Consider the following 243793-nt stretch of genomic DNA (forward strand, 5'->3'; position numbering starts at 1 on the left):
AGAGCAAAGACCATATTTTTAATTAATTGATTTAGAGTTTCTCTCAGTTTTCATTGCTAGATCATAATTTATTTCATTTGCTTGTTTTGTTTAAACTTTATCACATGGGAAAAAAGATACTAAGAGTCAGAATAGCCAATATAATAAGACATTTAAATACATTATAATCATGATCAGTGTTTGCCTGTTTTCTAAGTGATCTTAAAACGAGAGCATGTTTTCTAAATTTTCCTTTAGGCCTGGAATGAGAATTTTGTAGCAAAGAAAGACCTCAGTCAGAGTAGGCATTTGGACCTGATTCTGGAGCAGGTTTTGTGAATTCAGAAAAGTCTTTTGATTAACCTGTGTCAATTTTAACTTTAGTTAAAAGGAAATCTTTACTTATTTTCCAGTTGTCAGATACTTTATGTCAGACACATTAAATGCACCCCAAGTGTCTGCTGTGACCCCCAAGGTCTCAAGCTTACTAAAGTCACCTTTACGCTTTCTTAAACAGCTAAATACAATGGCTCAATTCTTCATTGCAGATACAGATGGAAGTTCCATGTGGCCCTAATTACGTCCAAGGGTTCCCCTGTGGAGATGGGAATGGGAGAGCTATACTTTCTTTTATCTCTTTTGATTCTATTTCTTATTTCTGCAGCATTTTCAACTGTTTTTCCTGACTGCTACTCTCTTCCTGACCCACCTTATGCCATGATGTAGTTCACAAATCATCCTTAGTTTTCCCAAAGTACTATTTTTCTTAGAAGTTATACTTTGTAGCAGACTTTTATTAAAAGTTTGGGGTAGTAAAGGAAGATTACAGAATACTAAGAGGCACAGTTAGTACTGGAAAGATTTTTTCTAAAACTCATTAGTGAAACTCTAAGAAATGTTACTGTTCATGTTTTATCTTAGGACTTGGATTAATACCTTCTTCTTTTACTCTAATAAACCCTTTACATTGCCATCACCCCCTCCTCTCTCCTTTGCTGCTTGAAATAGAATTCTTTCATTGTGTAACTGAGAATAATAATAATCAACTTTCTATGGCTCAACTCAGAATTTATCTATTCTCTAGAAGTCTTACTTTTCTCAATCAGACCTGTTCAATCAGGATGCTTTGAAAGATGAAGGAGAATCATTTTTATAATAGACTCTGTCATTTATTTATTTATTTTTGGCAGGGGGTATTTCCTTTTGTTTTTTTAAGGTATAACTGACATACAACATTATATTAGTTTCAGCTGTACAACATATGATTCAATATTTGTATATATTGTGAAATGATGACCACAATGTCTAATTAACATCTGACACTATACACAGTTACAGAAATTTTTTTTTTTCTTGTGATAAGTACCTTTAAGATCTAGTCTCGGGGCTTCCCTGGTGGTTCTGTGGTTAAGAATCTGCCTTACAATGCAAGAGACACAAGTTTGATCCTTTGTCCAGGAAGATCCCACGTGCTGTGAAGCAACTAAGCCCATGTGCCACAAATACTGAGACTGTGCTCTAGAGCCTGGGAACTGCAACGACTGAGCCTACATGCTGCGACTACTCAAGCCTGCATGCCCTGGAGCCTGTGCTCCTGAACAGAAGAAGCCAGCACAATGAGAAACCGGCGTACCGCAACAGAGTAGCAAAGCTTGCCACAACTAGAGAAAGCCCATGCACAGCAACAAAGACCCAGCACAGCCATAAATAAATAAATGTCAAAAAGAGATGTACTTTCTTAGCAACTTTCAAATATGCAATACAGCATTATTAACTCTAGTACCTTGCTGTATATTGTGTCCGTATGACTTTTTTATTCTATAACTAGAAGTTTGGACCTTTTGAGTCTCTTCGCCCATTTCACCCACCTTCCACCCTCTGCCTCTGGCAACCACCAATCTGTTCTCTGTACCTATAAGCCTGTATTTTTTCTTAAAGATTCCATATATAAGTGAAATCATTTGGCATTTGTCTTTCTTTGTCTGACTTATTTCACTTAGCACAATGCCCATGAGGTCCATCCGAGTTGTCACAAACAGTAAGATTTTATTCTGTCAGTGTGAAAATTCTGAAACATAACACTTATTTTTTCCCAGTGACATTTATTCCTTTCTACCATATGCAATTTCATGATTTCCTTTTTTTTTTTCATTTCTCATATTATCCTGGTCTTTGATACCTTCAAACAAAAAATAGCAGCTTTTTGAGTTCAACTTCGTCTTTCTCATGACAAGCATTTATTGGCTGTCATGTTTGTAGGCAGTATGATTCTGAGTCTCAAGAACCAATGATGTAAGACAATGGACATGGATTCTTAACTGGATGTATTATAACTCAGTCATCTCTTTTTACTCCAAGACTTTCAGGTCTTTTGTTGCCTGCTTGAAATTCCTGTCCTTAAATACCTACTACTGATCACCTGCTCAGTGAAATTCCCTCCTCCAGAGCTGAACTCCAGGGTCTCTGACAATCACTGTCCCCTTCCTTCTTGGATAGACTCTCTTGGGTCTTGGCCATATATGAATCTTTGGCTCATGATAACAATTTTTTCCTTAACCCTGGTAAGTGCTTCCAACTTAATCTCCTTGCTTCTAGCGGATCCACCATCAAACAGCACTTCCAGAATCATTTTGTGGAAACTTAAGTCTTATCCTTTTACTTCTCAAGGGTCTGATTCTGCAATTTCCAGTTGATCATGAAATCTGATTTATAGGCAATTTCCTATAAATCAGATTTCATCTCTTTCCCCCACTAAGACACCAAATCCAAACTCATTTCATTGGTCACTCCAGATCTTCTAGTGGATTTCCAGCCTTACCCTCTATGACTTCTTTTCCCTGTGCATCAGCTTTCCTTCTTCTCCTCTGATATTTCCAGTTGGGACGTCTTTAAGATCCTGCTGAGCCTCTGACAACCTCTTTCAGCTTTGTCTTTCTGTTCATTTTACCATGGTTTTACCTGGACAGTAGAGAGGCTTTGTACCCTTAAAGGATGAAATTACTATCTCAACTCAAGTCACGACTCCCATAAAATACTGCTACGCCCAAACTAGCCAGGTTTACATAAGACATGTATGCTGTACTATTGAGTTAAATGTGGATACAGATGGTTGCTTAATAAAATGCATAGGAAAGTTGCTTATGATGAGATGGAGAGCTGAAAAAAAATTGAAAAGTCAACATCAGGACCTCCATTCATCAATAAACAAATTTCACCAATGGGATGTAGTGCTTATTATTACTGCTTTACAGAGTTGTGAATAAAGCACTTCCTTCTATGAAGTCAGTGAAGTAATGAGGAATCTTTGTACCTGGATTTATAAATATTTAGGAGATCTTTGGGTCAAGGAAAAAGGCACTGAGTGAAGCTTTTGTTTTTTTTGGTGGGGGAGGGGGTGGGGGGAATGTATTTCAGTTTCACAAAGCATGACATGTGGAAAAAAGGGATTTGACCTAGAGTCACCCTTACCCCCAGCTTGCCCCAATTCAGAGGCTATTCTGAAAGAAAATAATCATCCAAATGGGGCCTCTCTCCCTGAGGACACTAATTTCATAACTTAAAGTGGCCAGATTTGGGGAATCGGCAAATGATTTAGTTTTTATATACCCATTTCATGTCTTTCTCCTTAATAATCCTCCAATGAATTCTTAGTTAGGATTTTATAAAGATGAGACGAGAAAGGGGATAGAATAAATGTTTGAAAACAAAGGAATAAATTGAGCTATATTCTGTTAACCAAAGTTCATTAATATCCTTACAGATTTACAGGACATTGACAATTTATACAGAAATAAATCATGGTGGTGGTACCAACGTTGGTTACTGCGAATGACTGAAGTGATCCCTCCATCTCAAATTTCCTCTGGACTCTCTTCTTTCACTGTCCTGATTCTGCATTTCCCATTTGGCTACAGAATTTCTCAAATAATACATCTCACACTACTTTGTACAAGACTAGTCCCTTTCAGCTTTCATAATGAACACAGTAATCACAGAATGTTTATAGTCTTTACTGTCCAGATAGTCTGCTTCCTAAAAATTCCTATTTTTGTTTGTTTGTTTTACTGCTCTATTTCTGCATTCATTTTTAAGTATGATTGTCCAAATCTATGCAATGCATAACGTTGAAGACCAGGTATTTGCAATCTAAGGGCTTGCACATGCCTCTGTATTTTAGAAAGACACATATTACCTCCTAGGGAATATGCTCCATCATTCAAATGCCCTTTTCTTAATGTACATTTACTTTCTCTCCCTACAAAGAAGTGCATGCCTCTGGGACTAAGTTAACAAGTTCAGGTCTTTATTGCTTTACCTGTTTATTTCATTTATCTTTTACATTTATCTTATTTTACTATGGTGCAAAACACCACCCCATGCTCTGGAGGACAAATAAGTTTTATTACAGAAGGTAAATAGAATATTTCATTACATAAGGCACAATATTCCAGACCTACAGAGGTGGTTGCAAAAAGGTCCTATTTCCCCATCTAAATTAAGAGACAGTGGAAAAACTAAGATCAAATACAGGCTCTTTAATAAATGTTAATTATGAAACATTCTTATATAAATGCTACATTCTTTTTTGTATACACATCCCATTTTACAATTGAGAATAGTGGTAGGTAGAATCATACAGAAGAATATGTGAAATATGTATTGTTTAAAGAATAATAATAAAATGAACACCTATATATAAAAAGAGGCAGTGGACATACAGGAGAGAGGGCTCTTAAAGAAGGCTTTGGGAGGAAGTGATCAGTCCTAAAATAGAAGGTTTACACTAGCACATGAGACAAAGACAAATGACAACATTACTAGTGTAGACTGCATCAGACTGCAGTGCCTTATGCAGAGCTGCACATTGGCGGACATGTAATTGTAATACTCAGTTCATTAAACTGACCAGGAGTCCATGAATGTCAATTCTGACTGTGATAAGCCTGGAAAGGCAGATTCAGTAAAAAGAGAATGCTTTTTTGGCTGATAAACATTTTGAAGACTCCAGGGGACCTTAGAAATCCTGTAGTCCAGAGTTTGAACTTAGATAGGAGGAAACTGATTTTTTGGCACTGTGTATAAAGAAATGAGCCACAGTCTTTCCTTGATGATCTGTCACAGAGCTACTCTTTATGACAATTTACTACCCTTCCAGAGTTTACCTTCAGCCTGACCTATTCTGGGGAGAAATAAACCTCATACTCACTAATCACTCACTCATTAATTAACTCATTAAATGATTACTTACTGATGCCACATTTTGTGATAAGTACTGGTAATAAAATAGTGGATAATAGAGATCATGGACCTCCCTTCACGAAGTCTGAAAGAGGAGACCAAGAGTTTAAAGGAATCATTGCAAAAATATGTGATAAGTGACATAATAAGGAAGTGCAGGGTGAGATGTGAGCTGATAGTAGGAGCAACTAACATAGTCTAGAGGGTTAGAACAGAGAAGGCAATGGCACCCCACTCCAGTACTCTTGCCTGGAAAATCCCACGGACGGAGGAGCCTGGTAGGCTGTAGTCCATGGGGTCGCACAGAGTCGGACACGACTGAAACGACTTAGCAGCAGCAGCAGAGAGTTAGAAAAGATAGACAATTAGGATCCTGAGGGACTTCCCTGGTGGTCCAGTGACTAAGATTCTGCGCTCTCAAGGAGGGGACTCGGGTTCCATCCTTGGTCAGAGAACTAGATCCTGCATGCTGCAATGAAGATCAAAGATACCGTGTGCTGCAACTAAGATCCAGCACAACCAAATAAATAAATATTAAAAAAAAATAGGATCCTCACAAGAAATAGAATAAAATTCAAGTGGTACAGAAACACTGGAAAGAAAGGATAGCTTATAGATATGTTAATAGAGTTGAGAGAAAAAGCTTATAGATGTATTAATAGAGTTGAGATATTCAACAAATACCCCAGAGACTATTAAGAGCAGGAGACAATTGCTACCCCTATGCCTGAAGGGGAAAACAGAGAAAATAATGTTATCCATCCTAATAGAAGCTGGAGTCAGAAAGGGATCCCCCAGTAGAAGCTGGAGTCAATGGAAGGATACAGACTCAAATGTCACCCAGAGCAGGGAGGGAGCTGAAAAGAAACATTCCACCCTCTTTCCTCTATATTTCTCTGGCCAAACCATGTGAGGCTCAAGAGCTCATGTATTTCAGTCTCCATGGACCAGCTTACTAGAACTCAGAAAAAAACAGAACAACAGACAAAGGGGGGAGATGGGGCATGGGTAGGAATTATGAGGCGGCAAAAGGAATAATCAGCAGAGAAGCCTTCTAGGAAGAAGTGACTTCTTACCAAAGAACTGTAGGGTGATGAAAAACTGGCAGGAATAAAGGGGAGAGTGTTCTAAGATTCAGTGAGTTCTTAGAGGCTGGTACCCAGCTTGAGCACATCAGAACTGAAGACATGAGTTTCCATTCATACCAGCCAGACTCTCATAATCCTATAAATTATCAATAGCTTGCTCTTCTTTTCCTATATTCTTAAGATGTAAAGGTAGGTTATAATTTGAGATCTTTCTTTTCAATGTAGGTGTTAGCTGACGAAAATATCTGGGACTTCTTTTTAAGTATGAAATGTATCAATGACCTTATGCAAATGTTGACTGAAGCTAAAAGCATATCTCCCTTTAAGCAAGACAAAGGGAAGAATATTTTCTTTACTTTTCATCAAAGGAACAAAAATTAGTTCAGTGCTCCTCTTGAAATAATTTATGAATAGTCACTTCACCTACTTTTTCAATAAATATTTACTAAGAAAGAAAGGAAGGAACTGACTTTTGATGGACATATACTAGGTGCTACATAATGAGCTATTTATACTATTTCATTTTATCCTTTCAATGGTACACTGTATGACATTATATTGTATGGTGCAATCTGGGGACCATGGAAACAAGTAGCCAGACACTAAATAATACAGTCAGGTTTCATAGGATTTTGTGGCTCAAAAGTCACAGCTTTTAGTTGTTTATATCTTTAAATCACTGTTGATGCTCACATTGGAGTTACAATGAAAGAAGCAACATCTTGTTTTCTAGGGGTGCATATTAAGAATGGCAGGTACTATAGAAATCCCTTTGATATAAGATGAAACGAGGATGCTATCACTTCTCTATTAAGTAATAGAATAGTTTCAGGGAGAACATGATATTTAAGCATGATCTGAATGAATAGTGTTATAAGAAATCCTACAGAAAGCATCAAATAAATCATAAAGCCTGTGGGCAATACTATGTTAATTTTTCCCTTCTCCTGGAAACACGTTCTTTTTGTTAAGCTAAGTAAGGCAAATCACATAGCTTCTTCCTCAACGATATGCTGAGTATCTTCTCAGAGGGAAAATGAATGGCAACGAATCTGCTGGTTTAGAAACTCCTTTGTTTAGGAATTCTGTTAGGTTGTTCTTTTGATTTGTGCATCTCCATACATAGATTTGGAAAAGATCTGTCCCGTTGGTTCATATATTGGCCCACAATTTTTGTTCCAGGCAAAGAAATACAGTGGTTACCCCTCAAAACATGTCTTTGTAGAACAGTGCCTGCTATAACACAGTATTACTCACTCTACACCGTGCCACTGGTAAGTGACTGAGTAGGGAAACGTTAGGGATCCGGGACTGTCTGGACAACAGAAGACACCCTCCTTTAGGTAAAAGATGGCACATGCTGTGGGAAATATCTGGGTGTTTTTAGGCACTGTGCCTAAGAATGGAAAAAAGGACATTAATAAATCCTTGTCTTCAGTCCATCCATTAATTTCCTGAAATGTGTATGCGTTTAAGATTTTTAAGAAATCATAGGGTGTTCTGGACCAGAATAGGGAAAAAACAGAAACTAAAATAAATGAAGCTGATTTTAGTTATTGAGGAGATGACTTTGTTGGATATTTGAAGCAGAGGGAAATTGGAGAAGAGGCAGCCCAGAGATATGTTCAATATAATGATCCAGTTTGGGGCACACTGTAACTTAAGAGACATAGTGCTCTCATTACAGTGATCGTTGGAGGCAAGAAGCTAAAGCTAGAAAGAAATCCAGCAGTGTACTGCTGAGTGTCTGGATTTTATTAAAGTGACAGATGAGCCTCAATCCCAGACAAGTCTTCTTGGTGCAATGTGTAATGACAGAACAGTCCCTCGAGGGATGTAGGTGGCATGCAGGATCTTGCAAGCCAGGACCACATGGGCAAGATTGGAAGTACAACAACTCAGAGAGGAGGCTACTCCTAGCAGGACAGCAACTGGATAACTGCATATTCTAAAAGGACAAAAGTTAGCACCCCAAAATGCCTCTTCAGCCTGCAGATTATTTTGAGCTGAAAGCAAGATTCAGGAGACTCAGGAAGAACCTTTGACTTTCCCCCAGGCATCTAAAATATTTATCAAGTCTGTTTCTGGAATGGAGCTATCATCAGAGATATTTGAGAAGATCATAGGCTAGTTGTGGTGGGGGAGATAGCAGGGCCTAGAGATCACAGTCCACTCTGTGCTCCATTGGCACAGCAAACATTTGTTTACCAAACATTTGTCTTTTAATACCTGTGTGAATTGCCTTCCTCCCCTCTGAAGTTCCAAATCACCACCCACAACATCCTCTTTTGTCTTGGGCTAAAGATACTATTTCAGGTGCTGTGCTTAGTCACTCAGCCATGTCCAGCTCTTTGTGACCCCATGGACTGTAGCCCAGCAGGCTCCTCTGTCCATAGGGATTCTCCAGGCAAGAATACTGCAGTGGGTGGCCATGCCCTCCTCCAGGTGATAGCTTTGGTCATTTTGGCAAGTTACTCAGTTTTCCTGGATCTCTCTAATGAACATATGTTATGAAATTTGTGTTTCATTTTCTTCTGTTAATCATGTCAATTTAAATCTTAGAACAGCCAGAAGAACCTAGAAGGACACAGGAAGATGTCTTGCCCCACAAGATTCATAAAAGTAAAAGGTATGTAAGGCAGTAGCAGTATTCAGAGAGTCTGTGTAAGAAGAAGGCAAAGCATTGCATGAGCAGTGACAGAGATGAGAATTTTCAGTATTATATGAATACTGGGTGATAAGGGAAGAAAAGAGTCAAATCATGACCCATGAGGAGGTTCAGCAGAGCATGACAAAGTAAGAGACAGGAGAAAGTTCATAAAACAATAGTAACGAACATGTAATTTCAAACAAAGTGCAGTTAAACATAGGAAACATAGTCCACTGAAAAAAAAAAAGCACAAAGTAAAAAGTGAGGGTTATGTTTCACTTAAGGGACATACTGAGGACTTAAGTCCAGGAGGCAGCCTCTCAGACAACTCTGAGATACTGTTCCAAACAGGTAAGTGAGGAGCCAGGATATATAGGCATCTTGACAACAAACACCAGGTAGTCAGAACATCAAAAGATTACCGTTAAAAACTAGACATCTCCATTTAATGAATCTAGGACTTCCCTGTGTATGGAAAGATGCAAGAGTCTGGACTCATTGAAGTCATTGCTTTGATGTGCACCTTAACTATCCAGGGCCAGTATCCTTTCCCCATTCCCGATCCTGCATCCCCTCAGTGTGGAGGCAGCTATAGTGGCTGACGGTTTGATGGTTCCAACATTCTTTGTTTAGTGATAAGGCAGGTGACTTTCTTCATCCACAGAACCACCATATTATTTTAGAGTGAAGTTGCTCAGTCATGTCCAACTCTTTGTGACCCCATGGACTGTAGCCTGCCAGGCTCCTCCATCCATGGGATTCTCCAGGCAAGAATACTGGAGTGGGTTGCCATTTCCTTCTCCAGGAGATCTTCCCAACTCAGGGATTGAACCCAGGTCTCCCGCATTGTAGGCAGATGTTTTACCATCTGAGCCACCAGGGAAGTCATCAAATGTGTTATATTATGGTTAACTGAGCCTTTCAAAGCACAGGAAACCCCACAGTATATTTCACACAAAAGTATCCATGCTATTATGCATTATCAGAATGCCTCTGTAACAAATTGCAAATCTAAGGGAATTGGGAGTGGGTGTGAATGACACTTAAAAGCATGACACTGGTGATCAAAATATGCTCAGACTTTCCTATGAAGTTTCTCTAGGGAAGTGGTTTCAGGTTAGCTAGAAGCACAGTGTTTGTTTTCAAACTTTTTTTTTTCTTCTATTTCAGCTTTAGCATTAGGAGGATCTCCCTTCCATTCTATAGAAATATGATGCCTGTTTTAGTTCTTCACCCTTGATCAGAGGTTTTAGGTACCAGCTTAGAACGGTGGGTTATTATCAGAGTTTGGTCACCCCACCATATGCTATTTGGACTATCAAAGAGTTCCTTACATATTTTTCTTTAAGGAAATTTAGGAAAAAATAACTATATGCTTGGCCTAGGGTTCCAAATGAAAAGAATAAAGAGAGTTTAAATGATAAGAACATACATACTGACTTTGTGCCGGGGAGAAACAAACACAGTACTCTAAGGCCAGGGGCAGTTTGAGTCAAGACAAAGATGCTTAAGGCAGGAATGAGAGATCTCACTTTCCTGAAGGTTACAATAGTCATGAAAAAAAGTGAATCCACAGATAACAGATGAGGGGCAGGGAAAATAAAAACAGTATGAAATTTTGAAATACTGTAAAGAATGATATTAAAGATCTTTTTCCAGACTAGCTGAGGGTAGTTATGTGCTTCTGTGAATAGAGGAGTTCTTTCAATGTAGAATTGACTGTTGTAAGATATTTGATGACATGGACTATATATGGTCAGTATTAGCTTTTTCCATGTGCCCAGTTTAATGTTTTATATATGGTACATTTTCAATAAGTATTTATTGAAATGGCATCCTTATGGAAATAAAATAAAAAATTATCTTGCTACTATAAGAAATAAATTATGCTGAAAAATTATGAGGCAGAATAATGAACTCTAATATCTTATACCATTCTGAATGCAAACTAAGCCATTTATAATATATTCATTCCATTAAAATTAAATTAATAAAAATTTAAGCTACCATTTATTGAGCATCAAGATAATGCCAGGCACTGAACTAAGTTCTCTACATATATTACCTTATTTATTTTTCCAATGATTCTATAAAGTAGGTACTATTTTTATACCTACTTCAAAGATGATGAACTAAAGATTAAAAATATTTATTAACTTGACAAAAACCCAGAATTTAAACTCAGTATATTATCAGGATCATCATATATTAACAAAAATTCTATATAATGTAATAGGGATGGATTTCTCTAGTATTCACACTGCTGGTCCCATAAATAGATTATTAAAGTTCAGCAATTTATTCAAGGTCACACAGCAAGTAAGAGATTGAAATAAATTTTGATTATAACATAAAATGCAGGAACATTAACATAAAATTACCTGGTAAAATGATTAATTACTGTGGAAATTACCCTCCCGTCTCAAGCAACTAGAAAACTAGACAAAACACATCAAACAACTGTTTTCAGATGAACAGGAATAGAATATGCCACCTCAAAGTATATCTTTGGTCTAAGAATTATTTTACCTTGATGATTTTATTAAATGAAAAATCAGCAGACATAGGAGCTCTGAAAACCCAGTAGAAGTTATCCTTTTAAAGAGATATTTACATTTATTTTATTTTTATTGAAGTATAGTTGATGTATCATATTATATAGGTTATAGGTGTACAATATAGTGATTCAAAAATTTTAAAGGTTATACTCCATTTATAGTTATTACAAAATATTGGCTATATTCTCCCTGTTGTGTAATATATCCCTGTACTTGTTTTATACCCAATAGTTTGCACCTCTTAATCCTCTACCCCTGTAATACTGCCTTGTGAAATAAAAATTCATATTTTATAGCAAGACAAGAAAAATTTAAACATAAAAAATTCTTCTCTGCCTCTGGTCTTCTCTCTCACCTGACTGTGCACTGTGCTATGCATGATGGATTGACCAAATTGCCCCCATCAGCAGGAACACCTACCTCACCTAGCATCAACACAATTCCTTAAAAGATAACGTTCCCTCATGATCTTGTAAGCGGTCACACGACCCACTGAAATGACACTTAGACTTGGATTATGTGAACTGTCAATATATGTCATTTGATGTACAGACCTGTCTCAAAAACCTTTCTCCAACAGTGTTTTGTTCTCTAAGGGGCAGAACAGTTCTCACATCTTTCTAAGATGCTCTTCCTGGGTCAAAATCCTCAAATTTGGCTCAAATAACATTTTCTACTTCTCTCTTAGATTGAGTGATTAATTTCTCATAGACAGCCCCTCAATGCCAAGAGATATTTATATTTATAAGGGAAGCTTCCTTTTGTGAAATTACCTCCCTCTCTGTACCAAGGGGAGAAAGATGACTCTAGATCACCAGAGACTCATATCAATGCAGAAGACTCGAATCTGTACAACAATCTTACCCTTGTTTACTGTGCTTTGCCTGAAAACGTCCCATAACTGGTTCCTCACCCCCCAGACATCCTCCTTTGTCTTTAGCTGGAGATGGTATTTAATGTGATGCCTTGGGCCATTCTGGGGAGTACTCAGTTTTACTGTATATCTCCTATGTGTAGTGAGGTATACATATTATGAAAGTTCTGCTTATTTTTCTGTTAATTTGTCTTTTTTTGCAGGGAGGTCACAGCCATGAACTTAAAAAGGTGGAGGGGAAATTATTTCTCCTTCCCCACAAAGACACTGGTCATTTGACAGTGTAAGGTTGTAATCCCCAAGGATTACAAGTCAACTAAGCTCTATGACTGCTCCAGCTAAATATAGGCAGTTTCCAAGTAGACTGAAGTATGAGAAAGATGGGGAAAAAACTGACCCAAGTGATGTGACTGGAGAAAAACGTTGAGAAGAAAAAATCCTGAGTATACAGAGCTTGAGTAGGCTAGAATCTCAGTGGCAGAGTCCTGAAGAGAAGGAAGCAGAAAAGGGAAAGAGTTCTGCTCTGTTGTTTTTAACTCATCCTTTGAACTTAGCAGAGTATTTCCCGTGAATCTTTGATGTATACCGATTGTCACCCTGCTTGTTTAACTTATATGCAGAGTACATCATGAGAAATGCTGGGCTGGATAAAGCACAAGATGGAATCAAGACTGCCGGGAGAAATATCAGTAATCTCAAAAAACAGATGACACCACCCTTATGGCAGAAACGAAGAACTAAAGAGCCTCTTGATGAAAGTGACAGAGGAAAGTGAAAAAGTTGGCTTAAAACTCAACATTCAGAAAACCAAGATCATGGCATCCAGTCCCATCACTTTATGGCAAACAGATGGGGAAACAGTGGACACAGTGACAGAATTTATTTTGGGGGGCTCCAAAATCACTGCAGATGGTGACTGCAGCCATGAAATTAAAAGACGTTAGCTCCTTGAAAGAAAAGTTATAACCAACCTAGACAGCATATTAAAAAGCAGAGACATTACTTTGTCAACAAAGGTCCATTTAGTCAAAGCTATGGTTTTTCCAGTAGTCATGTATGGATGTGAGAGTTGGACTATAAAGAAAGCTGAGCATTGAAGAATTAATGCTTTTGAACTGTGATGTTAGAGAAGACTCTTGAGAGTCCCTTGGACTGCAAGGAGATCCAACCAGTCCATCCGAAAAGAAATCAGTCCTGAATATTCATTGGAAGGACTGATGCTGAAGCTGAAACTCCAGTATTTTGGCCACCTGAAGTGAAGAACTGACTCATTTGAAAAGATCCTGATGCTGAGAAAGATTGAAGGCAGGAAAAGGGGAAAACAGAGGATGAGATGGTTGAATGGCATCACCAACTCAACGGACATGTGTTTGAGTAAACTCCGGGAGTTGGTGATGGACAGGGAGGCCTGGCGTGCTGCAGTCCATGGGGTCATAAACAGTCAGCTACGACTGAGTGACTGAACTGAACTGATTTGTGCATACATGGAAAAAAATCTCCACAAGAATAAGGGAAGAACCACTGGAAAGCAATAAGCCAAACAATTTCCAGAGCTCACAGAAGGTAATGGACATTTTGTATTCCCATCAGTCAATACAGAAACTTCATGATACAAGGAACATACAGTGGAATCCTCAGAAAATCACCATCCGAGTGCAGCCCCACCCCTTTCATGTCATCAACATCAACAAGATGTTGTCCTGTGCTGGAGCTGCTAAGACTCCAGACAGGTATGTGTGATGCCTATGGAAAGCCCCAGGGCACAGTGGCCAGAGTCCACATTTGCCAAGTGGTATCTATCTGCAGCAAGCTGTAGAACAATGAACATATGACTGAGTCCCTATGCAGGGCCAAGTTCAAGTTGCCAGGTCACCAGAAGATCCACATCTCCAAGAAGTGAGGATTTACTAAATTTAATGTGGATAAATTCAACAACATGGTGGCAGAAAAGTGGCTCATCCCGGATGGCTGTGTGATAAACTACATCCCTAATCGTAGCCCCCTGGACAAATGGTAGGCCCTGCGCTCATGACAGCCTCAGCGCTGTCCCCTCCTTATGCATGCAGGGCATGCTCATTGCTCAGTCATGTCTGACTCTGTGATATCATGACTGCAGCCCACCAGGCTCCTCTGTCCATAGAATTTTCCAAGCAAGAATACTGGAGTATGTTGCCATTTCCTTCTCCAGAGGATCTTCCTGATGCAGGAATCGAATTTGTGTCTCCTGCATTGGCACGTAGGTGCTTTACCACTGAGCCACCAGGGAAGCCCAGCTATTAAATACTACCATTCTAAATAACCCATGTGTCAAATAATAAATCACAAAAGAAATGAGACTACTTTGAAGTAAATCAGAGTGAATACACCAGTATCAAAACCTGTGCAATATAGAAAAACCCACGTTTAGAGGGAAATTATAGTATTAAAGTTCCATACTGGAAAAAAACAAGTCTTGAGTCAAAGACCTAAGTTTCCACCTTAAGAAAAAGTAGAGAAATATAAAACCAAAATAAGGAAAAGGAAAGAATGATAAAGATAACTGTTGAAATAAATGACATAGAAGAGTGGTACAGAATAATCAATTAAACAAAAGATGACATTTGAAAATATCTGTAAATCAATAAATCTCCAAAGTGATCAAAAAATGAAATAGTACATGTATATATAGACATATATAATTAACAGTGTTTTCAATGCAGAGGGGCTATGAATACAAATCCTATAACCATTAAAATAAAGGAATAAAGGAGAATTAGGAGAATAAAGGAGATATTATAAACAATTTTACATGAATAAACTTATAAACTTGGATGAAATGGACAAATTCTTTGAGAGATATTTATCAAAGGTCACTGAAGAAGAAATAGGTAACCTGAATAGGACTTTACATATTAAAGCATTGAATTCATAAATTTCTTACAGCAAACTCCAGGCCCAGATGATTTCACTCATAAATTCAACCAAATATTTAAGGAAAATGTAATACAAAATTCTATAAAATAGAAAATGAGCAAATACTTATTAACTCATTTTAAGAATTCAGCATTTCTATTAAGCCAAAACCAGGAAAAAAAGGTGTTAAAAAAGAAACAGATTAAAATTAACTTGTCTCAAGAACACTGATGCAAAAATCCAGAGAATCCAGGAAGATACAAAAGTAATAAATCATGAACAATTTGGGAGTATATTAGGAATTCAATGTTGGTTTCACATTTGAAAATCAAAGTATTTCAGGATATAAACAAAATTAACAGGATATAAATAAAATTTTGTATGATCCTCTAAATAGATATAGGAAAAAAAATGGACAGAATTCTAACACCAATTCAGGATAAAAAAATTCTCAGCAAAGTAAGAATAGAAGGGATTGATAATGGACATCTATTGAAAATACAGTCAGAGAAAAACATATGAAAAAGCTTTTCCTGATATTGACTTGTTTTTCAGAACTCAATAATTAAAACATACAAAACAGCAACACCATTAAGTAAATGAAAAGATGGTCAGTCTCATTAATAATCAAGGAAGTATACATTTATACCATAGCAGATGCTGTTATATATCTATCACAGTGACTAAAATTAAAATACAACTGTTAACAGAGAGAAAAACAGATCAGTTTTGTGGTTACCAGAGGCAGGGGGTGGGGAGTGAGAGGGGATTGGATGCAGGTGGTCAAAAGGTACAAACCCACAGTTATAAGATAAATAGGTGCTAAGGATGTAATATACAACATGATAACTATGGCTACCACAGCTCTATAGTATACAGGATAGTATACAGTAAATCCGAAGAGCTCTCATCACAAGGAAAAATATTTTTTCTATTTCTTTAATTCTGTACCTTTCTGAGATAAGGGATATTCCATAAACTTATGGTGGTAATCATTTCATGATGTATGTAAGCCAAATCATTATGCTGCAGACCTTAAACTTATACAGTGCTGTATGTCAATTTTATCTCAATAAAACTGGAAGAAAAAAATAAGATACAAATATTGGTGAGAATATGGAACACCTGAAACTTTCATGTGCTTTCCCTCAAAAAAAGATATTAAACAAAATGAATTGGTTGGATAATGTAATTTTTTCGAATATAAAATCTGGAACCAAACTGTGTAGGTGTGAATTTTGGTTTTGCAACTCATCGTTGTGTGACCTTGGGCAAATTACAGACATTCTTTCTGCTTCCCTCTTCTCATTTCTCCCATGAGGATGATGATAACTGCCTGCCATATAGGGTTTTGTCATCTGCAGAAGTTAATACATGTAAAACACACAGAAGAGCAACCAGCACATAGTTAAGTACTCTATGAATGCACCCTTCTCAGCTGTTGCTCATGATTCTACCACCAAAATAGAATTTAAGTTCTATTTCCTTTTTTCCAACTTTAAAAATGCAGAGAATACATGGACTTTTATGATCTTTCCAGTCTATAAAGACATGGAGCTATTTTTTACATGCTCTTCAAAGACATTCTTTGCAAAATTAAGGTTTCTAAATAAAAAACAATGGCACCTTCAAAATATTTGTTTGTCAAATAGAGAAATTATTTATTTGTCAAAACTCTTAGGATGATATGCACACTTTCACCTCCCACAAATCATGTTTTGCCACAGAGAGGCTTAAAAATGTGAATGTCATCAAAATCTGTTTTGACAGCTTTACCAGTAGCATAGCATACTTTTTGCTACAACTCTGCTTTCATTTCTGGGAAAACATGTAAAAGTGTTCTTCAAAACTGATAAAAAGCCTCCTGATTTGTTTAATGAAGTGCAATTGAATAGGTCCATAAGTTTCTCTTGATGTAGCCTACTGAAAACATCAAACCAGGAAGCTTGTAGCTGATCAGCACTTTGCCCTAGACACCTAGTCTCTCCTTCTCCCTAATGATGCTGTCCTTGATAATGTAGTGATGCTCAATTAGCTGAAGGCCATATGTCTCGGGTAGTAGATTCTTGACAGACATTTGACAGGATTACTAGGTTTTCCTATTCAGCACGTCCACCTTAAAGTGATTTATAAAGGAACAAATTAGAATCTAATAGTGAAATGGCTGAGCACTCAAAAGTGATAACAATCAGCTATAGTATAGAATCTGGGCTTCCCAGGTGGCACTAGTGGTAAAGAACCTGCCTGCCAGTGCAGGAGACGCAAGAGATGCGGGTTCAATCCCCGGGTCAGGAAGATCCCCTGGAGAAGGAAATGGCAACCCACTCCAGTATTCTTGCCTGGGAAATCCAATGGACAGAGGAGCCTGGCAGGCTACAGTCCATGGGGTCACAAAGAGTCAGACATGACTGAATTGACTCAGCACGCACACGCAGTATAAGATCTAGGTGGAAGGTCCGTTCTCTCTGAAAACTATCAAAGGGCCTTTAGCTTCCTACAGGAAGAAAGGGACTTGCTTCAAGAGCTCAGCTAACTTATAAATCATACCTTTTCCTGCTGCAATAAAATAAAATCCCTGCTTTCTAATCTCTTACAAAGATACATCAAGATTCATTTCAATTAATGCAATTTCCAGACATGTTCTTGTGTTCTATGAAAATCCTTGGATGATTGATTGCATGCTTAATAAATAATAAAACTTACAGCTGTCATGTTCTTGCTAAAACTCGATTTTCTCTCTGGTAATTGGGTGAGGGAAGAGGGGTATGATTACACTTTCTTATCAGTTATTTCCTTGAAAGATATCTCAGGCAAAGACAGCCAAGCTCCTGAGCCTAATTCATTTACAGGCCTGCAGCCAACATGAGCACTTCGTGCCCTGCTGGATGTCGCTGCTCACTTTCCTCACTGAAGATGAGAATCCCAAATACTACTCAGCCATTAAAAAAGAAGGAAATCTGACCATTTGCAATAACATGAATAGACCTTGAGGGCATTATGTTAAAAATATTTAAGTCAGAGAAAGACAAATACCCTATGATCTCACTCATACGGGGGACCTAAGACCAACAAATATAACTCAAGCTCAAAGATACAGAAAACAGATGATGAAGTACGGGTGGGATAATTGAGTAACAGGGGTCAAAAGGCACAAACTCCCAGTTATAAAATAAATAAATCTTGAGGATATAATATAAGCATGGTGACTATAGTTAATAACACTGTATTGCATATTTGAAGGTTACTAAGAGAGTAGATCTTAAAAGTCCTGATCACAAGAAAAAAAAGTTGTGACTATGTTTGACTCAGTGTGGTGATTATTTTGCAATATATACAGATATCAAATCATTATGTTGTATATTTGAAGCTAGTATTCTATTATGTCAATTATACCTTAACAAAACACTTGGAAAATAAAACAAAGTAAAAAATTAAAAGATGGAAACCCTGCATGGAGGCTCACCCTCAGGGCTCCAAGGGGCTCTCTGAGTTTGAAATCAAGGCTGTCTGACTACTGGGCTTGCATGTTTTATCTTCTTTGAGGTGTTCACATCTTTCCTGTGCTGAGGAAGCATCCTTCACCTTGGGGGCAGTGTTCCTTTAGTAATGGAGCCATGCAGAAGAGTAGAGACTTTCTCTCCCATCTAGACTTCCATTATTCATTATATAAAAGGAAGAATGTAAAGGTATTTCTACCACGTTTCCCTTCATGCGACAGTGACCTTGTGGTTCAAACTTAGTTCTCCTGTGTTTGTGAAATCAAGAGAATTAATCTTAATTGTTAATTCACTCAGAAATTAATTACTGAATGCACACTATATATGTTTGATCTTTCTAGAAACTAAAACTTTCAGTAAGATTTCAGTCTGGGGGGGGGCATATAATTAAAGGCACTAGATGGCAATTAAGAATTAATTCAAGAAGGAAAACACAGCTAGGTTACAAATTTTATATAATATATTTAATGAATAGAGGAATGGAACATCTTTGGCTTTTATTTTGTAACTGCTCATCTTTCTCTAAGCTGCACCTTCTCCTTAGATGATGGCAGTATATACACATAGACATACACACACATATACATACTATACATATATATACACCCACACATATTTACAGTGTATATACATAGATATATATGTATGTCTGTGTTTAATATATAATTTGATTTAAACTTATGTTTGATTTCAATAATTTATACAGTCATTTCAGGTATTACTCCATGCCTCATTTGGATTAAACTATTTCAGTCTTTTAGTTCCTCCTGCCGCTTGCTCCTCTCATTAAAATAGATTCCCAGATAAGTATCTTCACTGAGGCAGAGAGAGTGTGTTCTTTGGGGAAAATGGCCTCTCCCTCTTCTGATATCTAGGGCAGTACCCTGTAAGGCAATAGTGTATGTGCATGCATGTTAAGTCACTTCAGTTGTGTCAAACTCTGCAACCCCATGGACTGTAGCCCATCAGACTCCTCTGTCCATGGGATTTTCCAGGCAAGAATACTGGAGTGGGTTGCCATGCTCTCCTCCAGGGGGGTCTTCCTGATCCAGGGATTGAACCCACTTCCCCTGCATCTCCCGCATTGGCAGGCGGGTTCTTTACCACTAGCACCACCTGGGAAGGCAAGGCAATAGTGGCTATGAGGTAAAGATGAGAGAAAACACTGAAATAAGCTCAAGTTTCAATTTTCACTAACAATATCACCTAGGAGGATGAAATGAGAAGTGCATTCTCTGAACTAGAATAAGGTAGATGTTCCCAAATATGCTATGAACCTAATTCCAGGCTTCCAGGCTGCAGTGTCCAGAAGAACATGACTCTTCTTTCCCCCATAAGAGAACCAAACCATGAACGAATCATAGTCCTCTTCCTTCTTTCATCTACTCCCTCTTCTGGTTAATTCAAGGACTTTACCTCCCAACATGAAACTCAGAACAGCAAGAAACTAGAGATGATTATTTACATCCAAATAACTCTGGTTGCCTAAGAAGCAAATGTGAACAGGGCAGATAAAAGAAAAGCTCTGAATGCAGTGCATGGTACAGAGGATAATATTTCATATATTTTCACGTATTTCAAAAAAGAAATGTATCTGAATTAGTTGCTATTTTGTGAGAACCTGAAAATTAAAGTAGGAGAAGATCTAACTTCTCTCAAGCATAATCTTACTAAGCATCTGATTCCTCTTACCAAATATACCACTTCTGGATATTCTATATCGATACAACCCAATCTGACTGTGAGATTTAGGCCTCAGAAAACTCACATGATTAAACATCCAGGCTCAGGCTGTCCTGACACTTAACACTAAATGTTGAAGGAGGAAAACTTAGAGTTCTAAAGTTTAAATAAGTATATATTATAATGGAAAGGTTGTAGCAAAAAAAAAAGTTAAGCCTGCAGAGAGTTGGCCAAGCTGTTAAAAGCATGGAACATAATAAGTTAAATCAATTTTTCATACATTGAGTATTTCAAAATTGAAACCAGAAATAAGATGATTTAAAATGCCTAAGAGTTTACTTATTTGAATTTTCATTTACTTGAAAAATAGAATAAATTTCTCACTATAAGTCACCTGACTTTATATTATGAGATAATGGAGGAATCTGTTTATCTTAACCCAATATCCGAAAACATGCGGAAATTTTATACTACATTTATTGTAAGCAAAAAGAGTTCTAGCTACAAGTCATGTTTGCTTAGGTATACATGTGACTTGAGTCAAATCTGTACCAGCTCCAGGCTTGGTTATGGGGGTGGGGAGGTGCCAGCTGTTCTTGCAAATCTTCAGCAGGAGTCCTTCCCTTCCTAATCCATGAGAATGATGCTGCCTGTAGCGCAAATACATTCCCACATAAAAGAAGAAATCAAGTTCCTGGGGACTTCAAAAAAGAAATCAGGAGCTAAAAAATGAGAATGTGGCAGCCTGAAGTCAAAAATTTGGTTGAAAAGAAAGAGCATTTCTGGACAAGGATTACAATTCTAAAGAGAGAGAATCAATGATTCCCAGCATGCCATAGATCTACCTGCCCATTATCTTGACATCTTTCTTTATAACTAGTCATTTTTAAAAACTGGGTCAAACCACATATACAGTAAAATATCATAATACGGAGCTCAACATGTTTTTGAGATTCATTCTTATTGATACTGAGAACTGCAAAAACAAAGAAACAAACAAACAAAAAACTCTCTTGACACGTAACAACTCAATTTAAATTCCTGCACTAAAAAACCTGACAAAACTCTAGCATGGCATCTAAGAGCTTAAGGCCGTGTCCCTAGGATGATTCCAGCTCCCCTTAAAATGCCTGCCTGAGGAAGCTCTAGACTGTTAAGAGAAACTGTTTCAGCAAAAACCTGGCAGTAGGCAGACAATCTTGTAAACTCCTCTCTTAGAGCAACTGTTATAGCCAAATGCTCTGGAAAGCAAACTCATTCAGAAGGACAGCATGGATAGTGGAGTGCAGATTATTACACAGGCAGGTCCAAGGCAGAGTTTCCTCTTTAGCCAGGGACCCCTAACGACTTTTGTGAAAACCTTATATACCTTAAGTGTACCTGCTCAAGCCCACATCCCCAAATTCCTTAAACCTAGCCTGGAAAATGCTAAAGGGAGATACAATCGGGTTACAGCCATGATTCATAATCAGAAGGGTCAGCTGGTTATACATTGTAGCCTACACCAAGGGGGCCATAAAGATTACAAAGGTGATTGACTACATAGGGGATTATTACATTCTTTCTGGAGATGGGAAATCCTGGTATGGAATCTGGTGTTTACTGGTCTGGGAGGCCTGTTAGCCATGGAGATAACATACCTATGGCCTATCAGGCACATAGTCCAAAGTTCACTGAAAATGCAAGCAGGCTTATAGCCCAAAGTTCACTGGGAATGTAAGATGGAGTTTCCTTCTTTTTCAAGATGCAGTCAGCTTAGCCTGTTCCTTCCCTCCTTCATTCACCTCTCCTGATGCTCTCAACTTCCAGTGTGAGCATCACTCATCAGGATGTACTGAATTTTAGGCTTCCTGGTATATATTTGGGTAAATGAATTCAGCCTATGTGATACAAAGTTAACAACACATTGGAGAATACAAGGTCCACATAACAGAATCAACAGAACAACTATAACCATGGTTGATAGTTTTCCACCAATCACCCTTTACCCATGATAGAACAGAAGTTTAAAAAGGAAGATCATCAGACATAGCTTTTACTTGATCTTTCATGTCATCTAGAGTGGCTGATATATTGCCAGATAAATCAGGAATATATACACAACATTCAGCTTTGATTATAGCACAGGTCCCTCCTTTAGCGGCTGTAAGTATGTCTAAAGCCATTCTATTTTGAATTACCACTTTTCTCATTTGTATTTGTTCAGTAGTTAGTGCTTGAATAGCTCTTAGGCTGTCATTTAGGGCTCTTTGGGTGAAATTAGAGCTTCAACTCTAATCATTATGTCCTTAGTGCCCAATGAGGGAACAAATAGAGCAGCCAAATAAACATACCAATGGAAAATTGATCGTGACCATCTGGCCTGTAGGGAGGGTAAATTTAAAGGCTCTTGTATTGTTGACCTGATGTTTCCATGGGCAAAGGCCAGAACTAAAGTACACCTCCCTCTCCATCCTGGGGGCAGCCAAGGCCATAAGTTAGTCCCACATAACCAATGGGTGCCATTAGGAGCAATGTACCTGATTCTGGGGTTGAGTCCCCAGTCTGCCCCGGGCCATTGGGTGGATTGACTGGGATCATAAGTAACTTTATAGGTCTTACAGCACTGTTCTGTCCGTCAAAAGCCTATTGGATTTAAATTCTTTTTATTTATTATTTGGTTATTATATCCAATACTGTGTACATCTTGTTCCCAGCAAATTATAACAACTTGGCCCTTTTCTGGAGTAATCCACATGTATTCATCCTATATCTGGTAAAATTGTCAAAGTATCAGTTATTGGTCAAAATATTAGTCAAAATATTGTTTGGACTTACTGGCTGTCACGTAATACTGAGAAGCATTTTCTGAGCTAAGAGCATAATTAAAATGCATCCCATGGCTGTTTGTCAGATCGTCGGCCTTTTAATCGCACCAATGGGTAGTGGCAGCTGTGATTACAGTTTCTATACAAGATTTTTGTTGTTTTGCCTGATGCAAAAAAATCACATAAGCTAGGCATATCACCCCTCTGTAGAGGTGATACCCACCACGGGAGTCTATCCATGACAGACATGGGCATGGCTCCACACACCCAGCAGTTAGATTTTTCATGGAAGCCAGTACAGGAATGTGCCCATGAAATGAAAACATTGTCTTGTGCTGAAACTATAGCTAGTCTCAAGAGAATACTGGCAAGTCCTTGAAGCAGCAGTTGATTGTAGAGCTTCATCTCTTCTTTAAGATGATTTTGGTTTCATGGGGATCAATGGTGTCCTTTTGCATAGTCCACTCGGCATCCTCTGGGTCTGTGCGGTATGCTCTTTTCACCCTTGTGTGGTGGATCCAGGGAGTGACACCTGCAACTTTAACTGCTGTATGTGTGGTTAGAATAACAGTATATGGACCCTTCCAATGTGGGGCCAAGGATTCGTGTTTCCAGTCCTTGACCCACACCTGATCACCAGGCATGAACTCATGAATCTGTTTCCCAAGCGGGGACGGCACCCTTTATTGTACAAACTTAAGTTACCTGATTTATCACCTTACCCAGTTGTTCCATCTGCTATGAAATCCTATCCCCCCTTACCTGTGGCCAACTTGCCAACACCATCTTACTATGGGAGGGGGTCTCCCACAGACAGTTTCATAAGGAGAATAACCATGGGAATGAGGGGTTACCCTTAATTTGAGTAAGGCTGCCAGAAGCAAGTCCATCCTTGATTAGTCAGTCTCTATGATCCATTTTGAAAGTGTCTCTTTAAGAGTTTGGTTGGTTCTTTCCACCATTCCAGAACTCTGGGGCCTATATGCCATATCCACTTGATATTTGAGCTTTACATATCTGTTGAATTAAGTCAACTAAAAAGGCAAGGCCGTTGTCTGATCCTATACTGGTTGGGAACCCGAATCTGGGGATTATTTCTCGAAGTAGACAGTGAGCCATTTCATTTGCTTTTTTAGTTCAGGTAGCAAAGGCCTCCACCCATCCTCTGAAAGAACATACCAGTAAATAACGATAGTGTCATTAGGGTTTCATCTCAGCAAAGTCCACTTATAAATGTTCAAAGGGTAGAGTGCCTTTTAACTGTATTCCTGGAGGTTTTTGTTTATGTCCAGTGAGCAAGCAGAACTGTTCTGGAATTCCATTCTACATAAGGAGGAAAGTCATGGAATTAAGAAATATTTTCAAATTAATTTTTCCATTTTTTCATGTCCCAAGTGAGTTGCCTGGTGAACCTGAGACACCAGTGTGGGGTATAATGCCTCAGGAACCAGTAACCTGCCATCTGGCAGTTCCCACCAACCTTTTTCATTTTGGGTGGCCCTTTCTGCTTCAGCCAGCTGGTCTTAGGCCGGGGTATATTGTGGGAGAGTCAAAGTTAACTCAGGCATTTTTGACAGTACAAAGGTTCTGACAGATCCCCCACCCGCAGCCCCGAATTTCTCAGCCACGTGTTTTGCGGCTTTATCTGCTAGTCAGTTTCCCGATGCTTGTGGGGTGTCTTCCTTTTGGTGACCCCGAGAGTGCATCACTGCTAACTTTTCAGGTTGCCATACAGCATCTAATAGAGTCAAGATTTCCTCCTTGTTTTTAACGTCCTTTCCGTTGGCTGTCAGAAGACCTCTCTCTTTATATAAAGCCCCATGTACATGCAAAGTAGCAAAAGCACACGTAGAGTCTGTGTAAACCTTTGTCTTCTTACCTTTTGACAGCTGGAGGGCCCATTGAGCAGACCAGTGTGATGGCAGAGAGCTAGGCTCAACGATGGTTTCTTCCGTGACTACTGCATATCCCGACAGTCATTGTCCTTGTTTCACCAGGCTGGTGCCATAGGCGTACAGGACCAAATCTGGGTCCGGAATTAGCTGGTCTCTCAAGTCAGGTCTGCTGGCATAAACTTCTTCTAGGATTTCTTTGCAATCATTTGAGGGCCCACTTTTTCCCACAGGAAGGAGAGTGGCTGGATTCAGGGCCTCACAAGGCTCGATAGTAACATGGGGGTTCTCACATAACAGTCCCTGGTATTAAGTAATCTGGGATGTTGACAACCATTTATGGGGGTCCCCTCACAGGAGAGTGTTGACCTCATGGGGAACTTTTATGATCAAGTCTTGGCCCAAAGTCAGCCTGGTCGCCTCCAGGACCAGTAAGGCAACCACAGCAACTGCCCATAAGCATCCTGGCCACCCAGTGGCAACACTGTCCAGCTGTTTTGAGAAGCCACGGGTCTGTCCCACATCCACATAGTCTGGGACAGCAGGCCCATAGCCACCTTGTCCTCTTCAGTCACATAAAGAGTAAACAGCTTAGCAAGGTCTGGCAGACCCAAAGCAGATGTTGACGTAATTGCCAACTTTAGTTCCTCAAAAGCCTGTTGCTGTCTCTCATTCCAATTTAGTGAATCTCCTTCTAGTCCAGTTAGGAGTTCATATAACGGCTGGGCCATCTGGGAACAGCCCAGAATTCAAATCCTACAAAACCCAGTGGCTCCCAAGAACTCTCAGACCTGTTGTCTGCTTCTTGGTTGTGGGATTCTCAAAATGACCTCTTTTCTGGACTGGTCTAACAGCCTCGTGCCTCCTCTCAGAACAAACCCCAAATATCTTACCTCCTCTTTGCAGAATCTGTGCCTTCTTTTTCAAGACTCATTAGTCAGACTCGATCAACAGCTCTAGTAAAGCCTTGGTCCCTTCCCAGCAGTCTTCTCCGTTCTTGGCAGCCAAAAGCAAACAGCATCCGAACCTCTCTGGCTGGAATGAGTCCAGGTCGGAAGCCAAGGCTTCCCCAAAGATGGTTGGGGAATTCTTAAATCCTTGTGGGAGGCAAGTCCAGGTGAACTGTTGTTTGGTGCCCCCTGCTGGGTCTTCCCATTCAAAAGTAAAAATGGGTTGAGACACCAGATTGAGGTGTATACAGAAGGCATCCTTGAGATCTAAATAAGTACAGATCTTAGCACTGGTTGGGAGGAGGCTAAGTAAAGTATAGGGGTTAGGAACAGTGGGATGTAGAGTCACGGTGGCCTGATTCACCAGTCTGACTCTGATTGGCCAGTCTGAGGTCCTGCACAGGTCCTGTCCTGTCCCCCTTCTTTCTTGACTGGTAGGATCAGTGTGTTCCAGGCTGACTGGAATTCAGTCAGGATGCCCACCTCTTTCAGTCTATTTATATCTAACAAAATGCCCACTTGAGCCTTTAGTGACAATGGGTACCGACATTTTCTGACTGGGGTGGCACCAGGTTTGAGTTCTTTTGCCACTGGGGCTTGTTTTGCAAGCCTGGGCAGGGTGGGGGGGTTGTCTTCCACCTAGACCTCAGGGAATTGTTGAGTTCTCTCTCTCTCTCAACCGTTGAGCCCGTCCGGCTTCCCTTCCGGGAGATAGTGCAACCTCCATGCATCTTGTGGGGTTACCGAGAGAGACAGTAAATAGGTGGTTGAGCCCACTCAAAGAGTGGGTCTTTTGTGGGGAGAAAAGATCACTTGTGCCCCTAATTTAGACAGCAAATCTCTTCCCAACAAAGGTACTGGGCATTCAGGGATGTATAGAAATTCCTGAGTCACTTGGTGTCCCCCCATCTGACATTTTCAGGGTAGGCAGAATGGCCTGATTAGAACGGTCTTCCCCAGTCACTCCTGCTATAGCAGTGGCCTTTTTTGAGAGGGGTGCCACCGGTTCGGACACCACTGACATTTCTACTCCAGTGTCCACCATAAGGTCAATAATTTAGTCCCCCACTTTTAATTTTACCATGGGCTCTCGGGAATCTGTATCTTTGAGCCCTAGCACCCCAATTCAGTCTCTAGTCCAGCCAGCCCTATAACAGCCAATGCTAAACCCTTTTCCCTGCTATTTTGGGGGCACTCATTTTTCCAGTGGCTGAAGCCTCAGCATTGGGCACGTTGATTTGGTTGTAGGGCGACTCCGGGCCTTCTTGTAGAGGACCTGCCGTGAGGCTGGTTCTGGTTCAGAGGGGGCTGGGGAGGTCTAAGGAGGGACCTTCCCAGGGCTGCGGCCAGTACTGCAACCCTCTGGCCTGCCCTCTTATTATCTTCTCTCCGCCTTTTCTAAACTTCCCTTTTTGTCTCCACGTCTCTATTCCTGAATACCCTATCAGCGATCTCAATTATTTGTGAGCTAGTCATGGCCAATACCCCGTCCAGCTTTTGAAGCTTGTGTCTGATATCGGGGTAGGCTTGAGACACAAAGACTGCATTTATCACCATCTGAGATCCAGCGGCCTCTGGATCTATTGGCGTTTAAGGTCTATAGGCCTCGCACCATCTTTTGTAGAACTCAGAGGGTGATTCAGTCTCCCTTTGAATCATATTCATAGGTTTTTGTCATATTCATAGGTTTTTGGACCCCTCTCTTGTGGCCTTGTAGAATAGCTGCCCGAAATCTCTCCAAGTGGCCCCTTCCTTCCTGTGTTATAGTCACAATTGGGCCTCTCACCAGGGGCGGCTAGTTCTGCCCACCGCTGTGGGTTTACGGTACCCTCAGGTGCCATTTCTCCTAGCCACTTTCTAGCCTCAGTTAGGATCCTGTGTCTTTCTTCAGTGCTGAAAAGGGAGACTAGTAGTGGGTTTATGTCAGCCTGTGTAGGGCAATAGGTTTGAAAAATAGTCTCCATTCGTCTAATCATACCTTGTGGCTCCCCTGGGTATGGTGGAGTGTGTTTTTGCCAGTTTAATATATCTGTAGAAGAAAATGGTTGGCAATGATAGGCTACAGGAGGCTGGTGGTAGTGTCCATCTGCGTCCTGAACCGAGGGCTGTTGTACCTCTCTGACAGGCATCTGCAGTGAGGTTTTTTTCCCCCGTTCCTTAGCAGAACACAGCCTGTGTCTAATTCCTGTATTTCCTGCCCCCTATTTGTCTGTACTCACCGGGAGGGGCGGTTACAGCTTGGGAGGTCCGGCTGAGAAAGAATCCTGGGGGTGTTGACCAGAGGCTCCTACCGCTGGGACTGGAGCCTGCCAGAATGGCAGCTCTTCAATCTCCGAGGAAAGTTGGCAGAGCAGCACTGGCTGCTGCAGGAACTTCACCTGGCTCTAGACTGGGCATTAAGGCGCCCTCTGGTCCTGGTGGAGCACTGGGGGACAGGCGCATCATCAACCAGTATGGGGGAGGGGGCAGGTCACCCCATCCAAATCCTGCAGAATTTCTTTTTTATCATTAGTCAATTTTTGTGCCATTAATATTGTTCCTTTCCCTTTCTTGATATAGAATCTCATCCAAGGAGGGGGTTCTTGAGCTAACTCTAGCCATGAGTCAATATATAGAAATTGATCTGGATGTCCAGACTTTCGGATGACTATGGCATAAACTATTTTTACTGCATGTAAGTCCACGGTGCCCTCTGGTGGCCATCCTAATCCCATAGAGGGCCATTTGACCTCACAGAGTATGCAGAGGTGGTTACGCATCATCTTCACCCCATCAGTTCAGTTCAGTCACTCAGTCGTGTCCGACTCTTTGCAACCCCATGAATCACAGCACGCCAGGCCTCCCTGTCCATCACCAACTCCTGGAGTCCACCCAAACCCACGTCCATCGAGTCGGTGATGCCATCCAACCATCTCATCCTCTGTCATCCCCTTCTCCTCTTGCCCTCAATCTTTCCCAGCATCAGGGTCTTTTCAAATGAGTCAGCTCTTCGCATCAGGTGGCCAAAGTATTGGAGTTTCAGCTTCAACATCAGTCCTTCCAATGAACACCCAGGACTGATCTCCTTTAGGATGGACTGGTTGGATCTCCTTGCAGTCCAAGGGACTCTCAAGAGTCTTGTCCAACACCACAGTTCAAAAGCATCAATTCTTCGGCGCTCAGCCTTCTTTATAGTCCAACACTCACATCCATATATGACCACTGGAAAAACCATAGCCTTGACTAGATGGACCTTTGTTGGCAAAGTAATGTGGGTCTGCTTCATCCCATAGTCTCCTCCAAATCCTTTCTTAAAATTTTTAATCATGCACTCCAATACACTTGCCTTAGATTCACTTCCCCCTATCTTGCTTACCTTCTCGGATCTTCTTTCTTTCCTTTTTGTTCTGTCTACGAAGTTCTCAGTACCCTATGTACTTCTGATATTTACACTCAATGAAACACTTAAATTGCCATTCCGTCTCCTTCCTAATTGGGGTGAGAAGAGCCTTACCTGCCAGATCCCAGAGGGAAAAGGGGGGTCAGCATGTCTTCACCTACCAATGGGCACAGCTGAACCAGAATACCACATGGTCCAGGACTATTTCTCCCTTAACTTTTAAAGTCCATTCTGCCTTGGTGGGCTTGATTGGGTGTTGATGAAAACACAGATGGATTAAATATCCCAAGTCCCATGCCATGTCCGGAAAAGCCAATTCGTACTCACTTATGCATCCCCCTCCTTCTATCCTGGCAATTCTGAGGGGATCAAGAATTTCACAGCAGGTAGGACATCTCCTTGGGAGGGCAAAATACAAGCGCACAAAGACCAAGTTTCTTCCCCTAGAAGCCCCCTCACAATTGCCCAGTAATAGTTTACCCCCAGACAACATGGACACCACCTTCTTTGTGACATTCACAGCCCTGCTTCCCCAAAACTTTCTCGCATTTGCCCAGTAGCAATCTATCTCAGAACAATGTGGATACCACCTCTTTACGACAGTCACAGTCCGCATGCTTCCTGTTTCCTCCCAGGGGGTTGATCAGGCCCCTCTTCCATCCTGCTGGGTGGGAACCTCCTTACCTGAGTGCTCAGTTGCCCTGCTGCCATCCACTATCCACCAACATGAAAGGTCTGGGCATTGAGGAATGGAATCTTTCCAGAGGGGCGAGCCACCTTCCTCCCCTCTAGAAGATCTGAGCCACAAGTCCTCAGAGGAGCCCTAAGTGGGACTTGTCTCCTCAAATTGAGGAGCTTCCCGGACAATGCACCAAATGTTATAATCAAATGCTCCAGGAAGCAAACTCACTCAGAAGGACAGTGTGGATAGTGGAGTGCAGTTTATTACACCCGCAGGTCTGAGGCAGAGTTTCCTCTTTAGCCAGGGACCCCTACCGACTTTTGTGAAAACCTTATATACCTTAAGTGTACCTGCTCAAGCCCACATCCCCAAATTCGTTAAACCTAGCCTGGAAAATGTTAACGGGAGATCCAATCAGGTTTATAGCCATGATTCATAATGAGAAGGGTCAGCTGGTTATACATTGTAGCCTACACCAATGGGGGCCATAAAGATTACAAAGGTGGTTGACTACATAGGGGATTATTGCATTCTTTCTGGTGATGGGAAATTTTGGTATGGAATCTGGTGTCTACTGGTCTGGGAGGCCTGTTAGGTCATAGGTATGTTATCTCCATGGCTATCAGGCACATAGTCCAAAGTTCACTGAAAATGCAAGCAGGCTTATAGCCCAAAGTTCACTGGGAATGTAAGATGGAGTTTCCTTCTTTTTCAAGATGGAGTCAGCTCGGCCTGTTCCTTTCCTCCTTCACAATTACTTTAGAAAGTGTGCAATTATAAATCCTTTACTTGTCCCTTTGAGATATAAATCTTCCAGTACCCAGAATGATCTCCTCAATGCCCTAAGAGCCATTTCTTTGAAATGTATACATTCAACGAGATGAATTTTAATTTTGGTCTCTGTTGCCAAGGAGGGTAAGGTCCTAATTTTAGTGCGTACCTTACTCCAACTTGTACCACTGTCTCTTCATAAAGGTATGAGAAGCTTGTCTCTCTTCTGGAAGGCAGCTCTGCTCACCACTCTATCACCAATGCGAGAAGTTCGTTTTTCCTCTGGATGAGCACCAATCAGTAAAGCCAGATGGCCTAGTCCTATGGACCAAATCCCCCCTTAATGCTCTCAGTGTCTTTTCTTTAGCACACCCAAGCCTTTATAGTCAGTCTCCTGTCTTCTGTTTTGGTGGAGTTGAGTTCAGACACTGTTTTCTTGCCTATTACAATAGTTATTACTGCACAAAATCTATCTTTACTGCCTAAACTAGTGTCTGACTTTGTTTATCTTTCACATTATATACTTATGTTGTTAAATGAATTTCATGAGAAGAATATGCCACTCATTAATTTACTCACAAGCTGGAATCAAAATTTCCAGGAGAAATATCAATAACCTCAGATATGCAGATGACAGCACACTTATGGCAGAAAGCAAAGAACTCAAGAGCCTCTTAATGAAAGTGAAAGAGGACAGTGAAAAGCTGGGTTAAAACTCAACATTCAGAAAACTAAGATCATGGCATCTGGTCCCATCATTTCATTGCAAATAGATGGGGAAACAGTGGAAACAGTGGTAGACTACATTTTTGGGGGCTCCAAAATCACTGCAGATGGTGGCTGCAGCCATGAAATTAAAAGACGCTTACTCCTTGGAAGGAAAGTTATGACCAACCTAGGCTGCAATCCATGGGGTCGCAAAGAGTCGGACACGACTGAGCGACTTCCCTTTCACTTTTCACTTTCATGCATTGGAGAAGGAAATAGCAACCCACTCCAGTGTTCTTGCCTGGAGAATCCCAGGGACAGAGGAGCCTGGTGGGCTGCCATCGATGGGGTTGCAGAGTCGGACACGACTGAAGTGACTTAGCAGCAGCAGCAGCAGACAGCACATTAAAAAGCAGAGACATTACTTTGCCAACAAATGTCCATCTAGTCAAAGCTCTGGTTTTTCCAGTAGTCATGTATGGATGTGAGAGTTGGACCATAAAGAAAGCTGAGCACTAAAGAATTGATGCTTTTGAACTATAGTGTTGGAGAAGATCCCTTGGACAGCAAGGAGATCCAACCAGTCCATCCTGAATAAAATCAGTCCTGAATATTCACTGGAAGGACTGATGCTGAAGCTGAAACTCCAACACTTTGGCCACCTGATGCGAAGAACTGAATCATTTGAAAAGACCCTGATGCTGGGAAAGACTGAAGGCAGGAGGAGAAAGGGATGACAGAGGATGAAATGGTTGGATGGTATTACTGACTCAATGAACAAGACTTTGAGTAAACTCCAGGAGTTGGTGATGGACAGGGAAGCCTGGCATGTTGCAGTCTATGAGATTGCAAAGAGTTGTATACAACTGAGCGACTGAACTGAACTGAACTGAACTTATCATTGGCTTTTAACTCAGTCTCTAAGAAGCCATTGTAAACTGAGCAAAGACAATTCATTTGTACCTGATTATTACATTGTTTGGGTAAACATTGGTGAACTCCAATAGTGAGAGACAGAACAGTTTCTCTAGGTCTCCTCTCCTAAGACCTCACCACTAAATTGCTATGGTAAAAATCATAAATAATATTCTGTTATACAAACAACATTTATGAGAAAGTAAGCATGACTTGGTCCTTTTAGGTATTCAGTAAACACTTTGCTTCAAGTTTCTACATAAGATAGAAATGACTCCTCTAAAAGTGGCTGCACTCAAAAATCAGACATAATCACAGACCTGGGGGTCAGTCTAAAAGGCATAGGATCCTGGCTTCTCTAGACCTCTTATCCCAATTCATGCAAAGCCAGAAATATAGATATTATTTCTAGCCAATCTACACATATTTAAACCACTCAAGCCAGCAATTATGATCATTCCTTATATTATACTAATTAATAAGCCATCTGGTGCTGATCAGAGATGAAGAGATGAAGACAGTTGAAGGGCCCGGCAGAGCCTGAAATTTCTGAATATTGACTCTGAAATGCCAAGTAACAAGGCCCAGTAGTGAATTCTCTTGAATTGAGGCCTCAGATGCTCACTAGTGATCTCCAAGGTGTAGACCGAAAACTAACACACACAAATACACGCAGACAAAATACATATTACACAAGACATATTTTAAAATAAATTATAGACCACACAAGAAATTTTCTTATAGCATCCGAGTCCAAACTGCTAAAAGAGAACTAATCTCTACATTAAGGAATTAGCCCAGGGAGGCTGCTCTTCTTGAAAGATAGAGGGTACCTGTAGTTGTTTATGTGGCTAATCAGGTCCTAGCTTCTCAGCTCTGGTCATCTCTTGAAAGAATCAAAAGGTGAGAGACAGACAGCAAATCATTATCTGTTAGTACAGCATATTGCTGATCTAGAGCCCCTGGCATTTAATTCTGAAAACAGTGGGAATATTTTTGATATTCATTAGCTCTGTCACAACACTCGGTGGCTTTTACAGAAATTGTTATTTTACTGGCTCTGAAATTGGATGGTAAAGCTCATACAACTGGGAATTGGGCAAACTAGGGTGGGTCCTGAAACTCAGCTCTATTCCATGTGTCTCATTTGGGTTCCAGGTTGGGGAAAGCTTTCTCATTCTCTAAGTGTGAGAGGGCAAGCAGAAACACACGAGGCCTTCTCGGGTCTAGATTTGGAAATGGCTCTCATTCGTATCTGTCTACACATGGTAGGACAAAGCAAGTCAGCAGGTCAAGCTGAAAGTCAAGGGCCAGGGAGGGGCACTCTGTCCATGATGAGGCCACTGTAAGGTGGTAGATAAGGAGGGCTGCAACATTTTGAGTCTGTCCTTCAGCTGCCATAGTCTCTCCACAAACCCAAACATACTCCTGCCTTTCACTGAATTAATGATTCCCCCTTTACATTTACAACTACTAAAACATCATTGACAAAAAGTACAGAGATTTTTAAATTTTTGGTACTGTTTTCCATTTTATGTACAAACAAGCCTGTGGCACCTCTCAGGACCTGATTCAGATTCTGTTCTACAAAAACGTTAATTATTCATTCATTTGACAATCAAATATAGAGCACCTAATATATACAGAACATCAAGTGAAGCAGTGTGAGAAATGCACATGGTTCAGATGTACATTCTTTCTCAATGATCTTGAGGGTTTGGGGTTGATGCTGGAAGCTTCACGTGGGAGAAGTATCAAGTATGGAAATACAGTGGAGGTTTTAAAACCATCAGTTTGGGACTCAAGCAATCCAAGATTTGTGTTTCAGCCCCACCATTTCAGGCAAGCTATTTACCGTCTTCCTGTCTTAGTTTTGTTGTTGCTCTTTAGTCACTTAGTCATGTCTGACTCTGCGACCCCATGAACTGAAGCCCACCAAGCTTTTCTGTTCACGGGACTTCCCAGGCAAAAAAACTGGAGTGGGTTACCATTTCCTTTTAGTTTTAGCCACTGACAAATAAATAAGAATATTTACTTCACAGATAAAGTTTTGAAAATATATAATCTATGCCTGCCACTGATAAGTGCCTATTAATAGCCATAAAAGGCAACAAGGTTACTTGGACCAGACTGGGCATCACTTTCCTGCCAGGGAGCTCTAAATGCATTTCTTCCTCCATTCTGCTGTCTCAGCACTCCTGTGCTAATTTCTGTTCATGTTCAACAGCACGGACAAGCTTTGTAATAACAATCTGTAAAACCCAAACCATAGGAAGACAGATCTTTTTCAGAGTTGTGCCCTGTAATGCAACTAATTATTAAAAATTCTCAATTACTTTTCTGAAGAAATGATGATGTAGATCCTAGCTGGAATAGAACTAGAAAACCTGGATAGAACATTTATTTCACCATCCTGATCCTGTGCTAGTGATTCACAGCACAGTTCAATTGGTTGGAAAACCACAGAAGCAATGTGGTCCAGAATGACAAGCAATTGAGGTTCTAGAATCTCACTGACTGAGAAAACATATTTTCAATATGCATTAACCAGGAGACAGGGCCACTCCAAAATAAAACAAATAAGCAAGCAGCTCATGTGACTTTAGGCTGAGTTTTCACAAGCATTACTCCCTCTTTATGTTGGAGCTTGGTCCCCAGTGAACCCCTTTAGGGGCAATGGTCAGTCCCTGCCTTCCCCACCCTGTGAAGGAAGTAGGAGGCTGGAACAGTTACTAACAAGGACGTTGGCATCATCAGGATTATGGAAGAGATGGGATGGGAAAAAAAGATGGGGGGGGAAGTCTCAGAGATTGAGCAGGGTGAGCAGGAGAGTGGATGATGGGAGCTGCATACAATGTTACTGATGACTGCTATGAGGCTCAAAAAAAGCAGTTTTTTTTTTTTTAATGTGTATAAATTTTTCCTCCAAAACTGGCACCCAAATTATTTTTAAAAATCTGTGCTTGAGAAATAGTTTAATAATATCAGTTGTGTAAATATGCACATAGTACATAATATTCTAAAACGTTAGTCTCTGTCATTTTGAAGGGCTTATCCCCTAGTCTAGCAGATACCATAGAGACATTTCCATTTAGCAGACACTGTATGTACCCTTTAATAAATCAATACATATTTTTAAAAAATTGGCACCTCCCTAACCAGTATGGTACCATTAATCCACAAACTCTCTCCCTTTCTACCATGAGACCCTAATCCAAGTCACTATAATCTGTTGCCTGAATTGATATAAAAGCCTCCTAACTGGTTTCCCTAGTTCCATTCTTGCCAATTTGCACAGCAAGCTGGTGTGCTCTTTTTAATGCATGAATCAGATAATACTTAAGGCCATCCAATGGCTTCTTTTCACACTCAGAATAGAATCCAAACATCTGACTAGTTTTACATGATCTGGCCTCTTACTATCTCCCTTCTTTATTCCCTATCACTTGAGCTGCACCACAGATTTGTTTCTACCTGAGATTATTTGCACTTCCATTCCCTTTTAAAGGGACAGCTTGTCCCATGATTTCTCCATGGCTCATCCCCTCATTCCTTTCAAATTTCTACTCAAAGACCATTACGTGAAGACCACTGTTTCAATAAGTTTTCTTGCCTACTCAATGTAGATTATCCTGTCCCATCCCAAGGAGACATTGTTTTTACATGATCCTTTTTTTAAGCATGCCATCATTCTCTGGAATGAACTTGCCCATTCCTTTGCTTACTTGTTTCTTTTCCACTATTTTCCACTAGAATATTAACTCCATGATATAAAGGCCTTTGTCTCTATCACTATTTTATTCTTAGCACATGGCTATCATAGCAACTTGTTGAATAAATGAATTATGTAGACTTGAATGGGGAATGATTCCCACTTAAGTCTAAAACTAATTTATGTTTGGTTAAAAAAAAATCACTTTCCATTATTCTGCTGATCTAATGATTATTTTTCTTACTTCTCATATCTCAAAATGTGTTAGCTAAATCTCAAATCGGGAAAAGGAAGAAAAATGATACATGAGTCTACATTCATAAGAAACAATGAGAAGACCTAGAAAACAGTAAGAAGTGGAGAGTACAGAGAAGGGGAAAGAGAGAGAGAACCTGCTGATAACTTTTATGTTTCCATTTGCCATCAATAGGTACCATGAAGTGAAGTGAAGTGAAAGTAGCTCAGTTGTGTCCGACTCTTTGTGACCCCATGGACTATAAAACTATAGTCCATGGAATTCTCCAGGCCAGAATACTGGAGTGAGTAGCCTTCCCCTTCTCCAGGGGATCTTCCCCACCCAGGAATCGAACCAGGGTCTCCTGCATTGCAGGCAGATTCTTTACCAACTGGGCTATGATGGAAGCCCCAGGTGCCATGAAAAGGTTTGCCAAATAACAGTGTCATGAGTTAAGATCTTTGAGCTAGAAAGTAATGCAGCCTGCTTGTGAAACTAAGGGTATTTGACTAGAGCAAAAGTATTCTAATTTTGTCTACATCTTTGAAAAATAAATTTGTTAAAGCAAGGTGTGGTATAATAAAGAATTTATCTGGTTCATCCTCTACCACTCCCCCTTGCCATTCCTGGTATAGAACTTCAAAAATCCTTGAAATTTCTATAGTTATAGGATTGTCTTTGTTATCTTAATGAGGTGACTCATGGTGGGCCCCTAGGTAGCTTCAGGATGGGGGCTGGTCACCAGAAAGACCAACCATCAGGTGGTTAGACTGTTGGAACTTTGGGCTAATTCAACCTCTGGGGAATGTATTGGGTTGCAGATTGAGTTCAGTCTTGTAGCTAATGATTTAATCAATCTGGCTGAGATAATGAAACCCCAATAAAAACTTTGGAGGTGAAAGCTAAGAGGAATTTCTTGGCTGGTGAACACACTGATATGCAGGGTATGGGGTGGAGGGTCATGAGCCCTTACTCCATAGGTAGAGGGTATGGGAATTCTGCATTCTAGACTCTTCCAAACCACGTCCTACCTATACCCTTTTTAATAAAAATATGACCATTAAAACAGAGCTTTCAGAGAGCTCTGAGTTGTTCTAGTCAATTATTGAACCTGAGCAAGTTAGGGGAATCCTCAAATTTACAGCTCATTGTTCAGAAATGGAGTGGCTCCTGAGAATTGCTTGCTGGTGCTTGAACTAAGGATAATCTTGTGGAGGACTGAACCCTTAAGTCTGTGGAATCTAATGGTGACTCCAGGTAGCTAGTATTAGAACTGCATTGCAGTACCCCTGCTTAGGGTAGAAATAGAGCACAAAAGCTTCAGTTTTCTCTTAGACGTATAAGATGAAAAAGTATATTATCAGACATAATTTACTTATTAAATAATTCCCATTTAGCTTTAGAGACACCAAAAGTCTAGCAAGTGATGTCTTCGAAGATTCAGAATCAGGGCTACCTTCTTAAATAGTAAAAAGTACCCTGCCAGCTAGACTCTAATCCTGTCCTAAATAGGGACCAAAGGAAATAGCATAAGGGTTTTCACTGCTTTGCAGATACATGGCACTTCTTTAATTTTATTTTTTTTTAATGTACAGAAAACATCATGCAAGTGATTTCTATCTCATAAAACTTTTGGTTGCTGCCATTAAATTGTCTGGCAAATACCCATGAAACAGTTGAGGACTGGAAAACATCCATGCAGAGGGCTCACTCCATCCAAGTTTTGTGCAAGTTGGGCTTTATAAGATATAATCAACTCTTGGTTATTGCTTTGTACCCCAATATTAGTTCCCCAAAGCCACAGAATCTCCCTAAGAGCTACATGTGTAGACTTTTTACTTACCGGCTGGCCTGGACACATTCAGCAGATCCAACAGACAGGCATTTCTTACTTCCCCTTAGTCAGGTCCCAATCAGAGTTAAAGGAGGATTTAGTTCCTTAAGAAATTATTTATACTGTGAGAGCCACTCACTATTTTTGCTTTACTGTTTAAACTTAGTAGACTGGGAGCTTGCCTAGTGGCTCAGTGGTAAATGAACTTACCTGCCAAAGCAGGAGACACAGGTTCGGTCCCTGGTCTAGGAAGTTCCCATATGCCACGGAGCAACTAAGCAAGGGCACCACAACTGATGAGCCTGTGCTCTGGAGCCTGGGAACAGCAACTACTGAAGCTCACATGCCCTAGAGCCTGCGCTCTGCAACAAGAGAAGCCACGGCATTGAACAGCATGTGTATTGCAACTAGAGAAAAGCCCATGAAAAAACGAAGATCCAGCACATCCAAAAATAAATAAAATTATTTAAAAAAATTAGCAGATTGGATCAATAGATTGGTTGAACCAACAGGCTGGAATTATCAATTTAAAAAGACAATAGCATTTCAGGAAAACAACTGACTGTTATAGAATTAATTAATCTTGAACAAAATTGGGCAGTGTCAAAATTTAGAATTCAGTCCTTCCTGTATTTCCTTTTCATTGCTTTCTCAACTCTGAGGTTTCAAGACTTGAGGCTCCCAACACCCCCCCCCCAGAATAATTTATGCTCTGAACCCATAATTTTTCCCTTCGCCCTCTTCACTTATCCATACCCTGGTCGAATTTGTGACTATTTCTCACTAACTGAGAGAAAAGAAGAACTTTCCTGATGTACTAAAGGGCTTCCCTGGTGGCTCAGCTGGTAAAGAGTCCACCTGCAATACAGGAGACCCCAGTTCAATTCCTGGGTCGGGAAGATCGGCTGGAGAAGGGACAGGCTACACATTCCAGTATTCTTGGGCTTACCGGTTCAGCTGGTAAAGAATCCGCCTGCAAGGAGGAAGACCTGGGTTCGATCCCTGAGTTGCGAAGATCCCCTGGAGAAGGGAAAGGCTACCCACTCCAGTATTCTGGGCTGGAGAATTCCATGGACTGTATAGTCCATGGGGTCACAAAGAGTCGGATAGGACTGAGCAACATGTACTAAATGACAAGAAAGTCCTTATTACATATCAGAATAAGCTTTTAAACTAAAAGCCACATTTTGGGATAAGAAGAGAGAGGGGAGGGACTTTGTGAGATTATATCCTTTAAGTCAGAATGTCTCAAATAGCATGCATCAAAATTGCCTGCTTTACAGCATATTCCTGGGTCATACTCCCAGACTCTCTGATATAGTAGGTCTGGGTTAGGTTCAGAGAATCCACATTTCCAACAAGCCTTGAGGTGAGGCAGATGCCGCTAATCCAGTGAGCACACGTTGAGAACCACTGCTTTAAATTAACCTGGGGGGTGAGTGGGGCTCAAGAGGGAAGAGATATATGTATACATATAGCTAATTCAGGGCTTCCCTAGTGGATCAGACATAAAGCATCTGCCTGCAATGCAGAAGACTTGGGTTCCATCCCTGGTTGGGAAGATCTCATGGAGGAGGGAATGGCAACCCTCTCCAGCATTCTTGCCTGGAGGATTCCATGGACACAGGAGCCTAGCAGGTTACAATCCATGGGGTTGCAAAGAGTAGGACACGACTGAGCGACTGACACACACATAGCTGATTCACCTTGCTGTACAGCAGAAACTAACACAACACTGTAACACAAATATACTCCAATATTAAAATAATAGAGCAAATAAAATAAATATTTTAAAAGCAAATCTCAAAGAAAAATTAATTAACCTGCTGACTGCATAATCTAAGCATTCAAATGCAAATATGAGCAATAATCTGGAATTTTCTATCCAAACTTTCTAGTCAAAATTTGGGATTTTGTTGTAACAGTCTTGAGCTGCTATTGGGAGAAGAGTACTACATTGGGTTAAGATCTGTATTTGATGTCTGCTCAGCTACTCACTGGGAGTAGTGTCATGAAAATGCTCTTTTAAATCTCCAAGGCTCTCTTCTGTATTTGAATAATCAGAAAATAAATCCAGGCATTCAACTTCATTGTGGGGCTCAAAAAACAAAACACAAGCTTCCAGGTAAACTATCAAGTGTCCTACACATAGTATATGGTTGGCCCTCCTTATCTATGGATGTAGAAACTGTGGGAGAGAGGGCCAGCTGGGCTATACCAGTTTATGTACAGGACTTGAGCATGTGTGCATTTCAGGATCTGCAGGGGTCCTGAAACCAGTTTTAGCAGATACCTCAGATATGCAGATGACCCCACCCTTATGGCAGAAAGTGAAGAGGAACTAAAAAGCCTCTTGATGAAAGTGAAAGAGGAGAGTGAAAAAGTTGGCTTAAAGCTCAACATTGAGAAACTAAGATCATGGCATCTGGTCCCATCACTTCATGGCAGATAGATGGGGAAACAGTGGAAACAGTGACAGAATTTATTTTGGGGGGCTCCAAAATCACTGCAGATGGTGATTGCAGCCATGAAATTAAAAGACGCTTACTCCTTGGAAGGAAAGTTATGACCAACCTAGATAGCGTATTGAAAAGCAGAGACATTACCTTGCCAACAAAGGTCCGTCTAATCAAGGCTATGGTTTTTCCAGGAGTCATGTATGGATGTGAGAGTTGGACTGTGAAGAAAGCTGAGCACCAAAGAATTGATGCTTTTGAACTGTGGTGTTGGAGAAGACTCTTGAGAGTCCCTTGGACTGCAAGGAGATCCAACCAGTCCATCCTAAAGGAGATCAGTCCTGGGTGTTCATTGGAAGGACTGATGCTGAAGCTGAAACTCCAGTACTTTGGCCACCTCATGTGAAGAGCTGACTCATTGGAAAAGACCCTGATGCTGGGAGGGATTGGGGGCAGGAGGAGAAGGGGACGACAGAGGATGAGATGGCTGGATAGCATCACTGACTCGATGGACATGAGTTTGAGTGAACTCCGGGAGTTGGTGATGGACAGGGAGGCCTGGTGTGCTGTGATTCATGGGGTTGCAAAGAGTCGGACATGATTGAGCGACTGAACTGAACTGAACTGAAGGGATGATTACAATGGTCCTAAAGTAAGTGGTTGCCCCAAGTAGCTATCAAGAATGAAATGACAGGGACTTCCCAGGTGGTCCTGTGGCTAAGACTCTGCACTCCCAATGCAGGGGGCTGGGGTTCGATCCCTGGTCAAGGACTATCCCACATGCTGCAACTAAGAGTTCATATGCTCCAACTAAAGATCTGAGTGCCACAACCAAGACCCTGCACAGGCAACATAAAAAAAAAAAAAGGAATGAAATAACAAAGGTTCAAGCCCTATTTTCCGAAAATTAGAGCTACTTGTGCTCCCTGTGTCATTCACAAACTCTTTTCTTTCTTAAGTGTACAAGAAACACTACTAAGCTTTGACAGGAGGCTTTTGATGCCCAGAGGAGCCTCATGCACAGTACAGATCTTTGTAAAACAGAGAGAAACTCTCTGACATCCTACATATTCCAAGGGGAGCCCTAGTCCCTGTCACGGAAAATCTGGAAGAACACCTGTACAATCTTTATTAGTGTCAACGTGTTCAGAAAGAATCAGAACAGAGGTGCATGAACATAAGTCATTGAACATATGCAATTCCATTTTTTCACCTCATCCCTCCTAAAAGACTGTTTCGATGGATATTTAAATTCTCATTTTGTTAACTGAGGTCTATACTAATTGCCCAAGACTCATTTCCCAGTAGCACTGTGTTGCTACATTCCATTATCGCAAAGTTTAACTGAATTATTAAAAGAACACTCTAAGTTTGTTTCTGAAAAATAAATAAATAATTGGGGAAGAGGGAGAGAATTCCCTGTGATGATAGCACACACTGCTATACATTCCATTTGTTAGACTCCAAATCCCATGCTTACAGTCTCTATACCACCAACCCCTGAAAATAGGCAGCTTTCAAGGAATACAGCTCCAGATCCTGGACCATCTGAAAGGAGCCATTGTACGTCCCTGTAACAATTCTCTAATGCTAGAGCTAAGGGCTTCTCAAGTGGCTCAGTGGTAAAGAATCCACCTGCCAATGCAGGAGGCTCAGGTCTAAACCCTGGGTCAGGAAGATCCCCTGGAGGAGGAAATGGCAAACCACTCCAGTATTCTTGCCTGGAAAATTGCATGAGCAGAGGATCCTGGTGGGCTATAGTACATGGGGTTGCAAGGAGTCAGACATGACTGAGTACTCATGCTGCCTTAGCTAGCGTTAAGGCAGAAACAAGTGGTGTCTCTACAAAGGACAATTTTAACCCCTTGGAAGCAGTTCTTGCTGGAAGCAGCCCTTGTAGAAAGTAGAATTGCACATGAAGAGATGGCATTTTTTTTTCTCATCTGGTGAGGTCCCTAACACTCATTTCCCTAACATAGAAGTGAGTGAACACTCAGGTGCTGAATAAAGGGACACAAGATTCCATACAGAGCTGAAAAGAACTGAGGTGGGGTAGTGAACTCAAATCATGTGATGCCATGGCCCCACTCACCTGTTGACACAACAAATGAGATTGTAGGTCCTAAAGAGACAAACTGTGAGACAAACTGTGAGGCTGGAGAAGACTCCTGAGAGTCCCTTGGACTGCAAGGAGATCCATCCAGTCAATCCTAAAGGAAATCAACCCTGAATATTTACAGGAAGGACTGATGCTGAAGCTCCAATGCTTTGGCCACCTGATTCGAAGAGCTGACTCATTGGAAAAGACCCTGATACTGGGAAAGATTGAAGGCAGGAGAAGGGGATAACAGAGGATGAGATGGTTGGATGGAATCACTGACTCAATTGACATGAGTTTGAGCAAGCTCTGAGAGATGGTGAGGGACCAGGAAGCCTAGCATGCTGCAGTCCATGGCGTCACAAAGAGTTGGACACGACTGAGCGACTGAACTACAACAAAAAAGAAAGAAAGAGACAAGAGTAGAGCCATTTTGGAAAAGGACCAGGGAAGGGCCTTGGCAAAACAGGTTGTGTAAGCTAAAGAACAAAGGCCCTGGGCGTCTGAGTCCCAGAAACAAAAACCCAGCTGACAGGAGAAAAAAAAAAAAAAAAAATCTCTGTTACACTAAGGAGTATACCCTGCTGCCAGAAGACAAGAAGCTCAACTATAAATTTTAACCGTATCAGTTTCTGGGTTATCTTGCAGAAAATTATCATTCATTTCTTTCCCCTCACAGAAGTACTCCCTATAGAGTCACCTATTGCTGATCAAAGAAGCTTGACAATTTCTAGAAATTATCAGTGATCATGAGACAAGCCCTCCCTTTTGTCATAAAAGCAACTTGTCCCTTCTACTCGGGGAGCTGGCTCTTTTCCTTCTCCCTTGTGCACAAGCTGTCTCTTCTAATAAAAAGCTTTGCTTGCCTAAGGGTCATGTAGAAGCGATATTCATTTCCATGGTCTTACTGTCCAAGAAGAATCTGGAAAGGGCCTGGTATCTCCAACAGGCATAGGGAAAGCTCAGAAAATATGGGAGGAAGGGGAGGAGAAAGCTACAATTTCACTTACATATTTCCTCATCAGAACTTCATCTTGACTTCTGGGATTCCCATGCTATAGCTCCAAGAATATCTCTCATCAGAGGGGGGCAACCCAAAGCCGCCAAGGACAATGGATGAAGGCACTTGAGAATGTGACCATATTTGGAAATAGGGTCTTTGCTGACATTCAAGTGAAGGTGGGTCATCAAAGTGGGCCCTAATCCAATATGATTGTGTCCTTAAAAAAAAAAAAGAAAGAAACACATAATTGAACAGAGATAAACACAGAAAAAGGAAGAACATCATGTAAACATTAAGGTAGAGGTTAGGGTCATGGATCTACCAGTTAAGGAATGCCAAAGACTGTCAGCAAACCAACAGAAGCAAGAAGACAGGCATAAGATGGCTTTGTCCTCACAGCCCCCAGAAGGAACCTTGCTAACACCTTGATCTTGGGCTTAAAGCTTCCAGAATTGTGAGAAAATAAACATTTGTTGTTTAAGCCACACAGTTTTATACTTTGTTACAGCAGGTATAAGAAAGGAATACAATGATCACAACTAGGATTGCCCATGCTCCCTTGGTCAGCCCATACACTAACACGGGAACGATACAGACAAGATTAGCATGGCCCTGTGCAAGGATGACACACAAATTCAGGGAGTGTTCTATATTTTGGAGAATGAGCTGGAAGATTAGGTTTGATATACATACACTCTCTCTCTTAAGTCACTTCAGTCATGTCCGACTCTGTGCGACCCCATAGACGACAGCCCACCAGGCTCCCCCATCCCTGGGATTCTCTAGGCAAGAACACTGGAGTGGGTTGCCATTTCCTTCTCCAATGCATAAAAATGAAAAGTGAAAGTGAAGTCGCTCAGTCATGTTCGACCCTCAGCGACCCCATGGACCACAGCCCACCAGGCTCCTCTGTCCATGGGATTTTCCAGGCAAGAGTACTGGAGTGGGGTGCCATTGCCTTCTCAGATACATACACTATCATGTGTAAAATAGATAGTAGGAACCTGTGGAATAGCACAGGGAGCTCAGTTCAGTGCTCTGTGATGACCTAGAGGGGAGGGGAGGGGAGGGAGGCTCAAGAGGGAGGGATATATGTATACTTAGAGCTGATTCACACTGTCGGTACTGCAGAAACTAACACAGCACTGTAAAGCATTATCCTACAATTAAAAATAAAAGAGACTAGGATTGGCCTAGATATCAGCAGAATTGTCAAGTAACTCTATTCATCCTGGCCTTTCTTTATCAGCCCGATTTCCCGTTTGAGGTACCAATGACTCAGAGCTAACCCCTCTGCTGTCAGTTTGACAGCACCCTTCTGCTGTTTCAAAATTCATTTGCGAACTCTTTCTGGTTATAACATATGTTAGAAGATATTCAGGGAATGCAATCTTTATACTGTGAGTTCATTAAGTTAACAAATGGGTTGCATGCATCTACTAATTAAAAGTCATTCTTCCAGGTGCTGGGCATGTGCCACTGAACAGGGGAAAAAAAAAAAAAAAAATCCCTGTCCTCACAAGAATTTATATTCCAGCAGATTTATAATCTGGACTAGAATTCAATCCCCAAATCCTTATTTTACACCAAAAAGTGAAATGTGTTTATTCTCAAAAAGAAAAAATTCTAATTAAATCCATCTTTCTCAAAGTACCTTACAGGAAACCTCCATCAGAATCTGTTAACATGCTTGTCCAAATAAAGATTATTGGGCTTCACAGTAGGCCCACTCAGTTAAACTCTAGAGGGTGGGGGTGTAGTAATTTTAACATTCTTAGCATGAATGTCCCCTAATCTTAGTCCTTTTTCTAGACTAAGGAGAAGGAGGTAGAGGTCTGAGATCTCAAAGGGAATGAAGCTAATTCACAGGGAGATGGAATGAGTTCATGTTTCATAAACAAATGTTTACTGGGTATCCAAAGACAATGGGACACAGAGAGGACACCAATCAAATAGGCTTTACTAGGTTTCTCGCTGTCTATCACTTTATTATGGTTTTCTATAACTGTGGGCTTCCCAGGTGGCTCAGTGGCAAATGTAGAGTTGATCTCTGAGTTAGGAAGATCCCCTGGAGGAGGAAATGGCAACCCACTCCAGTATTCTTGCCAGGGAAATCCCATGGACAGAAGAGCCTGATGGGCTACAGTCCAGGGGGTCACAAAGAGCTGGATACAACTGAGCAGGCACACGCACATAAGTCTAGGTGATAGCTCCTTCCTGGGACAGGTCACCTATTTTAAATGTTTTTTTCAGGCTGTAAGAAGGAAGTAAATGGTTCTTGAGTCTTTGGGGCCTTCTTTATTTTCAGCTGAAAATAATCCACATGCCAGAGTGACACATCTGGGGGTGGCCCACCCTGAACCCCACCACTGGTCCTGTTAGCACAGAAAATACAGTCAATGTCAGTCATTAGCAATGATTTCAGCTAATCAAAGTAAACCAATCTTTACTCTAGCTGAAATTCATTCAGCTATTAAAGTTATCATCAAATAAAAAAACAGAAGAAACAAGCAAAAAATTAAAACAAAAAACTCCACCCCCAAATCTCTATCACAAAAGAGATTTCTAAATAGGCTCTTTGCATGTCATTGCATTTGGAATTTGAATTTAATTTGCATTTATCTCATGATTAAGCCTTTTGGAAAACAGACTGACATTTCAATAAATTTTGAGTAGCCTTGAAGCAGAATTTCTTACAGAGACTCCAAGAAGTTCATTAATCCATACCCTAAAGGACTCTGTGCCCCTGGGTAGAGACTCCCCTACCTTTCTCATGTAAAAAGTCGTCAATAGGGTGCAATCTATCAAGATGTAAGGTTGCCATGAAACATTGGTAAAACCCAGTCCCATTCCCCACATTCACTTTAATAGTTTGGTTTCTGCAGGTAGGTGGGGCAATTAACCCACAAAGGAATTGCTCAGACCACACAGGAAATCTGCTTCAGTTCAATCACTTATTCCTGAATGTTATCATTTGACAAAAATCTGACATAATAGTTCTACCCAACTTTCTCCATTTCTGTTTCATCCAAAACACTGGCAATATGAAGCACAAAGGTGAAGGCTTATTTGTAAAGATGAATAATTTAAAATGAGTTGGGACATAGGTTTCAAAGAATTCACAGAATTCAGAGTTCATAACTGGAAATTGAATGAATGCTTAGCTTTAGTCTGTCTTGGTAACTGTGATATATATTCCACCTTCACATGTAAAACAGATTATAAGTAAGATTAATAGATTAAGAAGAACATTCATCTTTGCTAAATAGGTCAGTATCATTCTGAACACTCTACACACAAATATGAAGTCAAAGCATTTATCTCTACAGGTAAAAAGTATTCTGGTCACCAATACCCGTTTTGGGACAGGGAGAGCAGGGTTGTGTGGAGGGTTTCCTCACACCAATAAGCAATTCTCTGTGACACCAGCTGGGTGTCCCACAATTCAACTCACTTCTGACACTGCTGCTGCTGCTGCTGCTGCTAAGTCGCTTCAGTCATGTCCGACTCTGTGCGACCCCATAGACGGCAGCTCACCAAGCTCCGCTGTCCCTGAGATTCTCCAGGCAAGAACACTGGAGTGGGTTGCCATTTCCTTCTCCACTTCTGACACTACCTACCTTAAAATAGCATCCGATTCCTGGGTTATGGGGTCAGTACTACAAAACTGCTACCCTCCCATCCCTAATGCAGAAGCCAGTTCCAAACCCAGGTTATCGCCTGTGCTTCTGACTGGCTATAGATCCGATATTCCAATGACTCCCTCCTTCCTTGGGTCCAATTAATTTGCTAGAATGGCTCACAGAACTTAGAGAAATAGCTTACTTACTAGATCACTGGTTTATCATATGAGGATGTAACTCAGGAACAGCCAGATGGACAAGATGCAGAGAGAAAAGTGTATGGAATGGGACACGAAGCTTCCAGGGTCTTTTCAGGTGCGACTCACTCTCCCCACATCTCCAAGTGTTTACCAAGCTGGAAGCTCTCCTAATGCTGTCCTTTTCGGTTTGGACAGAGGGCTTCAGTACAGAGGCAGCAGTGATTAAGTCACGGGCCCCAGGTGATTGATTCAGCCCAGTCAGGAAGTCAAGGGGTGGGACTGAAAGTTCCAACCTTCTATTCTCAGTTGGTTCCTCTGGCAACCAGCCCCCATTCTAAAGGTGCTTTCACACCATTACCATTAACTTAGTAGCCTGTGGAAACAAGCTCATTTTGAATAACAAGGCACCCATTTCACCTTTATGATTCTGAAGTGGTTTCATACACTGAGGACAGAAGACCAACTATTATCACAAAAGACACTCCCATTACTCTTATTGTTCAGGCAATCCCAAGGGGTTTAGGAGCTCTGAGTCAGGAACTACCATGGAGACCAAATATGCATTTCTGCCAGATCACAGCATTAAAAAAAAAAAAAGTTTTTCAAAAGGTCCTGCTTGCTATTTAAAATAAAATCTTACAGAAATTAGGCAAATCAGAAATCACCAAGCTTGTGCCTGAAATGTCAGAGCTAATTTAAATGAAAGACTGGCAACATCTGGTGCGACAGTTAACCCTGTCTGCCCTTTATGCTACAAGGAAAATTGTAAGCATGCCCTGGATGAGGACAGTGGCAAAGGAGAGATTTCAGCTAAACCTTTGTCCACGGACAGGTAAAAATACAATAAAATATTTTCTTGCTTGTTTATGCTTTATAATGATAAATGCCGAGTTTTCAGAGGGGACTTCCCTGGTAGTCCAGTGATTGAGACTTCTCGCTTCCCCTGCAGGGGGCACCAATTCGATACCTGGGAGGGACTGGCATGCCATGCCACCATCAGGGACTTAGTGGCCTTATTTTCATGTAAATTCTCTACAATTAGGGTTTCCCTGCTAGTTCATCGGTAAAGAATTTGCCTGTCAATGCAGGATACCCAGGTTCAATTCATGGATGGTGAAGATCTCCTGGAAAAGGAAATGGCAACCTTGCAACTGCCACACCAGTATTCTTGCCTGGGAAATCCCATGGACCCAGGAGTCCATGGCGTCGCAAAGAGTCTGAGCTACTATCACTTGCATTTTCTTTCATTTTTCTCTATAATTTAGTAGAAAAGTGACTAGGTATGGGAAAACAGGAGTTTTAATCCTTGAACCAGAAACCAGGTAATAAGTAGGATTGCTGTTGTGTTAGTGTTTCAGTCGCGTCTGACGCTTTTGCAACCCCAGGGACTATAGCCCGCCAGGCTCCTCTGTCCACGAGATTTTCCAGACAAGTACTGAAGTGGGTTAACATTTCCTTCTCCAGGGGATCTTACCAACCCAGGGATCCAACCTTCTTCTCCTGCATTGTTAGGCAGATTCCTTACTGCTGAGTCACCAGGGAAGCCCAAACATGTGGGATCAGTTCAGTTCAGTTGCTCAGTCATGTCTGACTCTTTGCGACCCCATGGACTGCAAGTAAACTACAGTCTTAAGGATGGTATACTTATTTCCAACTCTGAATTTCCTCCAACTCCAAATCTGGCTGTTGTTGATGGTGGTGGGGCCGGTTCCCTAGCTATGTGGGGAGGCTCTGTGCTCATTAAGTTGCTTCCTCTACTACCTCCTTGCACAGATGATGAACCTGTTAAAGGCACTAACTGGGTAAACCCTAAATTCAATTCAGTAAAAAATGACAGAGTTTGACTCGGTGGTTATCTGGCCTTGTGGTCTCTGACCCTGTCACCCCAGACCCTTTAGACAGAGAAGTGGGTTAATTTCCCTCCCTTCCTCTGGAAAGTGGCCAATGTGTGACTACATGTGGTACACCCCAGCTTTACCTTGGAAGCCAGAAAAATATCCTGGGAGGAAATTCATAAAGCCACTGGACAGTAAAATAATTACATCATAACTTCTTTCCTCTTTTCTTCCTTTCTTGTTTCCATCAGTCTGTGCTGAATGAGGAATTTGTAAAAATGAAGGGCCTGGGCATTCAGAATGTTATAGCATGTGAGGCAGCATGTAGGATTCAAGGCTTATTGTTTTTATATGGGTGCTCCTAAAGGTAGGTGCCAGCTGTCACCTCCCGTCCTCTGGTCCAGCAAAGTTGAAAAGGTGCCTGATTAGAGGGAAAGTTCATTTGGAGCAATCTGGGCACATTCCTGAGTGACTGATGGCAGGATTCCTGTTGGGAAGCAATTTTCCATGGACCACTCACATTTCTGCATGTCTTTTGAGTAGAGGCACTGAGAGATTTTGCTCTAGACTCTTTTTTCAAGGATGTTTGTATAAGCAAACAGCCTTAGATGAGAGAGATAGTGTCTCATTCCTTGGTCAGAAGACAGATTTGTCAACTCCCCAGGACCATAGAGATAACAGGTAGGTCTGTCAGCAAGCTCCTGTAAAGGACTTAGGTCCCTTACACTCAGGGTTCCTCAGCTGTGACACAAACCCTCTGTGTGCACAGTCTCTATGGGAATGCTCCACACCAAACCTGTGAGACCTGCGGGACAAGGGGAACAGATGCAAATATAAAGTTCATGCTGCCTGCTGTGTTCTGAGTAATAAAGACCTTTGTCTCTGACCTTGGAGTACTGCGTCTCCTGCCAGCATCCATTAAAATGTGACAGACTAACTCCTTAGCTTGCAAGCAGGGTAGAATCGCAAACTAGTGATAGCTATTGACAAATATCTCCCCTGTGGTTGCTCTTAAAACTATGGTGCAATCTGTCCTCGAAAAATTATTTGAAGGGTATGCAGCCCCAGTGAACGTGCCAGAGCAAACATTTCCCAATCTTCCATCTTGAAATAGATCCAGTGATTGAGGGATCTGGCTGTTTAGACAGTCTTTAGTTTGCCTATATGTGTTTTCTTCCTGCCAGCATCTTTCTCACATTCTCTGATGTAATCATCGAATTTCATATAGACTTTTTTATGAAAGTAAGGTACACTGTCTATACATTCTCTCTGATTTGTTAGTCCTTAAAACTAACCATAAGGTTTTGGGGGTGATTATATCAATATCTTGTAATCGAATGCAATGTAATCCCATTAGCACTGTCTGCTTTCATAGCTCCATGTGTCCTGAATTTAATTTGCCCATGGTTGTACACATGCACAGGAATAATTGTAATGTATTGCTTTCAGTAGGTGATTTAAATGATATTGACATGTCCTTGTCTTCCTAGTTCCTTGGTTCCTGATGTGTGAATGTGTGAAAAAGGACTTGAGACACTGAAATGGTTTAGGTAGGAAACAAATACACCAGAAACATGAAATTGTGAAACATGAAGTGGATTCTCCCTCTAATTTCAATGTAGGTTGTTTCTCAAACTGAGCAGAATCCTGAGGGGTCATTCCAAGTGGAAAGGACTATCCATGTCCCCTGCCTCTTATCTGTAGAAAAGTTGAAGTCTTTCAGCTCCCCTGAGGCACAAAAGAATACATTCAAGCAGTCAGTTATTAGGACAATAGAGTCACAGAATTTTAGGTTCCTTCCTAAAGGACATAGGCAACAGTGTCTGATGCACATTGCTGAGTTGTTTTACAGCCATGTATAACTGCCACCAGAGGGAAAAAAGCTAACTGCATGATGACCAGACTGTAGCCATGACATAAGCTGCTCCATCTTGAGCTGCACTAAATCTGTGGCTAGCATGATTCCAACAACTGGCCTCAAAGGAATGGGATTAACATTAGTGCTCACAACAATCTGTATCTTCGTAGGCATAAAAATAATTGTGGCTTATTCTGTGGGCAACTTATGTTGTCAGCAAGGAGATGCTATGGATCCATGTCGACATCTTCCACTCAAAGTTCTTGATGACCTTTCTCAGCCTAAAACAGCTACAGAAGATCAGTCTTTGGCCCTGAGTCCATAGAAATGGAATGATGTCTGACAGTGGGGATCTGTAAGCAGCTCCTAAAAGCTAACAGTAATAGACTCCATCAAGCTATATTTTAACTTAACCTCTACACCAGGTACCCCCATGCTTCACTGGTCCAGTCCAAGCATACCTCTCAAATCTTTTGATCACACAATGCTTTGTCTAACCTGTTGTCTCTTTCTTAGACCGAAGAAGTAGGAATGAAGAATACATACTTAATGGATGAGTAGATCTTTTCCCCAGCTTCCCCCTCAGTAACCCCATGAGCAGACTCTGTGAACAAGATAGCACATGAAGAAAGACAACAAGAAGTCAAGTGTGTGCACAATGGAAGATGGCAAAGAATATAAACTCCTACTTCAATGACTAACTGAAACTAGCTTCCGTTTAAAAATTTTTATGGCCAAGTAGAATCTTAAGAGTTGGTTCCGGGACATGAGTCTGCCATCTCCCCAGGTTGCCCACCTCCTGGATAAAGTAACTTTTCCTTTTCCAACCAACATTTGTCTCTCAAGTACTGGCTTTCAAGTGGCAGCTGAATCTGAGTTTGGTAACATTTCAATGACCATGGTCAAGTTAATTAATCTTTCAGGGCATATCTGCTTATTTGAAGGAGATGGATTAAACTTTTTTAAGAATAACTCTAAAGTCTTATGAAATTATACCTTTTTTGTTGCTAAGTACTATCATTAATATATTGACAATTCTTCAGAAAGAGGGTTTTAGATTAAATTCTGATATTAATAATCTTTCCATTGGCAATCAATCTATAATGAACATAACATAAAACAAAAGATTTTGACAAGTGGCCATAAAATCAATCATGATAAAAGATATCCCTAGCTTCTTCATGGCTATTAGATTCTGATTTTTAAGTAGTTCCTTGAAGTTCCCTATTACCTCTAACAGGTGATGTAAGTTACTTCTTTGATGATGAGATACTTCCTTAAAGAGTTGTTGTTCAGTCACACAGTTGAGTCCAACACTTTGTGACCCTATGGACTGCAGCATGCCAGGCCTCCCTATCCCTTACCATCTCCTGAAGTTTGCTCAAGTTCATGTCCCTTAAAGAGTAGCACACTATTAACTTCTCTATCATTGATTAAAACAGACAATAACTTTACAAAGTTACAATAGAAGTTAAATAATTTTATAGATAGGTCTCATTCAGCCTTTTAATGATTAATGAAAAATTATTCCAGACAGAGTAAAGGCAGATCTGTGTAGGTTTTGCTTCAGAGTCTGTCTCTGGTACCAATTCTCTGTGATGCTCCAAACTGCCCAATTATTTGGCCTGTGCCACAAGCCCAGCACCAACAGTGCCTCTTACTTTGAATCCATCTGTCCCTTTTCCTACAATTCAAAATGTACTACCTTTCCCAATAGTTCTTTGTGTCCTAGATCACTTACAACCAAAATTATTGTCTGTGAAGCTGTGCTGATGGCCCCAAGTCACTGTTTTCTGTTCATGGTCAGCATTCATTTCCACCACCTTTGGTCAGAGGTTTTCTATTTTCTGATAAGGGGCTAATTTGTACTCCATTGTATATAATCATGCTATCTTGCTTTATTGTGTTCTCCTTCCCTTCCTCTCTTCTTATTAAAAAAGAACTTCCAATCTATAAACTATAATCAATACACAGTTACAAAAAGAAGAGCTTCTAAGGGCTGAACCCAAAATGAGTTAGTATGTCAGTGTAATTTCTGATAGAATTCAACCTACTACAATTTGTATACATTTGAATTAATGTTTTACTTTTATTACCATTTTACAATATTTTAATATTGCATTAAATATAGAATTCAATCATGTTTTTATAGAATTCTCAACACAAAATGCAGAATCCAGGCAGCAAAGCACTGATATTACTCTTTTCCTACCTTTCTAATGTGTTTCAGAATCAAAATGGTTCCTTCCTAAAACAATGCCTTAGAGCCAAGCGAGGGGCATACTGATGTGGTCAACCGAAAATGTAATTTTGCCAAAGAGAATTGCAACCTGATCTGGGTAACATATAAATCAGTTTGTTGTTTCATTTTTTTGCACGGCAGCTGTGTTTTGCTTAATGGTAGGGACTGACAGAACCCAGATAATTTTGTAGATGAAATCAAAGGGCAAATGAATTAAAGATCACTCCACTGCAATGTTAAAGAAAAACAAAAAGTTTTGGAAAACAATGATATGTAAATAGGAAAATGCATAGTAGCTTTATATGAAATACTTAAAGGTGAAAACTAGCCTCTATATAATAACTTCAGAGCAAATACTGAAAATGACCAATTGCTTTTTCCTTCTTTCATAAACAATTTTCCAGTGGAAAAATTTTAGCTCAACAGTGAGTTAGGAAATCTGAAGTCTAGTCTCATTTAATTACTGATTTATATATTACCCTGTAATGGCTATTAATTTCAGCACTTCAATTTCTGCATTTAAAAAACAAAACAAAGTAGGATAAGACAACATTTATAATGAACCTAGAAAAGGCTGAGTTTCAGAAATATTCTCTCACTTAATTCTCTCAATAATCTCAACAGGAATATGTTGTATCTCTATTTTTCAGATAAGAAAACTGAGGTTGCAATATGTTAATTTGTCCATATTAATAGTCATTAAGAGCTCCATCTAGAGACCAAACTGAAGCCTTTCTGACTGTATGATAGACGCCTACTGTATATGTATATAAAGCTCCTTAGAAAACTTGACAGCCACATGAGCTTTGAATTAATACATATGAGGTTATCATTGCTTGAAATATATTACAAACTGGGGAGGACTCTATCTCAAAAACTATGTTGTTTAACAATCATTAGAAGATAAGGAAAACATATTATTTCACAATTACTAAAAAGAGAGACTCTAATTACATAGGAAACAATCATCTGGTAGAGAATAAAAGGAAAAAAACAGTCTTTTCAGATATTTGATATAAATTAATAAACACTAAACATTTTTTATCATGATAAAAAACAGAGAAGGTAAAATCACCAACATCAGGGGAAAAAAAAGACAGCAATATATACCTTAAAAGCATTAAAAACATAAGAGAGATGCTGATAAGAATGTAAATTGGTGTAGCCACTGTGGAAAACAGTATTGAGGTTTTTCAAGAAAACTAAAAACAGAACCATCACAGGACTTCCCTGGTGGTCCAGTGGATCATGGAGAAAGCAAGGGAGTTCAAGAAAAACATCTAATTCTGCTTCATTGACTCTAGTAAAGCCTTTGACTGTGTGGATCACAACAAACTGGAAAATTCTTAAAGAGATGGGAACACCAGACCACCTTACCTATATGTGGGTCAAGAAGCAACAGAACTGGACATGGAACAACGGACTAGTTCAAAATTGGGAAAGGAGTATGACAAGGTGTATACTGTCATCCTGCTTATTTAACTTATATGCAGAGTACATCATGTAAAGTGCTGGCTGGATGAATCCTGGCAAGCTGGAATCAAGATTGCCGGGAGAAATATCAATAACCTCAGATATGCAGATGGTATCACTCAAATGGTAGAAAGTGAAGAGGAACTAGTGAGTCTCTCAGTGAGGGTGAAAGAGGAGAGTAAAAAAGCTCTCCTGAAACTCAACATTCAGAAAACTAATACCATGACATCCACTTTCATCATTTCATGGCATATAGAAGGGGAAAAGTGGAAGTAGTGACAGATTTTCTTTTCTTGGGCTCCAAATCACTGCAGATGGTACTGCAGGCATGAAATTAAAAGACACTTGTTCCTTGGAAGGAAAGCTATGAGAAACCTATAGGAGTATGTGCTCAGTTGTGTCTGACACTTTGCAACTCCAGGAACTGTATAGCCAGCCAGGTTCCTCTGTCCATGGAATTTTCCAGGCAAGAACACTAGAGTGGGTTGTCATTTCCTACTCCAGGAGATCTTCCTGATACATGGATAAAACTCACGTCTCCTGCACTGGCAGGCGGATTCCTTACCACTGCACCACCTGGGAAGCCCATGACAAACTTAGTGTATTAAAAAGCAGAGATGTCACTTTGCTGACAAAAGTCCATATAGTCAAAGCTATGGTTTTTCCAATAGTCATGAACAGATGTGAGAGTCAGACCATAAAGAAGGCTGAATGCTCAAGAATGATGCTTTTGAATGGTGGTGCTGGAGAACACTGTTGAGAGTCCCTTGGACTGCAAGGAGAGCAAACCAGTCAATCCAATTTCCTAAAGGAAATCAACCCTGAATACTCATTGGAACGACTGATGCTGAAGCTGAAGCTCCAATTTGGCCACCTTATGTGAAGAGCCAACTCATTGGAAAAGATCCTGATGCTGAGAAAGATTGCAGGCAAAAGGAGAAGAGGGGAACAGAGGATGAGATGGTTAGATATAATCACTGACTCAATGGACATGAATTTGAGCAAACTTCAGGAGACAGTGGAGGACAGATGAGCCTGGTGTGTTACAGTCTATTGGGTCTCAAAACACTGGACATGACTTAGAGATTGAACAACAAATGGTCCCTCAATAAAACTGAAACTCACTGATTTTACATATTGTGTGTGTTTTCAGTCAACAATTTACTGCCCCAAACAAAACACTTTAGCTTGTCCTCTCTTGCTTTTAGAAATATCCCATTAGCTGATGAAAAATCAAGTGTTTTCCCTACCATAATATCAACTTTATTTTCCTTCTGTTAGGTAGTTAGAATAGAAAAAAGGAGTCCAGAATGGCAGTGGCTAAAAGACAAGGAAGGGAAAAACCCGCAAAAATAGAACAAAGGAAGGTCCGAGGACCTGACTGAGTACCTTAGGTAGAACAAACAGCACTCCTGGCTAGCCCAATTTACATAGGGCAGGCCCAGGGGGAGGAGAAAAAACATAAAAAGAGGAGCCAAAGGGCTGGGGGCCACTCTCTCACTCTCGTGCTCTCACTCTCTTCTCTTCTCTCTCTCTTCAAGGCCCTCATGCTCCGAGGATGTATTTTCCTTTATTTTCTAAATAAAACTGAGCTGTACCACTGGTCTATCCGAGAGCTGGTCTGTCACTTCAAATTTTTGTTGTGATGAGACAGAACCGAGGAAATTACACACTCCCCCGACACTTCAACCATCTAAAGCAAATATCAGTATGCCCTTTTCTAATTAAGTAGAAAAGGAAATCATGTAAGTTCTTGTGACCTTTTCTGCTTAGTAAGTATTAGTTTTATCATATTTTGCAAAGAGGTAATTTCTTTCTTCCTGAAACTCCAATTTCTTTTCTATCCTCCTTTTATCCACTGAATATTATTAAATTTGTAGAATTCAAATAGATGAAATAGCCACATAAGGTACAGTTCTATGTCTATCCTTTTCTTTTCCTTCTGGAGGATGCTGTTTCACTTTCTTCAAATACATACAACATAGTGTTTTGGACTTCTCCTGGACCTCAACCACACACTTCCATAAACACTGTTACTTTTTTTTTTTTAAATAAGAGCAACACTCTTTTTTTGTTCAGACTAAAATCTTTGAAATCAGATTTACTTATTACCTAAGCAATTATTTTCATCTGCATTCTCACTGTGAATTATAATAATGGAAATTGATAACAAAGGGGGGCAGCATTTGTCACCCCAAAATATGTCTCTTTGTCATAAGAATTATTTTATGTTGATTGTTTTTAAGAAACAGCAGGCATAGGGAAAGCTCTGAAACTGAATAGAAGTTATCCTTTTTAAAGGACATTTACATTTATAAGGGAAATCTCCATTTGTAAGGGTGTCTCCTTCTCTGTACCAGGAAGAGAAGAGGGAGTACAAATCTCTATAAACACTTATCAATGGAGAAGGCTACAGATTCAGTCTGCAGAAACACCTTACCCTTGTTTACTGTGGCACATAGATGGGGAAATAGTGGACACAGTGGCTGACTTTCTTTTTTGGGGCTCCAAAATCACTGCAGATGGTGACTGCAGCCATGAAATTAAAAGATGCTTACTCCTTGAAAGAAAAGTTATGAGCAACCTAGACAGCATATTAAAAAGCAGAGACATGAAATCAACACACAGAAATCACTTGCATTCCTATACACTAATAATGAGAAAACAGAAAGAGAAATTAAGGAAACAATTCCATTCACCATTGCAACGGAAAGAATAAAATACTTAGGAATATATCTACCTAAAGAAACTAAAGACCTATATATAGAAAACTATAAAACACTGGTGAAAGAAATCAAAGAGGACACTAACAGATGGAGAAATATACCATGTTCATGGATTGGAAGAATCAATGTAGTGAAAATGAGTATACTACCCAAAGCAATCTATAGATTCAATGCAATCCCTATCAAGCTACCAACAGCATTCTTCACAGAGCTAGAACAAATAATTTCACAATTTGTATGGAAATACAAAAAACCTCGAATAGCCAAAGCAATCTTGAGAAAGAAGAATGGAACTGGAGGAATCAACCTGCCTGACTTCAGGCTCTACTACAAAGCCACAGTTATCAAGACAGTATGGTACTGGCACAAAGACAGAAATATAGATCAATGGAACAAAATAGAAAGCCCAGAGATAAATCCACGCACATATGGGCACCTTATCTTTGACAAAGGAGGCAAGAATATACAATGGATTAAAGACAATCTCTTTAACAAGTGGTGCTGGGAAATCTGGTCAACCACTTGTAAAAGAATGAAACTAGAACACTTTCTAACACCATACACAAAAATAAACTCAAAATGGATTAAAGATCTCAACATAAGACCAGAAACTATAAAACTCCTAGAGGAGAACATAGGCAAAACACTCTCTGACATACATCACAGCAGGATCCTCTATGACCCACTCCCAGAATATTGGAAATAAAAGCAAAAATAAACAAATGGGACCTAATTAACCTTAAAAGCTTCTGCACATCAAAGGAAACTATTAGCAAGGTGAAAAGGCAGCCTGCAGAATGGGAGAAGATAATAGCAAATGAAGCAACTGACAAACAACTAATCTCGAGAATATACAAGCAACTCCTACAGCTCAACTCCAGAAAAATAAATGACCCAATCAAAAAATGGGCCAAAGAACTAAATAGACATTTCTCCCAAGAAGACATACAGATGGCTAACGAACCCATGAAAAGATGCTCAAGATCACTCATTATCAGAGAAATGCAAATCAAAACCACTATGAGGTACCATTTCACACCAGTCAGAATGGCTGCGATCCAAAAGTCTACAAGTAATAAATGCTGGAGAGGGTGTGGAGAAAAGGGAACCCTCTTACATTGTTGGTGGGAATGCAAACTAGTACAGCCACTATGGAGAACAGTGTGGAGATTCCTTAAACAACTGGAAATAGACCTGCCTTATGATCCAGCAATCCCACTGCTGGGCATACACACTGAGGAAACCAGAAGGGAAAGAGACACGTGTACCCCAGTGTTCATCGCAGCACTGTTTATAATAGCCAGGACATGGAAGCAACCTAGATGTCCATCAGCAGATGAATGGATAAGAAAGCAGGGGTACATATACACAATGGAGTATTACTCAGCCATTAAAAAGAATACATTTGAATCAGTTCTAATGAGGTGGATGAAACTGGAGCCTATTATACAGAGTGAAGTAAGCCAGAAAGAAAAACACCAATACAGCATATATATGGAATTTAGAAAGATGGTAACAATAACCCTGTGTACGAGACAGCAAAAGAGACACTGATGTATAGAACAGTCTTATGGACTCTGAGAGAGAGGGAGAGGGTGGGAAGATTTGGGAGAATGGCATTGAAAAATGTAAAATATCATGTATGAAACGAGTTGCCAGTCCAGGTTCGATGCACGATACTGGATGCTTGGGGCTGGTGCACTGGGACGACCCAGAGGGATGGTATGGGGAGGGAGGAGGGAGGAGGGTTCAGGATGGGGAACACATGTATACCTGTGGCGGATTCATTTTGATATTTGGCAAAACTAATACAATTATGTAAAGTTTAAAAATAAAATTAAAAAAAAAAAAAAAAAAAAAAGCAGAGACATGGCTTTGTGAACAAAGGTCCATCTAGTCAAGGCTATGGTTTTTCCAGTGGTCATGTATGGATGTGAGAGTTGGACTATAAAGAAAGCTGAGTGCAGAAGAATTGATGTTTTTGAACTGTGGTGTTGGAGAAGACTCTTGAGAGTCCCTTGGACTGCAAGGAGATCCAACCAGTCCAGCCTAAAGGAGATCAGTCCTGGGTGTTCATTGGAAGGACTGATGCTGAAGCTGAAACTCCAATACTTTGGCCACCTGATGCGAAGAGCTGACTCACTGGAAAAGACCCTGATGCTGGGAAAGATTGAGGGCAGGAGGAGAAGGGGACAACAGGGGATGAGATGGTTGGATGGCATCACCGACTCAATGGACATGGGTTTGGGTAGACTCTTGCAGTTGGTGATGGATAGGGAGACCTGGCGTGCTGTGGTTCATGGGGTCACAAAGAGTCAGACACGACTGAGCAACTGAACTGAACTGTGCTTTTGTTACTAATGTCCCATAACTTCCCACCTCCCCCTCTCCCCAGCTTTTTTTTTCTTTAGCTAGAGATGTTATTGAAGGTGGTTTTATTTAAACAGCTTAGCCCGTATGGGAGAACTATTCCATTTTCCTGTGTATCTCCCATGTATATAGGAGGTATAAGTGAAAGTGAAAGTGTTAGTTGCTCAGTTGTGTTAGTTGGTCAGTCATGTTTGACTCTTGTAATCCCATGGACTGTAGCCCACCCACCAGGCTCCTCTGTCCATGGAATTCTCCAGGCAAGAATACTAGAGTGGGTTGCCATGCCCTTCTCCAGAGGATCTTCCCAACCCAGGAATCAAACCCAGGTCTCCTGCATTGCAGGCAGATTCTTTACCATCTGAACCACCAGGGAAGCCCATACAAGATGTATATATGTTAATTAAGTTTGTTTGTCCTTCTCCTGTTAATCTTTTATTATTTGGGAGGCAGATCTCAGCCAAGAAGTATGAAGAGTAAAGGGAAAATTATTTTTCTTTCCTCACAAAAATTACACAGTAAAATTCTGAAGCAGGATGCATATAAATCTAGTAAAACAAACCAAAGAAGAAACAAACCAGAGATTATGATGTTTCTATATTGCATTCTATAGTAATCCAGGAGTCAAAGCATTCAAACAGATCCCTATAAGATATTTAATAAATGCTGTGAAATAAAAATCACATTTTATGGCAAGACAAGAAAAACTTAAACATAAAAATTTTTCTCTGCCCTTTGGACTTGTCAACTACAAATTGGCACTTGCCATCTACCTTTACAAGGATTAAGTCATGAGCTGCTGTACCTGCTAACCTTTAACACCCCCGAAAGGAGTTCAGGGCAGAGACCAGGAATGTGGCACTCTGTGCTCTGGGAAAAACTGGCAGAACAGTCTTCAGAGAGTTAAGATATTTTCAAGAGAAGATTTGATGAACCCAATTCTTGTATCTTCTCTTATCTAGGAAAGCACTAAAATCCTTTATGGTGATAGTTACTCTTGATGACTTGCAGAAACCTTCTGGAAACCTTGATTGCATGTATTCCCCCTTCACTAATACCACATATATACTGACCTTCCCCTTACCTCTTTGGAGCAGTTTCTCAGCACTATCTAAAATGCTGTCTCCCAGGGTACAGTCATCATTTTACCCCCAATAAAACTTAACTCACGATTCTCATGTTGTAAATTTCCTTTTCAGTCAAGAACCTCCTTTCTCCCCTCTACTGTGCATTGTGTTATGCATTATGTGTTGACCAAACTTCTCTCATTGGCAGAAATACTTGCTCAATTATAAAAAGCACTATTCTCCTAGTATCAGCAAGACAACTCCTTACAAGATGACATTCATTCCTCTGTGATCTTGTAGGGGCCACAGTGTGGCTTAGATCTGGATTATGTAATCTGTCATTTAATGTACAACCCTGTCTCCAAAAACAAAAGTATATAACTGTGCCTGGAGTTCTGACAAGTGGAACAGTTCTCAGAGCTTTCTGAGATGCTGTTCCTGCATTATAATCCTCAATTTGGCTAGAAAAAAGTGTCCATTTCTTTCTTAGATAGATCAATTAATTTTTCACCAACATAACTCACCTTCACATTATTGTTAATTTTGTCCACATCATGTCAACAATCCTTTATTAATTTTCCTGGGGGTGCTAACCAAAGGACATCATCTAGCATGTAGCCTGCCTCTCAATTCTGCCTTGTCACGGCCCTTTCTCTCCACCTTACTAGCAAAATAACCTTGCAGCCACTTTTGTCCTCTTAACATCAGCCAAAGGTTTTAGATTTTTGCCAGATAGGAATCGTTAAAAAAAGAAATGACAGGACCCAGAGTCACCTCGTGCTAAAATCAAGACTTAATACCTAAGCTAATTGCAATCACAAACTTCCCCAGGAATGTGATCCTAAGTGGACAGTCGGGAATTTCCCAATCAGCACCAATGAGGTAACCCACTTAATAAGACCCCTTTGTCCCCAGTAGAAGATGAGCTAATAAGAAATAATTTTGTTGTTGTTGTTTATGACTTGCCTTTAAATACCTCTCCCTTTCAGCAGCCCTTTGGAGTTTCCTGCCACTGGCTAGAGGAGATGCTGCCCAATTCATGAATTGTTCAATAAATTCAGTTCAGTTCAGTCATTCAGTCATGTCCAACTCTTTGCAACCCCATGGACTGCAACATGCCAGGCTTCCCTGTCCATCACCAACTCCCAGAGCTTACTCAAACTCAAGTCCATCAAGTCGGTGATGTCATCCAACCATCTCATCCTCTGTTCATAAATCTTTTAAATTTATTCAGTTCAATATGTGAGTTTTTTCCGAAACATTTTTGGTGGCAGCATCAGGATCCTAAGTGAACTTCTGATGGCATTCAGGAACAACGAGAAACAGGCATGGTACCTGAGAACCCCTTCTGAGTTCCCTGTTTTTCTTGCTGTTTCTGAGGGCTGTAGGTAAGTTTCTCTTGATTCTAAGCTCTGCTGTCTTTGCATTGAGCCCCCAATCTAAATTAGCTTCCATTCCAGGGCTTGATGAGTCAGCTTGAGCTGACCCAGGGTTCCGCCTGGAAGCCAAGTCCCTTGACCTTCATTCAGTCCGCAGTTAATTAACCGCTTTCCCCACTGGAATCTTTTTCTCCACTTCCAGTCTGTAGTTCCTATTTACTGGTGTCTTCTGGTTTTGTCCACGTTAGGAATTGCTGGTAGCATGTACAGCCTTCTACTGTCCAGAACGTGGTAATATTTCCTTAATTACTGCTGGTGTGTTAAGGTGCACATACTTGTTTGTCTTGCTTTGTGTAGATAAAGGCTACCTAAAAGAGATTCCTTGCTGGCTCAAATGGTAAATGTATCTGCCTGCAATGTGAGAGACATAGGTTTGATCCCTGGGTTGGGAAGATCCCCTAGAGGAGGGCATGGCAACCCACTCCAGTATTCTTGCCTGGAGAATCCCTAGGGACAGAGGAGCCTGGTGGGCTACAGTCCATGGAGTTACAAAGAGTCAGGCACAACTGAGTGACTAAGCAAAAGAGATGGGATCTTTCATTTCTAAAGAGTCAAGTGCACTACCTAGGGCATGCTTGCTTATTTTATATCTAAGAAGTAGTCTCAGAAGCTGTAAATATCTACAAAAATAACAAAATATGACTGACAACAACCTAGAATTACAATGACCATGATGGAGAATGTTCCAATTAGACAAGTTCATTTCACAAGTATATTTGGAAATAAGGGTTCTAAAAGTAAACAAACATGATGAGATATCTATTTTTTTTTTAATTTTATTTTATTTTTAAACTTTACATAACTGTATTAGTTTTGCCAAATAACTGGCCTGCAGGAATCTCCAGAAGGCTTCAAAATTCCAAAAATCTTCACTGCAAGTTTCATTGCCAAAGGCTATTCAAAAAAATTAAAGGTAAAGACTTTGTTGTTGTTTTAGTCGCTAAGTCATGTCCGACTCTTTGAGACCCCATGGACTGTAGCCCACCAGGCTCCTCTGTCTATGGGATCTTCCAGGCAAGAATACTGGAGTGGGTTGCATTTTCCTCCTCCAAGGGATCTTTCCTACCCAGGTATCAAACCTGAGTGAGCTGCATTGGCAGGGGATTCTTTACCACTGAGCCACCAGGGAAGCCTGAAGATAAAGGTATCTAAAACAAAAGACTGTGTGAGATGGACCCAGTCCCTACTAGTCCCCCTCTTCTCTTTTATTTGAGTACTTGTTCTAGTCATCCTCTGTTTTAATCATCTTTCCATTCTGAAGAGACTACAAAACTATAAACAAGAATCTTCCTGGAACTGAACAGAACCCTGCATCCCCCCTCATCCCACCCAACTACAAAACCAAGCAGTTAATAATTAGGAAAACAGAATCATGGACCCAGTGTCTGATGCACACTACTGAGCTGTTTTACAGATACTATAACCTTCACCAGAGGAAAAAAAACAAATTGCATGATGACCAGACTGTAGCTATGACATAAGATGCTTCATCTTGAGCTATACTGAATCTATGGCTAGGACGATTCTAAGAACTGGCCTCAAGAGAACGGGATTAACAAAATCACACATAATAATCTGTATCTTTATGGGCATCAAAATAATTGCCTGTGTTTGCAAGTAGATAACTAAAATTGTCAGCAAAGAGATGCTACAGACTCATGTTAACATATTCCACTGTAAGAATACAGTGCCCCATGTCAGCATGAGGAAGTTATAGAGGCTAGACCTTCATCCCTAATCCCATAGAAATGGAATGATGTCTGACAAGTGGGGATTTGGAAGCAGCTCTTGACACGAAACCATTCTCAGCAGGAAGCCCCTTTTTGTCATTTAGCAAAGCAATATTTTAACTTTCAAACTGGCACCCCATGCTCTCCTCATCTCCACTTCTAGCACACCTTTCAAATGTTTTAATCACACAATACCTTGCCTAACTTGTCGGTTCTTTCCATAGATCAAAGAAGTAGAAATGAAGAATAGTAATTAACAGATGACCGGATCTTTTCCCTAGACTTCCTCTTCAGTAATTTTGCAAACAAACTGTGTGAAAAAGGTAACATTTAAAGAAAGATCATGAGGTGTTGACAAGCCTGCACACAGTGGGGGATGGAGATGTCTCTGACCCTTGCCCTCAATGATTAACTGAGATTACTCTTACAATTTCCTTTTATTTATTTATTTATTTATTTTTTATATAGTCAGATACCTTTTCTATCTTTTTTTTTCAATTTTATTTTATTTTTAAACCTGAAACACTGTATTAGTTTTGCCAAACACCAAAACGAATCTGCCACAGGTATACAAAAGTTTCATGGCCAAGCAGAATTTTCAGAGGTGGTTTTGGGGGGATGCTGAGTTTACCATCTTCCCAGATTGCTGGCATTCTGATGAGAGGCACTGTTCCTTTCTACTATTTGTGAGTATAGATTCTGTAAGTTGCAGGCAGTGGGACCCCCATTTGATAACATGGCAAGTTAATGGCCTTACCAACACCCCTGTATCTACCTCTCAAGGAGGGTCCGTGTATAGGCCCTTCCTCAAGTTTAGCAATGGTTAAATTATAATCAACAAAAACCCTGTATCTGCAGAGGGAATCCTGGGAAACGGGCAGAAACCAGAGAAAAGTAAGAATTTTTACCAGAGTCAGCTCTCCCTCATCTCTGTCTGTGTGCCTGTTTAGAGAAGAAAATAAAATTTCACATCTCCTCCTTTTCAAATCCAGAGCTGTTGCTTACTGATCCTTTCTTTCACAAGGATGCCTAGTGTCTTCTTGCTTTACATCCTTAGTACCTGGCTTGGCTTTCTGCTTGCCAGGGAGATGCATGCAGGCTTCGGTTCCTCCTTTGGGTTATCTTCAGCAGTGACTGTAGATCTTGAGAAGGTAACAGCTTTTGCACCTGCCTTGGGGATGCCACTTAAGTCCAAGAAGTTTTTGAATATTCCCAGAAATATTCATTGCTTATCTAGGCTGAAACCTAACAGTATTCAAAAGGATTTAATAACTTTATAACCAGAAATTTAGCCAAACTGGAAGCTGATATTCATGATCTGATAGCAAAAGACAATTTTTAGGCCAACTCCTCTAAGCTAAATGCAACCAGAGGGAAGCATTTCAACACAGGCGGATGGATGCATTAGTACTTTAACCTCCAGGCTACAACCCAATTTTTTGATGAATTGAGAGCAACTGCCTGGCACCCCACTCCAATACTCTTGCCTGGAAAATCCCATGGACGGAGGAGTATAGTAGGCTGTAGTCCATAGGGTCGCTAAGAGTCGTGTCACTTTCCCTTTTCCCTTTCATGCATTGGAGAAGGAAATGGCAAACCACTCCAGTGTTCTTGCCTGGAGAATCCCAGGGATGGAGGAGCCTGGTGGGCTGCCATCTGTGGGGTCGCACAGAGTCGGACACGACTGAAGCGACTTAGAAGCAGCAGCAGCAGCCCTTCTCTTACAAATTTTTGCAAAATTGAAAATATAGCTCTAGAGGACTGCAGGAAAAAGAAAAGGAGGGAGGGGATTTTTAAAAATACTAACTGCTACAGAAGCACCCTTGTCCCAAAATCTAGTTCTAGTTTAGGCAAAATTTGTAAATGAAAACTGTAAGATCTCTGTTTATGTTTGTCTATATGCTTATGTATATCTGTATATGTGTGAGTGTGTGTGTGCTGTAGATGTATTTCCCTACCCCTGAATGGTACTGGTAAAATTAATTTGTAAAAGAGCTCTATTTAACTGATTTGAAGAAACAAGCATTTTTATAGACTTATTTTTCAAACTAACCCAAATACTTTTCAAGTTTACATGATCTGGGATAATCTTCAGCTACTTTAAATTTGTTGGTTTCATTAAAATAAGTCTGTCTTTAGAATTACCAACACTGAATATCATGCAAGTATATAACTTTTTATTTGACCTGGGATTACTAGTCAAACGAGTTCATATTACCACTTACAGGCTTTGTTGGTCTGAAAAAATACTCTAGGATGATGACTGAATTTGTCTAATGTCTCATGAAGTTGTTTTTTTTTTTTTTTTTTTTTAATTTTATTTTATTTTTAAACTTTACATAACTGTATTAGATTTGCCAAATATCAAAATGAATCCGCCACAGGTTAGTGGTCTAAACATAATTGTTGAAAATAATTAAATGGATGTGAGTTAAAGTTTCTATGTGAACTTTTAAAACAGCTTTCAAGTATCTTTTTGGAAACTTGAATATTAAAATTTTGCTAAGTTAAATTAAATGATGGATAGTCATTGAATGGGCTTCCTAGATGACGGAGTGGTAAAGAATCCACCTACTAAGGCAGAAGATGCAAGAGATGTGGGTTTGATCTCTGGATCAGGTAGACCCCTGTAGAAGGAGATGGCAATCCACTCCAGTATTCTTGCCTGGGAAATCCCATAGTCAGAGGAGCCTGGGGAGCTAGTCCATGAGGTTGCAAAGAGTCGGACATGACTTTTCAGTTAAACAAAAACAAAGTCATTGAATAGGTACATCATTTCCAAATGAGATAAAATACTGAAACATTAATCACTGAACATAGGTTTACCTACTTTTTGCTTCCTTTTACAGATGAATTAAAGATATTTGGGTATATTAACAAGTATATTTATGCCTCACTAAGGCATGTTTCTAGAAATTATAAAAAAATACTTATAAATCTGCCAATCCGTAGAATGCTAATGTAAAAGACAGTTCATAATTGGTTTCCTCTTAGTTTTTGTAAATAATCCAGATCTTCTCCAATATTTTGAATCATCAGGTTTCTTACTTTCATCAATAAAATGGACATGAAATGGCATCTTATTTTAGTACTGATCTGTGACTCGTGACTGACCACTTTTACACAAATTTCCTCCTATGTGCTTCTTCCTCTGTGAAGTACCTGTTCATGTCTTTAGAAATTCCATTGGGTTATTTATCCTTTTCTTCATATAAGAAAAATTTACACTGAAAAAGTCAAAGACACTTCAAAGAAAGAGGAAAGCTCTTAAGGTCAAAGAAAAATCTCAATTTCAGAGAATAAATAGCTTCTTCACCTTCAGTAGTTGATGGCCAAGTGATGCTATACTGGTCTGTGATTTACAGATTAATTCCAAACTAATTTAGAATGAGTTTTTTCCCCAAAGAATTTATTCTTTTTGGACATTCCTGGAAGAAATATTGAGTATTGCAACCACTTTGGAAGACAGGTGACAATATCTTGCAAAGATGAATATTCATATATTCTAGGGACTAGCAATTTCTCTGCTAATCATATATCCCAAGGAAAGTTCTGCACACATACACCACCACCATCATAAGGTATAAACAGGAATGCCCACTGAAGCTCTCATAGTTGTAAAAATCTGAAAATACCTATCAGTAGGAAAATTGATAAATAGTAACACAGAAATCATTGGATAGCAGCTGCATGCAATAAGGATGAATGTCAGCAGTATAATTTTGAATAAAAAAACTAATGCCATAAATGTCATGTTGCAAGATAATAGTTTGGTATAATAACTGATTTATCTGTCATTTCTGACAATTCCTTTTATTTGAACTGCACCATCCTTCCTCATTAAAACAAGACTAGGAGGCTGAGACATTCCATGTTCCTTGCCCCAGAGGAATGGCAACAGAGCCAAATGCTGAGGCAAGATTAAAATTGTTTCACTACTATCAATTAGGTTTTGAATATCAAAACAAATCTCTACAAGTTTCAAAAACTACATTTACTCTTAAACAATAGTTTGGAAAAAGAAGAAGAAACTTATCTAAACTATTATCAACCACAACAGAAATTTAACACCTAATGGTGACTAGCTAAAACCTTCCTTTTTAAAGCAAGGAACAGAAAACCACATCCTTGATCACTACTATATTTCAATATCCTATTTTCAGTTCTGGGGAATGTAGAGAGAAAAAAGAAGCATAAGCATGGAAAGGAAGAAAGAAAATTGACTTTTCTGCATAAGATCCGACAGGCAATACGCTGAGATGAAGCCTCTATCAGCCTGAAATCCTGAGTGACTTTACTGAGACAGCATCCCTGCCAATTCATACCGAGCATTACGTGTGAATGAGAAATAAACTTTTGCTACTTTGAGTCCGAGATTCAGGGGTTGTTTGTTTCTAATTTCTCCAAATTGATCAGGTGTTTTCAGTTCAACCTTTGCTGCTTTACAGCTAAGCTGGACAGAGGTACATTGGTTGTCTATAATCTTATATGACTGAAATAGTTTGCAGCATATATCTGAACATGAATAGAAAGCATGAGAAGACAAATTTTCCTAGACACTAAACAAAGTTAACTTAGTCTGCATAAGACAGAGAGTCAGAGAAGAGTACAGTAGTGTTAGACAATGTGGATCTCTTAGTTGGGAGGCAGGGGTTGAGATTTTCCTTCTTCCTTCGCAGGAAAGAGATGGTATGGTTAGAAAAGAGAGACTGGTTTAAAAGATTCAGAAAGTAGACAGCACTCAGAGGAGAAATGGCAACAGAAAGGATCTGGACTGATGCCTACCACACCCAGAATCTTCCTCATGGGATAGCATCTGTGAGTTTCCCAATAAGGGCCTGTAGAAGGACTGAGAGGTGGCAATGGTCTGTAACGGACCTTGTGACAGAGACAAAGAGGACACAGAGTTGGTGGATGAACTTATAGAGCCTAGAGACCATGGCAGGACTGCCAGGGACCAAAGATGAGTCAAGTCCCACCCCTACCTCCATCCCTGGAGGAAATCTACATGTAGATCTTCTGGCAATCCACATGTGGGAGTTTTTTTTTTTAATGCCACTACTTTATATAAACCCTTGAACGTATTTGTCACCCCAAAAGAAAGGAAGGCTATGCAAAAACCTTTAGTTGTTCGAGTTAAATTTGACTGGACTAAGAATATTCTATCATGGTCATTACTGAATTAAATTTTTTGCCTTTAGGGTGAATGGGTACTCAAAATGAGGGCTGGGCATTTGGGAGTTGAATTTCTCAACATGGTCAATTTGAGATGCCTAATAAACCTCAAAGTAGATGAAGCTGGATATCAGTACAGAGGTTTAGGGTAGATACACACGTTTGGGAGTTTTCAGATATAGATAGGAATTTAAAGTTAGGGACCTGGGAGTTAGATCATATAGAGGGTAAACAGAGAAAGTAGAAATCTGAGAGGTGAACTCTGAGTCATCCCAACATTTAGAAATTAAGATGAGGTTGTTTTTCCAATGAGTGAGACAAAAACAGCAGCAAATGAAGTAGTGGAATAAAACACAACAGTGTGGTGTCCTGGCTACCAAATAAAGTTTCAAGGAGGCGGTGATGAGCAATGTCAAATATTACAAGAGGAAAGATGGCGACTGAATAACGGTCATTGGATTTGGCAATGTGGACATGATAGATGACCTTGCAAGTGTAGTTTTGTGAGTGCTGGAAATGAGAGAACTGTCTCATTTGGTCTTGCTAGGATAAGATAACTGGTCTCTTTATGTGTTTTTTCTTTGGAAGTTTTGTTGATGACTTGGCAGAGAATATGTTCCTTGATGAGGAGGTTACTCATTCAAATATGTCTGCAAACACTGCATACTGCATTTCACTTGAGAGAGTACAGAAAAAAAATGAGAAAATTAAAAGACCTAAGAAATAAAGAGACCTGTTTATCTCTGTTTCACCTAGAAATTTCTAAAGTTACATCCCATAAAATTCATACATATGCGTGCATGTGTATAAGGCCCACAGTCTCTTACCTGAAAACCTTTTGGTCAGATATAACTTAAAAATCAAAATATTTCAGATTTCAGAAAAACAAATGGACATTTGCATATTTTAGGTAATTTAGGTAATGCATATTTTAGGTAATTCTGCCAGCAAGGAATCAAACACATCGACTGTTTTGCTTTGTGGCAAATTATGCTCTGAGATAGAGATTATCTTTACTGACATTTTATTTAACACAGATTCACTATGGGAATCATAATAATTTCACAAGCCAATGGCATGTATGATAAAGTCTGTTAATGAGTCAATAAAGAAATAAAACTCCACAAAGGGAACCCTCCTACACTGTTGGTGGGAATGTAAATTGGTGCAGGTACTAAGGAAAACAGTATAGAGATTATTCAAAAAGTTAAAAATAGAGTTGTTATATGATCCAGCAATCCCACTCCAGGGTATATACCCAAACAAAACTACAATTTGAAAAGATACATACACCCTTATGTTCATAGCATCACAATTCACAAACAACCTAGATGTCCATCGATGATGGATGGATAAAGATGTGGCACATATATATAATGGAATATTATTCAGCCATAAACATAATGAAATAATGCCATTTGAGGTACATGTATGGACCCAGAGATGATCATATTAAATCAATCAGAAAAAGACAAATACTATATGATATCAATTATATGTGTAAACTAAAATATGGCATAAATCAACATATCTACAAAACAAAAATAGACTCACAGATACAGAGAATAGACTTGTGGTTGCTAAGGGGGAGAGGAGCAGGGAAGGAAGGACTGGGAGTTTGGGGTTAGCAGATGTGAACTACTATTCGCATGGATAAATAAGGTCTTGTTGTTTAGCACAGTGGACTATGTTCAATATCCTGTGACAAAATCATAATGGAAAAGAATATGAAAAATAAATAGTACTCTAGTCCAATGACAGATTAGTCACACATTGTCCCAGGAGAGAAGAGATGAAAGGAATAAAGTTCCAATTTAGTTGGAGGTGTACATCTATATGAGTTGGTACTTGAGAGAGACAGCTCTACCAACCAAGAGCTGACTTCCAGCAGCTAGTTGAAAACCAAAAAAACCCTATTATTAGAGCATGTTGCTGGGAAATGGTGGCCCTGGTGTTGGCTGTTGGCAGGCAAGATGATTCTTTCCAGGGGCCACTGCATGGCTTTCACCACTGTCAGTAAAAGAGTCATCTTTACCATCACAGAAGCTAATGTCCCAACACTTTCAGAGAACTAGATTAGCAAAGGGTAGCTTTGCCCAGACGGAAACTCTCTGATTGTCCTCACAAACACTGATACTTAGAGTCTAAACACCCACTCACTACTGTTGCTTCTTCTTGTTTCTACTAATAAGTAAAGGAGATAAAAGCAAAAAAAAGAAAAAAACAAATGGGACCTAATTAAACTCCAAAGCTTTTGCACAGCAAAGGAAACCATCAGCAAAATGAAAAGACAATCTACCTAATGGGAGAAAATACTTGCAAATGATATGATCAATAAGGGGTTAACATCCGACATATATAAACAGCTCATCCAGTTCAACATGAAAAAAACAAACAACCTGATTAAAAACAGAAAGAAGAACTGAATAGACATTCTCCACAGAGGAAATACAGATGGCCAACAGGCACATGAAAAGATGCACAACATCATTAATCATCAGGCAAATGCAAATCAAAACCACAACGAAATATTGCCTCACACTTGTCAGAATCGCTATCATCAGAAAGCAAATAACAAATGTTGGAGAGAAAAGAAACTCTTATACTGTTGGTGGGAATATAAATTGGTGCATTCACTGTGGAAAACAGTATGGAGGTTTCTCAAAAAGCTAAAAATAGAACTACCATATGACTCAACAATTCCACTCCTGGGTATATACGTAAAACAAACAAACACTATTTTGAAAAGATCCCTGCACCCCAATGTTCACAGCAGCATTATTTACAATTGTCACAATACAGAAGCAACCTAAGAATCCGTGAACAGATGAAGGGAGAAGGAATGGAAAAGGAATGAAAATTTGCCATTTGCAGAAACACAGATGAACTTGAATGGCATTACACTAAGTGAAATAAGTCAGAGAAAGACAAATACTGTATGATATCACTTATATGTGGAATCTAAAAAACTGGTGACTATAACAAAAAAGAAGCAAACTCCTACACAGAGAACAAACTAGTGGTTACCAGTGGGGAGAGGGAGGGGGAGAGACAATATAGAGGTAGGGAATGAAAAGGTACAAATTATTAGATATAAATAGGCTATAAGGATATATTGTACAGTGCAGGGAATATAGCCAATATACCCAATATTATAAATGGACTATAACCTTTAAATTTTGTGAATCACTATGTTGCATACCTCTAACTTACATAATATTGTATAGCAACTATACTTCAACTGAAAAAAAAGAAAATCTGACATCAACAGTTTCCTCAAAAGTAGAAGGTACAGAAATACCATATTAAAAAGTAAAATGATGCCAAATCACTTTGAGAAATGTTTTCACCAACCACATGCTGTATAGGTTAATTACGTGTTTCAAAGCTATGAATTGAATTATATCTGGAGGTGGGTATTGACTGATGAGTGAAAGCCTCTGAAAGGGCATTTGTATGGTTCCATTGTCACTGTTCTATATTGTTCTCTCCTCTCTCTGAGGCTGCAGCACATTTTGTCATTCTTTGAAGATGTGGCAGCTTCATGAAAACAATCTACTGAACTGTCTGAATCGCATCTTGTCTTTGCTAGAGAATATAAGAAAAGGAACAGACAGCTAAGAACCATTTGCAAGAGACATGCACTATATAAATTAGGTTGATAAAGTGATTAGCAGCTTGAAGGAAGAATAGCACACTTGTCAGCCTCCTTGGTTCTGCAGAATGCCAGTGGTATCCAGAATTGGTGCTGAGCAGGAAGATGAGGGGAGTGGGTGGAGGAAGAGAGAGATGGTTACTCTCCCTGAAGCCCTTAGGATACAGAAAAGGACTTTGGCTTGGCAAGAAATCCTCCCAATTAATTCTTTTTTAAATCTTTAGTCTCTTTTAGTCTTTAAACTCTTCATAGGTACATTCATACATTTTTCTTTGAGAAAAATGTTAGTTTGCTTCAACTTTTCTTGCTTAATATTACAAGATGAACATTTTCATCCATGTGATTAAAGAACACAATTTTTAACACCTCTAAAATGTTTTTCATAATTATGTATACAAGTTATTTAATCAATCCTAATTATTAAAAAGTGTAGGTTGTTCCCAAATATTGTACTCTTAAAAAATACTGCCATCTTGAACTCCTTGCATGTACATATTAGTGAACATTTATTTCCTGAGAATGAATATCTTTGAGGCTTAAGGGTTCAAGATTACAAAACATTTTAGGGCTTTTGATTTAAATAGTAAAGTTACCATTCATAAAATTGTTCTAATTTGTTTCAGGCTGCCACTGTATGATTGGGTGCTTTCATCTCACCCTCGGCAACAGTATTTTTATTTGACTAAATAAAGGTGTAAAGAATATCTTGTTGAGTAGTAATTTATATTTTTTGGCTATTTGAATTATTTTACATTTACCAGAAACTCCATTTCTTTTCTTTTTTTTTTTTAAATTGAGGTATAACTGACATATAACATTATATATTGGTTTCAGGTATAACAACATAATGATTATGTTATCTTAGCAACTTTCAAATATGCAATACATTATTATGAACTATAGTTACCATACTGTATGTTACATCTTGAGGACTTATTTATAACTGCAAATTTGTACCTTTTTTACTTCCTTCACCTATTTTACCCACCCCCACCCCTCTTTGGCAGCCACCCTAACTGATCCTTAACATTATTCTAGGAGATCACCTTCAAGGTTGTATTTTAGTAGGTGTTTACTAAAAAATTTCTATCATTCATTTTGGGTTTGCTTGAGAGTCAAGAATTTTAAACACAGAGGCTAGATCAAAAACCTTCAGACAACAGCTGTTGACAGCTTGTTTCCCCAGCTAGTTGAACTGTGTTGTGGGAAAACCTTGGTTTCTTGGAGCAGGAGATTTGGTTCAAGAACTCAGTCCCCAGTGTACTAGACCTGGTTAACTGGGACAAAATACCAGCCCTTGCTGAGACAGGCTTCTTGTCTATAAAGTGAGAGTGTTTCCCATACCTATCTCACAAAACTATGGAGAAATCCACAAAATAATATGAAAGAAAAGCATATGTACAAGGTAAAGCACCAGATACTCATTAAAATTTATTTTAAAATTTGCTGTAAAGCAGGACAAAGATTTGACCAGGACACAGACCTAAGGTTTCCAGAAAAAATGTGGAATTGTATTTAGACAGTAATAGAGTTTATTTGGTGCTTCTGTGGTGACTCAGTGTTAAAGTATCCCCTGCAATACAGTAACAGCGGAAGATGCGTGTTCAATCCCTGGGTTGGAGGAGGAAACAGTAATCCATTCCAGTATTCTAATCTGGGAAATCCCATGCACAGAGGAGTCTAGCGGGCTACATCCATGGGGTCACAAAGAGCTGGACACAACTGAGCAGCTAAGCAGGAGCACACGTGCTTCTTTTGTAACTTTTATATCACCATTTCCCAGCCTCAAAGACAAATTAGTAACCTTCTCCATGTACTATATTCGTTCTCTTTGCTCACATTCTTTAACTCATACTCTTCTAGATATTTCCTCCACCCTTGTGGAAACAGTACCTGACTTCTGTAACTCATTGTCTAGATATCTGAATGACTTTCTTTGGTTCTTGATTTTGTAATACAGTCAGTACAATGTAATTGATAGGATCTCAAAAAAAAAGCCCCACAGTCTATTAATTATGATATGTTTTAACCTTAATACTTCTTATCTAGGGATGCATGTCCTCCCTGAGAATGCAACAGATACAAGATTCTAAATACTAGCCAGTGCTCATTCTGGCCAGGCCCAGCTCACCAGGGCTGGTGACACTGTTTCTACCTACATCATAGAACTTAGTTACATCTGTCATATATTTTGGAGAAGGCGATGGCACCCCACTCCAGTACTCTTGCCTGGAAAATCCCATGGATGGAGGAGCCTGGTGGGCTGCAGTTCATGAGGTCGCTACGAGTCAGACACGACTGAGCAACTTCACTTTCACTTTTCACTTTCATGCATTGGAGAAGGAAATGGCAACCCACTCCAGTGTTCTTGCCTGGAGAATCCCAGGGATGGGAGAGCCTGATGGGCTGCCGTCTATGGGGTCGCACAGAGTCGGACACGACTAAAGTGACTTAGCAGCAGCAGCAGCAGTCATATATTTATGTGCTCATATTTAGGTAGTCTTGGCCAAGCTCTGAAGTTGTGGAAGCTCAACAGTGTGTCTTATTCTTTCTTTTTCTCCATTACACTAATTCAGCCTTCTTAAGGAAGGATGCGCCTGGAAATTTCCTAGAGAAATGGCCCCAAGACTAGATAGACCTATAAGGTAGAGGAGTTGGAGTCATCTTAGCAGGAGAAGTGAGAGAGCCCAGAGCACACAGGGAAGGTGACAGAGAGAGCCACCAGGATGTTAGAGGGGACACAGGCCCTTCTCTGCATCTGACCATGAGGAAGAGCAGGAAGACGGCGTGTCTCATGACTGGCGATGTTATCCTTGATCCATTACTTCAGGTGGTGTCTGTCAGTCCCTTTACTGTGAAGGTACCTTTTCCCTTTTTATTAATATGTATCTTGCATGGAGATACTTTGAGACTAGGCAAACAACCCATTTCTGGTTGTACTTTTGTCTACTAATTTTAGCATCCTATGATAGATAATTCCCTGGTGTTTGTCTACTTGAGATTTTTAATTTCCATCATTTGATTTATTAACTGAAAATCTACATGAAAGAGCTACCCCTCTCCCCTGTTTACCAGACATGGTTTGTTTTTTAAAAGGGTGAAAAATTGAACTGCATCGAAATATTAGTATTTTAGAAACTGGTCTTTCTATATCAAGTGTTTTGTAATAACTCACTCTCTTTGATTTCAACACAGTGACAGTATGTGTGTGTGTGTTGGGGGGAGGTGTGGCGTGTACATCTGCCTTACAAAGGCCCATTTGTTCTCTTGGTCATGACTGACAGAAGAAATTCATGCCACAGGTTTGACATATCCAAGGGGAGTACAACACAGCGATGCAAACCTCCTGTTTGGTGACATTACACAACACAGTGAGAGAAACAAGCCCAGTGTATCTTATCCCAACACAGTAAGCAACTAAAACTAAAAAAAAAAAAAAAAAAAAAAAAAAGAAACAGCTTTTTGGAAAAAAAAGTAATAAATATTACAATAAATAAAATAAATCTATAAAATAGTAAATAAAAAGCAAAATAACATGGAATAAAGTAAACTATGGGTTTTTAAAAAATTATTCTCTAATATCACTTTAATTTCATCTCCAAAGTAATGATTGACATTTAATCTAGGCTTTTCTTCCAAAAGTACCCATATTCCCAAAGTATGAATTCATTTCACAGAATCATACTCTAATTGTCTAGGCCAGGGAGTCTTAAATGACCTCCAAATTTCAAATGAATTACCTTTGCTTCATTAAAAAGAATAGCATTATGGGACTTGATATTTACCCTTGGTTTGTTTAAAAAAAAAACCAAAACTACACATTTTCTTTTGGTACAAATTCCCTTAATATAAAGAAATTGTAATCTGAGCCAGAGAATTTTATCACCTATCCAAAAGGGCAGCAAAATTATATGAAAATCTTTTCTGTGGGAGAGGGAGAGGGTGGGAAGATTTGGGAGAATGGCATTGAAACATGTAAAATATCATGTATGAAACGAGTTGCCAGTCCAGGTTCGATGCACAATACTGGATGCTTGGGGCTGGTGCACTGGGACGACCCAGAGGGATGGTATGGGGAGGGAGGAGGGAGGAGGGTTCAGGATGGGGAACACATGTATACCTGTGGCGGATTCATTTTGATGTTTGGCAAAACTAATACAATTTTGTAAAGTTTAAAAATAAAATAAAATTAAAAAAAAAAAAAAGAAAATCTTTTCCTTGCCAAGATAACTGAGTACATTAAAAAATTCGGCTACTGTGTTATTTTTCCAAAGGCATTAGTCCTTCTCAAAGTATTTCTCCAGATGTTAAAACAACTAAGTGACTTGATCCATTCAGATAATTCTACTATCAAATGTGAAAACAAACCCAGCAAGTCTGATTAATGGCATCAATTTTTTCAAAGTGCTTTGAACTTGCTCTAATAGGTAAATACTTGGCTGCAGATACTGTAGACTGGCTACTCAAAAGCTTTTTATAATTCCTCTCCCTTGCCTTCCTCTACTAAAGAGACTGGTAAGCTCACTAAGTCACTGGTTCAGACACCCTTGTAGTCAAGGTAGCCAGATGAGACATAGTTCTAGTGGTTAGCAAGATGTATGTAAAGTCCTTCAGAAAAGGGAGGAAAGGAGCACTTTTCTGGTGGTCCAGTGGATGAGAGTCCAACTGCCAATGCAGGAGACCTGGGTTCGATCCCTTGGTCGGGAAGATAACCTCGAGAAGGAAATGGCAATCCACTCCAGTATTCCTGCCTGGAAAATCCCATGGATGGAGGAGCCTGACAGGCTACAGTCCATGGGGTCACAGAGTTGAACACGACTGAGTGACTTCATTTTCCTTCCTGTCCTTTTATATGTTTAAACCACTGTTTCCAGACTTTTTTTTTTAAAAGAGAATTATATTCTTAGAGATACATATGTATAATGAATTTCCCAGAAAGAGGATAAAAAATAAATAGATTCAACAGGAAATCTGGCTGTTCATAATAATGCTTTTAGACTTTGGGTTATGAGGGAAAAAGCCCCAATAATTCTTAATACAGAAAAATTATGCTGATGCTTTTTAGTTCTGATTTAGTTCCTCCAAGAAGGAAAAAAAAAAAGTCAATACATCTAAATGCAAATTACAGAAATCACATTTCCCCTCAAATGTATCCTATAGTAGATAATACTCACTCTCAAGTATTTAAATTACCAGAAAACCTTTTCTATTCCCTCTTGGTACTTTCACCTAGGAGAAACTTGACTGGATAGATGGAAGAGAATTAAATTCCCTTACAAGCAGACAAAACCACAATTTAAATGCACTGAAAGATATGAAAGGAGGAGGGTGGCCAAGATCAAAGAATAGGAAGACCCTGAGCTAACTTCTTGCCATGGCTGTACCAAAATTATACCTCTTTTCACAATTGTTAATGAGAAAGATCAGAAACCTAAAAGATCTTCTACAACTAAAGATACAAAGAAGAAACCACAATGAGATGGGTAGGAGGGGTGGAGACATGATATAGTCAAGACCCATATTTCTGGGTGGGCAAACCACAAACAGGAGGATAATTACAAATGCGTAGGTTCTCCCCAAGAAGGAAGGGGTCTGAGCCCCATCTGGGCTCCCCAGTCCGGGGATCCTGAACCAGGAAGATGAGCCTCCAGAATGTTTGGCTTCGAAGGCCAGTGGGGCTTACTTTTGGGAGAGCCAGAGGGTTGTGGGAAATAGAAACTCCACTCTTAAATGGCACACACAGAATCTGCTCCAGGATTCAGAGCAGAAACAGTTATTTGAAAGGAGTCTGGGTTACACCCAACTGCAGACCCTCCTGGAGAGAAGGAGGTGATTGGAGCTCACTACCTAGGGACACAGACACAGGGGGCAGCCATTTGGGGAAGCTTGCAATACCACAAGGACACTGGCAAGTTTCATTTTGGAAATGTCTCTCTAGCTTATTAGTACTGGCACCAGACGCATCCACCAGCCTTTGGCACCAGTACTGGGACACGTCAGGCCAAGCAACTAACTGGGGGGACAGAGCCCACCCACCAGCAGGTTGGCTGCATTAAGAACCCCCTGAGCCCTCAGGCACCTGAGGACACGGCCTTGTCAACCAGAGGACCCAGGACTCAGTCCCACATATCAGTGCACCGGCACCAACCTTAGGACCCCCCAGAGCCTTGGCCACGCCCACCTGACTGCAGACACACTGACTCTGGGACACCCAGGGCCCTGTGGTTAGAGACCACAGGACCTGCTGCACCCACTGATGGGCCAGCAGTGGTCCCAGAACTGACCTCACCCACTAGTATGCAGGCACCAGCCCCAAGATCACCACAACCTCACAGCTGACTGTGTCAGGACCTAGCCCACTCATCAGCAAACTGGCACCAGCCCAGGGATTCCCTGAGCTCTAGCCATGCTTATCTCCAGCTCCTGACCAGGTCATTCAGGAGCCCTGGTCTTGCAATCACTTAGCCTGGTGATTTGAAATGCTTTCCCAATGTAAACTGGTACGTAATAGGGCTCAATATGAAGTACAATCATACCTATTCTTGAACATTCAAGTTTTGATCTATATTTCATCATCTCTATGCTTTTTATTTATAAGAGTCTGGTAGTTCATATCTGCACATAAGCCAATTTTAATCTGACCAACTCAAACCAGGTTAAATCAGGAATTAAATAAATGCCTGTTTACTACTGATTTCAGTCAAGATTTTTGGTCTGAAAAAGCTAAAACCAACTTTGAGTCACTGAAGCAGGAAAAGAAATTTTAGAAAGCATAGACTCAGCAAGAAGGATAAAGAATCAGGTTCAGAAACGGTAGGAACTGGTTGGAATAGGTAAGATCATATCTCAGCAATAATAATCTTAAAATGCTGAGGCTGGTACAGACTGTGTTGCTACTGAGTACCCACTGTTACTACCTCAGGAGTCACCAGGCCCTTATAAATGGATTTCATCACTCCTGAGTACTCTCATATCCCCTGCCTCTACTTCCCAAACAAGAAAGGTATTCAGACACTGATTTTTTTTAAGTTTAAATAACTGTCCAATTAGTGATTCAATTAATTTTCAAATTTTTCCAACAAATACGATTCAAATTCAGATTGTTAAAGGCAAATATTTGTGTATATATTATATCGTGCATATAAAATGTTTATTGCATATATTTGAGGAATGAAAGCAATCACAGGAAATAAGGATTGATTTCATAATCCTTTAGTAACTTAGTAACATTTTATCAAGTAAATATTTCAGATTCTACAAAAAACATTTCAGCTACTTTAATATTATAGGGAAACTGAAAATGACCTTTGACTCAGACAATTGATTTAGAGAGGAACAGTATCTACCAGACGAATTTCTTAGATGTCTTCCTTTATTCTGTTTTAATTTTAACATTTTTAATTTAAATAAAATATTTTCTTCTAGTTGACTAAACAATAATACCCCCAAGTGGGCAAGAGAGGAACACAGACTGTTGGCATTCTTGCTAGCAACAAGAACCAGTTCAAACTCTGTACACATTTGAAATGGAAATAAAATGGACTACATTGGTTAAGAATATACCAGTGGATGTTTTTGTAAGTATATAGTTTGGAGAAGGAAATGGCAATGCACTCCAGTGTTCTTGCCTGGAGAATCCCAGGGACAGCGGAGCCTGGTGGGCTGCCGTCTCTGGAGTCGCACAGAGTCGGACACGACTGAAGCGACTTAGCAGCAGCAGCAGTAGGGGTAAGGCACTTTCATAATTACTGGAGGAAATGCAAATTTGAGAAAACTCTCAGAACTTCAAATGCACATATCCTTGGAATCAGCAATTTCACATTTAGGAATTTATTCTGAAGATATACTTGCATGCATTCATGGGAAACGGTACATGTACAAGATTATTCCTACAGCATAGCTTGTAACAGCAATCTGGTTGTAAAAGTGAAAGTGAAAGTTGCTCAGTCGTGCCCTACTCTTTGCAACCCCATGGACTATACAGTCCATCCAATTCTCTGGGCCAGAATACTGGAGTGGGTAGCCAATTCTCTTCTCCAGGGGATCTTCTCAACCGAGGGATTGAACCAAGGTCTCCCATATTGCAAGCAGATTCTTTATCAGCTGAGCCATCAAGAAAGCCCAGGAATACTGGAGTGGGTAGCCTGTCCATTCTCTAGGGGATTTTCCCAACCCAGGAATCGAATCGGGGTCTCCTGTATTGCAGGTGGACTCTACCAGCTGAGCTACCAGGGAAGCCCAATCTGGTAATAAAAGTTCATAAATAAGGGACTGACTGTAAATGACTGCACATTAACAGAAGAAAATATTACTGAAAAGAATGAACAAAGTCTGCGAAACTTTGTTTCTCAGAAACCATAACTTACTGCAACTGACTCAATTTCATTCCTTTTTATGGCCGCATTCAGCTCAGTTCAGTCGCTCAGTCATGTCGGACTCTTTGCAACCTCATGGACTGCAGCATGCCAGGCCTCCCTGTCCATCATCAACTCCCAGAGTTTACCCAGACTCATGTCCATTGAGTCGATGATGCCATCCAATCATCTCATCCTCTGTCATCCCCTTCTCCTCCTCAATCTTTCCCAGCATCAGGGTCTTATCAGATGAGTCAGTTCTTCGCATCAGGTGGCCAAAGTATTGGAATTTCAGCTTCAACATTAGTCCTTCTAATGAACACTCAGGACTGATCTCCTTTAGGATGGACTGGTTGGATCTCCTTGCAGGCCAAGGGACCCTCAAAAGTCTTTTCCAATACCACAGTTCAAAAGCATCAATTCTTTGGTGCTCAGCTTTCTTTATACTGCAACTCTCACATCCATACATGACTACTGCAAAAACTATAGCTTTGACTAGATGGACCTTTGCTGACAAAGCCATGTCTCTGCTTTTTAATATGCTGTCTAGGTTGGTCATAACTTTTTTCCCAAGGAGTAAGTGTCTTTTAATTTCATGGCTGCAGTCACCATCTGCAGTGATTTGGAGCCCCCCAAAAATAATACTCCATTTTATATATGTACCACATGTTCTTTATCCATTCATCTGTCAATGGATGGCTACGCTGCTTCTATGTCCTGGCTATTGCATATAGTGGTGCAGTGAACACTGGGATACATGTATTCCTGGCTTAGGAAGATCCCCTGGAGGAGAGCGTGGCAACCCACTCCAGTATTCTTGCCTGGAGAATAGCAAGGACAGAGGAGCCTGGAGGGCTACAGTCCATGGGGTTGCAAAGATTTGGACACGACTGAGTGACTCAGCACTGCACAGCAGAGTGGGAATCTGCTGTATAGCACAAGGAGCTCAGCTCAGTGCTCTGTGATGACCTTGATGGGGGAACGGGGATGCGGGAGAGAGGCTCAAGAGGGAGTGGATGTATGTATGCATATGGTTGATTCACAGTGTTGTACAGCAGAAACTAAGACAACATTGTAAAGCAATTATATTTCAAATAAAAAAGTTTCAAAAAAAATAAATAAAGGAGACAATCTCCAATTTGGTTTAGATGAAAAAGGAAATATTCATAAAATGGATGGGTAATGTATGGATATACTATATATGAGTCTATAAAGATACACATTGTATCATATTGTGTGTGATATTTATTTTTATTTATTTATCCATCCACCCACCCACCCTTCCATCCATTCATCCCCTGGTATAAGTCTAAGAATTTACAGCATTCTGCCTTTGATGACAGAGGATAATTTTAGAGTCATGTGACTAGGAACAGGGTAGAAGTAAAAACCTTGGTTATAAACTTATTTTTTAAGTTATAAGTCATCTGTAATCTGTTACCTATCTCACAAGAGAAATTAAAACATATATAAATTAGTGGAAAACTTCAAGTCTGACACGATGGAACAAGTTACTATTAATATCTCTTCACAAAATGCATACTCTACTGGAAGAGGTTAACATCAGTGCTTGCCTCATGGCTGCAAACAATCCCCTTGGTTCTCTAATAGGTCCTATTTTCTATCCACTGGATATCCGCATTGTTGTCCACTGTTGCACTTAAATCTCGCTGACATCATCAACATCAGTATCAACATCAGCAATAGCTGGCAACAAAGCAAACATCTGGGAGTTTGTTTGGAGCAGCCCAGTTCAGGAAAAGAAGGCAGAGGAATTCCTTGTACAGGTCGAACTTTCTATCAAAGGGGGATGCAATATAATGAGGAATGAATGACACCTGGGGCAACATCGTTAATCAGAGGAGTTATCAGATGGCCTCCCCAGATCCTCATGATCAGCTCTGACAGAAAAACACACATATTGTGGAGGAAACACTGGTAAAAATGCTGCATGACTCTTGTCTCAATGTATTCAGGATATAACATGAAGCCAGAAAATATGAATGTTAACTCAGAAGTCATTGCAAGTGATGTGGGAGAAGATTCCACTTAGGTTATTAAGTAGATGGCAAAATGACCCATGTGACAATGACACAGAAAGGACTAACTTTAGGGGAGAAGACTGATGAAGGGATTACTTGAAAATATGTCTATCTCTTTTTTTATAAACTAATATGTCAAACTTCATAAAATGATTTACTTCTCCTAAATATACACTTTGTTAAATTACACTTTTTTTTTCTTGCTTTTCTGACCTGTTATCATAATAACATACATTCCATACCAATCCCATGGTCCACTGAATGAATATTGAAATTCTCTGCAAAGGAATGCTCATCAAAAGTATTTGAAATATGAAATTCTGAAATCAAGTAATACCAAATGAAGTCCTTTTTTTTTTTTTGCCTGTGAATGAGTGACTTAGTTACTACCTTATCTCAGTTCAGTTCAGTTCAGTTGCTCAGTCATGTCCAATACTTAGCGACCTCATGGACTGCAGCACACCAGGCTTCCCTGTTCATCACGAACTCCTGGAACTTACTCAAACTCATGTGTGAGTCGGTGATACTATCCAACCATCTCATCCTCTGTAGTCTTCTCCTCCTGCCCTCAATCTTTCCTAGCATCAGGGTCTTTTCCAATGAGTCAGTTCTTTGCATCAGGTGTCCCAAGTATTGGAGTTTCAGCTTCAGTATCTGTTCTTCCAAGGGATATTCAGGACTGATTGCCTTTAGGATGGACTGGTTTGAGCTCCTTTCAGCCCAAGGGACTCTCAAAAGTCCTCTCCAACACCACAGTTCAAAAACATCAATTCTTTGGCGCTTACTTTCTTTGTAGTCCAACTTTCACATCTATACTGGAAAAACCAGAGCTTTGACTAGATGGACCTTTGTTGGCAAAGTAATGCCTCTGCTTTTTAATATGCTGTCTATGTTGGTCATAAACTTCCTTCCAAGGAGTGAGTATCTCTTAATTTCATGGCTGCAGTCACCATCTGCAGTGATTTTGGAGCCCCCCAAAAATAAGGCCTGTCACTGTTTCCACTGTTTCCCCTTCTATTTGCCATGAAGTGATGGGACCAGATGCCATGATGTTAGTTTTCTGAATATTGAGTTTTAAGCCAATTTTTCACTCTCCTCTTTCACTTTCCACAAGAGGCTCCTTACTTCTTCTTCACTTTCTGCCATAAGGGTGGTATCATCTGCATATCTGAGGTTATTGATATTTCTCCCGGCAATCTTGATTCTAGCTTGTGCTTTATCCAGCCTGGCATTTTGCATGATGTACTCTTCATATAAGTTAAATAAATAGGGTGACAATATACAGCCTTGATGTGCTCATTTCCTGATTTGGAAACCAGTCCGTTGTTCCACGTCTAGTTGTAACTGTTGCTTCTTGACCTGCATACAGGTTTCTCAGGAGGCAGGTCAGGTGGTCCGGTATTCCCACCTCTTTAAGAATTTTCCAGTTTGTTGTGATCCACACAGTCAAAGGCTTTGGTGCAATCAATAAAGCAGAAGTAGATGTTTTTCTGGAACTCTTGCTTTATCGAAGATCCAACAAATGTTGGCAATTTGACTACCTTATCTAAAATCTTGCAATACAGTTTTAGATTATTTAGTTTAAAAAAAGAAAAGAAATAAAACTTAAGAATAGAAAGTAAAATGGAGAACTTGAGATCAGAAAATCTATGGTGAATTAAAAAGTATACTGACAAATAGAAAATATGGACAACAAAGTTTTAAGCATCTTGGGTCAAGAGCTTGTAACTATATTCATATAATAAAATTTGATCTTCAGCAAAAATAATCCGTTCACTATTGCAATGAGCTTACTATATCAGGGTTGTAGAAGTGGCATGTGCTATACCATGAAATCACATCTGAGTGACACCAAATATAATATCAAAAACTGACAATGGTTTCCCCCCTTTCTTCCTTTTCTCTTTTTTCCTTCTCTTCCTCCTTCATTTTCTCCCCCTTTTCTTCTTCCCTTCTACATTTCCACTCTGAAGTACAAGCTAGGCTAGTTTGTACACCATGATTTGTGCAAGTTGTTTTTGGCAAGCCTGAATTAACCACCAGTCCAATTCCAATTCTTTTCAGTGGTGTTTTATCAAGCCTGGATACCCTGACACCCTCCAGGAATGTGTCTTGATGGACCAGTCCTCGATCAAACTTTGAATAGGAGAGGTATATACCTATGCAGCACATGAGTACTCTAATGAGGCCATGTGTAGCATGCTATGGAATGATAAGAAAGGAGGCAATTGATTGCACATGGGGGAATTTGGGAGACTTCCTCTAAAAGGTAATGTTTGATCTTGCAAGTAACAGTAAATAGGAATTTGACAGACACACAAGATGGTGAGGCAGGGCATTTCATACAGAAGGGAACAAGAAGAAATACGGTCAGTCCAGTCAATAGCAACAGATTACTTGATTTTGAATTTTTTTTTTCTTTTAGGAAGTATTTCTGGATGTGAATTTCTAAAGCCAGAGTCTAATGCTACTTTGGCCCTGCTGGTGTGAAGTGAGTTCATGTTGAGAGCACATTCAAATAATGCCAGCGTTGGCCTGAAAGGACATGAAAGTACTGTTGATCATCTATCTTATAAAGTGGTCCACAGGGGGCTATTGATGCCAAGGTGGCCTAGACTCCCTCAAGGTGATCAAGGAAGGCCCTGAAAATGTCAGTGGATTATAATGACAAGATATTGGGGAAGCATCCTGAAAACAGGCATTCATAAATGTATGTGTTCTAATTTGGGAGATTTCTCAAAAATCTGAAATGGCTTGCTCTCAGAATATCCAAAAGCTTATGCAGGACACTATTTGAGGCATTCAAATATTTCTCTGAACATCCAACAATATTGATGAAAACTCTTTTAACCATTTCTGGAGTTTTCTTTGGGGATTAAGGAAGAGATAGTGCTTGTATTTGTATTAGATGTTTTCTTTTCCCTAGATTATTGCCATCCCCATGGGAATATAATTCCCAGGGTGCATGTACTTGAGTTTATTTGCTGTATAAATCCATTTTTATATCCTTTTGGTTGTCTAAGCTGTATTTATCTATAAATACAGGTTGTTATTCTATTCACATAACAGGTGTAGAGGTATGTACATTGTAAAGAAAATGAATTTCTATATTTTATTTACATTATTGATCTGAAACTTGAAAACTGTAACTTAGAAATGACTTGATCCCAAATCACATTCATGTGATGAGATTCAAATGCACTGAAGCTGTAGAATTTTATAGCTAAAGACATCTTAGAGATGATTTACTTCAGTTTCCTCATATTGAATATAGGAGACTTAAGTCAGATGAGTCCATGGCTTGCTCCTGATTCCTCAGTTAATGCAAATATCCTAGAATTAGAATATCAGTTTCCAGATTTCCAGCACTGCGTTCCTTCCTTTGCTGTACTGTGGATACTCCTATATACCTACCTTTTCATTAAGTATAATCATAAAATTAGAGGCTTTGAGGGACCCTCAAGGATCACTCAGTGCCTTTGTTCTCTGAGTGGATAGAACTATTGTGTTATGCCCAGATTTTAAGCTATAAATTTCTGGAGAAACTGACATATGGTAAATTAGAGTATTCTTCAAATGTCATCCTCAAATTCTCATCTTTCTCTTTAAATAAATGAAAGTGAGTTTCATTCCTAAGTGGGATATTATTGTATCTTGGCACAAGCATTCTTTTGTATTACAGAAAAATGCAATGGAAAATGGGATATAATTTGTCAGCAACATATCCATTCTAAAATTTAAAAGAAGAAAGAAAACCCTCATTGCTGTCTTTGAAAGAGCAGTCTCATTAAAAGATGCTTATGAATTGTCTCAGTTGCCAAGGATTCACTTAATCCTACTGAGTCATTATGTGGTACAAGTTTTCTTTTTTTTTCCCCCTCCCTGGGATTTTTGCTGTGAAGATCAGCCTAGATATAATTCTGCAAAAACAACAACAACAACAACAACAAGAAAAGAAACTGGCTACTCAGTGAATTGGTGCCCTGATGCCGTCAGTTCCCAATATTCTGTAAGTCAGCTAACAAATATCAGGCTTCCCCGGTAGCTCAGCAGTAAAGAATCCGCCTCCCAATGCAGAAGACATGGGTTTGATCACTGGGTCGGGAAGATCCCTTGGAGGAGGAAATGGCAACCCACTCCAGTATTCTTGCCTGGGAAATCCCATGGACAGAGGAGCCTGGTGGGCTACAGTCCACAGGGTTGCAAAGAGTTGGACATGAATGAAGCACACAGCATGCATAACTGATAAAAGCACCAGAAGCAATTTTGCTTATAAAATCAGTCATTCACCAGGTAACCCCAAGGTCCACTGGAATTAAATTTGGTCTATTGTACATAGGCGGCACTGCTACATTATTCAAGGATCTACCAAGAGTAACTCCATATGGAATACTGTATAACAAATTACTTTCGCAAATTGGACCTTGCACTCTACTATCATGCTGTCTTGGGCCACCCTTCCTTACATCTTTGAGGGGTTTTACAAACAGAGTGCCTGGTCCCAATCCCTGCTCTGTCACATGCTAACTGGGCAACTTCGAATTCTCAGTTTCCTTATCTGTAAGCTAGGAATAAGAATCCCTAGTTCATAAAGTTTTAATGAAGGTCAAATAAAATAATACTTGAAAAATACTTAAGAAAACTGTTCAGAATATATGATGTGGAATTAGAAATGTTTAAGCACCGAATATTGATTTAGTTTGTTAGAACAAAACCATAAACTAATGATTTTGATAATATTTAATAAGAAAATGTTAGAGGAAATAATTGGTTTTGATACAAGTGCTTCTGGGAATGCAAAATACAGGGCCCTCTGTTAATACTTATTGAAAAGATAATAGAGAAGGCTGGCAAACATTTGCAAAACAATTATCATTAAAGCACAAGGTATAAACAGCATTAGACATGTGCCAATTCAATATACATGTTTTTATCTTGTCATTATAAAATTGACTTTTGGCCAAGTTTCTTGCAAATGGCAGAATCTCTCTTGTAACATTCTGTTTTCTTTTGCAGAGTTTTACTTTTATCCCTAGTATGATACAAGCTTTAACCTCAAGACTTTAATTACAAGGGGCTTCTCATACCTGTTTTCTATAGAAAATGTCATCTGTTGAGTATGTATGACAGAAAATTGAATTTACTCAACAAAATTGTAAAGTACAACTAGCCCTCTGATGTTTAGTTCAGTATCTATGTGTGTCCTTGGTAAATGTGGTAACACATCTACTACATAGTGATGTAAATTTATTTGTCCATGAGAAAGCTTTCAAAGGTTAAATTTCTCCTTTGAGGGCCTGTTTGCAGAAAGACATCTATGATACTAACACATTCATCTCAACACAAAATAGAGATTCTTTTTTCTACCACGAATGGTAAGTACAAAGCCAACGTTGACTGTGGCCCAATTATACTATCTTTACTTGCTCTTTCTCCTACCATTTGACACCTGCTCTACGGCTGACAGAATAACAAGAGCCGAGTCACCAGGGCTCAAAACTGAGTTAACATTCCTGCTGGAACCTGGGTTTTATCTTAATCCTTGTCCCTACCTTCCTATAGATATTGAGTCTCCCACCCCACTTAGATTTTGGGGGCCATATGTACTCTTGCTACTTCCTTACTAAGTGCTGGTGTCCTGACCAGAAACCCAAGCTCATGGCTGGTGTCCATCACCTGCTGAGAGTTCTCCGAGTTCCAATGTCTGCTAGGCTGTCTGCATCTCTAAACAAGATTTTCCCCAAGACTCCCTGGGCACTTGCTTATTGAAGAAATGACAACCAAACACCAGATATTGTTAGATTGTGCCTTGATCACATCCCACAGTGAATAATAGTAAATGTAAAATCCTGCAGTTTGAATTAGGGATCTGGTGTGGCTTTTCCCTTTGAGTCTAAGGCTTATCCTAGGTAATGGTATCAAGACAGAGGCTGTCAGGTTAGTAACTGGTTAGCCCTGGGAACAGAAAGGGAAAGAGAATTTCAAGTGGAGAAGAAATTTCTACACTCTCTGTTTTTAACAATGTTGAACTTTATCTGAACCTTGTGCTCCTGGAAAACACTGATGGTTAAAGAAATCTCTCCCATTTATATTCAAAGAAATGGTTCACAACAGAGAAATACACATCCCCAAATGACTTAGAAAAGACTCACAACATTCCCTGACATTCCCTTTATTTCTCTAAGACAAGTACAGACTCAGACTTTCCAAATTCTCATTCTTCTTCTCATAAAAGATGAACTAAACTGGGACTTCCTTGGTGGTTCAGTGGCTAAGACTCTGCACTCCCAATGCAGAGGGCCTGGGTTTGATCCCTGATCAGGGAACTAGATCCCATATGCTGCAGCTAAGACCCAGTGCAGCCAAATATATAAACATTAAAGAAAAAAAAAAAAGATGAGCTAAACTGATTTTTCCTACTAATTAGAACAAAATGCTTGTTAATGAGACTTGGGTTAAGCTTCTGTACTTTCCCAGATCCCTGAACTTTAACCCATCCTCAGCTTGAGCTAACATACAACCCCCTCCTGTGTACAGAATAGCTTCAAGGTAAAATATTCTCTGGTCCAATGCCCAGTTTCCTTTTTCATGAAACTTCCCCACACCTCTTTATTTCTAGCCTTGTTTGTGTGTGTGCTAAGTTCCTTCAGTTGTGTCTGACTCTTTGCGACCTTATGGACTGTAGTCTGCCAGGCTCCTCTGTCCATGGAATTTCCCAGGCAAGAATACCGGAGTGGATTGCCATTTCCGATCCTGCAGGGGATTTTCCTGACCCAGGGATCAAACTTGAGTCTCTTACATCTCCTGCACTGGCAGGCAGGTTCTTTATCAATAATGCCACCCGGGAAGCCCTTGGTTATTCATCATCATAAAAGAAAAACCCTGTGTACCTAAGCCTTGAGAGGCTTTCAGAGCTCAAAATGAATGCATTCTCCCTATTACAATAGTCTATTCCTTCTTGCATGATCCCTTTCTGTATTCTACTGTATTCCAGATCAAGAAATTACCTTAGTATAGGTTTTTTTCATTTGACTCTTTATTGGTTTGCCTTTTGGAAGGGGAGGTGGGCATGAAGGGTGTATGGGGTGTGGTTGGAAAACTAATGGAAGACAGAAGCAATGGAGGAAATTTGCAGGTTTGGTGTGTGTGTTTTCGTAGACAATCCTCCACTTATGGGAATGAGAGGTGGAGAGAGAGCAGAGTCAAAAGAAGGTGTTCTAGAGGTTGAGGTAGAAGCTGGCTGTGGATCTCTTAGTTGCAGATGGGGTTCTGCACTCAGATCTGTGACTGTCAGGGCAATCACACCCCTGGAGGTAGGGGCTGCCTGCAAACACATCCCCTTCTCATCATTCCTTCCCTGGAGAGCTCAAGTGTAAATCTTCTCCAGGCTGACTTGCTGGGCAAAAATATTTCCTATCAAATCAGCAGTAGCCAGAGGAGAGAAAAGGAAATGAATCTTAGAAGAAGCTGATGAAGGAAATTTCAGCAAAGGTCAGAGGTATACCTAAGGACTGTTTTTTTTTTTTAAATTCCAGTGACTCTTGGTGCGGATTCATTTTGGTATTTGGCAAAACTAATACAATTATGTAAAGTTTAAAAATAAAATTAAAAAAAAATTCCAGTGACTCTTGGAATTTAGAGTAGTATTATTTTGAAATTTAGTTTTATCTGTTCCTTTTCACCTGCTGGGGAGAATCTTATCTGTATAGATCATTTTCTATCAATACTATAATCACATTCTATTCTCATCATTGCTTTGACTATGTTCACATTGGAAAGACTTGACTTTGACAGAGCACTGACAGTGCCCCAGGCACTACACGTGTGTCCTACTCAATCTTCACAGTAAATGAAGCATCAGGGAGACATGATTATTTCCTTTTACAGATGAGGAAACTGAGACTCAGAAAAGTTAACTGCAGGAGATTCTGGAGCTAGAAGGCAATACAGCAGAAACTTAATCTTCCAGGTAATTATACCTGACTCAAAATATCTTTCTCTTTCTGTTATACCATAATGCTTCACCATATATCTAAATATATTCTCATCTTCAGTTTACACAAAAGATCTAATTTCTGTTGTTTTTTTTTGCTCCTTCTCCATATCTACATAAATACTAGTAGTTTAAAGCCATGTGTTACTTAACCATTTTAGGAAGACAATTCACATACTTTCTTTCACTAGTATTTCTTACCAGCTCAGTGAAAGAGCGGAGAAGGCAATGGCACCCCACTCCAGTACTCTTGCCTGGAAAATCCCATGGACAGAGGGATTTTCTGGTGGGCTGCAGTCCATGGGGTCTCAAAGAATCGGACACGACTGCGCGACTTCACTTTCACTTTTCACTTTCATGCATTGGAGAAGGAAATGGCAACCCACTCCAGTGTTCTTGCCTGGAGAATCCCAGGGACGGGGGAGCCTGGTGGGCTGCTGTCTATGGGGTTGCACAGAGTCGGACACGACTGAAGTGACTTAGTAGCAGCAGCAGTGAAATAGACCAAATCATATTATTTTCTCCATTATAGATTATTTGAAATTCAAACTGAATAAGGAACTTTTCTAAAGTGAAAGAGCACCTAAAATGGCAGCATCTAGACCTGTATTACCTGGGAAGATGGTAAAACTATTGTCATTTTTTTAATTTACTCTTTAATTTTTTTTTAATTTGAGGGTAACTGATTTACAATATTGTGGTTTCTGCCATATATCACATGAATCGTCCACAGGTACACATATACCCCCTCCCTCCTGAACCCCACTCCCATCTCCCACCCCCATCCCACTGCCCTAGGTCATCAAAGAACACTGGGTTGAGCTCCTTGTGTCACACAGCAAATTCTCTCTTGGTATCTATTTTACATATGGTAATGATGCCAAAGAATGCTCAAACTACCACACAATTGCACTCATCTCACACGCTAGCAAAGTAATGCTCAAAATTCTCCAAGCCAGACTTCAGCAATACATGAACTGTGAACTTCCAGATGTTCAAGCTGGTTTTAGAAAAGGCAAAGGAACCAGAGATCAAATTGCCAACATCCACCGGATCATTGAAAAAGCAAGAGAGTTCCAGAAAAACATCTATTTCTGTTTTGTTGACTATGCCAAAGCCTTTGACTGTGTGGATCACAATAAACTGATTCCACAATAAACTGTGGAAAATTCTAAAAGAGTTGGGAATACCAGACCACCTGACCTGCCTCTTGAGAAATCTGTATGCAGGTCAGGAAGCAACAGTAAGAACTGGACATGGAACAACAGACTGGTTCCAAATAGGAAAAGGAGTACGTCAAGGCTGTATATTGTCACCCTGTTTATTTAACTTATATGCACAGTACATCATGAGAAACATTGGGCTGGATAAGCACAAGCTGGAAGCAAGACTGCTGGGAGAAATATCAATAACCTCAGATATGCAGATGACACCACCCTTATGGCAGAAAGTGAAGAGGAACTAAAGAGCCTCTTGATGAAAGTGAAAGAGGAGAGTGAAAAAGTTGGCATAAAGATCAACATTCAGAAAACTAAGATCATGGCATCCGGTCCCATCACTTCATGGCAAATAAATGGGGAAACAGTGGCTGACTTTCTTTTTGGGGGCTCCAAAATCACTGCAGATGGTGATTGCAGCCATGAAATTAAAAGATGCTTGCTTCTTGGAAGAAAAGTTATGATCAACCAAGACAGCATATTAAAAAGCAGAGACATTACTTTGCCAACAAAGGTCCATCTAGTCAAGGCTATGGTTTTTCCAGTGGTCATGTATGGATGTGAGAGTTGGACTATAAAGAAAGCTGAGAGCCAAAGAATTGAGGCTTTTGAATTGTGGTATTGGAGAAGACTCTTAAGAGTCTCTTGGACTGCAAAGAGATCCAACCAGTCCATCCTATTGGAGATCAGTCCTGGGTGTTCATTGGAAGGACTGATGTTGAAGCTGAAACTCCAATACTTTAGCCACCTGATGTGAAGAGCTGACTCATCTGAAAAGACCCTGATGCTGGGAAAGATTGAGGGCAGGAGGAGAAGGGGACGACAGAGGATGAGATGGTTAGATGGCATCACCGAGTCAATGGACATGAGTTTGGGTAGTCTGCGGGAGTTGGTGATGGACAGGGAGGCCTGGTGTGCTGCAGTCCATGTGTTCGCAAAGAGTCAGACAGGACTGAGCAACTAAACTGAACTGAACTGAATGATGCATCTGTTTCCATGCTTTACTTTCAATTCGTCCTGCCTTCTCCTTCCCCCACTGTGTCTACAAGTCTGTTCTCTATGTCTGCATCTCCCTTGCTGTCCTGTAAATAGGTTCATCAGTACCATCTTTCTAGATCCCAAAGACATGTGCTAACATACAATAGTTGTCTTTCTTTTTCTGACTTACTTCACTTTGTATAATAGGCTGTAGGTTGAGTTTGTCTTCATTTTTAAATAAACTTTATTGTGAAATGTAACAAATACATATGAAATCCATAAAATATCAAAGCATAGTTTCATGGACCACTGGAAGTGGACACCTGTATAATTATTCCATTGACCTATTCATCACGACCCCTCCCTCATGCTCCCAAATTCCCTACTGGAATAAAGCCTTCCTTGACTTTTATGGCAATAAATTGCTTTGCTTGTTGCTATAAAAATTAAGCTTGTCAAACTTTGGAGTCAATATTTGAAGGGTTCTATGTATGAGTGAAAATTATGTTTATCATGTTATTGGGTGAAGTAATGCACATGTGTGCACACACACACACAACCATTAAGCTATGTTTGTTAATGATATTCCAATCTCCTATACTCTGATTTTTTTGTGTGATAATTACCAAAAGAGGTGTGTGTTAAAACATCCCACAGTGATTGCTGAGTTTATCCATTTCTCATTATAATTCTGCATCTTTTACATCTATCTGCCCATATATCTAATTTTTAAAATTTTCTCAATGAATTAGGTTTTCATCTTTATGAACTGACTCTGTTTATCGCCTGTACATTTTTTTGGCCTTAGCTAATTTACAGTAGGGTCAGTTCATAACCATGTTCTTGATTTTTTTGATTTTCCCTTTTATTCCCACTCTGCTCAGAATCAAGATGACTTTTCTGCATTCTCTGGGTATGAAATTAATTCTGGTTTACTTTAACATTAAGGTTGCAACCCTTTGGGATCCTGGACTTTCCTGCTTGGTCAGGTACTGGGTCCTTCTGTATCCCTCCATCCTTCCTTCCCTTGAGAGGAAGCAGAGTACATTATCCCAAAATGTCCCAGTTTGTCATGGGGCTGTTTGGAGCTGAAGACAACTGAGATCCAGCAAACTCATGTAAAATGTTTACTTTTCCCTTAATTGCCAAAAAGAAATCAGATAGGGTCCTTAACAATAACCACAGATATGCAAATGACACCACCCTTATGGCAGAAACCAAAGAGGACTAAAGAGCCACTTGATGACAGTGAAAAAGGAGAGAGAAACAGCTCTCTTAAAACTCAACATTCAAAAAACTAAGATCATGGTATCTGGTCCCATCTGCTGCTAAGTCGCTTCAGTTGTTTCCAACTCTGTGTGACCCCACAGATGGCAGCCCACCAGGCTCCCCCGTCCCTGGGATTCTCCAGGCAAGAACACTGGAGTGGGTTGCCATTCCTTCTCCAATGCATGAAAGTCAAAAGTGAAAGTGAAGTCGCTCAGTCGTGCCTGACTCTTAGCGACCCCATGGACTGCAGCCTACCAGGCTCCTCCATCCATGGGATTTTCTAGGCAAGAGTACTGGAGTGGGTTGCCTGGTCCCATCACTTCATGGCAAATATATGGGGAAACAATGGAAAAAGTGACAGACTGTATTTTCCTGGGCTCAAAATCACTGCAGATGGTGACTGCAGCCATGAAATTAAGAGACACTTGCTCCTTGAAAGAAAAGCTATAATAAACCTAGACAGCAAATTAAAAAGAAGAGACATTACTTTGACAACAAAGGTCTGCATAGTCAAAGCTATGGTTTTTCCAATAGTCACGTATGGATGTGAGAGTTGGACCATAAAGAAGGCTGAGCACTGAAGAATTGATGCTTTTGAACTGTGGTGTTGGAGAAGACTCTTGAGAGTTCCTTGGACTGCAAGGAGAACAAACCAGTCAATCCTAAAGGAAATCAGTCCTGAATATTCATTGGAAGAACTGATGCTGAAGCTCCAATATTTTGGTCATCTGATGCAAAGAGCTGACTCATTAGAAAAGACCCTGATGCTGAGAAAGATTGAAGGCAAGAGGAGTAGGGGACAACAGAGGATGAGATGGTTGGATGGCATCACCGACTCAATGCACGTGAGTTTAGCAAGTTCCAGGAAATGGTGATGGACAGGGAAGCCTGGCGTGCTGCAGTCCATGGGGTCACAAAGAGTCAGACAGGACTGAGCAACTGAACAACTGGGAAGAGAGCCTTTACCAGCAATAACTTTTTACATAAGAAAGGCTTTTCTACAAGGCAGGGCAAACATTTTTTTTACCAAATACTTGCTCTTCCCAACTTCTTATGAAGTGTCTTCCTCCCCTTTGAAGCTCTAGACCCCTGCCCTCCTCTCCTAAGCTTGAAAAGAAGTGAAAGTGAAAATCTCTCAGTCATGTCCAACTCTTTGGGACCCCATGGACTATACAGCCCATGGAATTCTCCAGGCCAGAATACTGGACTGGGTAGCCTTTCCCTTCTCCAGGGGATCTTTCCAACCCAGTGATGGAACCCAGGTTTCCCACATTACAGGCAGATTCTTTACAAGCTGAGCCACAAGGGAAGCCCCTCTCCTAAGTTTAGGATGGCATACAGGCCTCAATGACCTGATTGAGGTTTGAGTCTTCATGTCTTTGTGAGGCTTCTGCATGCATGCAATTAAGTTTGGTTTTCTCTCCTGTTTAACTATTTTGTGTCAATTTAATTATTAGACCACTCAACAAAACTGGAAGGGAAGAAGGAAAAAACAATCAAGTTGTAATCTCTCATCCCTACTCAAGCCAGAGAATCTGACTCCCCAAACAAAGGAAGCTCAGTCTTTGGACGTGAGGGAGGGGGAAGTGAGATTGTGTGTTCTTTTTTCTGTTAAGCTACTTGGGTTCTAATTTTAGTGTAAAACTTTGACCTGGGCTTCTTCCATAGTCTTGCTCTCTGATGCTTTCAAAGTGTTATTTTAAGACTTTTATCCAAAGTTTTGAGCTGTTTCCAGTGGAAGAATTCATCTAAATAATTTAGCCTACCATTACCAGAAACCAAAATTCAACAGATATAGTATTTCAGCATGCAACGAACAATCAAAAATGCCTGCTTTCCTGTGGAATTTTAAGAACTCAGAAAAAATGTTCTAGACATTCAAAGATTTTGATTATAAGAGGTGGGCTCTTTGTACTGAGGAAATAATTAGAAACAAAATTTCATGTCAACTCAGATAACCTCTCTATGAAACTACAAGAGAAAGAGAACAGTTTTATTATTAAATAAGCTATCAGTCAGATGGCACTGTGCATTACAGAGATTAGCTCAAGTAATTATAAAGGCAGAAATCTCACCATCTTATATAGCCCAGCAGATACAGGCATTACATAAATGTCCTTAGGGTAAATGATAACTAATCCCCAAGAAATAGGACATGTAGTGCCAGTTTATACATAAAATTTATCCTTAATTTACTTGGTGATTGAGGTGGCCATCTGTGTTAGCTGATTGCTGTTAGCCAAAGAAATAATAGAACTCATATCTATATAACAGGTAAGTATTGTTATAACTTGGTATCAAATGCCTAGGTCAAACTCTCAGGGAGACTAGAAGATGGGGTGATATCTTTCTTAATGTTTCTGTTTCGATGAAATGTCTGTAGGCCTTTAAAAAATATCTTTCTGGGTTGTAAAATTGGCAGGAGGATTATTTAGCTTTTCAAAAGCCTTATATACATCTTGAAGAGCAGAAAAAATATATATATATAAGTTTTCTAAAGGATATATTTTAAGAAAAGGCATTGGAAAGTTTCTTTCCTTTCTTATATCACAGAAAATTAATTTTTTCCTTATTTTGGGTGTGTCTACTGTAACATTTGAAAAAATAATTTTTTTCTGGTTTCTAAAGTATCTGCTTTGAACACAGACAGGTAAGCCCCAAAGCACTGAACAGTAGGTTTGGAAGAATCCATAATGTTGAAAGCGTTGGTCTTTCCTATCCTAGGAATATAACTCCTTGGAAGAGAAGACCACTGGGAAAGGAGCGTCACTGCTTTAGGTCCAAAAGGGGATGCCACTAGATGGAGCCAGAGTTCCCAATTTGAGATGAAATAGGATCTCGGATATGATTGATCCTGTTTGGTACTTAGAACTCCAAGAGTGCAACATGCCAGCATCTACAGCCTCAGAGTAGAAATGGCCATAGGGCATGTGTAATTGTGGAGAAATTCTGAGACTGTCTCAAGTTGCTTGCATTCCCAAGCTTCTTGCAGTCTAGGATGGTTATCTGAGAATGTTGAAGGTTTTAAACCACAAAAGATTTCTGGTAAACCTAAAAGGATATGGAGATAGTCTGAGGAACATTCAGTGGATGTGAAGGGACTCAGTGTTTAGATGAGGAAGATGATGTATGCTCCTTGTAGCTCTGGTATCGGACAGCAGACATCAGCATGTCTTCAGGGACTGATGACAAATTCAGTCCAGGTTTGGTGCAGGATACGGGATGCTTGGGGCTGGCGCACTGGGATGACCCAGAGGAATGGTATGTGGAGGGAGGTGGGAGGGAGGTTCAGGATTGGGAACACGTGTACACCCATGGTGGATTCATGTTGATGTATGGCAAAACCAATACAATATTGTAAAGTAATTAGCCTCTAATTAAAAAAAAAAAAAAGGCATCTTGGTAGAGGCCATAGAGTACAGGAACTGATGGGGACAAAATATAAAACCTAATATGATGATATAAAGGTTCCTATTGTAGGAGAGAAAAAAAAATTTTTTTCCTTCTATTCTAGGTTCTTGGCTGAGACTCCCCTATAATAAAGGACAGATTAACAGGAGAAAAACAAATATAAGTTTAATAAAGTATATACCTTCTTTACATGGGAGATGCACAGGAAAACTGGATGCTGTTGCAGTGAAAAGGAAAAAAAGAGGAATGAGTTCCTCTCTTTCCCTTTCCTGAGAATGAAGAAGATAAAGAGAACAGTGAGCAGGCCTGAACATTCCTAGTTTTTTACTTTCAGTTCAGTTCAGTCGCTCAGTCGTATTCGACTCTCTGAGACCCCATGAATCGCACCATGCCAGGCCTCCCTGTCCATCACGATCTCCCAGAGTTCACTCAGACTCACGTCCATCGAGTCAGTGATGCCATCCAGCCATCTCATCCTCTGTCGTCCCCTTCTCCTCTTGCCCCCAATCCCTCCCAGCATCAGAGTCTTTTCCAATGAGTCAACTCTTCGCATGAGGTGGCCAAAGTACTGGAGTTTCAGCTTTAGCATCATTCCTTCCAAAGATCTCCTTCAGAATGGACTGGTTGGATCTCCTTGCAGTCCAAGGGACTCGAAAGAGTCTTCTCCAACACCACAATTCAAAAGCATCAATTCTTCGGTGCTCAGCTTTCTGCTCCCAACTTTGCATGTCTGAAACTAAGTTTGCTTTTCTGCCCCCTAACTCTGCAGGAGCTACAATTCTCATTCTTTTCTTTGACTCTATGCTAAATACATCCCTTATCTGGTGTTTACCTTTACAACAACCCTTTCCCTTGTAGTTACATATCAGAAAGAAGGCCGAAGAGCCACCCAACTGCCAGACTCAATTATTGCGTTACAGACGCCAGTTTATGACTGTATTTGAAACAATGCAAGAGGAAGAAATCAAGATTCTGTCAACTTTGCTCCTCATCACCGACTCCTGACTGCAAGCCTTTGCCTTATATAAGCCCCTAGATGGCTCATGGCGGCGGAGGGGGAGGGGAGGGCAGGGGGCACTGTTCTTGGGGCATGAGCCTACTGTGTTCCCCTCTCTGCTGGCTGAGAATTAAAGTCACCTTTCTATTTCCTCCATACTCTGTCTCCGTATTCTTTGATTCAGCTTTGGTGGGCAGAGAAGGCCAAGATTTTGGCCAGCAATAGTTAGCATCTCCCTCAAATGGTTCAAGCTAGCATCTTAAATATCATCTCCAGCAAAAGGCAAAGAAAGACACTGTGGAGGAGTGGTGGGGGAGCCATTTATGAGAGGGTTTCAGGAAAAGCACAAAGAACAAGGGTAAGGTTGTTCTGCAGATGGAAGTCATTGTCTTCTCCAGTGATAAGAATTTCTAGGGATTTAGAGTCATTTCCTTCTGGTGCAGAGTGAGATATCTTTACAAATGGAGACTTTCTTTATAAATGTCAATGTTTCTTAGAAAAGTGATAACTTACACTTAAGTTTCACAACTTTTCCAGTGTCTGCTTTCTTGAAAATAACCAGCTTAAAATGTCCTTATACCAAAGAGACATATTGGGGGTGGCAAATTCTGCTCCACTATACCATCATCCACAGCATAAGTATACCAGAGGAAAAAAGGTGATGAGGGTTAAAATCCATAATTTCCTCTCTAAATACTACGGACAGAAAGTTTGAAGTAGCTGAGTTTATCATAAATGTTCAGGCTTATTTTCCTTCCTTTGCACATTGGGAAATGGAAAATAAAGTGTGCCAAAATAAAATCCAAATTATGTAAGTGTACACCAGACTTGATGATTTTAGTTATTTGTAGTACCCTAAGGGAGGCCTGGTTTGCATTTCCAAAGAATTTTTGTGCAATATACGCCTGCCTTAAGGACTAATACTAATGGATGGGAAGGGGTGTGAGTTAGCTTGAGGCCAAACTTGGACCTTCTGAGAGACAAGGAGACCCCCAGAATTCTTTCCTGATTTGCAAACAATGGGTTGTAATGAGACTGAGTGGAAGAGCATTGCTTAATCCATCACATCCCCAGGGCTGACACAGCAACTCAGCATAAGGAAAAACACTAAGGATGGCTATGGGAAAATATCCAGAATGCCTCTAATGTGACCTCTGAGTTGCTCCAACAAGTACTAAAAGACTTCTCAGAAAGGAAAAGACAGTTCCAGCTTAAGGGATAAGTGTGTGACCTCAAAGTCTGGGTTTTCCAGGAAGAAGTAAGAGTCTACATCTGAGCTAAAAAGCACAGTAGATCCCTGGGTGAAGAGTTAAAGGTTCTGGTCACTAATCCCTCACACCAATAAGCAACTCTCCAAAACCAGCTGGGTGCCCTATAGTTTAACTCAACTCTGACACTAAGTGGAGATAGTGTCAGAACTCACAGGTTATGGGTCAGTCTTAAAAACTACCCCCACTCCTGCAGATGCTATACACAGATAGGGTTGGGAGTCCCCAGAGAAAGAGAAGCAGGCATGGCTTTCCTGACATAAGAGAAGTCACTTTTGGTCTAAGTCTTCTCTGGTGGTTCAGACAGTAAATAATCTGCCTGTAGTATAGGAGACCCAGGTTCAAACCTTGGGTCAGGAAGATCCTCTGGAGAAGGAAATGGCTACCCACTCCAGTATTCTTGCGTGGAGAATTCCATGGACAGTACAGTCCATGGGATCACAGAGTTGGAATGACTGAGGGACTAACACACTTTGGTCGAAGTCATTTTGTTATCTAAGCTTGGGCACAGCACTCACCCTTGAACAGGTCTCGCAATTAAAGATCTTAAGGGAAAAATAGAATGTGGGAACAAAGGAAAAGCAATAAAGAATCAGAGTTCAGTGATAAAACAGAATTCTAGTTTCTTCTCAAGGGATGCACAGAACAATCTGATACATATCTCTGAATTCTGCAGGAAGGAAGGCCCCCATCCAGGTTGTTGTTGTTTAGTCACTAAGTCGTGTCAGACTCTTTGCAACCTCATGAATTGCAGCATACCAGGTTACCCTGTCCTTCTCTCCCGGAGTTTGTTCAAAATCATGTTCATTGAGTTGGTGATGTCATCCAACCATCTCGCCCTGTGTTGTCCCTTTCTCTTGCCTTCAGTCTTCCCCAGCATCAGGGTCTTTTTCAGAGTTGGCTCTTTGCATGAGGTGGCCAAAGTATTGGAGCTTCAAGTTTAGTACCACTCCTTTCAATGAATATTCAGGATTGATTTCTTTTAGGATAGACTGGTTTGATTTCCTTGCTGTCCAAGGGACTCTCAAGAGTCTTTTCCAGCACCACAGTTAGAAAGCACTGATTTTTCGGTGCTCAGCCTTCTTTATGGCCCAACTCTCACATCCGTACATAGCTACTGGAAAAACCACAGCTTTGACTACCTGGACCTTTGTCAGCAAAGTGATGTCTCTGGTTTTTAACACTCTGTCTAGCTTTGTCATAGCTTTCCTTTCAAGGAGCAAGCATCTTTTAATTTCATGGCTGCAGTCACTGTCCACAGTGATTTTGGAGGATGTGAACTACATACTGAGAGTCTGGACTAGGCAGAACTTAAAGACTGATGATATTGACCCTTACTGACCCTTGTGACTTCAATCACCTAAAAGCTTGGGCTCTGTCAAACTTTGCCCTGGTTCTATGCTGAATTCTTCTCTGCTCAAGCCTCTGCATGAATATGTATGCACCACCCAAACCCCTTCATGAATATGCTCATAACCTTACCTTAAAAATTCCCCAATTTTTCTGGTGGGGGAGGAGACTCTGCTTTGGGAAAGATCCACAGTATTCTCTTTACTTGCTGCAAGAAATAAATCCTTCCTTTTCCTGCTCTTTGACTGGGTTTTGTCTTTAGGATTGACACCCACTAAGAAGTGAACTAGTTTTCTGGTAATCATGCCAGTGCTAAGTCTAGGTTATCACCTGTGGTTCTGACTGACCGGCTATATATTGAAGGTTCCAATGACCCCCTCCTTGGGCTCCATTAACTTACTAGAGCAGGTCATAGAACTCAGAGAAACATTTTATTTACTGTATCACTAGTTTATTATAAAAGGATGTAACTCAGGACAGCCAGATAGAAGTGATGCACAGGGCAAAGTATGGGGAAAGGGTGGGGAGATTCCATGCTGCTCCAGGAGCAGCACTCTCCAGCACCTCCATGTCTTCATCAACCCAGAAGCTCTCTGAACTCCATCCTTTGGGGGTTTTTATGGAGGCTTTATTGCACAGGCAGGATTAACTAAATCCTTAGCCATTGGTGATTGATCCAACCTCTGGTCCCTCTTCCCACAGCAGATGTCAGGGTGGTGAGACTAGAAGTTCCAGTCTGTGGAATTCTCCAGGCCAGAATACTGGAGTGGGTATAGCGTTTCCCTTCTCCAGGGGATCTTCCCAACCCAGGGATCGAACCCAGGTCTCCCGTGTTGAAGGCAAAATCTTTACCAGCTAAGCCACAAGTGAAGTAGTTCAAAGGCTACCTTATTAATGTAACAGAAGACACCTTTATTGCTTTCGTCACTTAGGAAATTCTAAGGGTTTCAGGAGCTTGTACCAGACAGTGACAACAACCACACATGTATTTTTTATTATAAATCACAATAGCACAGAAGTGGTAGAGCATTTTTCCATGACAGCTGAAGCTCTCATTTTATCAATACCATAGCATCCTACTCTCTGTATTCCCTTAAAAAAAGGCAAAACCAAAAATTATGTAATAACCTATAACCATTAAGAAAACATGGTCAGTGATATGGAAGGTGAGGTTTAGGAGGTCACTGAAGCCCTAAGAGACTTCAGGAATAGGGTCAACATAATATTGAGACAACCTGAGTGTTGTCCTTATCTATGTTTCTTTTGAGTCAGACAGTTAACACCAAGAGAGACCACAACTCTTGCATAGAGGACAGCATGATCAGAGATTTGAGTTTTCAAATCAGACTATTGTAAGTGCACTTTCCAAAGACAACACTCTATGCAGTTTTCTCAAGCCTATTTAAGATTGAACACTACTATAGAAATAAAATCTTTCAACAGAAAAAATAAAGACTGAGCATTACTATTACCAGAATTAAAATTTCTTTGTTGAGGTGAGAGGGAGATGAAGCAAGTGCTGAAAGGTGCAGTCTCCTGGGAGAAACAAATGTTGACTTACAATGGAAGAAGTTGAGAATATTCCCTCTCAGAACAAGGAGTTGTAAATGGTATCCAGGATCTAGGTGACCTAGATGATTACAGTGGGCAGGGGTGTTATACTATTTCAGTCAGTCAGTTCAGTTGCTCAGTTGTGTCCAACTCTTTGTGACCTCATGGACTGCAGGATGCCAGGCCTCCCTGTCCATCACCAACTCCCAGAGTTTACTCAAACTCATGTCCATACAGTCGGCGATGCCATCCAACCATTTCATCCTCTGTCGTCCCCTTCTCCTCTCGCCTTCAATCTTTCCCAGCATCAGGGTCTTTTCAAATGAGTCAGCTCTTCGCATGAGGTGGCCAAAGTATTGGAGTTTCAGCTTGAGCATCATTCCTTCCAAAGAAATCCCAGGGCTGATCTCCTTCAGAATGGACTGGTTGGATCTCCTTGCAGTCCAAGGGACTCTCAAGAGTCTTCTCCAACACCACAGTTCAAAAGCATCAATTCTTCAATGTTCAGCTTTCTTTATAGTTCAACTCTCACATCCATACATGACTACTGGAAAAACCATAGCCTTGACTAGATGGACATTTGTTGGCAAAGAAATATCTCTGGTTTTTAATATGCTGTCTAGGTTGATCATAACTTTTTTCCCAAGGAGTAAGCATCTTTTAATTTCATGGCTATAGTCACCAACTGCAGTGATTTTGAAGCCCAAAAAAAGAAAGTCAGCCACTGTTTCCCCATCTATTTGCCATGAAGTGATGGGAATGGATGCCATGATCTTAGTTGTCTGAATGTTGAGCTTTAAGCCAACTTTTTCACTCTCCTCTTTCACTTTCATCAAAAGGCTCTTTAATTCCTCTTCACTTTTGGCCATAAGGGTGGTGTCATCTGCATATCTGAGGTTATTGATATTTCTTCCAGCAATCTTGATTCCAGCTTGTGCTTATACAGCGCAGCATTTCTCATGATGTACTGTGCATATAAGTTCAATAAATAGGGTGACAATATACAGCCTTGACATATTCCTTTTCCTATTTGGAACCAGTCTGTTGTTCTATGTCCAGTTCTAACTGTTGCTTCCTGACCTGCCTACAGATTTCTCAGGAGGCAAGTCAGGTGGTCTGGTATTCCCATCTCTTTCAGAATTTTCCACAGTTTATTGTGATCCACACAGTCAAAGGCTTTGGCATAGTCAATAAAGCAGAAATAGACGTTTTTCTGGAACTCTCTTGCTTTTTCCATGATCCAGCGGATGTTGGCAATTTGATCTCTGGTTCCTCTGCCTTTTCTAAAACCAGCTTGAACACCTGGAAGTTCATGGATCACGTATTGTCAAAGCCTGGCTTGGAGAATTTTGAGCATCACTTTGCTAGCATGTGAGATGAGTGCAATTGTGCGGTAGTTTGAGCATTCTTTGGCATTGCCTTTCTTTGGGATTGGAATGAAACTGACCTTTTCCAGTCCTGTTGCCACTGCTGAGTTTTCCAAATTTGCTGGCATAATGAGTGCAGCAATTTCACAGCATCATCTTTTAGGATTCAAAATAGCTTACCTGGAATTCTATCACTTCCACTAGCTTTGTTTGTAGTGATGCTTCCTAAGGCCCACTTGACTTCACATTCCAGGATGTCTCGCTCTAGTTGAGTTATACTATCCACAGGTTATTTAAAATTTTATACAAGAAAATGAGGAAGATACAAAAAAATGGAAAGATATTCCATGCTCTTGGATTGAAAGAATTAATATCACTAAAATGTTCCTACTACCCAAAGTAATCTATAAATTCCCCACAATCCCTATCAACATTCCAATGGCATTATTACCAGAACTAGAATAATTCTAACATTTGTATGGCATCACAAAAGATCCTGAATAGCCAAAGCAATCTTGAGAAAGAACAAAGCTGGATGTTATCACGCTCCTAATTTCAAACTTTAATACAAAGTGACAGCAATTAAAAAGTACAGTATTGGCATAAAAACAGACACAGAGATCAATGGAACAGACTGCAGAGCCCAGAAATAAGTTCACACATATGTGGACAATTAATTTATGACAAAGGAGACAAGAATATATAATGGAGAAAGGACAGCCTCTTTAATTATAAGTAGTGTTAGGAAAATTAGACAGCTCCACAAAGAAGAATGAAACTAGGCCACTACCTTACATCATACACAAAGAAATAACTTGAATGTAACATTTGAAACCATAAAATTTGGAGATGAAAACAGAGGCAGTGAACACTGTGACAATAGTCTTAGCAATATTTTTGTGGATCTGACTCCAAAGACAAGGGATATAAAAGCAAAAATAAAGAAGTGAGACTATAAGTTAATATTCAACATATATAAAGCACTAATATAACTCAACAACAAAAAGACAAACAACCTGAGTAAAAAATAGGCCGAGGATCTAAGTAGACATTTTTCCAAAAAAGACATCCAAATGGCCAACAGACACGTGAAAAGATGCTCAACATCACTACTAGGGAAATGCAAATCAAAGCCACAATGAGATAGTACCTCATTCCTGTTAGACTGGTAATCATCAAAAAAAGACAAGAAATAACAAGTGTTGGAAAGGATGTGGAAAAAGGAACTCTAGTACATTGTTGGTGGGAATGTAAATTAGTATAGCCATTGTGCAAAACAGTATGGAGAATCTTCAAAAAATTAAGACTAGCACTACCACTTGATCCAGCTATTTTACTTCTGGGTATGTACATGAAGAATAAGAAAATACTAATTCAAATAGATATAGATATATGCACCACTGCCCATGTTCATTGCAGTTTTATTTACAATAGCCAAGATTTGGAAACAGCCTAAATGTCCATCAATGTATGAATGGATAAAGAAGATGTGCTATATAGAGACAGAATGGAATACTACTTGGCCATAAAAAAGAATGAACTCTTGCCATTTGTGACAACATGGATCGACATTACGGATATTGTGTTAAGTGACATAAGTCAAATGCAGAGAGATACTATATGATTCCATTCATATGTGGAATGTAAAAAAAAATACAAGATAAACGAATTTTTTTTTTTGTGTTAAGTGTTATAACTCACTTATAGATACAGAGAACAAACTCATAGATACAGGGAACAGAGTGGTTACTAGTACGGGAGGGAGCTGAGAAGTGGCAAAATAGATAAAGGGTGTCAAATGTATGGTGATGGATGGTAATTAGACCTTTGGTGTCCATCATCTTAATAGAGTATACAGATGTCTAATTATAATGTATACCTGAAAATTACATAATTTAATATACTAATTTTACTTAAAAGAATTCTATATACATATACAGATGAACACACACACACATGTTTTACATGTATTATCTAAAACGCTAGTTCCAACACTAACTCAGGTTCAGATATCAATGCACAGTCTGAGCGTGGTCAGCCGGCACTCAAGGAGGAAATTCAGACACAAGAGGCAGCTACTAAAAGTGCCTTTGTTCCCTGTTTTTCACTCAACAAACTAGACTTTGCAAAGTAACATATTAAATGCCAGAAATGGAATTTTATTGGTGAAATCAGCACACTGTCTAGAATGATGTGTTTTCGTAAATGGACTCGCATAGGAGAAATAAAAAGTAATTAAGGTTTATGGATTGGCTGAATCTAGTGTGGAAGATACTGTACACCTCTCCACAAAGAGTTTTGAAGAATCTAATGAGGTTGGTAGACTTTATGCTTTGGAATCGAGCCCAAGAACATTTCTCTTGCTACTCGTTTAAGAACATAAATTTGGCTGCACGTTAGATGTACTTGGAATGCTTTTTAAAAGCTGCAAATGCTCAAGCCACACCTCAGAACAATTAAATTAGAATCCTTGGGGGAGCAGTCTAGGCATTCAGGGTTTTTAAAGCATCCTAGGTGATTGCCATGTATACCCAAGTTTGAGAACCACAAGTCTGAGAGGGTATATAGTGATGATTACTATAATGTTTATAGATCGCAGCCTCTGTAATGGTTTTGGATCTGTCTAGGGCGACACTTTCATGCTAGGAGGTAGCTGAAGTACCTAGAGGAACAGAATTCTGGACTTGATGGAACCTATATAATAGGCTGTATGAACTGTTTTATGTCTGCTTGATACTGAAGGTTTGATTACTCTATGTCTGTTTATATGGCAGCATTTGTTCTAAGACTTAAGTTATCCTGATAGAAAAGTTTAAGAGGAAGCAATTATTCTTATCCAACTTTTGGGCAGCACTCTCTGTCAAAAATAAACTAAGGGTTGGGCAAAACCCAAATTGGTCTAAGTCAGATTGCAGTGGGTGCCGGGGATGTAATCTGTTACCTACCCAACCACAAGCTGTTTTGTTGCTATTCATACAGATAGTCACTATTTTAGGATACTAAATTCTGGACAAAGACTTAATTACCATATTCTTCAAAGGGTAGATACATTAGATAAATAATTTATCTCTAATCAGGAAAGCAATACTGTCCTATGGTAGAGAAATATTTATTGGATATAGTCACCAACCACAGGAGGGCAAACATGTCCCTATCTTTTTGCCTCTGTAACTGAACAAAATTTTGAACTTTATCTTTCATTTCAACTCAGTGGTAGAAAATTTAATCTTTCAAATTCAAGGTACATTCAGTTAATTTCTTGTTTTCCCTTTCCTTCTATTTGTTCTGAAGTGATCTGTATTCCAGGGGGATTATAAAAAAGTTGGCATTTGGGATGGATGAATAGATGGATGGATAGATAGGTAGATAGATAATGTATAACTTAATATTAAAACTAAGAACCCATGCTGGCTTTGGCTGAGATTTATAATCTTAATCAATTTTAATGACTGACATCTATCAACTACCTCTGTGGCTCAAATGCCTGTATTCTCAAATGCCCATTTTACTGCAAGCTAATATGTGCATTCATTTTCCTGTCATTTTGAGGGTTCAAAGTCTCCAGGCCACTCTTACTTGTTTTTATATCCCTCTGAAGGGAAGATACCATTTCAGATGCTCTCTGATCTACTACTTTGAGGGACATGCACTTCCACTTGCTACTCTAGATTTCAGATGATGGAGTGGCTTTGTGACTTCTCCAGGGGCCTTTCACTAACCCCTCTTTATGTTTGGGTCCCATTAACTCTGTCTAGATTTCTCACATGGACCAAACCCTGATACATATCCCTGGAATATTTAATCCATAATTTAACTCCCTTGATCAGCTCTGACAAATGCATGGGTTCTTTATCTGCCCATAGGCAGGAAACTGTTCTCACATCCTCATACAGTCTTTTGAGTTAAATGCATATAGCATAAACTCTAGGTCTGCTTACTTCAAGGTTGAGTTTCCTGGCATTCGAAAATGTCAGGTTTTCACAACTTGTGGGTTCTATGAGTTTATAAAATCTACTCAGAAACTTACTCAACTTCTTCAATTCCCAGAGGAGCTAACCTTTTCCTGACTCTTGGAATACTGGCAACCCAACTGGGTGGCATGCTGAAAATTGTTAAAAATAACAGAAAAAAGAAAAACCTTGGCTGTTGTCAAAATATTGCCTCCTGCCATACCCGTATGGAGAAGGCAATGGCACCCCGCTCCAGAACTCTTGCCTGGAAAATCCCATGAACCAAGGAGCCTGGTAGGCTGCAGTCCATGGGGTCGCAAAGAGTCGGACACGACTGAGCGACTTCACTTTCACTTTTCACTTTCATGCATTGGAGAAGGAAATGGCAACCCACTCCAGTGTTATTGTCTGGAGAATTCCAGGGACGGGGGAGCCTGGTGGGCTGCCGTCTATAGGGTCGCACAGAGTCGGACACGACTGAAGTGACTTAGCAGCAGCAGCCATACCCATAACAAAGACTTGTACCTTTGAATGACTGGGATAGAAATTGGTAACAATTTATCAGAATATCTGTCTTAGCTTGTGTTTAAAGTGACTTCTAATAAGAAAACCAAAGCTCTGATATATTAAGTGACATGTCTGAGATCACAGTGCTAATTAATAGCAACACTGGGAACAGAAATGTACAGTGTTTTCCTGTTGCTGGAAGCTCTAAACTTGGACAGGAGAAACAGAAAGTGGTTTCTAGCTGTAAAAAAAACCAAAAAACCAGATACCTCAATTAAATAGGAGACCAAAAGGAAACTCTCATGCCCTACGAGAACTCTACAGTCTGACAGGTAGAAAGAAAAAGACATGCTTTTTCTTGGCAAGGACTCAGCCAAGGCAAAGCCCTGGATATTTGTTGACTGGCTCTCCCAACTTCCTTTCTCCTTCTATAAAAGCATCACCTTTCCTTGCCAGGTGGGCACTTGAACAAGGCTCACTATGGGTGCAGGCCTCAACTTGCAATTCTGTGCTGATCCTGAATAAATTCATCTTCACTGGAGAAAGATTTGGCAGTCTGTTTGCTTTAGGTCAATGCAGCCAGCTCAGTATCAATGATTCACAAACATGGCTTGCACTAGAATCAACCACAGAGCTTTGGCAAAATACATACGACTCTTCTAGAGCAAGCATGCAGGTTTACCAGGCCTGGGTTAGGTTCTATGCCTCTGTATTTAAAAACAAACTCCACAGATAATTTCTATGCTTTGTAAAAGAAACAAAGCTGAAGAGCATGGGTAATACGCATCTAATCAGCCTCAAATATTACCTTCCCCAGACATTCCTTCCAGGAGCTTTTTGCTGGTCTCTTCCAGATCCTAAAGCTACATGTAAAAGAATGAAATTAGAACACTCTCTAACACCATACACAAAAAGAAACTCAAAATGGATCAAGGACCTAAATGTAAAACCAGATACTCTAAAACTTCCAGAGGAAAACATAGGCAAAACACTCTTAGACATAAATTGCAGCAATATATTTTTGGAACCATTTCTTAGTGTAATGGAAATAAAAATAAACAAATGGAACCTAATTAAACTTAAAAGCTTTTGCACAGCAAAGGAAACCAAAATGAAAAGACAATCTACAGACTAGGAGAAAATATTTGTAAATGATGCTACCAACAAGGGATTAATTTCTAAAATATGCAAACAACTCATACAGGTTAATATCAAAAAACAAACAAACCAATCAAAAAATAGGCAGAAGACCTAAACAGACATATCTCCAAATAAGACATACAGATAGCCAACAGGCACATCAAATGATGCTATATATTTCTGATTATTGGAGAAATGCAGATGAAAACTACAATGAGGTATCACTTCACACCAGTCAGAATGGCCATCATAAAAAAGTCTACAAATAATAAATGCTGGACAGGGTATGGAGAAAAGGGAATCCTCCTACAACTGTTGGTGGGAATGTAAATTGGCACAGCCACTATGGAGAATAGTAGGGGGGTTTCTTAGAAAAGTAAAAACAGAGTTGCCATATGATCCTGCAATCCCACTCCCAGGCATATCTCCAGAGGAAACTAATTCAAAAAGATACAGATACTTCAATGTCTACAGCAGCACTATTTATTTATTTATTTTTTAAAATTTAAATTTATTTATTTTAGCAGCACTATTTATAATAGCCAAGACATGGAAGCAATCTAAATGTCCACTGTCAGATGAATGGATTAAGCAGATACACACACATACATACACACACACACACACACATACACATGCATACATAATGGAATATTACTCAGCCATAAGAATGAAATAATGCCACTTGCATCAACATGGATAAACCTAGAGATTATTATACCAAATGAAGTAAACCATACAAAGACAAATACCATATTATACGATGGTATATACCGTATTATATACCACTTATATGTGGAATGTTAATAAATGATACAAATGAACTTTTTTCCAAAACAGAAGGAGACTCACAGATTTAGAAAACAAACTTATGGTTACCAAAGGGGATGTACGGGGTGAGGTGGGGGAAGGGGCAGGGAGATGCATTAGGAGTTCGGGATTAACATGTATACACTACCATACATAAAATAGGTAAACAACAAGGACCCACTGTATAACACAGAAAGTGAAAGTCACTTAGTTGTGTCCAACTCTTTGCGACCCCATAGACTGTATAGTCCAAGAAATTCTCTGGGCCAGCTGGCGTGGGTAGCCTATCCCCTCTCCAGCTGATCTTTCTGACCCAGGAATTGAACCAGGGTCTCCTGCATTGCAGGCAGATCTTTACTAACTGAGCTATCAAGGAAGCCCCATATAGCACAGAGAACTATACTTAAAATCTTGTAATAGCCTATAACGGAAAAGAATCTGAAAAAAAAATACATATATGTGAATATTAATATATATAAATATATATACATATACCCGAATCACTTTGCTGTACACCCAAAATTAACACAACATAGTACATTAACTACACTTCAATTTTAAAAAAGAAAAAAGAAAGATCGAGTGGGAGGCAACTTAGGTAGACATCAGGTCTGATGTAGGCACAGCTTGAGGCAGTGGTTTTAACACTGTTGTGTGCTTCAGGATCATCTAAGATGCCTGTTAAAAATGCACTTGGCAGGTGCCACTTCCAAGTTGACTGAATTGTTTTATGGACACTTGTAATGGGTAATTAATAAACGAGTATATGCTAGAATCTGATCTGAAGACTGCTTTTATTTTAACCTGGAAGTGAGGCTTTGGAGGCTAGTCAACTCTCACTCATTTCAAATCTTTCGGCTGCTCTTGTTGTGTTTCTATCAAAAAGAATCAATAGATGTGTATGACCAAGTTGGTCAAGTTTAGGTAAGCACTTATTTACCCAAGTGTTTATTTCCAGTACTTGAAACAGCCTTCCTTTGGAGGCAGCACACAGGCTGTTTTCTGGTCCTGGCTTTGGAATACAGTCTGGCAGTGAGTAGGAAGTGAGCCTTACTCGTCTGTTGGGGTTTTGGCAGGATAGCATGTAAAAACAATGCCCAAAGTATTTCTGAGCCTGCTCAGAGAAATACCAACACTTCTACATCTACAAAATAAGCTGTGATGCCTACTTACTAAGTGTTGAGTTTGAAGGCACTGAATTTGCTGATTGATAACTGCCTGTTTGGAGAACAGAACATACCTGCCAAGCACAATCTGCCACTCAATAATTTCCAGGGAACACAGATGGCAGGAGTATTTGGACCTTTACAGCTCTGGTGACTGAGAGAATTTGTCTGTCGTTTAATTATTTTGCAGGTAAATCAGAGGACAGATGTAGCACACTAGGTCCATCCACAGGATGAGCCTGGGTATTGGCCCAAACCATCCTTCCTTGGCTCCTTGCATGAATCCCTGGGAACGTGGAGAAAAGATTCCAGAAATCTGTGTTGGTGAGGTCTGCAGCCTGCACTGCCAGACAAGGCTGGTGAGAACCACTAAGAGAAACCCCCCTGTTAGGATGATTATTAGGGCAAGCTGCCCACCAATAGATTGACATCCAGCCAAAGGAAAAAATGAGAGAATGGGCCAGGGTGGGGAATGGGAGGAATAGTCAGAGAAATAAAGCAGAAAAAGAACTGGAAGATGAAACTGCAAAATTAAAGGTGATCCTGGCAAGACAATAAGGAAATTCTACTTTGGCCAGGAACAGCCTACCTCCTGATTCACTTTGCTGTCTGCTCGAGATCCAGAGAGGCCTAAAGATAATGGAGAAGTCCAAAAACACAAAAGAAGTGAAAGCTAAAAAGTGTGAAAAGGAAACAAAACAAAACAAAAAATACTTTCTAATGGAAAAAAATGTCATCCCCTTTGTGACAGGTTTTATTCACAGAAGTGACAGCGACGTAACTGTCTTGTTTACATACTTACCCCTCACTGCACTCTGCAACCCTTGAATGGAGGCAGCATGTGGTATTTATTGTGGACTTTCTGGGGCAAGGCATGTTTACAAATGGTAGGTGTTTGTTGAATGAATGAACACGGTGAAATGTTTCTGCTTAAGTGGAAGGGTGGAGGACAGCAGGAGATGAGATATGAATTCTATGGCACATGTAATAACACTCATATTTTAGAAATTGTGTCCCTTTGTTCCCTTATTGTTTCTTTCCTCTGTCCCTTATCATTTATTTCCTTCCCTTTCCACATTTCTTTCTGTCCCTGCTCGTTCATTTCTTTCCTTCCTTTCCTTCCCTCCTTCTCTCCCTTCTGAAATTGAGGGAACTGAGGCTAAAAAGGGCTAGTTGACGTTTCCAATTTCCCTCCATGAAGGTGACGATAGAGCTGGGGCAAAGATAATTCCTCTCATCACCCAAGCCAGGTCTCTTGTCTCCACATCACACACGCTCCCTCTAGTTTAGATTTATGTACAGTTGAAGAGACCCAAGCTGTCACCATGACACTGAATGAAGCTCCTAATTACTCTTTCTGCATTGCTCTGAAATTATTACATCTACAGAAATTAGTGGCACTTCACTCTCCGCTGTATTTCAGGCATAGGAAATGCTTGGCGGTGATGGCCATTAAGAGGACAGACATGAGTGATAGGAAACAAATTTTGTTAATAAGTATGTGTCAAAAAGTACAATACGTGTAGATGATCTACACAATAAATGTTTTCAAAAATTGACTGCTCTGAATTTCAATTACTATCATGAGCTTTGTCACACTTCAGCTGTATCCTCACAACACCCAAATTAAATTAAAATGTGAAAAATCTGCCAGTTCATATTTGTTTGAGTATACCATTCCATAAATGTGCGTGTTGTTTTTCTAGCTAAATGCATCTGTTATTTTGGTATTGTGTAGACATATCCACAATTCTAATTTTATTTTTGTATTGCCTCTGAATATTTCAGGGGGCAGAAGTCTTGAATTCTCTTGGCCTCTCAGTAACCTAGAAACAATAGTAACTTAGCCATAGTTTTACTCACTAATATTAAAACTAGTAATAGATACCCTTCCACTATTTCATGGAGGATTAAGAAAACATATTAAATGATATTCAATGCATAGAGGAAGTTTTCCAAGGACCAGTAAAAAACATCATTCATTTTGTTTTTTAAGGGGAGTGAAATGGTGATGGTTGCCGAGAGCATAGGAAATACTATGAGGAATCAACCAACTTTACTTGCCCTCATGCATATTCTTACTTTTGCCCAGAACTAATGAGCCCTGATTCTGCTCAGCAGAATCATTGCACCTGAAGTTCTACTGAGATACTGCTCTAGCGTTGATTTTTTTTTTTCTCTTGCCTTTGCATCTTCTATTTAAATTTACTTTCTCATCTATGCTTTGCTTATTAGAAATTCTGCTTCAGGGGAATGGCTTTCATCTTTTATTTTTTACCTTTAGCAATGATTATTACTTGATGCAGTTTAATTTCAAGGATTGGAAGGGAAGAAGGCATGGACAGGTAGGGTTAATTTTGGGCCATTAGCTCATGAATCAGTTAAGTCCTTGGTGAGTAATAACCAAGAAAGCCATGACTAATAAACAAGAAACATAATACTGCTTTTGTTTGTGTGTATATGAAATAGAATTATCTTAAGTTTTATTGGCTGTTTAAAAATATGAGAGAGACTTCCCTGGTGGTCCAGTGGTTAAGAATCTACCTTCCTATGTGGGGGATGTGGATTCGATTCCTGGTCAGGGAAAGAAGATCATACATGCTGCAGGGAAGCTAAGCCTGTGTGCTGCAAACTACTGAGCCTGTGTGCCACAACTAGAGGGAAGCCCATGAGCTGCAATGAAGACCCAGTGCAGCCAAAAATAAACAAATAAATATATTAAAAATGATAAATGAGGTTAACTTTTTCTAAGTACTGGAACTTTAGAATAAGTTTTATCAAAGAAAATATCTGCCCAATATCCTTCAATTTTCTCCCTCATCTGATAGGAAGTGCTAAAACTGCTAACCGCCCCCCTCCCAAAAAAAAGAGAGAGAGAGAAAACAAAATGAGTATTATAGAAAAAGTAGGTAGTTGAAGACAATTTACTGACATCATCTGCCTTACAAATTGTTATTACCTGAAATAAAGAGAAGAAAGCAAAGCTGAATCTTGAGCACTGGAAGAGATAAAAATCCACAAACCACTGTGCACCATGGCAAAGTTGAATGAGACACTGGTGAGAGGGTGGATGGAATCAGCTTGTAAGGTTTTGTTGGGTTTTGCCAGGGTTGAACATAAAGTTGTCCCGAGGGAAGCTAATGTGCCATAAATCCCTGTATCTGATTGGATTTGGAAAATTACCCCTGAGCATACATGGAGGTTTCCTTTGACTAAACAGATTTTCTGCTGCTGCTGCTGCTAAGTCGCTTCAGTCGTGTCCAACTCTGTGCGACCCCATAGACGGCAGCCCACCAGGCTCCCCAGTCCCTGGGATTCTCCAGGCAAGAGCACTGGAGTGGGTTGCCATTTCCTTCTCCGAAACAGATTTAGGGCTTGTTAATACATTTCAGGGAGAAGGCAATGACACCCCACTCCAGTACTCTTGCCTGGAAAATCCCATGGATGGAGGAGCCTGGTGGGCTGCAGTCCATGGGGTCGCTAAGAGTCGGACACGACTGAGCGACTTCACTTTCACTTTTCACTTTCATGCATTGGAGAAGGAAATGGCAACCCACTCCAGTGTTCTTGCCTGGAGAATCCCAGGGACGGGGGAGCCTGGTGGGCTGCCGTCTATGGGGTCGCACAGAGTCGGACACGACTGAAGCGACTTAGCAGCAGCAGCAGCAATACATTTCAGTTAAGCCTTTTCTAATGGACATCTGGGATTACTTCAGAGATTGAACTATGATTCCATAGATGGAAATCAACTTCTCTTTGAATGGTATACTTATCAGATTTAAATGAACTTTAGGTTAAACATTCTTCCTCTCCCAAAGTCTAAGAACTGCTGAAAATGTTTTTTCTTGTTGTTGTTGTTTTTTCTTTATCCAAAATGAGTTTGCAGCTTTTCTTTTTTAAATTAATTTTTATTGGAGTATAGTTGATTTATCATGTTGTCCTACTTCCTGCTGTACAGCAAAGTGATACACACACACACACACACACACACACGTATCTATACATCTCCACTCTTTTTTAGATTCTATTCCCATATCAGTTGTTACAGAGAATTGAGTCGAGTTCCCTGTGCTACCTAGTAGTTTCTTACTAGTTTTCTATTTTAGATACAGCAGTGTGTGTATGTCACATGCACTGTATGTGTATTTAACACTTTATTAACTTGTGACTTTTTGGGTTTCCTATGATATGAAACAATAAAACTCATCTTAACTCAATAACTTCCTGTTTTTTTTTTCTTTTTTGTTTGTTTTTGGCTTTTATATAATCCTACAGTTTTAAATACTAAAGACTTTGAAGCAGCTTGCTAAACCCATAGACCATGGATTTAGATGGCCTTGATGCACACCCCATTCCTACTACTGACTGGAAAGGAACCATTAGGCCACCATCTTTTTCAGTTTTGTTATTTGGTAAATTGGGAGAGGGAAGTAGTATGTGGACTCTTCATTGACAGAGTTTTGAGAATTTTATCATACAAATCTTCCTTGACTCAATGGGGTTATGCTCCTATAAACCCATTAAAAGCAAAAAATATCTTACGCTGAAAATGCATTGAATATACCTTATCTACCAAACATCAGAGTTTACCCTAGCCTACCTTAAACATGCCCAGAACACTTACATTAGCCTATAGTTAGTCAAAATCATCTAACAGAAAGCCTATTTCATAAGAACATGCTACTAACTCATGTAATTTCTTGAATAATATACTGGAAGTAAAAAAGAAAATGGATGTATGGGTACAGAAAGATTATGAGTGCATTGGTGATTCACCTTCATGATGGCATGGCTGACTGGTAGCTCTGGCTTGCTCCCACTGTCTGGCATCACAAGAAAGTATTGTTGGACACATTCCTAGTCTGAGAAATATATAAAAATTCAAATTTCAAAGTATAGTTTCTATAAAATGCGTATAGCTTTTGCACCATCATAAAGTCAAAAGATCCTAAGCTGAACCACCATAAACTGGGACTGTCTGTACTCCAGGTGTCAAGCTCATAGTAAGCAATAAGGGTCAACTATTATAATTATTATATAATTAGTATATAAAATGAATTTCTCTTCTCTCAGTGACTTGATCCTTATCATAAAACACAAGTGGATATTTAGGACTGATGTCAGTGAGATGGCAGGATAGGAACTGTCAGACCTTGTTCCAACTGACTAACCAACAATATATAGTCCAGAAAGCCTTTATGAGAAATCCAGAGACCAGTGACGATGACTGAGTACCCCCAGGAAAGGGTAAAGCCAAGAACAGTCACATTGAAATGGGTAAGAAAAACTGTTGCATTTCACCCACGATAGCCATTCTCCAAAGCCAGCATGGCTTGGGGTGACTGGAAGAAAACACTGAATTCAATGCTTCTTTGGAGGGTAAGAGAAGAGTGGAACGTATGGCCAGTGTTCCAGCCACTCAAGGGGCTGCCTGAGGGACTGGCTTCTGTCTCCCTTGACTAGGAGTGCTGATGGGGAGTTAGCTTACTTTTGAAGCCTGGGCACTGGTGAGAAGAAAGTAGAACTTATTGCAGGACCAAAACACCCAGAGATCCACAACAGACAATGGAGAGAACACGACATTACAAGACCCTAAAAAACAAACCAGAAAATGTGTATAGTTGGGAAATTGCATGAACAAGCAGAAGAGAAGACACAATGTCAGAAAATGCTGAGGAGGGCCCTAGAATCGATAGCCAAGTTGACTGGTGAAGGTTTTCTATACAAAGCCAGTCCATAAAGACTAGAAAACTTGATGTTTTTTTGTTTCCAAAACCCAAATTCCAGCAAAAACCAACAAGGCATTTGAAGACACAGGGAAACATGGCTCAACTAAAATAAATAAATAAAATAAGTAAATCAATCAACTAAAATAAATAAATAAAATAAGTAAATCAATCTCCAGAAACTGACCCCAAGGAAACAGACATATATGAATTAATCAACAAATAATTCAAAATAATTGTATTTTGGAAGCGCAATGAACTTCTGTCAGACACAAAAACACAGAAAATAACATGTTGGTGAGGATGTGGAGAAATCAGAGCCCTTGTATACTGTTGGTCGGAATGTAAAATGGTGCAGCGGGTATGGAAAACAACATGGAGGTTCCTGAAAAAACTAGCAACAGAATTCTCATGTGATCCAGGAATCCCACTTCTAGGTATGCAGGCAAAAGAATTAGAAACAAGTTCTTAAATAGATATCTGCACATTCATATTCATTATAGCATATTCTCAATAGCCAAGAGGTGGATATCCATGAGAGACAGAAAAATGTGTCATATACACACAATGAAACATTATTCTCCCTTAAAAATGAGAAGATTGGGCTTCTCGGGTGGCTCAATAGTAAAGAATCAGCCTACTGATGCAGGGGACATGGGTTCATTCCTGATTCTGGAAGATCCCACATGCTGTGGAGCAACTAAGCCCATGTGCCACAACTACTGAGCCCAGGCTCTAGAGCCCAGGAGCCGCAACTTCTGACGCCCATGCACTTTAGAGCCTGTGCTCCTCAACAAGAGAAGCCAACGCAATGAGAAGCCTGCACACCACAACTAGAGAATAACCCCTGCCCTCCAAAACTAGAGAGAGGCCATGCGTAGCAATGAAGATCCAGCACAGTCAAACACAAATAAGTACTTTTTTTTTTTTAAGTGAAAATCCCATTCTATGCCACAATATTGATGAACCTTGTGGATACTATGCTAAGATAAATAAGCCAGTCACAAGAGGACAATTACTGCATGATTCTACTTACATGTGATATCCAAATTAGTTAAATTCTTAAAAAATAGAATCACAGTTGCCAGGAGCTAAGGGTATGGGGGAAAACGGAGTTGTCTTTCATTAAAATCAAGACAATGTGCCCCAAATGGAGTTGTTAATCATAAGCCCCATGTTACCAAACCAAGACTTAACTGAATTGCTGTTTGAGTTCTCCCAAAAAAGGAATCTTAAACCAGTCACTCATGAATCACCTAATTAGTACTTGTTAGATAATGTGCCTAATAGACCCCTGCTACTGTCTAAAGGAAAGTGACCTTGGAATAATAAGCCCACTTTTTTTTTTTCCTGGTCTAGTATAACTTCCTTGATCCCACTCTTTTTCTGCCTAAAAAGTCTTCCATTCTGTACAGCTTCTCAGAGCTCCTTCCTATCTGCTAGACTGAAGGCTGCCTGATTTGCAAATCATTGAATGAAACCAGTAAGATCTTTAAATTTTACTCTATTGAACTTCACTTTTTAATACTTTCCATGGGTGGTTTCAGTTTTACAAAATGAAAATTTTCTACAGATCTGTTGCACAATGTGCTTAGAGTTAACACTGCTGTACCTGTACTATACACTTAAAAATGACTAATATTTTAAATTTAGTTATGTCTTAATAAAAAATTTTCATATTAGAGTGAGCCCTAAAAAATTTATACTTCATCTATTCCCTTTTATTCCTATGCCAGTATAGTGTCACAATTTCTCTTATTGTCTCTTCTCCTTGAACTTACCACTACTTCCATTTCCTTTGTCATTTGAATTTTTCATTCACTGCCAAATGTTTGAGAATAATGGATTTCAAATTTCTTTAAGAAATATTTATAAGAAAAGTACACAACTCTGAAGATTCAATCAACAGATGCTGGTCTAAACCACAACTGTTTCTTCATGCTACACCAACCCAGAGTGATAATTAGCTCTGAGTAATCTATTGTTTGGAAGGAAAAAGAATTTTCTCTCTTCCTTTATAGTTTCTTTTCTATAATAAAAGATTAATAGGAGAAAAACCAACAGAAATTTAAAAACACATATACCTGCTGTATACATGGGAAAGTGGCTTCCCTGATGGCTCAGCAGTAAAGAATCCACCAGCAGTGCAGGAGACCAAGAGATGCAGGTTCAATCTCTGGGTTGAGAAGATCCCCTGGAGAAGGAAATGGCAACCCACTCCAGTATTCTTGCCTGAAAAATCCCATGGACTTACAGTACAAATCATTGCAAAGAGTCACACATGACTGAGCACACACATGGGAAAGATCCAAAAAAACTGAGTAACTTCCTGAAATGGCCCAAGCCACCACCTTAAATATCACTTTCAGCTAAAGGCAAAACATGGTGGGGGTGGGGGAGCCAGTTATAGGAGGTTATCAGGCAAAGTACATTAACCAGAGTATGTTTGTTTTGCAGATTCGAGTCACCCCCTTCTACATCAATAAGAGTGTCTAGAGTTTTGTTTTGTTTTTGGTCATTCTTCTCTTACTGGTACAGACAGGGAGAAAGACACTCTTGCAAATGGAGATTTGCTTTATAAATTTATCTTGCAAGAGGTTAATCTACTCAGATGTCAGAGCTTCTCTTGTGTCTATTTCTCAAAAATAAGCAGCTCAAAATAATCCTCATGCCAAAGAGGCATATTTTGGGGTAGGCATACTCTGCCAATAACCTCAGATATGCAGATGACACCGCCCTTATGGCAGAAAGTGAAGAACTAAAGAGCCTCTTGATGAAAGTGAAAGAGGAGAGTGAAAAAGTTGGCTTAAAGCTCAACATTCAGAAAACTAAGATCATGGCATCTGGTCCCATCACTTCATGCAAATAGATGGGGAAACAATGGAAACAGTGACAGACTTTATTTCTTTGGGCTTCAAAATCACTGCAGATGGTGACTGCAGCCATGAAATTAAAAGACGCTTACTCCTTGGAAGAAAAATTATGACCAACCTATACAGCATATTAAAAAGCAGAGACATTACTTTGCCAACAAAGGTCCATCTAGTCAAAGCTATGGTTTTTCCAGTAGTCATGTATGGATGTGAAAGTTGGACTATAAAGAAAGCTGAATATCGAAGAATTGATGCTTTTGAACTGTGGTGTTGGAGAAGACGCTTGAGAGTCCCTTGAACTACAAGGAGATCCAGCCAGTCCATCCTAAAGGCAATCAGTCCTGAATATTCATTGGAAGGACTGATGCTGAAGCTGAAACTCCAATACTTTGGCCACCTGATGTGAAGAACTGACTCATTTGAAAAGATCCTGATGCAGGCAGATTGAAAGCAGGAGGAGAAGGGGATGACAGTTAATGAGATGGTTGGATGGCATCACCGACTCAATGGACATGAGTTTGGGTAGACTGTGGGAGTTGGTGATGGACAGGGAGGCCTGGTGTGCTGCAGTCCATGGGGTCACAAAGAGATGGACATGATTGGGTGACTAAAGTGACTCATACTCTGCTACCTTTCAGCATAAACCAATTCTAAAACTAGGGAGGGTATAGTAAAATGTACCTCCACAGTTAGTAAATGTAGGGGAAAAAAGTAAAGAAAACCACTAGACTATTAAGGTATGACCTAAATAAAATTCCTTATGATTATGTAGTGGAGGTGATGGATAGATTCATGGAATTAGGTCTGGTAGACAGAGTGCCTGAAGAACTATGGATGGAGGTTTGTTAACACTGTATAGGAGGCAATTATCAAAACCATCTCCAAGAAAAGGAAATGCAAGAAGGCAAAGTAATTGTCTGAGGAGGCCTTACAAATGGCTGAGAAAAGAAAAGTGAAAGGCACAGGAGAAAGGGAAGATACACCCATATGAATGCAGAGTTCCAGAGAACAGCAAGGAGAGATAAGAAAGCCTTCTTAAGTGAACACTGCAAATAAATAGAGAAAAACAAAAGAATGGAAAAAACTAGCAATCTCTTCAAGAAAACTGGGAGATACCAAGGGAATATAGTAATCTCTTCAAGAAAACTGGGAGATACCAAGGGAATATTTCATTCAAAGATGGGCACAATAAAGGACAGAAATGGAAAGGACCTAACAAAAGCAGAAGGGATAAGAAGAGGTGGCAAGAATACACAGAAGAACTATAGAATAAAGGTCTTAATGACCCAGATAACCACGATGGTGTGGTCACTTACTTAGAGCCAGACATCCTGGAATGTGAAGTTAAGTGGGCCTTAGGATGCATTACTATGAACAAAACTAGTGGGGTGTTGAAATTTCAGCTGAGCTATTTAAAATACTAAAAGATGATGCTGTTAAAGTGCCGCACTCAATATGCCAGCAAATTTGGAAAACTCAGCAGTGGCCACAGGACTGGAAAATGTCAGTTTTCATTCCAATGCCAAAGAATGTTTAAACTACCATACAATTGTGCTCATTTTGCATGCTAGCAAGGTAATGCTCAAAATCCTTCAAGCTATGCTTCAACAGTATCTGAATTGAGAACTTCAAGACATACAACCTGGGTTTAGAAAAGGCAGGCAAACCAGAGATCAAATTGCCAATATCCACTGGATCATAGAAAAAAACAAGGGAATGTAAAAAAAAAACAACAACAACAACAAAAAAACTACTCCTGCTTCATTGACTATGCTAAAGCCTTTGACTGTATGGATCACAGCAAACTGTGGAAAATTCTTCAAGAGACAGGAATATCAGATCACCTTACCCATCTCCTAAGAAACCTGTATGCAGGACAAGAAGGAACAGTTAGAACCAGACATGGAAGAATGCACTGGTTCCAAATTGGGAAAGGAGTATGTCAAGGCTGTATACTGTTACCCGGCTTATTTAATTTCCACACAGAGTATATTATGTGAAATGTTAGGCTGGATGAAGCACAAGCTGAAATCAAGATTGCCAGGAGAAATACCAATAACCTCAGATATGCAGATGATACCACCCTAATGGCAGAAAGCAAAGAGGAACTAAAGAGCCTCTTGATGAAGATGAAAGAGGAGAGTGAAAAGGCTGGCTTAAAATGCAACATTCGAAAAGCTAAGATCTTGGCATCTGGTCCCATCACTTTATGGGAAATAGATGGGGAAAATGTGGGGACAGTGACAGATTTTATTTTCTTGGGCTCCCAAATCACTGTGGATGGTGACTGCAGCCATGAAATTAAAAGATGCTTGCTCCTTGGAAGAAAAGCTATGACCAACCTAGACAGCATATTAAAAAGCAGAGACATTACTTTGCTGGCAAAGGTCTGTATAGTCAAAGCTATGGTTTTTTCCATTTGTCATGTATGGATGCGAGAGCTGGACCTTATGGTCCAACCAACTCTTTCTTTATAGAAAGCTGAGCACCAAAGAATTGATGCTTTTGAACTGTGGTGTTGGAGAACACTCTTGAGAGTCCCTTGGACTGCAAAGAGATCAAACCAGTCCATCCTAAAGGCAATCAGTCCTGATATTCATGGGAAGGACTGATGCTGAAGCTGAAACTCCAATAGTTTGGCCACCTGATGCAAAGAGTCAACTTATGGGAAAAGACCCTAATGCTGGGAAAAACTGAGGGCAAGAGGAGAAGGGGGTGACAGAGGATGAGATGGTTAGATAGCACCACAGACACAATGGACGTGAGTTTGAACAAACTACGGGAAATAGCGAAGGACAGGGAATCCTGTCCTACTGCGGGTCATGGGATTGCAAAGAGTCAGACCTGACTTAACGACTGATCAGCAACATAGTAAAGGCAAAGCTGCATCACACAAAACAAAAACCAAACCAAACCATGAACTGAATGTCCACACCATAACATCATTTTCTCATCTGGATGGTTTACCTTTTTGCCAATTGTCTTGTTGAAACCTGTCTTATAGATTTTCCTTATCCTCTGTGAAAAGTGGCTAAAATAACAAAGAATGTAAATCTGACCTTTTTTTTTGTAAAATGGAATTTCCAATTTCCATTTATAAGTTATTGCTTTGCTGAGATTATCAGTGTATTTAGCATATCACTTTACAATGACTTGTTAAAGAAAGAGCAGGCACAGGTCAATATCTGAGGCCCCTTTGCAATTGATTTCATTTTTTATGTTTTTATTCTTGAGTTTCCTCTCCACACCAAATACTATATTAGAAGCAAAAGATTAAAACAAGACAAAACAAAAAAAATATAGTCCACAGCTTTATCTTAAAGTTCCTTGTCAGGGATTATCTTCAAAACTCCACTTGAACAAATTTAGGCACAAAGGGACTTGATCCACTTTGGTAACCAATGTTACTCTAGTAGCCAGTGGTGAAGCCAGGCCTCTGAGACAAGGGGCACCATGGTGTTCTCTCTGCCAGGCTCTGTTCTCTGTGGTGGTCTCCTTCATCTTCTGTAAACCATCTTCCACAAGTTCTTCAGCCCAGCTCTCATAGCTCTTGTCTTCATAGCTTCACCATCAGAGCGGGGCCGATCAGAGCCCACATCCCAGAGAAGGCCCTGACTCCCTGGCACATAGCCCGCCCCTGTCACTGTGTCTAGGAAGATGCTCACTTGTGACTGGCAGCCTCCACCAGGTTCCTTTGTTGCAGTGAGAGCACAAATGACTAAGCTGTGTGTCTGATCTGAACGTTAATAAGTATTTTGTGAGATCAAAAATAAATCTGGAAGAGAATCGCCTCCCCCTGGCCTAGGTTAGTTGAGCAAGACAAAAAGGTATGGATGGATTCAAATAATAACCTGGAAGGCTATTTCTCACAATTATTATTCACCCACCTATTATTACCTTTCAAAGATAAAGTTTAAAGCAGCCCTGTTTGGAGTAAATAACTGCTTTTCCATCTGGACATAATCATCTGTATATTCTTGGTTTAAAATTACTGTTGGCATCCTGCAGTTTTCTCTTCCCAAATCCACGGCTACATTTTGCTTGTGATGTTTTATGTCTGGGCATCTCTTTGGGTCAATTCTGTTAACTGACTTCTCCACAGGAAGAAGAAAACCATGTCCCACCCTAGCATGTGGGAGGGTTTTATCTCATGTTATAGAATGTTTTATATGGCATTCATTTAAATTTTCCTTCATGTGATGGACTGAGGATCTCTCTCTTCTTGTATAATGTCAATTTGGTGCTAAAGTGAAATGTGGAGCTTTACAAGTATCTTTTCTTTTTTTTTAATATAAATTTATTTATTTTAATTAGAGGCTAATTACTTTACAATATTGTTACTGGCATCTTTTCAAAAGAAATATTATCCATGAACTCTAAAGCAATAAAAAAAAATTCCATGGAAGATGTAGTAGAATGAGGAACAAATCTAGATGGTGGGAAGAAAAGAACCCTAGAAATAGCATTTTGGTTTGCTTGACCAAAGGGGGATAATCCGAAAGGGTAAGCAGCAGTGTGCTGAGGCATTCGGATGATGATACTGCACATGGAAAGAGTGACTCTCCACATGGCAGGTGTTTGAACAGGTCATAAAGGGCTGAGTTGGAGGTGAGAGATTGACTTTTGCATCATAGGAACATCCTCAAGGAGCTTGTGCTGAGGAAACAAGGGCATATAGGCTGAATCTGCAAATGCCTCACAGTTTTCATGTCTCGCTCTCTAAGTATAATCTCCTGTGGCCAGTGAATCCCCATTTTCTCCCTGGTAATCACAAGTGGTGTTAGCAGTGAGGTTCTGTTATTTTATTCTTGATTTGTTACAGATGGTCGTGTAAAGATGAATCATTTGTGAGTGCAGTGAGGAGAATAAAACTCAAGACTTCAGTGCTTGGTTTACTGATCACTGCACACCAAGTACAGCAGCCCCCGATGGCAGCAAGTGTCTGTGGGTCCTTACAGGGAAGCAGAGAAAACTCATTGCCTTCTCGGTCTAGTAGATGTGATGCTATCCAGCTGCCAACTACCAGGCTGCTGGTGCCTGGCTAGGGTGGAAACTGCTTGTTCCTAAGAAGCAGTTGATGAATAATAAGTCATAAGAACATCCCTGCAAATAACCTACCAATAAGTATGACCAGCAGATAAGGCTTCCTGTTGCTTTACTTACAATGAAATTTAATACTCTGTTTCTGGGGAATAAAATTGAACCAGGGCCCATCAGTTCTGGCAACTTATGCTTTTACTTGTGTCATCAAGCTTTTTTTTTTTTTTTTTTCCCTGAAAAGGGTGTAGAACTTTATTGGAGTATCCCAAGCACCCCTGTGTTGTTAGATGATGGTTAACATTTTTCAACAATAAAGCATTTGTACATTAAGGTATGTACTTAAAAAAAAAAAGATATAATGCTATCGCACACTTAATGGACTACAGTATAGTATAAGCATAACTTTTATATGCACTAGGAAATAAAAAGAAGTTAATTTGTGCAACTCACTTTGTGATATTTGCATAACTGCAGTGATCTGGAACCAAACCTGTGATAACTCCAAGGTATGCCTATACTCTTGGATCAGTCAGTAGTGATAAACTCTCTTCCTTTTCTTATATTGCCAATGTGTGGCTGCTGCTGCTGCTTTTTTAAAATCAGCTTCTCCAGGTAAACAAATCTTGGCTCTCTTTCTCTAGATGTGCTTGTCTCTTCAGATTTGGGGGTAGCAAGATGGCCTGTGACCTTAGTTCTTTGATGGGTCCAAGAAAAGGCATTCCAGTCTGTCCAGCTTCTTCTGATTATAAGTACAGGGATGATGACTTTCAAGCTCTTCATGTGTTTGTGCTAAAACTAGAAATGCAAACATTTGTATGTATAGATTAGGCTATTTGCATCCACAAAGTCAGATATATAAAATATAATGTATTCTAGTTTATTCACAAAATTAAAATTCAAAGTTAAAATATTTTTAGGAAGAACATTTTATATCCAAAGAGAACATTCATGGCAGAGCTGAGATAAAACTAAGCTTGCACTAAATTTATGCTAGTATAATTGCATCTGAGTGAATTTGGTTCCCAGCAAACATTTATATACCCCAGACTGTGTGTGAAATGATGCTGGGCTCCACCAGTACAGGAAGCACAAGGATAAAACTATCAAACTCAGGGAGCTGACATTCAGCTGGAGATAGACCAGTGAATAAAGAATGTGACATGTTATAAAAAAAATATGAGCATGGTGTTATGGGAAGAATGAGGTAATCCTCAACATCAAAGTACAATTTCAGAATTAGTTTTCATATAGTCATTTAGATTTCTGTCTTCCACACTCCAAAATGCACTGAGTAATGAGGCTTGCCCCCTAGAGACCACGAGACTTTGCAGGGTGCCAGGGACATATGTTAAAAGGAGTTCTGCACACAAATTGCATTAGCATCGGTGTTAATCCCCATTTCCCTAATCGGCTTATGGAAAGACATCTCCAATATTGACATTTCTCTACTTTATCTTCTTTTCTAAAAACCATATGATCTGGTTTTGACAGGAATACACATATTTAATTCTCAAGAAAACTATATATATTTGAGGTTTCAGAGTGTTAAATGATTTTTTAAAAAGCAGTATTTTTGCATTCTTGAAGAACAAAATGTGATACACAGTCTCAGAAAACAGAGAGACTTCTACAAAGAATAAGAGAATCACCTGACTGCCATCGGGACAGGCATTGCCTAGCAACCGTCTGTGATCTGCATTGATTAAGTCAGCAGGTTCCACGGTCCCAAGGAAAAAGACCTCTGTATTATTCTTTAAAATATTTTTAATTTGCGGTCAAAGTTTATACTCAATTATTTCCCTTTGCTTTTATACTGTCCTCCAGATCTAAGCATGGAATGGTATGTGTGTCTTTGCATTTTGACAACACTATAGTCCACTTGTTTATAAAAAATGCTACAACTCTGAGATAGCTCTCAGGGCACTTAATAAAACTGTCATTTTCACCTATTATTATTTTTATTTTCCTTTTCTCACACCCTCACCTCACAGACAACATGTGCCTCATTTACAAACCACACCAGGAATACTGATTTTTCTTGGTAACTTAACAGTAGTGCCTCTCGATTTTTATACTCTCTACAAGGCTAAGAAAGACTAGAGCTTTAAAGATCATACTGAAGTGCTTTCATAATTGAAACTGGAGTCACAACATCTTAGTTTTCATCTTTCAGGGACCACCCTTTGTTTTGTTTTGTTTTTTTTTTGCTAGATCATAGATATGGACCAGAGATATGCACCCAAGTGGATGACTGACAAGAGTTCTTTTCAGAGACTAGCCGTGGTGTTCCGGACTCAGTGTTCATGCCAAAGCCTAGTGAGCAGCGTTCCTTTCCTGCCCTCCTTTCTTATGGCCCTCTCATGAAAGCTGTGGAGAATTTGAGAGGACCAAAACTTATACTTCTCGGCACACTGTATTTCCCTCTGTACGTTCACAATCTGAAGTGGCCTTTAAAATGTCTATGTACCTCTGGCTCTTCCCTTTCTAAACACTCCAACATGAAACCTGAATGGCTCCCAAGGTGAGCCCTTGGCTTTGCCTTGCAAGCGCTGGCCAGCCAGCCAGTGTAGTTAAAACAGGGCCTGATGATGGCCTCTGTGAGAGGCTATGTTCAAGGCTGTCAGCTCTGAGTTCAGTCTCCCCATCCATTAGCACACCAGACACAGTTAAAGATGAGAAAACAAATCTTAACCTGTCAAGTTTCAAAGAGACGTATCTCTCTCTTCCTTTATTAAAGGGACTGGCTTAGTAACTCTGAAAATAAAAACCCTGTAGTTCTAGTGCTTTATGCCTTGTCACATCACCACGTATAAAATGCATTAACCATATGATCTGTTCTTCAACTAAGGAATGAGGGCCAGTTCCCAGGCAGGGTGGCAGAAACCCTTCATTTTCCCTGGTGGAGTTCAGAATGGACCAAACTCTGCAGTGAACTCACTCCTTTTCCATGGAGACCAGAGTTGCCAATATCTGCATCTACATATGCTCTCTCAGTCTTCCAGGACATACCTGAAATTGATTTGAAGGAAGCTTAGGAATCAACATTAGCTTAAAGCCTTAGAATGTGTGGTTTCTACCTGAGCAATTTCGTTATTAAACAGTTTTTGGAAGAAAGAACACATGAAAAAAACCAGAAACTGAATCTATCAAATATTCACTGGGTTGTTCAAATATTTTCCTGTGAGAATAAACTAATGAATTCATGGATCATTGGTATATAAACTGCTCAAAAATCCCTTTGGTCTTCTGGAGGCCACAAAAATGAGACCACAATGATCCACTTATTTTCTTCATTTAGCATCCACTGATTATCTAAAACATAATACCCAATGCCCTAGATATCAGAAATACAAATACTATAAACACCTTCTTTTATATATATAAAAAGGATATGCATGCCTATGTATATGCACAAGAAATGCATAGTCAGTCAAAAACTGGCATATATTTGTCACATCAAGTTGTAGATGTCAGCTTTCTATGCAAATTAATTCCCCAGGATGGTTTAATTTCAAGTGCTTTTATTCATAAAATTATGTGTTTGGCTTTTCCCCACCCCATTCCACATTCTTAAGCTTATGTTATTTAAATCTGAAGAAGAAAAATAAGTAAAGACACCATGTTCAGTAAGAAACACACATCAGGGAAACTTAAGGGCTTGATATATTACCACAAGTGAGCTATAATATAGAGCGTTTAAGCAATTCCACACCTATCAAGCTCTGAAACATGCAACAAAAGGAGGCTATGGTGTTTTCTTGGTTCAATTATTAAGGATTTCTTTCACTCTCCACCTGATTTTGCATCAACAGACCCAACCAAAAATGCAAGAGAAACCTCTTTGTTCCAAAGCATATCCTCCATGGCCACTGTTTCTACTGTGACTGTTGGAACTTGTGTTAGTGAGGTAGGAGATGGACAAGCCCCAGGCTAAGCAGCTGGAGTTTGTCTCCTGTGGATAGATACTCCAAGATAAAGATAACGGCAGGACCAAGGAGGAGCTGAGTCCAGTTTGGATAAAAGATAAAGAGACCATGTATTTCTTATCCTTGAGGTCAGAGAGACCTCCCTGACTACATATGCACAGAAAGGCTCCTTGGGGGATCAAAAAGGGAGGGACATCACTCTGTAATAGGTGGTGTCAACCTCCCTATAGGCCTCTGCGCTGGACTCCATCTTGGCATGCTGGAAAGGGACCTTGGACAGGTCAGGTGTGGAAAAAGAAGTGAGATCATTGGCCAAAGGTAAAGAAAGACCTGGAAGAGCTGCCCTAAATAAGTGATTTGAATTCCTTCTCTGGTGTGCACCTCCTCATAGGGAGGACACCTACACTCTTTCTCTCCTGGTATGTGTCGCTCTGTCTTAAAATAAACAAACTGTTTCTCTGTGTGGTCTCCCACTTTTTGTGTTGTGTCTCTAATAATAAACTCTGTACTTGTTTTGACAGTTTTTGCTTCTTTGAGAAATTCACTTTACAATGGGAGCAAGAGCCAGGGCCACTTTGCTTCTAGCCTGTAGCCCCTGGTGGACTGGTGGCTAGGATTCCTGGTTTTCACCCAGGCTCCTCAGGCTCATTTCCTGGGCAGGGAACCAAGGTCCCACTTCAAGCCACCACTCACTGCTGTCTACTTGTGATAGCTAGGATTGTTGACTGGGGCCTTACTGTTTAAGGCAGACTGGCAAAGAGAGAGGTAAAGGGTGGAACAGTCAGTGAGAAGGATGCTGTTCTCCTCTAGGTGGTTTGAACTCAGAAATAATTGAGAGCTTCAGAAAAGAGGGATGAGCCTCTGAGAACATTAAAGAGAACTGACCAGTCTATCAATGAGATAAGAGGCATAAAAGATCATGTTTTTAAAAATGGCACCATACTTATATTTCCAGTCAAGATATATTATTAAGGACTAGATTTACCCTTTCACATAAAACAAACATAGGAAAAAAATGGCCAAAATATATGAAGAACGAGTTCTCAACAGATCATTCAAAGACAGTGATTGCTGAGATTTGGAAAACAAACTGGTCAACCTAATTATCAAAGATTTATGGGGTAAATATGATTAAACAGTGGCAACACATATCAAACATTGGGAGGTGGGACAGGTTATGTGCCAGAAAAGTAAGGAAGCATTCAGAGACATTAAGACAGTAAAAACAGATACAGGGTAATGTTTTAGTTTGCGGTTTTATGTTACTTTGATTTTTTGCTTGTTTTATTTTTGTTCTTTTCTAGACATATGCTCTGGGCTTCCCAGGTGATACAGTGGTAAAGAATCTGCCTGCCAATGCACGAGACATAAGAGACATGAGTTCAATCCCTGGAGTAAGTAATGGCAACCCTCTACAATATTTTTGCCTGGGAAATTCCATGTGCAGAGGAGCCTGGTAGGCTACAGTCCATGGAGTTGCAAAGAGTCAGACATGACTGAACACAAAACACAACACAAGACACATGCTCCAAGTTTAAAGGTGAGATGGCGAGGCCCCAAACACTGCAATTTGTGGCCAAAGTTGCATAAATCAGGACCAAGATAAATGAATTAAAAATCATACTGACGGGTGGCAGCTGTACTTTAAAGGGGATCAAATCAAATGAGTTCCACAACAGACCGATTTTCCCTACAGAGTTGTTGAGATGTATTTCATTTTTATCTTATACTAGATCTTTAAAACCTAAACTGTTGTGAAGGAGTAGCAATTTTCTACCAAGTTGAGGTAGTGAATAACTCAGCTTGAATCCTCATATGTCTTCAATTTTTACATAATAGGTGTAAAAAGCAGATTTCTAAGAAATAATTATCATTTTTCTGTGTTTGGAACATTCTCTTATTATTAGTGACCTAAGTAAGAATAAATTCACAAGCTATTAACATTATTTCAATATTCACAAAATAAAGAAGAAAACTCCTTTAGTTTTAGCATCACACACACACACATCTTCCCACTAAATGTTCTCTCGTTTTTATGACATTCATTTGCTCATATATGGCTGTGATTTCTGCCAAGCTTCTAGTGAAACAAGACATATTTATGACTAAGACTTTCACAGTTTCAAAAAATTTCAACTAGATAGTTGAGAAACTTAATATCTTCCTTCTCTAAATTCACTATAATTCATGGATATATCAATGTTGAGCAAATGTGAATTTCTTGTTGTTGCCAAATTTACAATCAGTACTTTATAGTTAGTGGATTAAGAACATCTTTAATTCTCTCTTGAGTTTGATAGAAGAGTAACTTGATTTCTTTGACCTGCTTTTGTAACTTTCCCCTTATGGTATTAGCTCATGGGGTTTTATATTATTTCTCCCAATGGAAAATATAAGACTTCCATAAATGAGGCCTTGATATTTAAAATGTTTATTGCTTATTAGGTATACAATTTGCAAATATTTTCTCCCATTCTGCAGGTTGGTTTTTCATTTCATTGACTGTTCCTTTTGCTGTGCAGAAGCTTTTGAGTTTAACAGAGTCTCACTTGTTTATTTTCACTCCTGCTGTCTATGCTTTTGGTGTCATATTCAAAAATTCATTGCTAAGACCAATGTCAAAGAGCTTTTCCCATACATTTTCTTCTAGGAGTTTTATGATTTTGAGTCTTAAAGTCTTTTATCCACTTTCAGTTGATTTTTGTGTATTGTGTATGCATGTGTGCTAAGTTGCTTCAGTTGTGCCCAATACTTTGCGACCCCGTGGACTGTAGCCTACCAGCCTCCTCTGTCCATGGGATTCTCTAGGCAAGAGTACTGGAGTGGGTTGCCATGTCCTCCTCCAGAGGATCTTTTCGACCCAGGGATGGATCCCGCGTCTCCTGTGTTTCTGGCATTAGCAGGTGGGTTCTTTACCACTAGCACCACCTGGGAAGCCTCTATGGTGTATGGTAAGGGTACAATTTCATTCTTTCTCATTTTGGGTTGTCTGATGAGACCTTACAAATAGCTGAGAAAAGAAGAGAAGCAAAAGGCAAAGGAGAAAAGGAAAGATATATCCATCTGAATGCAGAGTTACAAAGAATAGCAAGGAGAGGTAAGAAAGTTTTCCTCAGTGATCAACGCAAACAAATAGAGGAGAACAATAGAATGGGAAAGACTACAGATCTCTTCAAGAAAATCAGAGATACCAAGGGAATATTTCATGAAAAGATGGGCACAATAAAGAACAGATATGGTATGGACCTAACAGAAGCAGAAGATATTAAGAAGAGGTGGCAAGAACACAAAAAAGATCTTAATGACCCAGATAACCACACTGGTGTGATCATTCATCTAGAGCCAGACATCTTGGAGTTTGAAGTCAAGTGGGCCTGAGGGAAGCATCACTATGAACAAAGCTAGTGGAGTTGATGAAATTCCAGCTGAGCTATTTCAAATGCTAAAAGATGCTGCTGCTAAAGTGCTGCACTCAATAGGCCAGCAAATTTGGAAAACTCAGCATTGGCCACAGGACTGGAAAAGGTCAGTTTTCCAGTTTTCCAATTCCAAAGAAAGACAATGCCAAAGAAGGTCCAAACTACCACACAATTGTACTCATCTCACATGCTAGCAAAGGAATGCTGAAAATTCTTCAAGCTAGGCTTCAACAGTACATGAACCGACAACTTCCAGATGTTCAAGTTGGATTTCGGAAAGGCAGAGGAACCAGAGATCAAATTGCCAACGTCTGTTGGATCATAGAAAAAGCAAGAGAATTCCAGAAAAACTTCTGCTTCATTGACTATGCTAAAACCTTTGACTGTGTGGATCACAACAAACTGTGGAAAATTCTTAGAGATGGGAATATCAGACCACCTGACCTGCCTCCTGAGAAATCTGTATGCAGGTCAAGAAGCAACAGTTAGAATCCAACATGGAACTATGGACTGGTTCCAAATTGGGAAAGGACCAAGTCAAGCCTGCATATCATCACCGTGGTTATTTAACTTATGTGCAGAGCATATCATGCTAAATGCTTGACTGGATGAAGCACAAGTTGGAATCAAGATTGCCAGGAGAAATATCAATAACCTCAGATATGCAGATGACACCACCCTTATGGAAGAAAGCAAAGAGGAACTGAAGAGCCTCTTGATGAAATTTAAAGAGGAGACTGAAAAGCTGGCTTAAAAGTCAACATTCAGAAAATGAAGATCCTGGCATCCGGTCCCATCACTTCATGGCAAATAGATGGGGAAACAATGAAAACAGTGACAGGCTTTATTTTCTAGGACTCCAAGATCTCTGCAGATGTTGACTGCAGCCATGAAATTAAAAGACACTTGCTCCTTGGAAGAAAAGCTATGACAAACTTAGCATATTAAAAAGCAGAGACATTACTTTGCCAACAAAGGTCCATCTAGTCAAAGCTATGGTTTTTCCAGGAGTCATGTATGGATGTGCGAGTTGGACCATAAAGAAAGCTGAGTGCTGAAGAATTGATGCTGTTGAACTGTGGTGTTGCAGAAGACTCTTGAGGAGTCCTTTGGGCTGAAAGGAGATCAAACCAGTCAATCCTAAAGGAAATCAGTCCTGAATATTCATTGGAAGGACAGATGCTGAAGCTGAAACTCCAATACTTTGGCCACCTGATGCAAAGAACTGATTCATTGGAAAAGACCCTGATGCTGGGAAAAGTTGAAGGCAGGAGAAGAAGGGGACAACAGAGGATGAAATGGTTGGATGGAATCACTGACTTGATGGACATGAGTTTGAGCAAGTTCCAGGAATTGGTCATGGACAGGAAAGCCTGGCATGCTACAGTCCATGGGGTCACAAATAGTCGGACATGACTAAGTGACTGAACTGAACTGAAACCATCTTCCATACAACATTTATTAGAGAGACTATCCTTTCCCCATTGTGTGTTCTTTCTTAAAATTGAGATATAACTGACATAATACATCATATTCATTTTAGGTGTACATCAGAATGATTCAATATTTGTACATTTTGTGAAATGACTACTACAATAAGTCTACTTAGCATCTGTCACTATACATAGCTACAAAATTATTTTTCTTGCAATGAGAACTTTAAAAATTTATTCTCTTAGCAACTTTCAAGCATATTATACAGTATTATTAACTACAGTCACTGTGCTATAATTACTTCTCCAGGGTTTATTTATTATAACTGGGTAAAATGGGTGAAGGCAGAAACAGATAAAGGTGGTCAAATGTATAAACTTCAGTTATAAACTTCCCATTGTGTATTCTTGGTGCATACGACAAAGCAAATACTATAATAATCTCACTTATATATGGAATCTGAAAAAAAAGTCAAACTCATAGAAAGAGAGGGTAGAAAAGTGAGTTGCTGAAAAGTGAGTTGCTAGAGGCTAGAGGGTGACAGAAATGGAGAGATGTCAATCAAAGGGTATGAACTTTCAGTTGGGAGATAAATGAGTTCTGGGCATCTAACCTACAGCATGGGCTTCCCTTGTAGCTCAGTCAGTAAAGAATCTGCCTGCAGTGCAGGAGACCCAGTTTCGATCCCTGGGTTGGGAAGATCCCCTGGAGAAGGAGATGGCCACCCACTCCAGGATCCTTGCCTGGAAAATCTCATGGACAGAGGAGCCTGGTGGACTGCAGTCCATGAGGTCGCAGAGTTGGGCACGACTGAGTGACTAACACTAACCTACAGCATAGTGACTATAGTTAATAACACTATACTGCATATTTGAAATTCTCTAAAAGAGTGGATCTTAAATATTTTCACCACACACAAAAAGTGATAACTATGTGAGGTGATAGATGTGTTAATTACCTTTACTTTGGTAATCATTTCACATGTATATATCTATCAAATTGCAACACTGTATACCTTAGATATATACCATTTTAATTTGTCAATTATATCACAATAAAACTGGAATAAAATAAAACAAAACACAGGTTCATTGCTTCCTAACATTCCCATTTGGCAATGAGATCCAGGATTGCACGGTCATTAGATATGCAATGTATTTGAATATAAAATTTTTCTTGAACATGCATTGTCAATATACATAGATAATTTGGTTTTATTTTTGAACATGTGACAAACAGGATATTAATTCTTAGATGGTTTAGCTTACAGGTAATTCCAGAAGAGATTCTGGCAACACCCATACACTCCTATAACAGTTTCTATTAAGAAACACAAACATATCACTCCTATAAGCCCAAGCTTCAATCACTCCTTTGGACCCAGAAGGAAGGATGGTAGTAAAATCAATACTACTGTACTTCCACACAGCTTTTCTACCAGGCCTATAAACTCATCTGACAGCCCTAAGATCCGCCAGTATGTCCTACTTCCTGATATTTATCATGTATTTAACAATTATTTTTTTATAAAATTAATGATCAGTGTAGAAAATTTGGAAAACCTGAAATTGGAAAGAAGAAAATAAAATAACTACAGTTCTATATTCTAAAGATAACTTTTATTATTTTGGTATGTTTTCTAGAAATATTTTTTATCTTTGTGTTTTCATTATAATATCATGAGCTCTTTTCACATCCTTAAACATTCTGTAAAAGGAATTTTAATGGTTGAATTTTTTTTTTTACTGTATTCAGGTAATACAGAATTTATTTAACCACATCACTATAGTGAATCTATTTTAAACATTTTTTAATATAGTAATGTGGTACATGTGCTGGAATATAATTGTCTAACTCACAGTAGATACATGCTTTACGCATTTTCTTTTTAAAATCATCTAGCCTCCTTGCCTTGACTCACTATTCTATCACACTATCTTGAAAACAGGACTTAGTCACGGGGTGTTTTCATGACCTAAGCAGGTCAATCCAAGACATTTTCTGGTTTGCTAGAGAGATGCTAGGAGGATAGGGGAAGAAATGCTCTTTTATCTCTGGAGTTCCTAAAGCAGACAAGGTGGAAATCTGCAGCTGCTGGGGTTTGTATTTTCCTCTCTGAGAAGAAATCTATTTGAAGAGTGGTCAAGTAAAACGAGCAGAGAGAAACGATAGATGAAGTGCAGGAATGTCCTGGCATATACTGGTTCTTGCTCTCTGAAATTGGGTCCTGGGGATTTCAACTCCTCCTTCAATTTTGTGACCTTCCTTACTAGTCTTCATAGCTTTAGAAACAGCTGGTAGGAATGTTAATTGTTACAGACACTGGAATACAGTATGGAGATTCCTCAAAAAGCTAAAGAAAGACTTTCCATTTGAATCAACAATCTGGGCATACACCTGAAAAAATGAAATCACTACTAGAAGAGATAGCTGCACTCCCATGTTTAGTGCAGCATTACTCACAATATTCCAGATGTGATAATAACCTAAATGACCACTAACTGTCCACTGATGGATGAATGAATAAAGAAAACAATACATTTATATATTACATGCAATATTATGCAGCCAAGAAAACGAAGGAAACCCTGGCATTTGTGTTGACATGTATGGACCTGGAGAGCATTATGCTAAATAAAATAAGTCAGAACAACAACAACAACAAAAAAAACAAATACTTTATGATCTCGCTTATATGTAGGAATCTAAAATAGCTGAACTCTTAGAAACAGAGTAAAATATAGTTGCCAGGGGGCTGATGGATGTAGGAAATAAGAATATGTGGGTCAAAGGTACAAGCATGCAGCTGTAAGATGAATAAGTTCTGGAGGCCTAATGTACAGGAAGGTTACTACATTATACACTTGAAATGCTGAGCAAATGCATTGTAAACATTCTTACCACAAAATGGCGGTAATTATGTGAGGTGATGGAGGTATTAAACAACCTTATTGTGGTAATCATTTCACAATATATATGTTTATCAAAGCATCATATTGTACATCTTATACTTACACAATGTTGTATGTCATTGTATCTCAATAAAGATGGTTTAAAAAAATTCTAAAAAAGAAGATGCATGACCTCTGATGTTTTTCCTTGATATGTTCTCCTGGAAAAAACAAGTGTCAGTAAAGTTGTTGGCAAGTTTGTTTTGAATCACATCTCTTGATATCAGAAATGAATTAAAAAAAATAAAAGTAATAAAAAAAGAAATGAATAGCTTGTATACTGTTATGAATCTAAAACTTATCTAGTGAAAAAATGAACAAGACTGTCTGCTGGGGGTTTAAAAAAGAAAGTTTTCTGGGAAATTTTCCCCAGCTGAAAATGTCTTTACTGATTTCACAGACCTGGTTATTTCTTTTTTCTTTACTTTATTTACTCCTGTATTGCATACCTCACTATTACATTTTATTTAATAGTCATTCTGTGAGTAGTAGGTCTCAGTCTTGAATTTCATTTGTCTGTAATATCTTTCTTTATATTTAATTTTACTAAAGTTCATTGAATTTCTAAATGGATCTCCTTTGTAATATTTCTATCTTTATCTAGTTACATATAGTCATTTTCCATAATGGCAGCATGAAGTATCATTTACATACAATATTCAATAATTTTGAGATGCTAAACATTTCATCAACCTCCATAAACAGTGTATGACTTTTAAAAGTTAAAAAGACGTTGTCATCAGTAAAATACAAACATTGACCTCTATCAACCAAGTTTCCTGGGCAAGAATCCAAAAAGTCTAGGGACGTTATATCTAATAGTGAAAGTGAAAGGTGTTCAGCTGTGTCCAACTCTTTGCAACCCCATGGAGTATACAGTTCATGGAATTCTCCAGGCCAGAATACTGGAGTGGGTAGCCTTTCCCTTCTCCAGGGGATCTTTCCAACCCAGGGATTGAATCCAGGTTTCCTGCATTGCAGGAGGATTCTTTATCAGCTGAGCCACAAAGGAAGCCCAAGAATAATGGAGTGGGTAGCCAATCCTTTCTCCAGAGGATCTTCCCAACCCAGGAATTGAACCACGGTCTCCTGCATTGCAGACGGACTCTTTACCAACTGAGCTATCAGTAACACTAGCCTAATCCAAGATACCTGCCTAAGAAAAGGAAATTCTATTTAGTGTCTGGTTAACAGCTAGTCCATTAATGATATTACTTCTGTTTGTGAGAACAAAGAAGAATTTGGCAGGAGAGGAGGTAAGTTAGAGAGGCACACTGGGGCTCTGGAGGGGTCCCTTTTAACAAGGCTGTCACTCCATCTTCCCTCTTATCTGTCTACACTCAAGAGAAAGATAGGAAAGTAGTGAAGAACCTGATACAGAACAGTCACTATAAAGCTGCTGATGGATAAAGGAGTCTGTGAAATATTCAGCACCAAAAAAACAAGCTGAGAGAGAGAATGGGCTATTACTCCCTTATACTTCTACTCAGAGATTTTCAGACAAGAAACTATTTAAGCCAAGTTGACTATAAAATATTTTACCAGATGAAGAAAAAAATCCATACATATTATCAACTGGTTTTTATACAGTTTTCAAAGATGGAGGCATAGCTCCCCAAATGTAGCCCTCAACAAACAGGGACTCAACTACATGTGTTGTTCGAGAGAGTTCCTAATGTTCTGAGCTCTGTGAGCTTGCTTTATTCAGAGCTCATGTCACTCATCTCTGTTACTGCCTCTTCTTGCATTTGAACAGGAGATTAAAACTGAACACTGCAGGCACAGTGAGTAACCAAGCAAAAAAACAACTTGAGTTACTTCAGTTCTGTCATTTTAAGCCACTAGTTGGAATTTTCATGAGTATTTCATTATTTTAAACAGTGAAAAAATAGTGCGAACTGCAAAGTATAATGGTTTTCTTGTTAAGTAAATGTTTTGGCTTGCACAGGAACTATTTTGATGAACTTGAATCTTTATTATTCAAATTTAGGCTCCTAAAATGGCTTGTTCTTTAGATTTGAAACAACAAAAAATCAATTCCCTAACTGAACTGATTTCATGTTTCTGGATATGATCTGATATATAAAAATTTCAATAATAAACATGTCATTCTGTTTTTCTGTTACATATTTTTTTGTTTTATAATTATTACTGACAATGTTTTCTGTTTTGATTACTGGGGTGTTAAAAATATCTTTTCCATGTATGTATGGAAAAACCAATATAATGTTGTAAAGTAAAATACATTAGACATGCCACCATCTCATCCATATCATAGCTGCTTTACTCCCTTTTACCTTTGTGGATTTTTGCACATTTCTTCCACTTTCACTCCTACCAGTTAATGTCTGCCATCTTGTCTAAACACTGATGAAATCCAATGCTTTATATTATATTGACACTGATTGACACCAGTTGTCTATGATGCCTTTTTCTTTATTTTAAGTCACAGAATTTATGTTTTAAGTCTTGTGGTTACACGTGATAAATACAAACACTCTGACATGTTACAAACAAGTAAATGAAACAATTCCTGGGTGTGCTCATTCATTTAAACAAGTATTTACCCAACTGTACTTTCAATATTCCTCATCTGCCACTCTATCACACACGCCACCCCAAGACGCACTGAACAGGCACCAGCTGTGGTTATGTGCTATCTCCTCTGCTTATCACCTAGATGACAACATAGCTTGTTTCACTCAGATTCTCAAGTGACAGTTTATCAGAAAGACTTTGTCTTTACCACCTATAAAAATAACTCCCATCCCTTTTATTCTTTTACCCTTTTACTCCCTTTTCTCTATGGAAGTTTCTACTATTTGTTCACTCATTTATTATAATCTCCTAATATTCTGTGAGCTGCAAAGCATGAACATTGCCTGTTGTATTACCACCATATTTGGTAACATTGCCTAAAAAGAGTGCCTGGCATTAGGAAGTACTCAATATTTCTTGAACAAGAAATGCTCTGATCTCCAAGAGGTTCTAGAAAGGAAGAAAACATGTAAAACACATTGTATGAAACCTACCTTCTCTCCATTTTTGAGTTTGATGAGTGAGAAACTGGAACAAATATTTTTAATTAGGAATTATAAAGATAGAGTATAGGCCTCTGTATATGTCTGCTAGGGCTACTGTAACTAAGTACCATAAACTGAGTAGCTTAAACAACAGAGCTGTATTGTCTCATAGTTCTAGAGACTAGAAGTCCAAGATCAAGGTATCAGCAGGGTTAGTTCCTTCTAGGGGCTGTGTGTGTGTGTCAGTCATTCAGTTGTGTTCAACTCTGCGACCCCATGGACTGCAGCCCGCCAGGCTCCTTTGTGCATGGGATTCTCCAGGCAAGAATACTGGTGTGGGTTGCCATTCCCTTCTCCAGGGGATCCTTCTGAGTCAGAGTTTGAATGTGGGTCTCCCTGCACTGCAGGCAGATTCTTTACCATCTGAGCCACCAGGGAAGGGGACCATCTATTCTCAGCCTCTCCTCTAGCTTCAGGTAGTATGGGGGCAATCTGGCAATTATAGTTTATAAAAAAGCATCACCCTGATCTCTGCCTTCATCTTCACATGGCATTCTTACTGTATAGGTGTATGTCTCCAAAACCCCCTTTTTATAAGGATGCCAGTCATATTGGATTACAGCTAATCTTAATGTCTCCATCTTCACTAATCATATCTACAAAGGCCCTATTTCCAAATAAAATCCCTGAGGATTAGGACTTCAGCATATGAATTTTGGGGGAACACAATTCAATGTGTAATAGCCTCCTTGACAAATCAAAGAGAGATGGGAAGTCTACAAGGTCTCCTGGAGGACCATGGAGATACAGCACAAGATTAGAAAAGGGGGGTGGCATGTTCTAGGTGCAAGGGATGATGGCCTACAACCTTCCATTTAGCCTCCTAAGGGTCCTATGATTTCAAACAAATAGCAGACCATCCAAAAGCTCAAGTGATACCTCAAGAGAATACTAGTTTAGAGAGAAACTGCTGGCAGATCCATAAATGTCTTAAAGCTAGTTCAAGGGAACGCTGCACCGGCTTTGGGGCTCAGCCAATTTTGTGAATTTCTGCTGATGGCAGGGTGAGCAGAGACAAATCCAAAGGCTGGACTGCATGAGTTATATCACTTTAGATTCCAGCATGGGACGAATATAGAGCAAGATGGAGAAAAATGCTGTCTTCTCACTGGTGACACTGGTGTTTGTGTAAACGAGTAGGATTTAACATCAATTCCAAAAGGAAAAAAAAAAAAAAGAGTCCAAGTACAGAATTTTTCTGAGTTAAAGCTGAAATGACAGAAAAAACACCAAAGTAACTAGGCTTATCTGGAACTGAGAAGATTGTAATAGCAATAATAATAGTAATAGTAGTAATAAAAATAACAGTGTCATTGTTACTGCATCAGAGAGAACCAGATCCTGATATAGAATATGCTGTGACAGAAATTAATTTGTGGAAAGAAATAAAAGCTATGTTTGGTTACATAAGGTCTAAATTTATGGTCTATTAAGTCTGCACCCAGCAAGTTTTCTTTAACCAAGGAGACTCTAAATGGCAGAATATTGGATGGATAACTTGCTATTGATGTACTATTAAGAATAACTGGACAGATGTGCAGACCATGCAGATGTCCATGGTCCTCCAGGAAAGATAAATATTATGGCTAAAATTCTTAATTTTTTTTTTGTGTGTGTCAATATGATCAACATTCCTTACTAATCTCTATGTGTGCTCAGTTGCTCAGTCGTGTCCAACTCTTTGTGACCCCATGGACTGTAGACTGTAAAGCTCCTCTGTCCATGGGATTCTCTAGGCAAGAAGACTGGAGTGGGTAGCCATTCCTTTCTCCAAGGGACCTTCCCAATCCAGGGATCGAACCCATGCCTCTTATGTCTCCTGCATTGGCAGGCAGGTTCTTTATCACTGTGCCACCTGGGAAGCCCTGCTAATCTTTATTAAATATCAAATATAAATGGGTTACCTGGAGTAATATAAGAATAGGACTTTTTTTTTTTCCTGTAGCTTAAATTCCCTCTACAATACATCCTTCTAATGGTTACTTATGACTACTTGGTCACTCTTTAAAGCAGATAAAGTTGCTCTAGGAGATGTGACCACAGCCGCCCCCATTTCCCACCTGCTGGTCCTTGGCCTTGGTCACCATGAGCTGACTCAGGACAGTGTCAACTCGGCCTTCCTCTCCCTTGATGCCCTTTCAGGTTATGCATGGCCATTGTACCTCTTCCCCACTTACTACTCACTTTTCCCCTTTACTGAAGTGAAAAGTAGGTTTTATTCTAGAAAGACTATGAAGGCCCTGGTTTTATAAATTTAATGGCTCTTACAGTAACTCTTCATTCAAAGGAAAAAAAAAAAAAGGCTTCCTAAACATGTTTTGCACTATATGTATACATATATATAAACACACACATATATCTATAATATACACATATGTGTGTCTGTATATATATGTATATATATATTTAGGACTATCATTCTCTCATTCTCTTTCATTCTCACTCCTTGCATCCATTCCCTTCTGTAACGATACCGTCTTTTCCTTCGGGAAGCCTAATCTGCCATCTGTGAGGATAAGGCAGACGAGGGCTGCAGCAATCTCTCCTGTGGCTCCATGTCGCCTTCCCTGAGTCAATGTATTGCAGATCAGGGTCCTGAATCGTGAGCAAGTTGTCCCACCTCTGACTGCCGAGTTGGATGCACAATCTCAGGGCCACCTGAGTAAGAACCCTCTCTGTGATTTGGTCCCTCCCTGACGGCCCCTTCCTTCTAAGCCCTGGGTTCCAGTCATTTGGCTTCTTGGCTTTTCCTAGGCTGTCATGACTACAGTGAAGAATGTTTCCTCTCTTTCCTTATTCTCACTATGTTCTTATAGGGATCTGTGGGAATCAACACACTACATCATCCCACAAAGATGTAAGACCCTCTCTTTTTAGGGTCTTTCATATCTTCAGTGTTCTTGCCTGGAGAATCCCAGGGACGGGGGAGCCCGGTGGGCTGCTGTCTCTGGGGTCGCACAGAGTTGGACACGACTGAAGCGACTTGGCAGCAGCATATGTTCTGACATTTCAAAATGAAGATTGGAACTTATGACAGTAGTTAGGATTGCTCTAAAGGAGCAGATTGTCTGTGTTTACTGGAATGATGGGCTTACTGAGGAGGTTTTATACCAATTTGTAAGGGACAGAAGATGACTATTTTGATTTTATTTTTTGTTCTTACTAAATAGAGTGAGAATTAACTTGCAAAATATTCACCTTAAGAAGAGGGTAGTCTGTTGGCAATATTTCAATGTATATGTGAATAAGCAAGTAAAGGCGATTTATAAAGAAAAATGTGTACTATTCTAATCAACAGTTATTGTTATCATTCACACTGCCCTGCCACATAATTCTCTACTTAGGTATTTTCATACACCCAGACAAAATTTGGATAACATATATAATATGTACATACATATTATATATCTCTTTAATATTTGCATATATTACACACATATAGTAAATCTATCATATGTATCTACTACATACTTACTCTATATCATGCATACATACTTAATATATCATATTTATGTATTTTGTAATATATACCTTACATATATGCATTTATGTACCATGTAAAAAATGTATACATATATTATAGTTCAAATATCTTAATTATTTTCATACTTGATGTGATTCTTTGTTTAACAGACAATTTTTGCCCTAGGAAATGAAAGCCAAATGAAAACATTTGGAATCTTGAAAAGACCTGTGTTAGACTCTTAAATGTTAACGTCGCTATGAATTTCTAAGCTGTGTGCAAACTAAACACATTATTAGAAGTGCTAATATTCAAATGTTGTGAAAATCATGGGTGGGAGCACAAGAGAGGCCTGCGGTGTGCAGCGGAGCCCTCCTGGGGACACAGATGAAATGACGACGTCAGAGCGGACGGTGACGTAAGTGTGGGAAGTTCTCCCTGGGGCAGGATACAGATTTCTACTCTCACTTGTCTGACGCTGCAAACAGGGCTCATTTCACCCTAACTGGAGCTTTCCTCATTATTCTTTCTCACTTGGCAGACACATGCAGTTTTCTGTGGCGCTCGCCAGTCTAGACGGGTGTGATGTGCTGGGATGTTGAAAGGTGAAGGGGCAGAGCCCCTGAGGCTCCCTCATGAGTGTTGCAGGCAGTTGTCTTTAACTTGGTGGCTGGTTGGACTTGCCAACTGAGAGGGGTGTGTGAGAGGTAAAGTCAGCTGTCCAGCAAGAGGCTTGATGCTGGCTTCATCTTGGCCTTTATCAAGTGTAATGTTTTTTTTTTTTTTTTTTTAGTGTGGTGGCAGGAATTCCAGAGGGAAAGATGGAGCTATGGCAAGTTGTTAGGATCTAAGATGACGCTACAGGACAAGCCTGGAGAAGCTCGTGCTGGGACCGGCCTCAGAGTCTCTGGCCACAGCTTGTGGAGGCGCTGTGCTAGCTGCTATCTGTGCCTTTGCACATTCTCAGTTGTGCTTGTCAACTTGTCATCCTGGGCTGCAATTACCTCTTTGCTAGTTTATTCTCTAATCTGCATCACTTGCAGTGCAAATCCACTTCCCACTGCACATCGTCCAGCGGCCTCTTGGTGACTCCGGCTCCCAGGGCATCACTTTCAACACTGGGGAAATGGCTTTTCCTCATTGCCTTGCCCTTCCCCTCTTCCTTTTCATTTCGATGGCCTTGTCCATACAAATATGATCTATTTAAGGTGAAAACTGCATTCCACAGCACACCTTCTGGCCCCTTTAGTATCAAAAGTGAATTATCTTTGCCTTAATCTTCCCCTGTTGGTAAGGGCTAGAAGGACTAGTACAGGGCAGCCAGGCAGGACAATAAAACAAATTCTTCCACATTCCACATTTTCCTAAATGGATTACTAAATGCATATTGCTAATCACATCATTTTGTTTATGGAAAAGAGAGAGAGAAAGAAAATCAAACTGCTGTTATCTACTACTAATTACAGATGAGAGAGGATTAAATTGGAAAGAATCTCACTGCAGGAAAATGGCAAAGGAGAAAAATAAAGATGCCTAGTATTGTTCATTTTCAACAGAGAGAACACACAAAGGAAACAGTTTAAGCCTTTCTTCAAAGGAATTTTAGAGGTAATTTGAAGGATTTTTACAATGCAATTTTTTTTTTGTTTGTTTTTTCTGTAAGAATCGAAAGTACATTTAGAGACAAAAATACTCATGGAATGGCAAAACTTCCCCAGCATGGACAGGAGAGAAAAGGGTCTTGATAATTTCATAGCAGTGGTTTCTTTACTGTGAAATCCCTGATTTTTGTCCCATTGTGGCTACCTTCTGCCTAGGATCCTCTATTCCCTTCTATTATCATAAGCTTTACACCCAAGCCATCTAAACAGGCATACTTCCCAGTGAAACTTTATCGGTCAGGCTAAATGAATCTTAGCCTACAATGTAGAATACATGTTCTCATGCCTCAGAAATGCACTGTTCATTTTCAGGTATGTCAAGGAATAAATTACTTTCCTGCTTGATGCAACATAACAGTTTCGTGCCTCACTGTGATCTTTATGCTGATTGAACTTGTCTGCTAAGAGAGGTTTTGAAAGCTAACAGCCTTAGACCTCTCAATGCAGTGAATTCATATTATCCATCCTGGCACCCCACTCCAGTACTCTTGCCTGGAAAATCCCATGGACAGAGGATCCTGGTGGGCTACAGTCCATGGGGTCACACACAGTCGGACACGACTGAGCGACTTCACTTTCACTTTTCACTTTCCTGCATTGGAGAAGGAAATGGCAACCCACTCCAGTGTTCTTTCCTGGAGAATCCCAGGGATGGGGAAGCCTGGTGGGCTGCCATCTATGGGGTCACACAGAGTCGGACACAACTGAAGCGACTTAGCAGCAGCAGCATCCCACAAACACGGTGTGACCTGCAAAACTGACCTTGGGCCAGTTGCCAAATTTTCAGTAGCATTTCAATTTCTGTAAATATCAATTATTAAGGAATAAAATGAGCCCTCTTAATTTAAACTGTTTTAAAATGGGATAGTATAATTTTTTTTTTTAACAAATTTTTAAATTATTCTGGTACACATACCTAATGCTTGACTTGACTTGTGTCCTATAACGTGCAATGCAGCTAGACTAAGACTTCAGTGATCCCATAATAAATAGGGAAATATAATTATGAATATTTATAGAAATGGAAGTGTCGTTTCTTTAGAGAAGTTATGGTGATCAACACTAAGGATCTTACACGGAACAACTGACTGGTTCAAAATTGAGAAAGGAGTACTTCAAGGCTGTATATTGCCACCCTGTTTATTCAAATTTATATGCAGAGCAAGAACATCATGAAAAATGCTGGGCTAGATGACTTACAAGCTGGAATCAAGATTGCTGGGAGAAATATCAACAGCCTCAGATATGCAGATGGTACCACTCTAACAGGAGAAAATGAAGAAGAACTAAGGGCTTCTTGATAAGGGTGAAAGAGGAGAGTGAAAAAGGCAGCTTAAAATGCAACATTAAAAAACAAAGATCATGGCATCCAGTCCCATCACTTCATGCCAAACAGAAGGGGAAAAGGTGGAAGCAGTCACATATTTCCTCTTCTTGGGCTCTAACATCACCGTGGATGGTGGCTGCAGCCAGGAAATTAGAAGACGATTGTTTTTTGGAAAGAAAGCTATGACAAACCCAGGCAGTGTATTAAAAAGCAAAGACATCACTATGCTGACAAAGGTCCATATAGTCAAGGCTATGGTCTTTCCAGTAGTCATGGATGAATGTGAGAATTGGAATATTAAGAGGGCTGAGCGCTGAAGAATTGATGCTTTTGAACTGTGGTGTTGGAGGAGACTCTTGAGAGTGCCTTGGACAGCAAGGAGATCCAACCAGTCAATCCTAAAGGAAATCAGTCCTGAATATTCATTGGAAGGACTGATGCTGAAGCTGAAGTGCCAATACTCTGGCTACCTGATGAGAATGAAAGGTTGTTGCTGAATGAAAAAAGAAGGCTGGGATTCTTGGCCTCCAGAGGAGAAGAGTTTAATCCGGGGCCAGAGATGAGGCTTGATCACTCAGAGCTTTGTGTAATAAAGTTTTATTAAAGTATAAAGGAGATAGAGAAAGCTTTTGACATAGGCATCAGAAGGGGGCAGAAAGAGTACCCTCTTGCTAGTCTTCAGTTGGATGTTATATAGTCACTACTAAGTCATTTCAGTCGTGTTCGACTCTGTGCGACCCCATAGACGGCAGCCCACAAGGCTCCCCCGTCCCTGGGATTCTCCAGGCAAGAACACTGGAGTGGGTTGCCATTTCCTTCTCCAATGCATGAAAGTGAAAAGTGAAAGTGAAGTCGCTCAGTCGTGTCCGACTGTGTGAGACCCCATAGACGGCAGCCCACCAGGCTCTTCCATCCATGGGATTTTCCAGGCAAGAGTACTGGAGTGGGGTGCCATTGCCTTCTCCAATTATATAGTCACTATCAGTCTGTTAATGAAAGAAAGGAATGTCTTAAAACTGAGAATGGCACCAGGCCCTCACCCATAAGATGCATTTTGGGATAATCTTAGCACCAAATGGTTCATCCTGGGCCATAAAATGATTAACTTGATTCTTGTAGAAGGACAGATTATCATACAAATAGTTTCATTTACATAGATTAGGGGAACAATATCTGAGTATAACATACTGGTTTGTCAAGTAGGTTCTGAGCTATTAGGCGAAGCGACTTGAAGACAGAATTTGGGGTAAATGCATAGTACATTAGCATATCTTAAGACAAACATTTCCATAAGAAAAATGCATTGATTATCTCAAGGTTTGAGAATAGTTAACTTCAGGTGAAACCAGGTGTCATTATGGCAACACAGTATTTTAAGAGAAACCTCCTTTTAAATTTGTATAGAGAAGGAAAAAAATATTGCTAGTTTGTTTCCTCCTGCCGCTTAAGAGAGATAAAAATGTCTGACACTTGCAGGTTATTTCCTCTGTTTGGAGACCCCTGGCCTTCCTTCCTGTTACCCTCTCAAGAACAACAGATTTATTGGAAAAGACCTTGATGCTGGGAAAGATCGAAGGCAAAGAAGAGCATGACAGAGAATGAGATGGCTGGACAGCATCACCAATTCAAATGGACATGAACTTGGGCAAACTCCGGGAGATGATGGCAGAGACGGAGGCCTATTCTGCAGTCCATGGGGTCACAAAGGGTTGGACATGACCTGGCCACTGAACAACAATAACATCAAATGGTGAGCTGAATTTTGTAGGAAAACAAGCAGAACAAGCTAAATACTAATGTGATGTTATTTTGTCTGTTAATACAGATCAGCCTGTTCCTAGTGAAACCCAGAGGTTAACTGAAAAAAGCAGTTGCAGAAAAAAAAGTTCATTATAATGCAAATGATATGATTTCAGCTCAGAGGTGAAGCATAGGTAACAGAAATCTTTAGATCATTTTCATACCTTATTTTAGATATTCATCTCTACTTCTCCCAAATAAAAATGGTACTGTATCTACAGTGTTGTAACTTTTGCACATAAATCTAATTGCAAAATAGCCACTAGGATTTAATTTTTTTGAGTTGGAGATCCATTGGATCATTTATTTCAAATTAATTATTGAGCATTTACCACCCTCCACACGTGACAGGGGTTACAATTGTGATGGGATATTTACACCCTGAGCCCCAACGGAGATCACCACTCAACAGTTTTGAGATCACACTATTTCTCCCTCTTCCAAGGCCGACAGTCATCCCAGTCTCCTTGGACTCACAGCTGCCTCCATACTAGAGCTGTGATCTGTGGCTGTGGTGGAAAATCTTCTCTTTGGGAAGAGATCTTCCCGGGGGTAAATGGGCCAGGGCTGCCAACATCTCTACCCCAGAAACAAGTGACACTGCAGATCTACCTGGCAACTTGAAATCCAAACAGCACAGTTTGGGCTTCATTTTCTCCTGAAGTTGTTTTACACGTCTGGAGGAGGTCCTAATATCCTCTTGTTCAGTCGCTCAGTCATGTCCGAGTCTTTGCCACCTCATGGACTGCAGCATGCCAGGTTTCCCTGTCCATCACCAACTCCCAGAGTTTGTTCAAATTCATGTTCATTGAGTCAGTGATGCCATCCAACCATCTCATCCTCTGTCGTCCCCTTCTTCTCCTGCCTTCAACCTTTCCCAGCATCAGGGTCTTTTCTAATGAGTCAGTTATTCGCATCAGGTGGCCAAAGTATTGGGGTTTCAGCTTCAACATCAGTCCTTCCGATGAATATTCAGGACTGATTTCCTTTAGGATGGACTGGTTGGATCTCCTTGCACTCCAAGGGACTCTCAAGAGTCTTCTTCAACACCACACTTCAAAAGCATCAATTCTTCAGTGCTCAGCTTTCTTTATAGTCCAACTCTCACATCCATACATGACTACTGGAAAAACCATAGCTTTGACTAGACAGACATTTGTTGGCCAAGTAATGTCTCTGCTTTTTAATATGCTGTCTAGGTTGGTCATAACTTTTCTTCCAAGGAGTAAGCGTCCTTTAATTTCATGGCTGTTAGATCCTTACCCCCACTTTGATTTAGGGAATATTCATGAATTGTCAAGTTCTGACTGATTCTACACTTTTTGGCTTCCCATTCTTTTCCCTCAGCAAGTCAAATCTTTTCTCATGCTTATAACCAGAAATAGAGATTCCCAAGTGAGCTCTATAAGAGGTCTGCTGAGCTACTTGGGGAGAGGAGAGAGCTTGGCATTTTGAACTATCCAGGTAGTGGGTGGTAACTACAGACACAAGCCCTAGTGCTGGCTGACAGCTGAGCACATGTGAGAGGCTGGAAGGGAGGTGGCGCATCAAGGACATTGATGTCTCTACCTGAAAAGAGTCTGATCTTAACATCAATAGCTGGCACCAGGGACGGGGATTCACAAAACTCTGTCACCAAGGAAAGTGCTATTGGGTTGAACAAGATGAAGTTGAGAGAGAGCTCCCAGGAGGGAGCTGTGCTTACCTGAGTCCATATGGAATCAGTTCTCATTTATTTCCACAGACATTCAAAGTGGCACTCATATGAGGATAGATTGCTTTCCTGTACCTGTGTAGGAAAAAAAAAAAAAAAGGAAGAAATTATCTTACAGAATCCACTTGTATGTTAGAAAATGTATAGATGAGAACTATGTCATATTTTATAGAGGTATACGAAATCCATGCCTAACCACTGCCTAGTTTGAAAACTGCCCTTTAGTTAAGTTGTTCTGAATTGATTCTCACTCCTTTTCTAACTTTAAAAATGTAGATAATGTTTGAGCACCACATGACTCAAAGCAATATAACATTGACCAAGTAGCATTTGGAAAATTTATTTAAAAAGTATCCTGTGTTACTAAATGATCCACACCCCCAACACACACATGCCTACAAAATGCTTTAATTCATTTCTTTCCAACCTGGGATCTCACATTTCCTGCATAGTCCATTTTGATAGTTTTTAAAACAGTAAGAATTCTGAAGAATCCTGAAGACAGTAGAGTTGGAAATATTTTAAAAGTTTTTCAGACATATTAAATGCTGTTCAATTCATCCATAAGAAAATTTCATTTGCCAAGTCAAAATCATTCGAACATATGTGGTCTTATATGGCTCATCCTAAATAATTTGGATTCTCTAAGAGAATCTTCGGATAGAGTCTACTTTTAGAAAGGCACAATTTATACATTTTAGGTTTTTCTGTTAAGTATTTATAAATTATCAAGAAAAAGCACATTAGCAAGTCCAGTGGTATTCACACTAAGTCAGAGCTTTGTGTTAGAACTCTTATGTATTTTCAAGCTGCTGAAATAATATCTGCTCATTTGTTTTTTCTGTGATTAAAAAAATTATCATTGTTATTTATGTTTATCTACACTGAGTAACGTGCTAATTTTTTTAAGACTAAAGTTTCCCAGGAATCATGTCCCAGACATACCAAGGGTTGGGGTGTTTTAGCCAGCTGCAGCTGCTATAACAACTTAGCAAAGGCTGGTTGGGTTAAACAATAGTTTATTTTTCATAGTTCTGGATACTGTGAAGTCCAGGGGATCAAGTTCTTGGCCAAATTGGTGTTTGGTGAAAACCTACTTTCTAGCTTTTAAACAAATGCCTTCTCTAACTGTGTGCTCACATGGCCTTTCCCTGGCATGTAGAATAACTTTGAATCTCTCTTGTCCTTTTCTTATAAGGGCACTATTTCCATGATGAGGATCCCACTCTCATGATGTAATCTAACCCTAATCATCTTTCAAAGACCCCCATCTTTGTGAACTTGCGCAGACACAAACATTCAACCCATAACAGGGTAAGGACAAGGAACTGCAATTTTTAACAGATTTCCTAAGTGAGTATTGACACATTATTGACCAGAAACATATCAATACGTCTTTTCTTCCATGAATATTATTGACCAGAGTTTTAAAATATTCACTTACTTAACAAATCTCAGGCCTGGGTGTTAGTTTCTGCAAAGATCCCCTAGTCCATAATGTGTTAAACAAGTACTTTTTACTTATTTTAATTTAAAATTTATGGCAATTGTGTGTGGTGCATTCTACAACTGGAATTTTTAAAAAAGAGTATTGAAAATTCAGCAAGACAAGAATTTGCCAAGGTCTGACAAAGTCATGATTGATTTCAAATATGTGATTTCCCCTACTTGTTTCAAGCCCTTTGTGTGCTTGTTAGTTTTCATCCTTCTAGAATCTTTTGCACATCAGTCTAAGTCAAATAACAGTAACTTGACTGTATTAAGGCTGAGAAATATATTGGCTACCTGAAAAGAACAGCTGTGTTCTTGGAAAAATAGATGTGGTTGGTCATTCTAAGTATAAGTCAAAAGTACAACACTAAGAAGTCACTGGAAAGAGCATAAAGAGAGCCATCTGAACAATCTATTCTTCATCATGATACTTTGTCAGCTAGGCGTTGACTTTTGATAGGAATACCACAGTTCCTTTGTTTACAAAGGCTGAAGTAACCTGAACCTGAATTTGATGCGATTCATAGGGTCACAAAGAGTCGGACACGACTGAGCGACTGAACTAAACTGAACTTAGTGGACTCATATTTATAATATGAAGTATAAATCATATTTACTTCTCTAAGTCAGAGGGTCACGATATGGCCTTTTGTCATTGAATTCTCCCTTTCCTCAAATGCCAGGGCACTGTTAACCACATCAGTGATGCTCCTTGAAAACATCATGCCATGGTTCACCTAGTGATGTCAGCTCCTGATCTGGGAACATCAAGTTTCCCACTCGAGCTACTGAGCTGAAAAATCCTCAAATTGAGGCTCATTCTTCCCCCAAGATCTTACACACCATCACAGGAGAGAGAATTCTCATTTCTAGCTTCTCTGAAAGCTTATGTTATCAATGATATGCTCAGATGCTGCAGGTTAAAATCTTTAGGATCTGGCTAAGTAATAAGTAGCATATCAGACACAAATTGACTCAGCCCTGATGAAAATTCTCAGTGAAAATGTATGTCTGCTGTGAAGTGGTCCCACAAGATATCATGAAAATGTACAGCACAAATATCATGTTATTAGTTTGGCAATAGCAAATATGCTCTAGTATTGAATTAAGATATTTCCTAAATGTTTAATATAGCTCAGAATAACCATGAAGTAATAATTTAGCATAAAGAGGCAGCAGAGGACAGTCCTCAAGAGAAAAATAGAGTTAAAATTTTGAAATTTGAATGTTTAAAATACTATTTTTGACATATACAGGCCACACAACAGCAGCAAAATATATATTTTTCTCAAGTACACATGAGACATTCTCTAGTACACACAATATGTTTGGCCACAAAACTAACATCTTAAAAGGTTGAAATCATACAAAACATCTTTTCTGATCACAATTAAGTTAAACAAGAAATTAGTAACAGAAGGAAAATTGCAAAATTCACTCATAAGTGGAAGTTAAACAACACAATCTTAAAAATCAATTAGACAAAAAGAAATAGCATGAGAGGAAGGAAAGTATCTGAATACACAAAAACTTATGGAATACAGTGCAAGCAGTGCTAAAAGTGAAATTTCTAGCTGTAAAAAGAAAGGTCTCAAATCCATAATTAAACTTACATTTTAAATAACTAGAAAAAGTAGAGCAAAATAAACCCAAAAGTAGCAACAGAAAAGAAACAATAAATATTAGTAGGATGATAAATAGAATGAATTAAAAAAAAGAGGAAATCAATGAAAGTAAAAACTAACTCTTTGAAAAAATCAACAAAATTAACAAAATTTTAGCTACACTGAGTAAGAAAAAGGGAGAGAAGACACAAATTACTAAAATAAAAATTGAGACTGCAGATACATTGATTTTACAGAATAAAGTGAAAGCAGATTCATTTTGATATTTGGCAAAACTAATACAATTATGTAAAGTTTAAAAATAAAATAAAATTAATAAAAAACATTAAAATAAAATAAAATCTAAAAAAAAAAAAAAAAAGAAAGTGAAAGTCACTCAGTCCTGTCCGACTCTTTGCGGACTATACAGTCCATGGAATTCTCTAGGCCAGAACACTGGAGTGGGTAGCTGTACCCTTCTCTGGGAGATCTTCCCAACCCAGGGATCGAAGTCAGGTCTGCTGCATTGCAGGCAGATTCTTCACTAGCTGAGCCAAAAGGGAAACCCTTACAGGATAAAAATAATTATAAAACAATACTATAAGACTTTTTTACACAGATTGATAATTTAGATTAAATGGACAAATTCTGAGGAGTACACTTACCATGGTTGAAGTATAAAGAAGAGAAAAACCTGAACAGACCAATAGCTAGTAACAAAGGATGAATCAGTAATGAAAACCTTACAATAAATAAAAGTCATGGAACAGAAGGCTTCAATATGAGTTCTATCAAATATTTAAAGAATCAACACCAATTCTTTTCAAACTCTCCTAAAAACTGGAGAAGAGGGAACACTTCCTAACTCATTCTATTAAGATAACATTACCCTGATAATAAAGTCAATCAAAGATATGATAAGAAAATAAAGCTACAGGATTTCCCTGGTGGTACAGTGGACAAGAATATGCCTGCCAGTGCAAGGGACATAGGTTTGATCCCTGGTCCAAGAAGATTCCACACACCACAGAGCAACTGAAACCTGTGAACCACAACTACTGAGCCCATATGCCACAACTACTGGAGCCTGTGTACCTAGAGCCTGTGCTCTTCAACAAGAGAAGCCACCACAATGAGAAAACCATGTACCACAATGAAGGGTAGCTCCCTGCTCATCACAACTAGAGAAAGCCCACACACAACAACAAAGACAACCAAATAAATAAATTAATTAATAAAAAAATAAACTACAGACCTATATCCCTTTAAGAATAATGATGCAAAAATAGTTAATCAAGTACTATCAAAAAGATTATAAGCATGAACAATTAGTATTTGTTCTGAAAATGCAAGGATGGCTCACCATACAAAATTTAATCAATGTAATACAGGTTAAAAAAAAAAATCACATGGTAATCTCAATAGTTTGAGGAAAAAAAACAATTGATGCAATTCAACACCATTTCATGATTAAAAAAGAAAAATCACTCAAACAAGAAATAGAAGAAAAAACTTCTTAAGTATGATAAAGGTTATATATGAAACAAAAAAATGATAGCTAACATTATACTTAATGGTGAGACACTGAAAAACTTTCACTTAACATTAGGAACAAGACAAATATGCCAACTTTTGCCACTGGTATTCAACAAAGAGTTGGAAGTTCTATCAACAGCAGTAGGGCAAGAAATGATAAAAGGCATGTAAGTTGTGAAGAAAGAACCAAAATTATCCCTTTTCAAGTGACATAATCTTACATGTAGAAAATCTTAAATATGTCATAGAAAGTCATGAAAGCTAATAAATAAGTTCAGTAAAGTTGTAAAATACAAAATCTAGAAACAAAAATGAGTAGTGTTTCTATATACTAACAACAAATAATTTGAAAAAAATTAGAAAAATAATTCCATTTACAGTAGCATCAAAAATAATGAAATACTTGGGAATAAACAATCTAGTAAACTGAAGACTTATTTGCTTAAAACTATAGAATATTTCTGAAAGAAACTGAGGAAGACATAAATGTATAGAAAGACACTCTGTGGTTATGATTGGAAGACTAAATATTGTTAAGATGACGATATGACCCAAAGAGATCTACCGATTTAACATAATTATCAAAATACTAATGATTTTTGGTAGAAACAGGAAAACTCATACTAAAATTCATATGAAATCTTAAGAGAATAGACCGTAGCTAAAATAATGTTGGGAAAGAACAAACTTGGATAACTCAATAATTCAAAATTTCAAAACTTACAAAAAGTCTATATATTCAAAATAGCATGGTACTGCCATAAAGACAGACATATGAGAAATAAATCCTCTCACATATCATTAAATGATTTTTTGATAAGGCTGTTAAGACCATTAAGTAGGGAAAAGACAGTCTTTTAACCAAATGGTGCTGGGAAAATGGGATATTCACATGCAAAAAAAAATATAAAAAACCCCAAGAAAACGAAATGGGACTCATATGACATGCAGAAATCAACTCAAAATGGATCAAAGTAGTAAATATAAGAGTGAAAGTCATAAAACTCCTAGGAGAAAACAAGAGGAAATCTTTATGACATTCAGTTCAGTTCAGTTCAGTCGCTCAGTCGTGTCCAACTCTCTGAGACCCCATGAATCGCAGCACGCCAGGCCTCCCTGTCTATCACCAACTCCCGGAGTTCACTCAGACTCACGTCCATTGAGTCAGCGATGCCATCCAGCCATCTCATCCTCTGTCGTCCCCTTCTCCTCTTGCCCCCAATCCCTCCCAGCATCAGAGTCTTTTCCAATGAGTCAACTCTTCGCATGAGGTGGCCAAAGGACTGGCGTTTCAGCTTCAGCATCATTCCCTCCAAAGAAATCCCAGGGCTGATCTCCTTCAGAATGGACTGGTTGGATCTCCTTGCAGTCCAAGGGACTCTCAAGAGTCTTCTCCAACACCACAGTTCAAAAGCATCAGTTCTTCAGCGCTTAGCCTTCTTCACAGTCCACCTGGGTTTGGTAAAGATTAACTTGAATATGACACTCAAAGCAAGCTAAAAATAAAAGTAAATTGGACTCAGTCATGGTTAACAACTATTGTGAAGCAAAGGATAGTATCAAGAGAGTGAAAAGATAACTCACAGAATGGGATAAAATGTTTGCAAGTCATATATACCTGATAAGAAACTAATATCCAGAAGATATAAAGAATACCTACAACTTGCCAACAGCAACAAAAAAGGACCAACGACCAACTGGACAAAGGATTTCAACAGTCATTTCTCCAAAGAATATATACAAAGGTTTATTAAGCACATGAAAAGATGTTAAACATCTATAATCATTAAGGAAATGCAAATCAAATCTACAATGAAGTACCACCTCACACCCATTGTGATGCCTATTATCAAAAAATGAAAATTGCAAATAGTGGTAAGGTTGTAGAGAAACTGGAACTCTTAGTGTTGATGGTAGAAATGTAAAATGATGCAACCACTATAGAAAACAGTTTGGAAGTTCCCCAAGATAATTTAATTTTTAAAGTTTTTATTTATCTAACAGAAAATAATTTGTTAAAAATAGTAATAGCACAATATATGTGATGTGATTATATATGCATATATACATCACTAAATATATGTATATATAGTTATATATGCTTATGTGTAGGTAAAATTGATTGACTGCGATTATACAAGTGACTGGAGGGAACGGGAATCATACAAAGGAATAGAAATCAAATAAAGTTTACTCAAACCACAAAGGAGTAAAACTAGAAAGCAAACAGAAAGAAAACAAGAAAATTTCCAAACACTTGGAGGTTAACCAACACATTTTTAAATAGCACATGGGTCGAACAAGAAATCTCAATAGAAATCAAAGATATTTTGAACTAAAAGAAAAAACAACTTATCAAAATATGTGCGATGCCAGGAAGGAAATTTATAGCACTGACTTCATATGTTAGAAAGAAGACAGATAACAAGTCAATCATTATGTTTCCATTTTAAGACACTAGGAAAAGAATAGCAAATTAAACCCAAAGTAAGAAGAAAAGAGATAATAAAACCCAGAGCAGAAATCAATGGTAATTAAAGAAGAAATCAAGACAATAAAAAATTCACTAAACCAAAATCTGATCATTTAAAGGATTGATAAAACTGATAGTTACTCTGCCAAGAGAGGATACAAATTACTGTAGCAAAGATCAAAGAAAGGACATTACCACAGAACTTATGGCTCTTAAAAGAGCAATGAAAGAATACAATGAACCACACTATGCTCATGAATTTGATAACATAGATGAACTGCACCAATCCACTGAAAGACATGCGTGTGATGCTAAGTCATTTTGTGTTCTACTCTTTGCGACCCCATGGATTGTAGCCCACCAGGCTCCTCTGTCCATGGGATTCTCCAGGCAAGAATGCAGGAGTGGGCTGCCATACCCTCCTCCAGGGGATCTTCCTGACCCAGGGATTGAACCCATGTCTCTTCAGTCTCCTGCACTGGCAGACAGGTTCATTACCACTAATGCCACCTGGGAAACCCACACAATCTGCCAAAACCTACATAAGATGAAATCAACAGTTTGAATAGGCCTACATCAAATTTAAAAATTGAATCAATAGTTAATAATATTAACCACTGTTCTTCATCTCCAGGAAGAGATTCCAAAGCACTATTTTTAAATGTCTGTGATACAAACACCACAGTGAAGATGAGTATTTATGTGAGGCCAGTCAGGAACCCAGGGATTCTTTTTTAGCTTTAACAGGATTTGAGTTTGATAACTGCATACCAACATTCCAGGCTTGATTCTCTTATGGAACTAGACAGAAAATAATAGAGGTTAAATGGCAAAACAAACACAAAAAACCTTTTGAATGTCAAATAGTTAGGAGAGTGTCACACCCAAGTTGAAAGCAACACTTATTACAGTCTCACCATATGAAAGAAGTTGGTAGCTCTTGAGCATCAATTATAAGAGAGTACAATTGCTTTTATTTATTGAGAGAGATTTTATCCTATTAACATTGGAAATTAATGGAGTGAACACTCAATTTATGTACTGTTCTCTATTTGCAAAACTCCTGGCTCATCAACTCTTGTATGAGGATGGAAGCTGGGATAGAATCCTTAATGTATGGTACATTTTAGAACCTCAGATGGAAAGAGAATTAGTTTAGCCTGCAGAGTTATATGCCACCAATTTCAACACAGGGGAGACATTTTCAAGATGGATACTTGATTGGTAACAGTATGATTCCACAAGTTAATATCTCAAGCAAGCAGGATTAATAATCCCAATGGCAACAACTGTCTGTTTTGTATACTGGGCAAGCATTACAGTTTAAACAAATGCCATTTGAATGTTTTGGATCTCCTGTTTGTTTTGGAGGTCTTTCTCTCTCTCTCTCTCTCTTTTTTTTTTTTTTTTTTTTTTGGCTGCAATGAGCAACATGCAGGATCTTAGTTCTATGACCAGGACCCACACTCCCTGCAGTGGAAATAAGGAGTCTTAAGTCTTAATCAATGGACTGCCAGGTAAGTCCTTGAATCTTCTATTTGTTTTGGAAGGACATGATTGTGACTTTAGAAATGATCATCCCATTTTCTGTTACTGATCACAGCCATTATGCCTTCCAGTTCAAAAAGATATGGCATCAGGGGCTCTCAAAGCCTTGTGAAATAGAGTAATGTCAAATAATGAGGCTTAAAAAATAATTTAAGAAGCTTGTCCTCCTCAACAAGGAGATGAAACCAGTCAATCCGAAAGGAAATCAACCCTGAATATTCATTGGAAAGACTGATGCTGAAGCTGAAGCTTTTAGTTTGGCCACCTGATGCAAAGAGCTGACTCATTGGAAAGGCCCCTGATGCTTGGAAAGATGGAAGGCAAAAGGAGCAGGGGACAGCAGAGGATGAGATGGTTAGATAGCATCACTGACTCAACGGTCATGATTTTGAACAAACTCCGGGAGATAATGAATGATAGGGAAGCCTGGCATGCTGCAGTCCACAGGGTTGCAAAGAGTTGGACATGACTGAGTGACTGAACAACAACAACAATCCTTCTCTACCCGTCTCCTTGCCTGATTTGAATATTTCTTTTACTAGCCTGCCTTAATTATTCAACTGATGTCTTTTGAGTTTAAAGGACTATTTTCTTGATGGCCATATGAAAATGAATATTTAGTACATAGAGGGGATAATATAGAAACTGCCATACAATAGGAGTCCAATAAATATTTGCTGAATGGAGTGTTTTTGAAATAGTAATAGTCTTAAGCTTACTAGTTTGGATTATGTGTTGACCTCAAAATTCTAAAAAAATATCCGGTGAGGATAGGACCCAAAGAAGAGGGATGTCATAAAGCAGGGCAGGATGTGCACGAGAAAGTAAAGCATCTACCAGAATTAAGTTTAGAAAAGGGAGGAAACTTGGCTGACTGTCTCACAGATAACTAGTGCCAAGAACACTACATGGCAACCAACAAAGCATTTAGTATTTTTAGTGTAAGAGAGTAAAGGCCAAATTCACTCAGAAAACATTGCTTGAAATCGAAGTTATCTTGCTTTGTGTTGTTAACAAGTATTTTCTTTTCAGATCTAGAATTGTTGACCAACTAGTGCTTTATACATGCTCCACTCTGTCTTGAAAAGAGCTTATTGACAATTCCTAGAAAGAAGACAGCCAATCAGTTTCCAGCTTATTCTTTGATGCTTCTAGAAAAGTCAGAATGATATCCTACAAAGAGTTCAGTATTCAGTTTCTTTAATATCCACTAGAAAAAAAAAGAAAATGTCCAAGTTGAAAAGTAAAATTCAAAATACAGAGGCAATTCCTGACAGAATCAATACAAAAGAAGTTCAATCAACATATAAAGTTACATTACCTATTAATTATAAAGCATGACAAAATAATATAATGATTAGATTATTTTGCCTATAAAATTAGCAAATATTTTATTGCTCCTGTGGTAGATAATGAATGAGAAAGATGATGAAATGTCTCATTTGCTGATCATTGATACAAACTCTCTGAAAGGCAATTAAACAATATGTCATCAAAAGACTTAAAAAATGTATGTTCCCTTTGAAAAAAATAATATATGTACCCTTTGATTAAGAAATTTAAAATCTGGCTATTTAGTCTTAGAGGATAATAATTAACATGCACAAACTTTAGCTATAAGTTTGTTCATCATAATAACATTTATTAAATTAAAATAATAATAAATTAAATATTAAAAATAGCAGGCTATGTAAGAGTAAATAGGAATAGATTTTCTTAATGCAAAAATCTAGCTTGTATTACAGAAAAATATCAAGAAGCATCAAATACAATGCAAATAGTGTGTGTGTGCAGTGTTAGTGATGGGCAATATGGAAAATTATTACAGAGATTTAAAATTGGAGAGTAGTCCAAAGGCTTGGCAGGAAATTATTTCCTTTCTGTTAAGAAAAATAAGAATAGATATGGCATCAACAACATGGAAAGACAACCCACAGAATGAGAGAAAATATCTGCAAATGATATGACCAATAAAAGATTAATATCCAAAAGATACAAAGAGCTCACACAATTCAATACTGAAAAAAAAAAAACAATAAAAAAATGAGCAGAAGACCTAAACAAACATTTATCCAAAGACATAAAGATGGCCAAGAGGCACATGGAAAAATGCTCGACATCAGTAATTATTACAGAAATGCAAATCAAAACCACAATCGGATATCACCTCACACAAGTCAGAATGTCTACCATCGAAAGTCTACAAATAATAAATGCTGGAGATGATGTGCAGAAAAGGGTACACCGCTGTTGATAGGAATGTAAATTGGTACAGCCACTGTGGTGAACAGTAGGAGGTTCCCAAAAAACCTAAAAACTAGATGAGCTATCATATGATCCTGCCATCCCACCCCAGGCATATATCCAGAAAAGATGAAAACTCTAATTTGAAAAGATAGAGGCAATCCAATGTTTGTAGCAGCACTATTTATAATAGCCAAGACATGGAAATAAGCCAAGTGCCCACCAAAAGATCACAGGCTTAAGAAGATATAATGTGTATATGTGTGTGTGTGTCTGTGTGTACACACACAATGGAACAGTACTCAGACATAAGAAAAAATGAAATAATGCAATGTGCAGCAACATGGATGGACCTAGAGAAGCAAGACAGAGAAAGACAAATGTCGTATGATGTCACTTATATGTGTAATCTAAAAAAATGATATAACTGAATTTATATACAAAGCAGAAACAGACTCACAGACACAAAAAATAAATTAATAGTTAACAAAGGGGAAAGGTGGGGGAGGAATAAGTCAGGAGTATGCGGTTAATAGATACAGACTACTGTACATAGCATAGATAAACAACAAGGACCTTATTATAGCACAGGGAACTATTTTTAATAGCTCGTAATAACCTATCACTTCACTTCAATAACCTATAATGGAATATAATCAGAAAAAAATAACTGAAGAATCACTATGGTTTACACCTAAAACTATCACAATATCGTAAATTAAACTATACTTCAATTAAAAAAGAAAAAAGAACTGGTCAAATATTTCTATTTTCTCCTAAGGCCTGAGGAGCTCATCCTGGAATAGTCAGTCTGCTGGCTGTGTTGTGGAGTGCTTCAGGTATTAGCTCAATTAATCCTAACAATTATGAACGTACATCTGTTATCATCTGTATTTTACAGCTAAGGAAACAAAGACATCAAAGTTCATACAGCTAAGAAGGGACAGAACTGTCAGAGCTTTTGAGGAAACTGAACAGAGTAGAGGACATACATGTTTATATAAGTAAGTTCTGGGAATGGTGATTCCTGAGTGTAGGGTAGGTGGGGGAGACTGGCTCATGAATTCAGATGGTGTTTTGGTACTGAGACGTAGACTCCCTGTGTCAACCCTAACAATGCAGAGAAGCAGCGAGTTTATAATAGATTGTCATTTGGGTTAGTAACCAGTGTTATCTTTCTACTGGTTATGTATTATTTTCTGAAAAGTAAAATTTTAAATGTACCCCTGTGCTCAAGTCATGTCTGACTGACTCTTTGTGTCCCCATGGAATGTAGCCTGCCAGGCTCCTTTGTCCATTGGATTCTCCAGGCAAGAATACTCCAGGGGATCTTCCTGAACCAGGGATTGAACCTACATCTCTTGAGTCTCCTGCATTGGCAGGTGGATTCTTTACCACTGGCACCACCTGGGAAGCCCCAAATGAACCTCTCAGAGTGCCTTATTGGGATTAGTGCTACCTTGTGGGAGAGCAGGGCAAGGAACAACATAACAAAAAAAATGCAATTTATGGGAAAATACAAATATTCCTAGGAAGCCCCTATGTGCCAGATTATATGCATACTTTATTTCATTTAATCCTCAAAAATAACTGAAGTGACTTAGCAGCATCACTGGACACTTAAGAGGTTCATTTTATCCCATAAATATTATGACATTTTTCCAATGCTAAAGTGCTAACAGATGGTGGAGTTAGAATTGCTCTCTGAAAAACAATCATCAGAATGAACGACAGAACAAAAATTTCCACCAACTGATGAATGGATAAACAATATGTGGTATATCCACATAATGGAATATTATTTGACAATTAAAAGGAATGAAGTACTGACATATGCTAAAATATGAATGAACCTTTAAAATATTATACTAAGTGAAAGAAGCCAGTGCATTCAATCAAATGTCCAGAACAGACAAATCTGTAGATACAGAAAGTAGACTCATGGCTGTCAGGGGCTATGAGAAGTGGAGAATGTGGAGGGGCTGCTAATGACCACAGTTTCTCATTGAGGTGGTAAAGATGTTCTGGAATCAGATAATTTTGATGACTGCAGAACCTTGCAGATATACTTTGAATATACAAAAAATCGCTCAATTGTCTACTTTAAAATGATGAATTTTGATACCTTATGAATTGTATCTCAATAATAAAAATGACAATGAGGTTGTGTTGGGTTGGTGATTCAAAATTTTATCTTTTCCAAATTTTCTCTAATGTGGTTAACTACCTTTCAAAATGAAAAAAAAAAATAATCAGACATAGGTCTAAAAAGAATCAGCAGCATTAATAACAGCCATATCATAAATTACCAGATTTGTTTCCAACAAACTAAAGAAGGGATCATTATTAGGCAGGAAATGAGTTTGTGAGCAGCTGTTCTCATTATTATGGCAACCTGCAGCTGTTTTCATTATTACAGCAACCCGCAGGTCCTGACCTTCCTGAGATGCAGCACCCAATAAAACTTCCCAAATCCATGCTGAGAAAATGTCTTCAGTCCCTCAAATGCCCTCGTAACAGAATCACAGTTGATAGGCCTGCTCTCCCTGAAGACACGTGCCTCACCTTCTGATTAAGCTGAGGGCAATGAGAAGAGTAAGTTGGGATATGCTTTTGACTTAGTGAGTTGAGCAACAGTGGGGCTGCGGACCCTTGAATATCATATGGCCCAGCACTGACTAGCACGGGGAACTTGGACAACTTACCTGACTTCTCTGAACTTCTATTTGCTCACCTGTTGCCTGGGGCTCAGTTGTCACAAGGACTCAGGAATACATTAGCATGCAAAGTGCTTAGCACTGTGCCAGGCCCCAAACCAGTGCTTAATGAATATGACTGGTTCCATTATGGACCTTTTTTTAGGTATGGTTGACTTACCTACTTTGTATATAGGAGTGTGTATCTGTTAAGCTCAAATTGATCCCTCCCATCTTTTTCCCTTTGGTAACCATAAGTTTGTTTTCTATGTCTGTGAGTTTGTTTCTATTTTATAAACAAACTCATTTGTATCATTTTTGATTCTACACATAAATCATATCATACGATATTTGTCTTTCTTAGTATGACTTACTTTACTTACTATGATAATCTCTAGGTCCATCCATGCTGCTGCAAATGTCATTATTTCATTTTTTGTGGCTGAGTAATATTCCACTGTGTAATATACATCCCACATCTTCTTTATCCATTCCAATATCAATGGACATTTAGGTTGCTTCCATGTCTTGGCTATTGTAAAGAGCGCTTCAGTGAACACCGGGGTGCATATACCCTTTTGAGCCATGTTTTCCCGCTGAATATATGCCTAGGAGTGGGATTGCTGGATCATGTGGTAGCTCTATTTTTAACTTTTTTAAGGAACTTCCAAACTGTTTTCCACAGTGGTGGCACCGATTTATATTCTTATCAATGTAGGAGGGCTCCCTTTTCTCCACACCCTTTCCAGTATTTACTATTTGTAGACTTCTTGATGATGGCCATTAAGGTCTTTTATCATTTCTTCCATTCCTTTGACAATCGTGTATTGATTACCAACTCTGTGCAGGGCGCTGGGAATACAGTAGAAAACAGAACATAAGAACCACAGCACTTCTTAGTAGGGATACACACACAAAAAAACAAGATTTTAAAATAATATAGGTAGTATGAAAGTAAAAGTGAAAGTCGCTCAGTCGTGTCTGACTCTTTGCAACCCCATAGACTATACAGTCCATGGAATTCTCCAGGCCAGAATACTGGAGTGGGTAGCCTTTCCCTTCTCCAGGGGATCTTCCTAACCCAGGGATCGAACCCAGGTCTCCCTCATTGCAGGTGGATTCTTTACCAACTGAGCTGTCAGGGAAGCCCTAATGAGTAGTAATTAGCACTAAAAAGAAAAAAAAAGGCAAAGAAGGAGCCATGACATGTTAATGTGGAGTTGACTTTGTAGTTAGGGTGGCCAGGGAAGGTCTCATGAGATGGGGCTTCGGAATAGAGACAGGATGAAAGGGATCAAGGAGCCAGGCAGGCATCTGGCAGAAGAGCATTTCAGGTAAAGCAAAAGCCAAAGTTCTGAGTTTGGGAGCTTGCCTGGAATGTCTGAGGAAAAATGAGGAAGCTGCCTTGTTGACATCAGACTGAAGGTCATAGGGAAGAGGTGGGGGGTCTTTTCAGGGACAAGAACTCAGGAGTTCAGACCAGAAATGAGCTTAGACCAGGTTGGTGACAGTGGAGATGCTGATCAGTGGTCAGGCGCTGGGTGCCTGGTGAAGGCAGAGCTGACGGCATCCTGATGGAACAGACTGAGCGAGAGATGGTTAAAGCCAAGGCTCTATGCTCATCTGAATCCACTACAGGCTTGGAAATAATGACCCACTCATGGCAGGCACTTCAAAAATATTGAACATTCTCAGAGTTGGAAGATTCCTTAAAGCCCTCTAGTTAAGCCGTGTTGTTAGCCCTTGATTTTTCTCATTATCAACCACTACTAGCTGGCTTTAGCCTAATTATACTCCATCAAATGTGAGAAGAAAGCACTGCTTCTCAAAGCAATCGATTCTACCCTTAAACAGTTCTTAGCATGTGTGTAACCTCTCTGAGGTGTTACAAATAAATAAATACAAATAGGACTATATGTAGGTCCATTTCACCTTTCCAGCTTTAAATTTTTTTTTTTTTTTTGGTTTCTGTGCTGCACAGAATCGGACACAACTGAAGCAACTTAGCACACACTCATGCTGCCATGGAATAAAAGCCTGCTTCACAGTAAATACTGTCACGTGTACACGAAAATAACAAACCTTTTAAGATTTCATCCAAAGCACTGACATAAATGAAGAGGAAAGTACTGAACACGGCGGTGGCCTGTGGAAATGCCTCCAGGTTGTTTTTCTGTTTCAGCTGGGCCAAATCGTTTTTTAGCAATGTTTTAGCCACAATAAACCAGCCAGTTATAGAGTCACCTACATATATGATAATTTAGCTATAGTTTTCCTATCTTTTTTCCCCTAGGAGGAGAAAATATTCTAATACTTTCTTGAAATCCAAATATAGTATATATTCTGCATTTTATTGGCTAGTCTTTCAAAACTTTTGACTTTTCATAATTTATTCTTAGTAAACCAATGCAAGATACTTGTGATTAGGGTTCACTTTTAAAAGCCCAGTAATTTAAAATCATATTATTTATCCACAATAATGCCTGTCTGTCTACTGGCATTACTCTAATAGGTCTATAGAAATTTATAATTTCTTCTCTTTCCCAAAATGAAAACTGGAAATGTATGTATACATATCCAGTCTTTCAGCAAATTTCCACATCTTTCTAATACTCGAGAACTTTAAAACTTTTTTCATAATGTCATTACATATTACTCTATGAAGCAACATTTTTTATAGACAAATTTGATTTTTGGAGTAATTCTCACACTTAGTTCTTAGGGGCATTTTTAATCTGATAGGTTGGTGGCAGAACACTGGGAGAGGGAAGGGCAGGCTGACCACCCAGGCTTTACCGTCAGTGGCTCAGTGGTAAAGGATCTGCCTGACAAAGCAGGAGATTCAGGTTTGATCCCTGATCGGGAAGATCCCACATGCTGTGCAGCAACTAAGTCCGTGCACCGCAACTACTGAGCCAGAGCTCTAGAGCCCGAGAGCTGCAACTCCCGAAGTCTATGTGCTCTACAGCCCGTGCTCCACAACAAGAGAAGCCACTGCAATGAGAAGCCTGCGTACTGCAATGAAGAGTAGCCCTAGCTCACCACAACTAGAGAAAAGCTTGCCCGACAACGAAGAACCAGCACAGCCCAAAATAATAAAACAACGAAAAAGAAAAAGGAAACTGTATCTGGAAAGAACTAGCAAGTCCTCTAAAAACATAATCCTCCTTCAGTTCAGTCACTCAGTTGTGTCTGAATCTGCAACCCCATGAATCGCAGCACACCAGGCCTCCCTGTCCATCACCAACTCCCGGAGTTCACTCAGACTCACGTCCATCGAGTCGGTGATGCCATCCAGCCATCTCATCCTCTGTCGTCCCCTTTTCCTCCTGCCCCCAATCCCTCCCAGCATCAGAGTCTTTTCCAATGAGTCAACTCTTTGCATGTGGTGGCCAAAGTACTGGAGTTTCAGCTTCAGCATCATTCCTTCCAAAGAAATCCCAGGGCTGATCTCCTTCAGAATGGACTGGTTGGATCTCCTCGCAGTCCAAGGGATTCTCAAGAGTCTTCTCCAACACCACAGCTCAAAAGCATCAATTCTTTGGTGCTCAGCTTTCTTCACAGTCCAACTCTCCTGAACTGGGAACTATTCTCCTTGAAACACTTTACCAACTCATGGTCTGGAATTTTTCTTTAATTCATATGTTTGTTCATCAATTTTTGTTTAAAAAAATCATTCTATATGGTGGGCAAAAATAAAACCTCAAGTAACCTGAGATGAGGTGTTTATTTTTTTAATTCTGTGATATATTATCATACGTTCAGCCATCTCTTTTCTTATTCTACTTACTGCAAATATAATTCAGAAGTGATTTATTCTTAGCCTTCAGATTTCTTTCTCAAGCCTCTATTTCCTATAGATTTAAACTGACGTGATGCTCTTCTTATGATTTCACTCCTTTTTATTTGCTCTATTATATTTTCTACATATAATCTTGAGGCTATGAATCTTTATATTCAACAATAATGTTTCTTTAAAAAAAATCAACAGATACAACTTCCTAAGTGATGTAGTAAGAAGCATTTGGGAAATGCTTTCTTTCCTCTTAAAATTCATTTATAATGCATTTGGCAGCTAGAATTGCTTTTAAACAGATGAAGCTTTCCTTCTATAATTTTAGGACAGGCATGGAAATGCATATAATCTTTAGAGAGCCAACATTTTGAGATGAAACACCCACTGAGTACAGTAAGCACATACAAACCTTTGAAAGTTGCGAACTTTCTAGGATGAGAAGATGAATGAAAAATACAAGAGCTACTACCTAGACATCACTGGATCATTTTTGCAAGAGGGTAGATAGAATTGAATCCAGCAAGGAACCAGAACCTGTGCCATCAATGTCAGGCCTGTGTAACATTGCAGCTTGCATTCTGTCTCCTATTGCCAATGATCCTTCCAGCTCTACCATCTCCCACCCCTCTCCCTCTTCCACTCAGTAACTCTTCTTTTCTGTTTACTTGATATCAACCCCTGTATGTCAGCTGTTGTACTGTACTACTCTACTTTTCAAGGTACTATACTGTAAGATTAAAAATGTCTTATCTTTTGTGTTCATTTTTTATGTATTATATTTGTGTGATAGAATGCTCAAACTACCCCACAATTGCACTCATCTCACATGCTAGTAAAGTAATGCTCAAAATTCTCCAAGCCAGGCTTCAACAGTACATGAACCATGAACTTCCAGATGTTCAAGCTGGATTTAGAAAAGGCAGAGGAGCCAGAGATCAAATTGCCAACATCTGTTGGATCATCAAAAAAGCAAGAGAGTTACAGAAAAACATCTACTTCTGCTTTATTGACTATGCCAAAGCCTTTGTGTGGAACATAACAAACCCTGGAAAATTCTGAAAGAGATGGGAATACCAGACCACCTGACCTGCCTCCTGAGAAATCTGTATGCAGGTCAAGAAGCAACAGTTAGACCTGGACATGAAACAACAGACTGGTTCCAAATAGGAAAAGGAGTACATCAAGGCTGTATATTGTTACCCTGTTTATTTAACTTATATGCAGAGTACATTAAGAGAAACCCTGAGCTGGAAGAAGCACAAGCTGGAATCAAGATTGCTGGGAGAAATATCAATAACCTCAGATATGCAGATGACACCACCCTTATGGCAGAAAGTGAAGAGGAACTAAAAAGCCTTTTGATGAAAGTGAAAGTGGAGAGTGAAAAAGTTTGCTTAAAGCTCAACATTCAGAAAACGAAGATCATGGCATCTGGTCCCATCACTTCATGGCAAATAGATGTGGAAACAATGGAAACAGTGAGAGACTTTATTTTTGGGGGCTCCAAAATCACTGCAGATGGTGACTGCAGGCATGGAATTAAAAGAGGCTTGCTCCTTGAAAGAAAAGTTATGACCATTCTAGACAGCATATTAAAAAGCAGAGACATTCCTTTGCCAACAAAGTTCCGTCTAGTCAAGGCTATGGTTTTTCAAGTAATCATGTATGGATGTGAGAGTTGGACTATAAAGAAAGCTGAGCGCCGAAGAACTGTTGCTTTTCAACTGTGGTGTTGGAGAAGACTCTTGAGCATTCCTTGAACTGCAAGGAGATCCAACCAGTCCATCCTAAAGGAAATCAGTCCTGAATATTCATTGGAAGGACTGATGCTGAAGCTGAAGCTCCAATACTTGGGCCACCTGGTGGGAAGAACTGACTCATTGGAAAAGACCCTGATGCTGGATAAGATTTGAAGGCAGGAGGAGAAGGGGACGACAGAGGATAAGAAGTTTGGATGGCATCACCGACTCAATGGACATGAGTTTGAGTAAACTCTGGGAGTTGGCAATGGACAGGGAGGCCTGGCGTGTTGCAGTCCATGGGGTCACCAAGAGTCGGACACGACTGAGTGATTGAACTGAACTGAACTGTGTGAGAAGTATTATAAACCTATTAAGTACTGTACTTTATAGATGATTGGTTTAGCTGGGTACATAGGCTAACTTTGTTGGACTTAATGAAAAAATTGGACTTACAAATGCACTTGTGGAAAAGGAACTCATTTGTATGTAGGGGACTACTGTAATAATGACTGAAGAAGTCCTTTATCGTACCAGGTTCTACTATGAAGAAAAAGATGGGAGAGCTCAACACTGCCTCAAAAGGTAGGACACTCAGGATATAGTGTCTTTTATACCTGTAGACATCTTTCTTCTGACACAATATTCCTTTTTGGAAGCCAACCACATCACATCAACCAACCCTAGGGCCACACAGTTCCTCTAGGCAGCCTCACTAGTCACACAGCCTCTAGCTATGTCCATACCCTGGATCTCCCAGCACTAGTTTTCCTGTTCCCCTTCCATTTTGGGGGCATTACTTTTGGAGTCTAATTTCTGGCTTAAATTAAGATCCTTGATTTTCTATCCTTTCACTCAGGAACTCTCCCCTATGTCATCAACCACTTAAGTCCGTACTTTCTTCTTTGGAAGGCAAAGGGGTGACAAAGGGAAAATGAGAATGACTGTGCTTTGATTTTGCCTGACTTCATGATTCTCATGCTGCCCTCATCACAGATGGCTCGAAATATAGGTGTGGGGCTCTCTCGTCATCATTACAAGCCCTCAGTTAAGTCAAAGACCTGTTTTCCCTTTCTAGGAAATAGAATCTGAAGTTTTTGATGGGAGCATCCATAGCAAGGATTTTAGATGTGAACCACAAGAAAGCTAAAGGCATGAAGATGCATTACTGTTGTTTGGAGGTCTTTAGGTAAAATGAAAGCTGCTCTGATGAGTCCTTCTCAGAGATTCTTGGTGGGCCCCAGAGCCCAGGCAACATAAGGTGACTTGAAATTAGGGGCTTGACAGTGGGTGCTGATGAATCAATTTCAACAGGGTTCCTGTGCAATGTCCTGGCCATTTGCTGTACTATGATTCACTCCAACTAGACAGTTTGTTTAAGGGCCTATCTCTTCCTCCAAAGCTCCTCTCATTTCTCATGGATTTTCTTCCATTACTTCTTGTATCCCTCAATTCCTAGGAACTCCTAAAACCTGAAGCAGGAATCCTCACCATTTCCCAGTCCTAATCCCTCAAATAGATCATTTTACTAACTAGGGGTCATTATGAAAACGAAAATACACTCTCAGCATTTATCGAGTGTCTCAATGAATTTAATGAAGTTCTTCTTTAATTTAAGAAGATACAAATTGTCTTTTCAGAAAGAGTCAGAGATTGTTTTGCTTCATGCAATGTGGCACTCTGGTGCTGCTAGAGACAGACTGTATAACATTTTCCATGAGAATAACAACCTGTTTTCTTTTTAGACAACTGGTTCTCAACCTGTCTGCTCATAGGAATCACCTGGGAATCTTAGAAAACACTGATGTCTGAGTCTCTTTTCCAGACTGATATAATTGATCTGGAATAAGGCCAGGGTTTCGGCTTTTAAAAGCTTGAGTATGCAGTCAAGATATACACCATTGGTGTACTCCATTTTTATCTGACTCCTTTGAATCATGGAAAAACCCTCTGTCTCATAACCTATTTAGCCTGTATTGTAAGACAAATTCTACCCTATGATACAGCTGTTCTTGCTTTGATTCGATAATTCCAAACAGCAATTTTTCAATGCCTCTTTGATTTCTTACAACAGGTATTCAGAGAAATGCTTGAGGGCATCAGATTTGCCTTAAGAAAAAAAAAAAAAAAAAAGGCTTCAGCATTTTTTTACCTCCACGGAACAGAAGGAAGTCCAAAGATAGATATGTCTATTATCTTGTGGTGATGATTTCACAGTATAACCTGTCTCCAAACTAAAATAGTATATATTAAATATCTGCAGCTTTGTATACCAATTATACTCAAAGCTGTTTTTAAAAAATGTATCTCAGCTTATGCACCAAGAGAGTTCTCCAGAATGATATACTTTATGCCTATTAGCAAGAAAAAATGGCTGTAGGATGGACATTTTAAATACAGAATTACAATGCTACTATTTATGAAACACCTATTTAAAATTTTTTCAAATGTTCAAAGAAGCTAAGTGGGAAATACTTTTAATATTCCAATGTCAATCTCTCCACCGAGTCTTGATTCTAAACTTCACAGGTGATCTTCTGATAGTCTCTCACAGATATTAAGGAAGAGAATGCCTTACATTTTTCCTTGAAGTCATACATCATAAAAATGTCTTAGATCATATTCAAGACTAATATATAATATCACTCCTCTAATAGTTGGTCCCCAGTTTGGAAATATCTTTATCTCCTAGAACCTTAGAACTACTGAGTTAGAAACTTGGCATGTGGCACCCAGCCAATTATGTTTTAATAAAACCATGATTTAGATACATACTAAAGTTGAAATCTCACTGATATACACACTAAAGTTTGAAAATCACTGATATATTTGCACTCCTACTCCAGAGAACTTTTCAACTTGATTCGGCCAAAGAAAACTTTGGGAATTAGTTTCTGGTTGTCCCAAACCAGGATCCTACAGACTTATTAAACAAACACACACATAAACAAGAAACACCCTAAAGGAGCCAAGATCACAAGACCATTGTATGGTAAATATTTTTGACTTCCTTTATTCTGTTTACTTCTTACTCACTTTACAAATAAATAACCAAGACCTCACCCTTGTTTTTGTTTTAGTATCTGCATGGAATTCTTTTTAAAAGCCAAAAGCAAGAAGGAAGACACTCCTGACAGCCTGGTCTCTTCTGGGAGCACATATTTGTTCTCTGTCAACATCATGCTTCATTTCATATTCCAGATTCATTATCCTTCCTTGCCCATTAAGAAAAACATCAAGGGACGCTTAATGCTTAAATCTGGTGAGTAATTTTCCTTTTTCCTGATGTTTATGTTCCTGTTTTCTTCTATTTCATGCAATTCCCATCACCCTGATTTCTCTTTGTGATTTTTTAAAAAATATTTTACCTCCTATTATTGGTCACAAGAATAATCTTTCATCTTTCCAGGATTCACTCTTATATATGATCCTCCGCATGCATACACAGATTCATTAAGTATCCATATTACCTAGATTATGGAGCTTTTTATAAAACTCAAAGACTAATGTTTCATTAAGGATGGGGTGAGAGGAGAATAAAATCCCATGGAAGCAAAAGATGAGACGGGGAAGATCTGAGGCAAAAAAAAAAAAAAGAAAACACATACAAAGAAAGGAAAATGAAAGTAAAAGGTTGTATCACCAAGCTGGCCACAGCTTCATAAGAAAATGTAGTTGTTTTCTTGATCTCATGGACCATCCTCTAAGAGGCTACACGAAGGATATGTGTGAAGAAGAAAATGAGTAGAAATTACCTAAAAAAATCTTGTTTACTGTATCACACTGGTTCAAGTTTAACAGAATATTATTTTTCCAAGCCTCCAAGTATGTTACTGAGCTCCTCCTGGTAACCACTAGAAAAGTGAGATTTGCTCATCCATGATGCAAGACAGTATATAAACCAAGAAGGGGTGGGAAGCACAATAGCTTTTCTGGGTTGTAGCCTTGGGGTGTTTTAGCTGTGGTGGCTCCTGCTCTGAGACCATGGAGAAGCCTAGTATTACCCTGAGAGGCTGACACAGCTGGCAGTGTTAGGAGATGTATCCATGAAAGTGATAGATGAGGCCATCCAGTAAGCAGGTGGGAAAAATCTTTAAGTAGTGGTTGTGGGGTCATATAGGTCCAGGAGAATCTGGCAAACTACAAAAACTGGTTGCCCGATTGTACTCCTCTAATCTACTGGCACTCTGAGAGTGAAGGTGAAAAGCCAATCCTTATCAGCTATAATTTTCTGAAAATGTAAATACTTTTATGACTGCTGCTCCACCTGGCTTTGAAGCTGCAATAGCTATTCATCATCTTCTATCCTTACTCCAGATTTCCATCATCAACTGCCAGTTCTCAGTCTCATCTGGGTTGCTTGCCTGGTAGTGTTAGGGGAAGCACACTGACTGAAACCGCCCACTCTGGCCAGGCACCGTAGTAACCATTTGTATGAGTTGTTTTATGACAGGAAGTCCTGGTAAGGAACACAGAACTAATAAGCCACCACCAACCAGAAGAGTTCAGGAAAGGCCAAAATGAGACACCACATGTCTGACCACCTCCCAGAATCCTCGCTGGCTGAACAAGGCGTGCACCACCAGGAAGGACACTGGGTCAGAATGACTGGCTAAAGATAACCTGGACACTAATCCCATCACCATAAAACCCAAGACTGAGCCATGTGGCAGAGCAGTTTTCCTGGTTCCCTTACCCTATTGCTCTCTGCCTGGACAGCTCTTCCCATTAAAATCTCTTGCTTTGTCAGCACATATCTCCTCAGACAATTCATTTCCAAGTGTTAGACAAGAGCCCACTTTCAGGCCCTGAAAGGGGTCCCCTTTCCTGCAACAGTAGGGTGAACCAGAGCTTCATTTCCAAGTGGTATGTGCCATTATTGGCTTTTCACTTATTGAGCTGGTGTTGCTAAAATTGCCCCTTTATACAAATTTATTGGGATGGAAGTATCAACAGATGCCCCTGGATTCAATGTATACTTGCCTGTGCCCCTATAATGCAGTACTATCTTTTCTCCTTACAGTAATCAAGGTATATTCCATCACCCAGTTAAGGAATCCCTAGCTTGCTTTCCTTCTGATATCTGGAGATCTGAAGTGAAAGGTGGTAATTGCACCTTCCAATTCAGTGGAATTCTTCATGTGTCCCCATCAGTTTATTCTCCTCTGGGAACTATGCATTCTTACCTGGCAGACCTAAAGACTGCAGAGTAGGTCCATGAGAGTGATGATGAAATGGACCAATACTACATTCTGTATATTAAGCTATTAGGGACAAAGCACCATAGTTTGTTGTTTCAGTGTACATATTGCATGTAGGGATGTTGCTGCTATCCATGCATCTGGTAACTCATAACTGTTCTGAGTGGGGAGTATTTTGAGATAGAGTTCTTCAGCAAGTCCAGTGTGAGGTACAACTTGCAGTAACACTTGGGTCACATGACTTAGATCTGATGATACTAGAGGTATTCAATGTGGTTAATGATACTTCTGAAATCTATGGCCAGTTCAAGAGATGAGTTGCAGAACAGACCCCTGGAGCTCTGACAATAAGCCATATTCTACACCACAAAGAACTGTTCATCTTTAAAAAAAAAAAAAAAAATCAGCTCCTGGTATGCTACCAGACCCATGTAAAGACTGAGCAGTTTGATACCAAGTGGCTAAGAGATCAGAGCTGCTCATCATAAACTGGGTGTTACAAATCCATTGAGTTATAAATTGAAGCAGAGTAAGAAAATGAGGCAGCTTAGGAACTGGATACAGAATAAATCACATGAGAAACTGTGATGGACAGAAACTTTATATCTGCTCAAAAACTCACATGTTGAAGACCTAATTCAAAATGTAGTGGTAGCTTGAAATGGGGCCTTTGGGAGATAATTAAGGTAAGATTATGGGGCTCCCATGACCTGATTAGTGCCCTTTTAAGAAGAAACACCAGAGACCTTGCTCTTTCAGTGTGTGAACATAAAATATATCATGTGAGCACACAGTGAGATAGTGGCCACCTATAAGCCAAGAGAAGGCTTAAATTGAAAGCTACCTTGCTGGTACCCTGACCTTGGGATTTCCAGCCTCCAGGACCATGAGAAATAAATATCTGCTGTTTAAGCCACTCAGTCTGTGATACTGTTATGGCAACCCAAGATGACTAATAGACCAAAACAAAATACAAAAGCTTACATGTACAAAAACATAAAATGGTAGAAGCAGAAGTGATCTTTGTGAATTTATCGTTTCATTTTATAGGAAACTTGCAGATTTACCCAAGATCACTAAGAGAAAGAGAGAATTCCTAACTTCCTATACCCAACTAATGACTGAATGGGACTCAACCAAGGTCATATTTTAGTTTTCTTTCCATTAACGTGCAATTTAAAGACAGACTGTGTGTATGTGTGTGAGGGAATCAGCACACAAAACTGGAGGATGAGGTAGCACATGCACATGAAAACGTGTCTACATGTGGAACAATTATTATGGAAAACTGGAAACTGGCAAACTTATAAAACCAAAGGTGCAACAAATATGGTAGGATGAGGGGGGTGGAAAAAGGCATCAGGTCAGGACCTACACTCTTGAGTGGAATGTATAAGAAAGAGAAGGTCCACAGGGGAGGACCCTGGCCCTGGGGAGTAAGCATGTTGAGCCATAGTCTGGGCATCCCAATCCTGGGATCCTGCATGGAGGAGTCTACTACCTCTGCCTGCTGGGAAATCTGCTGAGACAGACTGAAGGCCTGAAGAAGCCTAGACTTAACTTACAAGGAGTGCACGTGTGCTGGCTTGCTTACAATCAGAGTGTATAGAGCCTTGCATTGGCCACTGTGCCTCACTGCACTTCCCAATGCAGTGACTATCCCAGGCTTGCTCACGGTACTCCATAGCCTGATGTGAGATCAGGGCAAAGATTTGTTCTAGCTATGGAGAAACAGATCAGGGCACTTCAGATGTGACCTGAGGCCATTGTAAGCATGTGCACTGGGCAGGACCACAAGAACACGCAGTGGCTAAGCACTGAATCTCAGGCAGACATGCCATGGGCAAGAGTATACAGCTTTTACAGCAATATGCTCTGGCTCTGCCCACTCTACATTGCAGCTTAGCACTAGCATTGGAGCAGAAAGGTCCTGGGAAAAGTCTGCTACACAACAAGCCCAGATTTCAGGCAGCAGGATTTCCATCTCAGTTCCCGCAGGCACAATGCCTTAACCACCAGCCTACTCCATTTTCCCAGCCTTACGCTATATGTGGGCTGAAGAGATCAGAGAATAGGATATGACCCTGGGCTGTTTCTGAGAGGAACTGCAAATGCCTGTACAGGTGGCACATACTTCCTCTCTGAGTGCTTAAGCCTCACTATCTTCAGCAATCAACTCTGCTGGGGCAGGACACACACTCAAGGGCAATGGAGCCTGATAAAACCTAGTCCTCGGGTTTCTACTCCAACAACTGGGCAACATACTCTGTTCCTGACAGGGTGGTGACGGTCACTGAGCAAAGAGGAAGTCCTGCCTAACGTCCAGCACAGGCTCTGGATACTACACATCAACCACACCCCTTATAAAAGGGATAACTGCCAGCACACTCTGAGGAAAGACATGGCTGGCATCCATATGAAAACTGCCCTTGCACCAAAAATACTGGACATGCAGTCTGCACAGGGATGCCTCTACATAAAAACACCCCTTCAAGACCATGGTAGATAATTGTTTCTCCTAAAGTCATAGAGACAGAGCAAGTTAAGTAAAATGAAAAGGAACTACTCCCATTTAAAAGAACAAGAGAAGGAACAGATAATGAAACAGACCTCACCAGCCTAGACAATGGGTTCAAAAAGGAAGTAAAAAAATGTTAAAAGTATTAGGAAAGATTATCAATATAAATGTAGATCACTGTAACAAGGAACTCAAAATGATAAAGATGAACCAATCAAAAATAGACAATTTAACTGTCAAGATAAAAACCAATCTAGAAGCATCTAGAAGCAATGAACATGAGACTAAATGACACAGAAGAATGACTAAGTGATCTGGAAGATAGAGTAACAGAAATCACCCAATCAGAAAAGCATACACACAGACAAATTAAAAAATATGAAAGCAACATATGAAACCTATGAGATAATATAAAACACGTCAAACTATGCACTATAGGGGTTCCAGAAGGAGAAGAGACAGAGAGGGGACTGAAAATGTATTTGTGGCTGAAGAAATTGTGGCTGAAAACTTCCTAAACTAAAGAAGGAAATGAATCCAGGAACAGGAAGCAGAGAGAGTCCCAAACAAAATGAACTGAAAGAGACCCACACCAGGACATATAATTAAAATGACAAAAGTGGAAAAAAAAAAAAGTGAAAGAGAGAATTCTAAAGGCAGCAAGAAAAGGAAAACCAATAATCAGTTACAAGGGAAACTCCACTAAGGTTATCAAATGATTTCTCTATAGAATCCTTGCAATCTAGAAGGAAGTGGTAAGATATATTCAAAGTGTTGAAAAGGAAAACTTGGCAACCTAGGATATTCCACTCAGCCAGTTTATAATTTAGAATAGAAGAGAGATAAATAATTTATTAGACAAGCAAAAATTAAAAGAATTCATCAATATTAAACCCACTCTAAAAGAAATATTGAAGAATCTTCTAGAAAAGAAGCAAGAGTCTAGATAAAATGGAAAAAATCACAATAAAAAAGGTAAATATATAAAAGCACTGAAGATCACTTTAATAAGCCACTACATAGATTAATGTAATTCTAGACATCCTGGAATGTGAAGTCAAGTGGGCCTTAAGAAGCATCACTTTGAACAAAGCTAGTGGAGGTTCCATCACATTCCAGTGGAGCTATTTCAAATCCTGAAAGATGATGCTGTGAAAGTACTGCACTCAATATACCAGCAAATTTGGAAACCTCAGCAGTGGCCACAGGACTGGAAAAGGTCACTTTTCATCCCAATCCCAAAGAAAGGCAATGCCAAAGAATGTTCAAACTACCATACAATTGCATTCATCTCACATGCTAGTAAAGTGATGCTTAAAATTCTCCAAGTCAGGCTTCAGCAATACGTGAACCGTGAACTTCCAGATGTTCAAGCTGGTTTTAGAAAAGGTAGAGGAACCAGAGATCAAATTGCCAACACCTGCTGGATCACCAAAAAGCAAGAGAGTTAAAAAAAAAAATCTATCTTTGCTTTATTGACTATGCCAAAGCCTTTGACTGTGTGGATCACAATAAACTGTGGAAAATTCTGAAAGAGATGGGAATACCAGACCACCTGACCTGCCTCTTGAGAAACCTATATGCAGGTCAGGAAGCAACAGTTAGAACTGGACATGGAACAACAGACTGGTTCCAAATAGGAAAAGGAGTTCGTCAAGGCTGTATATTGTCACCCTGCTTATTTAACTTATATGCAGAGTGCATCATGAGAAATGCTGGGCTGGAAGAAGCACAAGCTGGAATCAAGATTGCTGGGAGAAATATCAATAACCTCAGATATGCAGATTACACCACCCTTATGGCAGAAAGTGAAGAAGAACTAAAGAGCCTCTTGATGAAAGTGAAAGAGGAGAGTGAAAAAGTGAGCTTAAAGCTCAACATTCAGAAAACTAAGATCATGGGATCCGGTCCCATCACTTCATGAAAAATGGATGGGGAAACAGTGTCAGACTTTTATTTTTGGGGGCTCCAAAATCACTGTAGATGGTGACTGCAGCCCAGAAATTAAAAGATGCTTATTCCTTGGAAGGAAAGTTATAACCAACCTAGATAGCATATTAAAAAGCAGTGACATCACTTTGTCAACAAAGGTCTATCTAGTCAAGGCTATGGTTTTGCCTGTGGTCATGTATGGATGTGAGAGTTGGACTGTAAAGAAAGCTGAGCACTGAAGAATTGATGCTTTTGAACTGTGGTTTCAGATAAGACTCTTGAGAGTTCCTTGGACTGCAAGGAGATCCAACCAGTCCATCCTAAAGGAGATCAGTCCTGGGTGTTCATTGGAAGGACTGATGTTGAAGCTGAAACTCCAATACTTTGGCCACCTGATGTGAAGAACTGACTCGCTGAAAAAGACCCTGATGCTGGGGAAGATTGAGAGCAGGAGGAGAAGGGGATGACAGAGGATAAGATGGTTGGATGGCATCACCGACTCAATGGACAGGGGTTGGGTGGACTCTGGGCGTTGGTGATGGACAGGGAGGCCTGGCGTGCTGCGGTTCATGGGGTCGCAAAGAGTCAGACATGACTGAGCGACTGAACTGAACTGAACACAGATTAAAAAACTTAAGACATTGTAAAAGCAATTTTAACTACAATTAACAGCAAAAGGGTAAGTGTGAAGACGTAAAATAGGATATAAAAACTACAAAATGTGGGGGAGGGGAGTATTTAAATGTAGATCTTTTAGAATGTGTTTAAACTTGCATGACTATCAGTTTAAAGCAAGTAGATATTGTCATGGGTCAGCATACTTGAACTCCATGATAATGACAAATCTAAACATACAACACATTCACAAAAAACAAAAAAGAAAGGAACTCATGCACACAACAAAAGAACATCAAGTTACAAAAAACAAAAAGAAATGTACAAGAACTACAAAACCAACTGGAAAACAAAGTTTACATGGCAGTAAGTACATACCTATCCATAATTCCTTTAACTGTCAATGGACTAAATGCTCTGACCAAAGATACAGTGTGGCAGACTGGATTAAAAAATAAAAAGAACCTACAAGATACTGCCTACAAGACACTCACTTCAGGGCAAAAAATATACTCAGACTGAACATGAGGAGATAGAAATATATTTCATACAAATGGAAATTACAAAAGAAAGTGGGGATAGCAATACTTATATTAGACAAAACAGACTTTAAAACAAAAACAAAGTCATAAAAAAAGACAAAAAAGTGCATTATATAATGATAAGGGGATCAATCCAGTAAGAGGATGTTATACTAATTAACATATATACATCCAATATAGAAACACCTAAATACATAAAATAAATACTAACAGACATAAAGAAAGAACTTGACAATAATAGAATAATAATAGAAGATTAACACCTCACTTATATCAGTGGGGAAATCATCCAGACAATGAATAAGGCACAGAGGTTCTAAATGACACAATAAGCCAGATGGATTTAATTGATACCTACAGTACACTACCTCCAAAAAATTAAATAAACAACAAACAAACAAAAAAAACAGAGCATACGTTCTTTTCAAGCATGCATGTAATGTTCTCCAGGACAGGCCATGCACTGGGTCACAAAACAAACCTCAGCAAGTTTAAGAGGACAGAAATAATTTCAACCATCTTTTCTGACCACAACAGAATGAAACTAGAAGTCAACCACAAAAAGAATAACAGGAAAAGAACCAACACATGGAGAATAAACAACACGGTACTAAAAGAACAAAACAAAATGACAAGTCAATGATGAAATCAAAGAATAAATCATAGATTACCATGAGATGCATGAAAATGAAAGCACAACCTTACAAAATCTATGGGATGCAGCAAAATCAGTCCTAAGAGGAAAGGTTATAGTGATACAGGCCTTCTTCAAGAGACAAGAAAAATCTCAAACAAACAACTTAACATACCACTTAAGAGTATTAGAAAAAGAATAAACAACACCCAAAATCAACAGAAGGAGGGAAAGAAAGATCAGACAGGAAGTAGAGATAGAAAAAAGAAAAGATCAATAAAACCAAGAGCTGGTTCTTGGGGGAAAAAAAAAAATTTAAAAACCTCTAGTCACGGTCACAGATAAGAGGGAGGACCCAAATAAACAAAGTAAGAAATGAAAGGCAAAATATTGACACCACAAAAATACAAAAGAATCATGAGAAACTATAAACAGTTACATATCAACAAACTGCATAACCTAGAAGAAACAGTCAAGTTCCTAGAAACATATAGGCTTCCAAAACCGAGTCAAGAAGCAGCAGATAATTTAAAAAGACCAGTTACTATAAGTGACATAAAGTCTGTAATATAAAACTCCCTGCAAACCAAAGTATAGCACCAGATGGCTTCACTGGGGAATTCTACCAAACATACAAAGAAGGACTTTGTGACCTTCTCAAACTATTTCAAAAATTGGAGGAGTGAACACTCCAAAAATCACTCTATGAAACCACTATCACCCTGACACCAAAAGCAGACAAGGATACTGTAGAAAAAGCAAATTACAGGCCAAAACCCTTGATATATGGACTTTCCAGGTGGCATTAGTGGTAAAGAATCTGCTTGCTAGTGCAGGAGACATAAGAGATGCAGGTTTGATCCCTGGGTTTAGAAGATCTCCTGCAGGAGGGTATGGCAACTCATTCCAGTACTCTTACCTGGAGAATCCCATAGACAGAGGAGCCTGGTGGGCTATAGTCCATAGGATCAAAAAGTCAGATGCTACTGAAGCAACTGAGCATGCATACATGCACATCCTTTGATGTATATACATCCAAGTTCAGTTCAGTTCATTCCTTCATTCATGTCCGACTCTTTGCGACCCCATGGACCGCAGCACGCCAGGCCTCTCTGTCCATCATCAACTCCTGGAGTTTACTCAAACTCATGTCCATTGAGTCGGTGATGCCATCCAACTATCTCATCCTCTGTTGTCCACTTCAGCATCAGTACTTCCAATGAATATTCAGGACTGATCTCCTTTAGGATGGACTGGTTGGATCTCCTTGCACTCCAAGGGATGCTCAAGAGTCTTCTCCAACACCACAGTTCAAAAGCATCAATTCTTCGGTGCTCAGCTTTCTTCACAGTCCAACTCTCACATCCATACATGACTACTGGAAAAACCATAGCCTTGACTAGACGGACCTTTGTTGGCAAAGTAATGTCTCTGCTTTGGAATATGCTATCTAGGTTGGTCATAACTTTCCTTCCAAGGAGTAAGCATCTTTTAATTTCATGGATTCAGTCATCATCTGCAGTGATTTTGGAGCCCAAGAAATTAAAGTCTGTCACTGTTTTCACTGTTTCCCCATCTATTTGCCATGAAGTAATGGGACTGTTGGAACCAGTGTGTTGTTCCATGTCCAGTTCTAACTGTTGCTTCCTGGCCTACATCCAAAAACCTTGGTAATCGAAAGTGAACAATACATGAAAAGGATTGTACATCATGATCAAGTTGGATTCATTTCAGGGTCACAAGAATGGCTCAACACAAGCAAAATCAATGTGATATACCAACCACAGTAACAAAGGAAAAAAGAAAACCACATGATCATTTCAACATATTCAGAAAAACATTTGAAAATATTCAATGTCCATTAATGATAAAAAACTCTCACCACAGTGGGTATAGAGGGAACATATCTCAACACAGTAAAAACAATTTACAACAAACCCACAGTCCACATAACACTTGACGGTGAAAAGCTGAAAGACTTCTCCCTAAATTCAGAAGGAAAACAAGGATGTGCACTCACCACACCATTTCTATTTGGTATAGGAGTTGAAGTCCTAGCTGTATCAACAAAATAGGAAAAAGTAAATTGTAAGCAAATTGGAAGGGAACAAGAAAAAAATGTCACTATTTGCAGATGACAAGGTATGTAGAGAACCCTAAAGCCTCCACACAAAGCCTATTAGAATAAATCAATTCTACAGGGTAGCAGGATACAAGATTAATATACAGAAATCTGTTGTATTTCTTTACACTAATAATAAAATACTGGAGAAAGCAAAAAAAAATCCCATTTAAAATTGCATCAAGAAATAAAATACTTAAAGAATAAACTTAACCAATGAAGTTAGAGACCTATATGTTGAAAATGATCAATATAAAACATTGATAAAGGAAACTGAAGATAAATCAAAGAACTTGAAGGATATATCATGCTTTTTGATTGGAAGAATTAATAGTTAAAATTCTCATACAACCCAAGCAATCTACAGATTCAATGCAACCCCTATCAAAATACTCATGACATTTTTCACAGAAGTAGTAGAACAATCTTAAAATTTATATAGAACCACAAAAAGACCCAGAATTGCCAAAATAAGCCTAAGGAAAGGAACAAAAAGCTGGAGACATACTCTCCCAAACCTAAGACTATACTGCAAAGCTACAGTAATCAAAACAGCATGATACTGGCACAAAAATAGACCTATAGTTCAATGGAACTTAATAGACAGCCCAGGAATAAATCCACACAGCTATGGTCAATTAATCTATGACAAAGGAGGCAAGAATATATGAGGGAGAAAAGACAGTCTCTTCAAGAAGTGTTGAGAAAGACGGACAGCTACACATAAATCAATGAAATTAGAACACTCCCTGACATGATGCACAAAAATAAGCTCAAAATGACATAAAGACTTAAATATAAGACATGACATCATAAAACTCCTAGAAGAGAACATAAGCAAAGTATTCTTTGATATAAATTGTAGCAATATTTTCTTAGATCATTCTCCCAAGGCAAGAGAAGCAAGAGCAAAAAATAACCAAATGGAACCAAATCAAACTTAAAAGCTTTTGCACAGCAAAGGAAACCATCAAAAATAAAACAAAAACACAACCTATAGAACAGGAGAAAATAGTTGCAAATGATGAGACTGATGGAAGTTTAATATCCAAAAATATATAACAGCTCATAAAACTCAATTAAAAACAAACTCAATCAAAAAATGGGCAGAAGATCTAAAAATACACTTATCCAATGAAGACAAACAGATGGACACAAGCATATGAAAAGATATTCAATATCACCAATTATTAGAGAAATGCAAATTGAAACCACAGTAAGATATCTCCTCACATAGTTCAGAAGGTCTATCACAAAAAGTTTACAAATTATAAATTCTGGAAAGGGTGTGCAGAAAAGAGAACCCTCCAACACTGTGGGTGGGAATGTCAATTGGTGCAGTCACTATGGAGAACAGGATGGAGGCTCCTTAAAAAACTAAAAAGAGACCTACCATATGATCGTACAATCCCACTCTTAAGCTTATACTGGAAAAAACAAAAACACCAAGATAGATGCATCCTAATGTCCATAGTAGCACTATTTATAGTAGTCAAGACATGGAAACCAGTCAAGTACTGATCAACAGAAGACTGGATTAATAAGATATGGTATATGTATATTTTTGTTGTTTTTCAGTCAAGAAGTTGTGCCTACTTTTTGTGACCCCATGGACCACAGCAAGCCAGGCTTTCATAATGGAATATTACTCTGCCAAGCAGAATGAAATATCAGCATTTGCAGTAACATGGATGGACTGAGAAAATATTATACTCTGTTAAGTCAAAGATGAATACTATATGATATCACTTATATGTGCAATCTAAACAAATAATACAAATGAATCTATATACCAAACAGAAACAGACTCACAGACATAGAAAATAAACTTAGGTATCCCAAAGGGAAAGCTCTGGAAGGGACAAATGAGGATGGTATTAACAGATACAAACCACTATATATAATAGATATGCAACAAGGATTTACTGTATAACACAGGAAATTAGTAGCTTGTAATAACCTAAAATGGAATATATAATCTGAGAAAATATACTACCAAATATCTTCACTGTATATACATGAAACACATGTAAATCAACTATAATTCAATGTTAAAAAAGAAAAAAAAAAACAAAGATGGATAATGTGAATCACAATCTGGAACACTCCACAAACCCAGCTACTGAGGTAAGGGCAGTATTCATAAGTCAATTTTAAATACCATCTAGTGCCTTAGGACTTGTTCTAACAATGTTGTAAACTGTACAACTTATGTAAAAATAAATGTTTAATTCATACATACATCAAAGTTTCTTTCTGCATTTAATATTAATGGGAAGTAAACATAAAAATTGGAGAAGGCAATGGCACCCCATTCCAGTACTCTTGCTTGGAAAATCCCATGGGCAGAGGAGCCTGGTAGGCTGCAGTCCATGGGGTCGCTAAGAGTCGGACACGACTGAGCGACTTCCCTTTCACTTTTCACTTTCATGCATTGGAGAAGGAAATGGCAACCCATTCCAGTGTTCTTGCTTGGAGAATCCCAGGGACGGGGGAGCCTGGTGGGCTGCTGTCTATGGGGTCGCACAGAGTCGGACACAACTGAAGTGACTTAGCAGCAGCAAACATAAAAATGAGAAGGAAAAAAAGAAAAAGAAAACTGATTTATTTATTTATAGTTCTATTCATTTTTTTAAGGTTTTGCTTTATATCATTTTTAAAATTTTTAATTGGAGGATAATTACCTTACAATATTGTGTTTGCTCCTGCTGTACATCAACATGAATCAGCCATAGGTGTATATATATTTCCCCTCCCCTCTTGAACCTCCCTCCTACTTCCCACCCCTCTAGGTTGTCACACAGCACTGGATTTGAGCTGCCTGTGTCATACAGCAAATTCCCACTGGCTCTCTATTTTAACATATGGTAATATATATGTTTCCACTCTACTTTCTCAGATTGTCCCAACCTCTCCTTCCCTCACTGTGTCCACAAGTCTGTTCTTTATGTCTGTGTCACTTTTGCTGCCCTGCAAAGAGGTTCATCTGGAGAAGGCAATGGCACCCCACTCCAGTACTCTTGCCTGGAAAATCCCATGGACGGAGGAGCCTGGTAGGCTGCAGTCCATGAGGTTGCTAAGAGTCGGACACGACTGAGCGACTTCACTTTCACTTTTCACTTTCATGCATTGGAGAAGGAAATGGCAACCCACTCCAGTGTTCTTGCCTGGAGAATCCCAGGGACAGAAGAGCCTGGTAGGAGGCCATCTATGGGGTCGCACAGAGTTGGACACAACAGAAGTGACTTAGCAGCAGCAGCAGCAAAGAGGTTCATCAGTACCATTTTTCTAGATTCCATATATATATTACTATATGATATTTGTTAGAAAACTGATTTATATATGTTAATTGCAACGCTGTTTACAAAAACTAAGATGTGGAAGCAACCTAAACGTCCATCAACAAATGAATGGATAAAGAAGATGTGGTACATATATATCATGGAATATTACTCAGTCATTAAAAAGAATGAAATAATACCATTTGCAGCAACACAGATGGAACATAGTATTACAATTACCATACTATGCAAAGTAAGTCAGACACACAGAGAAATACATGATATTGCAAATTTTCAGGATCTAAAAAAGTGATACAAATGAACTCATTTACAAAACAGAAACAGACTCAAAAGACTTACAGAATAAACTTAGAGTTACCTGGGGGGAAGGATGGGGAGGAGGGATAGAATGGGAGTTTGAAATGGACATGTAGTACACACTGCTATATTTAAAACAGATAACCAACAAGGGCCTACTGTATAGCACAGGGAACTCTGCTCAATATTCTGTAATAACCTAAATGGGAAAAGAACTTGAAAAATAGATATATGTATATGTATAACTGAATCACTCTGCTGCACACTGAAACTAGCACAGCACTATTAATCAACTACTTGTTGTTGTTCAGTAAGTAAGTCATGTCTGACTCTATGACCCCGTGGACTGCAGCACACCAGGCTTCCTTGTCTTTTACTATCTTGTGGTGGTTGGTCAAATTCATGCCCACTGAGTTGGTGATGTTATCTAACCATCTTATCCTCTGCCACCCCCTGCTCCTTTTGCCTTCAGTATGTCCCAGTATCAGTCTTTTCCAATGAGTCAGCTCTTCATATCAGCTGGCCAAAGTATTGGAGCTTAAGCATCAGTCCTTCCAATGAATGTTCAGGACTGATTTCCTTTAGGACTGACTGGTTTGATCTCCTTGTTTGTCCAAGGGGCTCTTGAGAGTCTTCTCCAACACCACAATTCAAAACAATCAACTCTTCAGTGCTCAGCCTTCTTTATGGTCCAACTCACACATCTGTACGTGACTACTGGAAAAACCATAGCTTTGACTATATGGACCTCTGTTGGCAAAGTGATGTCTCTGATTTTGAATATGCTGTCTAGGTTTGCCATGGGCTTCCCAGATGTTGCAGTGGTAAAGAATCCGCCTACCAATGCAGGAGATGCAGGTTTGATCCATGGGTCAGGAAGATGCCCTGGAGTAGGAAATGGCAAACTACTCTAGTATCCTTGTCCAGAAAATTACACAGGCAGAGGAGCCTAGCAGGGTACAATGTACGGAGTCACAAAGAGTCGGACATGATTGAGCACACACACTTGAAGGTCTGTTATATCTTTCAAGAAGAAAGCGTCTTTTAATTTCATGACTGCAGTCACCATCCACAGCAATTTTGGAGCCCAAGAAAACAAAATCTCTCACTGTTTCCACTTTTTCCCCTTCTATTTGGCATGAAGTTATGTGACAGAATGCCATGATCTTAGTTGTTTGAATGTTGAGCTTTAAGCCAGCTTTTTCACTCTCCTCTTTCACCCGCATCAAAAGGTTCTTGAGTTCCTCTTCACTTTCTGCCATTAAAGTGGTATCATCTGCATATCTGAGATTGTTGATCTTTCTCCCAGCAATGTTGATTCCAGCTTATGATTCATCAAGGACGGCATTTTGCATGATGTACTCTGCATAGAAGTTAAATAAGCAGGGTGACAGTATACAGCCTTGTCATACTCCTTCCCCAATTTTGAACCAGTCCACTGTTCCTTGTCTGGTTCTAACTGTTGCTTCTTGATCTGCATACAGGTTTCGCAGGAGGCAGGTAAGGTGGTCTGGTATTTCTACCTCTTGAAGAATTTTCCAGTTTGTTGTGATCCACACAGTCAAAGGCTTTAGTGTAGTCAACAACCCCTTCGTGGATTATAGGCTTGTCAAGGTGAAGGGGCTTATGTAACTCAATGAAGCTATCAGTCATGCCATGCAGGGCCACCCAAGACAGATGGGTCATAGAGAGTTCTGACAAAACGTGGCCCACTGCAAGAGGGAATGGTAAACCACTCCAGTATTCTTGCCATGAGAACCCCATGAACAGTATTAATCAACTATATTCAAATATAAAATAAAAATTAAAAAATAAAGATTAAAAAATAAAGATTATATAGATCTTACTTTATCAGTTCTTCATAAACATTACCCAACTTAAATTCATAACAAGCTTATAGAGTTCCATTACCCTCTTTTTATAGACTAAACTTTGTGACCTTGAAAAAAATTTGTATGTCTTGGCGTTCTTGTATAAAGTTGCTAACTGCTTTATAGTTATAGAATAAAATGTTGTTATTCTTAAGAAATTTAGGCAGGAAGTCAACAGTGGAGATTTTGTTTTCATGAGCCATATCAGATCAGATCAGATTAGATCAGTCACTCAGTCATGTCTGACTCTTTGCCACCCCATGAATTGCAGCACGCCTGGCCTCCCTGTCCAACACCAACTCCCGGAGTTCACTCAGACTCACGTCCATTGAGTCAGTGATGCCATCCAGCCATCTCATCCTCTGTCACCCCCTTCTCCTCCTGCCCCCAATCCCTCCCAGCATCAGAGTCTTTTCCAATGAGTCAACTCTTCGCATGAGGTGGCCAAAGTACTGGAGTTTCAGCTTCAGCATCAATCCCTCCAAAGAAATCCCAGGGCTGATCTCCTTCAGAATGGACTGGTTGCATCTCCTTGCAGTCCAAGGGACTCTCAAGAGTCTTCTCCAACACCACAGTTCAAAAGCATCAATTTTTCAGCACTCAGCTTTCTTCACAGTCCAACTCTCACATCCATACATGACCACTGGAAAAACCATAGCCTTGACTAGATGGACCTTTGTTGGCAAAGTAATGTCTCTGCTTTTCAACATGCTATCTAGGTTGGTCATAACTTTCCTTCCAAGGCGTAAGTGTCTTTTAATTTCATGGCTGCAGTCACCATCTGCAGTGATTTTGGAGCCCAGAAAAATAAAGTCTGACACTGTTTTCACTGTTTCCCCATCTATTTCCCATGAAGTGATGGCATATAGAGCATCACAATTCAAAAGTTAAATGAAATTATCACAAATCCACAAAAATCATAAAAGTTTAGCCTTTCATAAGATTCATGAATAAAGGAAAACCCATGCCACTCCTGTGGTGAAATAAATGAACTCTTCTCCCTTCATATAACAATACTGAAAGAAAACTCACGTTTTTTTGCAACTGGAATACTACCAAACCTGTTGTTAATATTCCAAAAAGAATATTTATGCTGCAGAGAAAGTAAGTCTGTCGATATTGCAAATGGCTCATATTTGCAGCAATAAGATCAAAGTGTTTTTTTATCTGAGTGGAATGTGTTGATATCACCAGTGAGATTTATTTCAGGGGGGAAAGCTAGAACCTATTTTCCCCCACTGTTTTCATTCTGAGGGAAAATCAACTTACAGAGACAATCACAACAATGTTGGGCAAGTTTTATGTCTGAGAGATTCACTGGGGGAGAAAATCATCCTTCTGGCTGTTGACAGATTGTGTTAAGCAGTGGACCATGATACAGAACAATAACCTTCCACGGTGCACTAAGTGTGCCGCGAAGAACTGTCACGCACTGACAATTCCCAGTGAGCCCCCGAGATGTCAATGGGATACTTATTGAGCAGCGGATTTCCTACATGGGTGTGTCTGTGTCAAAGAGTGTTGAAATGCCAACACTCTCTGCATGAGATTGTATCTGGCCTCCGTTTTATGTGATACTTGTCACAGGGAAACACGACTGGCACACTGACTGGCCTTGCAGAAGAGACACTTTCAATGATTTCTGTCATGGCAGTCTGGATTGTTTGGGGTGGTAAATGAAAGTTTTGTGTTCTCAGTTGGGCCCCTCAATGGATGCTGTTAGGTCCCTAATCCTCTACCCTTGGTATTCACCCCAGAGTGCAAAAGGCTGCTTACTGCAAACACTTGCTCCTGGGTGCATGAGGACTCTGTCTGGAGCTGGCCCAGCCTTCACAGTGGGCAGACCAAAATGCCCAGCAGTGTTGGTACCCTCCAGGAAGCAGCTTGCAGGAGTGATGGGCAAGCCAGAGGTCTAAGCTCCGACTGTTTGCAACACTGAGTATCTTAACAATATAGCATTCATGACTTCCTCTCTTGTCTCATTTCACTATCCCTTAAAGAGTTTCCAAGGAACATTTTTCAAATAAAAAACTTGTCTCAGGTTCTGCTTTGAGGAAACCTCATGAAAATAGTCTTGCACTGGGAAATTTTTAAAGCCTGCTAGATGGGAATATACTTCTAGGACATTAGGCCAGAGTAAATCATAATGGTTAGATACTATCACCAAATCAATGGACATGAATCTGAGCAAACTCTGGAAGATAGTGAAAGACTGGGAAGCCTGGTGTGCTATAGTTCATGGAGTCACAAAGAACTGGACACAACTTAGTGACTGAAGAACAAAATCATAATAATTTTTTTGAGTAAATGTGAGTTTTGTCACTTAAGAATAAAAGATCTCACATGATGTATTGCAGATTAAAAGATATTTGAAAGGAAGAAGTTCCACCTGCTTTGGCCTACTGGCAGTGTGAACTTCACATCATATTAGATGTAATATATATTTCTATAGTTGAACCTAGGTATTTTAAGTGTCATTTGTAGGAGCAATTTCCCCCCCATTTTCTCGGCCTTTGCCTCTGCATTCCCTGAGTCATGTCTTCACCTGATTCATCAATATAGACTCAGATAAGCAAGATATTTACAAAGCAACATTTCTTAAATCTTGAGATAACTTTTGGGTTTCCCTTGACAAGTTGGGAGTAGTATATTCAAGAAAAAAGAATAAATGAGCTAAGAGGAAAGGAATGAATACAGATATGTGTTACAGAGGGCAGCATACCTAATGTTTGAATTCCTCAGGCCTTGCTGTCATTTCTCTTCCACTCCACTCAATATCATTGCCATTGGTGAGTCTCAAGTCTTGTAAATTTGGATTGGTGCTTACTTCACAATGATGCCTTTATAACCCTGAGAAAAATGTCTTCAATACTTCTTGGTGGCCAGGCAGTTCCAGGTAAAATTGTGAAACAAAAAGTATGTGCTGGAGTTCATGACCTCTCTTCGACAATTTATGATCCTCTCATTCAACTACAGTCTGTCCGACTTTACCCTTACTTAGACCCACTGTCAGGAGGTAGCCTGACTTCAATTATTAATAAAGCAGTTGCATAAGCCCTCCTGAGAGTATCTGAATTCTACTTAATCATTTAATAGAAAGTTTTATATCTCATTCATGATATTTTGGACATAAGGAAGTGACTAATGGATATAGGAACGGGGAATCTTAGAAAGGATGAACTCGTAATTGCTGCTTTACCAATCATTCCTATAATTTCCCACAGCAATTTCTCCATAGAATTTATCTTTTTCATAAACCTTAAGTAAAACCATTCAACCTGCAATTTTAGTTCAAACAATTGCTATTATCTGACTACATGAACCACTGGGAATGCAGGGATAACAATTTCTTTAATTTTTTCCATCTGTTTCTTCATTGTCTTTTAAAACTCATTTTTATTTGAGGGTTCAAATATTGCTTTTCTGAACAGTAAAAAGCATCACAAGTGTAAAGGCATCCTTGTCCCCTGGGGAGAAGACAGAATGGGACCAGTAGGTTTTCAGAGAAAGCATGTAGGAAAACCTGGAAACACATGCCTACCTCACACCATTCTACTGAAAATAGAGAAAGCTGCATTGACTCCATTTCTACCTTATGAGGCCTGATGCTAAGTTAATTTCAACTCAATTGAAAATAAAAATTTAGAGGCTGAAGTAGAAGGTAGAAATAAGAAAGATTTTTTTTTTAAATTCTGTAGCTTGTATGGTTGTTACTTGAAATTCTTTCTTACATATGAGATTATGAGAACACACTATTTTTCAAACAATGCTAATCATGGGAGTATTATTTACTGCACCTAGCTGCTGTCTTAATACTTAAAGCTCTTAAAAATGAGAAATAGTGTCAATGTGTCCAGGATTTATTCCTGTTGGAAAAAAATAGATGTAAATCATATTTTTTAAAAAAGTGTTCCTTTCTGTTTCTGTGAAAAATGCCATTGGGATTTTGACAAGGATTGCATTGACTCTAGTTCACTTTTCAAAGTATGGTCATTTTAACAACATTAATTCTTCTAATCTAAGAACATAGACTATCTTTCCATTTGTTTGTGCTTTTCATTTTTTTTATCAGTGTCTTATAGTTTATAGCATACAGATCTTATACAACAACTAGGTTAAATTTATTCCTCAATATTTTATTATATTTGATGTTCTTATAAATGGAATTGCTTCCTTAATTTCCCTTTCAGATAGTTTGTTGTTAGAGTATAGAAATACAACTGATTTTTGTTTTCAATCTTTTAAAAACATTTTTGGCCATTCCATAGGCTTCCCTGGTGGCTCAAATGGTAAAGAATCTGCCTGCAATACAGGAGACCTGGGTTATACTTCTTGGTTATGAAGATCCCCTGGAGAAGGAAATGGTTACCCACTCCAGTATTCTTGTCTGGAAAATTCCATGGGCAGAGGAGCCTGGTGGGTTACAGTCCATGGGGTTGCCAAGAGTCAGACACAACTAAGTGAATAATCCTTTCTCCTTTCTTTCACCTATGGGGAGTATGGCATCTTAGTTCCCTGACCAGGGATCTAACCTGCGCCCCCTGCATTGGAAGTGTGGAGTCTTAACCACTGCACCACCAGGGAAATCCCTGCAACTGATTTTTTTATGTATGTTGATTTGGTACCCTTTAAGTTTACTAAATTTCTTATCAGTTCTAACAATATTTTTGGTGGAGTCTTTAGGGTTTGTTGTATGTAATAGATTATATCATCTGCCAGAGACAATTTTACTTCATTTTTTATTTGACTGACATTTATTTTATTTGCTTGACTAGTTGCTCTGGCTAGGACTTCTGGTACTATGTTGAACAGAAGCGAGAGTGGGCATTCTTGTCTTGTTCCTGACCTTAGAGAAAAAGCTTTTATTTTTTTCATTCTTGAGAATGTTGTTATCTGAGAACTTGTTACACGTGGCCTTTATTTTGTTTAGGTACATTCCTTCTAGATCTAACTTGTTGAATGTTTTTAATCATGAAAGAATGTTGTGTTTTGCCAAATCCCTTTTTTGCATCTATTGTGGTGATACAATTTTATCCTGTATTCTGTTACTGTAGTGTATCACATTTATTGATTTTCATTTGTTGAAACAACCTTATACCTTAGTGATAAATCCCACTTGATCATGGTGTATGATCCTCTTAACATATTGTTGAATTATATTTGCCAGTGTATTCTGTTGAGGATTTTGATATCTATATTTGTCAGGGATTTTGGTCTATAATTTTCTTTTCTTGTAGTGTCTTTGTCTGGTTTTGGTATCAAGGAAATGCTGGCCTTTTAAAATGAGGTCTGAAGAGTTCTTTTTTCTTCAGATTCTTGGACAAGTTTTAGAAGACTGTTGCTAATTCTTCAAATGTTTGGCATAATTCACCTGTGAAATGAATTTTGAATTTTACATTTTGAATTAGTAATCAGAAATCTTCCAACAAAGCGATCTCCTTATTAGTTATCGGACTACTCCAATTATCTCTTTCTTCAAGATTCACTGTTAGTAGGTTGTATGTTTCCTGGAATTTCTTCTAGGTTATGCAATTTGTTAGTGTAAAATTGTCCATAGTGCTCTTATGATTCTTTGTACTCTACAGGTACAAAGAATCTCCTATGACTGTGACTTAAAAAGGCTTAGTCAAGGTTCTCAGTAAAGGTTCATCAATTTTATTTACCCTTTTCAAAAAAACAGCCATTAGTTGCATTGATCTTTTCCATTATTTTTCTATTCTTTGTTTCTGCTCTAATCTTTATTATTTCTTTCTTTCTAATAAATTATAGCATTTTTTTCTTCTAGTTCTTTGTGTTGTAGATTTAGGTTATTTGAAATCTTTATTTTTTCTTCATATAGGCATTTATCACTATAAACTTCCCTCAAGAATTGCTTTTGCAACATCCCTTAAGTTTTGGTATGCTGTTATTTTCATTTTTGTTTTTCCTCAAGGTATTTTTTTAAATTTCCCTTTTAATTTCTTCTTTGATCCATTGGTCATTCAGGTGTATATTATTTAATTTCCACATATCTGCAGAATTTTCCAGTTTTCCTCCTATTATTGACATCTAGTTTAGTATACTGTGGTTGGAAAAGATAGGTGGTATTATTTTCAAGCTTCTTAAATTTGTGAAGACACCACCCTTATGGCAGAAAGTGAAGAGGAACTAAAAAGCCTCTTGATGAAAGTGAAAGTAGAGAGTGAAAAAGTTGGCTTAAAGCTCAACATTCAGAAAACGAAGATCATGGCATCCGGTCCCATCACATGGCAAATAGATGGGGCAACAGTGGAAACAGTGTCAGACTTTATTTTTCTGGGCTCCAAAAACACTACAGATGGTGACTGCAGCCATGAAATTAAAAGACGCTTACTCCTTGGAAGGAAAGTTATGACCAACCTAGATAGCATATTGAAAAGCAGAGACATTACTTTGCCAACAAAGGTCTGGCTAGTCAAGGCTATGGTTTTTCCAATGGTCATGTATGGATGTGAGAGTTGGACTGGGAAGAAGGCTGAGCACTGAAGAATTGATGCTTTTGAACTGTGGTGTTGGAGAAGACTCTTGGGAGTCCCTTGGACTGCAAGGAGATGCAACCAGTCCATTCTGAAGGAGATCAGCCCTGGGATTTCTTTGGAAGGAATGATGCTAAAGCTGAAACTGCAGTACTTTGGCCACCTCATGTGAAGAGTTGACTCATTGGAAAAGACTCTGATGCTGGGAGGGATTGGGGGCAGGAGGAGAAGGGGACGACAGAGGATGAGATGGCTGGATGGCATCACTGACTTGATGGACGTGGGTCTGGGTGAACTCCAGGAGTTTGTGATGGACAGGGAGGCCTGGCGTGCTGTGATTCATGGAGTCACAAAGAGTTGGACACGACTGAGCGACTGAACTGAACTGAACTGAACTGAAAGTATGTTGTATCCTGGATAATATTCTATGTGTGTTTAATAAGACTGGGTATTCTGTTGCTATTGAATGGAATGTTCTCTAATATTTGGCTCCTGGAGGCTGTTTATATTTCCCTCCACAACAAATCTTCAGTTTTAAAGAAAACCTGTTGTGTGTTAATAACCATTTCTCCATAATGTGATCAAAGTAATTTTCAGACCCCTGTGGAAAAAGGTGAAAATACAACCCCTCAGAATGGGAGAAAATAATAGCAAATGAAACAACTGATAAAGGATTAGTCTCCAAAATATACAAGCAGCTCATACAGCTTAATACCAGAAAAATGAACAACCCAAAGAGTGGGTAGAAAACCTAAACAGACATTTCTCCAAAGAAGACATATATACGGCTAATAAACACATGAAAAGATGCTTGACATTGCTCATTATGAGAGAAATGCAAAGCAAAACTACAATGAGATATCACTTCACACCAGTCAGAATGGCCATCATCAAAAAATTTACAAACAGTAAATGCTCAAGAAGGTGTGGAGAAAAGGGAACACTCTTGCGCTGTTGGTGGAAATGTAAATTGATACAGCCACTGTGGAGAACATTATGGAGATTCCTTAAAACACTAGGCATAAAACTCCCAAATGCCCCAATAATCTCACTATTGGTCGTATACCCTGAGGAAACCGTAATTGAAACAGCAGCAGTATTTACAATAGATAGCACCTGGAAGCAATCTAGATGTTCATCGATAGATGAATGGATCAAGAAGTTGTGGAATATTACTCAGCCATAAAAAGGAAGGCATTTGAGTCAGTTCTGATAAGGTGGATGAACCTAGAGCCTATTATACAGAGGGAAGTAAGTAAAAAAGAGAAAAACAAATATCGTATGTTAACACATATATATGGAATCTAGAAAGATGGTACTGATGAACCTATTTGCAGGGCAGCAGTGGAGATGCAGACATAGAGAACCAACTTGTGGACACAGTAGGGGAGGAGAAGGAGGGATGGATTGGAAGAGTAATACTGAAACATATACATTACAATATGTAAAACAGATAGCCAGTGGGAATTTGGTGTATGACACAGGGAACCCAAAGCCAGTGCTCTGTGACAACCTAAAGGGATGGGATGGGGTGGGAGGTGGGAGGGAGGTTTAAGAGGAAGGGGACATGCGTATACCTATGGCTGATTCATGTTGATATATGGCTGAAACCAATGCAATATTGTAAAGCAATTATCCTTCAATTAAAAAAAAATAATAAAAAAATAAAGCTAAAAACCAAAAAACCCTGCAGTGGTAACTTCAGCAAGTGCCCTAGTAACAAATAGACTCTGATTTAGTGGTTCCAGGGGGAGGCTAAGATTCTGGGTTTCTAAGAAGCTCCTAGGTCATGCTGGACCATGTCCCATACTTTGAGCAGCAACCATCTAGCCATGCTGAAGGGACACCTGTTTTGCCCGAAGCCCTAGTAGGACTCAGCTACCTTCACTTTTATTCCATTTAATTTTCTGTTTTAACTTGGCATGAGCATGGCATGAGCAAGAGCGATCCGCTTGGGGATAAAATTATGAAGCATAACTGTAGTTTTAGATATTCTGAGGCAGACTCAAGTATAATCCTTTTTTGCAAGCTTTGCACAAAATTTGGGCTTTCTTCCTGCAGTCTGAATTGCCACATTTAGCTTTCTGCATTTACCTTACTTTGGATTAGTCAACACCAACGCACTCTGCCTCCTTCCTTTCTTGTTCCCTCCCATACCTGCAGAAACTCAAATATGTGCATGCAGCACTGCACCTATACATTCTTTTGAAAATCCCACAGAGCACACTCACAAGGAGAAGCAAGTTGTGACATGTGTTTGAGGCCTGTTATCTCCTATCTCTCACTGTTGTCTAATTTCTCTGGACATCCAAACGGGATGCCCAGGTTTTTCTGATCGCTGTAGTCCTAAAGATATTCCACTGGAGAAGTTGGTTAATTGCTTCTACAAACGATCCTTCACTCTGACCCGAGTCTTTCTCCAGCTCACTGCAGTTGGCAGTAATTTGCAATGGTGACCATGGCAGTGTTTTGATCAGCTGGGGCAAAGAGGACAAAAAAAAAAAAAAAGAGAGAGAGAGAGAGATAATAGCTTTCTGCTATAGAAACAGCTCTACAATTTTCCCCACCCACACAAGAAGAGAAGCCATTTCCTTAAAATCGAGCTCATTTGCCTTATAAAGCTTTCTCATTAGAGGCTAAGCTGGTAGCTAACAGATTCTGTGCCTCTAATATGCTGTGTTTCCTTAAGGGACTGGCAGTACTTACGATTTTAGGAAGAGATGAGGAAGGAGAAGAGAAGAGAGGGATGTTGTTTACAAAGGTGCCTAATTACAAAGGCCATAATTAAGCAACGCTATCTGACGGGCCTCCTCTGTGCAATGTGCACGGGGTGCCGTGAGCAACGGCGCTTTGAGGTGACATAATCAGCAGGACATACACTGCCCATAGCACTCAATTGTTATTAGAAAATGGCATTCTTAATAAACTTGTGTTTAAATGCCAGAGCCTTTTCATTTCCTGGGCATTATTAGTGTGTGCCTGACAATTACTGACAGTTAGTCAGAACACTGTTTGTGTTCTTTGCTCCCTGGGCATTTCCTAATTATGAATAATAATCCCATTAATCATGCACTTGAAATAAGCAAATTCTCCCGCAGAACATCATAATCAGTTGTATCAAAGAGCCTTCCAGGAAGCCCCCATGTGGCTCAGTTTCAGCTTCCCTGTTTGCAGCTCTCCCTGGGTCCTTTCAGGAAGTCAGGACTCAAGGGCTGTCTCCTAGCGTAGAAAGGCATCCATCATAGACACCTTTGCAGATGAAACCACATCCTCTGAAACTACTGGTTCTCAGTCACTTATTTAGGTTTAATGACAGCCTCATGACTCATCAGATTTACCCTGCAGATGACCACCAGGGTTTGCTGTAGGCTAACGGTGACGATTTGCTCCTTTTTCCAAAGCCTGTAAAGGACATGTCCTTTCTTGGCAGCTACTAAGGATTCCTGGCATTTACATTGCATCCCAGCTACCACTTGGCCCTCCCTGTTTTATTTAGATGTCCTGATCTTGTCTGTAAGCATCCCACAGTCGTAAAATTATCCTCAGTCCGCTGACAAAGTGAAAGCTGTCATTAAATTTACTCCGAGGAGCCTCCCAAGCTTCAAATTTCAGTAAACAATTCTTTTCTCTAACCTCCCTCCTTTCCGTTCTTCCCTCCCTAAATTTGTGTTCACAGTTTTGAGTGTCTGACTCCCTCAATCTGTAGCATGTCTTGCTCCCAGCCATTTCTATGTGGTGCTGAAAATAACATTACCTTTCTGGTGATGTCACTGGAGTGGCAGGTCCAGAAAATACCAGCTCAATTTTTTGTACTAATACATTTCTTCTCAGTATTTATTACCCAGTGCTATTGGCAGTTTTATTTCCTCTTTCATAAATAAGAAAACAGAAAAAGCGAATTGATTTAAAAATCAGTCAGAAGCACCAGCAGCAGCAAGTGACACAGAGGCGGTTTGCACTCACAATGAAGTGTAAGGGAAGGGAAGAAGATAAAGCATTCTCAAAGTGATCATTCTATTAAATACAACATTTACCATGACCCTGCAGGTACCCTGCCAGGCTCTGTAATTTTTTTGTGTGGGGTGAGAAGGGAATGGGAACGTATGAAGATGAAAAAGATACTGTTTTGTTAGGGAATTCACCCTTTATTTGCTCAAATAGAAGCTGAAATTAAACACAGAAGTGACTCAAGTCACACAAAGCCTCCAGTTCCATGTTTACCAGATTTACTCTTAACATTTGCACATGCTGGGTGTCCAAATGGTACCTGACTGTATAGAAGTGACTGATGAATATTTAATAAGGAATCACAAAGAACTTATTACACTTTTGAAATTAATACAAAAGCTGGGGATGCAGAAATTTAATGTGGTGATGAGGTGTGGGAACCAGCGATACGCACCCCTTAGATCTCCTTTCAACAAAGAACTTGCTATTCAGGTACAAGGGACACACTTGACTGACAGCATCCAGTGGCAAATTAAGGTGTTAGGGAACAGGAATAGTGCCCTCATATACCATGTTATACGTAATAAATAGGGATGATTTCCTCTCTTTCTGTTCTCCATCACGTAAGAACACTGAGGAAGAGGGCCCTCAACACACAACAGATCTGCCAGAACCTTGATCTTGGACTTCAACAGTCTCCAGAGTTGTGAGAAATAAATATCCGTTGTTTAAGCCACTCAGTCTGGGTTATATTTTTTTATAGCAGCCTGAACTGACTATGACATCTTTCCAGCTGATGCCATGCTCTTCCTGAGCAGCCCCAAATCAACGGCTGTACAGAGTGGGATTACTAAAGCCTGATCATTCTCTCCCATTACAAGGGTCTTCTAACAAGTCCAGCTCGCCACTGGATTGGCTGAGATGCTGTCAGATCTCTATGGCGGACTAAGACTCTCTCTACCCAATCCTGCTCCCTCTCTTTTAATTAGATCTCTTCAGCATTACTCCATAATAGTCTTCTTGTGCTCACAGATGTCTCTCCATGTCTGCTTCCCAAAGGATCCCAATGATCCACTGTATCTGCCTAAATCTGTAACTAATTTAAAGAAAAACATAAAGGACTTAAAAATCAAAGCCAGGGATTCTATTAATAAAATGTCTACAAAATTATCTACCCCTAAATAAATTATCTTCCCTAGGAAAAGAAGGCGTGTTTCTCTGGGCAAATCACCAAGGCCACATAATGTATTTTGGAGGAGTCTCAATTGGCAACTGTGTAACAACAGGGAGGTTTGGTAGAGACTGTTCCAAGGGCAGGGAGTGCATTGTCACTGGAGTCACTATTACAAAAATCATAAAATCTAAAAGTTTGTTGTTTTTATTATCAGCATATGCCAGGAATTTTTTTTTTTTTTTTTTTTTTTTACAATATAAGTGATAAGGTTTCCATGCCTCCCACCGCCCACCATGGTATATCACTGTGAACTCTTTAAAAAGTGAAATAGTCTTTCTTTTAATTACCTTCAAGTATGAAATCTTGAATTCTCCCTTTTTCAGTCTCTTATTGTAAAACAGGCAAATGCCTTGCTCTTCCTGTGCAGCCCCCAGTCAAGGGTTGTACAGAGCAAGATTATTAAACTAAAGCCTGATCATTCCCTCCCATTACAAGGGTCTTCTAACAAGTCCAGCTCACCACTGGGTTGGCTGAGATGCTGTTCAGTTCAGTTCAGTCGCTCAGTAATGTCCGACTCTTTGCGACCCTATGGACTGCAGCACGCCAGGCTTCCCTGTCCATCACCAACTCACTGAGCCTGCTCAAACTCATGTCCATTGAAATCAGTGATGCCATCCAACCATCTCATCCTCTGTTGTTCCCTTTTCCTCCTGCTTTCAATCTTGCTCAGCATCAGGGTCTTTTCAAATGAGTCAGTTGTTTGTATTAGGTGGCCAAAGTACTGCAGTTTCAGATTCAACGTCAGTCCTTCCAATGAACAACATTCAGGACTGATTTCCTTTAGAATTGTCTGGTTTGCTCTCCTTGCAGCCCAAAGGACTCTCAAGAGTCCTCTCCAACACCACACTTCAAAAGCATCAATTCTTTGGTGCTCAGTTTTCTTTATAGTCCAACTCTCACACACATACATGACTACTGGAAAAACCATAGCTTTGACTAGACAGACTTTTGTCGGCAAAGTGATGTCTCTGCTTTTTAATATGCTGTCTAGGTTGGTCATAACTTGCCTTCCAAGGAGTAAGCGTCTTTTAATTTCATGGCTGCAGTCACTATCTGCAGTGATTTTGGAGCCCAGAAAAATAAAGTCGGCCACTGTTTCCCCATCTATTTGCCATAAAGTCATGGGACCGGATGCCATGATCTTAGTTTTCTGAATGTTGAGCTTTAAGCCAACTTTTTCATTCTCGTCTTTCACTTTCGAGAAGAGGCTCTTTAGTTCTTCACTTTCTGCCAAAAGGTTGGTCATTTGCATATCCAAGGTTATTGATATTTCTCCAAGCAATCTTGATTTCAGCTTGTGCTTCTTCCAGCCTGGCATTTTGCATGATGTACTCTGCATATAAGTTAAATAAGCAGGGTGACAATATACAGCCTTGACGTACTCCTTTTCCTATTTGGAACCAGTCTGTTGCTCCATGTCCAGTTCTAACTGTTGCTTCTTGATCTGCATACAGATTTCTCAAGAGGCAGGTCAGGTGATCTGGTATTCCCATCTCTTTCAGAATTTTCCACAGTTTGTTGTGATCCACACAGTCAAAGGCCTTGGCAGAGTCAATAAAGCAGAAGTAGGTGTTTTTCTGTAACTCTCTTGCTTTTTCAATGATGCAATTGATGTTCTCAATTTGATCTCTGGTTCCTCTGGCTTTTCTAAATCCAGTTTGAACATCTGGAATTTCATGGTTCACATACTGTTGAAGTCTTGCTTGGAGAATTTTGAGCATTACTTTGCTAGAGTGTGAGATGAGTAAAATTGTGTGGTAGTTTGAACATTCTTTGGCACTGCCTTTCTTTGGGATTGGAATGAAAACTGACATTTTCCAGTCCTGGGGGCACTGCTGAGTTTTCCAAATTTGCTTCCATATTGAGTGCAGCACTTTCACAGAATCATCCTTTAGGATTTGAAATAGCTCAATTGGAATTGCATCACCTCCACTAGCTTTGTTCGCAGTGATGCTTCCTAAGGCCTGCTTGACTTTGCATTCCAGGACGTCTGGCTCTAGGTGACTGATCACACCATCGTGGTTATCTAGGTCATGAAGATCTTTTTGTATAGTTCTTCTGTGTATTCTCGCCACCTCTTCCTAATATCTTCTGCTTCTATTAGGTCCATACCATTTCTGTCCTTTATTGTGCCCATCTTTTCATGAAATGTTCCCTTGGCATCTCTAATGTTCTTGAAGAAATCTCTAGTCTTTCCCTTTGTATTGTTTTCATCTATTTCTTTGCATTGATCGCTGAGGAAGGCTTTCTTATCTCTCCTTGCTATTCTTTGGAACTCTGCATTCAGAGGGATATATCTTTCCTTTTCCTCTTTGTCTTTTGTTTATCTTCTTTTCTCAGCTATTTGTAAGGCCTCCTCAGATAACCATTTTGCCTTTTTGCATTTGTTATTCTTGGGGATGGTCTTGCTCACTGCCCCCTGTACAATGTCACAAACTGCTGTCCATAGTTCATCATGTACCCTGTCTATCAGCTCTAATCCCTTGAATCAATTTGTCACTTCCACTGTATAATTGTAAGGAATTTGATTTAGGTCATACCTGAACGGTCTAGTGGTTTCCCTATTTTCTTCAATTTCAGTCTGAATTTGGCAATAATGAGTTCATGATCTGAGCCACAGTTAGCTCCCAGTCTTGTTTTTGCTGACTGTATAGAGCTTCTCCATCTTTGGCTGCAAGGAATATAATCAATCTGATTTCGGTATTGACCATCTGGTGATGTCCATGTGCAGAGTCATCTCTTGTGTTGTTGGAAGAGGGTGTTTGCTATGACCAGTGCATTCTCTTGGCAAAACTGTTAGCCTTTGCCCTGCTTCATTTTGTATTCCAAGGCCAAATTTGCCCGTTACTCCAGGTATCTCCTGACTTCCTATTTTTGCATTCCAGTCTCCTATGTTTAAAAGGACGTCTTTCTTGGGTGTTAGTTCTAGAAGGTCTTGTAGGTCTTCATAGAACCGTTCAACCTCAGCTTCTTCAGCGTTACTGGATGGGACATAAGACTTGGATTACCGTGATATTGAATGGTTTGCCTTAGAAATGAACAGAGATCATTCTTTCATTTTTGAGATTGCACCCACATATCTGCATCTCAGATTCTTTTGTTGACTCTGAGGGCTACTCCCTCAAAAATCTGTTATTTTTGGATATTAAATTTTTATTCTATATAAAGCTCTAATATCACATTATTTTGAAGCTCTTACCATTAACACTGGTTTTGTGTGTCTAGGAGAACGGGATGAAATAAAGTGAGGTCTATTCCACTTCTCACTCCTCTTCAATTAGTGTAGCACTTTATGCATGTGTCTATGTGTTGTGGGGCCTGGGTCTGGAATATTCCTTCTACCTTACTCTTACATGTGTAGCTCCTACAGGTCTGGGAACAGTGAGAAAAAAATCAAGGGCACAAAAAAGCTCATACGCAGCTGTTGGCGACTGAAGCCACATGTCTCATTCTAGTTTGGTCTGATTCTGTCTGTGGTTATGGGTATGTAGGCGGTATGGTTAACACTCAGGGTGGACATCAGCTTTACCCAGGAAGACTCCAGAACCAAGGATCCCTAGAGAGCAGTGTTCCTTATCTCCTGCTGGCCTCCTGCCCATACACCACACTCTCAATCCCTTCTCTGGGTTGAATATCCCAATGCTTAGCCAGTCAGTGGCTTGGGAAACCCTGGAGCTCTTCTCAGAGATACAGGAACTGCTACTGCCTCCTTCTCCAAAGACTATGGAGAACTGAGATGGGGTGAAGATACTTTTGTATTTTCCCCCAAGTCCTTCTTATACCATGATCTCTTTAGGTCTTTAAGTCTTGCTCACCACTACAGTGAGACTCCCATCTTCAGAAATCTCTAGATCAGAAAGTGGCATCAATCCTTCTCTTCACTAAGCCATAAACCTCTAGAGGACACCCATCTACCTACTCTTCCAAAGACTATAATGACTCCCCTTAGGCTATGGTACCAGGACATCTGGATGAGAAAATATGAAGAGAGCACAGTCTCCCCTTCTTGTAGACTCAATCAAAATTTGAGCAAATCTCTTAGAACTATCACTGTCATCATTTAGATTTAGAAGGAGAGTCAAAAAGGCAAGGAGAAAGAAGGAGCCTTTCTTTGGACACCCTGCACACTCCAAAAACTGTTCAGCATGACTCTCTTTCCTCCTGTCTCTATGTCTTGGCCAATTCCGCCATGACAAGATACACGAAACAAGTAGACCTGATTCTGTTGTCTTTAAATCCTTTGAAGAAGATGGTGTTTAGAGAAAGACGTTCTTGAGGTTAAGCTTATTCAAAGTAATTTTTTTTAACCAATTACTTTTCTTCAAAGCCAAGCCTAGACTAATAGGCAAAATCCCATTCAACACTCCATTACTCCAACTTGCTATCTACAAAATGAGTGACCAGATAAAATAATCCCTAAGAGTTTCTTTCACTTCCACGACTGAGTCAGACCTCTCTTGTCAAAATCCGTATTAGGTCACTCCATTCCCTCTGAAACTAAATTTATTGACTCCTCATATATATGTTGATATATCAAATCACTACATAACTTGTTCACATATGTTTCCTCCTATTACACTGTAAATTCCACAATGGCAGCAGAATTGTTTTATTCTTGTTGTGTCTCTATCACATAATGGACTATCAATAAATATTGTCTTCAGTTCAGTTGCTCAGTCGTGTCTGACTCTTTGTGACGCCATGAATTGCAGCACACCAGGCCTCCCTGTCCATCACCAACTCCCAGAGTTCACTCAAACTCAAGTCCATTGAGTCAGTGATGCCATCCAGACATCTCATCCTCTGTCGTCCCCTTCTCCTCCTGTCCCCAATCCCTTCTAGCATCAGGGTCTTTTCCAATGAGTCAACTCTTTCCATGAAGTGGCCAAAGTACTGGAGTTTCAGTTTTAGCATCATTCCTTCCAAAGAAAACCCAGGACTGATCTCCTTTAGAATGGACTGGTTGGATCTCCTTGCAGTCCAAGGGACTCTCAAGAATCTTCTCCAACACCACATTTCAAAAGCATCAATTCTTTGGTGCTCAGCTTTCTTTATAGTCCAACTCTCACATCCATACATGACCACAGGAAAAACCATAGCCTTGACTAGACGGACCTTTGTTGGCAAAGTAATGTCTCTGCTTTTCAATATGCTATCTAGGTTGGTCATAACTTTCCTTCCAAGGAGTAAGCGTCTTTTAATTTCATGGCTGCAGTCACCATCTGCAGTGATTTTGGAGCCCAAAAAAATAAAGTCTGACACTGTTTCCACTGTTTCCCCATCTATTTGCCATGAAGTGATGGGACCGGATGCCATGATCTTCATTTTCTGAATGTTGAGCTCTAAGCCAACTTTTTCACTCTCCTCTTTCACTTTCATCAAGAGGCTTTTTAGTTCCTCTTCACTTTCTGCCATAAGGGTTGCGTCATCTGCATATCTGAGGTTATTGATATTTCTCCCGGAAATCTTGATTCCAGCTTGTGCTTCTTCCAGTCCAGCGTTTCTCATGATGTCCTCTGCATATAAGTTAAATAAGCAGGGTGACAATATACAGCCTTGAGGTATTCCTTTTCCTATTTGGAACCAGTCTGTTGTTCCATGTCCAGTTCTAAGTGTTGCTTCCTGACCTGCATATAGGTTTCTCAGAGGCAGCTCAGGTGGTCTGGTATTCCCATCTCCTTCAGAATTTTCCACAGTTTATCTTGTCTTAAGGAATGCAAATTACAGGTAACTATCAGTAGTGGCTTGAGGATAAAAGAGTAGCAGTGAATAAACCAATGTTTGTTATGAGCCTAGCCCATGCCATGATTCTGGAACATTGATGGGAAATGGAAGACATGGTTCCTGACCTCATGAAACACAAAGCAACTAGGAAAAATGAAACTAATGAAGACAGGGCTGTGTCTTGGCACACAAGCTGGAGAAGTTTTCTTAGAAAACATATTAGCAAGGAAACTGTAAGACACTGATGAAATAAACTGAAGAGTACACAAACAGAAAGATATACCATGTTCTTGAATTGGAAGAATCAATATTGTCAAAATGACTATACTACCCAAGGCAATCTACAGATTCAATGCAATCCCTATCAAATTACTAATGCCATTTTTCACAGAACTAGAACAAAACAATTTTAAAATGTGTGCTGCTGCTGCTGCTGCTGCTAAGTTGCTTCAGTCATGTCCGACTCTGTGCGACCCCATAGACGCCAGCCCAACAGGCTCCCCTGTCCCTGGGATGCTCCAGGCAAGAACACTGGAGTGGGTTGCCATTTCCTTCTCCAATGCATGAAAGTGAAAAGTGAAAGTGAAGTCTCTGAGTCATGTCCGACTCTTAGTGACTCCATGGACTGCAGCCTACCAGGCTCCTCCGTCCACGGGATTTTCCAGGCAAGAGTACTGCAGTGGGGTGCCATCGCCTTGTGTATGGAGACACAAAAGACCCCAAGTAGCCAAAGCAATCTTGAAAATAAAACTCAAGCTGGAGGAATCAGGTCCCCTGATTTCAGACTATACTACAAAGCTACAATCATCAAAACAGTATGGTACTGGCACAAAGACAGAAATAAAGATCAATGGAACACAACAGAAAGTCCAGAGATAAACTCATGCACCTATGGTCAACTAATCTACAACAAATGAGGCAAGACTATATGATGGAAAACAGACGTTTTCTTCAAAAAATGATGCTGGAAAAACTGGACAGTTAAATGCAAAAAAATAAAATTAGAACATTCTCTAACATCATACTCACATAAAACTCAAAATGGACTAAATACTTAAGTGTAAGGCTGGATGCTAAAAAACTCTTACAGGAAAGGATAAGCAGAGAGCTTTGACAAAAATCATAGCAATATCTCAATCTTTCCTAGAGAAATGTAAATAAAAACAAAAATAATCAAATGGGACCCATTTAAACTCAAAAGCTTTTGCACAGCAAAGGAAACCATAAATAAGACAAAAAGACAACCTATAGAATGGGAGAAAGTATTTGCAAATGATGGGACCTACAAGGCATTAATCTCCAAAATTTACAAGCTGCTCACACAACTCACGGAGAAGGCAATGGCAACCCACACATGTGTTCTTGCCTGGAGAATCCCAGGGACGGCAGAGCCTAGTGGGCTGCCGTCTATGGGGTCGCACAGGGTCACACGACTGAAGCGACTTAGCAGCAGCAGCAGCACACAACTCAATAACAACCACCATCCAAACAAAAAATGGGGTGAGGGATCTAAATAAACACTTCTCCAAAGAAAACATACAGATGGCCAACATGCACATGAAAAGGTGCTCAACATGGCTAATTATTCAGTTCAGTTCAGTCGCTCAGTCATGTCTGACTCTTTGCAACCCCGTGAATCGCAGCACCCCAGGCCTCCCTGTCCATCACCAGCTCCCAGAGTTTACCCAAACTCACACCCATTGAGTCGGTGATGCCATCCAGCCATCTCATCCTCTGTCGTCCCCTTCTCCTCCTGTGATAAATGTAAATGAAAACTATAGTGAGATATCACCTCACACCAATCAGAATGGCAATTAACCAAAAGTCTACAAACAATAAATGCTGGAGAGGGTGTGGAGAAAAGGGGACCCTCCTCTACTATTGGTGGGAATGTAAGTTGGTACAGCCACTATGGAGAACACTATGGAGGTTCCTTAAAAAACTACACATAGAGCTACCATATGATCCAGCAATCCCACTCCTGGGCATATATCTGGAGGAAAACATGGTTCAAAAGGATAGATGTACTCCAATATTCATTGCAGCACTATTTATAATAGCCAAGACAAGGAAGAAACCTAAATATCAAACAACAGATGGATGGATAAAGAATATGTGTATACAACAGGTGGATATATGTTATGTGTATGTATATATATTTATATATCTATATATCTATACACACACACACACACACACATATACAATGGAATACTCCTCTGCCATTAAAAAGAATGAAATAATGCCATTTGTAGCAACATGGATGGACCTTGAGATGATCATACTAAGTGAAGTAAGTCAGACAGAGAAAGATAAATACCATATAATATCACTCATATGCAGACTCTAAAAAAGGATTGCTACCAATGAACTTATTTATAATATAGAAATAGACTCAGACTTAGAGAATGAACTTATGGTTAACCAGGGAGAAGGGTGGGGGTGGCTGGATTCAGAGTTTGGGATGGACATACACACACTGCTATATTTAAAATAGACAACCAACAAGGTCCTACTGTATAGCAGAGAGAACTCTGCTCATTATTCTGTAATAGCCTAAATGGGAAAAGAATTTGAAGAATAATAGATATATGTATAACTCAATCACTCAGCTGTACACCTGAAACTAACACAACATTGTTAATCAACTATAATCCAATATAAAAAAATTTAAAAACCTAAGAAAACATATTAGCAAGAGATCAAAATGCAAATATACTTCCAGCCACATTCTCTTACAACTACTGTGATAAAATGTGACATAAATGGTCTTCCACAGCGGGTAAAAAAACAACCATTTACAGCTGAGGACTCCCATGTCACAAACACCACATACCCATTAATATATGATACAATCTGGTGAGGTGGTAGAATGTTGAAATTAAGCCCACAGTATTCAGAGCTCCACTTCCCATCTTATTAGCTCTGTGATATTCATAAAGTTAATAAAGCTCTCTGTGCCTGTGTAAAATGGGGGTAGAATTGTCCTTATTACGTTCTTGTAAGCATCACATAAGTAAATACAAAGAACTTGGCTTGGCACCTAATTATGACAATATCAATGTCCTCCTTATTACTGAGTATCTCATTCTCCTGAAGTTGTAAAAGCACTAATGTAGGATTTGTGTTAAACAACTAAAACAAAACAAAAAAATCACTCCTTGGTAGGAGTTATACACACAGCACACATACACAGGCATGCACACACTAGGTTCACACATTGGCATTGGTCTCCTGACTTCAGGGAGCATCTTTATGTTACTCTGAATTCTCAGTCAGGTGTTTTACATGTGTCTGTTTCATTAGGATTGGTTTCTGGAGATCTACCTTTTTCTTTTTTTTTAATTAAATTTGAGTTGCACTGGCTCTTCATTGTTTCACACCGGCTTTATAGCTGCAGCGAGCCGGGGCTACTCTCCAGTTGCGGTGTGCAGGGCTTCTCATTGTGGTGGTTTCTCTTGTTGTGGACCATGGGCTCTAGGGCATGTGGATGCAGTAGTTGTGGCACATGGGCTTAGTTGCTCTACGGCATGTGGGATCCTCCCAGATCAGGGATCAAATCTGTGCCACCTGCATTGGCCGGTGGACTCTTTCATCCACTGTACCACCAGGAAAGTCCTAACTTTTACTTTTATTTGTAACGTATTTCCCTGTTTCTTTGCCTTCACTGTGCTGAGTTCTGCACATTAGACAAGAATCACCTCTCCCAGTCTTCACAGATGGGTCTTGTGCAGGAGAAGACACTCAATCCTCTCAGCCAGAGATGTGGGCTATTTCTCAAACCTTTGTGCTACTCCAAAGCAGTGTCTTCTTAGCAGCCGCTGGCCTCTTGAGTCTGAGAGGTCCCATTAGTGGTCTAGTACAGGCAAAACTGAAATTGGTCCCTTGAACAGCAGCAGCGAACACTAGGGTTCCGGCAGTGCAGTCCAACTCCTTTGATCCTCAGAGGAAAAGCCTGGATCAGGAGTTTGTCACTGTTTGCTCTGCCCTGCACTGGGCAAGGAGTGTGTGCCCCCAAGATCCTTCTAACTGCTGCTTTGCTCCCAGTGGCCTCCAGGGCCTGGCATCTGTCAGGCCTTCTTGTTCTCAGGGACAGGCAAGCTAGAAGTCAGTTTCTGGGGTAGCAGAAAGAAATGTTTGGGTGCTAAATGTGCAGGCAGAGTCCTTTCAGGGAGAACTTGGTAGCTGGGCTGTATTGGCTGCTCTCTGTGCTTAGTCAGGGGAGGAGCTGTGGGAGGAGCCTGCCTGGTCTTTTGAAACTATCTCTTTGTTCTCCCAGGGAGTAGCCTATGCCCACGCTGTCATCACCTAGAGACAGATGAGTTAGGAGCTGGATCCTTGGGTACAGATCCCTGAGGGAAAGCACTGGGGTCAGGGGGAGGGGCGTGCAGCAAATATATAATCAGACATAAAATATATTACTGATGAGAGGTAGATTCCCCAGGAAGCAAATGAGGCTTCAGGATCATCAGGGCCTCTCAACTGCACCGACTCTTGGGAATGCTGGGCATTTTGGGAAAGTTGTAGAATGTTCTAGATGGGGAGAGGAAGCCAGCTTTCCAACAGGAAACCAGTCTATTGAAGCATTGCTGGCAAATTTCCTATTTTTTCTCAGAGACAGCAATCTGAATTTCCAAGAAAACCAACGTGTACTGTTATTTTTTTTCTCATTATAAATAATGATTCAACATCCTGCCTAATTTTGTATTCACAGTCCTGTATCATTATCCTTATAGAAGCACCCCCAAATTGCATTATCTTCAGATCCCACAAAATCTAGACCCAAACTTGCAACTGACCTCTTGGCTTTTGCATTAATTTGTATCATTTGTTCTCAAACCCCTTCTCCATCCTGCCCATCCCATTTAATTTTTATTAGTCTTCCCAATTCTAATTTATGGAAGAAAGGTAAATATTCCCCAACAATTTATCTTTCATCAATCAGTGAAAGTTTATGTAAATTAGGACTACAGATTTGATTTGGAACATCGGTGAAAGAGCTACTGTTCTATGTTTAAAACCATATTATATTCAAACTGGTATTTAAGTGAACATATATATTCATTACAAGTAAAATCTATATCTCCAAGGCCATATCATGTGTGGATCAATGATAGCCTTTCATGCTTGTTTCATTCCTTCTTGGTAGGGACTAGCACATGGCAACAGAGTATTTCTCTACTCTTTTTGATTGCATAGCTATTGACCCTGATTGGTTTCTTATGGTGGTCAGCTTACAGTGCTTCCCATTCTAGGCACTGAGGCAGGAACATGGAAAATGCAGCTGCTACAAAACAAGACTGTTTTCTTTTATCATCATCATCGTACACTAAAAACTAGCATGTATAACATATATAACACATTTAAGGAATAATGAAGTGATCAATGCCAATTGCTAGCCAACACTGTGATTAAAGAAAGCAGCTCTGCCTCACGCTGTGCAAATTTTGGTGGTTCCAGGATTTCAAGGGGAAAAATGGCAGCATGGGAGAACCCAGCTTTATCCACCTCCCCTCCTGTATCAATGGCTAAACAGCTAAGCACCAACCAAAACAACTCTCAGAGACTTATAGAGTCCACTTAGGAAGTCTGAGCAACAAAGTAGAACCAAAAAACAGACGAATTACAAAAGAAGGAAAAGAGGACAATTTCACCTTGTCTGTATCATCCCATCCCCCAAGCCGGCACTGTTCAGAGTCAGGAAGGAACTTCGCAGCCAGAAAAAGTTCCTCCGGCCAGGACAGGAAGAACAGGGTGACTGCCCAGCTTCTCAGGACTCTGTGTGAACATCCTTTGGTTTCATTCAACCCAGGCTGGCAAAGGTGAGATGGTGCTGAGCCTGCGAAAAACAAGCAGGGAAAGTAGAGGCCAGCCACCATTAGCTGACATGCAGCGGGCGTGATCCTGACTTGCAGATACCTGTTCTTCAGACAAACTCAGATATCACCACTTATTATTATTTTTTAAGAAAAGTAGATCATTTTTAAAATAAAGTTTTTATTGAATTTGTTACAATACTACATCTATTTTATGTGGTTTTTTGTTGTTGTTGTTGTTTGACTGCGAAGCATGTGCGATCTTAGCTCCCCGACCAGGGATTGAACTCACACCCCCGCCTTGGAAGGTGAAATCTTAACCCTGGACCTCCAGGGACGTCTTAGATTTCACCACTTATGAAGCTGAAGGCCAGCACAACCACCAGAGATGCCTGAAAATCTCTCCAGCTCGTGCTCCACAGGCTTCCATGTTTGTGGATGCCAGGTGCCCAAGTCCCTCCTGGCTCCTTTCCCACACCATCCCTCTCCAAGTGGAGACTAGAAACTGCTGGCAGAAATCCAGAGTCTCTGCGACCATGCCAGTGTAAGATGTTAACTGCCTGAATTCCTCCCCACATCCATTGGAGCTCGGGAGCCACACTGGCAGCCAGATCTGGCTTCAGCAGCTATGAAAGTGAAGGCAGCAGCCTTGGGGTCCCTGGCTGAACCCTACCACTGGGCCTGCCCCCAGTGCTAACACTGTCAGCCACGCATTTGCACATGACTGGCCTGACACTAGTCACCAGCTTCCACTTCTGTGTGTATGCCTGGAGGGAGAGTGTACAAGCATATGAGAACACATTGACAATGAGGGCCCTGGCAGCTGCTTTTCAGTTCAGATCAGCCCCTGTCTTCTTTCATTGACTGGCAGCAATATGCCCACCTGTAGCTAGCCCCTCCAGTGGTACACTTGCATGCCACTGAGCCAAACTTCTACCATGGAACTGTACTGCCATGCACACCCAGGGTGGTAAAAGATCAGTTGCTCAGTTGTGTCTAACCCTTTGCAACCCCATGGACTATAGCCCACCAGGCTGTTCTGTCCATGGGATTTCCCAGGCAAAAACACTGGAGTGGGTTGCCATTTCCTTCTCCAGAGGATCTTCCCAACCCAGGTATTGAGCCTGGGTCTCCTGCATCACAGGTAGATTCTTTACCATCTGAGCTACCAGAGAAGCCCCAGGGTGATGGTGTGCATTCATAGGAGAGTACAGCAATAGCCAGTGAGCCGATAGTGGACCCAGGCCCTTGCTACTTGCCCCGGCCCCCAAACCATCACTATTAATGTGTCTGCAACTGGCCCCTGTCACAACGTAAGTACCTACAGATGACCTCCACAGCTGTGTGTGTGAAAACCACTGGCTCAAGTCACCACTGCCATTTGCCCTGGTCCCTAACTACCAGACCTGGACGCACATATTAAGACCCTAATGGCACTTGTAGCAACTGCAATCCACCCACAGTGCTCACCTAGATCCATGTAGTTGTTGATGATGTGGACTACAGCAGCCTGAGCTGCAGAGACCTCATGCCCTCTTCAGACCACGGTCACCACACACCTCTGCACTTGGTGCCCTGCATCACTAGACCTCAGGTGACAGCATGAGCCAGGGTGCTCTCACCCACAGGTGAAAGTCTTCTCTTACTGAATTCAATCTATAAAGTCTAGAGGAAGTGACTGCTTCTTCAAATGTGCAGACATCTGTACAGACTACAGAGATTACAAAGAATCAGGGAAATGTGTTAAAAATGTGTTCCAAAAGAATACAATAAACCTCCAGTAATTGGTCCCAAAGAAATGGAGATTTGGGAATAATCCAGCAGAGATTTCAAGGTAATCATTCTACAGATGCTCAGAGACAGACAAGAGAATATGGATAAACAATTTAATGATATCAGAAAATCATACAATAAAAAATAAGACATTCCACAAAGAGATAGAAAACATAAGAAGAATGAAATAGGAAATTTGGAGCTTAATACAATGACTGAACTGAAAAGGTCAAAGCTTCAACCGTAGACCTGGACAAGCAAAACATAGTATTAGTGATAAATAAGACAGAAATTAAAATTACCCAATCAGAGGTACAAAAAGGAAAAACAATGAGAGGGAATGATGAAAGCCTACATAGCTTATGCTGCTGCTGCTGCTGCTGCAAAGTCGCTTCAGTCGTGTCCGACTCTGTGCAACCCCATAGACAGCAGCCCACCAGGCTCCCCCGTCCCTGGGATTCTCCAGGCAAGAATACTGGAGTGGGTTGCCATTTCCTTCTCCAATGCATGAAAGTGAAAAGTGAAAGTGAAGTTGCTCAGTCGTGTCCGACTCTTCACGACCCCATGGACTGCAGCCCACCAGGCTCCTCCATCCATGGGATTTTCCAGGCAAGAGTACTGGAGTGGGGTGCCATCACCTTCTCCAACACAGCTTATGAGATACCATCAAAAGAAACTGCAAGGACTATTGCAGTCCCAAAAGGAGAAGGAGGAGAAAAGGGAGTAGAAAGTTTCCTTTAAAAAAATAATGGCTAGGAAATTCCCAAACCCACAGAGAGATGTGAACAACCAACTTCATGAACCTGTGACCTCAAATTTTTGATCTGAAATGATCTTTTCCAAGACACAATAATAAAACTGTTGAAAGACAAAGAGTTTAAAAAGCAGCCAGAGGGGAAAAAAATCTCATAGAAGGGAACCCCAAATAGGCCATCAAAGGATTTCCCTAACAGAGACCTTGAAGGCAAAAAGAAATGGGATGATATATTCAAACTTCTGAAAGAAAAAAAATGCCAACCAACAATACTTTATTCAGCAAAGTTGTCCTTCAGGACTTAATTCCAAATAAAGACTCTTCCAAATAAACATAAGCTGAGAATTCCTCAACACTAAATCTGCCTTATAAGAAATGCTAAAGTAGTTTGAGTTGCAGCAAAAGGATGCTATTTAGTAACATTAAAACATATGAAAATGTACCATACACTGGTAAAATTAAGAAGATACTCAGATAATGAATACCATAATACTGTAATATGGTGAAGTATTAATTAATTGTAGTATAAAGGTCATTTATAATTCTTTATCCTTTACCTACAGCTACAATAATGTTATCAGAGCTATAGCATAAAATAATGTAAACAGTGACAGTAAAATTTAAAAGAGGCAGCAAAAGGATAGAGTTTTGTTTGCATTTGAAGTTAAATTGTTATCAGCATAAAACAGATTATTCTATATAAGTTTTATGTAAGCCTCATAGGAACTATTGACAAATAGCAAAAAGCTAAAATAGATCCCCAAAATGTACAGAGAAGGGAATCAAAGCATACCACTACAGAATAATCATCAATTTACAAAGGAAGGCAACAGGAAAGGAAGAAAAGAACCAGAACTATAAAAACATTCAGGAAACAATAAGATGCATTAGCATGACTTATTAACCAATACTCTAAATTTTAATTGACTGAATTTTCCAATCAAAAGGCACAGAGTGGCTGGATGGACAAACAATTTAAGACTCATCTCTATGTTGCCTTCATTATACTCACTTCAGCTTTAAGGACACACAGAGGCTCAAACTGAAGGGATGGCAAAAGGTATTCCATCAAAGCAGATACCACAACAGAGCAGAGGTAGCTCTACTTATATCATTCTATCATGATGAGGGGGTCAATTCAATAAGAAGATACAATAATCACAAAAAATGTGTACCAACACTGAAAACAGCTAAATACATTAAGCAAGTAGTAACAGATTCATGGGGTTGCAAAGAGACAGACACACCTGAGCAACAGTGTGTGCATGTGTGCTTGCGCGCGCGCACACACACACACACACACCCCATATCCAAAGGGAGAAATGGACAACAATCTACCTTTTATATTTATAGGAGAGAGAGTGATAGTGATAAAGATTGAGAAAGAGGAGAAGGAGACTAGAAGTTCAAACAATGTGGGCAATTCAGTCAACCATTCCAATAAACACATATCCTAGAGGAATAAGGTGAGAAGCATGAATATGCTAATACACTGGCTGGTCCTAGTTCAGACCTTCCTTTCATAAAGTTTTGAGTGTGATTTTAGTATTTAAAGATGTATAGTTTTCAGGGCTTCCCTGGTGGTCCAGAGGTAAGAATCTGCCCACCAATGCAGGGGACATGTGTTCGATCCCTGATCCAGGAAGAACCCACATGCTGCGGAGCAACCAAGCCCGTGCACCACAATTACTGAGCCCGCTCTCTAGAGCTCATGAGCCACAACTACTGAGCCCACACACTGCAACTACTGAAGCCCATGTGCCCTAGGGCCCATGCTCTACAACAACAGAAGGCACCACAATGAGAAATCCACACAGCAATAAAGAGTAACCCCCACTCACTGCAACTAGGGAAAGCCTGTGGGTAGCAACACAGACCCAGAACAACCAAAAACAAATAAATATTTTAAAAGATGTGTATTTTCATACAATATACCATCTAAAAGCCAGTCAGCACTTCATTTGGTGCTCAAGAAACAGAAACCTACTGCCATGCTTAGAAAAAAATCATGGGTTGGATTTTCTAGGTAGTTTTTAGCCCCCAATGTGTCGCCTTCCTAAAGAATGAATGTTCAACTGTCATTTTGACTTAATATAATGACTTTTGTTCCTCACTCTTATACACAGAGAATGTCACCTGCTACTTCAGTAAACAAAGGATATCACAGCCATAACGTCATCAGCCACTGCACCTGCCCCAGTGTTGCACTCTGAAGGGCATTCAGGACAGAGGACAATTGGATACTGGCTTTAGACAGTTAGGATGCATATCAAAGGAATAATTTTAATGAGTCTAGACTCATGCCTTTTCTCACACATACAAAAGTACCACAGTAATTAACTTTAAATGTTTATTTGTGATTAGCAGTAATCTTTGAATGTTCAACTACATGATGCATTTATCCCCAACAAAAACTCCTCTATATCCTGGGTCCTCCCTTATCTCTTTGGAGCAGTTTCTCAGAGCTGTCTGAGAGGCCGAATCCCAGGCTACAGTCCTCAGTAAGATCATCAAATAGAACATAACTCTCAACTTTAAGGCTGTGCTTTTTTTTTTTTCTTTTTCAGTCAACACTATCCAAATTATTTGTTTCTCAACATAAGATATGAATTCATGATTATGTCCATCAGCATCTCAAGTAGAAAGAAATATAGGGAATCCGAGTATTAAGCAACCATTAAAAGTGCTAGAGAAGTGACAGCCAGTAAAGTAAGAATGTCAGAAGTAACAGTCAGAGAAGTAAAAATGGCATGTGATGAGAAGGTAGGGGACGTAAGTTGGTTCATGTATATGAATACATGATAAGCAAGCAGAAAAACTGCTTACAACCTAATGCCTTGATTTCTACACTTGGTCACAGTGTAGGTGTTCATAACATCTTTCACTACTCAACTTTTATGATGCTCACAGCTGATCATGGTTGTTTACCTTTATTCCTAAAAGATGTGAGTCCCTAAAGATCCTGTCTACATTAGATTGCTATGTATTACCAATTTTGAACACCTTACATGGAAGTACAAAGAAGTTCTTCAGAGAATTGCTTGAATTCCATGCTCAACACATAGCTATCTTGAACCCACTGTGAAGTAGCAACCTTACTTTCTCCTAATAATCAGGGTCAATTAGCACAGGAAATAGAGTAATATTTTGCCTGTTAATTACCTGGTATGCTGAATCCTGAACGGGTCATTTGGCAATTTCAGTTTTCACATTACCAGGAGAATTGTGGCTCTGGGGGAACTAATACTCTAAGCCAGCAGAACTCTCAATTATGTAAGGGATTAACTGTAATCAAACTACTGCCTGGTAGGTCATTGCCCTCTCCCTCACAATGGCACCATGTTGAGTGCTCAGCATTTGTCTTTGCATTGGTAAACTGGTTATTCAGCAATGGAAGTGGAGAATCAATCGTAAAACTAAGAAACAGTGATTTACCTAAGGAAAAGGAAAATCAGGGCAAGCCCTTTTTCTCATACTCAGGTATTCTCAAAAGTAGATTATTGTTCATATCATTCATATACAGATCCGTCCCCACTGGATTTTTTTAAAAGCTTAATAAGTGCGTGCATTTTCTTTCCTATTCTATACTTTACTGGTGCCCATGGAATTTGAAGACAAAAATGCTCTTTAAAGTTGTATAGCCAGATTATTCTATACCATCTCAAGTGTCCAGATCACATACTTTCTTCATAAAGAAAACTTAAAACTTGCCTTAAGGTTAAAAAAATAGAAACTTGTTTCAAAATATGCAATTTAATGGGTACAATATTGTTATTGCCATAATAACTTAATAATAGTAAGCAATTCCAAGGCACTTAAATCACCATCAACTCTTTACATGTAATGACTCATTTAATCCTTGTAACACCTTCAGGACGTGGGGCATAAGTTACACCCATTTTACAGATGTGAAAACTAAGGCAAGATATTTAAGGTACTTGTCAAAAGTCACAAAGCTGTAATCTGAAGAAGTGGGGGTTCAGAAGCAAGCATTTTGGTGTCCAAGTACATTGTTCTATCCTCTTAGTTACGTGTCTCATACTCAGCCCACATTGGCATGTTTCGGTAACCTCATTTTGTATTATCTTCATCATTAACCCCAGAGAAGGCAATGGCACCCCACTCCAGTACACTTGCCTGGAAAACCCCATGGATGGAGGAGCCTGGTAGGCTGCAGTCCATGGGGTCGCTAAGAGTTGGACACAACTGAGCGACTTCACTTTCAGGTTTTACTTTCATGCATTGGAGAAGGAAATGGCAACCCACTCCAGTGTTCTTGCCTGGAGAATCCCAGGGACAGGGGAGCCTGGTGGGCTGCCATCTCTGGGGTCGCACAGAGTCAGACACAACTGAAGCGACTTAACAGCAGCAGCATCATTAACCCACCCTGTAGTTTGCTATTGGATTTCTCTAGGAGAAAAAAATATCAGCACATAGTCTAAAAACTCAGGTTTAAAAGATGCTGAAATAAATCATATTTTCTATCTTTATCCTAATTTAAATCTTAACAAAAATTTTGAATTTATGCATTGATAAGCTTAGTGTTTTGATTATTATTAGAGTTTTTTAAAAAATTATTTTTTGACTCATATCTGAGCCTGTGTATCTAATCAGGTTTGAGAAAATTGGTGAAGATGGAATAAAAGCTTTGCAACCATACCCATCACATGAGCATAGCCTGGTTAATATGTCACTTGATACCAAGTGTTAGGTCAACCTGATATATTAAATTGGAGGGAAAATTAGTAGAAGCCAAACAATGTTTGCCAAATACAAGGGGTAGCTACTGGCCTCCTGACTGATACTCTGGAGTTACTTAGTCTTTCAATGGAATACACAGGACATTGAGCCAGGGAAAACAGACATGAGAAATACATCCCTATTTTTATCAGTATTTTCCACCCCTGCCTACAGATACTTACAACATAAAGACAACACTAACAATATTAAGTGAGACCATTAGTCAAAAATTGCTTATAATATCCTTCATCCATAGATAGTCTGAAGGAAACAGTACTGGGAATGTAGTTGGATCCATATTTTAAGGGCAAAATCTAAAAGATACTTTAATTAGGCATGGAACTGAAGTCTCCTGGGGTGACTTTGTTTTAATCCATAACCACAGACCAAGCCCTTCTCTTCTTCTGTTAGTCAAGCAAGGAGTTGTACCTCTCTGGTGAACACAGCTGCACTAGCTCTTTAAATATCCATGCAATTAGCACAAAGAACTATAATGGAACTAAATGGCCACAGCCAAGAAGCCACCTACACACACTTAATATTCAAAGGAAGAACACTGGCATTTAATCATGGGGATAGTCACACTTAACAATGACATTTTAAAAGTTATTACTAAGAAATAAGGAAATGTGACCAATGTATAGAAGGAAAAAGTATCATCACTGCAGTCAGAAAGCATTCACAAGGACAGACAGTACAAGCTGGAGAGCTGGTATGCAAGCCATCCTCATCATGAGAAATGAAATGTTCACGTGGGATACTTACTTGATCTGGGTTGTTCCCTTTATCTACAGAAAACACAACTACTTCTTCTCTTGTTTGCCTATTTCTTTCTTCATCTTTGCTTTCTGCTCTTTGGTCTAGGAGCAGAAACTTAATTTCCCACTTTCCTTGCACCTAATCTGGATTGAATCATGTCTTCTAAAAAGATATATTCAAATCCTAACTTCCACTACCTGAGAGCTTGATCCTTTTTGGGGAATAAGATCTTCCCAATTGTAATCCAGGGAAGAAGAGTTTATACTCGGTGAGCTGTTATTGTTTAGTTGTGCATTCATATCTGACTCTTTGTGATCCTATGGACTGTAGCCCACCAGGCTCCTTCGTCCATGGGATTTCCCAGGCAAGAATACTAGAGTGGGTTGCCATCTCCTTTTCCAGGGGATCTTCCTGATCAAGGGATCAAACACATGTCTCCTGCTTAGCAGATGGATTCTTTACCACTAAGCCAACAGGGATACTGGATGAGGGTGGGCCTTAAATCCTTATTTCCTTATCCTGGTGGCCTTTTAAGAGTCAGAGACACAGGGAGGAGGAAGACCATCTGCTGATAGAGGCTGAGATTATAGTCACGCATCCACAAACCAAGGAACACCAAGGATTGCCGACCAATGCCAGAAGGTAGGAAAAGTCAAGAGAGGATTCTTTCCTAGAGCATAGCTGTGCCAATGTCTTGGTTTTCGAATTCTAGGCCCCACAACTATGAGAAGACAAATTTCTATTGCTTTAAGTCATCCAACTTGTGGGATTTCGTTACAGCAACTCTAAGAAAACTAACACAGCATCTATTAAGTTATTCTCCTTCCTTTCTTTGTTCACCAAACCTAGTGGTGGTTTAGTAATTAAGTCGTGTCCAATTCTTGTGACCCATGGACTGTAGCCCACCAGGTTCCTCTGTCTATGGGATTTTCCAGGCAAGTGTAATGGAGTGGACTGTCATTTCCTTCTCCAGGGGATCTTCCTGACCCAGGAATTGGACCCAGGTCTCCTGCATTGCAGGCAGATTCTTTACCGGCTGAGCTATGAGGGAAGCCCAAATCTTGGTAAATTACCACAAAAACAAACTTAGACACTGAGTTCATCCATCTCAGTGTGGCTATGACCCAGGAATTCCTCACTCACTAGAATTTCTGCTGACAAACCTCTAAATTTATCTCACCTCCATAACATATTTCCTCTACTACTGCTTTCATATCACTCATTGATGAATAAAGTCACAGAAGTGAACTGGCTCCAAATCAAAGCAAGGCCACAAACATAATCAGGCCCTCATTACTACTCTCTATATTTTTTAAAACATATTTACCATTTTCTATTTATTGATATTGTGTTCCTTTCATAAGTTATATCAGATTTCTAACTTCAATTCGCAAGCATTCAATTCTATCTCTACCAAATGCTGCTAATTGCCTATGATCAACATGTTTCTAAAACTATTTTTCTCCTGCAGTCTCCCTCATTTTCTTATCACACTAAACATATTTTATTACTGTATATTTTGTCTGGAAATGCATATGGTCTCCTTTATTTTTTCCCATTCCAAAGAAAAAAGACTTTCTCTTTTGTAAAGGTTTCTTTTTCCTTTTCAATGAGAATGGACATCGTTATTATTTCAGTCACTCATCATAATAATTAATTTTAGAATAGTTTTTTCATCCCAGAAAGAAATCTTGCAGCAATCATTCACTATTACCCTTTCTACCCATCATATAGTAATCTCCTATCCCTATGGATTTGTCTATTCTGGACAGTTCATGTAAATGGGATTATTCAATGTGTGGTTCCTGTGACTGACTTGTGAATTATTCAAAATGTGGTTCCTGATAATGTTCTTCATAAATGGTACCATGGTCTAGAAGACTTAGATACATAGAAGAGGAAAATAAATTTTAATTCATTATTCATACTAATGAAATAAAAGATCAATAAAAGATCAGACCTAAAAATAACTACAACATTAAAAAAAGCAGAAACAAAATCGGAAAAACTGATCTCTGACAGCTTTGTGACTTTAAGATATCTTACTTACAAAGGATACAAAAAGCATAAAATGTAACTGCCTCAAAATTGCAAACTTCTGCTCATTCATGAAAAGTGTTGAGAAAATTAATAGACAAAGCTGCAACCTAGAGGAAATTATTCCCTAACCACTCACTTGACAAAGGACTAGTATCCTGAAGAGAAATATGCTTATCATTTATATTATTCAATAATATAAACATAACAAACATCTGTGTATTTTACAGTTAAACAATTAGACAAATGACAAACCAAAATTGGAGAAAAATTTGAAGAGACTTCAGAAAAGGATATATAGGAATGACCAGAAAGCCATGTGAAAATACTCAATATCATTAGTCACTGCTACTGCTGCTGCTGCTGCTGCTAAGTCACTTCAGTCGTGTCCAACACTGAATTCCCTGGAATTCTCCAGGCAAGAACACTGGAGTGGATTGCCATTTCCTTCTCCAATGCATGAAAGTGAAAAGTGAAAGGGAAGTCGCTCAGTCGTGTCTGACCCTCAGCGACCCCATGGACTGCAGCCTTCTAGGCTCCTCCGTCCATGGGATTTTCCAGGCAAGAGTACTGGAGTGGGGTGCCATTGCCTTCTCCACATCACTACTACTATTACTACTACTACTACTACTACTACTAAGTTACTTCAGTCGTGTCTGACTCTATGTGACCCCATAGACGGCAGCCCACCAGGCCCTGCCATCCCTGGGATTCTCCAGGCAAGAACACTGGAGTGGGTTGCCATTTCCTTCTCCAATGCATGAAAGTGAAACGTGAAAGGGAAGTCGCTCAGTCGTGTCCGACTCTTAGTGACCCCATGGACTGCAGCCCACCAGGCTCCTCCATCCATGGGATTTTCCAGGCAAGAGTACTGGAGTGAAGTGCCATTGCCTTCTTTCCGCATGTGTTACCATTACAGTCTCCCAGAAGATCAAGCATTGGTGTGGGTATGGAGCAACTGGAACTTGCATACTTTGCTAGAGACAATCACTTTTCAGTAACAATTTGGTAGTTTCTCATAACATTAAAAATACACTATTATATAACCCAGCCATTCCACTCCTAGTTATTCATCTAAGAAAAATGAAAGCACGTTTCTACATAAAGTCTTTAACATAAATATTCTTAGCATTCCTATTCTTAATATCCTAAATCTGGAAACAATCCATATGTCAATCAACAGATATATACACTATGATATATCCACATAATGAAAAATTACACAACAATAAAAAGGAATGAACTACTGATACACACAGCAACAAAGATTTCTAAAACAGGTTTACTGAAGGAAGGTAGGCACATGTGCACATGCACACACATACACTCCCCAAACAAAAGTGCAGACTATCTAGTTTCTCTTATGCCTTTAGAAAGGGCAAACATAAACTACAGGTAAAGAAATCAGAGTAGGTATTAACTGAGTCAGGAGATAGGAAGGGTTGAGTATGGAAGATGGGTAAACTTTCTAGTGGAGAAGGCGATGGCACCCCACTCCAGTACTCTTGCCTGGAAAATCCCATGGACGGAGGAGCCTAGTGGGCTGCAGTCCATGGGGTTGCTAAGAGTTAGACACGACTGAGCGACTTCACTTTCACTTTTCACTTTTGTGCATTGGAGAAGGAAATGGCAACCCACTCCAGTGTTCTTGCCTGGAGAATCCCAGGGACGGAGGAGCCTGGTGGGCTGCTGTCTATGGGGTCACACAGAGTCGGACACGACTGATATGACTTAGCAGCAGCAGCAGCAAACTTTCTAGGGGAATGGAAAAGTTCTATATTTTGATTAAAGTGCTGGTCAAAATGGTATATAAATTTTTTGAAATTTCTTAAATTTTACCCTTAAAACAGGTGCATGTACTGTATGTGAACTTTAGTAAGTTTTGTATAATAGTTGGAAGAAAATATCCATTTAGGCACAATATTATTCATTTCAACATCTCTTTCAAAAGCAAAGAAAGTGGGAAAATAGAGATGAGTTGGATTACTTTGCTAGGGCTGCTGTAACAAAGTGTCAAGAATGCAGTCACTTAAATAATAGAAATATCTTGCCTCGTGGTTCTGGAAGCTGTAAGTCTGAGATCAAGGTACCAGTAGGGCTATGCTCCCTCTAACCCCGCCCTGGCTTCTAGCACTTCTCAGCTTGTGGCAGGTTAACTCCAATCTTCCCACGATGCACCCTCTCTGTGCATGCATGTCTGTATTCACACGGTTTTCCTTTGATAAAGACACCCAGGCTTCCCAGGTGGCTCAGTGGTAAAGAATCCGCCTGCCAATGCAGGAGACGTGGGTTTGATCCCTGGCTTTGGAAGATCCTCTGGAGGAGGAAATGGCAACCCACTCCAGTATTCTTGTCTGGGAAATCCCTTGGACAGAGGAGCCTGATGGGCTACAGTCTAAATGGTCGCAAAGAGTCAGACACGGCTGAGCATGCTCACTACATTAAATTAGGGACCCATCCTACTTTAATAACGTCCTCCTTCCAAATAAGGTCACAGTCTGAGGAACTGAGAGTTAGGACTTAAAGGGGACACACTACAACCCAAAATGCATTTAAAATGATGCTATATCTATAAATCAGAGCAGTGTAGCTCTTTTATAAATCATATTCAGCTTTCAGAAATCATATTCTGAATTATAACTCAGAATATTATCAAATACTAAGTTCTGTAGATAAAAGAATAAACCCAGGTTAATATTTACACACATATCTATATATAGGCATAAATATTCATGCATATGATGTATGTAAGATTGTTTCTAGAAGTATAATTCTGTGAAGAAACAGGTACCACAACACTCTTATTTTGTTATTTTTGTGCTGGCACAATCATAAATTTCTTGAATGGTAAACTAACTGTACCACAGGGATGGATTCAGTTTTCTAAGTCCTTTTCTTCATTCACCATGACTTCACATGGAACAAGAGATAACTGCTTCAGACGACAGCTGGAAGTTCTTTTATCATACAGAGATAGTCTGTATCAATAGGCTTACTGCATGAAAGAAGTTTATCCAAATGTCTCTAGGTGTGAGGAGCACGAAAGGAACATTTGATTTCAGACAGAGCACATCAACTGACTGACAATTTGTTCACTCAGTCTAAAACTTCAGATCCTATAAATGAGGTATCAAATTTCCTTAAAAAATCAATTTAAATTAGCTGTCTTTTATTCATAATATTATTTCCACACAGACCAAAGAGTAGCAAGTTTGACAGGAAAGTAGCAACTGAGATAGAAAACATCAGATAGTAAGGCTCTCTGGGCATAACTGCCATGATTTGATCCTAAAAGTACTTGAGACATCTTACATTCATATTCTGAGATATGGAGAGAAACTAATAAAAAGAAACTAAGATAATCAAACCAATACTGTAAACCAATCATCAACCAATTAAAAATCAATATTAAAGTAAAACAAAAAAAGAAAAAAAAAGGCAAATTTATATGTGATATAGAGAAGATATTTTTTAATGTTTTGAGAGCTCTGGGTTTATTCTTAGTGGAGAATAGGCAGTAAGCTGCTTGAGTTCCCCCACCCTCTGCTAACAAAACTGAGAACAGGCCAGGATAAGATTCCTGCCAGTTCAAGATTTAGATAGCCGCCTTCTGAGCTGGGAGAATGTAGATAGCATGGACACCATATTCCACAATGAGTGAGCATACAGCCCCAGCTCCTACACCAGTATCACTAAGTATCACTATTCAATTCACCCCAATAGCAAAGACTTGACAATTCATATCAAAATTGTAACTATATTTCTCTGTAACAATATAACTGTATAGTCTTGAGTTTGACTGGACCTAGACCAAGAGAGTAACTGGGAGCCCCTAGCTGTTACTGTATCAAAGACAAGATTTTCTTGCAGAACTTACTGGGTTATCAGTTTAATTTCATTATCAGTTATGCACCCATAAGAGAGCCCTGTGGATATGCATGTTGTCTTAAGCAAAGTCAGATATCTAATCATTTTACTGAGAGTATTTGCCAACTCTTTCCACTAGGCCAAATCTCAGGTACAGAAAATTGATTAGCTCATTAGACGTCTCATCATAAAATGCACTTACTTTCCCCATCTGTGAAAGGAATCTCTCCTGTGTATTTAATTTTTACCTTTTCCCCATTTGTGCTCCCATTCTGTTCTCCTCTGTAGCTTGCCCCCTCTAATACATGTGACCTATTACAAAACACATGGACTCTGTTAAACCATATATATGCATGTATGTATTTTTAAGTATTAGTGTGTGTGTACCCATGAACAACTGTCTTTTTAATTTTGAACATGAGGAATTTCAGGTTTCTGTGCAGACATCTGGGTAGAGGTAAAACTAAAGAACTGGATACATGAGTTTCAAAATCAGAAGAGAGATATTAGCTACAGGTAACACTGAGGATTCATCAACTTTTAAGTGATAGGTGGACATCAGGGGCAAGTGCAGGATGAGAAAGGATACATATGCATGAAACAGTGCAGTGAGTTTAAGATAGTGCTACACAGGCTCTGTGGCGAGGTACACATACATAGTAAAATATGAAATTGATGAATTCTGCATACTTAAGACCAAAGCAGATATTACAATCTAAGATGATGGCTTATATTAGGTTTAAATCATTTATTTTCTAAGATTTCAACTGCATATTCGAAGGACATAGCATCAACAAATTTGACATGCTACAGCCTAATCAAGCAAATAATTGCTTACAAAATCTATTTTGGGGAACTATTTTTCTGATGGAGAAGCTGTAAATGGATGATCAAGTGCCGGGAGCCAGCACGGGAGTTCCCACCCATGACAGAGGTCATGCGGAGAGGATCTGACATGCAAAGGCGAATCAGAACTCGAGAGGCCCCCTGGACCTGCCCAGCATCTACCCCAAAACCACAATCTGTCTGTTTTACTATTTCACAACTTTCACCAACTCTTCTGACATTAACGGGGGGCTATCCCCGACCACCTTTCTCTGTAAGAAAATCAACTTAAAACTCTAGTTAATAAGTCTCCTGGGCATAATAGGAGTGTTTCAATTCAAACCCCTCTGATGACTTTCTAGCTTGCCTGACAGGTTTGTTCAGATTCACAGCCTCCCAACCACGAAGCTTAAGATATTCTAACAATGCAGAGCTTCTCAGAGAGTTAAAATTGTTAGAATAGAACTAGTAGAGGATTTCTTTGTTGAGCTAATGCTTGCTGCCAAGTTTCCATATCCCTTACCTACTGTGTCCCTGGGAGTGTATTGATTAATATAGTTGGTGTATAGAAATGTAAGTAGTAGCTTTAATGTTTGTAACCTTGGACCCTTGAGTTACTTCTTTTCTTGTTATAGCCCACCACACTTTTGCCCTATAGGAATGCAACTTTATCTAATGCTTTCAGAGGGTGGTGCCTGACTTTAGAATAATCACCTTTAGAGAAAAATAAGTTTTATGAAGAAAAGGTCATAAAATGTTAACAGGCCTCCTGGCCAGAAGATGATGTAAATCACCTAAAGCTTTTGCATATGATAAGTTTGCAGAAAGTAAGCCTGGCTTCGATAAGGATCAAGGACTGCTGACCTTGCATGACTCTACCCCCTACCCCCACCCCCGCCATTATCCTCTATGCACAACTTAAGGTATAAAAACTACTTTGGAAAATAAAGTGTGGGCCTTGCTCACCAAAGCTTGGTCTCCCCATGTCGTTCTTTCTCTTTCCTTTTCCTTTTCAGGCTGATTCCCTGGAGTGCAGGGGCCCTCTGTGTTCACTTTCCTGCCTGGGCTTCTAAGACCCACTCGAGAAGGTGCCTAAGGTGGGGCACTTTCAGCTATTCGAAAGGGTGCCTGCCGCCTACGTGAACAGAGCAAGTCCCGTGCTGGGGCTTTATTGGCTTTCTGAGTAAACCAAGGAATATCAGCCTCTTTTCTCTCCTCTATTTTCTTGACTGCAAAATTCTTTCCTTATCTCTTTCTCTATTTCTCTCGGTCACCGATGCCGTCCTCCCGAGGGAAACCCTGGATCCAACCGGGGCTGGACCCCGGTAATCAAGTGATTTTCCTAAGATTTGGGATAAATATCAATTAAGTTAGCCCTCTGTCTTGCTTATTCTTGGGTGATCAAAACCATCCCCAAGAAGAAGAAATGCAAAAAGGCAAAATGGTTGTCTGAGGAGGCCTTACAAACAGCTGAGAAAAGACAAGAAGTGAAAGGCAAAGGAGAAAAGGAAAGATATATTCATCTGAATGCTGAGTTCCAGAGAATATCAAGGAAGGTTTTCTTATCTCTCCTAAGTGATCAATGCAAAGAAATAGAGGCAAACAATAGAATGGGAAAGACTAGAGATTTCTTCAAGAAAATTAGAGAGACCAAGGGAACATATCACAAAAAGATGTCAACAATAAAGGACAGAAATGGTATGGACCTAACAGAAGCAGAAGATATTAAGAAGAGGTGGCAAGAATATACAGAAGAACTACACAAAAAATATCTTTATGACCCAGATAATCACGATGGTGTGACCACTCACCTAGAGCCAGACATCCTGGAATGCAAAGTCAAGTGGGCCTTAGGAAGCAGCACTACGAACAAAGCTAGTGGAGGTGATGGAATTTCAGGTGAGCTATTTCAAATCCTAAAAGATGATGCTGCTAAAGTGCTGCACTCAATATGCCAACAAATTTGGAAAACTCAGTGGCCACAGGACTGGAAAAGGTCAGTTTTCATTCCAATCCCAAAGAAAGGCAATGCCAAAGAATGTCCAAACTACTGCACAATTGCACTCATCTCACATGCTAGCAAAGTAATGCTCAAAATTCTCCAAGCTAGGCTTCAACTGTACATGAACCAAGAACTTCCAGATGTTCAAGCTGGTTTTAGAAAAGGCAGAGGAACCAGAGATCAAATTGACAACATCAATGATCATCATTGAAAAAGCAAGAGAATTTCAAAAATATCTACTTCTGCTTCACTGACTATGCTAAAGCCTTTGACTGTGTGGATCACAACAAACTGTGGAAAATTCTTAAAGAGAGGGGAATACCAGACCACCTCACCTGCCTCCTGAGAAATCTGTATGCAGGTCAAGAAGCAACAGTTAGAACTGGACATGCAACAACAAACTGGTTCCAAACTGGCAAAGGAGTACGTCAAGGCCGTATATTGTCACCTTGCTTATTTAACTTATATGCAGAGTATATCATGCAAAATGCCAGGCTGGATGAAACACAAACTGAAATCAAGTTTGCAGGGAGAAATATCAATAACCTTAGATATGCAGATGACACCACCCTTATGGCAGAGAGTGAAGAGGAACTAAAGAGCCTCTTGATGAAAGTGAAAGAGGAGAGTGAAAAAGTTGACTTAAAACTCAACATTCAAAAAACTAAGATCATGGCATCTGGTCCCATCACTTCATGGCAAATGGTTGGGGAAACAATGGAAACAGTGATAGACTTTATTTCTTGGGCTCCAAGATCACTGCAGATGGTGATTGCATCCATGAAATTAAGAGATGCTTGCTCCTTGCTAGAAACGCTATGACAAAATTAGCATATTAAAAAGTAGAGACGTTACTTTGCCAACTTAGGTCCATCTAGTCAAAGCTATGGTTTTTCCAGTAGTCATGTATGGATGTGAGAGTTGGACTGTGAAGAAGGCTGAGCACCGAAGAATTGATGCTTGTGAACTGTGGTGTTGGAGAAGACTCTTGAGAGTTCCTTGGATAGCAAGGAGATCAAACCAGTCAATCCTAAAGGAAATCAGTCCTGAATATTCATTGGAAGGACTGATGCTGAAGCTCCAATGCTTTGGCCACCTGATGTGAAGAACTAACTCACTGGAAAAGACCCTGATGCTGAGAAAGATCAAAGGTAGCAGGAAAAGTGGACAAAAGAGGATGAGATGGTTGAATGGCCTCACTGACTTGATAGACATGAGTCTGAGCAAGCTCCAGGTATTGGTGATGGACAGGGAAGCCTGGCGTGCTGCAGTCCATGTGGTTGCAAAGAGTAAGACAGGACTGTGTGACTGAACTGAACTCTGTCCTGCTTGTGTCTTTCCCAGGACTTGTAACATGATCTAACTCCTTTAGTTGATTATATCATTGCTTTAAGAGTTTGCAAGACTACCATTCATTCTCATTTAATGTTAGCTTAGATACCAGATTTCATAGAAAACCACTTAATATGTCCAAACAAAGTGACCCACTCTTACTGCCAAATGATAAGGGTAGGGCTGAATAACATAGGGTTATGCCACTGCCACACTGACTTATTTCCTTTACTAATACACAGTCCTATCTGTAAAGGAAGACTCTAATTCTATACCATGCATTCCTAGTATGGAAATGAGTGATGTTCCCTGTCTATTATAGGCTCTTTGGCTAAGAGAACAGCACACACACACACACTTACACCACAACAAAACAAGACAAAAAAAACAAAAAACAAACAAACAAAAACAGTGATATCAAATCCACATGGCAAATGGTTAAGAGCTTGTTAGCAATTTCCATGCAATGAGTGGGGTTCACTTAATGCTTTTCATTAACACACTAGCTGCGGAGGTTCCCAAAACCCTGTGGAGAACATTCCATAGAGATGACACCCTGAAAAGTGTGACTTCAAGTAGATGGAATTAACACTGGTGTCATATATTGGTTATGTTTCCTGCTTTTCATCATAATATTAAACATAAAGCCAATATTAAACAGGTGAGTGGCTTAAAGCTGTACAGGGATTACTCGTTTCATTGAGCTTTGCTTCACTGCACTTCACAGACACTGTGTTTTCTACATACTGAAGGTTTGTTACAACCCTGCATTATCAGACTAATGGTTAGCATTGGTTAACAATAAAGTACTTGGTGCACTGGGATGACCCAGAGGCATGGTATGGGGAGGGAGGTGGGAGGGGGGTTCAGGATGGGGAGCACGTGTACACCCATGGCGGATTCATGTTGATGTATGGCAAAACCAATACTATATTGTAAAGTAATTAACCTCCAATTAAAATAAATAAATTTAATTAAAAAAAAAACAAAAATAAAAATTCAGGTATGTACATTTTTAAGACATGGCTCTTTTGCAACTGAATAGACTACTGTGTAGGGTAAACATAACTTTTATATACACTGGGAAACCACTTCCCCCCACTCCCCCAAAAAAGGGGTGTTAGTTGCTTTACTGTTGTGGTCAAACCTGCAATATCACCAAGGCCTGCCTGTACCAAGGGCCTAGAGAAACAAAACAACTTTAGCAAGTTCCTGGCAACATAGTTAAGTAGGGATTGGGATTTCAATTGGATCCTCAAGGCAGTTTCTATTTTCAGATTGGCAAGTTTGGAGAACAGGTGTTACGTTTATCATTGCGGACAGGAGTGAGACTCCCTCATCATGCCTGGCCTCACTGCACTGTGACAGAGTATATGGAGGCCTGAGAAGGACACTGACCAGAGAGAGGGCAGACCCCTGGAGTTCTCAGTTCAGTCCAGGTCCTGACACTGAAAACTGTGCCCGGAAGAACACCCAGAACTCAACAGTTTTTATGGATAGCTTACACTTGTTTCAGCAAAACTGAATGACAGAAGTGAGGAAATTATCAATGATTCATACTGTTACCATTAGATTTTATCCCCAAGAAGAATCAGGTTTTTAGCTAAGTGAGCAATTAGAATAACTTTCAATTTATCAAACATTTTTCTGACCAAACTTAGCTTCTTTGTTTGTTTTATGTAAAGCTGCCTTAATATTTTTGGGAACACTTTTTTTCAGGAGTTAGCATGTGCTGTGGAGAGAATATGTATCCCCACAAAATCTACCATGTGAAGACAACACGAAAAAAATGGTTGTTTATGAACCAGGAAGAGGACGTTACCAGATACCCAATTTGTCAGTGACCTAATTGTGGACTTCCCAGTCTTCAGAACTATGAGAAATAATTGTTGCTTAAGCCATGTAGTCCATGGTAGTTTTGTTTCAGAAGTCCAAATGGACAAAACAGTGTATTATTTTAGCATGTTATTCCAGAATCAGAGAGATCTTGATTAAAATCTTGGTTCTATCATATTCCAGCAGTGTAGCTTTGGGCCTCATCTTCCTTTATCTAAAAGGAGATAAATGGTATCTCCCTATATGCTTCTCCTGACAATTAAAAGGTGGCTATGATTGGGTGTTATTTTAACTCTAATTGATATATTCACCTCTCCCACCTCTCTTTGAACTGCGTTGTATATAGAATCACTTAGATTATTTTACTTCTTTTGAGGTAAAACAGAAGTAAAATTTCACTAGTACCTAGCCATTGAGGTACCAGTGAAATTAATGAATTTTTCATACAATGCATATGTTTTCTATCATAAATATCTGTATCACAATTCTTCCAGCCACCCAGACATAGCTGACTTTTAATGAATCAGATTAATATAGTCAATGTAAAGTTTTTAAAAATATCTGCTGAGTATGGAGGATGATCAGTGACACAGGAGATAAGAGATAAGGACAGACGAGTGATGTTACATTTTGGCCCAGCGATCTTACTATGCACAGAGGGAGACAAGGATGGTTGAGGTAAATAGGGGCACAGAGTAGGACAGTCCTTTGGAGAAGGACAATCAGAAAATTTTTAATTGAGAAGGTAAAGTTTGAGTTGACTCTAGAATTGCAACTCATTAGCAGGACAAGGATGAAAGACATTTCTGGCACTGGTAATTGGATTTGCAAAATCATGGTGGTATATGGTGGCATGATGGTTTGAAAGAATGCAAGAGTAGCCTGATACTTAGCAAAAGGGACATGAAGATGGATGGGGGAGTTGAAACAAGAGAAATAGGACTAAATGACACTCTATCTTGAGAACACCCTAAAGGCATTTGCTTTTATCAGTCATCGTCTGTGTGAACAATAATTATCCACAGCCTCAGGCTGAGTATTCAATGGCAAAATCTGAACATACATGACAGAGAAGAACAACATACTGAGCACCCATTATGTGTCAATCTCAAGACTAAGGACTAACACATGGTCATATTTAACTGACATAAAATGTATGAAAAATTCCATCCCCTTTCACACTGCCACAGATCAACTCACATGCAAAGATTCTGGGTTAAACAATACAAGGAGACTTGACTGTTATCCTCTGCTGATGATATCACAGCTGTTTTAAAAATATCAATTTTGGTGGCTTAAAGACTTAAACACAAGACAAACACCATAAAACTCCTAGAAGAGAACATAGGCACAACATTCTGTGACATAAATTATACCAATGTTTTCTTAGGTCTCCCAAGGCAATAGAAATAAAAACAAATGAATGGGACCTAATCAAACTTAAAAGCTTTTGCTCAGCAAAGGAAATCATAAACAAAATGAAAAGACAACAGAATGGAAGAAAGTATTAGTAAGTGATGCAATAGGCAAGGGCTTCATCTACAAAGTACATGAACAACTCAGTAACAAAAAACCAAACAACCCAATTGAAAAATGGGCAAAAGACCTTAACAGACATTTTTCCAAAGAAGACATACAGACAGCCAGTAGGCACATGAAAAGATGCTTGACATCACTAATTACCAGAGAAGTGCAAATCAAAAGTACAATGATGTACCACTTCAGTCAGAATGGCCATCATATGGATGTGGAGAAAGGGAACCCTCCCACACTGTTGGTGGGAATCTAAGTTGGTAAAGCCACCATGGAAAACAGTATGGAGGTTCCTCAGGAAACTAGAAATAGAATTATCATGTGATCTAGCAACTGTATACCTGGGCACATACCTGGACAAAACTATAATTCAACAAGATTGAACATGAACCCCGATGTTCATAGCAGCACTGTTCACAATAGCCAAAACATGGAAACCATCTAAATGTCCACTGACAGATGAATGGATAAAGAAGATGTGGTATAATGGAATATTACTTGGTCATAAAAAAGAATGAAATAATGCCATTTGCCACAACATGAATGCAACTAGAGATTATCATATTAAGTGAAGTCAGAAATAGACAAATGCCATATGATATCATTTATATGTGGAATATAAAATATGGCACAAATGAACCTATCTAAAAAACAGAAATAGACTCACACATAGAGGATAGAGTTGTGGTTGCCAAGGTGGCGGGGGGATGGACTGGGAGTTTGGGGTTGGCAGAGGCAAACTATCATATTTAGAATGGATAAACAACATGGCCCTAATGTATTGCACAGGGAACTATATTAAATATCCTGTGAGAAACCATTATGGAGGAAAATATTAAAAATGTATATATGTGTATAACTGAGTCACTTTGTTGTACAGCAGAGATTGGCACATTGTAAATCAATTATACCTCAATTTAAAAAATAAATAGTTTGTTGTAGTAGAGCCAGGACCACATAAAGATATTTAAGTTTATGCCCTGCTCTGTTTGACATCCAATAAGTCAACCTCCCCTGACATATTTCCACTGTAAAACATGAAGGGATAGACCAAGTGATGTCTGCCATCATTTCCTGAAAAAAAAAAAAAAAAAAAAACAAAAAACTTTTTAGCTAGATTAAGAAAGAAGACTCAAATTAATGAAATTAAAAATTAAAAATGTCCCAACCAAAAATGCCCAGGACCAGATTGGTTACATTGGCAAAACTTGCTTAACGTTTTAATAGGTATTAATGACTACAGTTGATAAAACTGTATTGTATACTTGAAATTTGCTAAGAAAGTAGGTCTTAAGTGTTCTAACTAAACCAAAAAAAGAAAAATAATAAGAAAAATAATAACTATGTGAGTCTATGCATGTGTTAATTAACTTGATTGTGGTTTCACAACATACATACATACAAAATTATTCTGTTGTACACCTTAAATATATACAATTTATATGATTTGCCAATTATACTTCAATAAATCTGGAAAAAGAATTAATGCTTATCCTTCTCAAACTTTCCCAAAAACTGAAGAGGGAACATTTCCAAATTCATTTTATGAAGCCAGAATTACCCTGACACCAAATCCAGACAAATAAACAGTAAGAAAATAATGATAAGCCAATATCCCTGATGAATACTTATGCAAAATTTATCAACAAAATGCTAGCAAACTGAATTCAACAGCACCTTAAAAGGATTACATACCATAACCAAGGGGGATTTATCCCTGGCATGAAAATATGATTCAGCATATCAAAATCAGTAAATGTGATACACCACATTCACAAAATGAAGAATGAAATTCACATGATAATCTCAAAAGATACAGAAAAAGCATATAATAAAATTCAACATTTTTATGATAAAAATAACAAATTAGGTATAGAAAGATACTACCTCAATATAACAAAGGCCTTAAGTGAAAAGCCCACAGCCAACATTATTCTCAGTGGTGAAAAACTGAAAGCTTTTCCTCTAAGATCTGAAACAAGGCAAGGATGCCCACTCCAGTCATTTCTATTCAACACAGTGATTCAAGTCCTAGCCAGAGAAACTAGGTAAGGAGAGAAATAAATGGCATTCAAATTACAAAGAAAGAAGTAAGATTATTCCTGTTTGCAGATGATATGATAAAGAAAACCCCAAAGACTATACAAAAGATGTTAGAACTGATAAATGAATTCAGAAAAGTTTCAGAATACAAAAATCAAAACACAAAAGCCAATTTTGTTTCAACACACTAATAAACTGTCTGAAAAGTTAGATAGAAAAAGTCTTATTTATAAAAATATCATAATACTTCATAATAAAATTAAGGAAGTGAAGGGCTTGTACACTTAAAACAAAAAACACTGATGAAAGAAATTTAAAATGACACAAATGAATAATCCTGTGTTCATGGATTTAAAGACTTAATATTGTTAAAATATCTGTACTACCCAATGTGATTTAGAGATTTAATGCAACTCCTAGCAATATCCTTAATGGCATTTCCCCCCAGAAACAGAGGGGGAAAAAAATTCATATGGAACCACAAAAGAGCTCAAATAGCCAAAACAATTCTTGAAAAATATGACTCAACCTGAAGGGATTACATTATTGATTTCTATATATGTTATAATGCTCTAGGCTTCCCGGGTGGTGCTAGTGGTAAAGAACCCACCTGCCGGTGCAGGAGACAGAAGAGATACAGGTTTGATCCCTGGGTCGGGAAGGACATGGCAACAGACTCCAGTACTTTTGCCTGGAGAATCTCATGCAGAGAGGAGCCTGTGGGCTACAGTCCATAGCGTCACACAGAGTCAGACACCACGGAAGCAACTTAGCCTGCATGCAATCATAACAGTACACTACTGGCATAAGGACATACCAATGAATGGAACAGTATAGAGAGCCCAGAAATAAATCCACGCATATACGCTCAACAGATCTTTTGACATCTGTGTCAAAAATACACAGCGGGTAAAGACTAGTCTCTTTAACTAACGGTGATGGTAAAAGTGGTTATCTACATGCAAGTGAGGAAAATTGAGACCTTCATTTACACCGTATGCAAAAATCAACTCAAAATAGATTAAAGATTTAAATATAATATGTGAAGCTATGAAACTCTTAAAGGAAAACATAGGGGAAAAGATTCATGACATCAATCTAATGATATCATAAATCTAACACTAGAAGCACAGTGAGCAAAAGCAGAAATAGACAAGACAGACTACATCAAACTAAAAGCTTTTGTAAAACAAATGAAACAATCAAGAGAATGAAAAGCCAACTTAAGGAAAGGGAAAAAAAATTTTTGTAAACCATGTATCTGATAAAGGGTTAATTTCCAAAACATATAAAGAACTCCTGTAACTCAGTAGCAAAAAAAAAAAAAAAAACAAAAAAAAAACAAAACATCGATTAACCTACCTTTATAATGGAGCAGGAACCTGAATAGACATTTCTCCAAAGAAACATACGAATGGCCAACATGTATATGAAAAGATGCTTGACCTCACTAATCAGGAAAGTGCAAATCAAAACCACAATGGATATCACCCCACACCTCTTAGTATGGATGTTGTCAAAAGAACAAAACACAATTGTTGGTGAGGTTATGAATCAATTGGAACACTTTTACACTGATAATGAGAATGCAAAACGGTGCAGTGAGTTTTGAAAACAATATGGAGTTTCCTCAAAAAGTTCAAATTGGAAAAATCATATTAACCAGTCATCCTACTTCTGGGTATTTATCCATAGTAAATTGAAATCAGGGTCTTAAAGAGGCATTGGCACACCCATGTTTAGCCTATTTACAATAGCCAATATGTAAAAATAACCTAAATATCCATAGAGAGATTAATGAATAAAGCAAGTGTGGTATATACATTTAATAGACTACCATTTAGCCTTTAAAAGGAGGAAATTCTGTAATAGGTGACAACATGGATGAACCCAGAAGGTAATTATGCTAAGTAAAATAAGCCAGTCACAGAAGGACAAATACTACATGATTTCACTTATATGAGATATGGAAAACAGCCAAACCCAAAACAGTAAACCATAGAATTGTGGTTTCCAGAGGTTGAATAGAGGGGTAAATGGAGTGTTGATAATCAACAGTTATAAAATATCAGTTTTGCAAGATGGATAATTTGTAGAGATCTGCTGAACAATATTGTACCTATGGATGATGATACTGTATTTCACACTTACATTTTTAAGTGTTCTTGAATTCTTATGTTAAATGTTAAGTCTTCTAACCACAATAAAACTAGCAATAAAAAGAAACCATCTTGTGGCACCTTAATCTTGGATGGCTAGCCTTCAAAATTCTGTGAAAATGAATTTGTTGATTAAGCCACCCGGTCTGGTCCTTTGTTAGGGCAGCCTGAATAGACTAATACACCAGGGGAATCATTGCCATGTTGTTCCTCCAGTCCCAAGGTTCCTGGTCAACTCATCACCTTTCTGCCTTTCAGAGTGTTCTTTCACTATTTTACTGTGTCAGGTTTAGGACTTTTCATTTTAAGACTGAAGACCTAGAAGAAAAGGGTCACCTCCTTCTTGGCTGAAAGCGGAAGTCATCAGGCAGAATTACAGGATGATTGTAAACTGTTTCCAATTTGTAAGGGAGCCAATGAAATAGGCCTATGTCAGCTATGTGTCAGGACTAGCTGTTTCTCTTGTGACTCTCCTGTTCATAATGCTATATGCTCAGCATGAATGGGAATAAAATATATATCAGATTCAGTCCCGACATCACTGTCCTCTCTTACTTTATTTTCCAAGAATACCCACCTACAGACCCCGACCAGTTCAAACACCTAGACTTGCTTCTTTGCTAGTTCATGTGTCCATGAGAATTTAAGCAGCTTTATGGCCCATCAGTACTCACCTGTGCCTTTGTTATAAACCTCCATAGTAGACGCACTGCAAGGCTTACATTTGCCCCCTGTGAAGTTTAATTTCAGCCTATAGATATCAGTATCTGCAAGGAGATATATATATATATATATATATATATATATATATATATATACACACTTTTTTTTAAAGTTAAGTATCTCCTTCATCCACAAGACACTTTAAATCTATAAAGAATTGACCACGATGGGATGGAAGTTGCTTCCTGTGGATTTGTAAGAAGGAAGATGGATCTTTTTGTCAGACTTGGATACTGTATTCTCTGAACTGGGAGGTTCCAGCACCTTGACGCTTTCCCGGTCTCCCATTAAATTGTCCTTTAATATTGACTGAAAGGAGTAGGCAGTAACACTAAGAGCTGCCCTGGTACCTCAAGGACCCCAGACATGTTACCATCTTCTGTTGGGTTGCAGGATGGGATAACAAAGGAAGATTTGGCTTTCTTCCTCTTAGCTCAATGGTATCTGAGAAAATGGACTTCTGGCTTCTCCTGCTTCCCAAGGTGGCCCTCGGTTAGTTATGTAATTTCAAGTCCAATATGCCTTATTCCCCTCATTACTATGCTATTTTTAAATGCTCAGCTTCAAGAATATACTGACAATTAACTGTGGTGCTTCATAGACATTATTCTTAACCTCTGACCCCACAATTCATGTAATCTCTGCCCTTCCTAAAGATAATTCAGAGTGGCCAAAAGTTTCATGACTTGGAATTTTTAACATCTTTTTTTGTGAACCAGAGGAGGGTAGTTGCATTGGATGAACAGGTGAAAAGGTTTGGTGCTTAAAAGTCCTTTAACAAAACACTTTTTACATTCACAATGAGTTCTTATCTATAAATAGTTATAATTAAGAGCATACATGTTAGTTTCTTAAATGTGTTCTAGGAAGTCTAAACCCCTCCTCTGCAAACAGAATGAAAAGCTATAAAGGCACAAGTAAATTACCCCAAAGTGACTTTTCACTTTCACGCATTGGAGAAGGAAATGGCAACCCATTCCAGTGTTCTTGCCTGGAGAATCCCAGGGACGGGGGAGCCTGGTGGGCTGCCGTGTATGGGGTCGCACAGAGTCAGACACGACTGAAGTGACTTAGCAGCAGTAAATTACCCCAAGTCATCTATACTTAATAATATCTAAATACCAGTGAATACTGCAATGAAAAACATGAAATATTTTCTATTTGTGAAACAATATTTACACTTTCAAACTGTATTTGGAGATGAAAACGAATTCTCCCAGCTACATACAAAGAACCCGTTAATTAAAGACGACCATTTAATTATTAGCAGTTTGCATAGTTAACCAAGGTTCATAATGTTCCAAGCTCCCCAGAAACCGCATTTTCTCACCTAAGTTGTGTGTTCCAGTCATCCTCAAAAGCCAAACTAGAAAGGACTCAGGATACCATAAAACTCAGACCTCATTGGGAGATAAGGAAACTGACGCTCTAGGTAAGTGGCTTGTCCGCAGTTATAAAACCAGTTGATCCTAGACTCAAATGCCCATTTCTTAACTTCTGGACTGTCGGTTTCAAAGCTTGGGCGTTCCCTGGGTAATATTTGAAACTGGTCCAGATCCAGGGAGGGCAAGGAGGAACCAAAAACAGAAAAAGACCACCTCAGATAGGTAGGTGGCAGGTTTAAAAAACAAAAAAGAAGGGAACTTACATGTAAAGTTTCTCTCCTGCAGCTGCAAAATGATCTCCTCATCCGCCCGCCATCTCAAGAGGCTTTAACTAGGGCCTTCGCCTATCTGCGCAGGTGGTTTCAATAACACATTAGGCTCTGAGGCTGCGTCCCTGAGGTAGCTCCTGGGAGTGGGGGCGGGGTATAAAGAGGCTCTGATTGACCGCGTCCAGCCTCCATCAGGGACCCGCCATCAACAGTGACCAACAAGACATGGATGATTTTCACCTTTTAGTGGTGTATCAGAACACCTGTGGGGCATGCTAAACCACAGGCAGCCAGGTTCCCCCCCTAGGAGTTGCTGATTCAGATTATCAGAGGTGGGACCGGAGACTATGCATTTCAAATAAGATCCCAGACAGCTGCTAATGCTGCTGGTTCCAGGGGCCATTCTGAGACCACAGCTCTACAGTGGTCTCCTTTTCTATTTACAAAGTATTTTAATTTCAAAGGACTTTTAAAAACTTCTTATTTTGGAGAATTTTAAAAAGACACCAAAATGGACACAAAATGTACAAGGAATTCTCACATATTTATTGTGTATGGACAATCATCTGATAACGGGCCATCTAAAGGACTTCTTGGGGGCTTCCCAGGTGGCACTAGTGGTAAAGAACTCCCCTACCAATGCAGGAGACACAAGAGACATGGTTTTGATCCCTGGGTGGGGAAGATCCCTGGAGAAGGGCATGGCAACCCACTCTAGTATTCTTACCTGGAGAATTCCATGGACAGAGGAGCCTGGTGGGCTACAGTCCATAGCGTTACAAAGAGTCAGACATGACTAAAGCAACTGAGCATGCAAAAGATTTTTTTTTTTTTTAGCAAAGGAGTTCTTAACACACCACTTTATTTTTTTCTGCACTTTCTCCTGGGGACAGACATTCTCATAATTACCAAAATGTAACAAAATTGTTTTGTATTATTATTCTCCAGACAAGAATACAGGAGTGGGTTGCCATGCCCTCCTCTAGGGGATCTTCCCAACCCTGGGATTGAACCCAGGTCTCCCTTATTGCAGGGGAATTCTTTACCATCTGAGTCACCAGGAAAGCACCAAAATCAGACTGATAAATCTGCAGCCGAAGACCAGGAGCTGACTGTGGCTCAGATCATGAACTCCTTATCAACAAATTCAGACTTAAATTGAAGAAAGTAGGGAAAACCAACCAGGCCATTCAGGTATGACCTAAATCAAATCCCTTGCAATTATACAGTGGAAGTGACAAATAGATTCAAGGGATTAGATCTCATAGAGTGCCTGAAGAACTATGGACAGAGGTTTGTAACACTGTACAGGGGGCTGTGATCAAATCCATCCCCAAGAAGAAGAAATGCAAAAAGGCAAAATAGTTGTCTGAGAAGGCCTTACAGATAGCTGAGAAAAGACAAGAAGTGAAAGGCAAAGGAGAAAAGGAAAGATACATTCACGTGAACGCCGAGTTCCAAAGAATAGAAAGGAGAGATAATAAAGCCATTCTTCGTGATCATTGCAAAGAAATAGAGGAAAACAACAGAATGGGAAAGACTAGAGATCTCTTCAAGAAAATTAGATATACTAAGGGAACATTTCATGAAAAGATGGGCACAATAAAGGACAGAAACGGTATGGACCTAATACAAGCAGAAGATATTAAGAAGAGGTGGCAAGAATACACAGAGGAACTATATGAAAAAGATCTCAATGATCCAGATAACCACGATGGTGTGATCACTCACCTAGAGCCACACATCCTGGAATGCAAAGACAAGTGGGCCTTAGGAAGCATCACTACCAGCAAAGCTAGTGGAGGTGATGGAATTCCAGCTGAGCTATTTCAAATCCTGAAAGATGCTTCTGCTAAAGTGCTGCACTCAATATGCCAGCAAATTTGGAAAACTCAGCAGTGGCCACAGGACTGGAAAAGGTCAGTTTTCATTCCAATCCCAAAGAAAGGCAATGCCAAAGAATGCTCAAACTACTGCACAATTGCACTCATTACACATGCTAGTGAAGTAATGCTCAAAATTCTCCAAGCCAGGCTTCAGAAATACATGAACCATGAACTTCCAGATGTTCAAGCTGGCTTTAGAAAAGGCAGAGGAACCAGAGATCAAATTGCTAACATCCGCTTCAGTTCAGTTCAGTTCAGTTGCTCAGTCGTGTCCAACTCTTTGCGACCCCATGAATCGCAGCACGCCAGGCCTCCCTGTCCATCACCAACTCCCGGAGTTCACTCAGACTCACGTCCATCGAGTCAGTGATGCCATCCAGCCATCTCATCCCCTGCCGTCCCCTTCTCCTCCTGTCCCCAATCCCTCCCAGCATCAGAGTCTTTTCCAATGAGTCAACTCTTCACATGAGGTGGCCAAAGTACTGCAGTTTCAGCTTCAGCATCATTCCTTCCAAAGAAATCCCAGGGCTGATCTCCTTCAGAATGGACTGGTTGGACCTTCTTGCAGTCCAAGGGACTCTCAAGAGTCTTCTCCAACACCACAGTTCAAAAGCATCAATTCTTCGGCACTCAGCCTTCTTCACAGTCCAACTCTCACATCCATACATGACCACAGGAAAAACCATAGCCTTGACTAGAGGGACCTTTGTTGGCAAAGTAATGTCTCTGCTTTTGAATATGCTATCTAGGTTGGTCATAACTTTCCTTCCAAGGAGTAAGCGTCTTTTAATTTCATGGCTGCAGTCACCATCTGTAGTGATTTTGGAGCCCCCCAAAATAAAGTCTGACACTGTTTCCACTGTTTCCCCATCTATTTCCCATGAAGTGATGGGACCAGATGCCATGATCTTCGTTTTCTGAATGATGAGCTTTAAGCCAACTTTTTCACTTTCCACTTTCACTTTTATCAAGAGGCTTTTGAGTTCCTCTTCACTTTCTGCCATAAGGGTGGTGTCATCTGCATATGTGAGGTTACTGATATTTCTCCTGGCAGTCTTGATTCCAGCTTGTGTTTCTTCCAGCCCAGCGTTTCTCATGATGTACTCTGCATATAAGTTAAATAAGCAGGGTGACAATATACAGCCTTGATGTACTCCTTTTCCTATTTGGAACCAGTCTGTTGTTCCATGTCCAGTTCTAACTGTTGCTTCTTGACCTGCATACAGATTTCTCAAGAGGCAGGTCAGGTGGTCTGGTATTCCCATCTCTTTCAGAATTTTCCACAGTTTATTGTGATCCACACAGTCAAAGGCTTTGGCATAGTCAATAAAGCAGAAATAGATGTTTTTCTGGAACTCTCTTGCTTTTTCCATGATCCAGAGGATGTTGGCAATTTGATCTCTGGTTCCTCTGCC

The 243793-nt window shown here is 39.5% G+C and overlaps 2 long non-coding RNA genes and 1 other non-coding gene across 8 annotated transcripts; 1 reads left to right on the top strand and 2 right to left on the bottom strand.

Annotated features, from left to right (window-relative positions):
• Positions 1-44452: 44452 nt before the first annotated feature.
• On the top strand, positions 44453-44558 carry LOC129640470 (U6 spliceosomal RNA). The gene has a single exon (XR_008708839.1). It is a non-coding gene; the product is annotated as a U6 spliceosomal RNA (small nuclear RNA).
• Positions 44559-126540: 81982 nt separating this feature from the next.
• Positions 126541-242092, bottom strand: LOC129640141 (uncharacterized). Of its 6 annotated transcripts, XR_008708698.1 has the most exons (7): positions 240487-242092; positions 212294-212478; positions 208335-208392; positions 165054-165522; positions 156864-157161; positions 151070-151153; positions 126541-127095 (listed from the first exon to the last, which is right to left on the bottom strand). It is a non-coding gene; the product is annotated as an uncharacterized LOC129640141 (long non-coding RNA). The 6 variants fall into 6 exon arrangements; XR_008708697.1 differs by lacking the exon at positions 156864-157161 and having other exon boundaries at positions 165045-165522; positions 240487-241450; XR_008708695.1 differs by lacking the exon at positions 156864-157161 and having other exon boundaries at positions 240487-241445.
• LOC129640148 (uncharacterized) lies at positions 234409-238896 on the bottom strand. Its single transcript, XR_008708701.1, has 3 exons — positions 238790-238896; positions 236567-236680; positions 234409-234987 (listed from the first exon to the last, which is right to left on the bottom strand). It is a non-coding gene; the product is annotated as an uncharacterized LOC129640148 (long non-coding RNA).
• Positions 242093-243793: the final 1701 nt, after the last annotated feature.

The sequence above is a fragment of the Bubalus kerabau genome, chromosome X (genome assembly GCF_029407905.1).
Source record: "Bubalus kerabau isolate K-KA32 ecotype Philippines breed swamp buffalo chromosome X, PCC_UOA_SB_1v2, whole genome shotgun sequence".
In the NCBI taxonomy this organism is placed as follows: domain Eukaryota; kingdom Metazoa; phylum Chordata; class Mammalia; order Artiodactyla; family Bovidae; genus Bubalus; species Bubalus kerabau.